This window comes from Zootoca vivipara, chromosome 3 (genome assembly GCF_963506605.1).
Source record: "Zootoca vivipara chromosome 3, rZooViv1.1, whole genome shotgun sequence".
Lineage (NCBI taxonomy): Eukaryota > Metazoa > Chordata > Lepidosauria > Squamata > Lacertidae > Zootoca > Zootoca vivipara.
The window spans coordinates 100,728,635-100,972,427 of NC_083278.1; the positions used below are offsets into that span (position 1 = coordinate 100,728,635).

Sequence of the window (243,793 nt, forward strand, 5' to 3'; positions counted from 1 at the left end):
AAATGTTGTGATACTTTTACGACCCACCTATGGGGCAACTGCAAAATGTAGAGCTGAATTTGTTTCTAATTCAGGAATCAGGATAAAGATCAGGATGAAATCTCTAGAGCTGACCCTACCAAATTTATTGCAGTAGTCCTGTATACTATCACCCACTAAGAGGAATGCAGCCACTAGCCTTTCAGATGATCAACATGCTTCCTGTTTCTGATGCCTGCCTAGGAATAATAGGGATCCTGCACACGAGAGCTAGTGTGGTGTAGTGGTTAAGAGCTGTAGACTCGTAATCTGGGGAACCGGGTTCGCGTCTCCGCTCCTCCACATGCAGCTGCTGGGTGACCTTGGGCTAGTCACACTTCTCTGAAGTCTGCCAGCCCCACTCACCTCACAGAGTGTTTGTTGTGGGGGAAGAAGGGAAAGGAGAATGTTAGCCACTTTGAGACTCCTTCGGGTAGTGATAAAGTGGGATATCAAATCCAAGCTCTTCTTCTTCATCACTCAGAAGGGCACCACAGTCAGTGAGATGACACCCTTCAAAATTCACACTTCTCCAGATTTTGAGATGCAGTTCCTCGGCTAAATAATGTGTGCAGAAATGCACCTCTTTGGGTAAACAATGCACATAAATGAGTGCTACAGAGTATTATGCTTATTAGTAAGCAAAAGTAAACCTGGCTTTGCTGGAAATTCCGTTAGTGAATTAAATCTGGATTTGGTAGATCATGGGTTGAATGCTATGGAAAAGATTGCTCTGGAGGGAAAGCTCTGAACAATAATTGGAGACTATGCTAAAGTGAGGGATGGAACTGATCAGATGGGATAGGTCTGGAGCAATTTGGAGTCAAATAGGGGACATTAGTTCCATGACAGAGATTTTAATCCATCAAAAATTGATTGCAGGTTTATCAGCTGTTCTTACAGTAGTGGTTTGTATTCCCCTCGTGCCAATCAAATGAGGAGAGCCACCTCATATTCTGTTACATGCACCAAACATTTAGAAAATAAATAAATACTAAGATGATTAGGACAATCAAAGCAATTACTAACCAGTGACCTAATATCCCCCTGCTTGCTCTGCAAAAACGGAAGGAGTAGCCCTTTCCTTAGCTCTACCTAGGATGGAAACACATCTGAGTGGGACAAAAGAGGGCAGATCTCCTCATTAGTTGCACCTAGATCAGGAGCAGCGAGGCCCAGGCCCAGGAACCGGGCCCTCCAGGTATCGAGCTGAAAAATGTTCCCTACCCCAACTTAAGTTATGGAACACCTTGCCCCTAACCTCACAATTTTTCTTTAATTATTAGCTATTGTTTTATTCCAGCAGGCTTTTTGTTGCCTATGGCAAATGATGTTTCGATGCTTTAATTGCTGTTCCTTGGTTGCATTCTTTCATATTGTTGCTTTTCATGAAATTGTAAATGTAAATCTTGCTGGGTGGTGCTTTCCCCACCCCCCAACCCTGAAGGGTGAGGACCTAAGCATTTGAACAAATAAATAAAAATCTTAGGAGTGCCAAATGTGAGTAAATGGAATACATGCGCAGCCACTGTCATGTTCCTCATACAGCCACACCTTTTTTATCCTCTCAGAAAAGATGACTCAAACGTATGACATTCCTTAAAAGCCTGTAAGCTTTGATACTTTGCAGAGAAGAGGGCTGGAGCGTATTTTACCTCATGACACTGCCGATGATCTCATTAAAGCACAAAGTAATCACTTGGAGACATCTGCACTCCTGGGCTCCGGCCTGCATTTCGCTGTGACTTAATGAGCAGCCAAGTGGCTGATTCTTTTAACAGAGGGCACCGATTAGGCTGCCGTATCGCCTTGAGCTCCTTCCCTTATTCTGGGCTTTTCATTTGAGCCAATTTCTCAGCCCTCGCAACATGCAGAGAGGCAATCTCATACCAAAAGAGGCATTCGCCTCTAAATCTTTCCAGCTGCTTTCAGGGCCCATATAGTATATGAGGTGAGATATTGTGAAATTTCACCACACAGTAAAGAGCAGCCAAAGGGCATATTCTAACCTCTCTCTTCCCCACCCTTTCCCTCTCCCTTACCTACTGCCTCCTATTTGATGAAAGACTTGGTACACTTTCATCTTCCATATGCCCTGTTGCCCAAACAGGATCTCGTGGGGAAGGGGCTTCGAAGCTGGGGTCCGCAAGCTTCACTCAAGGTGGTCCATGGTGTCTCTCCGCGGAGAATGGCTTTGAAAGGCCACTCTTACTGTATTCAAATAGATTTAAGTTGCAATTCTATTGCTTTTGTTATTGCTTATGTGTTTATTTATTACACATCTTGAAACATGGCGTGGCACAAATCCAGGACGGACGCCACCTTCCTGGTCTGCACACCCATGTGAGTCACATGAGCCATGTGAGATTGTACACCCCCCCCAAAGCACTTTCCTCAAGCATAGCACCCCAAAGCAAGCATTTTGGGGCACCACACAAGATCGCTGCCCCGGTGAAGCACTTTTGGCGAGGGAAGCTCTCTTGTGCCGCCCCCAAACATGCATTTATTTGGGCTCCATGCCCAAATAAAATGCAGCCCAAAATTGTGTGAGATCGTGGCTGCCATTTTGGCCGCTGTCCTCTCCTGAGAAAAAACAGAATGTCCCCCTTTTCCCCCAGGGCAGTTGATGGGTCTGTTATTATTGTATTTTATTTTGTATACTAGGGAGTTCACATTGTAATGCAATAAAATACAATATAAGGAATAAAAGAAGCAATAAAAATACAAGACCCTCAGCAATTTTCAAGTTGGGGGGGGGCATGGGAACCTCTGTCATAGGGCCTTTCTAGAGAATTCTTTGCCTGGATGCCTTGCTTCTGATGCAACAGGCTTGAAGGCGAAAAGAAGGAATTGTTACAGCTCTCCGCTCTGTCTCTGACATCATGCCAGTATCATGAAAGCCTCCTCAGAGACTTATAATAGCTGTTGTTGTCGTCGTTGTCATCTGCCCTTCACCAGAAGGTCTCAGAGCGGATCGCAATAATTTGAAATCCAACATTAAAAACTGTTTAAAACAAATTACGGCTGGCCCCACAGAGGTGGGGAGATATCATCCTAGCCTACTGTGTATAAAAGATTCCCCTGTTTTAGTGGACGGCATTTTATTGTTCGCTTCCCACTCACTTCCCACTTTGTCATATATTAATCTAGTTTTACTTACGAATTCTACCTTGCATGGATATTTCAAATGGATCACTACAACCAGGTGACTACACAAAAGTAATCTTCAGATTGAAAAATGGTTATCACATGAGTAAGCTCTAAGGCTCCAAGTCTTCACGTTTTCCCAAGACCGCAGTCCACAGTTATCAACCTAATTAGTGGAGGCATTTTGGCATGAAGGATCTTAACTGCCGTTGACTTTACAAACATTTTAAATTGCCTTTCCTAAGCTTAGAATTAAGCACTTAACAAGGTTGGGATGAAATATATGGCAGGTTAATTCAACTGGAACCTGCTCATTTTTTATCAATATGTGGCTGTCAGTTGTCTCACAGGAGATTAATTGTTGAAGTGGTTTTTAATATATTTATGCACATACATACACACTCCTAAAAATATGCATTAAATAAGGAGATTGCATCTTTCTTTGGCTGCAATCCTAACTATGGAACTAGGAAATAATTTCACTAAGATTAGTAGGGCTTGAACCAGCTTCATTGTGGGGAAGTTAACAAGTTTGGTAGCATTTCTGCTTTTCATAGAACATGTGTAGAGTGGCTCTTTCAAGTCCATGTTGCTTATAGGTTTTAATGATGAGGTGTAGCCTCTATGTATTAATTAGGTTCTTTTAAAAAATGGATCTACAATATTTATTATTTATTGAATTTATACCCTGCCCATCCTACCAAATTTTGATACAAAGAAAAATGCAAATCTCCTCCAATTTGATTTATATAGACTAGGGATGATGGGGGTAAATTCCCCAGATCTACCCTTTCCAAAAGAACATGGAAACTGAAAAACAGGACTCCACCGCATTAGTAAAGAAACAGTGATTTGAATGTGCTACAAACATGCCACACCAGATGGCGCCAGAGAGCAGGAAATTTTAAAACCCGATTTTCCATACAGATTTTTTCCTTTGTTAAAACAATCTGACTTATTTATAGTGTGTAAACAGTACTGAAGTGACCTCCTTGGGGTGCAAGCCTGGGCAGTGTATATGAAGGTCCCGGGCTGTGTAGATGACAAGGCCCCCATCTCAGCCTCGCTGATGTGATCCAAAGGTAAGCACAGCAATATGTTTGGCACCAGCTTGGCTGCAGGAGTTGCCAGAAAGAGGTGTACAAGGTGCCGTCCAACCACTTTAGGTTTGCGTTTGTGTAATAATAATATTATTATAATTTATTATTTATACCCCGCCCATCTGGCTGGGTTACCCCAGCCACTCTGGGCGGCTTCCAACGGACATTAAAATACAATAGTCTAAACATTAAAAGCTTCCCTAAAGAGGGCTGCCTTCAGATGTCTCCTAAAAGTCTGGTAGTTGTTTATCTCTTTGACATCTGGTGGGAGGGTGTTCCACAGGGCGGGTGCCACTACCGAGAAGCCCCTCTGCCTGGTTCCCTGTAGCTTGGTTTCTTGTAGTTAGGGAACCGCCAGAAGGCCCTCGGTGCTGGACCTCAGTGTCCGGGCAGAACGATGGGGGGGGGAGACGCTCCTTCAGGTATACTGGACCGAGGCCATTTAGGGCTTTAAAGGTCAACACCAACACTTTGAATTGTGCTTGGAAACGTACTGGGAGCCAATGTAGGTCTCTTAGGACCAGTGTTATGTGGTCTCGGTGGCCACTCCCAGTCACCAGTCTAGCTGCCGCATTCTGGATTAATTGCAGTTTCTGGGTCACCTTCAAAGGTAGCCCCACATAAAGCGCATTGCAGTAGTCCAAGCGGGAGATAACCAGAGCATGCACCACTCTGGCGAGACAGTCTGCGGGCAGGTAGGGTCTCAGCCTACGTACCAGATGGAGCTGGTAAACAGCCGCCCTGGACACAGAATTGACCTGCGCCTTCATTGACAGCTGTGTGTCCAAAATGACTCCCAGGCTGCGCACCTGGTCCTTCAGGGGCACAGTTACCCCATTCAGGACCAGGGAGTCCTCCCCACCTGCCCGCCTCCTGTCCCCCACAAACAGCACTTCTGTCTTCTCAGGATTCAACCTCAATCTGTTAGCCACTTTCCATCCTCCAACCGCCTCCAGACACTCACACAGGACCTTCACCGCCTTCACTGGTTCTGATTTGAAGGAGAGGTAGAGCTGGTGTAGGGTTTACTCCTTAGCCTTTTCTCTCTCTCCTGGAGATATTTCACAAGGCAGTGGAGGTTAGGATCAGAGTTTTCCTAAAAACCAGATGTGCTATTTTCCCATGTTGTTGAGCCTCATCTTCCTCTCATTTCCCTCTACAACATGTGATGGAACCTTCATCTTGATCATTGGACCCATGATTTGTCTCATCCACTCAATGTCTTCACATGCAAGGGAAGTCACTAACTCACCAAGGCTTTGAGACCCATCAGCTAACCTCACCTGCTTTAGCTGGCAAGTTGACGTTATTCCCGGCATGTGGATGCATGAAGTGGTAGGGGATGGGTAGGACCACAAAAGAAGGCTGATCGCCGAAGAATTGATGCTTTTGAATTATGGTGCTGGAGGAGACTCTTGAGAGTCACATGGGTTGCAAGAAGATCAAACCTATCCATTCTGAAGGAAATCAGCCCTGAGTGCTCACTGGAAGGACAGATCCTGAAGCTGAGGCTCCAATACTTTCCAATACTGAGGCTCCTCATGAGAAGAGAAGACTCCCAGGAAAAGACCCTGATGTTGGGAAAGATTGAGGGCACAAGGAGATGGGGACAACAGAGGACGAGATGGTTGGACAGTGTTCTCGAAGCTACCAATATGAGTCTGACCAAACTGTGGTAGGCAGTGGAAGACAGGAGTGCCTGTTGTGCTCTGGTCCATGGGGTCACAAAGAGTCGGACACGACTAAACGACTAAACAACAACAAAGGACCTCTGGTGGGGTACTTTCTCCACTTTTTCCACTTTTGGTCCCCACCTCTCACCTGTGGCTCATAGAACGTGTCAGCATGTAACACACCCTAATAATATGTACAAAAACGCATCTCTTGTGGGAAATTGTGCAGAAATGCACATATTACTGAAAATAATGCATGAGGGGTTTCACAAAAAAAAAAAAAACCCACACAACCCAAATATGTATAAGAGGAAAAATCGCATACAGAAATGTGTATATTAGGGGAAATTTGCACTGAAATGCTGATGAATTCTTACAAGGACTTTAAAAATGCATGGGAATCTAGAGAAGTAAACATTGGGGAAATGAGAAGGAGGAGAAACTGAAATTGGCATGTTCTCCCACCCCTTGTGCAGGCCAAGGGTAGGGAACCTCCTACACATTCCTACATGGTTCATACCAGAGGTGGAGTTAGGGCACTGTGTGCTGAGCCAAGGGGAGCATTTCAGGGAGTCACAACTGTGATGTAGTAGTGCACACACAGAATGGGAAGCCAGAGGAAGGGTCACCAAACTTTGACCTCACACAGGGCACCTCTGAAAACTGAAATACCAAAGCCCGCCCCTGTTCAACACCTAACAGCCTTCAGAAAATGCCAGAGGTGGTAAATCCACAGGGTGCATCTATCCTCCCAAGAATTTTTGTGCCCCCAATATTTTCTCCAATTTACTTTTTTCGAACAAGGCTTTAAAAATAATATTAAAGTTGGCTGCTCCTCTGGGCCCCCTTCTGTGGTGTCATGTTGCCAAAAAGTTTCTTGTGCCGCCCCCCCCCAAGATCCCCCCAATGACTAGAATTCAGATATCATATTTTTTCATTAAGGGGGGGGAATGGCACCATAGTTAACCCTTTCCTTATTACTCCGTGGATTGTGCTTGGAGTCGAATGTTCCATCCCGGTAAGGTGTCAGTTCCATGGCTCTCATTATGGGTAATTCACCCTTCCTCCCCCCACCTCACAACACTAAAGCAAGGCTGCCTCCTCTGGCTTCACACCTTAAATCTTTTTGCTTTGCCTCAATGATTCCCAGTGAGTTCATTTCCGCAACGGACTTTGCCCCATTAATGTCCGACTTCTGGTGCCAAGCAATTAATCAGAATTGGGGGGGGGGTGGACTCTTAACTGGAGAAAGAGTTGGTTTTTCTGTTTGAGATTGCTCCCTGTTTTATTGCTCCAAATCTCTCCCTGCTCAAGCTCCTCTGACCTCATCAATCTCCACATAAAACATCTCTTCAAAGAAATGCTTTTGCTAAAAGAGTCAGGCCTCTTCAGCTGGGGATGTTGCCCCTTGCTAGTTATATAACATTTGCAAAGAATTGTTTTCTTTGTATATTAAGAGGAGGACGGCAAGCTGCTTTAGAGCAAGTCAGGCCATTGGTCCATCTAGCTCAGTACTGTCTACACTGACTGGCAGTAGCTCTCCAGGGTCATAGGCAAGACTTTGCCCCAGTGCTACTTGAAGAAGCCAGAGATTGAACCTGGGACATTTTGCATGTCAAGCATGTGATCTGCTCCCGAGCTACTGTCCTTCCTGAGGGAACAGGGCAGTAATTGTGTTTTTAAGCCTGGAGGGTAAAAATATCCATACCACCAACTATTTTCCTTCTCTGAAGAAGATGCTACTGCTACATACCCTCTAACACTTCTCCAATGAAAATAGGGATGCCTTATTCCATAATAATACAAGGTGTGACCGGAAAGTTTGGTGAATGGTTACAGAAATGGGACAGTGAGAAATATTTGAACATACATACCTTGCAGGCCTTCAAAGTTGTTGTTGTTTAGTCTTTTAGTCGTGTCCGACTCTTCGTGACCCCATGGACCAGAGCACGCCAGGCACTCCTGTCTTCCACTGCCTCCCGCAGTTTGGTCAAACTCATGTTTGTAGCTTCAAGAACACTGTCCAGCCATCTCGTCCTCTGTCGTCCCCTTCTCCTTGCGCCCTCCATCTTTCCCAACATCAGGGTCTTTTCCAGGGAGTCTTCTCTTCTCATGAGGTGGCCAAAGTATTGGAGCCTCAGCTTCACGATCTGTCCTTCCAGTGAGCACTCAGGGCTGATTTCTTTCTGAATGGATAGGTTTGATCTTCTTGCAGTCCATGGGACTATCAAGAGTCTCATGTTCGTAGCTTCGAGAACACTGTCCAGCCATCTCGTCCTCTGTCGTCCCCTTCTCCTTGTGCCCAACATCAGGGTCTTTTCCAGGGAGTCTTCTCTTCTCATGAGGTGGCCAAAGGATTGGAGCCTCAGCTTCAGGATACAATCCACCGTTGACAACATTCATAGAACTATTGGAAACTTCTGGAGATAACCTCTTTTTGTACTGCTTTCAGTTCCCTCATCACAGCAGCTTGGACATGTGAAGTGTTGGAAAATCTGTGCCCTTTCACTTCAGATGTCAATTTTGGAAAAAGAAAGAAATCTGGTGGGGCCAGATCGGATGAACATGGAGGGTGGGACAACTCAGTAACCTCAGTAACAATTTCACATGGAATATGCAATTCTTCAGCCATCATTCGGACAGACAAACGCCGATCCCACATCAATAAGTTATAACTCATGAATTCTGTCGACATTTCTGCTCTTCTGCCAGACCGAGGGTCATCTTTGACGGTTTACCGCCCTTCATGAAAATGCTTAAACCACTCATACACTGTCTTTCGAGTTACAGCTTCCTCTCCGTACACAATTATGAGCATTTTGTGGGTTTTTGATGCCAATTGTTTATTTCTCGCTGTCCAATTTCTGTGACCATTCACCGAACTTTCCAGTCACACCTTGTAATAATGATAATAGTGAAAAGCACGATCAGATTTCTGTAAATCTGGGACTGTCCCTGGAAAATAAGGACACTTGGAGGGTCTGCTGCTACTTCCATTCTTGTCGCTGGAAATGGTTAATGGCTCCATTACTTCTGTAAATAACCAGCTCTTGGACAGGAACAGAAAAATGCCTCCGCAGCCAGAACAAATTATTTAATTAATCCTAATTCAATTTCAATCAATGGACATTTTAAGCTCTTTACAATGTTGAAATTGTTTTACGAATGGAAATCTCTTTAATTCATTGCTTCTCTCTCTCTCTCTCTCTCTCTCTCTCCCCCCCCCACCATTCTTCTGGCATATGTGGCTTCCTTCACCTTGTTTTATCCTCACAACAAACCTGTGAAGTAAAATAGGATGTGAGGTGGTGACTGGCCCAAGGCCACGGACGTTTGGGACTTACTACAGAAATAAGGGAGCGCAAAATATGGTCCGAAGCTCAACATAAAAAAAAACTAAGATCATGGCCACTGGTCCCATACCTCCTGGCAAATAGAAGGGGAAGAAATGGAGGCAGTGAGAGATTTTACTTTCTTGGGTTCCATGATCACTGCAGATGGTGACAGCAGTCACAAAATTAAAAGACGCCTGCTTCTTGGGAGAAAAGCGATGACAAACCTAGACAGCATCTTAAAAAGCAGAGACCTCACCTTGCCGACAAAGGTTCATATAGTTAAATCTATGGTTTTCCCAGTAGTGATGTATGGAAGTGAGAGCTGGACCATAAAGAAGGCTGATCGCCGAAGAACTGATGCTTTTGAATTATGGTGCTGGAGGAGACTCTTGAGAGTCCCATGGACTGCTAGAAGATCAAACCTATCCATTCTGAAGGAAATCAGCCCTGAGTGCTCACTGGAAGGACAGATCCTGAAGCTGAGGCTCCAATACTTTGGCCACCTCATGAGAAGAGAAGACTCCCTGGAAAAGACCCTGATGTTGGGAAAGATTGAGGGCACAAGGAGAAGGGGACGACAGAGGACGAGATGGCTGGACAGTGTTCTCGAAGCTACGAACATGAGTCTGACCAAACTGTGGAAGGCAGTGGAAGACAGGAGTGCCTGACGTGCTCTGGTCCATGGGGTCATGAAGAGTCGGACACAAGTAAACCACTAAACAACAACAACACAGATTTGAACCTGCCCTCAGCCCAAATTTGGCAGTCTATCCACCAACGTATCTCATTTATTGCTCATTAAAATGAAATGTCAGCTGTTAAAGGAAAAGGGTGCATATTAAGGACAGCAGGAATGGTTCTACCATTTTACAAATTGGACAACTGCCCCAGAGCAGAAGACTTCAGGTAGAGAAAAGTGACAACAATTGCAGAGAACTCATATTTTGAGTTGTAAACATCACCATAATGTTAATCTTGCCCTCAGATTCTATGTGGCTTGGGGCAGCAGTGGTGCTAAAGTGTGGCATTACTAAGCCAGGTTACAATTTTCAGTGGCAGTGGTGGACCTACATTTTGGGGGCCCTGAAGCTTGAACTATCATGGAGGCCCCTTCACAACCAGCAACGAGGTCTGGGCAACCACTGTTTCCTTCTACAATTGATCTGTTTCCAACAACCTTTACAACTCCTGTGCTGCTGACTCAAACTTTGGGATTGTTTAAATATTTACAGCAAAAAAAGCATTCAAAACAAAAAATCAATCAATTTTGATCAATTTGTTTGTGGGAGGGGCTAGGAGTAGGGAGGGGTTATTGGTTTGGGGGGTGTTGTTCTTGTTTTTATTATGCATTTTGTGTTTTTATCTTACATTTTTATGTTGTGAAACGCCGTGAGATTTACAGATGAAGGGTGGTATACAAATGTAATTGATGATGATGATGATGATGATGATGATGATGATGACTAATAGCCACAGATAAGCCCAGTCCTTCATGCATCTGCCTAACCCTCTTGCAAAGTTTGTCCAAGTTGCTGGCTGAGGTGGGCTGCAACCCTTTTGAAGGCCTCACACAAGATCCGTTTTGCACCCACAACCCTCTTTAACACAATAATTTTGTCCGACACCAACAGGCTTCAGGCTTGTTGCAATCACTCCTGTGTTTTACATGAAGGAAAGCGATGTTCAGCAATGTAACTGATCTGATATCTGTCTTGTTTTCCCCTTTGGGGAATGCTAACAACTGTAAATATTTTTTGTAAAAGTGTCGAGATTACAGCTCCTCTAAAATGCAGCCCCTCAACCTGCTATGGAAAAGCCACACATTTGGGTAGATTTTTTTTTATAACATTAACTGTTGCTGTTGACAGTTCCTAGCTTCCCAGCCTACCTCCTAATCTTTAGCCTTAAGGGTGGTGTAACATTCTTTTCACGCTTCACTATTAAACATCAGCTTCCTCGCAAATTACAGCACCAGGGTTGACAACTTGGTGTTTTATTCTCCATAAGTCGTTGACACCTACATTTTCACAGTCTCACTCATCTTTATCTCAGTAACACCATATCTGTGTGTGACATATTTAGTCCTTCAGAATAAACTTTGGAGGGGAAAATGCTTCTTAAACAGAAAGGCCTAACTACTCTCCTCCTCTGTAACGAGGCAAGATACCCATATCTGAAGTTGATGGCTTTATACTAGACTAGCTGGCCCTGCCATGCGTTGCTGTGGCTGACTCTGTTAAATGGAGACTCAGAGTCCCCCTTCGGACTCCCCGTCAGAGTCCCCTTGCTTTACACGTGTTCTGTTTACGCAGGCGCATCCCTGTGACTGCCCCCACCCTGTGCCGATCCATGACGTATCCCACCCCCCTCCCACCCCTCCCCTGGCTTATCCCTGTGATTCCCCCCACCCTGTCCTGATCCATGACATAGCACGCCCCCTCTTCCCCCCACCCCTGGCTCATCCCTGTGAGTGGTCCCACCGTGTCCTGACCTATCCCGGCCCCTCCTCCCCCCAACCCCCTCCCAGGCGAGTCAGTACCTCCATTCGGCCTAGTCTGTAAAGGCTTCGGCCTAGTATGTAAACGGGAGCTGAGGTGCTGTTGAGAGGGAAGGTTTTATAGGTGCAGTACCAGTGTAGCGGCTGCTAGAGGGCACTGGTTTGCAACCTGGTTCTTTTTCCAGCCAGAACTTTTGGCTGAGTGGTGTGTTCTGGAACAGGGTTTTTTTTTTTGTGGTCTTACGTGGCCTAGGTGTGACATTTGTCTTTGCAAACTTTCTAAGATCCTTCGGACATTCACATGGGACGTTGTGTCTGAATTTGAATGCAATCGGTCAAGCGGTTTCAGAGCAAAGTGGAGACCCACCCACATGCCCTTTTTACAATTTTATATATATAGATTAGGGCCTTAGTCACATGATACATTTAAAGCAATTTATGGTGACACTTTAAACAGTCATGGCAGATCTTCCAAGTGTCCCTATTTTCCAGGGACAGTGCCAAATTTACAGAAGCCATCCCGGTTTCTGATTTGATCCCAGGAAGTTCCTAATTTTACTGAATAAATGTTGGAGGCTATGGAGCAGGCACCCCCAAACTTCGGCCCTCCAGATTTTTTGGGCTACAATTCCCATAATCCCTGACCACTGGTCCTGTTAGCTAGGGATCATGGGAGTTGTAGGCCAAAACATCTGGAGGGCCGCAGTTTGGTGATGCCTGCTATGGAGTAGTGCAACTCCTGAACCAAGGAGATAAGTAATTGTACAACCTTTAGAAGATGTCTGAAGGCAGCCCTGTATAGGGAAGTTTTTTAATGTTTAATGTTTTTATATATGTTGGAAGTCATCCAGAGTGGCTGGGGCAACCCAGTCAGATGGGACGGGTTTAAATAATAAAATTATTATTGTTATTATTATTATTGAATAGGACGTCCCTATTTGTATCAGGAAAATGTTGGAGGGTATGTCATGAGCCCCACTAAATAATTAGGGGAGCTGTAGTTTGTTCAGGGTGTTTAGTGGTCTTAAAGGTAAAGGTAAAGGGGCCCCTGACCATCAGGTCCAGTCGTGTCCGACTCTGGGGTTGTGGTGCTCATCTCGCTCTATAGGCCGAGGGGAGCTGGCGTTTGTCCACAGACAGCTTCCGGGTTATGTGGCCAGCATGACAAAGCTGCTTCTGGCGAACCAGAGCAGCGCACGGAAACACCGTTTACCTTCCCGCCGGAGCGGTCCCTATTTATCTACTTGCACTTTGATGTGCTTTCGAACTGCTAGGTGGGCAGGAGCTGGGACCAAGCAACGGGAGCTCACCCCATTGCAGGGATTCGAACCGCCGACCTTCTGATCAGCAAGCCCTAGACTCTGTGGTTTAACCCACAGCGCCACCTGGGTCCCTAGGTCTTAGGAGACCCCTATTTCTGCTAAGATTCCCAGAATTCCCTGGAAACGGGATTGACCATTAAACCACTCTGGAAGTCAAACCACTTCCCTGCTCTTGTCCCCCTGCATGCACCCGGCACCCTCATCAAATCTACCCCAGAGGTTTGGGGAACCCCTAGAAGAGAGTTAAGACATGTTTGGGGGAGGAGAGTGAGAGAGCATTCTGCTGTGCAAGCAGAAATCCTCGCGCTGACAGAATGTACACAGAGTGCTACTTTGAATACAACCTTTCGCTAGGACCATTCCACTCAAATCAGTGCAAATGTCACTGTGACCTTGAGGCCAGTTGTATGCACTTAAGTTCCGTTGGCAGCAGCAGAGACTGAATGCATGTGTGTTTTCACCAGGTATGGGACTGCAGCATTTAACAGAAACCGAACAAAGTCCATAATATGAAAATCCCAAAGCATCCCAAATTATTTCTATATGATTTATTATTAAGTTCACATGGTTTGTGCTGAGATATAGATGAGCTTAAATCCTAGGGCTCTGGTTCATTGGAGTTGTAGATTGTGTTTATCATCCAGTTAAAATTCTTTTCCTCTTCTTTTTAAAATCAGTTTTTTGGGGGAGGGGGTGAAGTAATCAAAAGCATCACATGTATATAAAAGCACAGTTTGAGATTACCAAGACACCGAGAATGTAGACTTAAAAGGTATTAGCTGTGGCTCTGTTATTATTTGATGACAGCTGCCAAAAAAAATCTTTTTTATATATAATTACAAATGAGATAAGCACAAAGCAATGAAGAGTACATTAAAAATCTGGCAACACTAAGAAGGCAGGTGTTTCCCATGGCTTCCTATTAAATGGCATGCTACACTTAACGAACCTATGAAAGGTTGTCTGTAGACCAGAAACATATGAAACAACAGAAGACTAAAGCAAAGAAAGACCCGCAGGTATAAAATGGGTAGGGGGGAAAACTGGATCTGCAGCCAACTGTGCTGATATGCAACATAGCTTCTCTTAAATCTCCGAGCGGCTTTGAACAAAATGAGCTGAGCTATTGATTTATGTGCTCCCTGGTTGCTGAGGAGCTAAGAACGCTACTAATTTTATTGCTGGAATACATTCCAAACATTTGTGTTTTGGGGTCCAGATTCCTAGTAAATTGCACAGGATCTCCTTTCTGTATACCTGTGCACAAGTTCTAAGCAAAGCTGGAAATGATGGATCTGGTGCGATGTTGAGCCGCAAAGTCTCAGCTGCCACAAAGAAGAGGCTCGTCCGTGGCATGGGCTGTGGTGGTGCAGGACAATGGCCCAGCTGTCAATGAACTGCTCTGTGTGGTGACCCACTGAACTGCAACTTCTCAGTATCTTCAGCCAAGGACTGGCTCTGTCCACACAGGTAGCTTGGCTATTGAATGCTCCTGGAACTTGAAGAAGGGTAAAGAGCTTCGCATTGCACCTTGAGCAACATGTTTGCCACACCCTTGATTATTCTTCATTCCCAGCTTGCTCCAACCCTTCGTCCTGGTTTACCCCTTGGTCTTGACTCTATCTTTGGTTCTGGCTTCCAGGTAGCTCCACAACTTCATCTGTTGGCTTGTCTTTGAGTCCTCACTTGCTCTTTGGTCCTGACTATGGGCTGGTTCTCATCTCCTGACTTGCCCAGGAAACACCCAAAATAAGAGTTGATTTTCCTTTCTTCCCCCTCGGAATGGTAGCAGTGTGGTTTGAATAGGGTTGCCATATTTCAAAAAGTGAAAATCCGGACACAGAAGTTGAGCTGATACACCCGGGTTTCCCAGACGTTTTAGCCGCTTGTTACAATTTCCGAAAAGACCCTACTTAGAGCAGTGCTTTATCTATCTGCATGACAACCCTCTGTTTTATCAATATCAGGAGCCTCAGATCTGGGAGATTAATATGGTCCTCCAGGCCTATCTGTCCACCTCAGTCAACCCCAAACTGTGGCCCTCCAAATGTTTTGGCCTACAGCTCCCATGATCCCTAGCTAACAGGACCAGTGGTCAAGGGAAGATGGGAATTGTAGTCCAAAACATCTGGAGGGCCAAAGTTTGGGGATGCCTGGTCCACCTCTTGAAAAATTCCTCTAGGACACATCCTTCACCAGCTTTACTAACAGAGGACCTATATTTGCATAAAATCATAGAATTGTAGAGCTGGAAGGGACCCCAAGGGTCAGGAATCCCAACTAAAGCATCCATGACAGATGGCCATCCAACCACTGCTTTAAAACTTGCAAGGAAGGAGAGTCCACAGCCTCCCGAGGGAGAGTGTTCCACTGCCAAACAGCTCTTACTGTCAGAAAGATCTTCCTGATGTTTAGCTGGAATCTGCTTTCTTGTAACCTGCAGCCATTGGTTCATGTCCTATCCTCTTGAGCAGAAGAAAACAAGCTTGCTCCATCTTCCATGTGACAGCTCTTCAGGTATTTGAAAATGGCTACCATATCCCCTCTCAGTCTCCTCATTTCCTTGCCAAACATACCCAGCTCCTTCCGCCGTTCCCCATGCAGCTTGGTTTCCAGACCCTTGAACATCTTGGTCGCCCTCCTCTGCACATGTTCCAGCTTCTCAATATCATTCTTAAATTGTAGCACCCAGAAGTGAACACAATTCCAGATGTGGTCTGACCAAGGCAGAATGGAGTGGCACTATTACTTGATGCTAAATATTATTTAGTATTTATTTTTTTATTAGCAAGGTTTACATAGCACTTAATTAAAAAAAAATCTTTTTTTGTATTATGAATATAACATGTTGATGAGAAAATACCAATAAAATCAAACATAAAGAACTAGGAGACATAATAAAACACATATATACACAATAAAATTACAGGCTTGCCTGAACAAAGAAATGTATGTAGCAGCCAAAGAAATGACTGTAACAGTCACTACAACAAAAGCAACCACCTAGAATCAATAAGCAGGGAGTTCCAGAGAGTAAGACCTAGGAGGGGTGATTTGTACACTGCTGTCTTGAGCCTGGGGGTGTGGGAGGGGAGAAGAAAAGCTGCTAATATAATGAATTTACATTACACAAATCTGACAATCTTTCCTATGTGGCCACATACTCTACATTGTTGGAAAACAAAAAAAAATCATTTAGCCAATTTGCATGACCAGAGCCCTTGGTTTCAAGTTGTCTCCAACAGCCGAATTTGTAGCGCCGTAGGGGGAATAGCTTTGCTCTGCATGCCTGACTCAGCTATGGAAAATCCTTCAATTGCAGGCATGCTTCCTCCTTTACATACTATATCTTTTCAATCTGACCCGAAGCATGAACACTGGCCCACATTCTTCCCTTAGATCAGGCAACCGGCCAACAACTGTTTTGGAAATATCCAGGTTTGGAAAACAAGCAGGGAAATGTGCCTGCTCATTTCCCCCTTCCCAGGCTTCTTATGCCTCCATTTATCAGCAGATTCATTTCTGTCCCTTCAGGAGATGATGGCTTTGAATCGGAGAGAAGCAACAGAAAAAGAAATAACACACACACACACACACACACACACACACACACACACACACACAGCCGTGGGAAACCTGTTTGGTCATTTGGTACATCCATGGGTTCCAAATGTGGGAAGGGGCTCTGTGCGATGTGCCCAGCTAGCTCTGCCCTGAGATGCCCCCATGTGTGCCAACCCTGCGATTAACACTTGGAGTCAACACTTGGAGTTCCAGTTAGTATCTTATCTACGAATGCGATACAGTGGAACCTCGGTTTATGAACACCTCGGTTTATGAACACCGCGGACCCATCTGGAACGGATTAATTCATTTTCCATTACTTTCAATGGGAAAGTTTGCTTCAGTTTATGAACGCTTCAGTTTATGAACAGACTTCCGGAACCAATTACACCCATGCTTCAGTTTATGAACGCTTCAGTTTAAGTACTCCGCGGACCCGTCTGGAACGGATTAATCCACTTTCCATTACTTTCAATGGGAAAGTTTGCTTCAGTTTATGAACGCTTACTCCGTGGACCGTCTGGAACGGATTAATTCACTTTCCATTACTTTCAATGGGAAAGTTCGCTTCAGTTTATGAACGCTTCAGTTTATGAACAGACTTCCGGAACCAATTATGTTCATAAACCGAGGTACCACTGTACAGTGTTCTACTCAATGAAGAAGCTACCCATATATATAACCTGGGTAACTTTGTCTCATCTTTTGTGTCACCATCCATTGTTGCTTCTCATTTTCATTTGGATGCTGCATTGCCACCGTCATTTGTTACCACATTTGGATGCTCCGTTGTTACCTAGCTCCTTTTTCATCTACTTGAAAACATCGTGGAACCTTTTCATATGCCGTATGGATGCCCTATATGAGCTGTATTTAAGACTTGATACTTTTTGGACTGATATTTGGACTGAATCTTGTCATACGTTTTTCTATGATGTTTGAATGTTACATATTCTTGTGTGTATGATTTTGTCATTTGGTGTTATATGTCTATAAATTGGTGACTGAGAATATCGGCCGGTTGTTGTTGTTTAGTCGTTTAGTTGTGTCCCGACTCTTCGTGACCCCATGGACCAGAGCACGTCAGGCACTCCTGTCTTGCACTGCCTCCCGCAGTTTGGTCAGACTCATGTTGATAGCTTCGAGAACACTGTCCAACCATCTCGTCCCCTGTCGTCCCCTTCTCCTTGTGCCCTCCATCTTTCCCAACATCAGGGTCTTTTCCAGGGAGTCTTCTCTTCTCATGAGGTGGCCAAATTATTGGAGCCTCAGCTTCACGATCTGTCCTTCCAGTGAGCACTCAGGGCTGATTTCCTTAAGAATGGATAGGTTTGAACTTCTAGCAGTCCATGGGACTCTCAAGAGTCTCCTCCAGCACCATAATTCAAAAATCGGCCGGTTACACTGTTGTATTTCTGAACCCTGCGTCCCCCTCCACACACAACAGATGTGTGTAGGGGGCACCTATAAAGGGATGTGAACCCCAGTTGCACTCACGGAAAGAGCCCTCTGCACTGTGATGGGCAAGTCAGTCCATTTCATTTCCTCTCACATTCTCCTTTTCTCCCAGCTCTCCACATTTCCGCATCAGAGTCTTCTTCTCCATCTTCTTCTAAAATTCATCATGAAAACTCCTCAGCGTTTTAGTGGAAATTTCTCCCAATGTGCAATTTTGCCTCATCTACAAACATTTGCAAAACGGGGTCCCTTCATATGATACATTATTTAATGTACGCCCTTTCATACTTGATTAGTTCTGGTACATTATTATTATTATTATTATTATTATTATTATTATTATTATACCAGGAGGTGTTTTTGTTAAAGGTGCCAAGAGGCATCCGGAGACCCCTACTTTCCCCTCCCCCACAGAGCTACAATTCCCAGAATGGTTTAGCAGCAAAATCTCTCTTCCCGGGGAACTCTGTGAATTGTGACTCTGTGAGCAGAATTCTTTGGGGGAAGCCATGACTGTTTAAAGTGATACGATACTGCTTTAAATATATAGTGCAGCTGGCTCCTCATACAAGTAAACTGCTTAGAAGTCACATTGGCAATTGAACAGTAGATAATAATAACAAAAACAATGCATTCTCTCATCAGGGGAACGATGCTGTCTAGAACTGTTTTAAATACACACGTAACATGCAATATTTTGCAGGGGGCTTTGTGCGTATTTAAAATTTAAGACCAAGTAGATTGTTAACATTCTGGTGTGTTTTATATTTAAAAAAATGAGGGGCGGAAATGAAAGACTTAGAAGAAGTGTAATAGGATAATCAAAGGCGATGAATTCTTATCCAGCATACCCCCCCCCCTTACGCTACCCTCCCTGGGGAAATCCATTAGAAATACATTTGTATTCATTAGAAAAATGAATGCACAATCAGTCATGTATCATATTGCAACTGTAAAAAATGGTCATTAAGGAGGCAAATTCACTTGAGGCTCCTTGGAAGCAGAATGCATGGTTGGAACCCCATTTAGCACATACGGAGTTGGAGAAGATCAGACGTGTAGCGTTTATTTTTATTTTTATTTTGGAAAATGTATAACCTGGATTCCCACCGAAAACACAGTCGTCAGGATGGTTTACAATGGTGGAAGAGGTGAATGTATACACGAATAACAAGAGACAGAGACACAGATGTAACAAATAAAATAACCTTAAGGGGATTTGGCAGCCATTAAAAATGTCAGCCTGACAAGTAAAACGTCTGCCTATTTTTTAAATAATAAAAAAAGGCTAGGGCAGCAGAAAGCAAAAATAAGAACGTGATAACCTAAGGGGAGCCTTGCTGGATCAGGCCAAATGCCCATCTAGTTCAGCATCCTGTTCTCACATTGGCCAACCAGATGCCTATGAGAATCTTGACCGCAACAATGCATTCCCCAGTGGTGATTCCTAGCAACTGGCATTTGTACTGCCTCTGACCTTACCTTCCAAGTCCCGGACTGCAGAATCCAGGACCGGCAGCCGTGTGACACCGGACGTTGCATCAACGTAACTTCCAGTGTCGCTCTGCCCTTCTATGGGCACCCAAAATGGCCGCCGGCGGCTTCAAAAGTAGCTTCTACGCATGACCGGAAGTGCGTCGATGCAACTTCCGGTGTCGCACCACCCATCTATGGGCACCAAAAATGGCCGCGGCCGACACCGGAAGTCCCGTCTACGCACTTCCGGTCATGCGTAGATGCGACTTTTGAAGCTGGCGGCGGCCATTTTTTGTGCCCATAGAAGGGCAAATCAGAAAGGAAAAAAAATGGCCGCCGGCAGGAAAAAATAACGGAGAAAAACGGGAGACGAAGTGATACGGGGGACCACCGGGAAAAGGTAAGTAAAAAGGGGGTTTTCCCAGGGAAAACTGGGTACTTGGCAGCTATGCCTCTGACTGCAGAGGCAGAACAGAGCCACCGTGGCTTGTGGTCTTTGATAGCCTTCTCTGCCATGAATTTGTCTATCATACTCTTTTAAAGCTATCAGAGTTGGTGGCCACCACTACTTCTTGTGGGAGCGAGTTCCACCATGTGCTGCATGAAGAAGTACTTTCCGTGATCTCATAGAATCATAGAATTGTAGGGCCATCTAGTCGAACCGCTTGCAATGCAAGGAAACTTGACTAAAGCATCCATGAGAGATGGCCGTCCTCCCTGGTCCCGAATCTTCCAACATTCATCCTCATCGGGTGGCCACAAGCTTTAATGCTACGAGAAATGCTTGCTGCACTTTTCGCCAAGAGAGAACCTTGGTCTAATCCAGCACAACCCTTCTCACATTCTCACTGCAGTTTCTTGCTTCGCCTCCTGCTTCTTAAACCGACCTGCAGGATTGGGCTGCATTGCTTATAAATGGTTTGCAAATACACGGAGAATTGGTTTTATGTGCTTTTAATCTCTCCTCGGAATGAATATGAACCTGAACTCTAATTTGATGCAATAACCTTTGTTAATACGTAACATGAATTAGGATCAGCGCAGTTCATAAATTTTGGGCCATTCTCTTTATTAAATACGCGCGGCGAGACGTATTTCACTGGAAGCCGCGAACACAATTTTGCCCATATGGTTCTGAAATCAAAATTATCTCCTTGTTTGTATGACTTACTGCCTGCTCCAAATCAATTTAAACTTAAACCAATAAGCATGAGTAAGTGATAGCTGCGCTGAATAAATAGAGAGGTAGCAAGCCCTCTAATTCGAAAGTGTTTAGCTTTGGAGCACAAGAAGTTAAACACTTTCTTGCAACACGTTGTAAACATGTCAGTGTGTTTAACATTTTTAATGTGCTCTGGTCCCCGGCCTGTGCGTTTAAAAATGAAACAGGTTATGTTGTTTAACTAGCAAATGGATGTATGTGCTCATTCCTAGTAACACTTTTTAAACACTTTGGGATGCTTAAAATTATGACGTGCTTAAGATTTGAACACATTGCCTTTTCTACACTCTTAATCCAATGAATGGTTGATGCATTTATTCTGACCAGCACTGTGCGGCCAATGCCTGACAGGTTTAGTTAGTTAGGTCAGTTTGCTGAATTTTGGAATTCCCACCTCCCCCCCAAAAAAAAAAATTCCAAAATGTCTTACAAGAAGAATAAAATATAGCAATAAAAATACATATATTAAAAGGTACAAATATCCAGTCATTGGTGGTGTCCAAATGCTGGGGCAGGCATGGGGGTGGGGGTGGGGAGCGGACATCTTTGCCTAGCACCAAAATGATGACAAAGTTGCTGCCAGCTGGACCGCCCTGGGGAGAGCATGAGGAATTGCTCACGAAAGCTCATACCAAAATAAAAACTTAGTTGGTCTTTAAGGTGCTACTGAAGGAATTTTTTTATTTTGCTACAGAAAAGGCCCTGTTCTCTCACTGCTGCTCTCCAGATCTTCATTTTTTCTGCCCTTGTTAAAATTCATCTTGTTTGCTTTGGCCCAGTTGTCTAATCTGTTAAGGTCATTTTGAAGTGTGATTCTGTCCTCTGGGGTACTAGCCAACCCTCCCAATTTGGTGTCATCTGCAAACTTGCTCAGGATGCCCTCAAGCCCATCATCCAAGTCATTGATAAAGATGTTGAATAAGACTGGGCCCAAGACAGAACCCTGTGGCACCCCACTAGTCACTACTCTCCAGGATGAGAAGCAGCCAGATTATGAGGTGCTTCAGTTCCTGTTGAGGGATGACTCCCCTGTACTCACTAGAGTTCTGGTGCAATACCTGACCAGGATTTTTGAAATCAAATCCAGTACATCTGGCCTACCCAATAGGATTCCCTATCCTTCACCCTTCTCCCCTATTCATTGTGTGTTTTAGAATCATTTTATATATAGATGGTTTGTATGATTCTATTGTTTTATATATGCCAATAAAGGTGTTGATCTTAGGGGCCAGGCAGGTTCATGTATGATGCATCTCGCCAATAGCCATGCTTTCATTTCAAAACTACTTTTCACTCATACCTGCCAAGTCTCTCGCGGAGAAATCTGGGATTTGCAGCCGCGCGACACTGGAAGTTGCGTAGACGCAACTTCTGATGTCGCTTTGCCCATCTATGGGCACCGGAAATCGTGTCTATGCATGTCCAGAAGTGCATAGATGCAACTTCCGGTGCTGGCGCCGGCTATTTTCGGTGCCCATAGATGGGCAAAGCGACACCGGAAGTTGCATCTACACGCTTCCGGACATGCGTAGACGCGACTTCCAGCGCCGGCCATTTTCTGGTGCCCATAGATGGGCAAAGCAGCACCAGAAAAATGGCCACCGGCAGGAGCCAAAATAAGGGAGATTAACGGGAGAGGAGCTGAAACAGGAGACCGCCGGGAAACGGTAAGGAAAAACAGGGGGTTTCCCGGGGAAATACGGGGTACTTGGCAGCTATGCTTCACTACTGGTTGTTGGCAGCTGTTTGTCTCAAGAGACAATGTAGTGCACTTCCAGGGGAGAAGTCAAACTGGGCAGTGTGCTTGGAGGTCCTGGGCTGCCAAGATGGCAAGAACCTCCCTCTCAACCTTTCTGATGTGGTCCAAAGGAAAGCAGAGCAATACATTTGGCACAAGCTTGACCGCAGGAATTGCTTGAAGGAGGCGTACAAGGAACCATCCAACCATCGTAGGGATTCCACTCTGGATTTGTGTAGGGTTTACTCTTTGACTTTTTCTCTCCCCCCACCCTCCAAGATATCATACAACACAGTGGAGGTTTAGGACCAGAGCTTTCCTTCTCCTAGATGAGCCGGCTACCTTCCCAGATAGAGCCCCAACTACTGGTATATTATACAATACAGTGGTATCTCGGGTTACAGACACTTCAGGTTACAGACGTTTCAGGTTACAGACTCCGCTAACCCAGAAATAGTACCTCGGGTTAAGAACTTTGCTTCAGGATGAGAACAGAAATTGCGTGGCTGCAGCAGCGGGAGGCAGTGGTACCTCAGGTTAAGAACAGTTTCAGGTTAAGAACGGACCTCCAGAATGAATTAAGTTCTTAACCCGAGGTACCGCTGTGCAGGATAAATATGCACCTCTTGTCCAACCTTACAGAAAAATATGAAAAAGTATAAAACAAGCAATAAAATAAACCACAGAAACTGGAACATTGCAGCAGCTGGGGGTGAGGAGAGAGAAATAAATATCATGGGAATTGCATAAAATGCCTAGAAAAAATGCATATGCAATCATATATGTATATATATGAAGTGTCCTGCAGATTTTTTTTTATTTAAAAAAAACATGCAGATTGATGCAGAATCAGGATGAAATGGGTTTTTGAGTGGGCATATAGGCCTGGGTCTGGTCTGTGATCAGATATGTAACCTCCTGAAAACACCATGTATATGGTTTTAAGTACCAAGGTGGAAGAAATTCAGTATATCAATATAATTTATTATTTTTATTCTCTGCCTTAGGCAGCAATCCAAACCAAATCCACTCTTACTTCTAATAATAATATTAATAATAATAATAATAATAATAATAATAATAATAATTTATACTTTGCCCATCTGGCTGGGTTCCCCCAGCCACTCTGGGTGGCTTCCAACAAAACATTTAAATACAGAAATCAAACATTAAAAGCTTCCCTAAACAGGGCTGCCTTGAGATGCCTTCTAAAGGTCTGGTAATTGTTGTTCTCTTTGACCTCTGGTGGGAGGGCATTCCACAGGGTGGGCGCCACTACTGAGAAGGCCCTCTGCCTGGTTCCCTGTAACTTGGCTTCTCGCAGTGAGGGAACTGCCAGAAGGCCCTCGGCGCTGGATCTCAGTGTCCGGGCAGAACAATGGGGGAGGAGATGCTCCTTCAGGTACACTGGAGCATCAACACCAACACTTTGAATTGTGCTTGGAAACGTACTGGGAGCCAATGTAGGTCTTTCAGGACCGGTGTTATGTGGTCTCAGCGGCCGCTCCCAGTCACCAGTCTAGCTGCCGCATTCTTGGCTACTATTATGCCTTGGCTACTACTATCTCACTTTTGTTAGGCTGCGCTTAAGGAATATTTGAAAGCCACAAACAAAGCAGAAAAGAGGGAAATCAGAGACAGTAATGTTTCTGAATGCCAGTTGCCGGAAACCACAGGAAGGGAGAATTCTCTCTTATATAGAGCTGCCATACACCTGGATTTTCCCGGACATTACCAGGATTTCAAAGGGGGGAATTTCCGAAAGGTGGAGCTTTGTCCTGGATCTTAGCCAAGTCAATCGAAAAATCAAGGTGTTTTTTGGGGTCTTCCTAAAAAGAAGCTCAATAACTTTCAGGGTGTCCTGTTTTTACTTTTTGAAATAAGGCAACCCTTTCTTAGCTCCTGCTTTTGGGTTTTCCACGGGTATCTGGTTGGCCACTGTGACAACAGGATGCTGGACTAGATAGGCCATTGGCCTGATCCAGCAGGATATTCTTATGTTCTTAAGATTCAATAGCCCATCTGGTCAACTTCTGTACATGGAAGGGGGGGGCGGGGGAGTCCTTGCTTTTCATGCAAATGTCATGGAACAACCTTGGATAGACCAAGACCATAAGGCAGTCTCCTATAGTCATCAGGTTAAAAGTACTCTGGTATCCATCCTAAGATTCCAGGAAAAAAATGTGCCAGCAGAGGCCTTCCACCATATAAGTACACACGCCTCCTGCTGCAGAAATGTGGGGCAGGGAGGGGGGCATTCTAAGATTTGCCAGCTTCGGATTTAGGAACAGACATGTAAAAGCTAAATGCTGGAGTTGTTAAATTTCTGAATGCCAGCTGCATTTTTATTGGCACTCTGTGACTTCAAAGTCTTTCGCCTTAATGCCTAAACAAGCAAGTTGTTCTGAAATGCCTCTACTATACTGGCTTGCAATCTTTTATTTTTTTAAGACTGATCTTATTGGCAGGTTTGCCAGTTTCCTACGCAGCTTAAAGCCCCAAATGTTTTTTTTTTTTTAAGGAAGCAGGGAATTAAAAGGAATAACTCCCCATTTTGCCAGCTGCCGTACTGCAACCTATTGTCTTTCTTGTTAAAATGTGCACCTAAAAATATACAGAGCGAAAACATTCACTGGACTTCATTGAGCTGACTACAAGGTTTTTGCCCAATTTTAAATATCTGAACGTAAAAATATATGGTGATCCAATGCCATGCCAATGATTGCTTAATTAACTGAAACATACAGTATAGCTGTCTATGGATTCAACAGTGGTTAACTTACCATACAGTAGACTTGGCCAACCATGCATACCACCCTGAGCTCCTTGGAGAAAAAGGTGATATTCTATATAAATGCAGTAAATAATTGTTGTTGTTGTTTAGTCATTTAGTCGTGTCCAACTCTTCGTGACCCCATGGACCAGAGCACGCCAGGCACTCCTGTCTTGCACTGCCTCCCGCAGTTTGGTCAAGCTCATGTTAGTAGCTTCGAGAACACTGTCCAACCATCTTGTCCTCTGTCGTCCCCTTCTCCTAGTGCCCTCAATCTTTCCCAACATCAGGGTCTTTTCCAGGGAATCTTCTTTTCTCATGAGGTGGCCAAAGTATTGGAGCCTCAGCTTCAGGATCTGTCCTTCCAGTGAGCACTCAGGGCTGATTTCCTTCAGAATGGATAGGTTTGATCTCCTTGCAGTCCATGGGACTCTCAAGAGCTGAAAAGGAGATGGCGGCATGTTGGTATGTGAGCTCCATTCATTTCAGGATGAATGTAAGCAGTTACATTGGCTCACTGCTTCATTTCCAAGCCAGGTGCGGGTTTCGTCAGCTCACACCTATGTACCACAAGCCTACGCAGTGTTTAAGCAGAAGTATATCCATCTAAATTTGGGGGCAAGGTCCATATGCCTAATTTTAGGCAGCCCTCTCTCTGTGTTGAGGGAGTAGGAAAAGTGGGATGGGGGGGGGGATGGACGGAGGAGAAAACACAGAGAAAGGGGGGAAGAGGGCGGCTCAGAGTGACTAAGCCATTGAATCTTTTAATGTTTCAAGCGCCACACACCATTGGCTCCAATGCACTTTCCCCATAGGTCAATGGCCATCCTACCTCGGCAGCTAAGTTTAATGGAACTTACACTCTAGTAAGTGTGTCTGGGAATTAGCATTGGAGGCTGTGCAAACCAGGGTCCATAGGCAACCTACCCAATGCTGCCAGCAAATCTGTATGAATTGCATGGGGTTCATCTGTTTCCATGCTTCTCTTTTCCTGGCAAAATTCCGATTATGGTGATAAATAATATAGCACCATCAGTGGGCATGGTACTTTGTAGAGTATGAGAGGGGGAAAAACTTTATCTACACCAGAGTCGGGAAGATTCCAAATGTTGCTGGACTCCAGCTCCCATCATCCACAAGCCATGTGGACAATGGCCAGGGATGATGGGTGTTGTAGTCCAGCAACGCCTGGAAGGACCATGGGTAATATGGATAAGTCCATATTGGAGAAGACAAAAGTCTGGCCCATCAGCCTCAGCTAGCGTGATGAATAGTCATTGGTGATGGGTAGCAACATCTTTGGGGGGCCAACAGTTCCCTGCCCCTAATTTAGATGTACATTCCCTTAAAATCAATGGTAACAACGTTTAGTTTGAGGGGGCGATGTACAAAGAAAGTCACCCTGCAGTCATTTCTTTTAATGGATCACCTTGGTTAATTCCCAACACAAAGCAAGTTACAGTGATACCTTGGGTTTCGAACGTAATCCATTCCGTAAGACCGTTCGAAAACTGAAGCATTTACTTACGGAAAACTCCATACAGAAGCCGCGTGGCACGTCCGACTTCCAAAAAGTGTTTGAAAAAACGAAGCGGTTACTTCTGGGTTTTTGGCGTTCGAAAGCCGAAACATTCAACTTCCGAGACGTTCGAAAAACGAGGTACCACTGTATTAGTTTCAAGTCATAGGTTGGTGGGAGTTGCGATGATAAGAAGGTTCTGCATTCCATGTGATGAAACATGCTAGATGAACAACTCTGCTCTGAATAGTGTTTTAAAGCTGGACTCCCATCTCCCAGCCACCCCAAAACCTTGGCTGCCTTGGCTGAGGCTGATGGGAGTTGGAGTCCAACAACATCTGTATCTTTGCACTGATCCAGCAAGACTCTTCTTATGTTCTTTTTTCTTTCTTTTTAAAAGTCACTTCATGGATTTGCAACAGAAACATGCGGACAAATGAGCGGGGAAGATCGCTGTCACATTCACTCACACTTGGAGCAAAGGAAACAAAAATGGAAGCAAATGTTGGGGGGGGGCGAGAAAGAAAGCTACCTAATTTCAAACTGAACACCACAGCTTGGGAGAAAAGAAAAACACATTGAGAAACAATAAGTCAGCAAAAGCAGATTGGGGGCAGCCAGTGGTACCTGGCCAAGCTTCTGAAGAGGAAAAGCTTTGAAGTTGCAGACGGCCAATAAAAATGCAGCTGGCCCTCAAAGCTTTAACATCTCCAGTGCCGTGTATCTGTGTGTGTGTGTGTGTGTGTGCGTGTGCGTGTGTGTGTGTGTGTAGCCAAACATCCCCAAGCTTCGACCCTGGTGTTGTGTTTTGCCCTTACAATTAACGAAATAGGAGGAATCCCTTTAAATGAGTGAAGACTAGGTCTAATGTTTACTAAGAGTGTATCACTTTTCCTTGTAGGTCAATGGACCGTTCTGAATAGACGTGTAATTTTCTTTCATGTCCGGAGTATGCCCATTTATGCTTTACTTATGCTTTGCGTTAACTTTCTTTTTTTAAAAAAAAAGTATATCATAAATAGCTTCCTTCCTGTTCCTGGTAATTGTTTCATTACGAAACTGTTGGGTGACATAACGTATAGAATGCCTTTACAGACGGTGTCTGCTTTAATGCTGAGAACAAATTCAGCACATCAAGCATCCTTTCAGACTCATCTCATATAGTCCTTAATGATGCAACGTCATTGGAGTCTATAGGCAACAGCATATTTTTCTGTATCCAACTGGCAAAGAGGCATGTCCCATGTTAATGGACCCAGGCCCAGGGAAAGTAGCGACGCCTGCTCCTTCTACTTTCATCTTCATGTGTACAAAATTTCAGTGTTCCCTACAGATCTGACAGAACACTTCCTGCTGAAGAAATAAATGTGTCAAATGGTTTCTCGATTTAACATGATGGATCACAGTGGTTTCTTCGGGACAGATGGGGTTCTATTTCTCGTAAACGGCATGCACCCTTCATTACCAGAACGCAAGATTGTCCCCACCCCACCCCCACGCCAAATTTGCTCTTACGGAAATTTATTCAGCTGCAGCTTCAGAATGCAAATCTCATATCTGCGTACTGCAAAGAAAGAAAGAAAGAAAGAAAGAAAGAAAGAAAGAAAGAAAGAAAGAAAGAAAGAAAGAAAGAAAGAAAGAAAGCCAATCAAGAAACAAGCTCTTAAAACAAGACAACAAACATTCGTGATGCTGGTGCTGAAAAGAAAAGAAAAAATCCTTGTAGGTGACAATCAAACTTCCCCAGGGGAACATTTCATAACCAAGGGGTCACCACCCAAGGCCCCCGCCCTCATGGCCATCCTCCAAGCTTCAGATAGAGGGCAGGCACATGGTAAAGATATACAGTGGTACCTCGGGTTACAGACGCTTCAGGTTACAGACGCTTCAGGTTACAGACTCCGCTAACCCAGAAATAGTACCTCAGGTTAAGAACTTTGCTTCAGGATGAGAACAGAAATCATGCTCCAGCAGCACGGCGGCAGCAGGAGGCCCCATTAGCTAAAGTGGTGCTTCAGGTTAAGAACAGACCTCCGGAACGAATTAAGTTCTTAACCCGAGGTACCACTGTATACAAGAAGAGGCATTCTGTTAAGCACCAAACTCTCAATTCATTTAGTGCTTTTAGCACCATAAATCGGGCCCTTCAAATCATAGAATCATAGAATTAGTAGGATTGAAAGGGACCAATCTAGTCCAACCCTCTGCAACACAGAAATATTTTGTCCAACGTGGGGCTCGAACATAGGAGCCAACTCCTAGGGGTCAAAGTCCCTTTGCCCCCCAATAAAATATTTGAAGGGGCCTGGTGTCCCCTCCAAAGTTGATAGGTATTGCCATTGTGATCCATTATGTGGTTGGGCCTACCTGCCTCTCCCCCAATATTTTCTTCAAGTTGGCACCTTGGGCTCGAACCCATGAACCTGAGATTAAGAGTCTCATGCTCTACTGACTGAGCTATCCCAGCCCAGTAAAAGCATCTATGTACAGTACCATGAATGCTTGCATACTCCTTTACCTGCAGAAGTTTAAAAGCGAAACTAATGAGGACCGATGGGGTTTCAAAAGAAGCAGCAATAATCATGTAATATAATAGCATCTAATGTTCAGTTAAGTCGTGTTTTCAGTGAGGAATAATAAGACCAGGGAGCTTTTCACTCGCCCAATGCCTGCAGCCTAACACAGCGGAGCACATTCAGCCACGGAATACTTTGGATTCTCTCCACAGAGTAATTCCTTCCAGGGAGCAGAGGAATCAAGAATCAGTTCAGGACATAGAAATAACTTAATTATGGCATTGCCAAAAATAGCTTCATTACAAAAGATGGTGGCATACCCATCTGAGATAATGAACTAGTCTACTTAGTAGTGTGAATCCCTTTTACACAGATTGTCTGTTGAAATGTCCAGCCCTGCAGTCCATGAGAATTAAGGGCCTGACTCAAAACATTCTCCCCACCAGCTCTGTGATATTTGCAGAAAACAGCATCTGTAGCACAGCTGGAGCAGCTGTGTTGGAAAATCAATCATTTTCTGGCAACTGAATAACTGATTTTCCATCAATCACTACATGAGGCTTTCTGTTCGCTTTATAAAACACATAAATTCTGCAAATGCAATAAGTGGGCTCAAACTGCTGCAGCGAGAGATAAAAGACAACTCTGAAAGCTGCTATCAGAGTTCATTTGAAATACGCTGTATTTATACACACCTGAAATTCTGCATTACAATAATAAACAGATGAACAGCTCACTGTGATTAGGATTTCTGTATATATATATATTTTTTTAAAAAATGTTATGGGACAGGCAGTGCCAAGAGAGAACCAGAAACGAAGGCTTTTCTCCTCCATTACAAACATCTTGTGCTACATGACTATGTAATTTCTCTTCCTGATAAAACAGCCATTCATGGAAACAGTTGTTTCTGAGCGTGCCAAGTTCTCATAAATTGCCCTGCAAATTCCTCCAGCTTAGGCTGTTTCTAGTGTTTTATTGGCCTATCTCATCCCATCAAACTACGCTGCAAATCTTATCATTCTGTTGAGATTACACCCGCTAATGTAATAATTTCAGATGTCTTCTTCCCCCCCACCTCCTCCTCCTCTCAAAAAGAAAAATAAATAGGAAATTGTTTCTTGTTACACAGCTTTAATAAAAGGAGGATACCCAACTAAGTCAATATCAGTGTAGACCCTTAGATTTCAATGGGTTGACCAACATTGGCCATCACCCAATAATTTTAATCAGTTGGTGCTATACATCTGCATAAGAGACAATGTAGGATTTCAGCCTTTGGGTCACACTGGACTTCCAGAATGTTCCAAAATCCTCAGGATTGCCAAGGGACAGAGAAGCAACATTGGAATTACCTCTTCACACTCCCCAACCTCAGTGAGCCAGTGTTTGCTAAGGTTCAATTCCAAAGTTCAATTATTGACATCTTCAGGTAAGGCTGGGAAAGATTTGTGACTAAAACCCTCAAACTACTCCCAGGAATTAGGAGCCAGGCTTTCCTGATGTGAGCACCATCTCCCATCAGCCCGAGGCTTCACGGCCAATGGAGATGGCTAGTGGGATTTGTAGTCCAACAGAGGCTGGGCATAGAGGACCCTGAACTAGCTGCACTGATAGTATGACTTGAAATTGCTGTAGTTTTCATTTGTGACATTGTGGGATAGATCTAATGAAGTCAGCAGACAAATGTAAAATGAACATTGACAAGAGTATAAAAACTTACTCAGGCTGCATTCACGCAGAACTCTTTGTTCCACGTACCTGACGTTTTCCTACCTGTTAATTTCTGCATTGTATTTGAGCTTTTGCACAACGTAAGAGGCGCTTTCAGAAATACAGTGGAACATAGTGAAAGTTTAGTGCTCATTTCTGTGTCGTTGATTTTGCTTCCCGGGGGGGGGGGGGATGCTATAACTTGCACTATATTCTGAAAGAGTTCCAGAAGTGGCTTACATCATGTGAAAGCTCAGATATAATGCAGAAATTAACAGTTGGGGAAATGGAATAACTTTGAATGCAACCAAAGAAAGGCCCCAGGAACAACTTCTGGCATTAAAAGTAGCACTTGGGAATGAGAGCTCCTGCGAGTCACAGTAGACCAGAGGTGGTAACTGGATCCAGCCAGAGGCAAGCACATTTGAGGAGGTGGCTTTGTGGCAGCCCCAAGGGCCAAATGTCTCAATATTTGGATGTTCCTCTGCCCTGCTACAGGTACAGTGGTACCTTGGTTTAAGTACACAATTGGTTCTGGAAGTCTGTACTTAACCTGAAGCATACTTAACCTGAAGCGAACTTTCCCATTGAAAGTAATGGAAAGTGGATTAATTCGTTCCAGACGGGTCCGCAGAGTACTCAACCTGAAGCGTACTTAACCCGAGGTATGAGTCTAATTGGTTCTGGAAGTCCGTACTTAACCTGAAGCGTATTTAACCTGAAGCAAACTTTCCCATTGAAAGTAATGGAAAGTGGATTAATCCGTTCCAGACGGTCCATGGAGTACTCAACCTGAAGCGCACTTAACCTGAAGTATGAGCGTAATTGGTTCTGGAAGTCCGTACTTAACCTGAAGCGAACTTTCCCATTGAAAGTAATGGAAAGTGGATTAATCCATTGCAGACAGGTCCGCGGAGTACTTAAACTGAAAGTACTCAAACCGAGGCGTACTTAAACCGAGGTACTTAAACCGACGAGGCGTACTTAAACCGACTGTATATACAAAAATATTTTCTTGTTCCCCTCACCCATCACCATTGGTCAAATAGGTTTGGCAGAAGTGGGATGGAACATGCAAAACACCAGCAGTCATATCTTGTTCAAGCTACCTTCAACTCTCTTTCTAACAAACCCCCCACAGCCCCACAGTCTGTCTCCAGTCTTGGAATATTGTTGGAGCTGAGTGACAGAAGAATGAAATCTAAGGCCTCAAATGCTGAACACGATGCACTTTCCCCATTGAGTCCAGATCTCCATTTGCAATGGCCCAGCCCAGAAGGAGAAAGTGCTGCCTCGGTGACTAACTGTAGCTTTCAGAAATCCAGATAGCGGGCCCTTCCTGCCCTGCAGAAGACACACAGAACCGTAGGGGCGCATTTTAATTACCTGCCAGGGACTAAATAAAAGATTGGCTTTATGGAATTCTCCCTGGGTGCGTAACACAACTATGGAAACAATCTGAAAACCAATTGCCTTTTTATTTACAGGCTGCTAAAGAGCTATTAAGACATAAAAGTGAACTATATAAAACCTTTTTGAAGTTTTATTTTTCTCTAATGTCGGGGGCTTTCTCCTCACCTGCTTGACAATGGCTTGTGTAAATACATTAGATATTCACAGCAGTTTGATGAACTGTGGCATTTGGGACCTGTTTTTCTTTCTTTCTAGGTAATATTTGAAATTATAATGTAACAGCAATTTGCACCAACGATGGCTCTTGGCTAGAGGAGCCCTGTGAGCTAACAAGGGCAGGTCCCTTTAGAGCAGGGGTCCCCAAACTACGGCCCCCGGGCCGGATGCGGCCCAATTGGCCTCCCAATCCGGCCCGCGACACCCCCCGCCGCCCGCTCTTACGGCGCACAGCGCGGCGGCGACTTTCAAAATCGGCAAAAAATCGCCGAAAATCCTTTGTGCGCATGCGTATGGGCCTCTCCCGACCCAGAAGAGGTCATTTCCGATGCACATCCGGGTCGGGGGAGGCCCATACGCTTGCGCACAAGCAATTTTCGGCGATTTTTTCTGACCGTGTGCGTGTGCGCATGCGCACGGGCACGCACTCCCCCGCCCTCCGGCCCGCTGTGTGCGCACTCCCCTGCCCTCCGGCCCGCCGTGCGGTCGGCGCGGCGGGCACCGGCCCGAAGCCCGGTAAGTCTGGGGACCCCTGCTTTAGAGGCATTCATTCCCTGACACTGGTATTTTTTCATGCATTTGTTAACTTTGCCTCTTGATCAGGGGCATCTTAGCCATAGAGGCTCATGGCGCAAGGCGCCATGGCGGCAAGTTCTGGAGGGCACTGGAGGGCGCCTCAGCCATGCCGTGCTGCGCCCGGAGCCTCCTCCCTGCCTGAGGAGCCGCCTCAAGCCCCGCCAGCAGTGCCACCGCTGCCGCCCACCTCTTCTCGGGCTGCGGGCGCCGTTGCACGGAAGCCAGCCACGAGCCTCCCGTCAGCATGGCAGCCAGGGCTCCCTGGACAGCAGCGCCGTGCAGCCGCTTCGGCCGAGCAGGCGGAGGCGGACCACAGTTGGGAGCGTCCCCGCCCGTCGGGCTGCCCCCTCCGGCTGCCCGCTGCACCTGGCCCTGCCCAGCAGAACGCAAGTCCGTCGTCGTCAGTCCTGTCCGTGGCGGGCAAGAAGCATAAGGCGAGCCATGGCGGCGTGGGGGGGAGCGGGGTGGGCTGCAGAGGGGGCCAGATGGAGAGGTGCTGCCCGCCAGGTTTGGCCATGACTGCCCCGGAGGGTTAGGAAACCCTCCAGAACAGGCTTCCTCAAACTCGGCCCTCCAGATGTTTTTGGCCTAAAACTCCCATGATCCCTAGCTAGCACTACCAGTGGTCAGGGGGGATGGGAATTGTAGTCTCAAAACATCTGGAGAGCCGTGTTTGAGGAAGCCTGCTCCAGAACAATGTGGAAGACAGCAAAAGGATGGTTGAATCAGCAAAATCCGTAACCCTCGTCTTCCATGAACGGAAGACAACAACTAGATTCATTATCATTGTGGCTTTTTTGTCAGTCTGAACTTTTTGGAACCTCTCAGTTCCGCCACCTCTCAGGTGGACGCCATTGCCATTCTAAGAGAACAAGGGACATGTCCGTAGTGAGTTTTGGCACCTCTTTTTTTAGAAAAATAGCACTGATCACCACCACCACCATCATCACATAGAAAACATAATTTGTGAAGAAGTCCTAACGGAGTTAGTTACGAGCTTGAAATGAAACAAAACCCCAAATGTGCTTAGAAAATGTTGCCCCTTACTTGGCTTGCAAAATTCCCTCTCCCTCCCTGCCTCAGCTGCACAATTGCCAAATATACCCAAGGAAATAATTTGCACATCTCGGCGTTCACATGTGAATCGGGCTTCCTCCCCCACCCCACCCGCTGTGCATAGGTAAATACGTTCCCCACAGAGACCCTGATTATCAGATTATCTCAAAGATGCCTCGTTTTTAATTTCTCTCCGTTTCTTATAAACTCTGCTAATAAAATCCGCAGCCTGTGGAACCCCCTCTGCTCATTAGCTATTATCCACCCTCCAGCGACAGAAGTCTGTTTACATTACAAAAGAGATGATAAAATATGCTCGTTGCCAGCCGGCCTCCCCCTGTGGGAGATATATCAGGAGGCTCCCCTGTCTAAGTATCTCTTCACCTGACTCTCAGCTGCCCCGGGAAAAGGTTTCCTTCATTTAGCTCGTTCGGACTTTTAACAAACCACTACAACTACCTTAGATCAATTTCTTAAATCATGGTTTAATTATTTAAAGGGAGCTGAGCTATTGCTCTCTGTTGCTATCGCGATCCCTACCCCCCACAGAACAACATTAAATCATTGTTTAATCCTTATTACAGCCTTAGGGCTCCTTTGCCTACCGCCGCACTACAGAAACTTAATTTCAATATTTACCACTTAGATCACTTAAGGGCTGTCAGCTTTAATAACATTTTATCAATTGGATACTTATATTATTCACAGTTTCATAAAAATAACAAGGCTGGGCTCTGCATTTCAATCACATCCGGGCTAACGTCGTCGACTGCTCGGGGAATTTATTAATGTTTGTCTGTTAGCGTGAGTGTTTTTCTTAAGCAATCTGTGTAGGGCAGGATTTACCAGAGAGTAAATTAGTGTTGTGGTTTAAGATGATAATGGCAAAACACAAGTACAAACTGAATCAATTCTGCAAAGATTAATCAAGGCTGTATAGTTATGTCATGAGCCAAGCACCATTGGAGGATCTGGGATCTACCTTTCCATTTCCTTCTTGATCTAATATGGCATTCCTCAGCAGTGTACAAATAGCAAAAATCACCTGAGATACTCCAAAGTCAGGAGAGGCATATCTGTCCGTTCCAGTTGCTCCCATTTTCCCATATTTCAGTTCTCCACATTTACGCAACAGTTTGCAATTTATTTTTTTTGTTTTAAAGTCCTCATTCTAAAATTGTCAGCATTTCACTGCATATTCATCCTTAAATTCATTTTTCTAAGTACTGTATTTACGCGAATCTAATGTGCCATCATATTGAATGCACACCCTAATTTTCGCGACATAATTTTGCCCAAATAGGTGTGCATTAAATATAGTTGTTTTTGTTTAGTCGTTTGGTCGTGTCCGACTCTTCGTGACCCCATGGACCAGAGCACGCCAGGCACTCCTGTCTTCCACTGCCTCCCGCAGTTTGGTCAAACACATGTTCGTAGCTTCGAGAACACTGTCCAACCATCTCGTCCTCTGTCGTCCCCTTCTCCTTGTGCCCTCCATCTTTCCCAACATCTGGGTCTTTTCCAAGGATTCTTCTCTTCTCATGAGGTGGCCAAAGTATTGGAGCCTCAGTTTCACGATCTGTCCTTCCAGTGAGCACTCAGGGCTGATTTCCTTCAGAATGGATAGGTTTGATCTCCTTGCAGTCCATGGGACTCTCAAGAGCTGAAAAGGAGATGGCAGCATGTTGGTATGTGAACTCCATTCATTTCAGGATGAATGTAAGCAGTTACATTGGCTCACTGCTTCATTTCCAAGCCCAGTCCAAACTTCTTTATGAACTTTAAGGTCTGCTGTGGCTTAGGACCAGGCTATCTGAAGAACTGTCTTCTCCAATATGAATTTTCACATCTATTAAGACAGGTGTGGGGAGCCCAAAATCCTCCTGATGTTGGCTTGACTACAACTCCCATCATCCCTGGCCATTGGCCACATGGCCTGAAGCTGATGGGGGTTGGAGTCCAGCAAGGTCCAGAGGGCCATGGCTTCCGCATTCCTGTATCAAGAGATGCAAGAGAGGCTCTCCTCCTCATCCCACCAGTATCCAAGGTACGTTTGGTGTGAATGTCAGAGAGAGTTTTCTCAGGCGTGGCTACACCCAGCCTCAGGTGGGGGTTTCAAAGGTACAAAGTAGTTTATTAAACGGTCATAGACCAAATCAACTCATACAGCTATTCAGCAAGGATAGTACAAAAATAAACAGAAGACAAATTCAATGCAATTTGGCCAAAACCACACTTTAAAATAAAGGACCTAGATAAAATTAGATAATCGCATTCGCCTGCGTATTGACATTGGAAAACTCTTGTTTCCTGCGTCCGATAGCAGAAACACAGAATTTGGCAACATTGATAATGATTTCAGGAACCTTGTCTTCTACCAAGGCTCTCAGGCCTTGGAAATCTGATTCATTTTTAAGCTTTTGCAAGGCTGGGTTGATAAAGGTCAGGCGTAAATCTTCGTAGAGACTGCAGTGCAGCAACACATGTAAATTTGTTTCCACTTCCGATGAGCCACATGGACAAACACAGTCTTCTCTTCTCATGAGGTGGCCAAAGTATTGGAGCCTCAGCTTCAGGATCTGTCCTTCCAGGGAGCACTCAGGGCTGATTTCCTTCAGAATGGATAGGTTTGATCTTCTTGCAGTCCATGGGACTCTCAAGAGTCTCCTCCAGCACCATAATTCAAAAGCATCAATCCTTTGGTGATCAGCCTTCTTTATGGTCCAGCTCTCACTTCCACACATCACTACTGGGAAAACCATAGCTTTAACTATACGGACCTTTGTCGGCAAGGTGATGTCTGCTTTTTAAGATGCTGTCTAGGTTTGTCATTGCTTTTCTCCCAAGAAGCAGGCGTCTTTTAATTTCGTGACTGCTGTCACCATCTGCAGTGATCAAGGAGCCCAAGAAGGTAAAATCTCTCACTGCCTCCATTTCTTACCCTTCTATTTGCCAGGAGGTAATGGCAAGATCAGTGGCCATGATCTTGGTTTTTTTGATGTTGAGCTTCAGACCATATTTTGCGCTCTCCTCTTTCACCCTCATTAAAAGGTTCTTTAATTCCTCCTCACTTTCTGCCGTCAAGGTTGTGTCATCAGCATATCTGAGGTTGTTGGTTTTGCCTAATACACCTTTTTGCAAGCAATATTGCTAAAGGGAATGCAGTTTTGTATTTTATTTTCATTTACACATGCATTTATTTTGCACTCTTCACCATAGTAAAAGGCAAAGGTAAAGGACTCCTGGGCGGTTAAATCCAGTTGAATTTGACTGTGGGGTGCTGAGGGAGCCGGTGTTTGTCCACAGACAGCTTTCCTGGCCATGTGGCCAGCATGACTAAACCGCTATTGGTGCACGGAACACCGCGACGAGTGCCAGAGCGCACGAAAACGCTGTGTACCTTCCCGCCTCAGAGGTACCTATTTATCTACTTGCACTGGTAGGCTTTCAAAGTGCTAGGTTGGCCAGGAGCTGAGTCAGAGCAACGGGAGCTCACCCTGTTACACAGATTCGAATGGCCAACCTTACAATCAGCAAGCCCAAGAGGCTCGGTGGTTTAGACCAGAGGCACCAGCTTGAGAGGGCAACTGGGGGTTGGGGGGAACGATGACATCACACCTCCCTCCTTAAGCCAAGCAGAAGCTTCCCAGGCTTTGGGAGGGAGGCGCCAGGACTCTGCCAGGATTCTGGAACCTTGCTGTCTCCTTCCCAAAGCTAGGTGGGCGTTGGTAAGATGGCAGGAGGGCTCTTGGACCCGCCGCAGCATTGTTCTTCCCTCCCTAAACTGGGCAGAAGCTTCCTGGGCTTTGGGAAGGAGGCACCAGGGAAACATTTAGGGAACTAGCCTAGTCTCCCTCCTCCACTGACCGCATGCCACTGGTTTAGACCCCAGTGCATAGCTGCCAAGTCTCCCGTATTCCCCGGGAAACCCCCGTTTTTCCAGCTGTCCCCAGTCGAAAAAACGATTTTTTTTGTTTTTTCATGGTTTATTCTGTCGCGGTGGCCATTTTGGAACTGGGCAGAGCATGCTCAGAAGCGACTTTTCATGCTGCTTTGCCCAGTTCCAAAATGGCTGCAGCGCGACTTCTGGTGCGGCGGCCATTTTGGAATAGGGCAGAGCAGCATCAAAAGTCGCTTCTGAGCATGCTCCGCCCAGTTCCAAAATGGCGGCAGCGCTACTTCCGGTCTGCTACTTCCGGTCCAGTCCCTTATTTCTCAGGCCGGAACTTGGCAGGTATGCCCCAGTGCCACCTGTGTGCGTCTTTGCACATGTTACTTTACTGGATAAGTGCATTGCAAAATTCAGAAGAAGGCACATTTTGATGGAGGGCTGGGTAAATCGTTTGGGTATTGTTTCTGAAAGTCGGGATTAGGTAAGTTTGCTTTTAAATGTGAGCCAGTGCTTCCCCCAAACAAACAAACAAACAAACTAACTAACAAATGTTTAGGCCTACTGTCATTTCCCTACTCATATTGAAATACTGCACCTCAATGAGGCCAAACTCAGATTCACAAAATGTTTAGGGGTATGCGTACCCCTGCGTACCCCCAGAAAAAAGCACTGAATGTGAACTGATCCCACTTCCTGCCCCATCCCTACTGCAAAGCTTAGCTAGGACAAATTTATTTGCTCCTGGAAAGGGGGGGTGGGAATTAAGTCAGTAGGATACAAACAAAGCGAACCAATATCTCAATTTGTGTGGGTTTTTTTTGCCAGGTATACTCCAGCATGTCCTTGAGATGTTGCGGCGACTGCCGGCATTCCGAAAGCTATTGAGTGCACTATGTACTAAATCCAAGTGCTGAAAACAGTGGTAAAACTACCGTATTTTTCGATGTTATTCACAATACCGAGAGATGCTGGTAGAGTTGTAGGCAGAAGATGCTGGTAGAGTTGTGGGCAGAAGATGTGGATGAAGATGTAGGCAAAAGATGTAGGCATACAGGGTGCCGGCATTTTCAACCTGTTTTGCCCTGGCAGTCCTGTTACTTAGGAGGCCACTATTTGCCCCCAACAAATCCCTGCTCATTGGAGGCAGAAGATCAGGTAACAGCCATTGCCCCACTAGCAGCTACTGAGATTCACTAGCAGCCAGGTACCAGGTATGTTAGGATTCAAAGTGCGATTGGTGGGGATGTCAGGTAGGACATCCCAGGTAAGCTTTTCTTGTCTCTTTCTCTGTTGGTGTCTGATCGCTGGTGGGTGTTCTTTTTTTAAAAAGCAATCATTAGGTTTTTCTGCTGCTTACGTACATCCTTTTTCTAGTGTAGTGTGACACTTTCTTCTTGGCTATTTGCTGTTGGTGTTTTCCTGCTATTTCCAATTCTTGTTTCAATTGTCGGAAAGAAAGAGGGGATTTCTTTCATAGAGGGTGAAACTATGAGGTGTCAGAAAAGTACTGAAAGGAAAGAAGGAATCAAATGAAAAAGTTATACTGGGTTATGCTATTCCATTACACCATGCAGTCTTCTTATTAAGTTATGTGAATGGATTAGTTAGCTCTGAACATAAAAGAATTTGTTTCTTATTTGCTAGCTGCTACTAGAATACTGTTTGCAAGGACATGAATGACACAGTATTAAAGTGTGGATTGACAAGTGAGTTTGGCAGCTATGGCCAAACTGAGTTACCTCCTTAAGAGTCAGACAGAATTTTGACATTCTGGCAAAACTTTATTGACTGCAGCAGAAGTGGGATATTGCCAGTGATGAATTATGGATTCGCATTGTTCTAATTAGCAAAGGCTATATGGTATGAGAGTCTCGTTGCAACAGCAGGCTATTTATAATTACCTCTTAAATTGAACTGCATATATTACAATGTGCATATATATTGTCTTAACTTGTAGTTTTCAAATAAAGTATTTTAAAAAGGTGGCTCTTGTTTCAAAATGGAATTTTATTTTATCATTTTCTGCTGCTTTTATCTTTGTGCTGAGCTGCATTCCACATCATTCCTAGGGCATCCCAGGAAGTGCAGCTGGTGAGAAGTCGCACTTTCCCAGTTAGAACCAGTAAGCAACCCCTCTCCCAGAGATATTTCTGCCGCTAACTCAGTAGGTGACCTTAGGAGACAAGCACCCATACTCCCAGCTTCACTCACCTGTCCCTGCAGTTCCAACTTGGGGATAATACTGTCTTATTTTATAGAGCCCGTTGCGAGCATTACTGAGATGATATCTGAACATTCACTGCCGCTGCATTTCTCCCTTGGGCCCAGGTTGTTTAGGTCTTTGCGAATTAACAGGAGAACCTTGAACAACAAGCCCCAAATCAAGTTATTGAACAAGACAGAAAGTAACCTCAGAGATACACGAGAACTTAAGAAGAGCTCCTTGATCAGATTCATCTGGGGCACCATCCTGTTTTGAAAAATGACCATCTAGAGGTGAGATCTTCTAATGTTTTCAATCATTTTCTGTGCCCCCGTGGCTCAAGGCACTGTGGTTTGATTAAAATAGATATTTTTTAAAAAAACAACAACAACCCACTGCGCATTTAAGCAAAGGGACTGAACCACATGTCGGTAATAAAGTACTACTGTATCAAACTTTTTAATGGTCAGTCGGACGTAGGAGAGGAGGCGGCTCCATATGTTGGTTAGCAAACCAACCCGGCCTTTAACAAAAAGCAGGTGCTTCCAGAGGGAAGTCGTGTAATTTGCTGGTTTATTCACGTCATGCTCAATTCCCCTCCATTTTCTCAGAATGCACCTCCAGCAGAGACCGTTCATGTGGCCTAAATTGAATGCAACAATCCAGATGGCACTCTGGCTAGCCTGCCTCCTATCAACCCAGAGAGTTCTGTTGCTCAGGTTTCCTGCTGAAGAACATATAAAAAAGGAGCGCTGTGCTGTGTACAGACTGGAGCGCAGAGAGTGACCTCAGAAGTTGACACTGTCCGTGGGCGTTCTTTGCAGCCTCCTAATCACGCCAAGGAATCTATCTTAAGGGTGAAATGAACTCAGCAACAGCAAATTAAAGGCATCAAATAAATAGGGAATCGGCAGGAGGAGGATCACAGACTATCAATCTGTTCGGTGTCAGGGCTGAACTCCCATCCATAGCTGCCAAGTACCCCGTTTTCCCCGGGAAACCCCCCATTTTTACTTACCTTTTCCCGGTGGTCCCCCGTATCACTTCGTCTCCCATTTTTCTCCGTTATTTTCTCCTGCCGGCGGCCATTTTTTTCTTTCCGATTTGCCCTTCTATGGGCACCAAAAACGGGCCGCCGCCGGCTTCGAAAGTCGCATCTACGCATGTCCGGAAATGCATAGACGCGGCTTCCGGTGTCGGCGGCGGCCATTTTTGGTGCCCATAGATGGGCAGAGCGACACCGGAAGTTGCGTCGACGCGCTTCCTGACATGCGTACAAGCGACTTTCGAAGCTGGCGACGGCCATTTTTGGTGCCCATAGAAGGGAAAAGCAACACTGGAAGTTACGTCGATGCAACTTCCGGTGTCACACGGCTGCCGGTTCCAGATTCTGCAGTCCGGGACTTGGAAGGTAAGCCTTGAACTAGTACTGGGTGTCTTGAACCCAAAGTTCTCCTCTGCTGTGTTGCTGCACGCTCATCTTGTCAAGCCAAGGGAGGGACGAGAGATATTTGGCAGTCGCCACAAGATTCCCAGTCCCAGGTTTTGCTTCCAATGTGCATTGCAGAAGAGGCACTGCGGCGGGAGGGAAGGGGTTCTGCTCTCTCCCCCCGGTCACTTTTCATTTACAAACCTTCACCCCTAGCCGTTTTCCTCTACTTGAATATGAAACCCCACACTTGGAGCCAGGCTGGAGGAAGGAAGCAATGGTGAAAAGCCTCCTCCATTCTCCCATGCAAATTTCTTGGTGTTCCCACATTGCACAAGTGAGCTTCCAAAAACACGCAATTCTGGTTTCACACTGTGTGTGTGTGTGTGTGTGTGTGTGTGTGTGTGTGTGTGCGCGTGCAGGGCTGGATTTAGGTTTGATGAGGCCCTCAGCTACTGAAGGTAATAGGGCCCTTTATATGTTCAGCTGTCCTTTGTCAACAACAAATTGTCACTGTTTTTTGTGTTGACTATATGCTATATGGTAATTTATGGACCTAACAGGTATCTAAAGCCATTTGTACATAGCAAAATATGTATTTTATCAAAGTAATTGTTGAACTGAAATACAATTACTTACATCATAGGAGCCTACACAACACAAAACATTGTTGCTGTATGATTTTTTATCTTATATTTTGGAAATGTACATCCAGTTTTTTCCCTTTAATTTTTTTTTGGGGGGGGGCAAGAGAGTGGGGCCCTAAGCTATAGCTTGTGTAGCTTATACGTAAATCTGTGTGTGTGTGTGTGTGTGTGTGTGTGTAAATTTTGATCCTCATTATTCCCAGAGCTCCTGTAAACCTGGATAGCTCGGTTGGTTAGAGAGTGGTGTTGATAATTCCAAGGTTGCAGGTTCAATCCCTGTATGGGACAGCTGCATATTCCTACACTGCAGTGGGTTGGACTAGATGATCCTCAGGGTCCCTTCCAATTCTACAATGTTATGATTCTATGATCTTGCAGAAAACAAACAAAAAGGTCAAATAAAGAAGGCATATTAAGGAGAACACCATTGCAACTCCCGAATCAAATTTATACTCCCTCTCACTTTCTGCACAGACATCTTTATACGGGTCGTTCATGCTTATTTAGCTAAGATGAAGAAAAATGTCTGTTTCTGAACCGGCATCCGATACAGAGGCAGGAGTTCTAAGTAGCTGTCCTATCCTTTGAAGAAGCTAACTGTAAGCCACTTTCAATATGTCTCCTTTTCTTAATTTAATACCCTCGGAAAGACATAATTGGGCCGGAGGGGAGAGTTTCCCCCCCCCCCTCAAATTGTGAATTTCCTCCATAAACACAAAACACGAAGGCAAGCTAATACAGTGAGGGAATATGGGATTAATTTTGAAATTGTCTGATTAGTGAGTTGCTGCCCATCAATAATTGCCTTACATTTTCCCAAGGCCCCGGCTTTATTGGAATCTGGCAACAGCATCTGCCTACGGAGCCACTCAATCAGTTCTTGCAGCTGGGATGCTCTTTGGAGAAGCCGCAATTGCCAAGCCCACGGGGGCAAGCAGCTACACAAAGCAATATAGACCAGGCCTGCGAATTGGAAGGCGCTGCACGCCATGCTGTGGTTGCTAAACTCTTTCTTCTGGAGGCAGCGGCCGTTGGGGAGGTTTTCGCCCTCTCTAAACGGAGGGCCGTTCAGCTTTGCAATAAATTAACACCCAAAGTTGTGATCCCGGGGTATCCGGTCCCATCCCAGCCTGAACCTGCACGTCACTGTGAGTTATGGCGGGTTCGCTTCTCCCGCGGTCAAATTGATTCCCTTGGGGTGTTGTTATCAGGAGCAAGCAACAGCTAGGATTTTACAAGCTGCGCTGAGGCCAATAGGAGCATAAAACAAAAAGCACCCAGCGAGCCAAAAATCCATGACGTTATAGAACAGACTGGTTTAAGGGCTAAGCCATGCCCTGGGTGACTTAGCGGAATTGCCCTCGCTCTTTTTTTAGAAGCTTCGGTTGTGTGCAGGGTGTATTTATTCAGCTCCTGGTCAACTGGGCTACTCTTCCACCCAGGCCCCATTGAATAGGATGGGAACAAAATACAAGATTAGGAACACACACACACACACACACATTCTAGGCTGTACAGTCCCGCTATCTAGCACTGTAGTGCACATTTCCCTTTTCACTATTAATTTTTAAAGCAACAAATGATCACCCGACAGTTGCCTCCCCCACCTGCCACCCCCTCAAAATCACTATCTCCCCTCATCCATCTATGACAACATTCATTCATTCATTCATATGGTGCTTAAAAAATACCGTACTTTTCTGTGTATAAGACTATGGTTTTTTACTCTAAAATAATGTTCAAAACCTGGGCTCGTCTTATACACTGATAGTATCTCCCCCCCCCATTTTCTTAAATTGGAGTCCCCCAACATAGGGGGCGTCTTATACATGGGGGCATCTTATAGATGGAAAAATACGGTAAATAAATGCCCAGAACTGGAGTTCACAAAGGAGATCACATTTAAACCTGGCTCCAACTGTCTCATTTCATTTCACTTTTAATTTGCATACTGCCTTTCTGTATCACTGTACACAAGGCACTGTACACACCTCAACAAAATATACAATGAAGATGCATTTTTTTCCCCTTTGCTGTTACCTAAAAGGGGAATCAGGAATAAGTTTGAAGGGTCCCTGTACTCTGTGGCCTCTTTCAGTAATCTCCTGGTGCTCAAAACTGGTCCTCAAAACTGAGCTCACCAATGTGGGGTGGGGGGCACAGCAGCAGTCACAGTGGGGGGCAGTCAGTAGCATGCTGCCAGACATTTTAAAAGAAAGCCGTCAGGGGAAACGTGAGCAAAGCCACATTTTATTTCCCCCAGAATGTCAGGCTTCTTTGTGGCCCTCTAGATCCTGTTGAAATATCCAACACCCATCGTCCCCAAACAGATATGCCCAGGAGCAAACTAAGGAAATAAAGATGGTGCTCACTTGATGCTTCTCTTTACAGCTCTGGGTTGTAAAAAAGAAAAAGGAAGCTTAACTTAAATAGAATAGAATAAAATAAAGGACACCCGAGTCAGCTGTGGAAGACCCTCTTGGGCAGTGATTAGGCCTAGTGTTTGCCCCATTGTGCTGGGTACCAATCAATCCCCAGGCTGGGCTTGTAATAGAAAAAAGATGGCCCATCGTCTCCACTGCATGTTCTTTCCCTGAATTGCGCTTGTTGAATGATGTTTTCCAGCCACTGCTACTGCAGGATAATTATACTTCAAAAGTAAATAATTACGGAACAAACATTCCTCCTCCTCCTTATAAATGACTTACAATGGATGCAATGTGTATCAAGTAAAGAGATCCTCCGGAAGAGACAGAAGGAGCAGAGACACACAGAGAGATGAGCCACATGCGTTCCATTTATTTGTTTTAAAAAAAGAGCCACGGGCATATGTTTTTCGCTTATGTTAAATGCCATAAAATAAATGATATCATTACTTACTTCGCACCGTCTCTCCCAGGGGAGGGGGAAACGCCAACATTCGGCCCTGAGAAAGCTTGCAAAATGTTAAACTGCAACATATCCCAGCTACTTATTTGCTATCACGATAAGATCAGCGAAAACATCCATGTTATTTGATTTGAAGACTGTATTTGTACATCCATTTGTGATTGAATGTTTCAAGACCTCCGATCTTCCCCTCGCATTCCCGAATTAGATTCCTTGAATACGGGCTTAAACTTTACTTTCTCCATATTATTTGACTTGCCATGAAATTTATTTTGTACAATTATCCTATTTACACACCGAAGCTCAATCAAACCTTGCCAACGGATTCATCTTTTGACAATGTTCTTTTTACATAAACTCTGTATATATCCCACTGTCTGGAAATTTTTTCACCTGTAACGTCTCTTAGCCTTGCTGATAATCTTGCCAGTTCGGCATACTCTCTTATTTTATTTTGCCAGTCTGATTTAGATGGGTATCAATCTCCCTTCCAACCTTTTGCGATTAGAATTCTGGCAGCAACTGTAACATACATAAAGACTCTCCTGTACTTTGGGGGGATTTCATTTCCCCAAACTCTCCATGGTCTCTAGCAGATGCCTTCTTTTGGCTTATGTGATCCTTTCACTTGGCCATGCCTCGGGTCTTTCAGTTGCAGAGCATGCACTCTTGACCCCTGAGTTCAAGGGAAGTAATAGTACCACTGTATTCTGCTCTGGTCAGACCTCACCTGGAGTACTGTGTCCAGTTCTGGGCACCACAGTTCAAGAAGGATACTGACAAGCTGGAATGTGTCCAGAAGAGGGCAACCAAAATGATCAAAGGCCTGGAAACGATGCCTTATGAGGAACAGCTTAGGGAGCTGGGTATGTTTAGCCTGAAGAAGAGAAGGTTAAGGGGTGATATGATAGCCATGTTCAAATATATAAAAGGATGTCATATAGAGGAGGGAGAAAGGTTGTTTTCTGCTGCTCCAGAGAAGCGGACACGGGGCAATGGATTCAAACTACAAGAAAGAAGATTCCACCTAAACATTAGGAAGAACTTCCTGACAGTAAGAGCTGTTCGGCAGTGGAATTTGCTGCCAAGAAGTGTGGTGGAGTCTCCTTCTTTGGAGGTCTTTAAGCAGAGGCTTGACAGACATATGTCAAGAATGCTTTGATGGTCCTTCCTGCTTGGCAGGGGGTTGGACTGGATGGCCCTTGTGGTCTCTCCCAACTCTATGATTCTATGAGTTTCATATGGCTTTACGGTGTGCTTTATCCGTTGCTCAAGTGAGGTAGGAAAGGAAGAAGGGCTTTACTAGACTGATCCCATTGCGAACGAGGTAAGCACTGGTGAACGTCACACTCATAACTAGCACATGCAGATAAATTAAAATGGGTACGGTAAAGTAAAGGTAAAGGACCCCTGGATGGTTATGTCCAGTCAAAGGTGACTCTGGGGTTGCGACGCTCATCTTGATTTCAGGCCAAGGGAGCCGGCGTTTGTCCACAGACAGCTTTCCAGGTCCCGTGGCCAGTAGGACTAAACCCACTTCTGGCGCAACGGGACACCATGATGGAAGCCAGAGCACATGGAAATGCTGTTTACCTTCCTGCCACAGCGGTACCTATTTATCTACTTGTGCTGGTGTGCTTTCGAACTGCTAGGTCGACAGGAGCTGGGACAGAGCAAGGGGAGCTTATCCTGTTGCGTGGATTTGAACCACCAACCTTCCAATTGGCAAGCCCAAAAGGCTCGGTGGCACCCAGTAGCCCTGTGTGCATTAGTACATTTCTATTGCTGCCAATTCCAGATTGCTACATGGGACTGATTGCAGGGGAGTGGTGGAGCATCTGCTTTGGGTGCAGAAGTCCCAGGTTTGACCCTCAGCATCTCCAGGCAGGGCACAGACCCCCTCCTTGCAATGCTAGAGAGCTGCTGCCAGTCACTGCAGACAGTACTGAGTCCAGCCCCCAATTTCAGTGCTTCCACATGCTTCATGGATTGGCTGCTCTGTCTCCCATTCAGATCCTATTTGTTCTTCAACGGGTGGTTTTATCCTCTTAACGGCATACTAAATTATTGCCGGGGATGGCGAGCACCAGGCAAATTGATAGAAGCTGTCTGGAATTGCCCGAAGACAGGAATAAAAGCAAACCAAATGGCTACTTTCAACTCATGGCTTACATCAGACAAAGTCAGGAATGCAGGTGCCATCCTGTTTGGTCAAAGGCATTGTGGGGGTTGGGTTCCTCCTCCCCCATGTGCCCAACTTCAAAAGAAAAATAAATCTTTGAAAGGTGTTCTTCTGCCCTCTGCCAAACTTGTCCACTGGGACAGTGAGAGATAGCTGGGAGCTCTGCCTTCTGAAGGGGATGCATATAAGGGAGGTACCATTTAGGGGGCACCTTCCTGGGTCTTAGACCACATGTGCTCATTCCTCAGGAGCATCTTTTTGCTTCGAAGGCACTGGCTCTGTGTTGGGGAAGTATAGGGATTGGGTACATTGAATTAAGGTGGATGCTGTTAAATTTATTATCCGCCCTTCATCAGCAGGTCCCCAGGTGGGTTACAACGATTTAAAATTCAGAATTAAATAAAGGCAACTCCCCGTTTATGCACATTCAAGGCATGTGTGGCCCTGCACATGTGCATCGCCGCAAACCCGGAAGTGGCACAAAAAGGGGCAAAAGAGGCCCTAAAAGAGTGCAAAAATGGCATCTAGCAATCCCACAATCCTTTGCAAGTGCAACCCCAGGAGCCCTTGCACTGACCTTTGCGGCTTGTGGAGAGTCGGAGTTTGAGCAAGGAGATTTGGAGGGAAGAAGAGAAGAAGAGTTTGGATTTGATATCCCACTTCATCACTACCCGAAAGAGTCTCAAAGCGGCTAACATTCTCCTTTCCCTTCCTCCCCCACAACAAACACTCTGCGAGGTGGGTGGGGCTGAGAGACTTCAGAGAAGTATGACTAGCCCAAGGTCACCCAGCAGCTGCATGTGGAGGAGTGGAGACACGAACCCAGTTCACCAGATTACGAGTCCACCACTCTTAACCACTACACCACACTGGTGTGGGAGCGATTGTGATGTGGTCAGGCTTTTTCCATGGTGTTCCCAATATATGAGACTTTACTTAAGTGCGTGGTACCTTGGAATGTAACCCAAGCGTAAATGGGGAGTTGCCTGTACAGTTAATAAACAGACTGTCACAGGGATAGGGTGGGCCCTGAAAACACACACCTTGGGTGTCAAAGTCCTCTGAAATCTGTGTGATGAGGTTGACAGGGGCACCTCTCTTGGGAGACAGTTCCACAGCATAGAGGCAGGCATGAAGAATCCCCTCTTCCCGGGCCAACACCCCCCTGAGCTTTTGGAAATGGTGGAGCCACCAAGAGAGCCCCCTCTGCTGATCTTAACCTGGGGGGAGGCGTGTCTGTAGGGAGGAGGCGTTCTTTCAGCTATTTGGACCTACGCCGTTTAGGGCTTTGAACACTAATGTGAGCTCTTTAAATTGTGCCCTGAAATGAACTGGCAGTCAATGCAGCTGTTTTAGAACATGGTTCATGTAAGTTCTAAAGTTCTAAAGGCAACCCTGCCTTTTGGACCAGTTGAAGTTTCCAAGTCGTCTGTAAGGGCAGCCCCATGTAAAATGCATTGCAGTAATCCAGTCTGGATGCTAAAAGTGGAGTGCAGTGGCCATCTCTGTTCAACAGGGGGCATAGCTGGTGAATGAGCCATAGCTGCAAACAGGCACTCCTGGTCTCTAAGGCCAGCTGGGCCTCAAGTGATGATGCTGGATCCCAGGGTGCCCCAAGCTATGAACCTGCTCATTCCAAGAGAGGGCAACCCCACCCAGAGGATATCGATGGGTAACAATGGCTACCAGTAATGATGGCTTTATATTCTCGCCAGCATCAGAAGCAGTTTGCATCCCCCTGGGTACCAGGTGCTGAGGAACGACACTGAGAGAAGGTTCTTGTCCTCGTGTTCTGCTTCCGGGCTTCTCAGAGACATCTAGTTGGCCATTGATGGGTTTGGGGGGGGGGAAATGACAGGATACAGGACTAGAAAAGCATGAAGCTCCGCCACTGGGGCTGGATTTAGAAGGCGATTGGGCCGCATCTGGTCCCCAAACTAAGGCCCGGGGGCCAGATGCGGCCCAATCGCCTTCTAAATCCAGCCCCAGTGGCGGAGCTTCATGCTCCGGCACCGGGGGCGGGGCTGGCGCCTGTTCTGGGGGTGGGACGAGCCTCCCGGAGGGGCGGTACACACATTCCAGGGCCGTGGTGCGCCTCCCGGAGGGGCGTGGCATACGTTCCGGGGGCGTGGTGCGCCTCCCGGAGGGTCGTGACACACGTTCAGGGGTGGGGCGCACATTTGGGGGGCGGGGTGGGCATCCGCAATGGTGCCCCTTGCAGCCCGTTGCTTGGGGCGGCCCGCCCCCACCGCCCCTGTCCAGCCCGCGGACAGTCCGGGAATCAGCATGTTTTTACATAAGTAGAATGTGTCCTTTTATTTAAAATGCAGCTCTGGGTTATTTGTGGGACATAGGAATTTCTTCATTTCCCCCCTTCAATATATATATATATATATACTTTAATAGTCTGGCCCCCCACGAGGTCTGAGGGACAGTGGACCAGTCCCTGCTGAAAAAGTTTGCTGAGAGGCTCCTCAAATGTTCATATGTTCAGAAGGTAAGCATTTATTAAGTATGAAACAGCCAATGCTCTTAAAGCACACAGTTATTCATTTTGTCACAGGGAGCCGAATTTTCTATCATTAAAGGAGGGATATTTAAGAGATTCCTTCCAACAAGGAAAAAAGGGTTGTTGCTTTTTCCCCATATCCACACCACAAGGGACCACACAATGGAAGGCGTTCCCAGTGCTTATTGGAAAAGCATCTGGTGCAATTGCTCTTGAAGTCTTTAAGCAAGAGGGGAAAGCACAGGCACACGAGCAACTGTAATAGTCAAACTATGATGTCAGGAACCCCCAAACCACAATGTCTAAAGAGGAAATTGATTGTGAAGAGAATAGAAATTTCCCATTTCCAAACCTTAAGCCAGCATGGAAAAACAAGGTGTCTGCTTGGGAGAGTTTGGTGCAGAGAGAAGGGGGGGGCATTGCCAGGGGATGGTTGACATAAATCATTTTCTGAAGCTCTGAGGTCTATTTTTATGACTAACTGAATGTTTGCTAGGAGAGGAAATGCAGGGAGTTCTCAGGTGAGGGATGTCAGCAAAGCTTGTCATGCTTAGATTTGGGGGTGCCCTTCTAGGGCTTGTAAAGCATGCCTCAGAAAAAGAGCTCCCAGGCTCTGCTCCGACTCAATTAAAATCTCCCCTCCTGGTGTCCCCAACAGCCTACTTCAATCATCCATGCTCCTTCCCACCAGTTCTCCAAACACCGTCCTCCTTAAAGACTTACATGGCAGCAGCATTTGGAGGCAGGGCCTTCTGGGAGAAAACATCTACTTTGCACTGAAATGACCTCTCTGGGCCGCAAGCCTGAACAGTGCATATGGAGGTTATGGCTGCTCAGACGACAAGACCCCCTTCTCGCTGATGTGGTCCAAAGGAAACACATTTTCATGTGGCCCAGGCAATATATTTGGCACCAGCTTGGCTGCAGGAGTTGCTAGAAGGAGGAGTACAAGGCGCCATCCAACCATTTTAGGGACTCCACTCTGGGTAAGGTTATTATCCCTTGGCCTTTTGCTCTCCCGCAAGGCAGCAGAGGTTTTGGATCGGAGTTTTCCTTCTACATGGACTACCTTCCCAGGCTGACTAAATTGCAAGATTTTGAGGGCAAAATGGCATGGTGTGAAAATAATGGCTGGGTTCTAACCAGGGCTGTTCTTCAGAAAGAACTCACCAAAACTCAGTTCTGGCACCTCTCAGGTGGGTGCCATTGCCATTTTAAGAGAACAAGGGTGAGTTCATGGTGAGTTCCGGCACCTCTTTTTCTAGAAAAACAGCACTTGTTCTAACCCTAATGTGTGCTAATGTAACTACTTTGCTACATGGAGGTTTCACCATCAGATTTCTAAATACTGTAAGTAAAATCAGGATGTGCATAAAGGTAAAGGGACCCCTGACCATTAGGTCCAGTCATGACCGACTCTGGGGTTGCAGCGCTCATCTCGCGTTATTGGCCGAGGGAGCTGGCGTACACAGGGCCGACTCTAGGGGATAGGCTGGGTGGTGCGGGGCGCAAGGGCACCAGGCCGGCAGGATGACTTAATTAGGTGAGGTCAGGGAGAAAGACAAGTTGCATGTTCTTATACTGGTACACACAGGCAGTGAGACTCTTTCTAATTTGACAACAGCAAATTCAAATGATGCCTTTGCCCAAGGTACTGGAACATGTCCCTGTGAGGAAACATTTGGGTCTTTTCAGCTCAGAAAAAAGGTAAGGGGGGACATGATGGACATGTATAAAATTCTGCCTGGTGTTGATAAGGTGAACAGAGAATGGCTACATTCTTGGTTTTTCAGAAAGCTTAAAGTTCCACATTCTCCACCCCTCCCACTGTAGTCCCACGGAGAAGTCCCATACGCCCAGTCCGGATTAAAGATTGCAAAGTACAGGGGCCAGCAGCTGTCAAGGTGGAGTGCCTTAATTTCCAACGGCTTCCTTCCCATGCACAGCACATTTTCAAATAAAGGAAAGGCTGGAAGTTATAAACACTGACTTCACCGTGGCTACTTTTCGCATCTTGCCAGGACAGGCTGCAATTTGGCCACGTGAAGTCAGAAAGTGCTTTTAGCAGCTGTAGCTAATTAGGCAGCAGAATCAAAGGCAAATCCAAGAGACTGTGCACAGTCAACTGAGGTGGCGTTGTGGATATAGGCTGTCTAGTGAAAATGATATTGTATTGCCGAGGTCATCACAAATGCACATTATCCCTCTCCCCTCCCCGGGGTTCTTTGTTGTCTGAATTTAGCTCCAGCCAGCTTGTCTTCAGCCAACCGATGATCTCATTCGAGGAAGGAAAGAAGCTCAGCAACGATAACAGCAGGTGATGTCAAGGAGTGTTGAATGTGCTGTCCCTCACGGTCACAATATCTGTCCCAGATGGAAGGAGTGAGCGAGTTTGCCCCGATAAAATTAGCTTTCGCCCGGAAGCCGGATGAAGCTCCAACCACCACTAATGGCAGCCCCACAATCTCATGTCCTCTCCCCAGTGGTGCTTTGCTATGTGTCGCACAATGTCACGGTGCACCAAGTTTTCCCAGCACTGCAAGAAGCAGGTGGTGAAACAGGGGTGAAGAAATGACATCGTGGGGTATGTTTAGTGACACTAGGCACTGCAAGGTGAGAAAGAAGAGATGAAGGGCTGGCATTTTCACAATTTGTGCTTCGTGTTCAGGATTCAAGTTGATCAGATTGTATGGGGCTCGAGAAGGAATTATTAGCACCCTGCAACTGGCTGGAAAGGCCATAAGTGGTAATTTTTTCATTTTTATTTCACAAGGTTTATATGCCTCTTGGTTGTAGGGAAAGCTCAACACGATTTGGTAGAGCATCTGCTTCGCATTCAGAAGGCTCCAGGTTCAATCTTCAGCATCCACAGGTAGGGCTGGGAGTGCCTCCTGTCTGAAACCCTGGAGAGTTGCTGCCAATCAGTGTAGACAATACTGAGCCAGTCTGGCTCAGTGTAAGACAGCATCTTACTTTAGTTTTCCTCCACTGTGTCCAGGAAACAACAGCACAGTATGCCGGCAATAGAGGAAGCTGACCATCTGGCTCCAATAGTCCCTCCACACCAGGGTTTCCCAAACTTGGGTCTCCAGCTGTTGTTGGACTACAATTCCCACCATCCCTAGCTAACAGGACCAGTAGTCAGGGATGATGGGAATTGTAGCTCAAAAGCAGCTGGAGGCCCAAGTTTGGGAAACCTTGCTCTACACAGACTGACAGCGATTTTCCAGGATATCAGATAGGAGCCATTTCCAGCTCGACCTGGAAACATTTTTTTGCATGCAAAGGACGAGCTCTTCCACTGAAGAACTGCAAGGCTCTGCACACTTGCCTGGGAGTATGCCCCCAAACGTGCTTCAGAGTCAATTTGCAAAGGATTGAAGCGTCAAAGACAAAGCCAATATTTTATGGCAGAAGCCAATTTTGTTCCCTGCAAAGCCCAAGAAGATGGCTTTATCAGGCTAAATATTGTTTCCAGCACCTTTCTTCCAATAGCTCCAATAAACCAATGCCTAAATACTAAAATACCACTGGCAGATCAAAGGGCAACTGTTTTTTCCGAGTTTATCACACGTTCAGATGGCCTCACTGATCAAAATCCAAAAACTTATCAGAAGTTCTTCCTGAACTTCTTTTTACTAATCTTCTATGGTGGAGGGAAGAGAAAGGGTTAAGTCTACAGACTGAAGACACAGTCTAGCTCTGACGGAAACAGTTGTTAATTTTGCACCCATTATGGAATAAACATATCAAATTAAGGATTCTGAGATGAGAAGTTAATCATCTGGGTAATGCTCCAAACACACATTTCTTTGTTGTGTTTATATAAACGTTTTATTGCCTGGTATAAATTACACAGAACTCACCTGTCTTCTTATGAAGCAAATCATGTGTTCTCAGGTGCAGTTTTCCATTAGCTGTGAAAGGGCGAAGGACTAGCAGAACCAGTTCTTTTATTAATCTTCAGCACTGGCAGTATGTTTTTCACACTATCCTGCTAATCATGACTGCTGCAACCCTAATCTAAATAGCGTATCCCAAAATATATGTAGGGCGGAGAGCGAGACATAATTTATACCACTTTTCCTGCGGCACAGATTTTGGCAGCCATCCCAGTTCATTTAGAAATTTATTTCCACGAGACAAAGTGCTTAAAACAAGTCTCCGTACTACTTAGAACCCAATTTATTGCACCTTGCTAAAGCCACAGAGGTGTGTGCATGTGTTAAATGTAAAGGAGGAGTTAAGCACTGCCTTTTGATAAGCTTGCATGAATTGAAAGGCTTATTGATTATTTGGCTGTCTCGTCTGATAAGTAGGCTGTGTCTTGTTAAAGCACCTGCCGGCCTGCCCTGACTTTCTCCAAGATGCAGCCTTCTCAACATAGCCATCTGGCAAAGCTGGCCATCTAGAGATGGTGCAATGGTTAGAGCAGGGGTCCCCCAAACTAAGGCCCGGGGGCCGGATGCGGCCCAATTGCCTTTTCAATCCGGCCCGCGGACAGTCCGGGAATCAGCATGTTTTTACATGAGTAGAATGTGTCCTTTTATTTAAAATGCATCTTTGGATTATTTGTGGGGCATAGGAATTCAGTCATTTCCCCCCAAAAAATATAGTCTGGCCCCCCACAAGGTCTGAGGGACAGTGGACCGGCCCCCTGCTGAAAAAGTTTGGTGACCTCTGGGTTAGAGTGTTGGACTAGGACCTGGGAGACCAGGTTTCAAATTTGGCTATGATGCTCACTGGCTGACCTTGGTCAGTCACCATGTCTCAGCATTAACCTACTTAGAATCATAGAATCGTAGAGTTGGAAGAGACCACAAGGGCCATCCAGTCCAACCCCCTGCCGAGCAGGAAACACCACCAAAGCATTCTTGACATATGCCTGTCAAGCCTCTGCTTAAAGACCTCCAAAGAAGGAGACTCCACCACACTCCTTGGTAGCAAATTCCACTGCCGAACAGCTCTTACTGTCAGGAAGTTCTTCCTAATGTTTAGGTGGAATCTTCTTTCTTGTAAAAGATCTTTCTTGTACTTCACAGGGCTATGGTGAGGAGGAGAACCAAGTACAGGCCAGGTTCAGCTCCTTGGAAGAAAAATGTGTTATATAAATGAAACAAACAAATTGATGAAACAAATGGAGGGAAACACTCAAGCAAAGAATAAAGTTGACATTTTTTAATAAAAGATTTTCAAAAGATACCATTGGACAAAGTTTCTAGTCTTGATGAAAACATTTCCATGTTGTTCATCAACAAAGTAAATTAAAAAATAATTATTATATCCTGCAGCTAAAAATATATACCAAAAAAATCTGCATTTGTTGATTACAAATCTCATTTCAATAGGTTGGCACTGCAGTTCCTACAATTATCCCGGATTTAGACAACCTTCCTTTCACATAACTTCTTCTTTTTTTGAAATTCTAAACTAGCAACCACCCACCCTTTGACTTTTAAAGAAACATCTTAGAAACAGATCCAGGAAACATTCTTTTTTGAAGCTGAACAGAAACAACAATTTAATCTGCAACAAACCAAGCAAGAGGAATCCCAAATTTAATAGGTTTTTGTTCAAGTCTAGAACAAGTGCTATGGTCCTGGCGTGCTATGGTCCATGGGGTCACAAAGAGTCGGACACGACTAAACGACTAAACAACAAATGCTTACTCTAAAACCACCAATGCCCAGGAATAAACCTCTGCCAGGGTTGTACCACTTCATGTGTTTATATCGGGGTGTGGAACCTTTTTGGCTCCATGGAACTAATCTTTTATCAGGATCAGCCGTGTGGGCCAAATTTGACAGGTGGGCAGGATAACCCCCTGCCAATCACATGATATCATTGTAGCATTACATGATACCGTGGGTGAGAGCTAGGGTGGCTTCTGACACGCCTTTTGATTATGAGTAGAAAAGTGAGGTTGGCTTGGGTAGCAGGAAAGTGTGCGCGATGGGGAGGGAGACCTAATAAGCCTTCCTAATAGAATTGCCAAGTGGAAAAGTGGGACCTGCCGACCAGTTTCTGGAGCTCAATACATTCCATACATCTAAGGCAGGCTTCCTCAAATTCGGCCCTCTAGATGTTTTGAGACTACAATTCCCATCATCCCTGACCACTGGTCCTGCTAGCTAGGGATCATGGGAGTTGTAGGCCAAAAACATCTGGAGGGCTAAGTTTGAGGAAGCCTGATCTAAGGCCTGTTCAATTGTTCCAGCATTGTATTTCTGTCCATCTCTGCAAGGAAAGACATGCAAGTACAGGAAAGATGAAACTGTTAGAAATCAAGAATTTCTGCATCTAAACATGAACCGGCAGTTTTAAATTGCTAGATTTAGTGATTTTTCCTCCACTGGAGAAACTGAGACTCAGTTCCGACACTTAGTGGGCCCCCACAGAATCACGTCTTGGAATTCGAAAGCCATTTGGATTTTTCGCAATTTTTTACTGGCTCGTACAAACTGCAGTAGCCATGTATATAGCCTCCCACATCATGAATCAGGGGTGGCACTCCAGATGTCAAACTACAATTCCCATCACCTCTGGCCGCTGTCCATGCCAGCTGAGATGGACCAGAGTTGGAGTCTAACCACATCTGGAGGGCCACAGGTTGCTCAACCCTGCCACAAATCATAGCATTGTTTCATACAGTCGGGAGTGTGCAAATTTCTGGCCAGATCCTGAGCTTCTAGGCTCCCCATCGCGGTCCAGGCTGCCGACAGCCTGAATTGGCCCTCTTTTCAGCTGCACTCTGCTCGTCGTGATAAGATAGTAGCCCTTGTAATGAAAAGTGCCAACAGACTGCTCACAATACACGTATAAGGTCCAGTGTTATTCTGGATCGTGGAATGTCAATTTCGCGTACTCTGACTTCAACTTTTTCTCCCGGGCCCAGGCCAAGACTCCTCCTTTTCTTTTCTTTGGAAAGCTTGTCCTCGGTTATGTTCCGGATGGGAATCAATCCTGCTCTACCAACGCCGATGTCAACAAAGACTCCAAATAGAGTAGCATTCACAACTCTTCCTGTCAGAATAGTTCCAACTTTTAAGTCTTCAAGACAAACGATGCTCCTCTTGAAATCAGGTTTATCAAAATCTGTGACGTAAAGAGGAAACTTTTTTTAAAAGTTATTCAAGTAAGTTGCATGATGGGCCATCTACAGATTTTATTATTCATATGTATTTTATTAATCATTTTATTATTCATATGTATTTTAATTCTTTGTTATTCATATGTACAGTATTTTAATGTATTTTAAATCTTTGTTGGAAGCCGCCCAGAGTGGCTGGGGAACAAATAATAAATTTATTATTATTATTATTATTATTATTATTATTATTATTATTATTAGCCACCCACCTGACTAGGTTGCCCCAGACACTCTGGGCAGCTTCCTTACAGAATTAGAAAATATACCCAGCATCTCTGTTAAGGGCAATGTCTCTTATGCAATTTGTACTTGAACTTGGTGGTTTTTTGTTGTTTTTTTAAAGTTAATAGTCAGCAGGAGAGGGTGAGTTGACCTGTACCATGAAATGGAATAAAAAAAAAATATGGTAACCTTTTGCTCCAGACTGGAATCACCACCTCTCACGTCTGTTCCTTGCAATGGGAGGCAAGCCACCATACCAAAGAAAGTTTTCCTTCCATTGTGAATACTAGGCACCCTGGGGTGGTTTCAGGGGTGAGTTTAGGGCAGTGTGAGCGGTGCGGTTTGAGGCAAAACCACAGTGGAGTATTGTTTTGCTAAAATTTGTATTTGCTGCTCAAAGTGGTTCATGCTAAATGTTAAACCTAGCATCAAAAAACTATCTGGAACTTGCAAAAAACAGGGGGGCAGTTTGGTCGTCCAGGCATACAGCTCTTGTTTGTTCAAGCATGTGTGCGTGTACACACACACACTCCTGCTTTTAGATGGCTCATAATACAGCTGTATAATCATAATTATAATTTTAATTATATTTCAGTGCTTGTGGTCTATATAAACAGGCAGTTCACCTAAAGCACTCTGGTGACATTATAAACAAATGGAACACACACCTATTCATATCCCCCAAAATTCAGAGCTGGTTGGCTGCCGCCATGGCTGCACAGTGTGTACATCTCCAAAACAGAAGGTTCATTAGGGTTGCGATCCTCAACAAACCTCCTAGGGAGTAAGCTTCATCCAGCACCTATTAACTTTTTGGTATATACAGGTGAAACTTGGAAAATTTGAATATCGTCGAAAAGTGCATTTATTTCAGTAATGCAACTTACTATTTTTTATTTTAATTTTTATAAATGCTTTCTTTTGGAAATTCCACAGTAATAAAACAAATAGTTACAATAATACAAAAACAAACATCACTATTACATTTCATTACTTACATTCCATTTACAGTGGTACCTCTACTTACGAATTTAATGCGTTCCGAACGCACATTTGTAAGTCGAAAAAAATTGTAAGTCGAATCCCATAGGAATGCATTGGGAGAAAAAATTTGTAAGTAGAAGCAACCCTATCTAAAAATTCGTAAGTAGAAAAAAATCCTATCTAAACCGCATCCAAGATGGCGGACGGAGCTCCATTCGTAAGTAGAAACATTCGTAAGTAGAGTTATTCGTAAGTAGAGGTACCACTATATAATTGACCCACCTAACGACAAATAATTACAATTACCCACAACAAATAAAGGCTTGACATATCTTGCTTTGCATGTCATGCATCTATCTCATATGTTGCTTTCACCTTTTAAGCTGCATTGCTGAAATAAATGCACTTTTCGGCGATAATCTAATTTTCTGAGTTTCACCTGTATACATGGGAATTTTATTAGCCATAGCACACATATTAAAGCCCTGGACAAAACAGCAAATCCTGCTGCTTTAGCGAATGGGGAAATGTAGCATCAAGTCCTTCGGTATAAGAAAAAATAGTATAAAGGACAATGGGAATGCACAACAGATATCCAAAAGGGTTTGTCCAAGTGCTGACATAGGTTTAGAATGTACTAGGATGGCAACACACAATGTAAAAATACGGGGAAAGCAGCGCTAAAGGTGACACAATCAGAGATGAAACAGCTTCATATGATTCCAAAAGAAACAGAATATTACCCTCTGACACAAAAGTAATTTCTGTATAATAAATGAATACTTGATGAATATTACTGTTTTATGTATTGTGTAAAAAATAATAATGATGATGATGGGTTGTTGTTTTTTGAAGCCCAGACATTTTAAAGTCAGCCATGTAAAATATAATGCAGGCTTTCTTGGTCCTCATATCCAGCCTCATTAGAAAAAAACTTTACTCGATTGCTGAGCCAAAAGACTCTTGTGGTAGTTAACACGTAACTAATTAAAAGCTACAACTGTGTTATATGTTGCAACTTAACCGGGGGGGGGGGCGGCAAACAGAGCTTCCCATAATAATTCACTGCTGGAGACCATAAATAAGTGTGGCAGAATCCAGAATAAGGTGCTCCCTAGTTCTAAAGTAGTAAGGCTGCCTTCTCCCAACCTAGGGTCCTCTCAGTGTTGGACTATAACCCCCCCCTAAGATGCCCCATCCCCCAGAAATGAGGGCAGAGAATGCTCAGAGGGCTTGGAATGCTGACTCACTGTTGGAGTAAATCTAATAATAATAATAATAATAATAATAATAATAATAATAATAATAATGTATTTATACCCCACCCATCTGACTGGGTTTCCCCAGCCACTCTGGGCGGCTTCCAACAGAAGAATAAAATAATTGATTAAAGATTAAAAGCTCCCTAAACAGGGCTGCCTTCGTATGTCTTCTAAAAATCTGGTAGCTGTTTTTCTCTTTGATATCTGATGGGAGGGTGTTCCACAGGGCGGGTGCCACTACCGAGAAGGCCCTCTGCCTGGTTCCCTGCAACTTGGCTTCTTGCAAAGAGGGAACCGCCAGAAGGCCCTCGGCACTGGACCTCAGTGTCCGGGCAGAACGATGGGGGTGGAGACGCTCCTTTAGGTATACTGGACCGAGGCCATTTAGGGCTTTAAAGGTCAGCACCAACACTTTGAATTGTGCTCGGAAACATACTGGGAGCCAATGTAGGTCTTTCAAGACCAGTGTTATGTGGTCTCCGTGGCCACTCCCATTCACCAGTCTAGCTGCCGCATTCTGGATTAGCTGTAGTTTACGGGTCACCTTCAAAGGTAGCCCCACGTAGAGCGCATTGCAGTAGTCCAAGCGAGAGATAACTAGAGCATGCACCACTCTGGCTAGACAGTCTGCAGGCAGGTAGGGTCTCAGCCTGCGTACCAGATGGAGCTGATAAGACAGCTGCCCTGGACACAGAATTGACCTGCGCCTCCATGGACAGTTGTGAGTCCAAAATGACTCCCAGGCTGCGCACCTGGTCCTTCAGAGGCACAGTTACCCCATTCAGGACCAGGGAGTCCTCCACACCTGCCCGCCTCCTGTCCCCCACAAACAGTACTTCTGTCTTGTCAGGATTCAACCTCAATCTGTTAGCCGCCATCCATCCTCCAATCTTGAAAGTTGGGGAGGGAAATGGATGGAATGGAGTACTCTGGAACTGGGCACAGGTGACTGGGATGCTAAACCGTGCAACAACATTCTGTTGCAGCTCCCACCTGTACAGCACAATAACACTGCATTTGTAAGGCGTTGCTCTTCAGTGTAAATGGTATTTCAGAATCACTTTGGGAGACTTAGGCAAACATTAATCTGCACATTCAGATACGGCACATGGTACAAGGGTACAATTTCAGACTGCAGGATTAGGGTGTCACGTTTCAAAACCTCCCTTGACATGGGGGCCTAACTCATCCACAATGCGATTCCAACCAAGCCCTCTCCCTTCTGCAAAAAGGGTATTTCTCTTTCTTTTTCCAAAATGGTACAATCCCAAGAATTGTACATCGTGCGATTTCACGGTTCCAATTGTATGCTACTTTGAGGAAATGTAGAACTTCGCTTGAGACTCCCTTTGTTCAGTTTCACCAAGTGCTTGTTCTTTTTGGACCACAATTTTATGCGTCTCCCAACACACTGTCAGTGTGGGTTTAGCAGGGACATGTTCAAATTTCCCAGCAGAAAAAACACACACACACACACATTCAAATCCTAAGTCCTGGAATCAAAAGTGACGCTCAAAACATGTATTTATTTTTAAATACAAGGTGGTGGCGTCACCTGAAAGCAGTGGGGATGTTTCTAATATTTTTGGAAAGCTTTGTGGAAGAAAGGCGGGGAAGGAGACCCCATATAGTCAAGGGTAGCAGTAGACTGCATGACATCAAAGTTTCCAGCGGAGGAATGAACTTAATTACTCAACTCCCAAACAGTTAAGCTTCTTGCAATATTACACTATGCAGTGCAGGCACTTTTCAGTGTTTTTCTTCCCCCAAAATAAAAATAACAAAACCCCTAAACCCTAAGTAAATAGTGTTTAATGGTTGTAGCGGAGATGGGCTTAGGCAGCGACTCAAGAGCCACTTATATATATTTTACAAACTGCTCTTAAAAAACAACAAAAAGCTATTCCTGGCACGTCCGAGAGCCACTGCATCCCCTACCCCTGATTTGCTCCAAATATATGATCAGCTGTTAAACATTTGCACATGAAAAAGATTGTAGTTTTGCTCAGTCCACTGCGTTAATTAAAACATAGGCTGCAAGGCCATATGCTTTATTCCCCATTTGTTTTATTAGTTCTCTTCACTGATGCTGGCAACCCAAAATGTTTTTACTTTCTTATGTTCGGCTAAGCAGGTAATTGAGTGTTTTAAAAATATATGGCTTTTACATAATTATGCACAATTGCTTCTGAACTGTGTTACTGGTGCCTAAATATATACCGTGGCAACAGGAGTCCCATTATAAGGGAGTTTGGTGGGCTTGCTATTTTTTTGAGGTGCACGGTGGAGGGAATGACAGACAGAAATTGGCTACGTGGAGTTTTTTTTAAATAAAAAAAGTTTTACTAGTTTCATTGGGTTGGATCCAGACTTCCCGTGAGCAGAGTTTAACTCATGGGACACCCTACCAGAAGCAGGAGGAAGACAATTTTCACTGATTCCCCCTTTCCAACTCAGCTCTCAATGCTACCTCCCAGGCTGCACCAGAAAATCCCCAGAGCATTCTGGGGGGCACAGTGGTCTTTTCATGGATCCAACCCACTGTTTCCCTGTTCTTCAGAGTGCATGCTTCATTCTTTATTGTTATTTCCTAAACAGATAACTTTCCACTGTAGGAAAGATCTAAGCTCCTAACCTTCAGGAAACATGCAACCCAGCCTGCCCACAAAAACAGAACATTACATTTGTGTGCAGCACAAATCATTTGCTTCTCAGTCTCACGTTTTCTGCATTATTCAAGCAGGGAGAAGGGAGAAGATTTACAATCCATCTTCAAAGAATTTTGGACCACTAGAGCTGGCCCAAGCAGGTTAGGGATCAATAAACTCATCCTGTGTGGAAGCATACTAAAGCACTCTGATTCGTGAGGACCTATAGGTCTGTCCTCCTAGGGCTTTCAAGGACCATGATTTAGAGGCGGGATTCAAATTTCTTAATTACAAAACTAACACATGCTACCCAACCCACAGAGTAACACAATGCTTTCTTGCCCCGGACAACTTAAGGGGAGTTTCTGATCCATCCATCCGTCTAATCACGACACTGGCTTAATAAATAAAAAGACAAGCAGACAAAATGGGAAACTGGAGATGCCTTCAAATCTCTTACCTTTTCGGATGTCAAAGCCTTCAGGTTGAGTTAGCCCATCGATTATTATTTGCAGTGTTTGCCCCGTTGTATTCAACTTTTTTGCAATTCCTTCCAGCCCTTCATTATTAATTATGACATCCACATTTTGCCGCATGACTGACTTTCCAATATCGCTGAGGCTCCCTCCAATGAGCGTTAAAAACCTTATACGTAAACATTAAAAATAAGGGAAAGCGAAGCAAAAATTCTATAGATTAGAAATTTTTTGAAGTTCATAATATTTCAAGCCTGGGGTGCATAGAAATATATCCTCCACCACCCCCATCTCTCACTTTGGATGCCATAGTTGTGGTGCCCCAAAAACTCCACACCCAGTGTGACCACATTGGTCATACTCCCCTAGAGCCACCTCTGGGTGGACAAGCTGACCACCTGCCTATAATGCAACTTCGCTTTGTCAGGTGATGATCATTGGGACTTCAAAGTACCACATAGGCCTTGCACAGAGCCCTGCCCAGTGTTTTGAAGTGCTATTGGTCCAGGGCCGGCCCAAGATGCACCTGACGTGAACCACAAAATGGCCGCCAGGAAAGAAGGGGTGAGCAAAGATCTACATCAGGAAAAAGGGGGAAATTAAGCTCTACATTGGGAACAAGGGTGCGAGGAGACCAGCAGTGCCTCCTATTCGCCAAGAGGCTGCTGTAGATGTGGCATGGGGAGGGGGGCTGCTTCTGAGGAGACGACAGATCCTGCCTCCAAGGAGCGTGCTGTTGCTGTTGCTACCACTGAGGCGGCATCATCATCATCATCATCATCGGGTGATGCATTCCTTAGAAACCAGATCTGCTGCCCCTGTGGATCCTGCCACCTGAGGCAGTCACCTCACCTTGCGCCTCATGGGTGGTCCGGCCCTTTGCATCATGACGTAACATCCTATCAGCTGACGGGTGGTGACTCCAAGCTTGCTTTTTACAGGACCTGGAATGTCTATTCCTACATATGGCTAACTGAGAGGGGGGGAAAGCATGGATTCAGGGCCTCTTATCATGCTTTGCCATGACAAAACTCCACTGTGCTACACTGTAAACTGGAAAAGTGGGGGGAAATTAATTTTAAAAAACCAACCAGTTTTTGCTTAGGTGGGAAGTTTCAGTGTACCAGACTTCCCCAAACCTGTTGCCTCTGGAGCAAACCCTATTAAATCTTATCTCATTTTCTTCATTAGCAGCTTGCAAGACTATAAGAATTCCAGATTTTGAGCAGAAGAGGATGGGCCAGTCTCTTGCTTGAACAGAACTGCAGCACTATATATATCCATGCATACATTTTCATCATTGACAGCTTGCAAGACTATAAGAATTCTAGCAATATCTGAACAACTTCCTGTTCACCCCAGAATTATAAATGAAACAACCAAAAGCTACCTTCAAAGAAACAATGCCATTTTCTTGCTCCCTCATAGAGCCTTGTTCAGTCAAGGGGAAGCACTCATTTCCATGTCAACAGTGTCCTTAGTGATTACAGATGTATCCCCCCCCCTTAAAAGAGAGGCTGTTTAATCTGGTTACATATTTCATAGATCATTTTCACCCAAATAAACGTGCTTGGAGGGCACTTGGAACAGAAATCAATATTAAACAGACAGCTCCCTCTCAGCCGTAATGCATATTGACCATCTCTATTTTTAAATGTCATTGCTAAGAACAAAGTGAAATGCTTTTGCGTGTAGAAAAACGTCCTCAAATTTACTGCAAGGTCACAGAAAATGGAGCCAGAATAAATGGGTATTATATGTTAAAAGAAAGGAAGAAAAACAGACTTTGTCACAAGCAACTTCCTCTTCTCCCTAACTCCATTTGGCTTGTGTTGGACCGAACAAAACACACTGGCATACTATATTCAACACTAGATTGTTAATGGACAACTGTCAAAATACAGTACTGGATATTTATTCTGATATATGGGAAGCAGAAGGGGAGGGTGTATTGGAACTTGACAACATTAGGATGCCTGTGATAGTTTGTATGTTTCTCTAACGCTGCTTTGTTGGTTTTGAATTTTGATTTTTTTATGTTTAACACACATATTAACACCGCCACCATGAACAGCAACTTCCAGTTGGCTATATTTGGAAAGCATGCTATAGGGGCCTACAATAAATAATCAACCCTTCTCCAAGTATTGCCTTTTTATTTGTGTCTGTAATAACTGAGGAGGTGCTTGCTAATGACAAATTGCAATTAACTGTTTATTGACCACTTGTATCAACACCAAATGCTCATATTTTAGGAGTATTTATTTATTTTAATAAATATTTAAATTTATTAATATTTTATTGATTAATATTTAAAGCTCACATTGCATTGATTAATATTTAAAGCTCGCTGTAAATACACATGTGCTAAGCTTTAAAAAAAACAATTAAATGGAAAAGTTAACAAAGGAAAAATAAACATACTGTATACACATTCCAGTAGATGGAGATAAATGCAGCAAACCCGCTTTCTCTCCCCCCCTTTAAGAAAATGCCAACTGAGATTAAGGTTTAAGTGGACCTATCAATATTCACAAATCAAAATTCATCGTATTTTGGACACTCACTGTAACATATATATTGAGATTGGTTTTCACAATTCATTGAGTTGCCCACATTCTTTGTGAATTTGTTTGAGTTTCGATCTGAAAATGAACGGCCAATTCATGTTATAATATTTTTATAGGCGGTTGTTGTTGTTTTTTAAATGGAATATCTACTGGAATGGATGGAAATTTTCATTTCCAGAGAGGTTTCTGCAGGTTAGAGATTTTCCAGCAATGACCATGTTTGATGCAGAAAATCGGCAAACGATTCTTGCAGTGTACACATCTGAATGCAATTACTACCACACATGCAGCTGAAATGTTAATAAATGCACACGACTAAGCACAATCTTAAACGTTAGTTCAATACACAATTTCTAAAACCTTGTTTTCGAAGAGCTATCGAAAGCACAACATTGTTCTACTGCAATGTTCTACCCAGTAACAGGGAGAATGCAAATTCCTTTAGCTGCATTCAAAGCTCTCCAAGTGGACCCTTGTTCCACCTCCAGGTAAGTCTGAGTATGGGGGCTTTCCCACCTCTTCTTCCCTCCTGCGGTCCCTATGAACAATAAAAGCCTTCTTTGGGGGCAAGGACACCCTCACAGAAGTTCTAGGGTACGACACAAGGAGCTGGCGTGGGATGGGGGATTACCCCAAATATGGCAGATGTAGCTTGAACAATCAAAACTCTTTGCCAGCTGCCACCACCCAAGTTTTGGTTATTCTTCCCTCCAAATGCAGTGCCCCAGCACAACGTACCCCATGCTTTTCAAGAGGGTCTCTCAGTCCCCAGGAGAGGGTTTCCATGAGTCATACCGTAATTATGTTTGCACAAGAAGCTAAGGAGACAGATGGCATATCATCTCAGTGCATCCATGAATTAGAATTTTTGCAGTTACCGATTAGCCAGAAAACCAAAACAACACAGAATTAACAAATTGAACATGTACTTTCTCCCTCACCCAGTTAAAAAGAGTAACAAATCTAAACTTGGAAACTCATGAGCTAATGACTGCAACATCGAGTGATATACAGTTGTACCTTGGCTCCCGAACGGCTTGGGCTCCCGAACAAATCGGCCCCCAAACGCCGCCAACCTGGAAGTGAGTGTTCCGGGTTGCAAACATTTTTCGGAAGCCGGATGTCCAATGCGGCTTCTGTAGCTTCCGCGTGAGTGCAGGAAGCTCCTGCAGCCAATTGGAAGCTGTGCCTTCGTTTTCAAATGGTTTCTGGAGTCGAACGGGCTCCCGGAACAGATTAAGTTTGAGAACCAAGGTACCACTGTATCCCGAAAGGCTTTGACAATATGAAGCTTTCAATCAACAAGCATGCATTGCTTATTACAGGGTTGTACCCAATGGTGCTCCTTTAGTGGCAGAAGGCTCTTTGATCCAGCAGAAAGGGGGAAGAAAGCTATTTTGCATGTACATACTTCCCCCATGCAGCCCCATCTCTCCTCTAACCCCCCCCCCCCAAATCTGCTCAAGAGAGGGCTGGGAGGTAATTTGGAACAGCATGCTAGGTGTTGCAAGGGCAAATCAGTGAAAGCAGCCTCCCTCCCTGTTCTGCTGGATCAAAGAACGGTCTGTGAGTACAAGCGGAACCACTGGATACAACCAGTATTTATATTGAACCATACATAGGTATGGTGCTGCCCCAAGGAGCCCATAACAGAGGAAAATACAAAGGAAATGGAAGGAAATGAAGGGAGGGATAAAACGGGTAAAGTATGGCTGTAGCCATACTTCGAACTCAGGATGAAAGGGAGAAACATGCTAAGAGGAAGGCACACTTGGCAAAACCTCACCGGGATCAACTCCCACCCGGAAACCTATGTCCCCGCTGTGGAAGGATGTCCAGATCCAGAATTGGCCTCCATAGTCACTTACACACTCACTTTAAAAACCATGTTTAAGGAAGACAATCTTACTCGGCTACGAGTGATCGCCAAAGAAGAAGAATACTCCTAAGGATATAGTGGAGAATAGTGGCATGGGATGAGAAGGAAATACTCCAACCAGATTAACTGGTATTAATGGCACTTGGAGCTGTGCAAGTTACAAAAGGAGATTCCCATATGTGCAGTATTAAATACTACCGGTAGGTTTTTTTTTAAAAAAAGCTATGTCACAAGACCCTTAAAATATCAATCTGCATGAAATATAATCCATAAACCAGATGTTGCAATTTTGCCACATAATATACATAATCTGCTTAACATCCTATCTTAATGAGCATTTTCTCTGGGATTTTCCTTTGGCAAACATCTACATCTAATTAATGAAAACCACCTTACCCAGTAGACTAATGCAATGCAGTGACGAAGAAAATTATATTACTCTACCAAGATCCCCAAACAGGGAGCTTGGGTCCATTACCTCACTGTAATTTCTAAACGTTCCCCTGGTTTTTCCAGTGCAATTCTTTTGCAATACACACACTCTGAAACGGGATAGTTTTCCCGTGCTGTTTTAATTGTCATAGGAAGTTCTGCCATTGCAGCCTGCTTTTTACATACATACAGACTTCCTTCATCATTTTAATATACTGTACAACCCTAAGATTCCAGGAAAATGTACTGCCTTGAAAGTGCTTATGCAGAAATCTTTGCTTAAGAAAGATTTGTATTAGGTAAAGGTAAAGGGACCCCTGGGGTTCCCGGACGACTCTGGGGTTGCGCCGCTCATCTTGCTTTACTGGCTGAGGGAGCCAGCGTACAGCTTCTGGGTCATGTGGCCACCATGACTAAGCCGCTTCTGGTGAACCAGAGCAGCGCACAAAAACGCCGTTTACCTTCCTGCCGGAGCGGTACCTATTTATCTACTTGCACTTTGATGTGCTTTCAAACTGCTAGGTGGGCTTGCTGGGACCGAGCAACAGGAGCTTGCCCCATCGCAGGGATTCGAACCGCTGACCTTCTGATCAGCAAGCCCTAGGTTCAGTGGTTTAGACCACAGTGCCACCCGTGTTTTTAAGTTCCAGAAAGATTTGTATTAGACACTTAAAAAACAATAATATGCTTTATTAGAATTCAGAACTATATTAAGTTTCCAGTGGGAAAGTATTAATACATTTTGATAATCTAAACCCAGTCAAATTGTCCACAATATGTTTGCCGCATATTTTTCAATACATTCAAGGTATAAGGATTATATTCTGTCTGTTGAAAAATATAACTACTATTTTAGATTCCACTGCAAGCTTCTCACCCCTCTTTTCAGGAGTTTCTAATTCAACCACAGAAAGTGCCTGCAGATCAAAGTTGGGTAGAACAAGTCACCACTTGGGAGCAATTTTGTTTAAAACCTAAATTTTAATATAAAGATGCTTGGGCTTTAAAGCAGTAAAATCTGATTCGGGGGGGGGGGCAGCCGTTTCGAGTATTTGGTGGGCTTCTGATACTTCCAACACTTCTCAGTCTTTAAAACTGGTGTTTTTTGGTATGCAGTACATGTATCTGAAGAAGTGTGCATGCACACGAAAGCTCATACCAATGACAAACTTAGTTGGTCTCCAAGGTGCTACTGGAAGGAATTTTTCTATTTTATTTTTATTATGTATTACATCTGTATTTTTAGAGTGGATTTATAGCTCCCAAAGATTTATCATGGAGAAGGCTGAATCGCACTTTGTACTTGTTAAGAGTCAAAGTTTTTGCACACCCTTCTGCGTACTGCTTTGTGCCGTACGTGTAGAGGAAAGGCCTGTCGCTTTGTGAGCTGGAGTGGATCCTCCCCATGTAAAATAGTGCCAGGTTTCATATCCAGAAAAGGCTAGGAATTGCCTCTTTTGTGACCCTGGAGAGCCAATGTTAGTTAAAGTAGAGAAATCTGAACTCAGTGGTGTGTCTTGGGATAAGGCAGCTTTCTGTAATCTTTCCTTAACATCAAACAATAGTCTGGTATCCTACGCACAAATATCCCACGCGAACCATTGTTGGCTAATGAACATCAGTGAAATTTGGACACCGATGATATAATGTCACACAATGACTACAGTCTACAGAATTGGATTGCACGCACAGAGGACATTGAATCAAATATATGTCCTCCTTTTTAGTGTGTGTGTGTGTGTGTGTGTGTGTGAATGTTTATTTAAATTGACCTCAATTGTTGTTAGTCTCAATTGCCCTCACTGGCATCAGCATAAAGCCAGATCTTACTGATTGTGTCAACTCACATGATGCATATTAATAGTCGAGAAACATGGTCATGCCAGACAATAAGAATTGCCCAGACTTGAGTTAATGCACGTTACATACAAATATAGTTGAGTCAGATCCTATTTTTAAAGTATTTTATGTATTTGGCAATTATTAAAGGAATATAACATTTTCCTCCGAGATGTCTGCTGCAGTGATCTCACATGAAAATTCTGCATATCGAACTCCTGCTGGAATTACAGTTTAGATACAAACAAAAAAAAGGTGTGTGTGGAGAAATCGTTAGAAAAATAGAAGGGGAACTGCCTACTTTATGTCTGCAGATATGAATGAACACAATACACCACCAAATGTTTCTTGTGCAAATCCCACTGAAAATAATGGATATTGCACAGGAGAAAATGTATTTATCTCCCTCCCTCCTTCAAGAGGACTAATTTTAGTGTTAGCCCCAAGAAGATGACATCGCAGATCCCATTTTAAATTGGCCTAGCAAGTGACAGACACATGAACTCTGAAAAACGTTTCAAAGGTCACATACTAAAGGTCACATATTAAAAGTGAGGTCATCTGTGGGCATCTTAATGAACTGCTGTAAGCCAGATATTGATGTTTAAGATGGCCAGTAACACTTTTTGTGAACCTAGCATGCATGTATGAGAAGAGCTAGCTCAAACAAGGCTACTTGTTTGCATCTGATTAAACGAGACCACATTAAATGATTCCAACATTAAGGGGAAGAAACCCACTATGGTTGCCAATACAAATGCAATTTACACTCTAATGTTGGTTCTATATAGTGAAAGTTACAAAGACTTGATAGTTTTAAGTGACAATGAAGGCATAGAAGTTGTTCATCTCTGTCGTCTGGGCTTAAATAGCGGCTGAGAAGTAGGACTGGTTAGGCTGCAATCCCAACCACAATTATTCATGAGTAGAATATATGGAAAACAACAAGCCTTAGGGCGAAACTATGCATGATGTTCAATACATTTTTGCTGTGTGTGTGTGTGGTGAATTCAGAGTGGGCATGGGAGGAGAATTGTTACCCTTTTCTCCATGGCCTAGACATTGACATCACACTGTTAACTCATGTTAAGCTTGTGGTTCACTAAGACCCCCAGATCCTTTTCACATTTAAGAATGACATTGGCTGGAAATCGATAAGGTTACAGTGTCTGCATTTTCAGGCTACCAGACAGTTTGAAAAAACAACAACAACAGAAAGAGGTATTCAAGACCACCTTCAAGTGCCTTTTAATTAGCACTTTCACGGACTAGGGATTCAGCATTCATCCTAATTTGTTTGCTCAGATATTGGAAATTTAACTCACATGCTTCCCAATGTGTCAAAGCAAGAGTTTCCCCACACTTTCTGGTGCATAACCCTGTCCCTTTCCTTACTGTAAAGAGACAAGACACTTTGGGGAAGTTGCACAAGAGCACCAAATCAACTTGAATTGTGCTGCCCAAATTTGCTGGCATGTAACTGAATCCCAACCCGAAATAGCAACAGCCTGGAATAGCCCTCGATAGGTGGTTGTGTGTGTGTCTGCAAGGAAGCAGGTGCCCTTCATTGAGCTTCTAAAAGCCTCTTTCCTCAAGGCAAGCTTTCTGGACTAACTAGGGAGTTTGGAAACGTGTAACTAGAATGTTGAAACGGTAGCTCTGCTAGCGTTAATACCAGATGTCTACTGTGCTACACAGAAGTGGAGTTGGTTTCTAGTTAGAAGTGGAGTTTGCTCTCTTTGCTTAAGCTTAGTGCCTACGCCATTTACACTACTCTGAATCCTTGTAAACCAAAAGGTATGGGAAAGGGGGTTTTTTGGGGGGGGAGGGGGCGTAATCTATTAACCAGGCATAGGCTGCTTGCCAGACGTCAGAAAATTCCTAGTTGGCTGTTTCCCAGGCTCCTATTGACCCAGGGCACATCAGAAACCCAGCGGGTGTTGGCAATGAGATACTCTTAGGATTATGGTGGATACGTTAGTGGAAAGGCTTTTACCCACCCTTTCTGATATAGTTAAAATGCCATGCCCATAATAATGTGCCAGGAAATAAGTGGAAAAAAGGTGGAAAAGAACTGGAATTCAAAACAACAACAGCAACAATATCTCCACCCATCTGACTAGGTAGGGGTGCGTATCAACAATAAAAATGAGTATTGATTATTTCCTTTTCTTTTGCCTCCAACTGGCATTCTAACATTCTGTGCCTCCATTGTTCTCAACCATAGACTTACCTTATAGACTTGCACAGTTTGTCTGACTTCTGGTTTCTTTAGACTCTTTTTATTTTGCCTCTCTCTAGCCTCAGCTACCACCAGCATAGGTTCTTATCAGGCAATTTTGGGCTTCTCGTTAAAATGTGTGGGTTTTTTTTATTTAAAAAATCACTTCAGTTGAGCATGGGACTCTTAATCTCAGGGTCGTGGGTTCGAGTCCCATGTTGGGCAAAAGATTCGTTGCATTGTGTTGGACTAGATTACCCTCGTGGTCCCTTCCAGCTCTACAATTCTATGATTCTATGTGCCGAAGAAGTCCTTCACGTACGTGGAATCAGGTGGCCCAGATTCTCTTCGAAAGGGATAGGCACTCAGACATGAGTTCACTGTTACAGGGAATAAGCCGCAAAGCCCAAAATATTGCTTGTCAAACTAATGAGTGTCTTGCCAGATTAAAAATAAAAAGGGAGCTTTTTAAGCCCTGTGATGTTATATACTGGGCTATATGAGAATGACATACTAGCATACTGCTTTAAAATACCTCTCCTAACTCTTTCATTTCCAGCTTAACAGTAAAGCGCTGCTGCAGGCAACAGAATATCAAGACGGCCTTCTTACACCCAGCTGAGCATGCAGGGATTGTGTGCTTGCTTCAGCACAAATAAATGTGGCAATATCCAGCGGCATTAACACTCCACTTTATTTCCTCATAATTGCTTATAAAGAGTTCTGCACCTACTGCTAGCATCATAAAAGCATAATTTGCAAAGGAAATGTAAACATATGACTGGAAAGAAAAGGGAAGTAATAGAGAACTGCCACTAGGCAGACATTTCATTTGCAAATCCTTGTACATTATTTATTCTGCTTTTATCCTCTTCTTCCTCAGAAGGAGATATGGGTGGCTTGCACAGTCCCTCGCTGCCCTCTTACATCTTCCCAACAACCAGGCAAGGTAACTTGTGCTGACAGCTGGTGACTAGCCCAAGATCACGTGGGAATCTGCTTCATATAGGAAGTCTAGCTCAGTTTTGCCTGGCTCCACCCACTTCTGCTTTTGGCCCCTTCGACACCTGACATATGGGCCCCAGAAGGTTGCCTCTAAGAGACTGTGGTCCTCAGGTCAAAAAAGTTTGCCCACTTGTAAGACAAAACACCACTGAGTAAGAAAGGGAAACCAGCAAGGCACCAATTGCAGGGGAAGGAAGGAAGGAGAGAGACTTCTGGGTGTAGGAAATATTTCTGTTGCTTTTGTTTTGAGCTCAGTGTTTTGAACCGAGTCCTTCCTCGGTGACAGCTAATTTCAGTCCAAGTCTCTTCACGATGTTGCAAAACTGAGTTCAAATTTATTTTTATTCCTTTCTTTTCCTTTCGGCTTTATCCTCGGGATAATAACACCTGACATAGCAATAATGTGCTATGGCAGGGTGCCATTTCCGCACAGATACAGTCATACCCTGGTTTAAGTACGCTTCGGTTTGAGTACTTTCAGTTTAAGTACTCCGCGGACCTGTCTGGAACAGATTAATTCACTTTCCATTACTTTCAATGGCAAAGTTCGCTCCAGGTTAAGTACGCTTCAGGTTAAGTACGGACTTCCAGAACCAATTACACTCATACTTCGGGTTAAGTACGCTTCAGGTTGAGTACTCCGCGGACCGTCTGGAATGGATTAACCCACTTTCCATTACTTTCAGTGGGAAAGTTCACTTCAGGTTAAGTACGCTTCAGGTTGAGTACTCCGCGGACCATCTGGAACGGATTAATTCACTTTCCATTACTTTCAATGGCAAAGTTCGCTTCAGGTTAAGTACGCTTCAGGTTAAGTACGGACTTCCAGAACCAATTACACTCATACTTCGGGTTAAGTACGCTTCAGGTTGAGTACTCCGCGGACCGTCTGGAATGGATTAACCCACTTTCCATTACTTTCAGTGGGAAAGTTCACTTCAGGTTAAGTACGCTTCAGGTTGAGTACTCCGCGGACCATCTGGAACGGATTAATTCACTTTCCATTACTTTCAATGGCAAAGTTCGCTTCAGGTTAAGTACGCTTCAGGTTAAGTACGGACTTCCAGAACCAATTACACTCATACTTCAGGTTAAGTACGCTTCAGGTTGAGTACTCCGCGGACCGTCTGGAACGGATTAATCCACTTTCCATTACTTTCAATGGGAAAGTTCGCTTCAAGTTAAGTACGCTTCAGGTTAAGTACAGACTTCCGGAACCAATTGTGTACTTAAACCGAGGTACCACTGTATTACAATGTATGCTTGACATGGACACAACACAAGGAGTGCACATGTGTCAACGTCCAGAAAGGTTAGCAGGTTATCACTGCGCAAAATAACTTAACATTTAGGACCCTGGTCCATTAGCCCCAGAGTGACAGTTCCAACATACACAGGGGGATTCATATAAGCAGCAACAGTTTCTTTCGTATGGGTGAAGGAATGCCTTGTGTGTGCCAAAGGACGCCAAACAGAACTGAAGACTTAAAACTTTGCCGTCATTATACTACAAGACTTATTAAAGTCAATGTATTGCTCCCCTGATTTTTCCATTATCCGAGAAAAAGGACCATTTCCTAAATGAAAAGCTAAATGTGCTAACTGTAGACCCATTGTATTATTGCTTACCTCATTGCAATATTATATGATTCTGGGTGGATGCAAGTTTGATCCAAAGGATTTGGCCGTCGAATGATGTTTACTGCCGCTTTGGTTTTCTTCTTACCCTGCTTCTCGTTTGCAGCTGCTTTATGACCCTCAGCTGCAAGCTCACCCTGTTGACTGATGTCCAAAATCATGGAATAGAAAGAGAAATGTGGAGTTGCCGTTAAAAAAGAGTGTCCCTGAAATGAGTATTTACCTCCCCCTGTGCTAGCACTACAAAGGGCCAAGGAAATGTGATCTTATGAGTGAAAGCGAATTTCATAATTAGCAAACCTTTGGAAATCCTGGCCAGAGCAAACCCACAAATGTCCTAACCACATGGTGGCTATTATGTTAGCCTCACTTGAAAGATGTCTGGTGCAAACCTAGGCAGAAACACCATTTTAGGGGAAGTCCCAGTAAACCACAGAGCCTAGGGCTTGCCGATCAGAAAGTCGGCAGTTCGAATCCCTGTGACGGGGTGAACTCCCATTGCTCGGTCCCAGCTCCTGCCAACCTAGCAGTTCGAAAGCATGTCAAAGTGCAAGTAAATAAATAGGTTCCGCTCCAAGCGGGAAGGTAAATGACGTTTCCATGCGCTGCTCTGCTTTGCCAGAAGCGGCTTTGTCATGCTGGCCACATGACCCGGAAGCTGTACGCCGGCTCCCTCGGCCAATAACGCGAGATGAGCGCCGCAACCCCAGAGTCAGTCACGACTGGACCTAATGGTCAGGGGTCCCTTTACCTTTACCCAGTGGGTGAGAGCATGCCTTGAAGGTACAGAATGTCTGAGGTTCAATCTACAGCTAAAGGATTGTACCTAGGTGGGGAAAACACTGTTTTGTTCAACCCTGAGCACCTCCAGGTAGGACTGAGGAAGACCTCTCTCTGAAACCCTGGAGAGCTGCCATCAGTTTTGTAGACACTAATGAGTTGCACAGATCAGTGGCCTTACTCAGTCCTATGTTCTTTAAACCAGTTTTCAGAACTGGGAAGCCCTCCACCTAAGTCCTGAAGAACCACTTTTAGACGGAGTAAAGGTAAAAGCAAAGGACCCCTGGATGGTTAAGTCCAGTCAAAGGGGACTATGGGGTTGTGGCGCTCATCTTGCTTTCAGGCCAAGGGAGCCGGCGTTTGTCCACAAACAGCTTTCTGGGTCATGTGGCCAGCATGACGAGACCGCTTCTGTCGCAACTAAAGAACACCGTGATGGAAACCAGAGCACACGGAAATGCCTTCCCGCCTATTTATCTCACACTGGCGTGCTTTCGAACTGCTAGGTTGGCAGGAACTCGGACCGAGCAACGGAAGCTCACCCTGTCTAGCCGGAGTAGTCAGTATCAGGCTGGTGGGCAAAGAGGACAAGTCAGCTTCGTATATTTTTAGCAAGCCTTCTAGATAATTTGGTATACAGCATATAAGAATAAAATCAGCAGAAAGCATTCATAAAAACATCACTGATTGGTGAAAAAGAGAAAATCTACCCAGCAGAGGCCTGTCTAAACAATACAGTTTGCAAAAGACACCCGAAAGATGGGAGGAGTGGTTCCTGCTGAACCTCCATTGGTAAGTAGTTCCTAGTCAATGCCAACCAAACCTCAGGGGTGTAGAGAACCACCAGAAATGCCCTATCAGAGGATCTCAGTGATCGAGGTGGGGCATAAGGAATCGGATGGTCCTTAAGGTGGAGAACTTTAACCCAGTTGGCATCTGTATGAGACATGAATGGATTTTATATGTGTGCTGTTGTTGATTTAAACTGTGTGTGTTTATATATATCATTGTGTTAGGCGTTTTTACAAATATATATACTTTATTACATTGTAAATCACTTTGGGGTGACTCATGGAAGTGATTCATACACGGAATTCATAATACCGGTAATATGTTCTCTTGCACTTCCTCGGGCAGTCCTTTCCCAGGAGGTCCTTAGCCCAAATGGCTCTGGGTTTTGTACCGTTCCTTGCTTCTTAGGGAACATTGGAAACTGCCTTATGCCAAGTTAAGAGCTTTTGCCTGTCTGGTGCAGAATCGTCTTCACTGATTGGCAGAGCCTCTTCAGGGTTTCAAGCTGAGCCTATCTCAGCCCTACCTAGAGATGCTGGGGATTGAACCTGGGACCTCATGCATGCAAAGCACTATTGCAGCTCTTTTGGTTGGTCAAAATCTTTCCTTTCCACACATTTCTTTTTGAGTCAATTTTTTGGCTTTTTGACTTGATGGTTCCAACAGTTGTTTTAGGGTGTTCTAGGAGCTTTTTGCCCAAAACAATGGCACAGAAAAGCTTGGCTTACTTGAAGAGAAATGTGTTTGATGGCACCCTGAGACTATTAATCATCTTTTTTTAAAAAAACTAGAAAATGGCATGAGCTTTTGTAGCTGGTTATCTACTACTTCAGATGCTAAACTGCAATTTGCATCTGAAGAAGCAGGTTGTGACCTATTAAACCCCATGATATTTTGTAATAAAAAATATTATTAACTAACCGTTAATTAAGGTAATGTGCAGCCAAACATATATTCCTTCATGATGAAAGACAACCCAGTTTTCCTATCGCAGCAATTGATTTTATTTCCTTACTATTACACTGCTACAGCGAATGGGTGTGCAGCTATTTCCAACTTGCATCCTTACTTAATTTTTATGGCTTCTCACATGAGATACAAGTCCAATTTGAGATTGGCAGACATGACTGCATATATTAAACACATGTGTATCAGCTTGTGGGCCAAAGTGTATAGCGCTGGCCTGGCAGTCCCTTCCCCTGCAGAGACGACCCAAGTTGCTCCTCTAACATAGATACGGGCTCATAACACAGACTGTTCCATCTATAGATGGTCGGTGCAGCCAGCTCAAAGGTTTTAACATCTAATCTGTGCACTTTGAAGTTGGCCTTCAAAGTATCTTCATGTCTAAGGGTGGGGTCAGCCTTTGGAGTGAGCCCCAATGCTCAGCTCCAGACTGAGTTCAGCCGAGTTGCTATTGCATTACAGCTCTACTTAAAATTTAATTGAACTTTCGTTTGGGGTTTCTTCCATTGGAAGGGATGGGGAAGTTTTATTATGACACACAGTTCCAACTTGCCAGAGAATGTCTGCAGCTGCCAAGATCAAAATAGAAGGACAGAGAAGCCCCAGGCGGCAGAGCCAACAGCCAGAGATTATGGGAGTTGTAATCCAGCAATATTTGGAGGTTCCCCATACCTTCTCCAGCCCCTATGCCATATTGGCTTTCTCTAAAACAATGGCATACTAGTAACATGGCAGTTTCAAAATAAACCAGGTTACCCTCTCTTAGGGCAGTGGGAAAAGAAAACTTCCAACCTAATGTCTTACTTTTTATTTATTTTTACTAAGCTTCTGCCTCCCGTTGGAAGATGAGTGATTTTCTACATTCATTTAAATGTTACGGGTGACAAAGAAATAACTCTAACCTGTTGTCCACATCACACCTTAATACATTACCTGCAATGAGTTCTGATGTGCTCCTGGTTAATCCTGATAAAGCCAGCACATTGCTGAAAGGATTTCGGACCCAGTCCTTTGACATCCTTGAGCTGCTCCCGATTGATGAACACTCCATTCTTCTCTCGCCATTCAACTATATTTTTAGCCCTGTTGGCATTAAGTCCTGCAATGTGTCTAAGAAGCAGGGAGGGAAGAAGGTACCAGCATTGAATCACTTGTGTAAGTATTAAGCAATGACTAATGCAAAGGGACTGGCTGGACGACAAGGAGCGGTGGGAGGCACCAGCCGGGGAAATCCCAGAGGAGGAAGGCTTGGAATCTGGGGTTGGTGGTGGGACACTGAAGAGAGGTCGATGGTGGTGGTGAGATTGGGAGGAGGTGCTGGATACTGAAGAGACAACAGGGCTTAGTGAGCAGGAGGAACCTGTGACAGGGAGCAGTTCAGATTCCAGGGCTCAAGCACAGGAAGAGACTGCTGAAGAATCCTGGGAGTCTTCCCTTCTGGATGTGACAAGCTCCCCTCTGCTTTCCAAGAATGCACAGGATAATGAGGAGGGCAGAACAGAGACCTGCTTTTGTTCAAAATAAAAATGGCCAGTTAAAGTGTGTGTGTGTGTGTGTGTGTGTGTGTGTGTGTGTGTGTGTGTGTGTGTGTAAAAAATCATGTTTACTATAGTGGGAAGTTTGGCTCTATGTGAGAAAACAAATGAGCCACAATCAGGGACAATGTGTGAAGCAAAATCAGATTCTCCCTTCAAATGCAGGAATCAACATGGAAAATGAGCCAACCCACAACCCTGTTGCTGTTGGCATCCATGTGTCTCAAGAAAGACGATGGAGTGCACCTCCAGGGATGAAGTCAAACGGCTGCATTAGCATCACCGAAGTGACCTCTCCAGGGCGCAAGCCTGGACAGTGAGAATGGGGGTCCTGGATTGCCCAGATGTTGCAAGACCCTCCTCTCGGCCTCACTAATGTGGTCTAAAGGAAAGCAGAGCAATACGTTTGGCACCAGATTGACTGCAGCAATTGTTGGAAGGAGGCAAAGAAGGAGCCATCCAACCAACTTAGGGACTCCACTCTGGATTTGTGTAGGGTTTACTCCTTAGCCGTTTCTACTCCTGAAGATGTCCCGCAAGGTAGTGGATATAAACCCAACCCTACTGTAGCATGCAGAATAAGGGATGTGGTAGTGAGTGTGGTCTGTGGGCTTGGGAAAAGGCTCAGAACTTTATTTTCCTCTGTGTATTGTTAAAACAGTGAGCCTTTAGCTAGACACAGGGTTGATATTAAATTAAGGTACCAGAGTAGACCCAATGAAACAAAATAAGCACATCAGTTCCAGTTCTATATCCTACCAGTTTAAGACCTCTCAGAATGCAAGGGGAAACTATTCATGAAAGGAGAGTTGCACCCACAGAAGAAGAGAACAACTAACATTCTGTGGACAACAGACCCTTTCTCTCTTAAGAGTTAAATGTGAGGATTCAAGCCACTGGTCTCATTTGGGAGCCATGGCAGGTTTGAACCTCTGAACCCATTTGATCCACCTCCATGTGTTTACTGAAACACACAAGTCTTCCAAGCTCACCTTAATAATATTTCTGAGCAGATGTTAATATCAACTCCGACAAAGCTGACACATTCCTCCACCACGCTGTCTAGGGTTGCTTTGAGCAGGTTCTGAGATACATCATGCTGCAAGATTTGGGGGTGGGGGGTGGGGGAGAGACAAAAAATATATATCCAACAATAACTGAGCAATATCGGATTGCTGAAATACGGAAAGCACACAGAAATGAGAATTCCAGAGAATGGCAATTTTAATAAAACATTTGCTGGTATAATGTCAACATGTGAAAGAGCCCAGGAGATGCACATCTGATGTACTGCCACTGCTCGTACTGCAGAGTTAGCGTTGTTCCCTTGAATTTATTTTCAAGCTGTCCTTTCCTTTTAAAAACAGTTTGCGAGAACTCCAGATAGGAGCTATGCACATGACAGACAGCCTATCCAATTTCTTCTCAAAACAAAGACCCATTACTGGGCAAGCACTTGCGTGTTTTTCCTCTAAAAATGATATAATGGAAACGAAGAAAGAAGGAATCATTGCAAGAAGGAATTACTGCAATGTACTGGTTTTACTTATGCGTACCCCCTCCAGATTTGCTACATACTTGGGTAGCAAAATACTTAGTAGATTATTCATTGCAAAATCTGCCAATAAATAATAATCTGCATCCTGATCCAACGAATGGCTGTACATGTGCTCGGGTAGCTACAAGGGGAATTGCATGTGATAGATACACAAATTATTCCTAGCTAGATCAAGCAGCAGGAGCAACTTTTTGGAAGGAGGTATTGAGGATTGGATGCAGCCTGACAGGTGTGGTTCCAGCTTCTTTAAAGGGGTTGGGCCGCCTGCAGAGTTCCACATGATGCTGTGCATGTATAGTCCAGTCGCGGACGACTCTGGGGTTGCGGCGCTCATCTTGCTTTACTGGCCGAGGGAGCCGGCGTACAGCTTCCGGGTCATGTGGCCAACATGACTAAAGCCGCTTCTGGCGAACCAGAGCACCACACGGAAACGCCATTTTAGAGTACTGTAATTCAGTTTTACCAGAGGTTAAACTAATCCTTTTCCAGGGGACCCAGGTGGCGCTGTGAGTTAAACCACTGAGCCTAGGCTTGCTGATCAGAAGGTCGGCGGTTCGAATCCCTGTGACGGGGTGAGCTCCCGTTGCTTGGTCCCAGCTCCTGCCAACCTAGCAGTTCGAAAGCACTGTTGAATTATGTGCTACCTCCTCTTGTTTGTCCTGAATCCATCTTCATTGGATGACCTGGGTTCTTGCTTGCTTGCTGTCCCACTTGAGGGCGCTCTGAAGCAGTCTGTAGGACTTTTTCTTCCAGGTGGTATTTGAGAGTTTGATTAGCTGGGGTTTGCTTTTGTATGTGACATTTTTGTCTTCCAAATGAAATTAAAGCTATGCCAAGATTTCAGAATAGGTCCAAATGAAGAAGTTAGTACGTTTCTAAACTGTACTTAGGGATAAATATACGCAAGATGCATTTCAGTCCTGTGGCAGCCAAAATCTTCCCAATGAGCAGCACTGGGAAGATCAACTTTTACTACTGCCCATTGCTCCTTTTCAGGGTTTGAGTGCTTATTCCTGCTTTTAAAAGTTTGTCATTCCCCCGCAAAAGTTGAAACATTTTAAATTTACCTATATACAGTACATGCACTTAAAGCAACAATAATGTCAACTTTACTGCTCGGGCCCACCAGAGCCAAGAAGCCTGAATGCTTTGTAAATGCAGGAGCTAATTCAATCACCATGTTGGCTTAGCTCAGGGGCTCTTATAAGTCACTCATATAAATCTGGGTTGATCTGCAGTGGTTTTGTGATGCATCTGTTCGGGACATCATGCTGGCCTTGAGCCAAGATCCCAGATTATTTCACCCAATAGTTTGTTTTATCTTGTAAGCCACTGAGCGCTTCGAAAGTTATTTTAACCAAATATGACATGCTACCAGCATCAGCCTCCATTGACTCATATTTGTAATTCATTAAATTGTGGTTAATATCAGATTGGTTCCCTAAGCTGCGCTCTAGCGAGCCCTCATTCCTTTATCACAGTTTATCAAACTTAAGTGTACAATGACCATGATGAACAGCAACATGAGATGCATAAGATAGGAAAGCTTCCTAAGCTCAACATAATACCAAACACCATTGATGTTTCAAATGAAGATGATGTCATGGAGGCACCATAATCCTCTTCTGTGTATTCGGCTAGATAATCTGATTGCACGCAATAGATGCTGAAGCACAGACACCAAGAACCTGTTTAAAAAACCTCCGGACACCAAGTATCTGTATTTTATGAAGTGATATATATATATTGCTTATATGAACAGGGATAGACAATGTGATGCCTTCCAAATGTTGGTGGGTTGGTCATGCTGGCTAGAGCTGATGCAACGATGTTATACCAGCAGTCTCTGCCAGGAATTGGAACCATGTGCTACCCAGAGAACAGCTGCAAGCCATCTGGACTGCCTGATGAGTTTCGTCTACTCAGGAGTAGCAGCTTCCTCACAGGTAACCCCTTACTCCTGAGGAATCCAGCATCTGGCAGCTGACTAGGCCTTCAGGCACCAGTACTTCCCCCAACTTGGTGGCAGTTCAGCGTGAAAGGGCCCTTTATATCTTGTGGATAAGGTTGAGCTTCCCTGACCCCTGAAGGCTCCAGATCACCCTTCTCTGTTGTCCACCGCCCACTGACATAGCCTGGTTCACTGTGACATCTACTTTGGGGCGTGCCAGATCTTCCTCTGAAGAGGATTCTCTCATCAGGGATATGCCAGTTACGTTAAGAGTGCAGTTTCAGAAGGTTCAGTCCACTATATTGATTCAAAGTCGTACCCAATCATAGTCAAACATGTTCCGCAATCTCAGGAACCATAATGCCAAATTTTGTGATGATATCTTAAGAGATGTCCAAAGGGTATTGAATGGATAGGCAAATATTTTCCAAAATATTGATATCATCAATCAATCAATCTCTTGTGCGTAGCCAAAGGCCTTTACAATGTACAGCAGAGGGCAAGAGCAAGGCTTTCCTCTGAAATCGCACAATATACAGTGGTACCTCAGTTTAAGAACACCCCTGTTTACGAACTATTCAGTTTACGAACTCCGCAAAACCGGAAGTAGTGTCCCGGTTTGCGAACTTTACCTCGGTCTAAGAATGGAAGCCAAACGGTGGAAGGGCACCGGTGGCGGGAGGCCTCATTAGGGAAAGCGTGCCTCGGTTTAAGAGCGGTTTTGGTTTAAGAACGGACTTCCGGAACGGATTAAGTTCGTAAACCGAGGTACCACTGTATAATGTTTGCCTACCATGCATTTTTTAGGTCTGAAGTAAAGCGGGACGCGAGTAGTGCTGTGGTCTAAACCACTGAGCCTAGGGCTTGCCAATTGGAAGGTTGGCAGTTCGAATCCCCGCGATGGGGTGAGCTCCTGTTGCTTGGTCCCAGCTCCTGCCAACCTATTGATCTATCCATCATACACTCTCATGCACATAATCTATTTTCATTATTTATTTTCCCCTTCCCCCTTATAACTCTTGTCCCAGTGGCACCTCCCCTTCAGAAGTGGAGCCTGTCGTCTCAATGTGAGGGCTCCTTGTACCTTTCGACTGTGGATCCAATCTCAATTCCTTCGCACCGCTTGCTCACCCAACTGTTTATTTGTCATGTAATTCCGAGGAGTGACTTGACTGTCTGTACAAACAGTCTGGTGAGCAAAGCATGAGAGAGAAGGAACAAGGAATCCTTTGAAAGGAGTAGCTATGTGTATATTTCTGTCTTGCAAAAAAAGGGCTTATTAATTCTCCTTGTCAACGTGCTGCAGCTTTGCCCAACAAACACATGCAGCTTAACACCTGCAAGAGCAGTGCTCTAAAGCACCCATTAAGGAAGAGGTACCCACAAGTTTCTAATATTCAAAAGATAACAGCTGTACCAGATGGAGCAGACATCTGCTGTGAATCTATGCATGCTAAGGGAAGACACAAAACTCGACATATTTATAGGAAAAATAAAGAATCCCCCCTCCTCTCCCTTTTCAAAGAGTGTACTGTATGTCTAAACTCTGATCACCGAAGCAATATTTTTGGTCATCCCTATTATCTTTCAATTTCAATGTAAGATCATTGGGGATCAAGTTTGTGAATGACTCAAAACAGGGACGTTGACATCAAATCAACTTCAGTTAAAAACACAGGAACGGCATCATTTCTGTCTACCTGGTTAGATATTATTGGTCCATTGTTGTTTTGAAAAAGGTTGCTCCTTTAGCAAACTTCTGTGGCTCCTCCATCTCCCCAAGGCAATGAACAACAAAAACTCAGTGCCCCTCTGTTCGAATGAAACAGAAAGGAAAGGGGGGTATGCTAACTATTCCATTTCGAAGTGACGTCATGTACACCACAGGCAGACAATTGCAACAATCTCCCCAAATTCCAGATGTTTTAGACTACAACTCCCAATAGCCCCAGGCAACATGGTGAGGGATGATAGGAGGCAGCAAAGCTTCTGAATAACACATGGGTGGGCAAGCTAAGGTTTGCGGGCTGGATCTGGCCCAATCGCCTTCTAAATCTGCCCCGCAGACGGTTTGGGAATCAGTGTCTGTCTACATGAGTAGAATGTGTCCTTTTATTTAAAATGCATCTCTGGGTTATTTGTGGGGCCTGACTGTTGTTCTTACATGAGTAGAATGTGTGCTTTTATTTAAAATGCACCTCTGGGTTATTTGTGGGGCATAGGAATTCGTTCATTTTTATTTCCCCCCCAAAATATAGTCCGGCCCCCCACAAGGTCTGAGGGACAGGGCCACCTGCTGAAAAAGTTTGCTGACCCCTGGATAACAGCTGCTGGAAACCACAGGAGAGATGAGTGGTCTTGTGTTCAGGTCCCGCTTGCAGATTTCCCCCAGGCATTTGCTTGGCCACTGTGGGAAAAGGATGCTGGACTAGATGGGCCATTGGTCTGATCCAGCAGCTTCTCCTTATGTTCTTATACATGTTTTTTACAAATAGAACCCTCTTCTATGAAATAATTCCAAATAAACATCCTTTCCCTTCCCTGTTGACGAATGATGCATTGGAAATATTTCACATGGTCCTTCTTACAGTGCAGCCGTTTTAAAATAAGGCAACTTCATTTAAAGAAGCAGGCATTCAGAATAAATCATTTTTGTGGAAATCAGGTTTTTCACATGGGTTCCAAGTGAGACTTTTGGCTCTCACATTTTGAGGTTATCGCCAGCGAAACAGGAAGTGCCACAGGATAAAATTAGATCATTCAAATGTCTGGTTACGACTGCAGCAATAAAAAATAAAAGTGTTACACACTGTAATTAACCATCAAAGGAACTTCTAATATTAAAATTACACTTTAACCCTTAAGCTTTATAACCAGCAGCTTGTAAACCTGGTTTATACTCATTTCTCCCTTTGAAGTTATTCACTATTCAGAAAAGGGCCTGTAAGGATTTTTTGGTTTCCATGGATATTTTCTTTTGATTATTTCCATGACAAATTTGTCAACTTTACAAGTAAAAGGGAGATTATGGAGGCATGCACACATACCACAAAGCAAGCGGTCATATGGCAGTAGCTGAAAGACAGATACGTGGACGTTCTAAGCGACTTCAGATATAGCACTAAGATGTAATTAGGTGATTTTTTATTCTTTTCCAGGTAGGAAAGGCAAAAGGGGGAACCTGCAAAAAAAAATCAGTTTCGGGGAGCAAATGAAAGCCTCACGTTTTAAAACTGATTCGTTTCTATTAATCAAAGTTTACACTGGGGCATTTTTTCTTAACTTCATTGATTAGGAGCAGCTAACTTTTTCAGCAGGTTGCTGGTCCACTGTCCCTCAGAACTTGGGGGAGGGCGGACTATATATTTTTTCGGGGAGGGGAATGAATGAATTCCTATGCCTTAGTTTGCCTACCCATGCTTAGGAGTCTTGGGGAAAGCCTAACAGCAGGAGATGAGGGATACTTCACCCTCTGTGAGGGATTCAAAATGGCGATCAACTAGGATAGGGGATAGGGAATCTCATGCCCTGGTGTGGGAGACGCAGTCCTCTCTATCTCGTCTTTGGGATTCTCCTCAGACCATGCCCCCTCCTCAGGCTACACCTTTCAATGGCTCTGCCACATGTAGTCCTTGAGTGCTTTGCTGGAATGTATCCTGGAACTGTGATAATACATTGCAGGGGCTAGGTGACCCTCAGGGTCTCTTCCAACGCTACGATTCTATGAAATATGTGGGCATATGTAGAAACCACAGACTTATGGTTCTTAGGTTCCTGACGTTCTCAGGACAACCTGAATGTACCTGTCTGTTGCTTCACAGGTACAATACTCTCTGCAAAAAGACGAAGGTTATAATCAAAACATATGGAAAGGCCCATGTGAGACACAATGCGTAACATCCTTTCATGTGGAGAATTAAAAGACAATCAACATGAGAAAAACACCTTACATCTCACGTAGAAGCCTCTGAAAGTTCAGACCAGAGGTTTTAATCTTTAGCGTCTCCTTTGGAAAAACCCCTTTCAATTAGATTCTAAGAACAGAAGCTTAGTCCTCTGATGTTTGATAAAAGAGCCTCACTTCAAGACTTTCTTTTGAAGATTTTTTTGCATGTGGTTTCTCCCTCTCCTCCCCACTCTGGACACAATTCGGGATAATATTTTTTGTTCTAGTTTGTACTTTTATTTGGATTCATTTCTTGTCGTTTCAAAGTGAAATGCTGTTTGTTTTTAACAGCAATATGTTACCTCGAAATATCCCCAGAGGCCAAATATATATATATATCATCCCCAATCAATCAAAGCATGTGAAAAAACTGAAAATGCCATTACATTTTAAAGTGCATTTTGGATTATCCATCTGTGTTGCATTTACTTAGTCGTTTTTTAAAAAAATCAACAACAACACCAGCCACTGTTATGACTGTTACAAATGCACCCCCATCATTCTGCCCGGACACTGAGGTCCAGTGCCGAGGGCCTTCTGGCGGTTCCCTCGCTGCGAGAAGCCAAGTTACAGGGAACCAGGCAGAGGGCCTTCTCGGTAGTGGCGCCCGCCCTGTGGAACGCCCTCCCAGTAGATGTCAAAGAGAAAAATAAATACCAGACTTTTAGAAGACATCTGAAGGCAGCCCTGTTTAGGGAAGCTTTTAATGTTCAATAGACTATTGTATTTTAATATTCTGTTGGAAGCCGCCCAGAGAGGCTGGGGAAACCACTCTGAGTATAAATAAATTGTTGTTGTTGTTATGTTGAAAAATTAGCAATTTAATTTAATTTAATTCATGTATTGATAATGCTGATTCAGCCAGTTTAGGACTTGTCTCTAGGAGCTAAAACCAAGAGAAACAAACACACAGCAATTGGTAGTGGTGGGGTGTTATTCAAATACTTGTACCATCAGTACCACATTTCTACTTATTGTGAATCTTTTGGCAGTGTAAGGTATTTGCACAGGCTTCTCATTTGCAACCTGGCTAGGTTTAAGGATTTTGTGTTGCTATACAAAGCCCTGAACCACTTCACGCAGGATACCTTAAGGACCACCTGAGCCCTTGTATCCTAGTTGGATCACTGAGATCGTCAAGAGGAAGATTATCCACTGTTCCCCATGTTACAGAGGCCTATCAAGATAGGATAGCCACCTTCAAATATCTAAAGCAGGGGTCCTCAACCTAAGGCCCATGGGGGTTGTTTAACCGGCCCATGGACCCCTGCCGCCCGCTTGGTTGGCTCCTGTGCGCCGCGCTAAACCAGCGCAGAGCAGAGCGGGGACCGCCTTCCGCGATGCTGGCTGGCTTCCAATGGGAAGCTGTGCATGCCTCCTCCGTGCCGGAAGGAACGCCGGAAATAGCGTTTGCGCATGCTGTCTGCGGGACAGTGAACCAGCTCAAGCCACAAAAACTTTGCCGACCCCTGATTTAAAGGGCTGCCACATGGAAGATGGCGCTAGCTTGTTTTCTCCTGATCTGGAGGCTAGGATTTCAAGTTACAAGAAAGGAGATTCCAACTATACATACAGAAAAACTTTCTGGCAGTAAGAGCTGTTTGACAGTGGAACAGTCTTCCTCGGGAGGTGATGGACTCTCCTTCCTTGGAGGTTTTTAAGCAGAGGTTGGATAGCCACCTGTCATGTATGCTTTAGCTGAGATTGCTGCATTGCAGGGTGTTGGACTACTAGATGACCCTTGGGTAGTATAACTTAGGTAGTATAACTTAGGTAGTATAATATGGCAAATGTTTCCAAATTATTTGTACAGAAACACAAAGATGGCTTGCTTGAGTCATGGAATCTAAGCTTGGAGCATCTATCTTACACCTCCTTACTGGTAGGGTTTGCATGGTGGAAGTGAGAGTAAATAAAGCATTTGGTACCCTTCCTCCCAACGTAATGGGGGGTTGTTGTGTATTGAGTCAAAGGATTTTATATCTGTATTATTATTGTCTGTATTTGCATTAGGATAAAGTAACTGCCTTTTGGTCCCAGAGGGTACAGCTACTATTGGTTCATTTAAGCTGCTGTATTTGGATCCTCTGTCTTATTGGTTTCCTCCAAAAGGCAGCACTGTGATTGCGTGATATTGTTCCCTCCAAAATGTATCCTTCCTAGCTAGTCCCCTGTCCCTATAAATGTAGCTTTCCTCTCCTCAGTCTTCAGTCTTGTTCACTTTAATAAAGAGCTGTTACTAGAGAACTGTCTCCAGCATGTTTTGTCAAGAGAGCTGAAATCACAAACCCCACGTCACAACAACTGGCGACGAAGGTGGGATCCGGAATGCTGAGGAGCGGTTAAACACAACCCTGCCTCAGAGTCCGGATTGCAGCTGAGAACAAGACTCACTGGCCAGCTGAGAAGACGACCCTGCCGCTAGGACAATGGAGAGTCCAAGGGTATTGGAGCCCTTCCAGCCATCAGAGCCCCACACCTGGGAAGACTACGTCGAACGCTTCGAGTTCTTCGCAGTGGCTCAAGGGATCACCGATGCCAGCAAAAGAAGGGCCACATTCCTGAGCTACTGTGGGCCCGAGACCTTCAAGCTAGCCAAGGCATTACTTGCTCCAGCGAAGCTGAGTGAGACATCTCTCCAAGATATTCTTGCCTGCCTAACAAGCCACTTGGCGCCTACTGAGACCAAGATGGCCCGGCGGATGGAGTTCCATAAGAGGCAGCAGCATGCTGGGGAGTCTGTATCCGCATTTCTGGCTGAACTCCGGAAGCTCGCTCAGCACTGCGGCTTCCAAAATCTGGAAGAGACTCTCCTGGATCGGTTTATTGGTGGTCTGAGCAGCAAGAAAGCCAGAAGACGCATCGTGGCTAAAGAAGAGGTTACCCTTGCTTCAGCCTTGAAAGAGGCCACCGCCACGGAGAATTATGAAAGAGAGGAGCTTGATGCCAGTCGCAAGGCCACTAAGCCACAGATAGAAGTTGCACATGCCATGGACGAGCTAGAGGCTACTCCGAGCCAGAGCCCAGTCCGTGGGGTCGAGTCGGTGCGTCAGGCCTGCACAGTGCACAGAGATCGCCGAGGCAGTTGCCCAGGTTGTGGCGGAAACCATGAAAGGAAGAGTTGTCGTTTCAGGGATGCTATCTGCCGGACGTGCGGAAAGACGGGTCACATCGCCAGGGTCTGTAGATCGGCGGCGTCGGGAGCGACAGGAGCACCTAGACTGGAGCATCGCAGACCGCCCACAGCAACTCGTTTTCTAAAGGACTGCCACTACGTAACGGAGATCAACGGGAGGGCCGTGCAGTTTCCAGCGCAAGGCAAGGCACACGTCAAGGTGAAGATTGAGGGTCAGCAGTGCGACATGGAGGTGGACTCCGGATCCGCATTCACCATCGTGTCGGACCAGACCACGAAGACATTCTTCCCCAGGGGTAAGTTGCCCCCTCTGGAGCCCTTTCCGGCAACCTTGCAGTCGTACTCAGCAGGCCGCATCCATGTTATGGGAATGTGTGCCGTGAGAGTACAGTTCCGGGACAAACAGGCTGTACTCAAACTGGTGATTGTGAAGGGCAGTCGCCCCAGTCTCCTGGGCACTGACTGGTTCCCTGCCCTGGGACTGAGTATCTCAGGGCTTAATTCAATCCAAACCTGCCCTGAGATGAGCGAGGTATTATGCAAGGAATTTGCTGGTCTCTTTAATGGAAAACTGGGTTGTTATAAAGGGCCCCCAGTTGACTTCGAGTTGGACCCCGGGGTGGCTCCAATCCGACTCAAACCAAGGCGAGTGCCATTTGCACTGCAACCCAAGATCGAGGCAGAGCTGGATAAATTGGTCAAGCAGGGAGTTCTCTCACCCGTGGACTCTGCTAAGTGGGAGACTCCAATCGTCACGCCCCTTAAAGCAAATGGGGAAGTCAGGATATGTGCAGATTACAAATGTACTATCAATAAGGCACTCAGGGGAAACTCATACCCCATTCCAGTTGTATCACATCTGTTGGCTAAACTGGCTGGGGGCAAGGTGTTCGCCAAAATTGACCTGGCACAAGCTTACCAACAGCTGCCAGTAACCCCACAATCAGCGGAAGCACAGACTATTGTCACACATAAAGGGGCGTTCAGAGTTAACAGATTACAGTTCGGAGTTTGTGTGGCCCCAGGGATTTTTCAAGGGCTCATGGAACGCCTGTTAAGAGGTCTGCCGGGGGTCTTGCCATTTTTTGATGACGTTTTGATTGCTGGAAAAGACCCACAGGAACTGGTTGCGCGTGTCCGTGCAGTGTTGCTCAAGTTCAAGGAGGTGGGGTTGCAACTGAAAAAGGAAAAATGCAGTTTTGGGGTGCCAACGGTGGATTTCTTGGGGTTTAAAATTGATGCATCAGGCATCCACCCCACAGATGCTAAGATTAAGGCCATCATCGAGGCACCACGACCACAGAACAAGACGGAGTTGCAGTCATTCCTGGGACTTATTAACTTTTATCATTCGTTCTTACCCCAGAAAGCTTCGGTAGCTGAACCATTACATAGACTATTGCAGAAAAAGAATGTGTGGCGATGGGGGCGGGAGCAGCAGAAGGCTTTTGACTCCTTGCGAGGAATGCTGAGTAGCAGGAGCGTCCTTGCTCATTATGATGAGTCAAAGCCGCTGGTCCTGGCATGTGATGCCTCTCAATACGGTCTGGGGGCTGTGCTGAGTCATAGGGAACCGGATGGGTCGGAAAAGCCCATCTCTTTCTATTCCCGTACGTTGTCGCCCACGGAGCGCAACTATGCTCAAATTGATAAAGAGGCACTGGCTATTGTGTCCGGAATCAAAAGGTTCTATGATTATTTGTACGGTCGCCAATTCTCCATTGAAACGGACCACAAACCACTGTTAGGGTTGTTCAACCCAAACAAACAAACGCCACAAATTCTCTCCCCCAGAATGTTGCGTTGGTCAATATTCCTGAATGGGTTCCAGTACACCTTGACCCATGTGCCGGGGAAACAATTGTGCCATGCTGATGCGCTGAGTCGCTTGCCCCTTCCTGGCGGGAGCAATGAGGATCCTGCTCCGGCGGAGCACATTATGATGCTAGAAACACTTCCGGGGGCTCCTGTAACAGCTACGGATATAGCTGAGAAAACGAGGAAAGATGCTGTTCTCTCCCGTGTGCTCACTTGGGTGGGGAGGGGGTGGCCAGGTGGTCCGCATGAAGAAAAATTCAGGCCTTATGCAACAAGGCAGCACGAATTGTCCATGCATAAGGGTTGTCTCCTATGGGGAGATAGGGTGATCATCCCAGCACCACTGAGAAACAGGGTTCTTGAGACGCTTCACATGGGACACCCGGGAATGGTCAGGATGAAGTCGCTAGCCCGATGTTATGTGTGGTGGCCTGGAATGGACCAGAACATAGAACAATGGGTACGAACATGCAAGGCATGCCAAGAGGTGCGGCCAGAAGTGGCCAGAGCACCAGTCCACTGGTGGGAGCAGTCCAGGACTCCCTGGAGCCGGCTGCACATAGATTTTGCGGGGCCATTCCAAGGGAAGGTCTTTTTGGTTATCGTTGATGCATATTCCAAATGGTTAGAAGTGGCGATGGTCCCTAGCATGGCATCAGCTGCCGTAATCAAGGTGTTGAGGCAGCTGTTTGCTACCCACGGGTTACCTGAGACCATTGTATCAGATAATGGGGCAGCTTTTGTATCCCAAGAATTCAGGGCATTCTTGGCTGATAACTTCATAAGAGGGGTCACATCCGCGCCCTTTCACCCATCCTCCAATGGGCAGGCTGAGCGCATGGTAAGAACAGCCAAAGAATCCATTGCACGCTTAATGGAGGGTAACTGGTCGGCTCGCATTGCGCAAATGTTATTTTTGCAGCATGCAACGCCGTGTACTGCGACGGGCAAGTCGCCAGCCGAGCTGCTCTTAGGTAGAAGACTGGTAACGGTGCTGGATTATGTCCACCCAGATAAAATGCCAAACCGTAATTCAAGAGCAACCCCCCAGGCTGAGACTGACACAACAAGGTATCTCGCCCCTGAAGATCTGGTCTGGGTGAGGAACTATTCACGAGGTCCGCGGTGGGTGGCTGGTGTGATCACCCGGGCTAGTGGACCTGTGTCCTATTATGTGACCTTGGAAAATGGGCAAGTTTGGAAGAGACATATAGATCAGCTGAGGCGCCGGGCGCTCAGCAGGGAGGAGTCAGATAATTCATCCCTGGCTAATGACGCACAGCTGCGAGACCAGAGTGAAGATGGCCCAGAGGTGCAGTCACCAGGGGCTTCAGCAAATGAACCAGGGTCTGCTAGTCCTCAGGATGACGAGGTACAGGTAGGGGACCCTGAGGTGTCTGGGACTCCATCTGTTCCTGACGAAACCCCTATAGCAGCCCCTCCACCACAGGTAACACCCAATCCAGAACCTGCAACACCTGTTGTCAGGAGATCAGGTAGAAGTTGTAGGACCCCACAGTACCTGAGGGATTACGTCTGCTGTGCTCACTAGGGGGGGAGGGGTGTTGTGTATTGAGTCAAAGGATTTTATATCTGTATTATTATTGTCTGTATTTGCATTAGGATAAAGTAACTGCCTTTTGGTCCCAGAGGGTACAGCTACTATTGGTTCATTTAAGCTGCTGTATTTGGATCCTCTGTCTTATTGGTTTCCTCCAAAAGGCAGCACTGTGATTGCGTGATATTGTTCCCTCCAAAATGTATCCTTCCTAGCTAGTCCCCTGTCCCTATAAATGTAGCTTTCCTCTCCTCAGTCTTCAGTCTTGTTCACTTTAATAAAGAGCTGTTACTAGAGAACTGTCTCCAGCATGTTTTGTCAAGAGAGCTGAAATCACAAACCCCACGTCACAACAGGGGTAACCTAGTGAAGCCTAGCAGGACAGCTTACTCAATTGTCTTAACCCCTTCATGAATTAATTAGAGTTAAGCATGTTGGTTAAATGAGGCTGGGTATCCCACAGATTAAACGTATTTGTGCAAAAGGGGGTTAATTAATTCAAATAGGTAACTTGCCATAATTATGTTAGGTATTATTGCAATTATTTGACTAAATTGGGAGGAGGTAGAGGCATACATTATAGCAATGATTTCCAACATCAGGAAGGGTTAGTGGTAGCCATTTTTATGTAAAGTTGTCATTCCCTCCCTTCTTCTTCTTCTTCTTCTTCTTCTTCTTCTTCTTCTTCTTCTTCTTCTTCTTCTTCTTCTTCTTCAGTTCATAGAGCTGCAGGTGTTCAATGAGTTAATGGGGGGGGTTGTTGTTTATCCTCCTGCCACAGTAAATAACAGAACAAACCTATACATCTCTGCTCAGAAGTAAGTCCCACTGTGTTTACTGGAGCTTACGCTCAGGTAAATGTGCGTATGACTGCAGTTTAAAGGTCACAATAGGTGGCTGACTCCAACAAGCTTCTATTTAGAATCCATGGGTAGGCAAACTAAGGCCTGGGGGCCGGATGGTCCAGGAATCAGCGTATTTTTACATGAGTAGAATGTGTGCTTTTATTTAAAATGCATCTCTGGGTTATTTGTGGGGCATAGGAATTTCTTCATTTCCCCCCTTCAAAATATAGTCTGGACCCCCACAAGGTCTGAGGGACAGTGGACCGGCCCCCTGCTGAAAAAGTTTGCTGACCCCTGAGAATAGACCCACTGAAAATAATGGGCCTGGGTTAATCATGTCCATTGATTTTAATGGGTCTACTCTGTGTAAACCAGGCAGAGGGCCTTCTCGGTGGTGGCGCCTGCCCTGTGGAACGCCCTCCCATCAGATGTCAAAAAGGAAAACAGCTACCAGATTTTTATAAGACATCTGAAGGCAGCCCTGTTTAGGGAGGCTTTTAATGTTTAAAAAATTAGTGTATTTTAATGTTTCTGTTGGAAGCCCCCCAGAGTGGCTGGGGAAACCCAGCCAGATGGGTGGGGTATAGATAATAATAAAAATTATTATTACTATTATTACTATTATTATTATTATTATTATTATGGGTCTACTCTTTTTAGATACAACTCAGGGCTTAGCCTCAAAGACAACGGAGGAAAGTCTTCCAAGGAAAAACACAGGAAAAGTTAAAAACTGAAAGGATGAATGCACATTTTCTCTGCTTGCAGGAAAGCACCCCACTTCTATTTGATTGGCACAGCAGCTTAAAAGAAGCCATCCAGGGATGCATGTGTTATGTTGAATGACCCGTGAAAGACTGAAGGCTCAAAGAAGATCAGAAAACATTCGACATAACAGAGGAGGTGTGAGTTCAGCAGCAGTTTCCCTGTGATTCTCCAAACAGAGTAGATAAACACCCATTGTGTTGCTCACAACTGGTACCAATTTCAGCACTGCTCCTTTCGCCCTCAAATTGCTTATATATAAGCAAAAAGGAAAACAAGAGTCACTTGTTTTTACTATTTTTAATGAGGCATATCTTTATGGGCAGACCACCTATATGCATAATTAACACCAAGGAAAAGCACTTCCAGAACACTACTGGGTTTGGAATGAAGAGAGTCACCAAGTTTGCACAAATCCTCGTTCAGACGTTACAGTGACTAACACATCTATAAGTGGAATATGTCCGGGATCTTTGATCCACAGTTCATTGCACACCGCAGGAGAGACTGCATGGTACCTCTAATCACTTTAATTACTTGGGGAAAGTAGCAAGACCCACTTTGGGCACAACTAAAATACCGGTGAATGCTTTCATATACACAGCAACAAGGTGGCGGTTTGTGAGTAAAATGGTTTAGCAGCTCAATGTGTCAAATGCAGTGTTTATAGAATAATAAAATTATGAATGCACATAAAGATTGAAACAGGGTGTCCAAACCCACACTGCCTGGACCACCAGATTACATTTAAGGCTGAGTTACACATCACTTTAAAACACAATTAGACTTAACTATAGTTAAAAAGTGAATGAGATTAGGGCAAAAAATTGCAGCTGCCTGGCTCCTCCCCTACTCCAGCCATGCTGCCATGATTTCACTGTAAACTTAGAATCAGAGAGTTGGGACTTAAGGAGAATTTACAGTAAATTTAAGGAGAATTAAAAGTTAGCACTGTTCTGTTTATGCCTCTTCATTGCTTATTGATTTATATTTAAAATGTAGTAAGTGGTTTTGTTCCCCTACCAAAAAAGGCCGCCAAAGCAGCTTACAATACAGCTAATAAAACTGTGTTGTATCTGACTAAGTCATACTCAAAGTAGACCCACTGAAATCAAATGACATTACTAACTCATTAAGTATATTTAAATGATTGAAGATATTGTGAATACTGCATTAAAATTATATTTATGATATATTTATGATAAGATTTATTATAACACTTATATTTATATATATTTATGATAAGATTGCATTGGATTATGATAATGATAAACACTGTAATATGATGTATACATACAAAACTAACATTTTTCTCCTCCTTTGCTTGTGTATGTAAATAATTTTCCAAAATTTAACTGGAGAAAACCCAAAACTTACATATATATATATAGTGATGATTTAATAACCAGCAATTAATCAACTACAATCCTCAGAAGGCTACAAATACAAGAACATGTTGGGACAAAGTTCCTCTGGTTAAGTTAAAAGTCTATCTAAAGGAGCCGTCACCTCCTTTTATATACATTTATTGAGAGAAAACACAGATTGGAAAGTGTGAGTTATAAATTCACAAAAGATATTCACAATATTCCAGAAGAGCGAACTTTTTCATGCATTAATTCTGAATGCAATTCATACAGCCCATACTAATCTTACTGCTCAAGCTTCTGAAATTTATTGAAACATCTGCGTAAGAGGACACAGTCCCAATTTCTCCACCACAGCGTTCTTATTCATTCCTATGCAAAAACGGAGCAGGAAATTCTGATTGAGCTGCCTTTACACGCACTTTCCCCCATTGCCATGTACATAGGTGTGAATGACTGCACAAGGTATACAGAAGGAGAGAATTAGATCATCGTACCCAGCTAATGCCAAAGAATGCCCAAACTACCGCACAATTGCGCTCATTTCACACGCTAGCAAGGTTATGCTTAAAATTCTACAAGGCAGGCTTAGGCAGTATGTGGACCGAGAACTCCCAGAAGTGCAAGCTGGATTTCGAAAGGGCAGAGGAACCAGAGACCAAATAGCAAACATGCGCTGGATTATGGAGAAAGCTAGAGAGTTCCAGAAAAACGTCTACTTCTGCTTCATTGACTATGCAAAAGCCTTTGACTGTGTCGACCACAGCAAACTATGGCAAGTTCTTAAAGAAATGGGAGTGCCTGATCACCTCATCTGTCTCCTGAGAAATCTCTATGTGGGACAAGAAGCTACAGTTAGAACTGGATATGGAACAACTGATTGGTTCAAAATTGGGAAAGGAGTACGACAAGGTTGTATATTGTCTCCCTGCTTATTTAACTTATATGCAGAATTCATCATGCGAAAGGCTGGACTAGATGAATCCCAAGCCGGAATTAAGATTGCTGGAAGAAATATCAACAACCTCAGATATGCAGATGACACAACCTTGATGGCAGAAAGCGAGGAGGAATTAAAGAACCTTTTAATGAGGGTGAAAGAGGAGAGCGCAAAATATGGTCTGAAGCTCAACATCAAAAAAACCAAGATCATGGCCACTGGTCCCATCACCTCCTGGCAAATAGAAGGGGAAGAAATGGAGGCAGTGAGAGATTTTACTTTCTTGGGCTCCTTGATCACTGCAGATGGTGACAGCAGTCACGAAATTAAAAGACGCCTGCTTCTTGGGAGAAAAGCAATGACAAACCTAGACAGCATCTTAAAAAGCAGAGACATCACCTTGCCGACAAAGGTCCGTATAGTTAAAGCTATGGTTTTCCCAGTAGTGATGTATGGAAGTGAGAGTTGGACCATAAAGAAGGCTGATCGCCGAAGAATTGATGCTTTTGAATTATGGTGCTGGAGGAGACTCTTGAGAGTCCCATGGACTGCAAGAAGATCAAACCTATCCATTCTTAAGGAAATCAGCCCTGAGTGCTCCCTGGAAGGACGGATCGTGAAGCTGAGGCTCCAATACTTTGGCCACCTCATGAGAAGAGAAGAATCCTTGGAAAAGACCCTGATGTTGGGAAAGATTGAGGGCACTAGGAGAAGGGGACGACAGAGGACAAGATGGTTGGATAGTGTCAGAGGGCCTGGTATGGCTACTCTAGAGTAACGACTCCAGCATGGTCTTTTAAGGTTTTTATTAAGTGCTGATTATTTACAGTGTTCAGAGCAGTAAAAATGCATCCTTAAGGTGAGGTGTCTGAACTCCCGAATGGCGATTGGCGCGTTTTCTTCCAGCACCACAGCTTTGGCAGACCCAACCTCTTCCCCCTACGTTTGCGTTGCAATTCGGGAGTTGGGGGAATTGGCCTCCCCCCTGTGCGTCCTACTTCCTGTCCCACCTGCGGCCTGGGCTCCACAACCTTGCCTGAGCCTCGGACACCACTTCCTGACTCTCCGCTGGAGGCAGAGCTCTCCTTACTCTCTCCCGCGCTTGGGGATGGGCTGGAACTTAAGATGGGAGGGACTTCCCTGTATCCCTCGTCCCTCACATCCATCCCCCTCCCAGGCTCCTCTCCCCCCCTTCCTAGTGGCTCTCCGCTTGCTGGGGACGAGTGAAACCCCAAGAAGTCTGTGGCATCCGAGCCTGTGGGTGTAAAAATTTCCCCCCAATCCTGCGATCTTTCTCCTTCCCCCTGAGAAGACGGGAATCCCAAGAAGTCAGTGGCGTCAGAGCTGGTGGGAGTAAAAATGTTCTGCCAGTCCTCTCCTGCCTCTGACGTCGTTGACCTCGGTGAAACCCACACCTCTTCTTCCGTGTCCTCAAATTCCGCTTCCCATCTCCATGGAGAGCTGCTGCCTGCTATCCCTTCCTCCTGCCCCTCCCCCTCTCCCTCCCTTTCCATGTGCCAGGGCTTGGGCCTGTGGGGGAACAGGGCGTGGAACTCTTCCACTAAAAATTCCTCAGGTACTTCTGTGGCCGGTATCCACTCATTGTGGGACGGCGGAGTGTCCTCCCATGCTATCAGGTACTCCAGTCCTCTCACCCCTCTCCTTGAGTCTAAAATCTCAGTTGCCTCATTGAGCTGTCGGGCGTCTCCCGTCTCCCCCCCTCCCTCTGGAGGCTGATCGCTGTCCCTGAACCTGGTACTTTCCCTGTACGGCGACAGCAGCGATCTATGAAACACTGGGTGCACTCTCATGTCCTCCGGCAGTGCTAGCCTGAAGGCTACCGGGTTGACCTGTTGCGTGACCGTGAAGGGGCCCAGCCTCCTGGGTGCTAACTTCTTGCATCGCCCCCTGGTGGGAAGACCTTCCGAGGATAACCAAACCTTGTCCCCCACCCTGATGACCTCTCCCGGTCGCCTGTGGCGATCTGCCCCCTTCTTGTACGCTTCCTTGGCCCTCTCCAAGTGTTCTCTGAGCTGCTGGTGCACCGTCTCCAGGTCCTCTGCCCAATCCTCTGCCTGTGGGCCCTCTTCCTCCTCCTCCCCCTCCCTCTCCGGGAAAGATCTGAGGTCGCGCCCGTAGTTGGCCTTAAAGGGCGACACCCCTGTGGAGACGTGCACCGCATTGTTGTAGGCAAATTCTGCCAGTGGCAGGCGATCCACCCAGTCCGTTTGCCTCTGGCTGACGTAACATCTCAGGTACTGCTGCAGAATGGCGTTGACCCGCTCCGCCTGTCCATTGGTTTGCGGGTGCCTAGCCGTCGACAAGCTGACCTCCACCTGCAGGAGGTTCATGAGCCGCCTCCAGAACCTGGAAACAAATTGGCGGCCACGATCCGAAATAACCCTTAAAGGCAATCCATGCAGTCTGAATACGTGGTCAACAAACAGTTTGGCCGTCTCTTCTGCCGAGACCGCCCTGGCACACGGTATAAAATGGCACATTTTGGACATGAGGTCCACCACCACCAACACTGCGGTCTTGCCCCTGGACGACGGCAGGTCTGTGATGAAGTCCATGGACACTACTTCCCACGGCCTGTGCGGTGTGGCTAAGGGCTCCAGCAAACCAGCTGGTGGCGCTCTGACCACCTTTGCTCGCTGGCAGGTGTCACATCCCCTTACATAATCCCGAACATCCTCCCGCACCCCTGGCCACCAGAAGTGTCTCATGACTAGGTGAGTGGTTTTGTCCCTTCCAAAATGACCCGCCGTTGGGTTGTCGTGCATCTGCTTGAGGGCCTTACCTCTCAGCTGTTTGGTTGGCAGGTACAGGGCTCCCTTGTAAAAAAGCAAACCCCTCCTTTCCTCAAAGTCTTTGGCCTGCTCCCCCCCCCTCTCAGTTCTCTGAAGATGCGGGTGGCAAATTCATCAGCTGCTGTCAGTGCTGTGAGTTCTGCCTCGCTCACCACTGTTGCTCCGCAGGACCATGCTGATGGGGGGAAAATATGCCTGGGTGCCGGTGGCAACTCCTCCTCCATGTACTCTGGCTTGCGGGAGAGGGCATCCGCCCTGACATTCTGCTCTCCCGGGATGTAGTGGATGGAGAAGTTGAAGTTCGAGAAGAACTCTGCCCACCGTATCTGCCGCTGGTTGAGCACCCTGGCAGTTCTCCAGAACTCCAGGTTCTTGTGGTCTGTGCACACCTGGATGGGGTGCTTGGCGCCCACCAGGAAGTGTCGCCAGTGCTGGAACGCAGCGTGGATCGCGAGAAGTTCCCTGTCAAACACTGTGTAGTTGCGTTCCGGCTGGGTCAGCTTCCTGGAGAAGAAGGCACAGGGTCTCCACTCTCTGTTGGCGTCCAGTTGCAACAGAATCGCTCCCAGAGCCTTGTCCGAAGCATCTGTCTCCAGGCGTAGGGGCGCATCCTGCACCACGTGGAACAGGTGCTGGTCTGAAGCGAATACCCTCTTGAGGCTTTCGAACGCTGCTTGCGCCTCTGGTGTCCACCGGAACTTCTGCTTGCCTCTCAGGCAGTCGGTGATAGGAGCCGTGACGCGAGAGAAGTTCTTGATGAACTTCCTGTAGAAGTTCGCGAAGCCTAGTAGGCGTTGGGCATCTTTGCGCGTCCTGGGGCTGTGCCAGTCCAGGATGGCCTGCACCTTGTCCTTGTCCATCGCCAGCCCCTTGTCTGACAGCTTGTAGCCTAGGAAGTCCACTTCTTTGGTGTGAAACTTGCACTTCTCCAGCTTCACATACAGGTGGTTGTCCTTCAGGCGCTGCAACACCTCCCTGACATCCTTCACATGCTGCACTGGGTCATTGGAGTAGATAAGGATGTCATCCAGAAAGACCAAGCAGTTCTTGAAGAGGAGGGACCCCAGGACGTGGTGCATGAAGGCCTGGAAGCATGCTGAGCCCCCTTGCAACCCGAAGGGCATCACCAGATATTCAAAAGAGCCCAGAGGCGTGAACATCGTGGTTTTCCATTCATCACCCTCCCGGATCCTAATCAAGTTGTACGCCCCTCTTAGGTCGAGCTTGGTGAAGATCTTGCCCCTGCGTGCCGCTGTCAGGAGATCATCCACTCTGGGCATGGGGAAAGCCATTGGCTCTGTCACCGAATTCAGCCGTCTAAAATCCACCACCAGACGGCGCTGTTGCATGTCTTTCTTGTCCACCCAGAAGACCGGGCTGCCCCCTGCTGCCTTGCTTTCTCTGATGAACCCCCGCTTGAGGTTCTTGTCGATGAAAGCGCGCAGATCCTCCAGTTCCTGATCTGACATGGCGTACAGCTTGGCTGGGGGTATAGTTGCCCCTGGCACCAGGTTGATCTGGCAGTCAAAAGGCCTGTGTGGGGGTAGGTGGTCGGACTCCGCTTCGCTGAAGACCTCCTGCAGGTCCCAGTACGGCTTGGGTATTGCCTCACCCCCCTTGACGTGCATGGTGGCCACCGTGGCTATCGGAGGCCCCTCCCCTGGTTGGTGCTGCATGCAATGTTCCAGACAAAAGTCCGATCCAAAAGTGATGCATCTCTGGTGCCAACTTATGGAGGGGTCGTGGCGCGTCAGCCAGCTCATGCCCAAGACGATGGGGGGGTCTGAGATGGTTGTGACGTTGAAAGCCAGTGTCTCTGAGTGCCTTCCCACCGTCATTCTCATGGGGGGGGTTTGATGCGTGATGGCCCCTCCCAGCAGCTCTCTGCCGTCAATGGTGGCCACGTGCAGGGGAAAATCCAGCTGCAGAAGTTGGATCTGGTGCTCTTCCGCAAAGTTTCTCGAGAAGAAGTTGGCTGAGGCACCACTGTCAATTAAGGCGAGGACTGTCAGGGGATAGCCATTTGGGAGCGTGAGCGTGACTTCTAGAACCACTCCTGCTCTGGGAGGGGTGGGCTGGCTGTGCTCCTCTCTGTGCGGGTGGGCGGGCGGGGGCTGTTGTCTGCTGACTGTGCCTGGCCGCTCCCCCTTGTCTCCTGCAGCCAGGCTGTCTCGTTTCCCTGCTGTGGTGCTGCGTCAGCTGGGGAAGGTACAACCGTTCCCGCCTTTCCTTGCCACTCTCTGCGATGAGGGCAGTCTCTGACGCGATGCCTGGGGGAGTTGCAGAGAAAGCAATTCCCGCCTCTTCCCTCCTTGCGTCTTGGCGCCGCCGGGGTTTGAAAAGCCCGCGCGCGCGCTCCTCCGATCTCCATCGGTTCCGGCTCTGGGCTTGGCCTGGGCGGGTGTGGGGGCGGGCCCTGGGGTGGGGTTTGGTGATGTGGTCTGTCCTGGGAGCGTGGGAACCAAGGTTTTGCTGCGCGCGTCGCTTGTTTGTCATTCCATCTGGATTCCTGTCTCACCCCCACCGCTAGCGCCGCTTTGCTTAACTCATCCATAGTTCGCGGTTTGGGACCTCTTGCCAGCTCATCCTTAACGTCTGCGTGCAAACCCATGTAGAAGGCTGATTTCACTGGCTCACTTTGCAGATCCCACCCCAGTTTGTGCACCAGCATGGTGAATCTCGCCCAGTAGTCCCTAACTGTCGATTTTCCTTGTGTTAAGTTATGAAGCTCCTCTTTAGTGGCCTCCATTTCACTGTCACTAGCGTACATTATTTTTAAAGCTTCTAGAAATAATTTTGCGTTCTTCATGCAAGGATTTTTTTGCGCGATGAGCGGTCTTACCCATTCTCGGGCGGCCTCCGTCAAATGCTCTATGATAAAGGAGACTCTGTGCGCGTCATCTGGGAATTCTGCTGCATGCAATTCCAGCGCATAATTTATTTCTGTCTCGAATCCTAGGTACTCCCTAGGGTCGCCGCTAAACTTGGTGACTAGGCTCTGTCCCCTTCTCACTTGGACTAGCTGCGGCTGGGGCACCCCCCCACCTCTAGCGGCTTTCTCCTCTTCCAACTTCTTCTGTAGGTCCAAAACCATCACCCTTAGCTGTTTCTCAGTCTCCTCTTTTGTCCTCACCTGGTCCACCAGCTTGTTCAGCTCCTCCTGCGCCCCTCGCGCTTCCTCCTGAGCGGCATGCAATTGCTGCTGTGCGTGCGCTGTGAGGTTCTGCAGCTCCTGCTTCGCTGCTTCGGCCTCCAGCCTCCAATGCTCAGCCTCTTGAGCGCTCATCGCTGCACTCCAAAGTAGCCAAAAAAAAGATTCGGGAGTTGCTGTCAGAGGGCCTGGTATGGCTACTCTAGAGTAACGACTCCAGCATGGTCTTTTAAGGTTTTTATTAAGTGCTGATTATTTACAGTGTTCAGAGCAGTAAAAATGCATCCTTAAGGTGAGGTGTCTGAACTCCCGAATGGCGATTGGCGCGTTTTCTTCCAGCACCACAGCTTTGGCAGACCCAACCTCTTCCCCCTACGTTTGCGTCGCAATTCGGGAGTTGGGGGAATTGGCCTCCCCCCTGTGCGTCCTACTTCCTGTCCCACCTGCGGCCTGGGCTCCACAACCTTGCCTGAGCCTCGGACACCACTTCCTGACTCTCCGCTGGAGGCAGAGCTCTCCTTACTCTCTCCCGCGCTTGGGGATGGGCTGGAACTTAAGATGGGAGGGACTTCCCTGTATCCCTCGTCCCTCACAGATAGTGTTCTCGAAGCTACGAACATGAGTTTGACCAAACTGCGGGAGGCAGTGCAAGACAGGAGTGCCTGGCGTGCTATGGTCCATGGGGTCACGAAGAGTCGGACACGACTAAACGACTAAACAACAACAACAACCCAGCTAATAACCCACAGTGACTTCAGGATGCTGAAGAGTCTGTGATCTAATTAGGGAATTTGTTTCATGAGCCTAGCTTGTGTGTTCTAGTAACATTTTAATTGCGGCGGTCATTAAGTAATGTAATTGTTTTCTAATGACTTATTTTCTGTTTTATGGTATAATAACATTTTTTCTTTTGCTAGCGGCCCATAGGCCTTAGTGGAACCAGGGTGGGCAACATACCCCCTCCAAGCACTTGTATCTCACCTGGAGATGCATGTGAAAACTGTGCAGGGTTTAAATGGAGCTGGAGCTTAATCTCTCACCTCCCGAATTGTTAAGAATTGTTGGGACAGCTAAACAGACTGCTATGGGAAGTACCGTACTGTACTGGGGATATTTAAGCCAAGCCAGGATAGGTACCTGACTGTCAGGAATGCCGCGGTTGCATCCTGCTTTTTAAAAATGTTTATTTAGACAGATTAAAGGTAAAAGACCCCTGACAGTTAAGTCCAGTGGCAAACGACTCTGGGGTTGCGGCGCTCATCTCGCTTTACTGGCTGAGGGAGCCAGTGTTTGGCCGCAGACAGTTTTTTCTGGGTCATGTGGCCAGCAGGACTAAGCCGCTTCTGCTGAAACCAGAGCAGCGCACAGAAACACTGTTTACCTTCCCGCCTTAGCAGTACCTATTTATCTACTTTCACTTTTTGGAGTGCTTTCAAACTGCTAGGTTGGCAGGAGCTGGGACAGAGCAACGGGAGCTCACCCCATTGCGGGGATTTGAACTGCCCACCTTCTGATCGGCAAGCCCAAAGCCTAGTGGTTTAGGCCACAGCACCACCTGCGTCCTTTTCACAGCTTAGGCACCCCTTAATTACAGTCATCTCTAAACGGTGCACAAGGAACACAATGCTATGAAAATAAAAACCGGTTAAAACTATACAATCAGAATCCAGTTAAAATGCAGAGCCTCCAAGGGAACCTGTTTTCCAGGGACAGTCCCGGATTTACAGAAGCCATCCTGGTTTCTGATTTGATCCTGGAATGTTCCGCTTTTCCTTAGGATGTCTCTATTTTAATCAGAGAAATGTTGGAGGGTATGGAATTAGGTGACTCCTGAACCAAAGAGAAAAGTAACTATACAGCCTTTAGAAGACATCTGAAAGCAGCACGATATAGGGAAGTTTTTTAATGTTTCATATTTTATTATGTTATATATATCTGCCCAGAGTGGCTGGGGCAACCCAGTCAGGTGGGAGTAGTAAATAACAAAATCAACATTATTATTATTATTATTATTATTATTATTATTATTATACAAACAAACAAACAAACAAACAAAAAACTACAGTGGTACCTTGGTTTAAGAACAGCTTAGTTTATTAACAACTTGGATTAAGAGCACTGCAAACCAGGAAGTAGGTGTTTTGGTTTGTGAACTTTGCCTTGGAATAAGAACATGTTTCGTTTCCTGTTGAGCAGGCACCCCCAACCTGCGGCCCTCCAGAGGTTTTGGCCTACAACTCCCATGATCCCTAGCTAACAGGACCAGTGGTCAGGGATGATGGGAATTGTAGTCCAAAACATCTGGAGGGCCGAAGGTCAGGGATGCCTGCTGTTGCGTGTGTTCCATTTGTAAATTGAGTCCCCCACTGCTATGGGAAAGCACGCCTTGGTTTAAGAATGCTTTGGTTTAAGAATGGACTTCTGGAACAGATCAAGTTCGTAAACCAAGGTACCACTGTATTATTAAATAAGGCATTCCTATTTGCACCAGAGAATTGTTGGAGGGTATGAAAATTTCTCCTTAGAAATCTCTACGTGGGACAAGAAGCTACAGTTAGAACTGGATATGGAACAACTGATTGGTTCAAAATTGGGAAAGGAGTACGACAAGGTTGTATATTGTCTCCCTGCTTATTTAACTTATATGCAGAATTCATCATGCGAAAGGCTGGACTAGATGAATCCCAAGCAGGAATTAAGATTGCCGGAAGAAATATCAACAACCTCAGATATGCAGATGACACAACCTTGATGGCAGAAAGTGAGGAGGAATTAAAGAACCTTTTAATGAGGGTGAAAGAGGAGAGCGCAAAATATGGTCTGAAGCTCAACATCAAAAAAACCAAGATCATGGCCACTGGTCCCATCACCTCCTGGCAAATAGAAGGGGAAGAAATGGAGGCAGTGAGAGATTTTACTTTCTTGGGCTCCTTGATCACTGCAGATGGTGACAGCAGTCACGAAATTAAAAGACGCCTGCTTCTTGGGAGAAAAGCAATGACAAACCTAGACAGCATCTTAAAAAGCAGAGACATCACCTTGCCGACAAAGGTCCGTATAGTTAAAGCTATGGTTTTCCCAGTAGTGATGTATGGAAGTGAGAGCTGGACCATAAAGAAGGCTGATCGCCGAAGAATTGATGCTTTTGAATTATGGTGCTGGAGGAGACTCTTGAGAGTCCCATGGACTGCTAGAAGATCAAACCTATCCATTCTTAAGGAAATCAGCCCTGAGTGCTCCCTGGAAGGACAGATCGTGAAGCTGAGGCTCCAATACTTTGGCCACCTCATGAGAAGAGAAGAATCCTTGGAAAAGACCCTGATGTTGGGAAAGATTGAGGGCACTAGGAGAAGGGGACGACAGAGGACAAGATGGTTGGACAGTGTTCTCGAAGCTACGAACATGAGTTTGACCAAACTACGGGAGGCAGTGGAAGACAGGAGTGCCTGGCGTGCTATGGTCCATGGGGTCACGAAGAGTCGGACACGACTAAACGACTAAACAACAACAACATGAAAATGCCTGTTGAAATTTTAAAAAAGTCTTTGGAGAGATGGAAGGAAGAAACAACCCCGACCCGAGAAGAATGGCAAATCAAGTTGATGGACTATGCCGAAATGGCAAAACTAACTGGGAAGCTTAGGAATCAAGAAGACAAGAAATTTAAAAAAGAATGGGAAATGTTTATAATGTATATACAAAATCATTGTAAACAGGTCAAAACATTAGCAGGATTTTAAACACGCTTGTAGTGTAACAGAATGTATAGATAATTTAGGAAGGTGAAAAATCGGAGAAGTACTGATATGTAGCTGAAAATAGAATCAATAAGACCCATGGAAGGGATTGGGGGGGGGAGGGAGTCAGGAGATTCAGAGCAATCTCAATACAGTAGTGCCTCACAAGACAAATTTAATTTGTTCCACGAGTCAATTCGTTTTGCGAAAAATTCATCTTGCGAATCGCGGTTTCCCATAGGAATGCATTGAATTTTCTTTTTTTGCCCATAGGAATGCATTAATTAAATTTCAATGCATTCCTATGGGAAACCGCGATTCGCAAGATGAATTTTTCACAAAACGAATTCGTCTTGCAAGTCACCATCAGATCGCAAGGCGCATTCGTCTTGTGAAAAATTCATCTTGCAGGGCATTCGTCTTGCGAGGCACCACTGTAATTAGATTGGGAATTGTCTTTGTTGTATGTTGATATTTTGGTATATCAAATAAAAATTTATTTAATACATTTTTTAAAAGTCTTTGGTAAGAACTGAAAGTTCAACAGGGAGAAAGCCCTTCTAACTTCAACTGGAAGTGATTTCCATAAAACAGTACTGAATGCATGGCTCCTGGTAGATGCAAGCCATGCACCTTAGCCATGGCGCACCACTAACAGTGACCCCCCCCAAAAAACCACCTCATTGATTGGGCAGGAATAATATGAGGCAGTCCCTGAGGTATCCTGGCCCCAAATTGGTTAAGAGCCCTTTAAATTAATCCAGCAGCCTTGAATCTGGCCCGGTAACGTATGGTCAGCCGGTTCGAGCTATTGAGCACTGGAGTTATGTGCTTGTGATATAGTCTGTCCCCATCAACAGTCTAGCATTGAGCAAGGGGTTGCCCTAGATTACCTCCAGGGTCTAAGATTCTCTTTGGAATACCATGGCGCAACTCTGGGGAAACTCTGGCTTGAATTACAATATGCCACAAGCAGAACAGAGGCCAAAGGGCAAATAAGAGAAAGTTCTCGGAGGAGAGTACAGTTTTGATCAAAAGTACTCAAGTCACAACATTTAATTAACAACAGTATGTTCAGAGCTGCAGCTGGAATGCAATCCTCGTCTTTCTTTTTGCAGGCTTCTGGGTAAGGTAATATGTTTATTAACTTGACTATCCAGTTTTTTAGTTTTAAATGACTCTCAGCAGATCAGGGTAAACACACACACACACACACACACACCACCTTCCCGCTTTTCGGGTGGAATCTAAACCTTCCTCATTTTTCTGCAGCAAGTTCCAGTGTCATGTCATAACAACTGTTCTGAGAAAAGACCCGAGTTCAAATAATACATCTGAAGTTTGTGCTCAAGTTCCAGCTTGCTTACTTTCAAGTGCAATCTCCTCAAGAACCTCAAACCGCCGCGCCCCCCTCCCCGCAATAGATGAAGCTGCCTGCAGTTCTTGAGGTTTCCCACATAAAAGGAATATAAAGTTCAAATACATCTTTCACTAATTTTTTTTAAATTACCATGGCCAGGATCCAGCAGAGTGTGTGTACAACACACACACACACACACACACACACACACACACTTTATTTGCAGAATTCAGATTTTTGAAAGGTATTCTTGCAGAATCGCCAAAACAGCTCTTCAAATAGCTTAGAGGATTTTGCACAAGAGTCCTATACAGCAACCAGAGGGGACATAGCAGTGGCAGTATATATGGGTCCCACAGATGCACCTTAAAATCATAGAATTGTAGGGTTGGAAGGGACCCAACTTTACTAGGAGATGCCGAGAAGGCTCTTTGGAGAGCTACGGCAAGCCTGAATAGTCAGACTTGGCCAAGAACACAGACTTGGCTGCTTTATAACAAACCAGACCCTTTTTCTACCTAGCTTACTACTGTTGACAATGAGAAGCTTCTTGGGGCTCCATTCAGGCAGGAGTCTTCTCAGCCCAACCTGGAGGCGCCAGACATTGAACCCTTGCATGCAAGCTATGTCCCTTCCCCAACGGCTAGATGGATGGTCAGGCAAATAATAAGGGAAATGTTTTTGTTTAAAAACACAATTTAAAAAAAACAAGCACTCTAAAAGAAAATATTGATTCATCAGAAGCCTCCTTTCCCCCTTTTATTTTACATTTTATTATTCACTAGCTGACCCGGCCACGCGTTGCTGTGGGTTTTTTTGGGGGGGGGGTTATTGATGTCATTTGTGTTTTGAATGGTAATGGTTATGGAGAAAGGCTGTGACCTCTGTGCACGCAATGCCTACATATATATATATATATATATATATATATATATATATATATACAAAAAGTAAACAGAAGAAGCAAAACAATCTGAAAATATTGTTTTGCTTCTTCTGTTTGTTTTAGCCCATCTCCCATTCCCACCCACCACCCTCTGTATATATATAGGGTCTGACACTTCTGTTTCTAGTGTATCTGAAGAAGTGTGCATGCACACGAAAGCTCATACCAAAATATAAACTTAGTTGGTCTTTAAGGTGCTACTGAAGGAATTTTCTTAATCTGAAAATAACATTATGAAATAAAAAGGCAGCAGCTTTCCTAATTAGCAGTGGACAAAGGAACAGCTTTGTGGTTCTATCATTCTACTTTTTGTTAAGCCCACACTTTTGACTTATGTTTTTTTTTAATAAAAAAAATACCCTCATCTAGAGACCCAGGTAGCAACACTGCTGTGGGATATAACCAAATCACCCAGGCTGTTGATATGATGATCCCTTTTCAAACGTGAAGAACATGGCATAAGAAGCAGCCACATCCACTTCAGATACACACATATAATGACCAAATCCCTGTTGTAAACAATAAGTTGAATCCAAAGGGACCCTATTACTCTGCACCATATCCAACAACCTTTCGGAGTTCAGACAGTGCACCAACCTCTACCATCAGCTCAGCAAGGTAGCACAAGAAGCTGAAGGTCCAATTTGTAATACATATTTTGTGAGCAAAGGTCTGTTCATGGATTGTTGGATTCAAGCCAAACTGATACAATTTCATATTTTAGATTAAACTGGAGTAACTATATTACATTTTTTAAAAATCCAAAAAACCAAACCAGGAGATATTTGGTCACATTATCTTCCAGGTATAGGAAGCTCAAAAGTAAGATGATGACATTGATTCTGCTTATATTATGCAGCTTTCTCATAAACAATTAGCTTACCCCACAAGTATTTGATAAAAACAGGTTAGCCAGAAACCCTCTCATCCTCTTCCAATCCTCTCAGTGATAAAATTTATGTTGCATTTTCTACTTTAATGATTTATTTTCTTTCTTTCAGACGATGCCTTCAATTAAGTTATAACTGCGCCATCCCCTTTAGGCTTGCAGGTTTACTGTTCTGGAGAGGGAGAACTATTAAAATAGTATTGCAGAAGTTTAAAGACCTGGCAGCTATAGGATATAAATATCTTCTACATCTGCTTCCAAACTCAAATCTGCTAAACTCCAGGAACAGCAGTGAAATTAGCCCACCCTTATAGAAAACATAAGATGAAGCTTTTCTGAAGCTTTGTTCAAGGGTTTTCCTAACACAGTACCTATAATGATTACAGATTGTCGTATTGAGCCCTTGGAATTTGATGAACTAGAAAATCAAAGTAACAGTTCAGTCGTATGCATGGCCAGTCAGAAGAAAGTACCCTTGAATTCAGTGGAATTTACTCCCAGGTAAGCATGTGTAAATCCTAGTGGGGAAAAAACAACCAGCTATCTCTACGTCACAAGTAACATGAAGACTCTGCTAGAAACACAGGCTCATTAAGTCAGGAAACTCATGGGTTGACTTGAGTATATTCAACATAGAAATGTGGCCGCAAAGTTACTTTTCCCAAAAACTCGTGCGCAATGAAATATTCTTGAATATTTATTTTCATTTTTCCTCCCCAAAGAAGCTTAAAATCTCCAATAAAAGCCAATTCTACCTGACAATATAGTGTATAAACAAAACAAAATACACAACGACATTGATTGGTTCCAATGCCTATTTAGTCTACCATCCTGCTTCTCCAAGTAGCCAAACAGATGAAACTGGAAAGCCCACAAGCAGGCCTTGAAGGTAGCTCTTAGTGGCAAGGTGCCTCTGGACACGTGGGCTACATATAGCCATCATTAATTATAGCTATCCATAGGCTTAGCCAACATATATTTGCCTAACCCCCTTAAAAATCCACCTAAGCTAATGGTTATCACCAAATCTTATAGCAGTGAATGGCCTGTAAAAATGTTCATAAATAACATCTTCAAGAATCTGGAAAACACAGCCATTGTGTTCAAAAACTGTTGGAGCCAGAGTGCACGGAAACACCGTTTACCTTCCCGCCACAGCGGTACCTATTTATCTACTTGCACTGGTATACTTTTGAACTGCTAGGTTGGCAGAAGCTGGGACAGAGCAATGGGAGCCCACCCCTCGGTGAGCAAATCCAAGAGGCTCAGTGGTTTAGACCACAGCGCCACCCACGTCCCTTGTTCCTGCTGTAACCAAGAACTAGGAATATGCTTTGAATGTGCTGATGACATTAAGCCCTCTGGGGAGGGGGGGAGGACAATGGGTGTTGAGGAGGGGGAGGAAGGACAGGTGTTTTGAGTTCTGACTACTTTATGCTTTTATTCTGTATATTTTTGTGTTTGTTCTGAAACTCAATGAAAATTATATTTAAAAAAATGTTGGAGAAATGTAATCTCTTGGTGCAAAAACTGTCTCTGGCCTCTGTTATACTATGTGTAGCAAAAGTGTCTGCCTGATGTAGGCAGCTCACCTGGCCTGACTAGGAAGTAGGTGGTTGAAGGCCTGACAAACATCTCTGTGGCTCATAAAATATATTTTTTAAAAATACCAATTAATTCATAATGCTAGCAGCAGCTAGAAAACTCTACTCAAGAAAGTGGATGCAATTTAGCATACCATCCATTAAAGAATTGTTTAAGAATGTATGGGGATTTGCTATAATTGCCAAGTTAACAAATTAATTGAGATTTGGAGATGGCAAATAAAAGATAATATTTTATGACGCAATTGCTAAGAATAATTGTTTAATACACACTGAAATAGAGAATGCCTGTGTGTATTGAAAGGGTTTAACTAGAAGACTCCATTAAAGCTAAAGAAAAGCAAAAAAGGTTGATAATGAACTATTGTTCTCTGCTAGCTCTCTTATGGTGTTTAACCTTAGATCATGTGGGAAGTATCGAATTGCAAATCAATAACTTGGGGAGTCAAGTCTTTGGTCTTTTGTTCCCAGCCAGAAGGGGAGTAAGATGTTGTAAGGATCTCTCCAAGGGCTGCAGAGGAACAAAGGGTACAGAAGTTTTAGAGTAAAGAGAATAGCCTGTGCTGGACATGCACATGATCTTATGGAACTGTTTGGATGTACTGTTTTTGTTCTGTTCTGAAGAAAGTTCTGCAAGTAAAGCTTTGAATCAAACTTATGGGTCTGGGAAATGTTTCATTGAAAAACAAGTCAGTTTTTATGTATCCAGTTGCTTCATGCAGCACAATATTAATATCTGCAATAACAATGGCAACATTTTATGCAACGAAGAAGGTTAGTGCCAAACACAAGTTATAGATTCATATTTTTTATACAGTGGTACCTCGGGTTAAGAACTTAATTCGTTCTGGAGGTCCGTTCTTAACCTGTAACTGTTCTTAACCTGAGGTACCACTTTAGCTAATGGGGCCTCCCGCTGCCACGCGATTTCTGTTCCCATCCTGAAGCAAAGTTCTTAACCCAAGGTACTATTTCTGGTTTAGCAGAGTTTGTAACCTGAAGCATCTGTAACCCGAGGTACCACTGTATTAATAAGGGGTTAAGCAGGAGATAATTTTCATTACTGAGTATTTTTTAAAAATTATTACATTACTATATAAGAAGATAGTACATAATATGCTATTATCAATCAAGGGAAATAAAACAGAAATACATTTTTTGTGTTTACATAAGCACGTTCATTCATGTATTCTGTTAAGGAAAGTATGTATTGAGCACATTGAGATATGAATGGTACATATATTTAATAATAATGATGATGATGGTGGTGGTGGTGGTGATAATAATAATAATAATAGTAATAATGTTAAGGAAACCTGACATTTCCTTCACAAATACAGGGGGAAATCTAATACAGTAACGTCTGTTTAAATTTGCAAATGATCTGGAACAAGCAAGCATCAAGAGAATTGCTAATAGTTTTGGCCATTTCAACAACTATCCAGGACTTTAATCCTGCAGCCAGTTTCCCCCACCCCACCAACACACACTTCTTTTTCTTTTTTAAAAGGGGGAACGTTTTATCATGGAATTTCTGCATTAATCTTCAGGCCAGCATCCAAAGTCGTTTATTCTTGTATTCCTGAATTTCTGTCTACCTGTAGGCAGCTTCTCTTTCTCCAACTTTCCACCAAGGAAAGCTGAATTGGCTTGAAGCTCCTGCTTGCTCCACTGTTCCATGGAAACAAGCAGTAAAGAGACTGTACCTTTCCTCCCTTTCTTCCTCTTCTGAGGACTGGCTATCTTGGAAGTCAAAACTTTCCTCTGCGGAAAAGGAGCTTCAGAAATGCTGATCGCAGCAGTGGCAGGCAGGACGGCTCACACGAACCATCCACTGTGAAAGGAACTGGGCGTATTCCTCAAGCAAAACTTGAGGTGTTCAACACAAGCCAAGAAAGCCCTCCTATCATTAATTACAGTGGCTTAGCAAAATAGTGGGAGCTGCCATGGTTCGTTTAATGGGGGGAATGGGCAGGCAGATTGAATCTTGGGCGTCTTGTATCCTTTTCAGCGACTTGGGTTCCAAGTCTTGGCTGCAGTTACTGGAGAAATGGCTGTTTCAGTAGCACAACCAAAACACATTCATTTACTTTCCAGAGCATGTGGACTTAATATTATGGATGAAAAAGAAGTGCATGGGGTGGTGCTGTGCCTTTTCCATTGGCTACAATGGGCCCATTCATATGATCATGTTCACAGCATCGTTGAAACTACCAAACGATAGCTTGGTAAGGGAACGCTCGTAGATTAAAGTTTTGAAAATAGCCATCCTCTTGAGAGGGAACAGCAGAATTGGCAAGTCCTGAATTGGCAAAGATGGGTCTCCTAAGTTTGGCTCCCACTGGCGAGTAATAACAGTGAGGTGGTCCAGGATGAGTGATCCCAATTGTAGCTCAATGTGTCAGTTTTATGGACAAGGTCCGCACAGAAGCGATGCCTTGGTTTTTATTATTATTGTTGAATTCACAATATAACATGTGCATAACTTGTAAGCTCCCCAAAGTTCTGTGGTACTTTCAAGACTGATATTTATAGTGCAGCACATGCTTTCAATGATCGCAGCTCACCCTAGTCCACACAAGTTTGTTTCTCAACCTGGTAACCTCCAGCACCTTTTTGGTTTGCTGCAACTGACTGACACAAGCTATCCTTCTGGAATTCTTAGCCAAACGAACGAAGGTTCCTATTCCCTGCCTCTTGTTGTAACAAGCACCAAATTTCAACCCAGTGTTTCTTTTAATATTTGCTCTGAACAATTAATATTTGCTCTGAACAGCCAAAGTCTGGAAAGAGAGGCATAAATATTGAGCCCGCTTTTCAGTTTCCCCAAGCCTAGTTAGTTTAGCTCTCTCGTTTTACAAGACCCACCGTGACTAATGAGCTAACACAAATCATTTAAGCCAGCATTACACTGACAGCATCTCGCCCAAAGTTTCTTACGTTTTCAACAAGTGCAATGCATATTAAGGCTGCAATCCTGAAAACTCCTCTTCAGAGTTAAGTTTTCAGGCCTGATTCTTTTTTTAAAAAATTGCTGAAGTATCTGTGCTGCAGGTAAAAGTTGCCATTTTAACATGAAGGGGAAATATGGTGAAGGAACCCATGCTTCTCTGACAGCCAACAAAATTGAGTCCAAATTAGAAAACCAATTGCTGCACTGAAGGAATGCACTGTTAAGACAATAACAGCCACTTTTGTTGGCAGGGGAGCTTGTATATTTTGTTTTCCCAGCTGGTGAGAGGATACAGTACCATTCCTTTTGCTGCCTGGAAACCATTCAGCATTTCACTAATTTTAAAGCCCTAGTGCACTGTCCCTCATTCTTATCTGCATGTGTGTGTGCATGGCATGAACTGTGGTGAAGCAGATACCTTTTGTAAATTACCAGTAGTACCTCTAGGGAAGAGCTCAGTCTGATTGAAATATTTTGCACAGTTGTCTGTTATGCAACATGGTGCCGAAGAAATACCCACAACATAGACACCTGAACCATGATGCGGATGGCTGTCCATTGCATCACCACAGCCTAGAACAAGGGTGGGCAAAAGCGCCTGGAAACAGAAATTGACCTGCAGCACGAATGCTGCAACATCTGGGAATATGTGCATGCTCTACAATAATGTAACAAACAGCCCACAAGTGAAAAGGCTCTGCTTTTCATGCCCTGCTTCTGGGCTTCCCAGGCTACTCTTGGAAACAGGAGATTGGCTCTTAATATGGGCTCTTAATATGGCCATGCGTGTTGACATGAGTTAGTATCATTCCCTCTATTTCTAATGTTCAAGAGTGAACACTATCAATTACGTAGCCAAAACAACAGCACCCACATATAAGAGGATAGGAGACCTAAGAGGGACAGGACCCCACAAACAGCCATGTGAGGATTGAGCATGCTCAAGAGACTAGAGCATGCTAACTGTTCGGCGGGGGAGGAATGGAAAATTGAGAGGCTGGCTGGCAAATTAAACAGCAGCACTGCCCATTGAAATAAACCAGTACATTACTGAATGCTGAAGAGAGCGTACTGAAAGAAGTGTCACTTGTGCTTCCTGGTGGCATGTCTGCAGCATCGAGCACAGTGCTCGAAACTCCGGTTGTTCTAGGCACATTTGGTGACAGTGTATTTTATTAGCACGTGCAGTTTCTGAGCTCTGGGTGCAGTACTGCGCCTAAGATTTTAGATTGAAACTGCAGGGTGGAAGGAAAGGAGGACCTTTATCTGCTCCCCCACTTCCAGCTACTCTCTGAAGACTGGAGAAGAGACCCTCTTAAGAATATTAGGGGTGGTGGGCAAGGGAAGGACTAGACCATGTGAAAAATGGACATAATATTTTAGCAGCAATTCATTCATTTTCAGCTTTGCATTCTTGTTATTAAAAAAGCGTGCCTAGACATTCTGTTGTTGCGCCCATAACCTAGGTTTAAGGTACCATTTAGCTCTTAACTTTCATATCTCAGTTTCTAACACTGATCCAGCAATATATAATAATGCATGTACTTACATACACGCAGGCACACACACACAACGCTAAAGGAACAATTAAAATGACTGCCTTTGGCACCACAAATACAGCTACACAGATGCTAATTATGTGTCAGTCATATAAAGTACAGCGCTTTAAAGTAAATAAATCAAAAGGCACAGATTATTTTTATTTGCTTGAGCTAACTTTCAACATAAGCAAGCAAAACGAAAAAAAACTGTGGTACATAACAGATATCTCCACTTTAAAAGCAAACATCAAGTCACTTTTTAAATGCTTTGACAGGTGACAGTTGAGATCCGTTTACAGCTTTCTACCAAATTGTACACCAGCCTCTTAATTTAAATTTCGAGAATCAAAGCCAAGTTGTGAGAGTTGTGAACGTAGCAGTCCCTGGAAGTCCCTGGTTCGAATCTCACTTCAGTGACCTTAGGCAGCTCTCTCTCTTAGCCTCAGTACACACACACACACACAACACACACACACACACACACACACACACACACACACACACACAAAACACCCATGCAATATGGGGCCAACAATACAGCTTTTCTTACTAGGAGTGTTGTAAGGGCTACAACTAAATTATATATTTAAAGCACTTGAAAGCACTATAGAAATGTGTTGTTGTTATCATGTGCCAAAATGTTCGCCCTTCTTAAACAGCACATTGAAACATTTTTATCTTTTCTTAGGGCATGGGTACATGTGCTGTGTCCAGAAATAAACAAATACTGAACACAATAAATGCACACTTCTACAATTCAGGATTGGAAATGGAAGCATTTTTATGCCCAAGTAGCTAGGTCCTTGTAGAAGAGGGTGGAACTGGGATGAAACAATAGAACTGGGGGTCAATGGATTTTAAAGAAATTAATACACACACATACACCAAACAGGCCTTAGTAGGATTTTAACAGGTTGCAAGCCTTTGCAACTCTTAAGGCATACTGACTATATTTATTCATCCCGAGAGCAAATACCTCTGAACACGAAAAATTATTACATTGACATGTTATCTTCTCCATCATCAGTGTCAAAGTGGTAGCATTCAGATCTGGAATGTGTACTCGCCAGTTTCATTTGATCAACATGTGTTTTAATACCGCCAAATGCAAGGTCGCACATCAAAGAATGTAGGTCACACTTGAAAGAGGGGGTGCTGCATCCTGGTGAGGGTTTGACAAGCAAAAGACTCTAGGAGTTGTGCAATGTAACTGCCCAAAGATGAGCTCTCAGTAGGGCCTAGGAAAGCAAAATGCCATCCCTGTGATGGATAAACAGAAAGAAGTCACGCAGGAGCTGGTATTATGGGTATGGATGTAGAATACATATTGTACTGAAAGGAGTGCAATGTGCTTTATAGAAAACAATTGTCCAGGAGTAGCCAATGTGGTGCCCTCCAGAGATTTTAGACACCAGCTCCCATCAGCCTCAGCTAGCAAGGGATGATGGGAAAACATCAGTCGTCACTGATTATATGATTTACAGCTTCTACTACAGGTAGGTAGCCATGTTGGTCTGGTGTAGTAGAAACAATTTTTTTAAAAAACATATTTCTTCCAGTAGCACCTTAGAGACCAACTAAGTTTGTCATTGGTATGAGCTTTCGTGTGCATGCACACTTCTTCAGATACACTGAAGCAGAAGCCACCAGATCCCCACCAATAGTGAGAGGGTGGGGAGGGGCACCACTCAGTCCGGTTTCCTACCACCCTTTTGAGTGGTGCCCCTCCCCACCCTAGTATCTAAGGTGCTACTGGAAGATTTTTTTTTAAAAAAAAAAATTGTTTCGACTACAAACAAGCAAGACAAAGGAAGACGAGAGGTCAGCGTTTAGTGGTTGAAAAGTGTTGAGAGAGTGTGTCTCTCTTGAAGCAGGTTCTCCACCAGCCAGCCTCCAGTGCCACAACAGTTTCATTACTCAGAAGGTCAGACAGGCCAAGGTTTATGAAAAAGGGGACTTTAGGCTGAAATTTCAGACTGAAAACCCTATGGAGTCTCTGTAAGCCAACCCAGCTCTTCAGTTGTGTGCACCTTGTCCACATGTCTTCTGGTGCATCACCTACTTAAAACTGGTACCTGACTCTGGTTTACTTCTGACATATTTATTGAGCCTCTGGCCCTTCTGATCCTCATCTGTCTGACTCCAGGGAGTCTCTGGCCCCATCTATATTGCCTCAGGCCCTAACTGTAGCCCATTTTGGAACTAAGGCCAAGGTCTGTTTGAGAAGAAAGGGAGGTGGCAACACGCTACAAGAAAATAGATGCCAGCGAGCTTTGGGCAGCTTGGTTCAAGGAACACTTTGCTGAAGAAACTGATCTTGAGGAGGGTCTTAAAGAAGATAACATACAGGAAGGAGAAAACAGCACCAGACCCAGGGATCCACAGATTCAGAGTTTGAGTCAAAGGAGGCTCAGCAACAGCTGAATTTGAGTGTCAAACCGAGAAAGAGCAGGAAGGCGTGTGTGTGTGTGTGTGTGTGTGTGTGTGTGTGTGTGTGTGTGTGTGTTGAGATTTAATGGGTGAAGAGAGAGTAAACCTCAGGACTCATCATTGACTTAAGAACCCAGAACCATGACTAATCACCATGTCTTCTGAATCCAACAGAACAGAACTCCTATTTGAGGGAGGCAGCCTAAAGATCAGTGGAAGCTGGTCCAACAGGGTAAGGGGAGCAACCAAGCTCAGTTTGGCCTCAGCCGGACTCTGCCTGTCTACCTCTTTATTTCTTGTTGGGGGAAAGGCACTGGCTGTCAGAGTCCTCCTCTTTAGTCTCAGTGTCGCCTCTGCAGAAATCAGCAGGGAGGAAGAGGAGGACAAGCCCAGAATTAGTTGTCCCTGCCTGGCATTGGCTGGTTTTACCTGCTTTTGTTCCCCCTGCCTTCTGCCCTGGGAGTCTAAATGGGCACCAGTCTCCACTGCTAAAGAAAGCATGAGCTAAAAACCATCAATGCCCACAGCTGCAGGCTGAAATACGTGCAGATTGCATGAAGCAAACTCATCACTCACACTCGGAAAATAAACGCAAACATGCCCAATTTCCACCCACCGTAAACTGACCAACTGTCAATTAGAAAATACACACACAGAAGCACAAACTTGACTTGCCGGCAGTTATGAAAAGCAAAGTGAAACGCAGCCACCCCAAACCACGGTATAATTATGACCCCAAACAATATGCCATACAATCCTATTAATTTGGAATTCATAAGCTCAGCCACCGTATTGCATTAACGCTTAAGACGGTGTAATGTTAAACTCTCTAGGAAAGAAAAGTGCGCATTGTATATCAGTACAGTAAAGATAATATTTGTAGAATTCTACCTTTTAAACACGCACGCAGGGCACTGCTATATGTCAAGTAAAGGGAGTTGGGGTGCTTAAATTTCTGTTTTGTTTACTTTCTCTTATTTCTTTTGAGCAAATAAGGTCATGAATCTGAGATGTTAAAAATATACTTCCATGCGTACTTTATTTTGGAGTATGGTAATAGATGCAGAAAAGGAAACTGAGCATTTGGATAGAGTCCCTCCTTTATACGCTTGACTTTCAAATAGCTGGCAGGTCATTAAAGGAGTGATTGGCAAAGATTAGGAGAAAATTATGATATATTACTCACTAGGCTCTCAGTTTTCAACTGGAAATTAAAACCTAATCACTGCTATGATGACTGGTTAAGATGATTTTTTTTCTCTTTTTTTGGTTAGCACCTCAAAAATAGTGGACTGAAGAAACATACGACAGCAATAGGCGCTTTTTTATTTTAGATTTTAAGAGTTTTGGTTATGTAGCACATTGTAAAAGTTGAAAAGTGGTTTATATATTGCCAATCCATATATTCCATTGCTCAGGGAAAGCATGGAAGAACTTACCTGCTAAGCAAAAGACAAAGAAACAAGAAAACCCAATTAAAATAATTATGCAACAAAAAGTTTTCAGAAAGAATATTCATCGAGTCATGTTTGAAAACACATCAGAAGCACCACTGTTGGAACTGCAGTCTTTCTAGGCTCAGCAGCACTATTAAATTCAGATGCAATGTTCTGTTTAGGTTGGACAGGCCCCAACAGTAGAACAAAGTCAGTCTGTCTTAGTACCATAACCAAATTCTACAAGTTAACAGCTTTTCATGAAAAGCTGCCATTTCAGAATGTCAATCAAGATGGAATATAAGTGGGAACTCCTGCAGAAATAACCAGCTGCAGGTTTGAAAAACATTTTTTGTTCTTTTCCCCTTTCTTTTTCTTTTTCCCCTTTTTTCAAAAAGTGGAAACACAAAAGATATGTGAATGGGATCTCTTTTCAGTCATGTAACCGTAGACGGCCATTTTCACAACATCGAGGACAAAAACACAAGACAATGTTGCAAATGATGTCTTGGAAAAGGACCCTTTGTGGGGTGGTGAATGATTCCAGTTACAAATGAAAGAATTATTAGCAAATGGAAACTCATTAATATGAGAAAGGTTTCTCTTTTATGAGATGGTCATTGGAGGCAGAAATTTTTTATTACACCTGAATTGCGATGATGTATTGAGTGGGTTCTGAACTGGCCTTACATCTTTTCTCCTTTCTGTAAATGCAGCATAGTTCATACTGTGATTACCTTACATGGCACATAAATCATACACTTCTGGTATATTTGATGCCAAGCAACAGTAAACATGCTCAATTACAAAAACAGCAGCACAGCGTTACTGGTAGATTATTATACAGTAAGCCTTGAACTTATGTGGAGGTTTTGTTCCAGAGATTGCACGTCAAGCCAAACTCACATATAGTCAAAACCCATTGGGTTCAATGGTGAATAGGACGGCCAATGTCATTCCTCATAACCCTGCCCCCTTTCTGCCACCCGCCCTTTTGTTTGCCATGAGCATAAAGCTAAATGTGTGCAAGCTGCGAGCTAACTGTATAGTTAGGATAGATTCTAAGAACAGTGAGCAAAGCCCTGGTCATGTAATATGAATTTCATGTTTTTCTGTTCACATCTGATTCCCCTACAAAACCAACCCGAAAAGGGAAGGACTTCAAGCAGAGACAGATGGGTTGGGGGAGAATCCCTGTTGCTGAAATGGGGTGGGGTGGATGCTTTCTGTATCCAAAAGCAGCTTACAGCTGAATTCAGCTGCCCAGAGCTCTCCCCTCTAAAGAGCAGTCATGATACCGAAGGGATAAAGCTTTTCCTCAAACCAGTCTTTGCTGACATGGAGCCATCCACATGTTTTGGGTCACAATTCTCACCACCCTCCAGTCAACATGGAAGGCACCAGGTTGGAGGAGGCTGCCTCAGGGCACAGGGTTCAAGATTGTTGTTGTTTAGTCGTGTCCGACTCTTTGTGACCCCATGGACCATAGCACGCCAGGCACTCCTGTCTTCCACTGCCTCCCGCAGTTTGGTCAGACTCATGTTGGTAGCTTCGAAAACACTGTCCAATCATCTTGTCCTCTGTCATCCCCTTCTCCTTGTGCCCTCCATCTTTCCCAACATCAGGGTCTTTTCCAGGGAGTCTTCCCTTCTCATGAGGTGGCCAAAGTACTGGAGCCTCAGCTTCAGGATCTGTCCATCCAGTGAGCACTCAGGGCTGATTTCCTTCAGAATGGATAGGTTTGATCTTCTTGCAGTCCATGGGACTCTCAAGAGTCTCCTCCAGCGCCATAATTCAGGAGCACCAATTCTTCAGCGATCAGCCTTCTTTATGGTCCAGCTCTCACTTCCATACATCACTAGCTGGCCCCAAATGCACACAGCATAATAGTTTGAGGCCTTGGATTTGCCATATCCTAGGCTAGAGAACATGGCTGACGGAACAGCAAGAAAGATGACAGAAGAGACACCCAGGTGCCATCTAAAGTACTGGCACTACCGCATCCAAGGGCTGCAGATGAGTGGCGGGAAGCTACAGTGTCACCAGGGGGCCCAAGTGGTAGCAGGTGCCAGGTAGCAGCACTATGCCACAATCCATTCAAGCATGATGGCATCCCTGCATAGAAGTTCAAATATCCAAGGCTTTGGGTACATTGTATTTTTTTAAAAAAACAACCCTGCAATATTTTGCACTGAAGTATACCCCCAAATTTGTAAATGTTGATGATTAGCATTCTGTCAAATTATGTTACTTATTTTGCTAACTTCTTTTGCCATTTCTTACTGGATTTCCCATGCCTAAGCCAACACTCATGGGAGTCTAACAACATGTGGAATCCAAAGTTTTCCTACCCCCGATACAAACGGTACCGATAATAATATGTACACAACTACTGGCTTACACACAATATTTTCTGCAGGTACTTCTGTAACTATCACCTGTTGTTTTGTTTTGCTTTGCTTTGCTTTGCTTTTAAAGGCTACTAATTTGCATCTGATGGAACCCAAGCACTTGTCTGTACAGTATTGGTAAAATTAAGAGTTCAACGTAACTGTGCAAACATGACGTAATGAAAAAAATGCAGACTGGCAAGCACTTTCTCTGTGGAAAGCTGCCTATCTGATTACTATAAATGCATTCTTTTTTGTAAACAAATATTTTATTATAAATACTTCTCACAAGAAATAACATTGAAAGGCACTCTTACTCCCCCCCCTTCCCTTTCTTAAAATGTTGGGAGTTAGCAACCATAAGCCAAGATTACTATTCCATTTACAGGGGTGTTAAGAATGCAAATGGTTAACAGTAGTATAAACTCTCTACTCGGTTTAAGTTTGGATGTCTAAAGCTATTACACACAGCATTCATCTGCATTCCCTGTTTATGGGAATGAAATATGTAGTCATTTGAAGTCCACAATATGTATACTGTGTTTGTAATAACTGCAGATTTTACAAGCACATTATTCTTTCCATTAGGATTAAAACCTCACCGAATAGCAATTTGTGAAAGAATTCTAGCAGAGCCCTGAGCCCAGAACTCTGACCTCTGATGAGATGCTTGGCAGCAAGGAACTCTAAGTCTAGGCTAAACATCTGGTTTCAGTTAGACTTCCTAAAAAAATAGCCCCTGTACTGGGGAAACTGGTATTCACTTAGCTTTGTCTATATACTTTGACTGACTTCGGTGCTGCCGCAGAAAAGGGGGGGGGAAATACCCAACCAGGATGGCTGTCAATCACTGCAGACTTCTTGGTGGCCCATGCAGAGGCAAACATTTACATTAATGGACACTGTACGCTATTTGTTCATTTTTCTTCTGAGTTTTCCTTCTATCGGGAGTTTACAGCCCCATTGTTTATTTCAGAAGTGATTGCCAAATCGCTGCCTTGCAGTCCAAAATGCATTTTGGTTTGCAAATCTGTGTCGTTCCATAAAAAACCTGATTTTTATCTATTATAAAGCCCCCCCTCTCTTTTCTACTTGTTTGGAATAACCAAATAAATAAATAAATAAATAAAACCCTAAAATCCTATTTAAAAATCCATGGGAGAACTGTGAGTTTGAGTTTACTGTTGAACGTAATAATTGAAAAGAAAAAAGAAACCCTGTTCACAAAGAGAGAGACACAGAGCAGTGTTAGAAACTGTGATATGAAGGCTAGGAGCTAAATGGAACCTTAACCCTAGGCTAGGGGCGCAACAACGGAATGTCTAGGCATGCATTTTTATAGCACGAATACAAAGCTGAAAATGAACGCACTGCAGCTAAAATATTACGTTTATCTTTCACACAGTCTAGTCCTTCACCCCCCTAATATTCTTAAGACGGTCTCTTCTCCAGTCTTCAGAGAGTAGCTGGAAATGGAGAAGCAGAAAAAGGTCTTACTTTCCTTCCAGTCTGCAGTTTTACTCTGAAATCTTAGGCGCAGGACTGTGCCCAGTGCTCAGAAACCTCTTCGCGCTAATGAATTTCCCCGTCACAAAATGCCCCATGAACAACGGGGGTTTTGAGCACAGAGAGAGATGGTGTAAATTAGCGGCTAACATATGAAGCTGTGACCCAGAAATTTCCTGGTTCAAATCTTGCCTCTGCCATGAATATACTTACCTGGGTGTAAGCCCCATTTAACTTAACCTGGGAGTAAGCCCCTTCAATACAGTCACTTCTGAGTAGACATATTGGTCTGGATAGCCCAGCTGGTTGAGCATGGTGCTGATAATGCCAAGATTGCAAGTTCAATCCCTGTATGGGACAGCTGATTATTCCTGCACTGAAGGGGGTTGGACTAGATGATCCTCAGGGTCCCTTCCAATGCTACAGTTCTATGATTCGAGGTATAGAACTGCAGCCTAAGTACCCATAGGTAATCTAGTCTCTCTCTCAGACTCGACAGTCCCTCCGCGACCTGCAAAAAAGATATGGACTTTTTTTTTAAAGTATAGGTGATTAGCCGGTGGTCCTCCGATAGGCATTGTTGGACTCCAACCAGCCTCAGTAAGTCTGGCCAATGGTTAGGGATGATGGGAATTGTAGTCCAGCAACATCTGGAGGGCCAATGGTTAGCCATCTTGTGACTCCAAGGATTTCTGTAAGGTTTACACCCAGAAAAATGAGTGTGAAGTATTTGAACACTTGGAAGTGCTATATAAATGCCAGGCATTATTATTATTATTATTATTATTATTATTATTATTATTATTATTATTATGAACAGGGAATGCAGATGAATGCCATGTGTAATAGCTTTATTATTATAATCTATTATTATTATTACCTATTATTAAAAGTATTGTTATGAAGATTATTAAGAAGTTTATGAAAAAAATTAGAAGAGGAACAGGGATATAATCTTAAGGTGCAAGTCACGTTTATTAAATCAAAAAGAATTATACTGTAACAGTACTGCCAGGGAAACACAAAGAATCAAGTAGCCACTACCATCTTTAAAACAGGGAGATTTTTTTAAAACACTATTTCCTTCTCTTTTGGGGGTTTAGATCAGTCTACAAAGTCCCAAGTGCAGCTGAATTTGTTTCTCCAAGCCAGCCATAGAATCTTTATATTCAGGTTTTTTTTTCAGTGCCTGAAAAATAATTTGGCTAAAAAAACCCAACATGGCTGAAATCTTGTATATCACGTCAGATTGTCAAAAATAACGAGGTTTGAGGCTTTAAATTAGATGTCCATTGCAACTCAGTGATTCAGAGGGAAGCAATTTATACACACACCAGATTTCTACAGGTACTGAGGCATTAAAGTCACTCACAGGAGCGATGCCATCACCTGGAATATGAAGCTCATAAATTGGTTTCCAGGGGCCTTCCTTAACCTGCTCAAGCCCCCCCCCCGCCCCCAAATCCAGCAGACAGTATTTTGTCCAGCCATGACTGGGGACAGGAGAGAAATTTGTTTCAGTTCGCTTTTTACTGCACATCCAGCAAATTCATGTTGCAAGCCTTCTTTGAGTTGGCTGAAATAATTTTTATTCAGCAAAGACACCTCAAGACGTGTTTCTGCCTGTAGATGTTAGAGAGCCAGTGTGGTGTAGTGGTTAAGAGCGGTAGACTCGTAATCTGGGGAACCGGGTTCGCGTCTCCGCTCCTCCACATGCAGCTGCTGGGTGACCTTGGGCTAGTCACACTTCTCTGAAGTCTCTCAGCCCCACTCACCTCACAGAGCGTTTGTTGTGGGAGAGGAAGGGAAAGGAGAATGTTAGCCGCTTTGAGACTCCTTTGGGTAGTGATATATCAAATCCAAACTCATCATCATCATCATCCCCCTCCCAAAAAAATCCAGGTACAAACAGCACTTTGAATCTTACTTCAACCCTAGGACAAGACAGCGCAGTTGAGGGCCACAAACTCAATGAGGGGCCACAGGGCAGTCACTGATGCACAGGAAGTTTTGTCCTCCAGAACTTCACTCCTTTCCCTCGCTTCCCAACATCTACTGCCACCACACTCTGCCTACGCCAATCCTGTTTTCCAAACTTCATACACTCATCAGGCTAGCCTAGATATATTTGCTGTAATGTATGTGCTGTATCACCATCTGCTCTTTCTGCCGTGCTTTTAGACTTCCATATTATCAACGTATTATGCATTACTCTCAAAATGATTATTCACGGAGTATTTCTATAAGCTCAGAACATTACTAAAAGTAGTGCAAGGCCTTTATTTTCACCATTCATGCTAGCTGGTTGCCCGGGACCTCAAGATGCAAGTGAATCAAATTATTTTTCTTTCTTTCTTTTTCTTTGAGTTTGCCAAGAGGTTGTTAGCCTGGAGAAATCTCTTTCAGGTTCACACAGCTCCATAAAACATATAGTGTTTATTACTTTAGTTTATTTATATTTATTTAAGTCTCCGAGGTGAAACTCCAGTGGCGGCAGTGTTACAGTTCAAACAAGCCAAGGCTTAAGTTATAAATGTGCCTTTGTGAATTGGTGGTTGCGTTTTGCATGAATGCAGGGGGTTAGTAATCAAGGTCTTGCTATTTATTCATTTGGGGCGGAGAGGGGCGGAGGCAAAAAAAAAAAACCAATTTCATTCCAGTATAAAATTTTACTGTTACGGCACAAAATCCTTACACTGGCAATCAAGATTCAATAAACTGGGAGGAGAGCTTTAACAAAACAGTAGCATCATAAAGCCTGGCTATTTCTTTAAAAAAGAAAAAAAAGTATTATGGCCTCGGGGTGTATATTTAATGTAGGTCTTAATATACACCCTCCTAAAATATATATTTTAATGGACACTAAAGGTCAAAAAGCCTACCACACTGTATTGTGTATAACTAACCCCATTATAGGAGCCTTTTATATTAACCAGGCTCGTAAGTAACCACTTCTTCTGATCACATGGAATAATTAACTCAGGGGACCTTTAGCAAAAACCTTTCATTTTATTTCTTGGTTGGCGGGTCAAAGGCCAACCTAAGCAGGTGGGTGGCACCCAGCCAGGTAAGCCCCGCTTGGTGCCACAAACCCCACCCACCTGTGTGGAAGGGAGGGCGGAAACTGTTTACAAGTCACTTAAGTTTTTTTACAGAGACAGAGACCTCCTACTCCCTTCCATGCTCTGCTATCATCACAGTTTGCCTTTACCTCCTAATCCAGGCATCCCCAAACTTCGTCCCTCCAGATGTTTTGGACTACAATTCCCATCTTCCCCGACCACTGGTCCTATTAGCTAGGGATCATGGGAGTTGTAGGCCAAAACATCTGGAGGGCCGCAGTTTGGGGATGCCTGTCCTAATCAGATGGTTCTTGCTAATATTGTACTGAATCAGATTGGTTCTTGCTAATATTGTACTGAAAGCAAAACACATAGTTAAACAAAGGAATTCACTTCTACAAGAGACCATGCTGACCACTGACTTAGACAGCTTTAAAAGAGGATTAAACAAAATCATGGAGGTAAAGGCTGTATCAATGGCTGCTAGCCATGATGGCTGTGTTGCGTTTTCACCATCGAAAGTAGCTGCTCAGAATCATATACGGGAAAAGTGCTGTGCAACTCAGGTTGTTACGGGCTTCCCATGGGCATTGTGGGCTTCTGACTGGCCATCTTGAGAGCAAGACGCTGGACTAGAAGAGTCTTCAGACTGGTTCAGGATTGCTCCAAACTATGGTTTGCAAATGCAACTGAATCATATTTTCAAATCATGATTTGGAGGCAATCCTGATTGAATAACTCTGTGCCATATATAAAAGGCAAGTATGGTTATATGTATGAGAGAGGAGGAATGAGCCCACAGCACATTCCATATCTGCAAACCATACTGAAAACATGGCGTCTGCATTGAGCCTCAAGTTGTATTCAACCAAATTCAGTCCAATCACGAAGTGGTGTTTGATCAGTGCAATAACATATTACGACACAATCTGGCTTTATTGTCATGATGCTAAATCCTTTCAAGAGAATCATATTTAGAGTTCCTAGTTATTTGTTGGCATATTGTCAAAGGCTGCTGCATTTGTCATTTGGATAATAAATTGATTTTCAGCATGTTATTATCAGTTGCATCTTTCTGGCTTTTCTGTTAAGCCATGGGATTGGAAACTTTTGCTCATGTGATTCACAACATAAAATCTTGGAATGTTGAGTTGGAAGGGATCCCAAGGGACAGCTAAAGATGATTATATGAAAATCACATGATTGTGTGTGTGCATGCATGCACAGATCATGATCACATGATGATCACATGATTGTGTGTGTGTGTGTGTGTGCATGCATGCATGTACAGATCTCTAAAACACAGTATCATACCAACAAGGGAAGAAATGTGAAGTCCCACTGCACAAACAGCAATTATTGTGCTAACAGAACTACTTTGTTGTATGCAGCCTGGAATCTCATTGTCAAGTTAATGTGATACGAAAGGAAAAAAAACTGCTAGTTAGCATAAGGCCTGAGGTCCATCATATACATTTGTATAGATATCGTGTTAATTCTGTATGGTAAGTATATACAAGCTGTTCCCCTTGTGAGCTCTGAAATAGTTCTTATTGGAGTCACTGACATTCATTGTTGGAATGATTCAGATCAGGCACAGGCAAATTCAGCCCTCCAGATGTTTTGGGACTACAACTCCCATTATCCCTGACCACTGGTTCTGTTACCTAGGGGTGATGGGAGTTGTAGTCCCAAAACATCTGGAAGGCTGAGTTTGCCTATGCCTGATTTAAATCATTCATTTATTTGAATTTATTATTCATTCATTTAAAAGGCTCTTTTCCAGAATTACTTGCTCAATTTACTTTTATAACCCACAGTATTAGAATGGCAGCACGTGGGGGGCGGGGGAAACCAATGAAAAACACAGGCAATGGGTTAGATTCAGGGGCTACCTTCTTCCAACAGAAGGCATCTTCTTTCAACACAGGAAGGTCTTTCTATGAAAGGAAGGAAGCCTTTGGGTCCAACATATAATACAAAATGGACATACCTCTGCCAGCTTAACACAAATCCCCTCCAAAACAAGCCAAACATTTAAGTTTTTATCACACTTCTCAAAAATCCTGAGACTGAAGTTTTGGTGAGTTTCCTTGTTTAGTCTTGTAGTGGTCAACCTTGGTTGAACTTAACATTGGAGGAAATGTGAAACAAAACAAAAAGAAGAAATTGGCAAACTGTCCGCAGGCATATAATTTTGCAACTTTGAATGCAGTTTTAGAATCATCATCTGGATGACAGCAATAAAGGCAACATTCATCTTAAATAACCCTGAATGTATGCAGTTGAGTAAATTTGAATTTGTTTTGATTTAAGGTCTTCCAAAGTTGAGGCCCACTTGCTGAAGAAAAACATTAAACTATCTATAATCCTGTGTCAACATATGATGCTACTGGGAATGGTAAGTGAATTAATTTTCCAAGGAAAATTAATTACTTATGACTTACAGTTGTAAAAGCAAACAACGTAACTCTGGATTACGGCACATTTAATTTTTGTTTAGAGTAGCGATTAATTTAATTTCATATAATTCATGGCATGTAATGGAAAGCAGAACATAGATGAAATTTTAGACAATGACTGACATAGAAAAAAGTGTATATTTTTGTTGGTGATCCAAAAATAAAGGTCAAAGATAATAATCACTGTATAATAAAACAAGATATTAGTTTCTATAACCAGAGTGTTGTCTTGAGGGGGGGACTAGTTGCAAAAAAGCTGTTAGATGGGTAAAATCTAGAAAGTATGAAATTGTAAAACACAACCAACATGCATGCTTTATATATATATTGGTTATAGAAAACAGAAAAGAGAAGAACACAATCTTTTTTAAAAAATATTGACTGCATGACAGATAACACTATGTTGCTAAAGTCACAGGATGAAGCGGAATATTGATTAAAATTGGGAACAGTAGAGAAACAAAAAGATTAAAGAAGTTTTAAAAATAATCTTGGTAACTTTTTCATGCTAAATTATACAGCTCCGCAAAAGTTTCAAGGATTTTAAGAACCTCAGCCAGTATCAAAATAAATGTTCAGCTAGTTCTAGGAGTCCAATGGGCCTCAGAGTTGATTTTCTGCTTCTGGAACATTTTTTTTTAAAAGAATTGTACAATCGTAGAAAAACAGACACTACAGCAAAAAAAATTATTTACAACCAATTATAAAGAGATAGAAAAGCAACAGTGTTACGCTGTTGAATGAAAGGAAAGAAACAGATTTTAATATGACTTGGGGGTCAGCTGTTGAAAAAGATACAGAAAAAAAATGTACCAAGCTAAGCACAAGACAAGCCCTTTTATATGAGTAGGGAGGGATGCTTGACAAATTCTAACTTTCAAAATTCCTACGTATAATGTAATTCCTATATGTAATGTTGGACTGGTGCATGTATCAGAACTTAACAGTCTACCAGATTTCACACTTATTTGAATGTTGAAACCAGATTATCGGCTATTTGAATGCATAGGAACATAAGAGAGTCATACTGGACCAGGCCAAAGGCCCATCTAGTTTGTATAGCCCAGCAGTGTATAAGAAGGGATGAAGCAGATTACTGGAGCAGGGCATTTGGTGCATGGATGCAAGAGATGCTCGCAGCTAAAGTAGCAAATTCTGTATTAAGAATGTGCAGAGAGCCTAGATCCCTCTAGTTAAGCATCCTGTTCTCACAGTGACCAGCCTAATGCTTATGGGAAGCCTGCAAGCAGGACCTGAGCACAGTGTGTTTACCGTGGTTTCCAGCAAGTGGTATTCAGAAGCACACCGCCTCCAATTAGGGAGGCAGAACATTGTTTTTAGCATTGCAATCCTAACATGGATTGGAAATATTAAAGTAAAATCCAATCTCTTGCTTTGTGTTCTTCTCTCAACTTCTGTCCTTAAGAAACCTTTTATTATTATTATTATTATTATTATTATTATTATTATTATTATTATTAAAAACCTTATGCTTTATTTTCTTTCTCACTAGAAACAATGGGATGGAAAGACTTAGACATGCTCAGAAGTGTGTCGAATTTTATTTCCCCCCCCCCTCATTTAGAGGAATGTCAGGGACAGCTCTGGATCCAACCTGCCATCTGGGATGTCCCCTTTTTCGCCCTACCAACATCAGAATGCCAACATTCACTGGGCCAGGTTGTCAAAGGAACCGTCGCCATCACAAAGGGAGTCTCCAAGCGCAGTACCCGATGCCCTAATTCCATTAGCGCAAGGATTTGAGCTTGCGCAATGGAATTCTCCACCATCCTCCCCTTGCGCATACCCCTCCCCAAAATGATCTAGGTCAGGGGTCCCCAAACTTTTTCAGCCGGGGGCCGGTCTACCGCCCCCAGACCCTGTGCTGGGCCGGACTATATTTTTTTGGGGCGCAAGGACCCCTGCTGCGCCCCACCCCACCCCATGTTTCTCTCAGGGTGGGCAGCAGAGAGAGAGAGTCCGGAGGGACAGAGACTCCATTTTCCAGAGTTGTTAAGAGGCGGCTCAGCCCCCCACGGGCACACCTCTCCCTCGGGTGTAGGGTCAAGGAGGGAGATGCTGCCTTCACTGAGCGAAGACTGGGGGTGTGGGGTCAGGGAGGGAGATGCTGCCACATTCATTCAAAGCAGTCCAAAGTGACACCATTAATTCTTTATAATACAGTATTGCTCTAAAAACAGATGGCAAAAAACTATAACGGTACTGGTCTTTGGCGTCTGGAGAGGGGAAGAGGGAACTTTGTATCTGAAAGTTTAAAACTGAATTTCATCATCATAAAAAAACATTGGAAGAGACAAATGGCTTTAGCCACGTTTCATGGGCAGCCCTACCTGATTCCCATTGAACTTACTGCAAAGTAACTGAGCTCTTAGCCTGGCACTGAGAGAGGGGGGAGACCCAGCTGCCTTAAGAGATGAATGAGATAAACACCGGGATGAAAAAACACACAAAAAGCAGGAGATTGATATTTTGGGGTCCTAGGGCAGATTAGGCAGGTCTCCTTTGTCAGTTGCTGCCCAGGGCTGCGGAGCCAGGAGGAGAAAAGTCAGTGGAGCTGCCTTTTGGACTCGGCTCTGGGGCTGAGGAGCCGACTGAAGCAGCTGAGCAAGCGGAAGCAGCCAAGCGGAGGCAGGCGGGGCGAGCCAGGAGCGCCGTTCAGAGCCTCTTAAAGGCGCAGCGCCGCTTTTTCCCACCACCTTCCTGGGCACCCCCTGGGCTCCTCTGCCTGCTCTTGCAAGCCCGAAAAGGCTCCTGTCCTGCTGCTGCCTCTCGCAAGCGCAGGCACAGGAGCCGCAGTTGGGGGAGGCAGCAAAGGGGCGGGGAGGAACGAGCAGCCCGGCTCCTGCCCAGCTTCGCTGCTTTAAAGCGAGCTGCGGAGGAGGGAAGGTTTCTCCTCCGGGCTGAGAAGCTGCGCTGCGTCTCTCTTCTTCGAGGACTCCGCACCGCGCCTCCTTTTTCTTTCCCCAGCCCTGGGTTCCGCTCAGTCAAGCTTCGCCATCAGCGCACGCACCGCGGGACCAGCAAGAGCTGTGCGCGCGCTGGTGGGTGAAGCTCGACTGAGCGGAACCCAGCACGGGGGAAAGGAGAAGGAGGTGCGGCGCGGAGTCCTCGGAGAAGGAGATAGACGCTGCGCCACTAGCCTATGGCTAAGAAGGGCCTGTGTGGAGGAGCAGCGTGAGGAGGAGCGGCCACAGGCGGCGCCCAGGAGGAGCCCGTGCCATGCTTCCCTTCCTTGGCGCTGCTGCTGCGCTCAGGACAGGCGCAGGCTCCTGGCGGCGAGGAAGAGGCGATGCAGGGGGGTAAAATGGCTCTCACTGGGATTTTTTTTAAAAAGTGCATAATGACCATGCCGATCCCCAGACCTTTCGCGGGCCGGATTGGGAGGCCAATTGGGCCGCATCCGGCCCCCGGGCCGTAGTTTGGGGATGCCTGGTCTAGGTCATATATAAAAGGCAAGAATGGTTATATGTATGAGAGAGGAGGAATGAGCCCATAGCACATTCCATATCTGCAAACCATACTGAAAACATGGTGGTTGGGGCAACCCCAATAAAAGATTTAGGAAACATATGAGAGGAGGAGTGGGGATAAGTTCTGTTGCACAAGTGTAAATCATTGCGTAAATGGAACAAGAGACTCTCTGCTAATTTGGGGCACTGTCATCTATGGAGAAGGAGGCTCTGACTGACATCAGATCAACCTTTCCAGATTCAGAACTCTGTCACTTGACACCAGAGGGGTAGTTCTCATCTGCTCTATTGCCCCTGGGACATCCTCCCAAAAACCAAAGCATTGCACCCTAAATCTGTATTCTAAGCTACCTTTTAAAAAAACAACAACAACAACCACCTGTGGATTAATGTGGAAACAGAATAGAGTTATGGGTAAATACAATCAAAGGTGACATAGACCATATTTGCCCATTGCTTTAGTTGAGTCTAAGTAGGTATTTGGGATCCTGCTCCTTCCTACATATTATTTTTTTTAGTATTCACTAGTGATTCCAGTTACGATTATAAATGTTCTCAAAATGTTCATGTAAGCATGTATATTATATTCAATGTAAGGACAAGTAGACTGATTAAGAAATACCTTGTAACCAAAATACACAAACCTCATATATAACCTTTATCATATATTCACTGAAGTAGTTAAACCAGGCTTCCTCAGCCTTGGCCCTCCACATGTTTTTGGCCTACAACTCCCATGATCCCTAGCTAGCAGGACCAGTGATCAGGGATGATGGGAATTGTAGTCTCAAAACATCTGGAGGGCCGAGGTTGAGGAAGCCTGAGTTAAGCAGTAGTTTGATGGTCATTTCATAGATGCTGGAGTTGCATCCTGCACTGAGGAGGAGGGTGTTAAGACTGGGTGACCACCAAGGCCCCCTCTAATATTATGATTTGATATAATGCCACTTTGTTAAAAGGCAGAAGACCAATTACTTTGGGACAAAGGGGCAAAAATGTAAAATAGCCGTTTGGAAGGGGGAGGAACTGCACAGTTTAACGTTGACAGCAAAACCCCACAAATCAGACCACTGAACAATTGTTTCCCTGCAAAATGTGTGGTTTAAGCACATCTAAGCAAATGGCACTCTGCTCTCTGGAAGTTCTGTTCACCTCATAAATTAACCACCTCATTTCCCTCATCACACACACGAAAAAAATACAAAGTCCCTTCATACATATTTGTTTTAATAAAAGTAATAAAGCAAGTCCAGAAGTTATAGTTGTTATGACATAATCACACCTCAGAGGTTTAAAAATCACTCAGCGGCACATCATCCCTCAAAATCACTTTTTGCAAGCAACTGTCTCAAGACACCAGCCTTCTATTGTACCTGAAATACCCTGCAGTCCTACTCACATATACATTTCTAAGCACTAAGTGGAAAAACACATCTATAAACATAGTTTCTATCAGTACTATTGAAGTAAACACAGGGAATCTATGTACTGTACATCTTTGCATTCATGTGTGAAACAGCAGTAAGTTGTAAAAATGGAAGACATGGAATATCATATCTATGGGTTTGTGTATGTGGAATAAACATACACTTCTCCCTTTGATCCTTAAAGCACAAGATTTTTAGTATATGGCACTTTAGAGAGAAGCATCTAACCTTGAAAAGCTGCCATATTGTGTGGAAATCTCTAAAGGTTGGAAAATTCATAACCTCCTAATAGATTCCTATTCACTGATACTAAAATTTCGACAATTTTGTGTGAAAAGTGTGTGTGTTTGTTAAAACTTCCTCAAACATGGAAAGCTGTACTTTTAGTTTTTGAAAGAACCATCTTATCTCAGATTTGTATTTATTGAAGTTGAAAACATTTGAAGTGAAACCCATTGAAACTGATATGATGTAATAAACATATGTGCTCTCCATAATTAAAAATGATGGGTGTTCAGGAGTTTCCATTTTCTTTCAATGGAAATTTTCCAAGGCAAGGAGTTTCAAAGCCAGGTTGCCAACACAGAAAAGGCCCTCTCTTCAGAAACCACCTGTCGCATTCCAAAGGCGGGAGAACCCAAAGCCCACATAAATCAAAAACATAGAAGTGTCTTCTGATATAGGCTTCTCATTCTGTAGTGCCATAAGTTCCTTACACCAGTGTGCATTCTTAAGAGGGTCATGACTTGCGTGACAGAACCTTTTTGAACAGCTGCTAAAGTGCAATTCACTTAACCATGAGTGATGTTATGCAGTCAGTCCCACAACGTATCACGAGAGGATCGTGATATTCCCTTTCAACAAAGCCTGACTGCGTACACACTGATCATTGGGCTTGGCCCAAGCATAAAAACTGCATACCGAGAGCAGACAGAAAAACATCCACTCTGCTTGCCAGCAGCGAAGAACTGCTGGCTTCCCAATGGGATCCAACTGAGAAGACCCTGCTACAATTTAATGGGCCTATTCATGGCACTAAATGTCGAAAGAATTAGGTGCAAAAACTTTAAAACCCAGCCTAGATTCATATGACAGCAATACCGACAGGACACGTGAGATTATTAAAGGAAATCACCCACTGTCAATTAAAAGGGAAGCGACCCTTCATGAAACAGCGTTCCCTTAACTTCCAATAGGTTATTTTAAGAAAATGGTCTCTAGCCCCTTTCTGTCAATCTTGATTTTTTTGATTTTTTTTTTAAGATACCAAAAAGCTTGACTGTAAAATATCCAGTTTCATTTTGGAATGGAAAAGGCCCCAGAACAAAATGTTTGGAAAGGGGGTGGAAGGGAAAACCCCGCTACACATTAATCCACCAAGGGAAGAGGGGAAGGCCAGAACGAGGGCAAAGGAAAAGGCATGGCGCTGGCCGCATTGTATTTAAACTTCACATTAGGTATTCCAATTATACTTTATAAAATCCTTCTTTGATCAGGACCCTGGAGCAATACATGGAAACTAGGGGGAGAAATTAGTTCAACTGTTTTCCCTTAAGGAGCCTACATATAAAAGCATTATTCGCAGATTTTATTTGACACAAAATGCTGCAGTTACATCTGGAACCAAGTAGGCTTCCCTTCTGGGGGCTTGAAAAACTATACACATTATCTCTCATATGCTTAAAGGATGTTAATTTCCCAAATGTGTTAAGGAGAGAAGATTTCAGAGTGTAGAACAAGGAGGAATTTATTACTGAAAGGGCTTTTTTTTTAAATAAAAACAACAACAACAACAACAACAACCTGTGTTCGCAAATATGGATGGTCAATAAAATCTGCAACGTCAAAATGGTGCAGATTTTTTTACTAATGTTAAATTTGTGGCAAAGGATCCAGTACAGGGCTACTCTTTCTGCTCTAAAGAAACATGAGGGCCTCTGTAACATAAGAAATTCTGGGCTAGGTAGCAGAAGACTGCGCTGTGACCCCACCTCACAGAAGTCTCAACCCTCCATTGAACTGGAGTAATGCTGGCACTTTGCTACCACAGAGCAACTATCAGCCAAGCATGTTTACTTTTACCCCTGGGTGGACTTAATCTTCCTCCTCTTCCTTCAGCTGTTCAGCTGAAAACAAACAACTATGTAGGCTTAAAGGAAGAAAAGTCACAAAAATTTAACCTGCTCCCTTAGACTTGTTCTGTTGCCAAAGGATAATAACACTTTTGACACACAAGTTGAACAATTTGTCTCCCTAAGTGGCACTGAATGCTCTGGTGATTCAGAATTCCTTTACATCACTGAGCATGCATCTTATATACCTTCTGGGGTGGTATTTTCACTTAAAAACTTCTGACAAGAGGTTTTGTCTACCTAAAGGTATTGTCTACTCTCTGCTGTCACTGGAGGAGCAGGGAGGAACCAGCAAGACACACTTGTCATCTCGCCCACGCCGGAGTATTAATTTCGGTACCTGGTCTTCTCAGCAGGCCTGTATAGCCTTTAAAACACCAGACAGTGTTCTCAAGGGGGCTCATGCCAATGTTTGATCTAGTGGCAGCAACAACAGATCACATATGTGAGGCCCCTCCACTCCTTTGATTTATATGCCCTCACTAGAAATGCTGCCAAATTATTTTGATCATGAATTGAGACCAAGATTTATTTATTTATTTAAAAAAAAACCAACCACCAAGGCTCCCCTCCAATGTTTGGTTTGTAAACTCACTTATAAAAAATGTGCTTGGACACAATTCATTTTTGAAATGTTTTAATTTGTGCTCTCTGATACAATAAGCACGAGACGTTTGCTTTTTTCTAGCTCTGTGGAGAAACAGCAGTGATCAGAACATGCATCAATAGAAGCCATGTGGGTTCCAAGCATCTGGTAATTAATAGTATTATTATTGTTGTTGTTGTTGTATTTTGACTTTTGTATGCTTTAAAGTATGGTTGTGATCCCGCCTTGATATTATTGTTTTATCTTTTTGTAAACTGCTTTGAGGGTTTTGTTTTTCTGCGTTTACAATCAAGCGGTGTATAGATTTTATGCAACGAACAATCAGTGCACCTGACTCCCAAATATTTAGGAGATCTCTAAGTTTGACGAACTGCCTCCTTAACAGTGTCAGCTTGGTGAGAAGGATCTAGCAAATATGAGATTCACTTCCTGAAGTCTGGACATTTTTGAAGGCGTAGTATAACCTAGCACCCACAAACAAAGTTGATAGAATTTTTGTTGTTTAGTATTGTGGCTAAAAACCACAGCTGCTCTTCTGCTTTTGAACCACCGAAGGTGACCACTAACGCTACTGTAAAAGAAGGAAATACTATTTCCAGTGTTTCTTCCTGCAGCCCCCATGCCACTTTCCACACTACATTGGACGGTGTGCCCCCCCTCCCCAGCCAATGAAGGGGGCAAAAACCCACCAGATTTAGAGTTTTCAAAACTGCTTTTCATTTCAACAGATTACATGTTCATGGCCAGATACTAGTTACACCACTGCCAATTTCAAAAACACTGGAAATTTCCACCATATGCTAACATATACGCATTTGCTCAAATGTATTTTTTAATCATTAAAATGTTTCCACTTCATATTTAATTAATTTTAAAGGTATGGGGAATAAAGGCTCCCGGATCAAATAGCTGAAGAAATGTCATAGGCAAGGATATAGGCCAATAGCCTCTGAGTGGAGAATCAATATCTTATAGCGTTTTCCCAAGAGGGCTTAAACAAAAACTAAAAAAAACCCAACCCATTGTTGTAGCAATGTGAAAGAGAGAAGGCTTTGCAGATCAGGTTACCAGCCTGATCTGATGTTTTTAATAGACAATAAATCTGGCTGCAGCCATCGCTAAGTCTCAGTCGCAATCGTTAAAGCCAGGGCATTTTTAAAGAAAAAACCTGCACCAGGACTTATAAATATTTATTACCATTCCACAAATCTTTTAAAGCAGACATATAAGTAGTTGACACTTAATTACCAAGCACTGTTTCAGTGTTCCTTCATATCAGGTTGGATTAGACTTAGATTAAAATGAACTGCACTGCCTTCCTTACCTGGTACATTCCAACTCCAATGTGTTTGGGCTCAATTTTCACTAGCTCAGCTAATGGGTCCTGTACTCGTCTCGCAATGGAAACTGGCGGGGGGGGGGGGAGGAGAGAGAAAAGAGCAAAAAATAAGAATAAGAATGGTGTCCTCTGAAATGTAGGACTAAGTAAGTACATTTCGTTGTGCCTGTCCAATGTTGGTAACTTTCATTCTGTTCTTTGGCACATGAAAAATAAAGTTACAGGATACCGGGGGTGGGGTGGGTGTTTCACATGAGAAAAGGCCATTTTATTGTAAAAATATGTAGTACGTTTTCATCAAAGAACCTCTAGAAACTAATCCCATCATGTAAACATTTTCTGGGTCTACTTTTAAAAAATGCAAGTAACAGATTAAGTAAAAGGACCCTACATGCCTCCGGAATCTGATATCAACACAAACACACCGTTAACCAACTTTTGAAGCAAACATATAATTAGCTTAGGCAAATTACATAAATAGTTAACAAAAATTATTTTACACCACATTTTGAGCTGGAAATCTGGGTAATTTAGTAATTCAGACAATCAGAACACAAAATATCAGATTACTGTGATGTGTGGCCCTCTTAATCAGTTGTTCACTTTTCTCTCTCTATTTTTTAAAGAACACTGTTAGTATTTTGTCAGTCTGCTGTACACCACTTTGGAAATATTTCCTAGGAAGCCGTTTATAAATCTTTAAATAAAGAAATAAACAAAAGTCTATTTTTCATTCAGTAGAATTAATCAATTAATGGATGCTGTGGATAGATTAATTTTGTTAAGTGAACATTTTAAGAAATATGAATTTCAATTGTAGCTGCCCTGTTCTGTGGAAGTATCCAAAGTTATAATTTTACAAATATTCTAGCTACATATCTTAAGTGAGACAACATGTACAAAATTTATACATCTGAGTTGAAAGGGGTGTTTTCAGTGCAGTGTTTCAAAACATAAACGTTATCATGCATCATATATGCTCTCTTATACTATAGTCATCAGTTACTTTGGTCACATAAAGATAAAGGTAAAGGGACCCCTGACCATTAGGTCCAGTTGTGGACGACTCTGGGGTTGCGGTGCTCATCTCGCATTACTGGCCGAGGGAGCCGGCATACAGCTTCCAGGCCATGTGGCCAGCATGACAAAGCCGTTTCTGGTGAACCAGAGCAGTGCATGGAATCACCATTTACCTTCCCTATTTATTTACTTACACTTTGGCGAGCTTTCGAACTGCGAGGTTGGCAGGAGCTGGGATCGAGCAACGGGAGCTCACCCAGTCGTGGGGATTCGAACAGGCGATCTTCTGATCAGCAAGCCCTAGGCTCTGTGGTTTAGACCACAGCGCCACCCATGTCACATACATTGCACTAATATTCACTAAGCTTATGCATCAACTGCAACTAGATATCTGACACTGTGTGCCTGGTCCAATCTTCCTATTACATTGTTGTTGCTTGTCTTGGATAGTTTATACTGATGAATTTGCATAGTGTTTGTTCAAGCACACAAAAGTATGCACACACTCCTGGGCATGTCCTCAAATGACAATACAGTGATATCACTGTAACCAATATCTCAACTCATTTCTCATCAAATAGTAACCCAAGAACAATGTTTTCTCAAAACGGTCTATATATCTCTATCTAAATATGTTGCAATTCTGTAGAGAACAAACATTATTTGTTTTATTATTAGAGCTGCAAAAGCTAACAGATGGCCAAGCCAATTAAACACTTTTAGTTGACTAATATAGATCACAGAATCATGGAATTGTAGAGTTGGAAGGGCCTCCGAGGATTATCCAGTCCAACCCCCCTGTAATGCTGGAATCTCAACATAGATTGAGGAAGATAGATAGATACACACTCATACAGAGTTGTCCAATTAAGAGGAAGTATATTTTGAGCAGGATCAAGATTTCACTGCTGACAATGGAGATTTCAGATTCCAGCCCTCAGCAGGGCCAGCTCTAGGGGTAGGCTGGGTGGCACGGGGCGGCAGGGCACCGGGCTGGCAGGGGAGCGGCGCGCGGAAGCCATGCTGCGCACTGTGCCCACCCACCAGGACGGGGGTGCCGGAACGATCTCCACACCACAGCGCCAGGGCGCCCGACACGCATGAGACAGCCCTGGCCCTCAGTGTGCCACTGCTCTGAAGAGTCACCAAAAGATTAAAACTGTTACTCCATAAATTGGCCTCCCTCCACCTCTGCCAGCTGGATTGCTCTGCTAGATCAGTGGTCTTCTGGGGACAGAATGAATTTTTCCCTTGGCTCTGCACCCTGATCACACATAGCCATTTGGCTTTTTCATAGCCCACACTAATAATATCAATGGAGGGTTTTAAAAGCTGAACTTTTAAATCTTTTATTTATTGCATTTTGGGGTGGAAAATCCCAAAGCCAGGAAGTTGCAGGCCTTTGTTTCGATAATTTGTGTTAATAGATAGGAAGTTGCCTTATACTGAGACCCCTGGTGAGTGTAGTCCAATATTTTCTACACTGACTGTAGAACTCCACATGGTTTCAGAGAGACGCCTTATTTCAGCCCTACCTGGAGATAACTGGGACTTGAACCTGTGAAAAGCATGTGCTCTAGCACAGAGCTATAGCCCCTTCAAAGCGCGTTGAATGAGCTGCACTGCTCATTCTGTCAATTCTCAAACTGTGTACCCTGTTTCTCATATTTTAAGACATACCCATAAAATAAGCCATAGCAGGATTTTTAAGCATTCAAGGAATATAAGCCATACCCCGAAAATAAGACATAGTGATAGGCGCAGCAGCAATGCTGGCTGCGGGAGGAGGAGGAGGAAAAAAATAAGACATCCCTTGAAAATAAGCCATAGTGTGTTTTTTTGAGGAAAAAATAAATATAAGACGTGTCTTATAATATGAGAAACACGGTACTATGAGTAATTAAAGGCTCAATTTTGTCCAAAGCATCCACACACAGAGGGAACAGGCAACTGAATCTCTGGACAATTCCTGGTTCTAGCCTTCCATCTTTCCAATCAGTCATTGTGGGTAATGCTTTTTTGGCGCAACAGGACCGTTCAATCACTCCCAAAGCCTAATTACCCATCAGCAAAAGATTCTACATGTCATAGCTGCCAATCACCAGTGCCAGATTTGCGTATAAGCTAAAAAAGATGTCGCTTAGGGCCCCACTATTAACATACTTTTTCTTAATTGTATTTCAGTTCAATAATTACTTTGATAAAATACATATTTTGTCATGTGCAAAAGGCTTTAGATACCTATTAGGTCCATTAAATTACCATATGGCATATATTCAACACACAAAAAACAGCAATAATTTGTTGTTTGCAAAGGACAGCTGGACATATAAAGGGCCCCATTACCTTCAGTAGCTGAGGGTCTCATCAAACCTAAATCCGGCCCTGCCCATCACAGTCAAGGTTGAGGACTGCATAGGAAGACACAAGAGGCAGAAAGACTTCACTGCTTCAGCAAGGCAACACACCAAACAGGAAGACATGCAGCAGCTAAAAAAGCCAAAGCAATTCTGGGCTGCATCAATAGTATAGCATCTAGATTAGGCATCCCCAAACTTCGGCCCTCCAGATGTTTTGGACTACAATTCCCATCTTCCCTGACCACTGGTCCTGTTAGCTAGGGATTATGGGAGTTGTAGGCCAAAACATCTGGAGGGCCGCAGTTTGGGGGATGCCTGATCTAGATCAAGGGAAGTAATAGTACCACTGTATTCTGCTCTGGTCAGACCTCACCTGGAATACTGTGTCCAGTTCTGGGCACAACAGTTCAAGAAGGATACTGACAAGCTGGAACATGTCCAGAGGAGGGCAACCAAAATGGTCAAAGGCCTGGAAACGATGCCTTATGAGGAACGGCTTAGGGAGCTGGGTATGTTTAGCCTGGAAAAGAGAAGGTTAAGGGGTGATATGATAGCCATGTTCAAATATATAAAAGGATGTCGTATAGAGGAGGGAGAAAGGTTGTTTTCTGCTGCTCCAGAGAAGCGGACACGGAGCAATGGATTCAAGCTACAAGAAAGAAGATTCCACCTAAACATTAGGAAGAACTTCCTGACAGTAAGAGCTGTTCGGCAGTGGAATTTGCTACCAAGGAGTGTGGTGGAGTCTCCTTCTTTGGAGGTCTTTAAGCAGAGGCTTGGCAGCCATCTGTCAGGAATGCTTTGATGGTGTTTCCTGCTTGGCAGGGGGTTGGACTGGATGGCTCGTGTGGTCTCTTCCAACTCTATGATTCTATGATTCTATGATTCCTTCCTGTCCAGCAAGGTCGAACAGCCAACTCAGGTGGGTAGTGCTATTCTGAAGCCTGAGATTATGTCCCTCCAAGAAGGTGTTTGCAGTGTATTGGTACACCTGGCATGCTATACCAGGAAGTGTCCATGTCAGCTTTTGGGCCCTGCGGTCTCAATTTTGATTCTGTATTGCAAGTAACAATCTGCTGCATGCGTTTTCCTGCCCAAGCCTTTCAAGTTCTTGTTTATGTCTCCACTGAGTGGGTCCCGTTCGTGATACTTTTCAATATTCTGGAATGTTCCAAAATTCATTTCTGATAGCTGGGTATGGGGGAGAAATTTGATTCGGTTTGTACTCAAAGGCGAGCTTACCTAACGCACAGATTCCGAAAGAGGTATGCAAACCAAAACACAGCCGTTCTTTGAAGTTCACACTTCACTGAATTTTGCAATCCAGTTCTCCAGCCAAGCAATTATGTACAAAAATACTAGGTTAAAAGTGTGCCTGCATTGGTGAAAACTACAAACAAACTGTGTGTATTAGGATACATTTGCACCAAAATGCTGGTGAATTTCCACAAAGACTTAAAAAAAAGAAGATAGTGCACAATGATGTGGAAACGTGGAGGAATGGACATAGGTTTGGAAAAATGAGAAACTGAAATTGGAATATTTGCTCTGGTTTCGCCAGAAGTGGCTTAGTCATGCTGGACACATGACCCAGAAAAATTGCCTGTGGACAAACGCCGGCTCCCTCGGCCTATAGAGCAAGATGAACACCACAACCCCAGAGTCGTCCGCGACTGGACCTTACGGTCAAGGGTACCTTTACCTTTACTGACAGCTCGGCTGCACACAGAACCAAAGGTTCTCAGTCCAAGACCCTGAAACTCCTGTCAATTGGAACAGAAACTTGGCCAGGGAAAAAAGTAGCAGCGTTTTATGAAAGCAACCAACCCTAGAAATTGTATGCATGCATGCATGTAAGTATTTCATGCAATTCATATACCGTTTGTTTGCAAATCCCCTCAAAGTGGTTTTACAAAAAGAATAAAGCAATAAAATCAGTTTTTAAAAAAACTGTTAAAAGCAACTATTAAAAAAAATCAAATAATAATCAAAATAATGATAAGCTAAAAACAGATGAAAACATTATATGTATCTGAGTAGGCTTCTCTAAACAAAAGTGTTTTTAGCAGGGCCTGAAAAGAGTACAGTGAAGGTAGGTTGCTGGACGTTAACAGGCAAGAAGCTCGAAATCAGGGGTCAGCAGACCTTCTGGGGGGTCGGACTATATTTTGAAGGGGGGGATGAACGAATTCCTATACCCCACAAATTATCCAGAGATGCATTTTAAATAAAAGCACACTTTCTACTCATGTAAAAACACGCTGATTCCCGGACCGTCCGCGGGCCAGATTTAGAAGTGGATTGGGCCGGATCCGGCCCCCGAGCCTTAGTTTGCCTACCCATGCTCTAAATTGTAGCCACTAGAAGATCAACAAATGCAGAATGGCTATACAAGGCACTTATCCTATCTCATGAGTATTAGCTACAACAGAGTTTCAGAAAACAGTGGTTTTTACCTTAACACGCAATTAAAAACACGCTGCTCTGAAAGGGTCGCAGGCATTTTGATAGAAACTGATGCTTCAAGACAAGAGAACAAATCCAATACATAATTGTTTACGTGAGATTTCTCCAGTACCACAACACAAAGGCACGCACCTACACACACCGCGGAGAGCCGCATTCACAGGTCTACATCCCCACCTTCCGATAAAGACGCATAGTTAAGGTTAAGTTCACCGCTCGGTCACGCACAAGTTTTCACATCCTTTATTACAAGTTTTAACATACACCGACAATGGCAGCTCGCAGGCTTGGCTTAGAAAGAACCACACGGGTGACACCTGATCCGCCAGCTTCTATAACAGAGAACTTGTGAATTCAAAGGCTTTCACATATGCCTTTCTTGTCAAAAACACAAAAGGTTAATCAGTGCAAGCAGTACAGCTTAGGAGAGAAATGCTCTCCTATAATAATCACACATATAATTACCAATTGGAGCTCCAGTGGTAAGAGATCAAGAACAGTCTTTAAAAGACGGTATCATTTTACCAAAGAAGAATGGGTGAAGAGGTAACAAAGGGTTGGAGTAGACGGTTTTGCTTTGCTTTTGTTTTTAAAAGGAAGAGGAAGACAGGAAGAAGCTGGGAAAGCCCAGTTGCAAACACAGCGTAGAACGAATTTATCTGTGTATATTCAGAGACCCACATATTTATTTGAAGTGCAGCCCACCTTTACATGAGGTGTGATCAGAGCAGCCAATAAAAATTAAAATAAAACTGCACAAATAAAATACAAGACTGATTCTAACAGACACGATATATGCCTAACATCAAATAATGTAAAGTGCCATAATACTCGGACGTAAAAATTAACAGCAAAGTTTGAATCCCCCTTCGGTAGCCAACACTTTATTTTTCTCTGAGTTTAAAAAATGGCAAACAGAGGGGTGTTTTCCTTGGCACCACCCTCTGCTGCCATCAATTAATACTTTTCCATTTATTGTCTTTTTTTCTTTTTTTAAAAAGATTTTTATTCTTTTCATTAAACATTACGACCAGCAAATATAACCACGCAGAATTATTTCAGTTACAAGCTGGTACAAAGCAAAGCACAGCTGTTTTCCAATCTCAGCTTCTGCTGCCAACCACTGACATTCTTGAAAGCCAGCAATGGCGAATAGGAACATTAGAACAGCCCTGCTGAATGGCGCCATTGGCCCATGTAGCCCAGTATACCCTTCTCACAATGGCCAACCACATGCCTATGGGAGCCTGCAAGCTGAGCATGAGCGCAATTGCCCTCTCTTCCCTCATGATTTCCAGCAACCAGCGTTCAGAGGAATACCATGTTTCTCCGAAAATAAGACCCCGACTTATATTTATTTTTCCTTTAAAAAAAACCATACTATGGCTTATTTTCAGGGGATGTCTTATTTTTTTCCTCCTCCTTCTGCCGCAGCTGGTATTGCTGCTGCGCCTATCACTATGTCTTATTTTCGGGGTATGGCTAATATTCCTTGAATGCTTAAAAATCCTGCTATGGCTTATTTTATGACTCCGTCTTATTTTCAGAGAAACAGGGTACTGCCTCTGGCAGTAGAGAAAGAACATAGCAGGCATGGCTCCTAGCCACCGACAGTCTTACCCACTGTGAACAGAACTAATCCTCTTTGACAAATCCCTCACAACAATTCCGTGAGTTAGATTAGGTCAAGAGAGTACCTTTCTTCACAAAATCATGGGCCAGGATAGCCTTGACCCTGACCTACATGCACAGAGTTATACACACATAGATGACCCCTTTTCAGACCCTTGGGAGTCTGCCACAAAGTTTGGGGTTGGTGGCCCAGCTTCTCAACCCACTATGCCACACGCAAATTGAACACACAGAGAAGAAGAGTCCAGCACCGAGGGCCTTCTGGCGGTTCCCTCGCTGCGAGAAGCAAAGTTACAGGGAACTAGGCAGAGGGCCTTCTGGGTAGTGGCACCTGCCCTGTGGAACGCCCTCCCAGCAGATGTCAAAGAGAAAAACATCTACCAGACTTTTAGAAGACATCTGAAGGCAGCCCTGTTTAGGGAAGCTTTTAATGTTTAACAGACCATTGTATTTTAATATTTTGTTGGAAGCCACCTACAGTGGCTGGGGAAACCCAGCCAGATGGGCAGGGTATAAATAAATTTATTATTATTATTATTATTATTATTATTATTATTATTATTATTATTACTGTGACTGGTGCAAGATGAACCAGAGAGCTTCATAGAGGAGTACAGATTCGAAACTGGGTACACCTAGTACTATTCTGACATGCTAACCACTGTACCACACTGCTTCTGAACATCCCCAGAGGGACATGGTTCCACAAAAGCTGATATATTTGTTCGTCTTCATGACACAACAAGATTCTATGTTGTTGTTACTTGCCACAGACTAACAGGATTTACACCACAAGGATTATTTCCCTGGGAAAGAATAACATTAATAGTTATTATACACGTTTTGAAATATTCTAACAAAATATTAAAGTGTCGAGTAGAATTATTTTACAACACATTAAAATTAACTGACTTCTATATCAATTTTTGGGAGCAAAGTAAGAGACTCATTTCTTTTTAAACGCTTATACTAATCTTGAATAATGCTTTCATTCACAGATATTGGATTTTTCTTTCCAACAGAAAAATATAAGGAGTTAAAAATAAGTATGATGATGATGAGGCTAGAGATTCTGTTTAAAAAGTTTCTTTTAAAGGTCAGCCGGGACAAACATCAAAGCACATTCATAATCTTTAAAATAGTGTTGTCAAAACAAGACATCTGAAGGCTGGAGGTGTGAAGTGAATCTTGTGAAGTCAGACCATGCTTCTTTTTAAATTAAAAAGAAATAAGAGTGATACAGTGTTTTGACTTCTACACGAGGCTGTTTCAGTTTATTGAGGAAACATAACCTGAAGATTCCTCCTGCGAAGCTGAGGCAAAACCTTTTAGGTCATCAATTAGGAATAAAACACGATTGCAACATCTGGCATGACAACAGCATATTGTGCTGTCATGCAGGAAACCCATGTAAAATTTCATGGCTGGAGGGGAGGGGAGGAGCCAGGTGGCAAAGCGAATCTCATACACACACTTTTCACCTCGGCATCTCTGGCATACAATGCAGATGTTTCAGTACGAATACCATCTTATCATCCAGATAGCTTGGGGCGCCTTGCAAAAGAAGTGATTTAGTAACAGTTTGGTGGTCTCAGTCCACCTCCATGCTACATATTTGACATGACAAAGCCACTGCACAGTTTTAACATTTTTGCCCATGAGCAGTGAAGTGTCTTGACGGTGCTGTTGGGGAGAGAGGGAGCAGGGGCTTTGAGGAGCTCGTCTGAAGCAAAAACCAGAACAAAACGAAAACCACAAGCAAATAATGTCGACTCCTTGCCTGGCTAACAAACTGAGTTACATTCTTCTTCCTCAAAGCACTGTTAATTCATTCCCTCCCAGGAGTGGTATTTTATACACAATTTTTTACAGTAGCTGAAACAGTGGTGCTACAAATGCGTTAGCTCACAACCAAAGGATACGCAAGCAAAAGATGTCTACATACCCTAATGCAAAAACAACTGGAGGGATGGTTTCTAAGAAGAAAGGCACAGAATAACTTTATATTGTGATTTTATGTTGTGAGATCTACAGTTATAGGGCGGCGGTGTACAAATTAACAACAACAACAATTTTCTCCATTGTCTTTCCTTATCCCTCCCACTTTTCTTTATGTGTCTCATCTATTTCCTAGACAAGGAAGTCTGTTTCTCGGGCAAGGACTTGCAGGCAGGCAGGATTGGTCACTGTTATTTTGCTATATACTGTACAAGCCAAAGTGGTGCGCTCCCGATGTTGCTAGATTACAACTCTGGGCACCATGCTAGCTACCCCTTCTTTAGGCCTAATGAAAATGTGCCCTGTAAAGTAAACTGGAAAAGTGTCTGCTTCCTTGACGAGGAAATAGAACACTAGACCCACAGATGGGGAACCTGGGTCAAATTAGAGGCAATAATATTACAGCGTCTCGTTCTTATGAGTTTAAGCTATTCTGTTGAGGGATAGGGAATCATTCCATAAATTGAGCAGACACATCCAAGAGGGCGTGAAAACACACCACAACGTTATACTAGTAATGCAGGTGGTATTTGGGTGCTCACACAGATTCTTTGAACACTCTTGGACATTAACCGCTGTCCAAAGTACACAGACAGTGATCGAGTCAACTACAGCTCCCATCATCCCTGACCTGAACTGGCTGGAGCCAAGGGGAGCTAAAGTCCAAACACTGGAAGTAAGTTGGGGAAAGCAAGTTGCCTTGTGTGGGTTACACCCAAAAAGCAGCCTGAAAATGCATCCGTAAATAATAATAAAAATGGTAATAAATAATACTGTTTAAATCCTCCTTACCATGTATGGCATCCAATTATGCAGCTGCCAGACAGGATCCATAGGGAGATGTGGCAAATAATAATAAAAATGTAAACATTGCCACTTCATGCTGAGCACTGCAGTTGTGGGTGGGGAAAACATTTCAGCATAAAGATGGCAATATCTAAAACAGGCTTGAAATGGTTTGCCCGTATTTTCAGAATGCCGACAAAAAGAAAACCACGACAAATTTTAAAAGATTCATCAGAAGATAGATCACACCTAGGAAAATCTTGCTTGGAATACATGAATTTAGAAAGGGGTCTAAAATTTGCTTACAAGTTTTGGGACTCGGGGGGGGGGATACATATGGAAAAGGAACAATGAAAAAAAGTGTTACTATAGCAGCAATGAGTCCTCTTGGCTTGTACTTTTAAATAATAATATGCATAATAAACATTAAGCATGCTTTTTTCCAATTTATATTGAAAAAGTAATAAAATATTACTTGATTTGGCTCACTTATGTCCCTTTCCTCATATGGTAAGATATTTGTAGTGGCATGGAAAGCACTGTTTCATCATATTAACAGAGGCCGCAATCCAGGGAGTGTTAAAATTAGGCACAGAGTTGTGAAAAGGGAATAGGGAGACACATAACCCCAGTGTTAAAATGCTGGAAGTTGGGAGTCACCCAATGAATTTGATTGGCAGGAGAAAAAGAGAAAGCACTCCATACAATTCTGTGTAATAAATTTGAGGGATACGCTGCCATAAGGTAGTGATGCCCACTAGGTTTGATGACTTTAAGCCATCTGTTAAAGGAGGACAGGTCTGTTGATGGTTACTAGTCATGATGACTATAGACAACCTCCAGGTTCAGAGGCAATGTTCCTTTGGGGAACAACAATGGCAGAGGGACACTGTACATATGTCCTTACTGAGGGCCTCCCATAGGCATATGGTTGGTCACTGTGCAAAACGGGATGCTGGACTAGAAACGTTGGTTTCATCTAGCAGGACTCTTCCTAGGTCTCAGAAGGTGTCCCCTTGGAATCCACAATTCTCTCCCTCTCTCGTCATCTGAATTCAAAACACACTGAGAATGTAGTTTTGATTTTTCAAAGGGGGAAATGCCACCAGCACGGGAAAAATCTATAATTTCTTGGTGGATTAATCCAATTAAGTTTTGTGGGGCAATGTATAAGGCTGGCAATAAGCAGGCTTGGTGGAGGAGTGGCAAAAGTCTTTCTCGCCAAGAAACAGGGCCACCAAAGGCTCACCTGTTCCTCCAGTCCAACAGTGACAATACACCTTAACACCTATCAGTGAAGAGCTGCCAGACACTTTTATGCCAAAAATTAAAAGTGCTGTGCCTCAGGAAACAAACGTGCCCATGACATTGGGTAGGCTAGCAGACACCAAGTAGAAGCCTTAGGGTAGGCATGGGGGCCTTGGGGGTGAAACCAGTTGCCAAATGATGGCCAATAGCAATCACCCACCATATCCTATGAGCCACACACTAGAGGACTGGCTACATACATACAAATTCACATCCAAGCTACTACAGTTTAGCCTAGGGACCCTGGAAGCCCCTACAACTGGTCTGCACAATCTGTGACTTGCAAAGCCAAACTCAACCTACAAGAAGAACAGGAGGAGGAGGAGTTTGGATTTGATATCCTGCTTTATCACTACCCAAAGGAGTCTCAAAGCGGCTAACATTCTCCCTTCCTCCCCCACAACAAACACTCTGTGAGGTGAGTGGGGCTGAGAGACTTCAAAGAAGTGTGACTAGCCCAAGGTCACCCAGCAGCTGCATGTGGAGGAGCAGAGACGCGAACCCGTTTCCCCAGATTGTGAGTCTACCGCTCTTAACCTCTACACCACTCTGGCCATGAAGCTCTACAAACCTTCCATTTTTGCTGCTTCAAAAATTGGGAAGGATGCCTGTCAAGCATCTGGTGAACTACAATACAGAACTGATGAGCTGCATTCAACTTAGTAGGTTATGCCCTGCCCACACCAGCTTTGTATATCATAACGGCAGGCCTTTTTTTGCTGCAGTATCAACCCTTTCTTCACAGGTTTCCCCTCCTTCTTGCAGTATTTAAGGCCAAGATAATAGGGGGGAAATGCCTGAGGAAAATAGTAAGAGGAGGAGGAGAATCAGTTTCTCCCTCTTCTCCTTCTCACAGTCGCTGAACACAGATCAAATGTTTGCAATCAGATATGCAAGCTCTTTGCTGGATTCCGTTCTCTTAAACAAACACTTTGAACATAGTTACCCTATAAACTTAAACCACTTGCCAGGCAACATCAACTGAAATGGCTTCATCGTTCTAAGCCAAAAAGAACGGTTGTGTATTGAAATATTATGAGCCTTCCAGATGCTAGTGGAATGGGCATGATTTTACAAAATGACCATATAAACAAACATGTGACAACCACAAGCTATTAGATGAGGATTAGCTCAACCTCAATCTTCCCATAAATAAGAACATTCTGCTTCCCCCCCCCCCCTTTGAGCCTTGGTCGTTTCTCCGTGTCGAAATGTGCAAGTACAAAACATATGTTGCACGCCTGCAGATTATATTTCCTTTGCTTTAAAAACCCAACTCAATGTTTTAAAAAGGTGTCATTAAAAGAAGTCTTAATTGAAGCTAGATATATACACCCACTAAGGTACTCTGAGAATGGGGGGGAAGTGTGCAGCTGGCATCCTTTCAGGGAAAGGATTTCAGCACATTATCTAAGGCAGCAATGGGGATTTTTCAGCCTATTTCTTGGATTTGAGATTAATTCTATGCCGTAAGAATCGATATAAAGTTATCAACAAACCACCCCACTCCTTCGACATTCTGCCACTCTCCACAGTGACCAAGGAACAGAACTCAGGAAAAGACTGTGTAGGAAGCAGTGTAATGGATCTCAATGGCTAAGGTCCAGAGAATTCCCCAGACTCCTCTGATTTCTGGAAAAAGGGTCTGATATCTCTAGCAAAAGGTTTCTAAACTTCCCCCAACCCCAACCCAAGATCAACTTGCCAGATGAAGCTCTGTTATTTTCTACTTTAAAAATAAAATAAAATCATTTTAGTCCAGTCTTGGTGCTGTTTTGATGGAATGAACAAAGTACAAATTCATCTCTGGCTCCTTCCAAACTTTCTGTGTTTTTGTATTGCTGAATCGAAAGGTGTTTTTCTGAAAGAAGCTGATTTCTGCCTGATAATATGAAAGAACTATTATGTGTATCAATTATTACTATAATTATTATTAATAAAATTTATATGCCGCCCTTCATCGGAGGATCACAGGACAATTTGTAGTATAAAAACATGAAAATACATAACACAATAACAAACTTAACAATGCCCCCCCCCCGAAAGAGAGAGAGAGAGAGAGAGAGAGAGAGAGAGAGAGAGAGAGAGAGAGAGAGAGAGAGAGACCACAACTACAAATACCTAAGAAACAACCAAAAATGAATGCACTGCATTTGGGGAGCAAATTAACAAAATGCATAAAATCATGAGAAACAAGAATGATGTAAACGTGGTTGACTCTAATTAAAACTTAAGTAAGTGGTAACATCTGGAAACACCTGGTGTCATTTATTTATTTATATACCACCAAAATGGAGGGAAGAAATACCAAGGCAGTGAAGAGCATAAAATCAACAATAAAATTACATTTTTAAGTGCAAAATTGAGTGCAGTCAAAAGACAGCAGTCATACAGTCAGTCTGAATGCATTCTCATTTTGAACCACTGTTAAGATAAGATATCTTTATTGTCATTGTCCCCTTGCGGGAACAATGAAATTACTCGGTTGCTACATCCACTCAGATAAAGCATTCCGCATAATCCAAAATTACAAATAGCTAATTAAAAACAGTAAATATACTACAAAATAACAAGTAAAATAAGATGACTTCAAAGTCCGGGCTTTCCATTTAAGGCCAAAATTGCTCTAGAGAAGAAACTGTTCCTGAGACGGCTCGTTCTTGCCTGCATTGTTCTATATCTCCGTCCCGATGGCAGGAGCTGAAAGAAATGGTGACCAGGGTGCGTTGGATCTCTTGATATATCTAGTGCTTTTCTATGGCACCTGGTGGTGTAAATTTGTTCTAAGGTGGTGAGTGAGCAGCCAATAATGCTCTCTGCTGTTTTAATAATTCTGCACAGCCCTGCTCTGTCCTGGGAAGTACAGCTTCCGTACCACACACATAAACCGTACGTGCGCACGCTCTGTATGGCACAGTGATAGAAGGCAAGCAGCAGCTTTTGTGGAAGATGGTTTTTCCTTAAAATTCTCAAAAAAAAAATGTTGTTGTTGTTTAGTCGTTTAGTCGTGTCCGACTCTTCGTGACCCATGGACCATAGCACGCCAGGCACTCCTGTCTTGCACTGCCTCCCGCAGTTTGGTCAAACTCATGTTCGTAGCTTCGAGAACACTGTCCAACCATCTCGTCCTCTGTCGTCCCCTTCTCCTAGTGCCCTCAATCTTTCCCAACATCAGGGTCTTTTCCAAGGATTCTCCTCTTCTCATGAGGTGGCCAAAGTATTGGAGCCTCAGCTTCACGATCTGTCCTTCCAGGGAGCACTCAGGGCTGATTTCCTTAAGAATGGATAGGTTTGATCTTCTTGCAGTCCATGGGACTCTCAAGAGTCTCCTCCAGCACCATAATTCAAAAGCATCAATTCTTCGGCGATCAGCCTTCTTTATGGTCCAGCTCTCACTTCCATACATCACTACTGGGAAAACCATAGCTTTAACTATACGGACCTTTGTCGGCAAGGTGATGTCTCTGCTTTTTAAGATGCTGTCTAGGTTTGTCATTGCTTTTCTCCCAAGAAGCAGGCGTCTTTTAATTTCGTGACTGCTGTCACCATCTGCAGTGATCAAGGAGCCCAAGAAAGTAAAATCTCTCACTGCCTCCATTTCTTCCCCTTCCATTTGCCAGGAGGTTATGGGACCAGTGGCCATGATCTTGGTGGTGAAGTGGAGAGTTTTGACTAAACGTGATCCACCTGGAGAAGGAACTGGCAAGCCACTCCAGTATCCCTGCCAAGAAAACTCCATGGACAAAGACAACAGGCATTTTGAACCACTATGAGTCTATATAGAGTTGTATTAATTGTGTGATGAATTTGTTTGCTTTTCGCCTCATTTATATGCTATTCTGTCCTGATATCCCTATGGTAATTGTAATGCTTGTTCGTTTTTATGGTATTTTGAACCACTTTGGGCACAACGCTGTTGTTGGAAAAGTGGAATACAAATATTAAATCAAATCTCTTTACTTTCTGCAACACAACCAAACGTCTACCATTCTTTCCTGTGGGGAAATGAGTCGTATCTTGGCTTTCGAACAGCATAGTTCTTGAAAGTTTTGGCTCCCGAACGCCGCAAACCCAGAAGTGACAGTTATGGTTTGTGAACTATTTTGGGAAGCTGAACGTTCGATGGGGCTTCCGCGGTTTCTGATTGGCTGCAGGAGCTTCCTGCAGCCAATCAGAAGCCACACTTTGGTTTCTGAACGTTTTGTAAGTCAAACGGACTTCCAGAATGGATTCCGTTCGACTTCCAAGGTACGGCTGTACTGTAGGCATGAGTACTGTTGTCCATGAGGGGAGAGAAACTGTTGTATAAAGTGGTGGAACGGAGGCACCCTCATATTAAACTTACCTGTTCGCCACAGGAGACAAGGACTTCCACATAGGCGAGTGAGTAGACTAGCAGAAAAGGAACAGAACTGACTGTCCCTTCTCCACCAGACCACTGATTTCCACGGTGGCCTCAGGCAACGGGAAGCCTAACCCTCCCTCCACCAGTCTGTTTTTTGGGGAGGCATCCCAGTCTCCTACTCTCGATAGCTGATGCTATCCCAAGTTCCCATGCTCTATGGCAGGGGTCAGCAAACTTTTTCAGCCGTGGGCCGGACCTGGGGGGGGGGGGCGGACAATATTTTGAAGGGAAAAAATGAACGAATTCCTATGCCCCACAAATAACCCAGAGATGCATTTTAAATAAAAGCACACATTCTACTCATGTAAAAACACTAGACAGACCCCACAAGTAACCCAGAGATGCATTTTAAATAAAAGGGGACATTAACTCATATAAAAACATGCTGATTCCCAGACCGTACGCAGGCCGGATTTAGAAGGCGACTGGGCCGGATCTGGCCCCCGGGCCTTAGTTTGCCTACCCATGCTCTATGGGTAGGCTTATTAGCAGGCTAGCAAATATTTCTTCTCCTTTAAAAGAAAAATACAAAAACTGCAGTCTGGTAATCTTTGTGGACGTATTTTCAAGGATGGGTGGAGGAGGGATGAAGTGGGAAGAGGATGAAGGACGGGGACAGATCCTGCCCTCTCCTCCTACCGGTATCTATAAGATTTCAGGGGCTTTTGCTTGCCCGCGATAATATTTACTCAGTGATCGATTGTTCAGGTTTCTTGTGCCGCAGGAGATTTCTATCCTGTTGACCTGAATTTCACCTTCTAAGTAAAGGATACAGTAAAATATACAGTAGCCTTTGTGCTGAGAATTTGCTCTCAGTAGGGCAGGATTTGTGGCACAAATTTGATTCCTCATACATCTTCTTGGCGGGGTTAAAATGAGACTTATTTTAAGCAGCTGCTCAACAGCTGTACCTCATCCAAAACTCTATTCTGCAAAAGTTGTCAGGTTTTTGTTTTGAAAAGATTAGAGTTTGGATTACTTCTGACACTATAAAACTGATAACCTGCAACTATGACTATGATTTATAAAAACAAAACGACAGTCTTCTGTTAACAAAAAGGGAGATTTAGAATAACTAATTGAATGAATTAATAAAATGAAAAAATGAGGAAATACTTTAAAAATACATAGTAAGCAAATATATTGTGTAAGCTAGCGGGGGTGGGGACAAGAAACATGACTCTACAAATGTGTACAAACTACTTAAAAGCTAAAACTAAAATTAGCATTTTTAGTGATCTTGGTTTGGTAATGAAGCAATTCTGAAAGGAAATGTACAACTTATAAGTGGCCCGATTTCTAAAAGCTAAACTGTAATGCAGAAACCTCTCCTTTAGTAAAGCCTGCATTACCTGTGCCAATTAAAATATCATCTCATTTTTCTGTACAGCTGTAATCCTAAATGCACTTATAGAATCATAGAATTGTAGAGTTGGAAGGGACCCCAAGAGTCATCTAGCCCAACCCCCTGCAATGCAGGAATTTCAGCTGAAGCATCCATGACAGATTGCCCTCCAACCTCTGCTTAAAAACCTCCAAGGAAGTAGAGTCCACCACCTCTCATGGGAGTCTGCTCCACTGCTGAACAGCTCTTACTGTCAGAAAGTTTTTCCTGATGTTTAGTCGGAATCTCCTTTCTTGTAACTTGAAGCCATTTGTTCGAGTCCTACCCTCCAGAGGAGAAGAAAACAAGCTTGCTCCATGTGACAGCCCTTTAGATATTTGAAGATGGCTATCATGATCTCCTCTCTGTCTCCTCTTTTGCAGGCTAAACATACCCAGCTCCCTCAACTGTTCCTCATAAGGCTTGGTTTCCAGACAATTGATCATCTTGGTCATCCTTCTCTGCATACCTTCCAGCTTGTCAACATCCTTCTTAAATTGTGGTGCTCAGGACTGGACACAGTACTCCAACTAGACAGAGAACAAAAGTAATCCAAACCATCATCATCACCACCATCACCACCCCAAAATATCCAGGAGATCCTTTCACAGACAGTACTGAGCTAATCTGAGATTAATTTAGTGTTTCCCCAAATGATTTTTTGCCAACATTTAACAAGATTAATCACAACATTTTCCATGATTGCCTTGCAACTAATTGCTGGTTTTAGTACTGATTTGAGTCAGATTACTGATTGTTATCTGGATAAAATAGCACAGAAAAATGGGTGCTAGAATTGCGCTTTATTGACTGATATCATGGCCTCAAGGAAATCACGTTGCAGGCTAAGGGAGTTGCTACAATGTGAAGTATTCCAATGGTCGTGGAAGTCTAGTTCTCTAGTATTCTCCTTGTGGAATAAAAATGTAAATTGCAACAGAATATACATTTAAACCAGTTGTTCGAGGTTTTTTTTTATGAGATACTTTGAGACACAAAGAGGCTTGTAAAAGTAATAAAAGCACTTCAGGACGTTTTAAACAAGGGATATTGTGCCACCACACATCATTAAATGTGAAGCATGTGAAAATTACTTATAATAATAATAATAATAATAATAATAATAATAATAATAATAAATTTGCACTGCTCACTATTTATTTTAAAATTCAACCTTTTTAAAATTACTTCTATACATGCTTTAGTATCTCTTAAGGAGGCTTACTTTCCTTTTACAGATGGTACTGTTTCACTTGCCATTCCGACCATTGGAGGGTGGTCCATTAGGGCAAATGGGGCACTGCCCCACGAGTGTCACCCTGCCTTTAGCCAGCCCCCACCTACCAGCCCAGGCTGCGGCACTGCCTCTCAGTCTCCTCCTCCCTAATTTCAGGGTCGCCCTTGTAGAACTCAGCAGCGAGGAGGGTGAGGAGAAAACTAGAATTAGTTGGCTCTCCCTGCCATTGGTTCTGGCTTCACCTACTGTTGGTCTCTCTGCCTCCTGCCCAGTCAGTCCCAATGGACAATGGATTACCTCTGGTGCCTTCATTTTATTGTTTTAGATCATGCCATCCAATGTCCTCACTCCTTAACTACGATGTTCTATTAATAATATTGATAACTATTGGCAACCACATGCAAACATGCAAAAGCCCAAGGTGAGAAACTAATAACACAGGCATATAAAAACAATAAGACAATAAGGCTCCAAGGCAAAAGCCAACAGCAAAATTCACCTGGAAATGTCAATCTACATCTAGCATTTACCCACTTGAGACAGGAAGGGGATGTAAACTCAGTGTTGGGGCATTTGCTGTGCAGGCAGAAGGTCCCAGGGTCAATTCTTGGCATCTCCAATAATAATAATAATAATGGAGAATTCTCTGCCTCTCCATGTAGGCGATACTGAGCTAGATGGACCAATGGTCTAATTTGGTTTATACCAGTCCATCTAGCAGCTTCCTATGCTCCCTGTATTCTGTCCAAGTTCCTACAGTTTGTGGCTGAGTGCAATGCTAGGATTTGTGGCACCAGTCAGCTTTGACAAACCACTGAACTTTACGCTGACACAGACTTTTTCCCTTTCCTTTCCTTTCCCCACCCTGCCTTTATTCTTCCCAGCATCTTGGCTACCTCAGTGGTTTCCCAACCAGACAAACAGAATCATTAGAACAATGCAGAAATTCCAAAGCAATGCAATTTTAGTCACAATATATTTTGGTTCAAAAGTCTTGCTTTCTACTCTCACAACGGGAGTCTTGGATCAGGTTTTTGCTTCAGGACTCACAATTATTCCCTATTAAATTCGTCTGAGGGGAGCCTTCCTTATCAAATTTGCCTCACTCGCTTAGCTTTGTAACCTGGGGTCCTCCAGATGTTGTTGGACTACAGCTCCCATCATTCCTGTGCTCTGGCCATGTTGGCCAGGCTGATGGGAGTTGTAGTCCAGCACTTTCTAGAAGGCCACAGGTTAGCCGCCCCTGTTATATACAAATGTACCACAACTAACTTGAATATATTGTAATAGTCCATGGAGTCTTTATATCCTCTGGTGTTACATGTAGAGCCAAAGAAATGTATTTCTAGTATGGCAGAAACCGGACACTTGTTTTGATGATGCAAAACTCCCGCAAATACACTGCAGCTTATATAATAAATATAGTGGCTTGGATCCAGAGAGCTCCTTGAAAACATTTCTGCTTATGCAAGGAGAGGGTTCCCAGATTTCCTACAAATCTCCCCACCCACAACTTCAGCTGTTTTCACCACTTCACAAGCACGCCTGAAGCCCTTTCCAATCTCAGGGACATGTTTTGAAAGAGTTGAAAGAGCAAGGTGAAAGGCTATTTTGTGCAAACAGAATTATATTCATAGTGCTTTGAGTCCAAACTAGCATTATTTATTTAGATAATTTATATACCACGTAGCATTTTTAGCAAAATCCCCAAGCAGCTTACACAGATCACAAAATATTACAAACATAATGCAAGTTTATATATATAAAAACGCCACCTGTACAGGACAACTCTTCTAAACATCAGTGCAACCATATGAGTAATCAAATGGGTTTTTAAGAGATGTTTAAAGCGTTCAACAAATGATGCTTCCCAATCTCTTTTGGGAGCATATTCCCAAAGGCATATACTGAAACCCAAACGGCTCATCTCTGTGAGATTCCTAGGTGGCAATCTGCTAGCCATTGTTCTCCTCTAATGATCACTAGGATTGGTTTGGTCTGTAGTCAGGGCGGCAATCTATCACATATTCTGACTAAAATGATGCCTGATAGGATCTCAGAATAAATCTTGCCTTCCTCAGAGTAAACCTTGACCATCCCACAGTAGACTTTATCTCAGGCATCCCCAAACTCGGCCCTCCAGATGTTTTGGGACTACAATTCCCACCATCCCTGACCACTGGTCCTGTTAGCTGGGGATGATGGGAGTTGTAGTCCCAAAACATCTGGAGGGCCGAGTTTGGGGATGCCTGGTTTATCTATTTAGCAGAGAAAATAAAAGTGGCTCCATTTTGCAGTCTATGGCCCAGTCTGCACTTCCCAGTAAACCAATATTTAATAGCTTACCATGAACAAGTCAATCATGTATGCTTGCTCCTCCCTGCTAGCGTGGAACAAACTTTTATCCCTGTCACTGTGTTCTGTCTAACCTGGGGATTATGGCCTATTTCACTCCAAACGAACTAAGATCTGTAACTAAGATTTTCTGCTTTGCCTATGATGGTTTATTTGGGTGAAATATGCCACAAACCCCAGTTCAGACATAAGGCTTATGGTTTGCTTCTCCTGCGTTACAGCTAAACGAGTGAAATTGGCAGGTTCACTAGAAGCCATTACGGTTTATTGTGACATGTGAATTAGGCCTGTATCTCCTCTTATCCTCTCCAAGAAACAGCTAGTTTCACACTTGAGCTGAAAATGCTTGACAGCATATTACACTGACTAATAATAATGTAGCCTTTTAAAAATATGTTTCTAATCCCGAGTTAATTCACGTTGGCTCTCTGTGGTTAGCTGCAAGTATTTTTCCACTTAAAACCACCTCTCTCCAGTGCGCCGTTTTAAGTGTACGACTTTTCTCTGGCAAAGTTTTCTAAAAGTGACCTTCTCTTCCGAGCAGCCAAAGGGGAACAGTGCTCTTTTAAAGAAGCCGAAGAAATTAGCTCAAGTAGACATAAAGGCACTATGTCCCACACATCTAATCATCAAATGGTTTTACTTTCCCTGAGATAAAGTCAAAAGAAATTATATTGTCTCCGATCTTTACCTTCCATTTGCTGGGCACTGTGACAGCTCTGAACGGTACATCTCTATCTGTAAAAGCACCCAAGGGTATAAACCCCTGTAGCATGACAGTCTTAAAAGTCTTAACAAGCCCTAAATGCCTAAAAGGCATTCTCTTGCAAGGGGAAGTGCAAGTGGTTTGCTGAACTTTGAATGTACAATAATCCAATGTATTCTGCCCTGTGGAGAGAATACAAGCAGATGGGACTTGACAATGCTAAGCCAAGCTGCGCCGCGTGACCTTTTGCTCTCTTTTTCTTTCCCTTCACTCAGGAGCCATCCTTTTACTTATCCAGGCAGCTCCTTTTACCCATAGTTAGTGCCTCCAATCAAACACAGGGACATTTGCTCACCTCTGATGCACCCTGCAGAATACCTCCAACCCAAGACGCATTCAGGGTAAGTCTACGCCAGCACTGCCCCCTACTGCAGTTGTGCAAGTTAATCGTTTTGGGGGGCACACACAAAACCATCTGCTGGAGATGGTCTTGCAGAGTTGGAAGCAGAGTCACCAAAAAGAGGGGAGCAAAGAAACAAGGGGAAGGGCTGAAGTTCAGTGGCGGAGCATCTGCCTCTCTTGCAAGTAGTTCAATCCCTTGCATCCCTTTCCAGGTAGGACGTGTGATGTCCTCTGTCACTAACCATGGAAAGGCTGCTGCCTCTGTCAATGCAGACAGTACTGAGCTAGATGGACCAATTGGTCTGACTTGGGTATCCGATAAGATTCCTGTGCTCCTGTTTGCTGGTAAGAATTGCTGGAGACACCCAAAGACAGATGCACCTGTGACTAAGAATGAAGAGAGGCATTTGTCCAAACTCTAATAAGAGGCAGGGCAGTAAACACACGGTTGCAGCATCCAAACAAGTTGCCCAAGTTCTGCATAGAACGGTATTTCATGCAGGAATTATTGTGGAGTTTGCCTCTTGAAGGCGTTCTTTTTTTCCACTTTGCAAAGTGCTTTCCAGTGCATGCACAAGCAGTGAAAATCTATTATGCATGCTTATCTACGGGGTAGTGGTTAGAGTGCAGGACTAGGACCAGGGAGACCCAGGTTCAAATCTTTACTTAGCAATGAAGCTCACTGGGTGACCCGGGGCCATCAACCTCTCTCAGTATAATCCACTGCATAAGGTTGTTGTGAGGATGAAATAAGGGGAAGGAGAACTCTATGTGCTGCCTGGCGCTCCTTGAAGGAAAAGCAGCGTACATTAACAAGCACCATCTACGTACAATTCCTTTAAACAAATTAAAACCAGGAGCCTCCTACTCAGCATTGATCAGGAATTCTAAGACACCAAAAAAGAAATCACTGCAGTTTTGAAATCAGTGCCATTGAAACGGCCCAGTTCATTCAATTGTATCCACACATGGAGGAATATCTGCTCCTGCATCTCAGGCACCATTAAAAAATTGGCTACAATAGATTAAGAGGTGTCCAGATGCATAGCAAGCAAAGAAAATAGCAGTAGATACATGTTTTGTTTATGGAAATGCCATTCTTTCAGGAAGGAATAGAAGACTTGCTTCCGAGATAATTGGAACTGGATAATTCACGAGATCAGGACATGGGTTATGTCCATGGTTTATGGCAGAAGTCTTTTCAGGCGACATTTCGTATTGAACCTGGGATGTTCTGCATGCAAAGCCGATAATCTAACACTGAACTATACTCCATCCCTCAATTTCACTATAAATCAGTCCAAGGGAAATTGTCTTGAAGAGACATTATGCCATGTACATTCTAACAACTAACTTCTGCCACATGGCAAGACAAGAGACAGCTCTGAAGCTGGACACAGGCTCCCAGGCTGCTCTGACTAGCTTTTGAGCAAAGCGAGTTCATCTTGAAGGCATCGCAGTGTAAGAACAAAACCAGAAAAAAGTGTGCAGTCTCTGCTTTAATAGGTGAAACGGAAATTAAAATGAAAGTGTCCCTCTGTGCTTCGTTGCACTAACTTACAAAAGTAATACAGACAAGCTATACTAAGGAGATCTCTTTTGACATAGGCTAGTATAAATGCGCTTGTCGGTTAAGAGGAAATGCCCTTTCCTATCTTATTCCATGTCAGAAGGAATCTTTGTACTGCGGCCTGTCTATATTTCTTTCTGTGAGTTGATGCAATGAAGCACACCGAGTGGCTAGGCTTGGTAAAAGAAGCATGAAAAGAAAAGTCAGGGGGGAAAGGCGACATTGTGAAACTACGCTGGGTATCCCAAAACAGAACTGAATTAACGTAGCCGGTGCGAAGCAAAATGCACGGGGCCAATCTTCCTAATAATTGCATTTCATTATAAGAGCTATCATCTAGCCATGTTTTAAGGAGGCTTATTCTTTCAAGATTTGGCACTTCCACAGTTGCTTCGGGTTAGAGAGAGAAAGAGACCCATTAATTTCAAAAAGGATTTATCTCCTGCAAATGCGCCACTTGATCAGTGGTTGTCTGTATAACACAAACAGCCAAGTTAGTTCAGAATGCTTTTTGCTTGTTTCTGACAACATGTTTTCTCCCACGCCTATCATACAAATCAGCACTGCCCCTTGTTGTGAAAGGAATTTGAACAGTGTAATACAGTTTTAAAAGAGCCCTAAGAATTGCCTGTGCAGGATTGGATCTATCTCAGCCAGCACGCTCTCTGTTAACAGTGGCAACCCAGATGATATATTGCATTTGCTATTTCTAAAAATAGATTTATTATTTTTCGTATTAAGAAATGGAACTGGTGCGATTCTTCAAAGTACCACAATGGTTAGGCAATCCAGGGAAAGTCAAGCGTGCTTAAATTACATTGAAATCAGCGGGATGAAATTGCACTATTAAGCACTTGAGCCCTATCAATTTCAATGGGACTTTGGCCTGCTAACTTTCTCTGGATTGTACCCAATGGCTGCTATCCAGAGAAACACAGTGGCAAATCACAAATAGGGGAGAGTTAAAGACAAGAAGCTACCTTACAAAACTTGATAGCATCAAGGGATTTCTGAGGAACTTGGCATAGGGAACCAAAGCACATATAACACTGAACATTGCTGTACAGAAAGTATCTCTAGACCAGGGGCAGCCAACACGGTGCCCATCAGATGCTGTGGACCCCAGCTCTCATCAGCCCCAGACAGCATGGCAAATAGGGATGATGGGAGCTGTTGTCTGACAACATCTGAAGGGGCCCATGTTGGCTTCCTTTGTTCACAGGGACTCCTGCAATTGCCTTAGGCACCATCTGTACTATACATTTAAAGCAGTATCATACCATTTTTAAACAGTCATGGCTTCCCCCAGAGAATCATGGAAAATGTCATTTGTCAAGCGTGCTGAGAGCTGGAAGAAGAAGAAGAAGAAGAAGAAGAAGAAGAAGAAGAAGAAGAAGAAGAAGAAGAAGAAGAAGAAGAAGAAGAAGAAGAAGAAGAAGAGGAGGAGGAGGAGGAGGAGGAGGAGGAGGAGGAGGAGGAGGAGGAGGAGGAGGAGGAGGAGGAGGAGGAGGAGGAGTTTGGATTTGATATCCCGCTTTATCACTACCCGAAGGAGTCTCAAAGCAGCTAACATTCTCCTTTCCCTTCCTCCCCCACAACAAACACTCTGTGAGGTGAGTGAGGCTGAGAGACTTCAGAGAAGTGTGACTAGCCCAAGGTCACCCAGCAGCTGCATGTGGAGGAGCGGAGAAGCGAACCCGGTTCCCCAGATTACGAGTCTACCACACTTAACCACTACACCACACTGGCTCTCAGACCCCTATTCCCCTCACAGGGCTACAACTTAAAGAGTGGTTTAACAATCAAGCCTTCTTTCCAGCTTTTGCTGGTGCACCTCATCGCCTGCCCCAGACTCTCAGCTTTCATGTTTCAGAAGGAAGCTATGGGGCAAAATGTGCAGGTATCTTCTAAGCAATTTCTATGAAAGGAGAGTGAGTGTGGTATGATCTCCACAATCTGGACCAGCAAGACATTGCTGACTTCCCATGGTAAGCAAATTTCTCTGATTTTGTGTTGTGCCGTGCCCACCCCCATACCAGCTATTTTGCAACTGGTACCTCCATCTCTCTCTCTGTCTCTCAAAATTCAAAATGTGCCCACTGGTCCAGAAAGACTGGTTACTTCTGCCTTGCATCCCAACACCAAAAAAGATTGTCTGAGCAGGGGCGTAGCCAGGATCAAAACTAGGGGGGGGCAAGCCTTGGTCGTTCAGGGGCGGGGCCAAGGCACGGAAGGGGAGGGGCCACGAAGTGGGCGGGGCTAAAGGGCCGGCGGGCCTGATGACATCGTGGCGGTGGCAGCAGCGGCCACCTTGTGCTTCTGGGGCTGGCAGCGTTGGCGGCTACCCTGCTTGGCTGGAGAGGACGGGAGGGTCGGGCAGGCGAGAGGGGGTGGCAGGGCGGGCGAGGGCGAGGCAAGACACGGCCGCAGCCACGACGGCTCCGAGGCGTTGCTGCATATCAGCATAATATTTCAACCATGGTTCAAGCCCCACCTTAGGGAAAAAATCCTGCATTGCAGGGGGTTGGACTAGATGACCCTTGTGGTCCCTTCCGACTACAATTCTACGATTCTATTGATATATTACCATACCATATGCATCGTTCTGCTTTCTTGAATTGTCCTACTCCTAGGCATAGCAGCCAACTCCTAGAGGCCTAGGTGCCTCTCCCCCCCCCCCCAATTACTGGTAAATACCGTATTTGAAAGAGTCATCCCCCCATGTTGATGGGCTTTCTATGTGGGGCTTATCTGCGCCCCCCCCGTATTTTATTAAGGATGGAAGAGGGAGGGAAGGAAGGAAGAAATAGAGAGAGGGATAACTCATATTTGTGGGTGCCTCTGGGTGACGCTGTGATGCTGGAACTCTGCATGTACAGGAGCCTTGTAAGCAGCTTTCTCTCTGCTTGATTTACAGCAGGCACGTCCAACAGGTAGATTGTGATCTACCAGTAGATCACTGGATGTCTGTGGTAGATCACTGGTAGGTCACTGGCACCCCTAAAAAAAGCTCACCCAAAATTTTCCTCCTCCCTCAAAAAAGTTGAACTATGACCTGAAGCCCTAAACAAAAATGGGCCTCCCTCCCTCCTAAAAGAAGCTCAACAAGTTTGACCTAAACCCCAAAAAACAGGGCTTCCCTTCCTTTAAAAAAAACTCAACAGCTTTGACCTGAACCCCCCAAAAGGGGGTAGATCACCCCTAGTTTTAAACTCTGAGTAGATCAGAGTCTCTTGGGAGGTGGCCACCCCTGATTTACAGTATACAGATGCAGGAGGAGGGGCAGACTGGAACACCAATGCTTTTTATAAACATCACTGTCTGTCAAAGCTACAGCCTCCCCCCTTTCTTATTCACTTCTTTTTAGCCTTGCAGAGCCACCTTAGTCAAATTGAATCCTCTGAGTCTGCACCCTCATTAAATCGCCAATAGAACTCTTAATGCTCCTGAATGCTCATTAACAACTCCCACTTAAGAACAATAGGGTGAAATGGTCAGCTATCGAATCTTGCCTGGGGATATATGCTCCATTGTCTTAACTGCTTAACTACTGGTAGCCACTTTGCTTTATTTATTTGATGTGTTTTTGTTACTGCTGTGTCCCGTCCCCCCCCCCAGCAAGCGGAGACTTAACTGCTCTTGCTAAAGCAAAGTCCTTTCCACTTCAGTTTTTGGAGGGGAAAAGTGCTGGTTATGGTCTGTAAAATACATTAATTTTTTTGCTTCTAGGGGGGGCAGCTTCTAGGGGGGGCAGCCCATGTGTCTGAGGAAGATACAAGTATAGAATGTGCTGTGTTGGGTTGCAATGTGGTCAGTAAAAATTCCCCGAGAATTTCTTAGGCAATGATTTTTGCTCTCCTTTCCACCAAGTGACCCTTAAAGGGACCAAAATGGACAACAACAACAACAACACCCCAATGAAGCAAGCAATAATACCGTGGACTTTCTTGCGATATACAGTCTGGCTTATTGACTCTGAAGCTATTTGCTCCATAAGCACTTTTCTGCAATGATTCCTTGGTGTGTGAATTGCAGAAGCATAGTTTTCACCCCTTTAATTATGAACTAAAATCCAGTTACCTGAAAAACAGTCAATTAAGTCTGTCTTGTCTCATTTCTATTCTTAAGGGTGGGTAAAACTACTTCCACGTAGGAATCAACTGACTTTGCTTCTAAATAGTAGCCATTAAGAACCACCAGTGTTTCTCCAGCATCTGGAAGAAACGTGCTGGTCAAGGTTTTTTGTAAGGCAACACAGAAGCAATAGAGGGGAGGGAATTCCTTTTCCTCCTTCTCTCAAACAGCTGCTCTGGATTATGACACACTCATCTGTGCGATTTCATATTAGTGGGAGATTTCATTCTTTTTTCAGAAGTCTACAAATCTGTGAACAAAAACATTTGGGATACACACTGTACTAAAATAGCCATCCATCAAGCCACAGTTGCCTACCATCGCTCAATGAACTCCTTGGCTCCTCCTTTCCTCCCTTCCCTTTCCCAGCTCTTCATCTATCAAAACATAGACTGCAAGCTCCTCGGGGCAGAGGACATGTCCTCTTTGCTTCCAGTACTCTACAAAATGCCAAATAAATAGAATTTGTGCTAAATAATTAACATCTCTAAGGAATTTTATGTATGTTCAGTCTCAAGCAAAAGCGCTGGACAGAAAATCTTAGTGATTCAACTCTAAGGAGCCTGTTTCACACCTGCCTGCATACATATCGCATAATAGCTCATCAATTGACTACTCAATGTTTTTGATGAGAGTCACCTGCCCTTTCTGCATTTGCAAGGACTCATTCCTTTAGTGCAGCAGCACCCATGTTTTGTAACTCCCTGCCTCTTGGCACTAGGCAGGTACACTCACTCTGAAAACTTTTTTTTAGTTTTGGCAATCCTACGCAGACACATGATTTATATGTAAGTTTTTTAAAAAATCTTTGCTTTGATGCAGACAACTTTATGAATATCTGTTTTTCTTCGGATTCTGTATTTTAGTCGTATTTTATCTATAATTTTATCTGTGCACCCATTTGGAGAACACTTTGTTCAAGTGTTTCATAATATAGGTTTCTATATAGGTAAGACACAGCAGAAACAGGCAAACACACCTGTAAGAATTATACACACATCATATTTTGAAGGTGGCCTAGAACACTAACTAGTGGCCCTTGAGACAGCGGGCCTTGGGTTGCAATCCACTCAGCCCATGATCTAATCTGGTCTTGCAGGTAGAACTAGGGGGCGGGAGGAAGCTACCTATCTGAATAAATGTTGCCAATTGTTCCAGACCATTACTGGGCTACATGGACCAATGTAGGCCATCACCTGCTGTCTGAATTGACTTGGGGCGATTCATTATCTGTCTCATCAGTTCCCTGCGTTCAAAATAGGAATAAAAGCAACCTTATTTGGCTGAAACATAAAACAGTCAATGAACCAATCAACAAAGAACCCTTTCCCCTTTTGCTGAGACAATAGCATTTGGGTGGGTTTCATTTTTTATTTATTTTTTAATGATATGCTGAACAGAAGCAGAGGCGGCTTTTAACAAAGATTACAAATCACTGAATCAGAATTACAGATTGTCGGAATCAGAATTACAGATCTAAAAAGACTACCAAACAGTGCACAACTTCATTTTACAGAAGCCTCCTCTGACTGAGTTTATATAACTACTCTTTATTAGCAGATACAGGTCTCTTCACTTTATTTTGTCAGATTAATTCTCTCTTGCGCCTCACTATCTTATTTTGTACTGAGTGAAATGCTAAAGTGGCAAACCGGGTTAGGATCACAGCTATCTTGTGCAACGCCTGCAAAACCTTTTATTTTAATTCCAAATGTCACACTTCATCATGCAGCTGTCAGCTGCTGTTGTTGTTTCAATGTACTGAACCAAATCACGTCGGCACAGAACTTGACGTCGATTAACACAATTAAAATGAAAAGAGAAAAAGTCTGATTTTCTTAATTTAAGTGTGGCCTCGTGGCCTACCAAACCAAAATGGAGATCCAGTAAGCAAGAAAAAACAAACAAAATCACTACAGAAACTAATCTCACCAGACTAGACATCTCGCTAAACCTACATGATGACCAGCCAAGTGCTGTCACCTCCCGAGAGGCAGGCATTTAATGGCCCCCTAACTACATATGCACATTTTATTCATTATAGGCTTCCAAGCAACTTGAACAACAACTGCCCACAGATTCTATTATAACTTGCATTACCTGCAAAGTTCAGGGCTTTTTCAAATCAACATTTGTCTGCAAACGTAATGATGACATTTGTAAGTGGAAATTGCATTCTTGCAGAGAGCAAGAAATTACAGGCCTCCCGGGGTGTGTGTGTCAATGTTCAGCCCTTATGGAGCCCCCACCCCCACCCCAAGTTCTGCCACCAGTTCTACTCGTGCCACCTGAGGCTACAAGGGGCCAGATTGGCTGGTGCCATTTTTGGGATGCACGTTCAACTCTGTCCATCTACCTTTTGCCTTGAATATTTGCAGCCACTGGGAGAGAGAGTAAAGTGTAATGTCTGTCTGACATGGTGAGAGCATGCTGCTTCAACCTGGGGTCACGAGGCTGAATCCAACGAAGTCCTACTCAGAGTAGACCAACGGGCACGACTAACGTAGGTCCCTCAATTTCAGAGAGTCTGCTTTGAGTCCGACTGTGTAGGCTTTGGACTGGGGAACGAAGGTGTCAGTTGCCCTATGGGGTTTCCTGTAGGATCTCTGCAATGCAGCTGATGCCAGCAGGCAAATTACGTCAACAGGCTGAAGGCTCCCCATGCCGGGCTTAGCTGGTTGTAAGCCATGGATCCTAGCAAAGTGAAGGAGGTAAGGAATAAGTTTCTCCTTCCTCCCCAAAAGCTGGAGAAGGAAGCACAGAGAATGGTCTTTCCCAATACTGTCCTGTGCCCACAGGTCAGGAGAGCTGACGCCAGCAGTAGGCAGTAGAAGCAAGAGGGACTTTTGGTACAGTGATACCTCGGGTTACAAACGCTTCAGGTTACAAACTCCGCTAAACCCAGAAATAGTACCTCAGGTTAAGAACTTTGCTTCAGGATGAGAACAGAAATCGTGCTCCGGTGGCGCGGCGGCAGCAGGAGGCCCCATTAGCTAAAGTGGTGCTCCAGGTTAAGAACAGTTTCAGGTTAAGAACGGACCTCCAGAACGAATTCAGTTCTTAACCAGAGGTACAATTGTAGTGGCACCCTCCCTGTGGAACGCCCTCCCATCCGGTGTCAAGGAATTAAACTACTACAGTGGTACCTCGGGTTAAGAACTTAATTCGTTCTGGAGGTCCGTTCTTAACCTGAAACTGTTCTTAACCTGAGGTACCACTTTAGCTAATGGGGCCTCCCGCTGCCGCCGCACGATTTCTGTTCTCATCCTGAAGCAAAGTTCTCAACCTGAGGTACTATTTCTGGGTTAGCGGAGTCTGTAACCTGAAGTGTCTGTAACCTGAGGTACCACTGTATTTGACTTTTAGGAGAAATCTGAAGGCAGGCCTGTTTGGGGAAGTTTTTAATGTTTGATCTTTTATCGTGTTTTTAATGTTCTGATGGGAGCCGCCCAGAGTGGCCTTGAAAACCCAGCCAGATGGGCGGGGTATAAATAATAAATTATTATTACTTATTATTACTTACTTACTACTATTATTATTATTACTGTGCTGCTACTACTACTACTACTAAGGAGGTTGTCAACCATCACCTCAGGAACTATCACAGTAAGAGCGATAGTCATTCCTTCTATCGATATGGTTGCAGGACTACATTCTACGTGGCTCTCCAAACCAGACTGTAGCTGGTCATGTGAACTCATCCTTGAATTGCAACCTGCCAAACTTTGCACACTTGCAGTTGCTATTTATTCATATTTTGCCCCCCACCCACTTGACAAAACACTCTGCACATCTCCATTTTTGAGGAAATACAGTATTGATTTTTGAAGATTCCAGGTGCTAAACAAACAGCTAAGGTCCTGCCTACTTCAGATAAAGAGCAGGTAAGTCAAAATAACATGGAATTGAAACTCACAACTGGAGGAGATGCAAGCAAAATCTTTCAATAAAATAAAGTGGACATTGCAGTTCAATTAAATGAGAGTTAAGGGTTAGGGTTTCTAAAAACGAGAGAAGAATTTATTGAATAAATATTGGCTGGTAAATGGTTCTATAGATAAGGAGAAATAAAAGGAAGAAGCACAGAGATGTGAGACAGAGGAATAAACAGGATAGATTCTGGCAAGCGATGAATGAGAAGCAGAAAGTCTGATGAGGAGAGAAATCAGAAATAAAAGATAAGCAGGAACTACAGATGAACCTATTTGACGGTATTAACGTTAAAAATATATAGATTAACTTTTTGTGTTCTAAGTATTTGTTTGGTTTAAAAACAATCTAAAAGCATTATAAAGGACACAAAAATAACATGTGAAAAGCCCAATATTATTATTACATAAATAAAAGGCCCAAAATTATTATTACATTTTCCAGCTGTAGTACTCAAGAATGGACAGATCAGTTAATTTCTAGTCTCAATCCATTTTCCAAGTGTTCTTACCTAAGTCTGCAAAGTCCGGCTTCTGCATTAATCTGTTTTTATTTTTATTTTTATTATTTTAAGAAAACCACACAAAGAGGAAAGTTCATATTTAAATATCATATTTAAATCATATTTAAATCTGAGATCTTTTGATGAAGGGTGGTATGTAAATCGAATAATCAATAATAATAATACAGTCATATCTCGGTTGCAAACGTGATCCGTGTGGGAGGCACATTTGCAACCCGCAGCGCCGTGCCTGCACACACGCATGACGCAATCTGGCGCTTCTGCGCATGACGTCATTTTGTGATTCTGCACATGCGCGAGCGCCGAAACTGGGAAGTAACCCGTTCCAGAACTTCCGGGTTCGGCGTAGAGTGCAACCCAAAAACGCGCAACCCGCAGTGTTCCCAACCCTAGGTATGACTGTATGCATTTATCACAAAATTCACGTTAAAGAACATATTGTAGCTCAATGCTCACACTTTAGATGTATTTTATTCTAAAATATGCATTTCAATGCATTCTGGTACTTTACTTTTTTAGCCCAAAAGTGTATTGCAAAATTTGGGAAAATGAAAAATTCAAAGGATAGCATTATCCTGTTCTGCACTCTAATCTGGGAAGTGCAGATTTGGTCAATTTGCATCAATATTCATAGAAATTAAGTTCTTCAAACATCACTAGCAGTAAACATAGTACAGATACGTTTCAGGTTGCCACTGGAAATCACCACTTTCCCTTTACAAAGACTATTAAATTAGTGTTAATGAGACAGTCCCACATACAGCCACTATAAAGCACTCCTCAGTATGCCAAGTTGAGATGGCTTGCAACTCCCACAGTTCATCTGTGTCTGGGCTTGTTTTATGCTGGCCACTGTTATGATGGAAGGGTAAAATGTCCCCCTTTTAGAAAAAAAATGGGTTTACCAATTTCCTATAACTTCTGGAAGTACCTATGGAATTTTGATACCCCCTGCAATGAAAAACAGGTTTCTTTATCCAGGGAGAATGTGTTTGGACGCAACACTAAACCATGGTTGAGCACTACATGAGTGAGCCCCTCCCACCCATTCACAAGAGACAAGAGGAAGCATTTGGAATATTTTGCTTTTAATGAACTCTGTTTGTCATTTAGTCCTAACCGGGATTGTGGTTAAACGCTAACTATAGTTAATTTCAACAAGCTGACTTCATAACCCATGGTTTGAAGTTGGCTTCTTTTGAAATTAACCATAGTTAGCATTTAACCACAATCTCCAGTTCAGACGAAACAAGATACTGTGGTGATTTAAAGTTTCTAAATTCTTCCTCTTGGCCACGTAAGACAAGAAGATAGACATGCAGGGTGAATGAGTGAGCATGAGGAAGCTGAGTACATTTATGTAGTGTTAAACCAAGGTTTAATCTTATGCCCGAATACAAGCCAGAGAGAGATAAATTATGTAAAAGCTATCACATTCAGTTATTCCTCATTTAATTTCCCTATTGGAGCTATTTCTACCTAAGAAGCAGGTACCAAAATATCAAGATACAGCCTTGTCAAGCATATTAGATATATTAGTCAATATGTCACATGCCAGTGGCAGTAAGCATACTACCTATGGCATTAAATAGAACATGTTCAGACGAAAAAACCTGCTGATTTCCTATCATGTAAATATGAGGAAGACATGAATCCCAATTATATGGCTCAATCTAGGCAACAAGTAAGTCATCACAGTATTTACAGTAAGTAGAGTTCTCAATTTATAACTTGTTTCGAGGATGATGAAAAGATATGATGAAAGGAAATTCATAAAGAGTAATATTATCTTCTCTTATTTAAGGGGTTGTACATAGATATACATTATGAGAGTCATGAAAATACTAAAGCAGCCAATAATTACCTGCACTTCGTAGGTTAGGATCTAAATCAGGCATCTCCTTGGTAGCTTCTGGACTAACACTGTATATTGAGGCTCCTGCTTCGTTGGTAATGCTGCGGAACAGAAAGCAAACCATTAAAACCTTGCAAGACAAAATACATTTTTTTAAATCTTAATAATGCAATAATGAGTACACAAAATATAATGATACAGACTTAACACTCGTAAAATCTGCATCATGCATTATATGAAAGTACAGTTTTGTATGATCTTGTGCTGTGATCCTAAACAAACATTCTTGAACTGAAATATAAGATATTTATTTCAAAAATTTAGGAGCTGTAATATTCCACATCACCTCTCACCCACACTATCTTTTCCTTTGATTTCAGTATGTTACAGGTAAATGAAAATTCTTATTTTTGCTCCCCCTCCCATCTGAAAATTGTATCTCCCTTCTCCATCTTAGGCTGTTTACATATGAACACGCTCCACTGTTTTCAACAGGGCTTGTGCAAGACTGCATCCTGTCTTTTACTCCTCACACCAATTGTTATTTCACATAAAACATTCCGAACACATATAAAAATGTGTGTATCTGTCACAAAAGTATCTACATACATAACTGAATGAGATATAGAGTTGTAAAGAACTTTGCAAAACTGGAAATCACTAATCGCTAAAACTATTTTTCTTTCTTTCCACTATAAACTTTATTTAGGGCACATATTATAAAAAGCTAAGATAACACGAGTAACAAGACATAACACAGCCCACCCACCAGAACTAGAACCACTCAGTTCCTAATTGCAACGTATTAATTCTAAAATTAAAAATCGGAAATTACAGCCGACTGGAGTGTTGTCAGCAGTCATTATTTTTTCTTTTTCGAATCTCGAAAGAAACTTTACCAAATAAAGCAAAATATATAATGCCATCTACTTCTCTTCAGAGTCCGGGTGACGGGCATACTGATTTATTGCACGTTTCTGTGAAACAGCACACACATCTTTATCTCCTTTTTATTTTGCATTTAATTAATATTTGTACGTGGTTCTGTGTATTATGAAAAGTGGCCATGGAAATTTTCTTCTTCGAGTCAGTTGTCATTCAAATGCAAAAATAACACACACACCAATTCAGTGTGGGGCTACTTACCCCTCCCTCTCTCACACACTCCTCCTATACATGCATTTTTCTGTGTTCCTAAATATAAAGCACAAAACCAGCTCGCAACATTGGAATAAAGCCTATAATTTTTGTTCCTATCCTGACTTAACAGAGAGCATCACGGTTCCCCCCCCCCATCCGCACCCACAGCTGTCTTCTCTAAAAAGTACCAGCATCACAACATCACATACAAGGCGAGCTTTAAAACCTGAAGTTGTCAGCCCCCAAAAGGTAGAAGTATCACCTTTCCTTTGCTTAGGCACACTTCAAATGTCCCCAAAGTTTGAATCAGAATAAGATATGAAGGTGAACTGAAATAGCGATCAAGGCCGTATCGTATTTGAAACAGGCCAACAGAGAAATCTTGAGGGGAGGATCGGCTGGGAGAAAACGAACTCGTTCCCACCTACTACCGAAAACCTCCAACTGAATACATTGAGAGAGACAATGAGATTTCTGTTCGTAGCAAAGAGCCAGTCCCTTTAAAGATCTACAGGTCAGAGGCAATTGGGCTCGACTTTATTCATATATTCAAAGTCAGACTTCCATACAACTGCGGAAGTTGCCAAGAAATCACTTATGGAGAAGGAAGCTTTGAGAAGTAAGTAAATAATGATCAAGAGCCCACCCCATCATCAAATGTGTAGATAACTCTACTAGCTTTAGGAGAGAGGTATTGCATGGGTGTACCTGGCCGGAAAGCCAGGCAGGCAGGGAGGAACCAGACCAATTAACACACCTTCAAAATGCTCTGAATTATAACACAGATTGCGAACAACGCAACTTGAGAATGCAAGTCTCCTTCTCTGCATCACAGGTTTGAAAAATGGAGAGGGAGAGAAGGGGGGGAATTAACTTTAGTAGCAGCTGAATGGTTATTTTTCTTAGAAGCGAATTTGCTTTTAAAATCACTTCTTTAACATTTTCAAGACTCCAATACAAAGGAAAAGCCCAAATTAGAACATATTTCTTCTGTTTCAAAAAGTCACTTTTCAGCATTCCATCCATCATTAATGGCATTTACAAGCAACACTTTCCCAGACAAAAATGAGTTTGTAGAGTCTCATTTGAAAATGCTCCAGATTGCTAAAACTGCTGGTTACTTATTCTAGCTGAACTTCAGTGTGTGTGTGTGTGTATATAGACTTGACTGAGGTCATGCAATAATGCCAAAAGTTTTGCAGCGAAAAGTTTTAAATCATATTCCTTAGGACGCACAAGAGGAATTGCCGCCCTAGTAATTTATCTCAACACTCTTGTCAATTATACTTGGACACGACTGCAAACATTTTCAAATGTGTATTTTCTCTCTTAAATAAACCACGTTAAAACACCGTCCAAGTTAAACACATTTTACTTCACAGTAGCATAAGAATAGGATCGGAAATTTACACAATGACACAATGCCTAGATTTTCTCAAGACCGTCGTCTGGAAGTAATTTTTATTTATTCATTAATGACATAAAAAGCAACTTAACAGGTATCCAAAGATATCTTATTGATTTTCAGCCATGAATATTTTAAATCATTTATTAGATCAGTGAGCACTGATTATTTTGCTGCTGGAGCTAACCTCGCTGCACAGCACAAGGAAAACTACCCGCTTCTAAATAAAGGATGTTAGAGAAATAAATTGCTTAAAAGTAAAGAAAATAACAGAGTCAGAAAAGGGGAGAAGCACTTCTGTGGAAAAATGCATTTGCAAGATTTGCATTCATTTTTTTTACACATGCAAAAAAAATACTTAAATGATATCAGATACAAATGGAGTATGCTCTCAAGCAAAGCATACAATGTATTTAAAAATTTACAGATACAGTAAAGTGATTTCCCTGCCTGTACGTCAAGATCTCTTACAACCAGTAGAAACGGCACATAAATATATATGACACAAAATACTATCTTGAAAGTTTGTGCTTTCTTCGTTTTATGGGGACAAAATTTTGCATGCAACTGTCAGGAAAATTAAAGGCATTGCTGAGGAGGTATTTTCCAGAGGCAAAATCTACTGTTATAATTTTTGCTGAGAATCAACCACACACACACACAAGCCCAGATATAATTACACTTATTGCAGCTCAAATTGGAAAACTCCCTCACGAAAACAGGAGGCAGCATGAACAGAAGGGCACGTTTATAGCGAACGTTTCACCCACTGTTAAATAATAAGTAAGTCTATAAAATCTTATCTATTTCTGAACTGCATATGCATGACTGCCTGCACAGATTAGGTGAATCTTGTATATTTTATTCTTGGTCAGTTTTGCTATGCTTCATGCACCATATGCTGTACAAGGAGCCACAGATGGGGAACTCGTTGTTCTGGACAGTGTCTGACATGAGGTGGGATAAGGCAAGACATCACCATGTCTATGTCTGCTCAAAAGGACAACCTAAAAGTATCTCACTTCTTTTCAACGGATGTAACAGAGTCTGGTCTAATTTGCAACAGAGCCTTATCTGTGGCAGCCCCCAAATTGTGGAATTCACTCCCCACAGAGACGCATCAGGCACCTTCATTATACAGCTTTTGTGATATGCTGAAGACACACTTCTTTGCCACTTAAGAAATATTTAGGACCCACCTCTAGTTATACTTGCAATTTGTTTCAAACTGTTCTTAATGCTTCATTCTACTTTGTTGTGACTCACCCTGGGACCTTGTGGTGAAGGGAGGATAAAAAAATAAATAAAAATCCCTTTCTTTTATTTCTCCCACTTCAGGTACTGGCTCTGAGCCACATGAAGGAAAAGAACAGAACCAAAAGGAAGAGGAATATTAAATGCCACAAAGAGCATGGAGATTTCGAGGTTTGATTCTTGGTGACAATCACACAAGAAATGTCATTTAAACATTTGTCTTTTAATTAAGCGTACACAATATTTAACCGGCTTCTTTAAATGATAATAAAACAAACGTCCGCACCACACATCAAGTGTTGTGGGAAGGCTGAAGTCACATATTCCCTCCCCCCCAATCCCTGAATAATAAGGTTATAATTAGTGAGCTGGACTGCACAGAATGTTGGACTAGTTCCACAGCCGTTAAACTCATGGGTGATCCTAGACCAGAGCTCCTTGGAAGGGAACCACAGGATAAATATGAACAAAAGTCAACCTCATAATGGCTGTCCCTGGCCTCAAAATAGTCTGTTCCTGGCATCAAGATCCAAGCTTAGAGCCCTCTAACTGCAATGTGCATCATCCTGGCTCAATCGGTACAAACGTAAACAGTTCCAGCAGATGACTGGAATGAGATAAAGGTAAAGCCCTTCACACTTTTAACAGATCTGTACAAATGATAAATAAGCAGTACCAAATGGCTCGAAATTTTAAGAGCACTGTTAGAAACAAATTCAGGGGATAGCATGAGCAGAGATAAAAGTCATCAGGTTTCAAGGATTAATTTGGTCCATACATTTTCTTCTTTGAAGTTCAATATATGGAAGACAGTGATATTAAATAAATTTAAGAAAAGAATAAGGGAAACAGCGTGTCTCATGTGGATTTTTAATCTATTTCATTTTTTTCTTCTTTACTTAAAGAGTGTGGGGGGGGTGACTGAGCATGAATTTGGCACTCTCTGTACATTTTACTCATAGCTGGTTGTCCTCTCTAAACTGAAACACATAAAACAGGCGAAGGAGAAATCCTTTTACTCCCATTTGTGAAGAATGCAAAATATCACTCCAAAGTGATTAATTTGTCCTGCTTGATGAACAATTAGGTATGCAAAAAATCTTACATATTCTTGCACAGCAATGGCCTATAGTCTAATACAAAGATCCTAAGATGACCACCATTCTCTCTTGGACATGCTGTTTTCAATCTCAGGTGCCTCTCCATACAATGAAAATAATTTGGGGAGGGGGGGCTGAAGAGACTTTTCCCAGAAGAATGAAAGCAATAAGGATTGCAAAGTACTTTGTGCAATAAATATGTAAAACCTAAGGTTTAATTATAAGTGATTGAAGGTCCTAATTGCAGCAGATGGTGTATTGGAGAGTCACCCTCCAAACACTAGTCACGGCAGTTTACCTGGACTGGACTGTGGTGGGGCAGGAAAGCAGCAAGGTTGGAGCTGTGGAAGAACTTCTTCATACAGTAGTATGGAGTTTGCCACCACCAAATGATGATGCTCTTAATTACCCACCCTCCACCCTAAGGCCCCAGGCTAGCCTACAACATTAAAACCAGGCTTCCTCAAACTCGGCCCTCCAGATGTTTTTGGCCTACAACTCCCATGATCCCTAGCTAGCAGGACCAGTGGTCAGGGATGATGGGAGTAGTCTCAAAACATATGGAGGGCCAAGGTTGAGGAAGCCTGCTTTAAATCAACTTGCAATTACAAAATATAAAACTCAGGCGTCAAAGATCAGAGTAAAGAGGTGTCTTTGGGGTACAGTGTTACCTCGGGTTACAGACGCTTCAGGTTACAGACCCAGAAATAGTACCTCAGGTTAAGAATTTTGCTTCAGGATGAGAACAGAAATTGTGCAGCGGCAGTGCGGCGGCAGCGGGAGGCCCCATTAGCTAAAGTGGTACCTCAGGTTAAGCTTCAGGTTTAGAACGGACCTCCGGAACGAATTCAGTTCTTAACCCGAGGTACCACTGTATTTGCCCAAAGCGGTACAGTGAAGTTACCAGAAGCATAGGCCTACTTGTGGGGAAGGAGATCCACGGATTGGGATGCAGCACAGAGTCCTGCCCTCCAACATGGAAAATGTACAACCATTTATTACTAATCATTAAATCCACTTGGAGATGCTTCGCAGGAAGTGGCTGATAAATGGAACAAAACAAACAAGTCTTTGCTAATTGGTGTGCACATTGGTTGACAGGCATGTTGACCAAAGCTATAGATGCTATTGAGAAATATAATGAAAGCAAAAGGGAAGGAGGCTATCTCTCTCCTTCCTCCCCTGCACCACCACCCCCTACTAAAATGGAGCTCAGAAAATGGTTAGCTAAAACTCACTTGTATACCAACCATTATTCCTTTCTTGGTTATTCTCAGCAACTTGTTTGCTTTGCGAGTCAAATCAAGGAAACCCTCGTGAACAGTATAAACATCACCAGAACTTATCAGACAGTAACAAACAGCATTCTGTTCATCAACAGTTCTCTAACTGTGTTGCTTTAGCACCATCTGGTGACTGCCTGTGCTTACTGCTGGAAATTCTGCGGGGGAAATCTTAATGATAAATTATACTTCTTATACCGTAGTACACTGCAGACACACATACTGTACATGCAAAATTAAGCTAATAATGTTTTCTTTTTATTACATGTCAAGAACATTTGGAATTATTATTATTTTTGGAAGGGTTAGATTTATTAAGCTGAAACTGCCCCCAGGATGATTATCACATGGAACTGTTCTGGAGGGCTGAGGGACCCTCATTGAAAAACTGCACCTCCCCTTCCCCCAGCAAGAATCTCTACTGGATTCCAGTCCCTTCCACAAGCATTCAAAGCCTTTTCATTTGCAGAAGAGACACTCTGGATCCAGCCCAGGGAGCTTTGCAGCATACAATACTCAAACCACCTTTCTATTTTATTAACACTCAAGAGATGCATTAACATATCCACACTTTATAGCAAGACTTGGCCAACCCATTCCACTGCTAACCCCTATTTACGGAACAAGTGAAAAAGGAACAGACTCAATACAGATGCTTGGAGGAACCTATGTACAGTGGTACCTCGCAAGACGAGCCTCGCACAATGAAAAACTCGCAAGACGAAAGGGGTTCACAATTTTTTGGGTGACTCGCAAGACGAATTTTTCTATGGCCGTGCTTTGCAAGACAAATAGGAACACATTAATTAAATTTCAATGCATTCCTATGGGAAACCGCGCTTCGCAAGACGAATTTTTCGCAATACGAAACGACTCATGGAACGAATTCATTTCGTCTTGCGAGGCATCACTGTATTATATGCCTCCTTTGTGAGAATTTCCCACTTCTTCCTACTCTCGGCTTCCTGTTGTGTAACCAATTCCTGATCCACAAGAGGACCTCTCCGCTTATCGTACGGCTGCTAAGCTTATTTAGGAGTCTTTAGTGAGCGACTTTGTCAAAAGCTTTTTGAAACATCTGGAGGGCTATGGGTTAGCTACTCAGGGCATACAACATTCATAATTTTACCAGGTTCCTCACTTTACTCCCCTCGCCCCAACACAAACAAAACGTTACCATGATTAGGTGGACAGAGCAAAACCACATGCAGATACACAAATTCTGATACGTCCTTGGTCCCACCCCACCTTCCTCTGTTACCGTTCAACAAAGCAGCACTTCACCTTTTCAACACACTGCCGCCACCCCACTGCCAGATCACCAGATCAAGTACAATGTGCTCATCAAGTCTGCTCTTCTGTCTCGAGAGAATGCAGCCAACATGACCTTCATCAAACAGACTCAAGCTCCAACAATCAAGGGGTCAGGAGCTTAATTCTGCTCTTGAGAAGACTAACCCTTCCTAATTTATTCCTAAGTGGAGCTTGTGCTCTTGTAGGCAATGGCACAATTCTAGAAGCATATTCCATGTGTTTGCCAATAGAGATGGAATGTAACTCCACCTTGGTCATCTATTTTCTTCAAGGTAGATTCTCAATACATTAAAGTGTTGTGTTTTTAAACGAATGCACTCCCATCTATCCCCTACTTGATTTAAATCTCTTCTTTAGCTTGCTCAACACAGTTCATTATTCTCCCCATAAATGCAGTACAAACATTTTGTAAATAGATACTTTCAAGGTTATGTCAAAGGAAGCTCTTGTAATGTTTGATGAGTGAAAAGGAGATGAATTTGCATCCGTATTTCTGCACGCATACAAGAGGAGGGCTGGTTTTCAGCCCTGTTCTCAGAAAAATGTCAACTGGAAGTAGAAAGAACACGAGCACTTATTTCAAACATTGTGGCCTGTCAATGTGAAGAATTCTCCAAAAATTCAAGATAAAGAAACCCTTTCACCATAAGCTGAAGCAACGCAGTGTGCTTACAATAAAATGCACCAGGTGCAATCAGGATTCAAAACATGCCAAGCTAAGCATCAATGCTAGGCCAACAAGTTGGGTAGAAAGAGAACACAATAAGAACACAGCCAGCACCTACTCATCATAGACATAAGAACTGAACAAGTTGAACTATTGTCAGCAGCCCATGGCAACAGCTGAATTGTGCATAATTCTAAACCATGAATGCTTCTCAAAGGCAATTTCTTGCCAATTTCTTCCTGACAAAGTCAAACGTGTTGGGTTTTTTTTGTACGCGCCCACATGTGCGCTCAGATAAATAAATAAATTCAACTCCAATTAAGTTAGCGGAATGTTGGATTGACAGTTCGCAGTGCCGGAGCCAAACCCAGCCCTAGCAAGAAAGGACCCCAGAGGCAATGTGGGGGCATTCACTTACACCAGCTCCCCATTTGGCAGCTAAACCTGAGAATGATTTTGGAGGCCAGCTACGGGTCAAGAGAGGTGGCATATGTCTCAAAAATCATGCATCTCAGACGGGGATTGTCAGCCTTGCCATGTGCCATCATCCTTGGTAAATCCCTGCCATGGAAAAATACACGTATTTTCACTAGTGTGGGAGAAAAGTGCCGTGATTTGACAGTCGATTCGAGGAAGGTTGGATTTATGTCCAATTTTATTATTTTGTTAACCTTAGGATCTTTTGGAATAACTCATGTATCAAATACTGACATATTTAATCATTCTCTCACATTCTACAGAGCTTATTGAAACCCCTCTTCTCAATAGATTTAAAGGAGTCAGGGAAAGTTCATGAAAAACAATGTTTATAAGTGGAGGGGGGAGAGAGAGAGAGAGAAATCACAGTACCCTGAAACATGAGAAATTGAGAATACATCAACATAATACAGTATTTCCCCTTCCCACATCAAACATACACTTTTGATATTCTCTAAGCTGCAACTTTATTTGGTGAAAATCATATTGGTTATTCATCTATGCTAAGACATGGTCCAGCAAAACAGCTCTAAAAAGAAAGGGCACAAACAATAATTAGAAAGCTGAAAACTAGCATATAGGTAGAATAAAATACCAATAATATTATGCTAAAGCTCCTACTACATTCCAGTGGAGTTTCAAGTACAACAGCCGCCATTTCCCCTTGATGGCATGCGTCTTCTACAGTATTATTCCTGCAATAATATGTCTTTCACCACTTACAATAATATTTATTTGACCTATATCCAACACAGAATTAGGCGTGCTTGAGACCATTTATTTCAATGGGCTTAAGCAAGCTTAATTGTGCGATGGATTTAGGCCTTTCTGTCCCAGGCACATGAATTGAGCCATGACAATGGAAATTCACATTGAACAGCCCACTCCATCAGATTCATCTACTGTGGACCACTACACATGTTGTTTAATAAAGCTCTAAGCAACGACTAGCCTGTAAAAGGGGGGGAGGAATCTTTGAAACACTCTGTTCAGCATGTTTGGCTCACAATGCAGGGATAGGCTATCAGCTAGAAAGCATTGCCAGGTTCCCCTGGCTTGCCGACTACAGAAAGTGATGCAAACTTGAGAGTGCACACAGTGCCTCGGCAGCATCAATATCCACAGATGGAATTAGAGGCGCAGATTTCTGAGTCATATTTAAGGGCTTCAAATAAGCTATTCATTCATCTTGCCCCGCCCCCATGCTTGGTCCAGAAACTGGTCAGTACAGAATGTGGCAGCTTTACTGCTGACAAGACGGCATGTTACACCTTTGCTCAATGATCTTGAACTGGCTGCCAAATTTCACATGGTCCAATTCAATGTGTTTCTATTAGTACATAAACTCCTTAACAGCTTGGGACTTTAAGGATCACCTGATCTGTAAAACTGGCACTTTTTAAAATGCCACATATTGCTCATGCCACATTTGCAAGAAAATATATTTTAATATGGCAACACCTATTCACTGAAACAGCCTGACTTTTAATATTAGGCAGGCACCTTCATTGCACTGTTTTTGACAAGTCCACCCAGCTACGTACAGTGGTACCTCGCAAGACGAATGCCTCGCGCAACGAAAAACTCGCTAGACAAAAGCGTCTAGCGATTCTTTGTTGCCTTGCAAGACAAAGCTTTCTATGGCCGCGTCTCACAAGACAAAAAAAAATTTGCTGCTTTTTTTTTTGCCGTCTGCCGTTTGTTTTCGCAAGACGAAAATCTCGCTAGATGAAGCGACCTGCGGAACGAATTATTTTCGTCTTGTGAGGTACCACTGTAATGTGTGTGTTTTCTTTCCCAGTGCATTGTAAGCAATATTAATGTGCTATATAACGCCCCATTTTCTTCTGTGGTATAACTGATTCATTTTCAATGTATGTCACTTGCAGACCCTTTGGGCGATAAGCGATTGTTGTTTAGTCGTGTCCGACTCTTCGTGACCCCATGGACCATAGCACGCCAGGCACTCCTGTCTTCCCCTGCCTCCCGCAGTTTGGTCAAACTCTTGTTCGTAGCTTTGAGAACACTGTCCAACCATCTCGTTCTCTGTCGTCCCCTTCTCCTAGTGCCCTCCATCTTTCCCAACATCAGGGTCTTTTCCAAGGATTCTTCTCTTCTCATGAGGTGGCCAAAGTATTGGAGCCTCAGCTTCACGATCTGTCCTTCCAGTGAGTACTCAGGGCTGATTTCCTTAAGAATGGATAGGTTTGATCTTCTTGCAGTCCATGGGACTCTCAAGAGTCTCCTCCAGCACCATAATTCAAAAGCATCAATTCTTCGGCGATCAGCCTTCTTTATGGTCCAGCTCTCACTTCCATACATCACTAGATAAGCGATTAGTAGTTTAATAAATAATTACTATTATTATTATTATTTCATCTATGTTTTGCAAACCTTGTTTTGCCTACTATTTTTAATGTCTGTTTCATCACTATTTTCCATAGAATCATAAAGTTGGAAGGAACCCTGAGGAACATCTAGTCCAGGGGTCAGCAACCCTTTTCAGCCGTGGGCTGGACTATATTTTGAAAAAAGAATAATGAACGAATTCCTATGCCCCACAAATAACTCAGAGATGCATTTTAAATAAAAGCACACATTCCCGGACCGTCTGCAGGTAGGATTGAGAAGGCGATTGGGCCGCATCCGGCCCATGGGCTTTAGGTTGCCTACCCCATCTAGTCCAACCTCCTGCAATGCAGGAATATGCAGGATCAAACCTGCAACCTTAGTGTTGTCAGCACCACGCTCTAACCAACTGAGCTGTTTTAGTTAAAATTATTTGATTAAGTGGTATGTAAGCCTTGCTATTGAAGACAGGAGTGTCTGGTGTACTCTGGTCCATGGGGTCACGAAGAGTCGGACATGACTAAACGGCTAAACAACAACAAGCCTTGCAATTTTTTTAAAAAAACCAACATGTCACGGGAAAGAAACTGTTTCAAGGAGGAGGAAGATGTGAAGTTCCAAGTAGGCAGACAGAAGGCACAATCAAGATACATGAGGATGTGAGTAATCTAGAGTAGCTCTTCTGGGACCTTAAGGTGAAAGGCATTTTTCAGTCAGGGAAAATGCAAGTTTACAGATGACACCAAATTGGGAGGGGTGGCAAATACCCCAGAGGACAGAATCACACTTCAAAATGACCTTAATAGATTAGACAACTGGGCCAAAGCAAACAAGATGAATTTTAACAAGGAGAAATGTAAAGTACTACACTTGGGCAAAAAAAAATATGAAAGGCACAAATACAGGATGGGAGACACCTGGCTTGAGAGCAGTACATGTGAAAAGGATCTAGGAGTCTTGGTAGACCACAAACTTGACATGAGTCAACAGTGTGATGCAGCAGCTAAAAAAGCCAATGCAATTCTGGGCTGCATCAATAGGAGTATAGCATCTAGTTCAAGGGAAGTAATAGTATCACTGTATTCTGCTCTGGTCAGACCTCACTTGGAGTACTGTGTCCAGTTCTGGGCACCACAGTTCAAGAAGGATACTGACAAGCTGGAACGTGTCCAGAAGAGGGCAACCAAAATGGTCAAAGGCCTGGAAACGATGCCTTATGAGGAATGGCTTAGGGAGCTGGGTATGTTTAGCCTAGAGAAGAGAAAGTTAAGGGGTGATATGATAGCCATGTTCAAATATACCGTATAAAAGGATGTCATATAGAAGAGGGTGAAAGTTTGTTTTCTGCTGCTCCAGAGAAGCGGACACAGAACAATGGATTCAAACTACAAGAAAGAAGATTCCACCTAAACATTAGGAAGAACTTCCTGACAGTAAAAGCTGTTTGACAGTGGAATTTGCTGCCAAGGAGTGTGGTGGACTCTCCTTCTTTGGAGGTCTTTAAGCAGAGGCTTGACAGGCATATGTCAAGAATGCTTTGATGGTGTTTCTTGCTTGGCAGGGGGTTGGACTGGATGGCCCTTGTGGTCTCTTCCAACTCTATGATTCTATGATTCTACACACAACGGTGAGGCTGAGCACTTGCTAAGCAGAGTCTGCACCCCAGAAATGGGGGGGGGGGAATGAGGCCTCTATGGCAATACCCAGGCTTCTCTCCCCAACAGAAATAGAGCAGCAGCACTGCCAGCTGCACTCGGGACAGCCAGCAACAGAAGCAGCCAGGAGACAGAAAACAAGCTCTGTCCAAGGGGTGGGGAGGAGAAGCCCCAACACCACCTCATTCTCCACCATGGCCACCCTGCTCTCACTGTCAGCCCCAGCACCGTAGCAATGAACAGCCCCCTGCCTAGGCATGGCTCCAGAGAGAGATGTGCCTGCAGATAAGACGGGCAACTGCCATCCCCACAGAACGCATCCTCCTCCCACAAGGCCCACGTCCTTGTCCCCCGGCCAGGTGTATTGTGAGAGAGGTGTCCGAAGCACTACAGAGAATCTGCTGCCCGACACTGTGGTCTCATCGGCATCTGCTCGTTGGCAGATCCCTAAAGAGGCTAAAGAGAAATGGGAGTGCCTGATCACCTCATCTGTCTCCTGAGAAATCTCTATTTGGGACAAGAAGCTACAGTTAGAACTGGATACGGAATAACTTATTGGTTCAAAATTGGGAAAGGAGTACGACAAGGCTGTATATTGTCTCCCTGCTTATTTAACTTATATGCAGAATTCATCGTGCAAAAGGCTGGACTGGATGAATCCCAACGCAGAATTAAAATTGCTGGAAGAAATATCAACAACCTCATATATAACACTTACTAAACCAAACGTAAACTTGGCTTACTAAACCAAACGTAGCAAACTGTGCAATTGTGACACTGGAATCCTTTATCCATTCATATGCTGATGACACAACCTTGATGGCAGAAAGTGAGGAGGAATTAAAGAACCTTTTAATGAGGGTGAAAGAGGATGGTCTGAAGCTCAACACCAAAAAAAAACCAAGATCATGGCCACTGGTCCCATCACCTCCTGGCAAATAGAAGGGGAGGAAATGGAGGCAGTGAGAGATTTTACTTTCTTGAGTTCCATGATCACTGCAGATGGTGACAGCAGTCACGAAATTAAAAGACGCCTGCTTCTTGGGAGAAAAGCAATGGCAAACCTAGACAGCATCTTAAAAAGCAGAGACATCACCTTGCCGCCAAAGGTACATATAGTTAAAGCTATGGTTTTCCCAGTAGTGATGTTATGGAAGTGAGAGCTGGATCATAAAGAAGGCTGATCACCAAAGGATTGATGCTTTTGAATTATGGTGCTGGAGGAGACTCTTGAGAGTCCCATGGACTGCAAGAAGATCAAACCTATCCATTCTTAAGGAAATCAGCCCTGAGTGCTCACTGGAAGGACAGGTCCTGAAGCTGAGGCTCCAATACTTTGGCCACCTCATGAGAAGAGAAGACTCCCTGGAAAAGACTCTGATGCTGGGAAAGATGGAGGGCACAAGGAGAAGGGGATGACAGAGGACAAGATGGCTGGACAGTGTTCTCGAAGCTACCAACATGAGTCTGACCAAACTGCGGGAGGCAGTGGAAGACAGGAGTGCCTGGCGTGCTATGGTCCATGGGGTCACGAAGAGTTGGACATGACTAAACAACAATAAAGAGGCTGGACTTGTTGCTTCCCAAAGGCGGCAAAGGAGTGTGGGGGGTTATTGCAGGAGAGACACTCTGGGGTTGTGTACCGCTGCAGGCATGTCTTGCCTCACCTCTCCTATCTGCCCTGGCTGACCCTGGATGTGGTGTGCTTTATGCCACCTTAACTCAAGTCAGCATAATATACGCCAGCTTCCTGTGCTTGGAATGGCTCCCTAAAACAAGAATTGGGATTGTTTTTAAGGTTCTGTATTTATCTCTGTCCTTCGACAAAGATGCTAGGTTGCCCATCCTGCCATTCTAGGCAAAAACATAAAATAAATACCCAACACAATGATGTCGCTGCTTCACATGACATAAGCAACTCTGTAACAAATGCCAAGAAATCTTCCATGCCTTCTGTGTGTGGTGCTCATGCAGAGACTTTGGGTGGAGCATTTCAGAAGATAACTGATTTTTTTGGGGGGGGGGTGTTGGAGGATCTGCGGCAACTTCCCCAACACACAATGGGAATTGTATGGGGCAATTTGGGTACATGGGGTTGCATCTAATCAAGTTGTCCTGTTCACACAAGGGCTTTCACTTCCCCTCCCCACGTGCCCCCCCCCAATCTGTCCTGGGGGTTCCCTAAACACATACACACCTATAAACAGTTTTTCAGGAAGGGGAAGAGGTGGACGGAAAATTCCATGGTGCAAACCAGGTATCTTCACTGGATACATCCCCATGTCATAATTCTGACTATTTTGCAATTATTATGAAAACATCTTCCCCCAGTCCTGGCTTCTTCTAAGGGCATACACTTTTACGGTCATGATGAATTGGTTCCCAGAAAAATCAGTGGAACAGTAGGACGATTTTAGCCTAATAAAATGAAACCTCTCCTATGTTTCATTTGGAAGAGGACCTTCCAATACAATGCGCTACACATCTTCCTCTGGCTTACTAAACCAAACGTAGCAAACTGTGCAATTGTGACACTGGAATCCTTTATCCATTCATCTATGAACCATGCCCTCAGCACATCTCTGCAAAGAGAAGAACGATCAGATATCTGTCTTCATCTTGTCGGAAAACGATGACATTTTTCCGTAAGAAAAGGGTCCAAATGGCAGGTGTCAAAGAGCTTTAGCTTCACACGTGGTGCTAGGAGGCAGAAAAAACAACAGCAGCGTGTGGTCATGTCAGAACTACACAGTAGCTGCCGTAAGAATGCATATCTGAAAAGAGCAAACCTCAGAGTCTGTTAAATCAATCTAGTGCCAGATGCTGTTATCAGAACAAAGCTGGTGCTGGCGATTCATCCCCCAGCAGAAATACACATCCCAAGTCAGTGGCAGAAAGTGAAGTCCTGAAATGGCAGGTCTTGTGATTAAAAAGGTGACAGTTACCTGCATTTGCCCCCCATTGTTTTCTATTGACAGCAGCATGAGAACAGAGTTTCTGTCTTAAGTAATAAAGCTATTGTGACACAAAGCTCTCCTTTCCTTACTGAAAATAGCACCATAAACATGAACTTCCATAGTCCACTTCCAAATTAATCATCCAGCTAAAGAAAATTCATTTATGCTTTCAGGCTCTCCCAAGCATCATCCCAACCCATAGTTTGTGCTAACCATAGTTTAAAAGCCAAATCACAACTAGAGCTTCCAAATGGTGTAGAGATGCTTGCCTGTTTTTTTGCTTTCTGTCCTGTCAGCACTCAGCTCCCCAAGGTCACTCCCATCTCCATGGCACAAGCAAACAGCCACTAGAGGTAAGAATGGCCAAACATCATACCAAACCACGCTTTGTCAGCTCATCTATTTCTATAAATCAGGGGTGGATAACACATGGGCCGGGCCTCCTGACGTTTCTGAACCACAATGTTCACCATTCCTGATGACTGGCCATCCGAGCTGGGCTAATCGGAGATGTAGCTCAGCAACATATTGAGGGACGCAATTTAGACATCTCTGCCCTAGACAAACTTCAAGGAAGTTGATATGCAGAACTGGGGCACAAATGGAAATAAATGACAAACTAGTCTATAACAATATGGCATTCTCACAGAGATTCTGCAGATGTAGAGCCTGTTCAGATATTCTGCTTTTAAGGTGGTGTGCACCTTAAAAGGTAACGTTAAGAATGAACCAAGTATGTGTTGCAAAAGCCATGCATCTTTCTGCACTCATTAAAGAGTCTAGATTGGCAACAGCTGCCTGATAAAATGTTGGAAAGGGATTTGTTATTGATGCATTTGACTGATTGTAAATCACTTTGTGAGGCCATCGTTCTGAAAAGCAGCACAGAAGCCTTTTAAGTAAATTAATTAATGCACATATGGGCAAGCAAACTTTGACAAGTTAGCTTGCCATGTAATGTTTGGAATAGCCTATGCAGGAAAACAGTCACATAATCATTAATATAGGGTCCCAAGGTAGAAGAAGTGAACCTGAAGCTGCTATCAAGTTTTCTGTAATGCTCATGGGTACAGATTTGGGAAATATGTCATGGGTATAACATTGTTCCCATTCCAGAATGCACAACTGATTCCACCTGCTCAGTGGAGCTTCCAACCTGTTTGTAAATCAAACAGCAGGACCCAACCCTGCCAACAGGTATGGCAAACCAAAGCACTTTTGAAGCTCCGGGGAAATTTAAAAAACTGTGTGTAGTGAGCCATGGAGGCCATCTGTCCAAAGAAAATAAGATATAAAAGAAAAAAGTCCCACAGGGCACATGCAAACCCTCAGGCATGACTAAAGTGGACCACTGGTCCCATACAAACCCTAACAATGCTTATAAATCAGAGCAGGGATCCAATTTGGCTTCCTTGTTCTTCAAGGGTGCGTGACACATAATTTGAGATCATTGTGATGGTAAAATAAGGTTGCTTTGCTTTTCGTTATATGCTTCTATCATTTTATTTTAATTAAAAGAATACCAACTTCAAGATGTCCGGATACTCACAAGAGAAAGATGATACTCTGAGAGACTTGGGCTGTAATCGTATGCATATTCACTTGGAAATTAAGTCACCATTGAAATGAATAGAAATAAATTCCAAGAAAATATGATCAGAAGGCTCAGGGGGTGTGAAACAAAGCTCTTGGCCAGGAGTAGAAGGCGAAGAATGGAAAATATGGCAGAATACATGGCTACTTTTTCCAGTATTAATCTTTATTTCATTAACTTTGCTTACTCTTGTATGTTATTCCATATAAGTCATAGAAGGGTACAAGTTAGTTGGGATTTACACCATCAAATTCATGGCTCAACCTCTTTGACAACTACTTCCACTTTGACAAAATTTACATATATTGGCCTGGTTTGCACATAACACTAACCCATGGTTGATTAAACCATGGCCTTGCCTTACATGCTAACTCTGCCCAGCAGCTTAACTACAGCTTGTTTTCGGCAGAAACCTACAATTTGAAGCCGAGCTTTGTTGTTGGATTACAAGCAACAGGTGAGAGGACTTTTTCTGTGCTAACACTCCGTAAACTTCCTTTTTAAAATAAGCTTTTGATTCTGTGGCTGTTTAATGTATCAATAGTTAGTGTTACTCCTTTGTGTTTCAGCTCCTGTTTTAATGTCTAGTTTTGCTAATTTGTTCTTTAACACTTCTTTGAAGAAGTGTGCATGCACACAAAAGCTCATACCAATGACAAACTTAGTTGGTCTCTAAGGTGCTACTGGAAGGAATTTTTTTTATGTTGTTTCGATTACGTCAGACCAACATGGCTACCTACCTGTAACTTGTTCTTTAATTGTTAGATTATTCCTGCTTTTGTTTTCTTATCATTGGAAGCCACTTTGGGCAACTCCTTTACGTGTGTGTTGGGGGTGGGGAGCAGGCTATAAAGTTTTTTAATGAAGAAAAATAAACAAATTTGATTTTTGCACCCCTTATTTGTCTTTGCTTATCAAATGCCAACAGAATGATCCAACAGAGCTTCTATCGCTTACGGTATTTGTATGCCAATAACAGACTGCATGTTTTTTTAAAAATCCTGCTCCGTCTGTCATAAAGAATATTGCTGTTTGCTGGCAGGCAGTAATGGGACTGGGCAGATCCAGTCAATACATTTAACGTCCAGCAGAACAACAAAAAGAAAAGCAGGCTCAAAAACGAAATTGCATGTTCTGCTAGAATATATCATTGTGAAGCTAAAGAAAAAGAGAGAGAAAAGATATGCAAGACTACCATTAGGAGCGGAAGGAGCATAAAGAGAGCCAAGCCATCCAGCAAAATATTATATATAAAAATGTATTTTTCAAAACAATTCCTGAAGTGTTTCTCATCAGCCCTAAAGACCTAAAGTCAGGAAAAATTATACTGATAGCCACATGGCAACATGAACGGATACCGTGAAACACTCTGAAATCATGCCGTTGTCTTCCTTCAGGCCTGTTTTTCGTGTCTTCTCTTCATTGCTCTCATCGTCAGAGTCCTAAAGATCATTTGTGCCAGTTATCGAACACATCTGCTCGGCATCTGTCATCGCAGATGCTGATCTGAATCCAAACCGGCTCCAAATATTGGGACGTCTGATCATCACCACTGCTTCACTCCCTCCAAGACAGAAGAGCAGAGATACAACCCTGCTTTCGGAGATCACACTTACTCCCCATTAAAGCAGCGTTAAATCAGCCCAGGGTGTTCCAGTGACATCATACATCTAATCACTGTAGATCTTCAGAAATTGTTTTAACGCAGCTTAGGAAATGACAAACACAGGACCCAGGCAGAAATCTCCTGGGGAAGAGATGGACGCTACATTTGGCCAGAGCGGGGCGAAATGTGACAGGACACAGGAAATCCACAATTAGGATCTCTGTGGGTTTTCATTTTACCAACCAGCAGCCACACGCAGCTGCTTTGAAAATGGTACCAGAGGAAGGGGTGCTTAATCCTTCTTCCTATGCCACTTCCCAATCTAAATCCCCCTCCCAATCTGCTATTAAATCTATGTGGGGGAATAGCAGCATTGGAAGTGAATTAGATAAGAGATATGGCATGGGAAGAAAAGGTCTAAATAAAGGCCAGTGGAAGCACATAGTATCCTCAGGCAACCAAGAGAGCTTAAGCACCCCAGTCAACACCATTGCTTGTGCCAGTCATGGGCCGCACATCATTTAAATTTCCCCACAATGCCCTGGAGTGCCTGCCATGTCATCATTGTAGCAGCACTGTAGGAAATTTTAAAGGCAGCCTTGAGTCCACTGGTGGCTGTTGTAGGACCCTGCAGCCAAAGGTGGCTTCAGCAGAGGCATAAATGCCCATCTTGTAATGCCTAGTAAACGTCTTGGAATATGCCCATGTGGCTGCCCTACAAGTGTCAGCTAGGGTGGTGTTAGTGCAGAATGCAGCAGAGTTTGCTGCTGCCCTGGTAGAATGGGCATGGTAGATTCAGAAGTCATAGGCCAAAGAGATGCACACCCTAAGCCACCTAGATAAAGTGGAAGGGTTACGGTTTTTGCTCAGTGAGGTAGGGCATTGGACCTTTAAAATACCCCCTTCTAAGTTGCTTCCAAATTTCCCCCTTCCCTTAACATAGAAAGCATACTGCTGGTAAGTTAAAAATGCTTTACTTACAAACTCTTCAAAGGTCAGATTCATGCAATTTCCCCCCCCCCCCCATACAGCAGCAAGAAAAGAGAGGCAGTATAACTTGGGTTCCAAAATGGTAAATGTTTCTAAATTTTTAAGCCATGTAGTCTAAGCTTGGAACATCCAATTTGGACCTCCTTACCGGTAGAGTTCACATGGTAGAAGTGAGAGAACTAAGAGTTTGGTAACCCTTCCCCCCAAGGTGAGGGGAGTGACCTATTTAAGCCTGCCACGACAGCTTGCTCTATGTTCTTGATCCCTTCATGCATTCCCAGTCACTCCAATCCATCTCACCACTACAATTTCCCTTCCCTACCCCTTATAGCATGGTGCAGGAATCAAGAGAAACATTGTCTGGCTTCACAGTTTTTTATCACATTGTGATTTTTGCATAGTGCATGCACATGCACACACACACACACACACACCATGATTTGTGATATATTGCCAGGTCAAAAATTATGAAACCAATATCACAATATGGACTTCAAACCAGTTTTGGACGATATATTCCCCAGCCCTACCCAATCTATAAATAATTGTTTGAAATAATGAAACACCCAAATTGATTGAACATGCCACTGCTGGCTGAAGAGGGCAACGTAGCAAGATATGTTTTACATTATAAACCGACCTGTGATCTTCAGATGAAGGGTGATATGGAAAGTTGTTGTTGTTACTGTAATTGTTGTTATTATTACTATTAATGTTTCAGCCCTAGCACTGCATGGGTGAAAATATACAGAGTAGACTCATCAAGGGAACTGCACCATTGGTCTCCCCAAAATCTCCTTTCCAAAGTTCTTCCACACAGTAGTGAGGCAAGAGTGTTCCAGCGAAGGCACACGTCTAAACCATTTCTCCGAAACGCTTCTTAGCAGGTTCAAATGTCAAACAACATTTTATCAAATGCTAATTCTAGCGCATTCCAACCAAAAGTACTAAATAGCTTCCGATTTGCAGGCTGACTAATTTGTTTGCCAAATAATTAATTGCATTTAATTAAATGAGACAATTCAATTGGGCTAGAGAGGGAAAAGGTTGCGTTTGGAGGGGGCACTGCACGTCAACTGCAGGAATAATTTCAGAAACAATGAAATAAGAACAGACACCGACATGGTGGGGGGGGGGGGGAGAGCTATTTCGAATCAGTTATTCAAACTGGCTTGGCTCCTGAGATCCCACAAGAGTTCCTGAGATTCAAAACATATTAGTTTCATAGTGGAGAGACTCGGTTCAATGATAGGTAGATAGGTAACCATCCATTTTGTTTTCCATTCTGAATTAAAGGCCTCAAGTAATAATATATTGCTAGAAAAAGTAAAAGCAGGGGAAGGCTGTTACGAAGGTGATATCACACACTTCCATTTATTGAAGCAGTTTAAAAATCCTGCCAGACAAAATGTTTAGTAGGTTCCAGGACTTCCTTTTTCCACCGACTGTAAATAATATTTGGGAGTACTGTATCTCATTTCCAAACCTTTAAAATGTCAAAACCCGTAAGAGCACATTTTTAGTGCAGGTCAGTATGTAGGACTGTAACTGATCTTAGCAATTTGTCGGAAGGTCCATGAGGACTAGGCAAGGATTTGCCTCCTAGATTACAAAAGTTGGCATGCTGGATTCGCATTAAGAATATCTAATATAAAGGCTTGCTATGCAAGGCAGAGGAGTCCCAAGTCATTCATGAACATTAAGAGCTGGAAAGTGGTAAGTAGATGTGTAAGAACATCTTAATGAATCGGGCCCATCGCCCATCTAGTCCAGCATCCTGTTCTCACAGTAACCAACCAGATGCCTGTGAGAAACCAGCAAAGTCTTCCACTGCCTCCCAGTTTGGTCAAACTCATGTTGGTATTTACTAGTTTTAAGAGTATTATTATTATTATTATTATTATTATTATTATTATTATTAACAAAAATCAAGAAAGTACTTGTTTACCTGGAATTTTTGAAAGCCAACTTTTCTAGAGGAAGGCAACGAAGAAAAAAAATTAAGCTGCAATCCCAAACACTTACTTGTTAATGTGCCACTTACTTGGGAGTAAGTCCCACTGAATTCATTGGGATTTACTTCCGAGTAGGCATGCATCAGGATTGTGCTGCTAGTAAGTGATTGTGATAATTGCAAAGGTGAACAAAAAGCAAAATAAAATAAAAATAACCCTGTTGTTCTCTAATGGCCCCCATCCCAACTTGAAACAAACTGATTTACTGCAGCAAGCAAAAGCTTGTAAAAGGACGCAAGACAGCTGAAACATTTGACAGGCATTATTAAAAGCCAGGGGATTTGTATCAGCCATTTTCCTTTAAAAGGTGCTTTGAAGTTGGCTATCTTTCATGTACTTCTTTCATGGCACATTAACAAAGAAAACCGAGCGGAGGTAAATCAAGTCCCAAGGTCACCTCTAGAGTTACAGCACCCTGGGTACCCTGATGAATTGAGAATCAATGCTGCATGAAAAGCAAATATAATAATAAAAACTATGGGCTGTTAACCAATCAAGTTTTACAAGTGGATCTGAACCCTTTTTATCTGCAACCGGAGCAAATACATCTTAATCCCCCCCCCCCACCATGGTCTTGAAATATAATTATCATAATGCAAACCCCGAACGTTAAATCACCCTTCAAACTGAGAGTGCTGTGAAGCAGAAAAGTAAATGTAATTAGGCTGTGTGAAACATTAGAAACAGAGGAGGGCAAGAGGAACTTGAAAGTGGCAAAGTCCGAAGAGACTAATGCAGATATTTGGAAATGTAACACACATTAAAGTCGAAAGGGAGATGTAAAGGTTTGCACAGACACATATAAAATACAAAAGAACGAGAACCGTAAACTAAAACTTTCGCCAGTAAGGGGCCCACTTCAAAGCTAGGAAGTGATTCCATGAGAAAAGACCAAAGCGTTTAATACTGATATTTAAGTTGCTTAAGCAATGGAGTAGAATGCACTGGAAATTAGACGCTCAGTGGATTTTGCTTAATCTCTTTCGGCATAGTTAAATGCTCCCAGATGACCGGTGGCTGCAAATACTACCAATTTCTCGAAAGCTGGAACAGGGAGAAGTGCTTACCCAAAGTGCATGAATAAGCACATGGCTCAAAAACTAATAATACAGGCAAATTTCAGGGAAGACAAGCGACAAATACAGAAAATCTGTACGTATTCTTTACTTGGTAATGCTGTTTTCATCAGCCAGCGGTCAAGGGTGGTTGAAGATGCACTAAGGGCACAATCCTACGTACATCAACAAAGAAGAAAGTCCATTGAGTTTCATGGGACATTCCCTCAAAGTAAATGTGTAGAAGATTGCGGACTTGGTCCATCAAAATCCATTCCATTTCAACATAAACATTTTCAGAGTCATCCCACATATTTCAGTGAGATAAGCTAGAATTAGGGAAGGGCCATGGCTCAGTGCCAGGGCACCTGCTTTCCATGCAGAAGGCCCCAGCTTCAATCCTCGGTATCTACAGGTAGAACTGGGGATGTTCCATGACTGAAAATTTGGAGAGCCACTGCCAGTCAATGCAGACACTACTGAGCTAGATGGACTGACAATAAGGCAGCTTCCAATGATCTAATTCCATTCAAGAGACGGTTTCCATCTTAACTCCATTTACCCAGGTGTAAGCCCAGTTGGTGCTGGAGGAGACTTTTGAGAGTCCCGTGGACTGCGAGAAGATAAAACCTATCCATTCTTAAGGAAATCAGTCCTGAGTGCTCACTGGAAGGACAGATTGTGAAGCTGAGGCTCCAATACTTTGGCCACCTCATGAGAAGAGAAGACTCCCTGGAAAAGACCCTGATGCTGGGAAAGATGGAGGGCACTAGGAGAAGGGGGCGACAGAGGACGAGATGGTTGGACAGTGTTCTCGAAGCTACCAACATGAGTTTGACCAAACTGCGGGAGGCAGTGGAAGTCAGCGTGCTCTGGTCCATGGGCTCACGAAGAGTCGGACACGACTAAACAACTAAACAACAACAATAATAATAAATAAAACACCAATCAACTATCTGTTGTATGTGCACAGACCTGCTAAAACAGAGCATACAAAGAATAAGGCCCCTATTAATTTCAGAGGCAGATATAATGAAATGAATGGGACGTGTTGCAGTATTGGATGGGCGAGATGGTTGGACAGTGTTCTCGAAGCTACCAACATGAGTCTGACCAAACTGCGGGAGGCAGTGGAAGAGAGAAGTGCCTGGCGTGCTCTGGTCCATGGGGTCACAAAGAGTCGGACACAACAAAATGACTAAACAACAACAACCCCAGATGGGCTCAATAGCACTTACAGGACATGGTTAAGATTTCACTGTTGGCCAATTGACCTCAGTGGGATTTATCTAAGTCAGCGTTTCTCAACCGCTGTTCCACGGCACACTAGTGTGCCGCGAGATGCTGGCTGGTGTGCCGCGACGTGCGGCGACGAGAAGGGCGATTTGCATTGTCACGTGCCTGGCGGCCGCCAATGCACTACACTGTCCCACTGGAAAGCAATATTTCTCCTCCTCTTTCCCAAAGCTCGGTGCAAACGAGCCTGGCGGCCGCCAATACACATCACTGACACGCCGGAAAGCAATATTTCTCCTCCTCTTTCCCAAAGCTCAGTGCAAATGAGCCTGGAGGCCGCCAATACACAACACTGACCCGCCGGAAAGCAATATTTGGCAAGTGTTTCTTACAGTCATAATTATAATATAGGGCGGCACAGAGTTACATTTTTTAACTTTTTTAATGGTGGTGTGCCTCGTGATTTTTTTCACGGAACAAGTGTGCCGTGGCCCAAAAAAGGTTGAGAAACACTGATCTAAGTAAACACACAGAAGATTTCAGCCTGAAGCACTTCACTTTCTATTATTAAGATAGGCTGTGGTAGTGGTACATCTGCAGTAGCACGCCTTCCTCTGCCCCAGCTGCAACAAATCATGTCTCTCCATTATAGGTCTCTATAGCCACAGCAGGCGCTACAATCTCCCAACTTCAACCCCAAAGGTGCATTCCACCATTGCCTCCCGAGGCAGGTGGATGATGACAAAAACATGTCATCTAGAAAATCATAATTTGTGGTGCATTGCCCAGTCTAGTCAGGAACTATGGTGGCGCTGTGGTCTAAACCACTGAGCTTCTTGGGCTTGCCAATCAGAAGGTTGGCAGTGCGAATCAACGCTATGGGGTGAGTGCCCGTTGCTCTGTCCCAGCTGCTGCCAACCTAGCAGTTCGAAAGCACGCCAATGCAAGTAGATAAATAGGTACCGCTGTGGTGGGAAGGTAAACGGCATTTCCATGCGCTCTGGTTTCTGTCACAGTGTCCCGTTGCACCAGAAGCAGTGTAGTCATGCTGGGCACATGACCTAGAAAGCTGTCTGTGAACAAACACCGGCGCCCTTGGCCTGAAAGTGAGATGAGAGCTGTAACCCCATAATCACCTTGGACTGGACTTAACCGTCCAGGGGTCCTTTACCTTTACCTTTACCTTTATGAAGACAATCAGGTCTACATCTGTGTTCCCAATTTGCCTACGGTACAATGATTAACATTTGCATTCATTGCTCCAATCAGTTTTGCCCCTGGCCTCAGCCAGCTGAAAAGTGTTCCCCATTCCTGTGCTGTACCATGACCATAATTATTGGGACTATCAATGAACTGTTTCCTTCAGTTTGCTTCTACAGGCCCTCTAGAGCAGGCATCCCCAAACTTCGGCCCTCCAGATGTTTTGGACTACAATTCCCATCTTCCCCGACCACTGGTCCTGTTAGCTAGGGATCATGGGAGTTGTAGGCCAAAACATCTGGAGGGCACAGTTTGGGGGTGCCTGCTCTAGAGACTAATGATGATGATGATGGTGATGTTCAATGTCTCTTTGTTTGTTTTGAGGTTTTGCCTGAAAACAGCTGGACCGAGCAGAAGGAGATACATGGGGAAATTGCCATCTCAAAAAACAGCAACAACAAAAACCTTATAGAAACTACATTTCTACGAAAGCAAAGACCACGCTTCATAAATTTTCTTACCAGTAAGTGACATCCAAAGGCGCAAAGTATTTCTTCGTAATCAAGTCAGCAAAGTAAGCTTCTGTTTCCCTACAAGCCGTTCCATTGCCAATCACAACGGTGCCACAGCTTTCAGAGGGAGGGAAAAAGAGAATACTAAGGTTGAGAAAGTATGAAGTCACCATGGCACCATCTGACCCAGTAGGAGGCACTGTTGCTTCCTCCACCAACAGATCAGAGAGAAGAAGATGCACCTGGCTCAACAATATGGAATGAGTAAAAGGTCAACCTACCTGAGTTAACATGAAGAGGCCACCTAACATAATACATTGTTTCAGATAGTGGAGATGCAAAGAGCTGGTGTTTGTTTGTTTGTTTGTTTATAAGCTCATATAGTGTACCACCCTTAAGCAAACTAACTGGGAAAACTAACCCCGATTTTTACAAATGAAATAAAAGAAAAGTATTTTAGAATGAAAAATTGTGCAGGTAAGCGTGAACTTCTCCTTCAACTCTTTATCCTGCTTCCATTCATGTATATCTATTTTTATCACTTGATTGGACCAGAAAATGCAATGGGAAGCTGTAATAACACAGGCTACCATAATTATTTCATGGGCTGAGAATGCGGGTAGTATCTTCTCACAAGACAACGTTGCACGATTAACATTGATAAGGGGAGGGGCAGCCCTGTTATCCTGAAATGAATTAATGCACAATGCATCTCCCATACATTCCTGAACAAAGAGAGAACTCTGACAACTCCATTACTGTGAATGGAGATGGAAGCGCTGCACACATCCATTAATGAAGAAAGAGGAATGATGCTCCCTGGTCCAGTTGAGATATCTCAGCTTCACAGCATACCTGAATGCAGTGTGGAAGTATCCCATTAACCATGGTTTCCCATTTCATCCAAACAGGGAAACAATGGAACAAGCCAGACGTTAAACCACAGTTTGAAGCTGGTTCAAGATGAAGTGGGAACCTATGGTTAAAGGAAGGTAATTTCATAATGCATTCAAGTACCCAAAGAAGGGAGCAAGGAAGGTTCATTCATACCTCAGTTTATGAAGCCAGGATAAGATTGAGCAAACATGGCCCCTTTCTTACCACATTTCATTGGTAGCATCATTGCTCAGCAAGACAGGGAATGTTGGCCCTGTTGTCTCAGCAACAGACATGTGCTCCTCTCCCTCTTCACGATACCCTACTAATGGTTGAAAAAGGCTGCCAAAAAGCGGGGGAGGCAGATTTCTAGGGCCACCAAACAGGATTGCAAAAAGGCACCCCTTCCATTTCGGTTCAGCTCCTTACCTTTCAAGTCCCAGACTGCAGAATCCAGGACCGGCAGCCGTGAGATACCGGAAGTTGCGTCGACATAACTTCCAGTGTCATTTTGCCCTCCTATGGGCACCAAAAATTGCCGCCGCCGGCTTCGAAATTCGTTTCTACGCATGTCAGGAAGTGCATCGACGCAACTTCCGGTGTCGCTCTGCCCATCTATGGGCACCAAAAATGGCCGCCGCTGACACCGGAAGTCGCGTCTATGCACTTCCGGACATGCATAGATGCGACTTTTGAAGCCGGTGGCAGCCATTTTTGTGCCCATAGAAGGGCAAATCAGAAAAAAAAAATGGCCACCGGCAGGAGAAAATAACGGAGAAAAACAGGAGACGAAGTGATACGGGGGACCACCGGGAAAAGGTAAGTAAAAACGGGGGTTTCCCGGGGAAAACGGGGTACTTGGCAGCTATGTTCAGCTCTAATACACAGGCAGACCAAAAGAGTGAAGGTTTGTTTAACATACTTGTAATCCAGCAGAAGTGTCCGTATCTTCTCAGCTTCACGGAATCCTTTACCAGAGTGTAAATAGACAACATCAGTATGAAGTATTTGGCCTAAGGTGACAAGAAATGAAAAGCGATCTAGTTAGGAAGAATCAACTTGGTGGTCCATTTCATATGCAACACTAAACCATGGTTTGGTGATACTGGAACAAATTTCAGCAAGCTTCAGGCTCATGCATGCGCCCCTCCTCTCTCTTGCTGTGCTGCAGCTGCAAACAGGAGCTTTTGCTTCCTGTTTTAAACAAACCAGAGTTTCTCACTGTGTGCAAAATGAGGGGACACTGGTTAACTATGGATACATACCATGGTGCCCTCTGGGTGCTATTCAGCAATGCTGGGTGGGGATCGACTCCAACATCACCTGCTATTTCTGCTATAAACTATGGTTTGTTGAAACAAGCCAGGATCAAGCCTTAGTTTATGAACCCGGCTTGCTTACAAACCATTGCTTAAACTAACCAGTGTTACCCCAGTTCAAACACAACCAGGATCGCTAGTTACTTTAAAACTGGGAGGGAAAACTTCCAACCTCTGCATAGCTGCATCAGAGGAGAAAAGAAACACAGAAGCCCAAAGCTTATTCTTGTAGGGCTGAACCATGATTCAGGGTTGCACCCAAAACAAGCCATTCTTTTAGGAAAGGCTTGTAGCGCAGTTTTCAAGACGGCAAAGATCTGTGTTGCATGTCTCAACAAAAGGAGTTTGGAGAAGGACTGCAGCGCAGTTGGTAGAGCATCTGCTTTGCAAACAGAATGTCCCAGTTTTAGGGCTCGGATAAACTCCTGCTTAAAACCTGGAGAGCCGCTGCCAGTCCGTGCTGACAATATTGAGCTAAATGGACTAATGGTCTGATTCAGTATAAGGCAGCTTCCGATGTTCCTTTTAATTCTTGGCATTCAAGTGTCTTCTTCCAAGTTTACATTCAAGCATCTCCTTAAATGCACCTGTGTTTTATCCTGGCTTATCCTGAATCACCTTTTATTCTACCGTGTCTTCCCTTTTACTTTACATTCCCTCCCTTGTTCTCTAATGTGCCTAAAAGGAATCACAACGTGTGCAGGAATAAAACAGTGGAAGGAAAGTGGAGATAGCAGTAACAAAAGACTGAGCTTCTTTATTTTGAAATTCCCTGCCAAAGGACCAGATAAGTCCAGAATGCATTGGGCTACAAACTATTAGAAATCAAACTAATTAATTTATCCCTTTGCTTCCCTCTCCCACCCCCCATTTGCCTGGGGTTTCTCTCTTCTGCTGCATAGCCTAAAGCAGGCATCCCGAAACTGTGGCCCTCCAGATGTTTTGGCCTACAACTCCCATGATCCCTAGCTAACAGGACCAGTGGTCGGGGAAGATGGGAATTGTAGTCCAAAACATCTGGAGGGCCGAAGTTTGGGGATGCCTGGCCTAAAGCATTAGCCCACATGGGTAGCCCATGTAATGGGCTTTCAGATGTTGCAGGACTCCTATGACACACACACACACACACACACACACACACACACACACACACCCCGCAAGCATAGCTAATGGTCACAGAAGATGGGAGCTATAGTCCGACACCATCTGCAGAGCATGACGTTAGCTACACATGTCCTGATAACACAACTAGTGCTTCTCACAGCTGGAGCACCACACTTACTGGTTGGTGAAATGATGGCCAGTTTGCAACCATGTTTGTAGCCAGGATCAACTCCCATCAAGGTCCGTCCTCTTACAGGGCTCATGAGAAGCAACTGGCGGAGGTTCCTTCCAAACATCATTACAGATTCCTTCTCTGCGTCTGAAGTCAATTTAGATCTAAGAAAGGAGTGTAGCAAAAAACCAAAGTTATTTCATCACAGGTAGGCAAAATTGCATATTGGGTTCCTCACGCCAACACTCCATTGCCCTTTTCCATGACTTTTTCATCTCTCCTACTCTTACCTTTTAATGAGCAAATACTCCCCCCCCCAAGTCTGTTTTGATGCAGCGTGGATGACTGCCTACAAGACTTAACATTTGCACATGCATTTGTTCTGAAAGACAACACTTCATGCTTGTAATTGTTTTTGTTTTGTTTTTTTAAAATGAAGTTAGTTAAAAAAGAATCTATAGGAGAAACTGTTCAGGCACTTAAAATTCGACAGTACACTTACTGTGGACTGTGACTCAGCTTCTTCATTGCCTGAGTGAATTACATTCTCAAGGAAACTCTGCTCTTGCTTCAAAGGAAACTTTTGCCTCCTCCCTTACTTGCATCTATGGCAGAGGTGAGGAGCCTCTGGCCCAGGGGCCAAATGAGGCCCTTTTTGTCTGGCCTTTGCGACTTGTTGCAGGCCATCTGCTGTAGCCAACGTAGTGGCCTCCAGATGTTGTTTGACTCCAGCTCCCATCACCCCACGCAGCTTGTACAATGGGTCGAGGTGAAGGGAGTTGTAGTCTAGCAATATAGGGAGGGCATCACATAAGTACTTTATTATACAGAAAGGATTCAGTACAGGCTACTCCCCATTTATGTGGAGGTTGCATTCTGGGTCATTGTGCACACACAAGCCCTTTCCACCCCCTTTCCCGGCCACTTCCAGGTAGCTGTGATGCGTGCATGCACATGTGTGACAACCAGACACATGTAAATTGGTCATTGCCTGCACAGATTTCTCTTGGCTCCTAAACAGTGTTTTGCTTCTACAACTTATTCCTTCCTCCCCTCTCCCCACATGCTCCTCTGGGAGGTCCTCTGGAGCCAACTTGATGGCATGTGGAGAGCTGTAGGGGAAAGAAGAGGAGGGGGATGTTTCATTGCGCAACTGGAAGTCTCCTGCGCTAGCTGAACAAAGGCACTGGATATTCGTTGTAGATGTTGACTGCTGACTAACAGGGCTACTGTTCAGAATGTAGAAGGGGTTGTTTTTAGAGAGGATGTGGCTGGGTTGGAGTTCCTGAATGGTGGTATTTCAAATAAACAAGAATTCTACATTTTTTTTATAAAAAAAAAAGCCTAAAAAGCTTTTAATTCCCATTTCATTTCTGCAGCACCAAAACGCCACTTCAGCTGGTTACAAAAGCCATTATATTGTCATTGGTGAAACAGATTGCTTCATAGTCTAGTCAGTACAGCAACCGTGGCAGAGTTGAGCCCAATATTATGACTATGAGGTCATTAATTTAGGAAGGGGGGGGGAATGACAGCTAAAAAGATACTTATAGCTAGAGCAATTAGCCTCCACGAATCCCTCCAGAGAAGTATGAGAAATGGGATTAGAGCGACATGATGGAGCACATTACCGAAACAGTGATTGTGTAATGGATACAATAAAACAATTTTAGCAGCATAGCAGTTTGCATCAAGACCATTATAACCATCTGATGTATTACTCAATATGGGGGGGGGGGGCTCACAATATGGTGCTGTCATTAAAAATGTTAAGGAAATTGCAGTTTGCATACACAAACTGTCAAATTCTTCCCCCATTTACAATGCATTTTTTTTATCATTAAGTTATTTCCCACCATGCTAGCTGCCAGGGGAAATGTGTCTTTCAACTTGCCATTTTTTGTGTGCATATTCTTGTGATCTAAAGAACAAATCAGGAAACCGTCGCTACTAAAAGAGCATGTGTCAAAAACTCTTCAATTAGATCGATCCTACACAGGTCTACTTGGAAGTACAGATTACTGCAACGTGCTATACGTGGGGCTGCCTCTGAAGACAGTTTGGAAACTTCAAATGGTGCAATTCAGAGGCCAGGTTGCTCACCGGGACAAGACAGTTTGAGCATATGTTGCCAACCTTGGCCCAGCTGCACTGGCTGCCAATGAGTTCTGACCTACAAAGTCTTAAACGGCTCAGGACTGCAATGCCTCACAGACTCTCCCTGGGCCCTACAGTCTGAGGTCCATTTTCATGTGCTTCATCTACAAGAGGTCCAGAGGGTGGCAACACGAGAACAGGCCTTTTCTGTGGTGGCTCCCCACTTGTGGAAAGCTCTCCCCGGGGAGGCGTTCTGACTCCTTTGCTATTTATCTTTAGCCACCAGGCAAAACTATTCCTCTTCTCCCAGGTCTAATTAAACAATTGCCCTTTTAATTTTGTTGGGGAGAGACTTGTTTTTGTTTGTCACTATGGTATGTATTTATATATCGTAAACCACCCTGTGATTCTCAGATGAACGGCAGTAAAGAAATCAATCAATCAATACTGATTGCAGCAGGGATTACTTCTGAGTGAGGACTAAGGCATCAAGCAATCTCCTTCATGAAATATACTGAAATATCACAATATATGCAATAAGGATGGAGGTATGTAGAGGCATCGGCTGGATTCACGGACTTTCCTGCATCATGATTTTTGCATAGCACAGGCATGCACACAAACACACACACATCATGATTCACGATATATAAATATATTGCCAGGTAAAAAATTCTGAAATCAAAGTATCACAATATGGACTTCAAACTGGTTTTGGACTGTATATTGATATATCACCCAGCCCCAGTGAGTAGTGCCTTTGCTTCTAAATATTTAAGCAAATACTTTTTACAGTGGTACCTTGGTTTACAACCACAATTGCTTCCGGAAGTCTGTTCATAAACTGAAGCGTTCATAAACTGAAGCGAACTTTCCCATTGAAAGTAATGGAAAGTGGATTAATCCGTTCCAGACAATGAAAAACACCTGGGCGCTGCGGACGCTCCGATGCCTTCATGGAGGCCCGGAGTGAAGGCCCGGCCTTGGCGAAGGCATCAGAGCACTTCCGTGGCTGCGACCCAGTCGCGGAAGCGCTCCGATGCCTTCGCCAAGGCCCGGAGCAAAGACCCAGCCTTGGCGAAGGCATCGGAGTGTCCGCAGCCACGGAAGCGCTCCGATGCCTTCGCCAAGGCCGGACCTTCGCTCCAGTGCTCCACAAAGGCATCGGAGTGCTTCCGTGGCTGCGGCCCAGTCGCGGAAGCGCTCCAATGCCTTCACAGAGGCCTCCGTAGGCCTCGGAAACCTCGGGTTACCTACTTCCGGGTTTCAGTTGTTCGTAAACCGAAAGTTCGTAACCCGAGGTGTTTGTAAACCGAGGTTCCACTGTATTTGCTATTCCTACGTCATGGTACACAAGGCAGTTTACAATCCATAAGGGTGTTGCTTTACCTGAATTCTCTGCAGAGAAGCGGATAAATAAGGCGCTTGTAGGAGTCTTCTGTTGAATATCGCAGAAGCTCCATTAATTCAGGCTGCGCATAGGCCTTTGGTCTCCATCTGTGCACCAAAATTTTAAGACTAAGATTATTTGGTAACATGCTACAAGTGTAACCTGCCGAAAGCCATACTACGATATAGCTTCAGCAAAATTGAATTTTAGCACAGGGCTTACAAAGTCCATTACAAATACCCTCTTTATGGGACTTGGAAGTCCTTGAAACCTGAAGACTAATTTCTTCAAAGAATATGCATACATACAAGATGGTTAACAAAATCTGTGTAACAGAAGCCAAAGAGATGACAAAGACTTGGGTTACTACCATCAACCAAATTTGTAGGAAATTAACTCAACAGCTTGAAACAGTCCAGAAGTAGCACAAGAGAATATGGGGCACTTGTCACAATTTAGAGGCATGGTCAAATCTTCATGGCCACAGCCATGGCCACAGCCTATTGGTTATCCAACACGTATTTTATGAGCCAATTGTCAAGACTACTAGAGATATAAATGGAAAACTGGCTACTACTTGCATGCATGCATCAATTCATTTAATGTACTGTACATCTGTTTAAGATCTTCTGTTGCTTTGGATTTCCCAGATAGATATTTAACTGACTGCTGCTTTGGGTTTCCCAGAGAAACCTTAGATCTTCTATTGCATTACGTGTCCCCAGCACTTAAGAGTTCAAATAAACACAGTCAACAGCAACTGCTAACCCAGCAAGCATACAAAACAACAACAACCCCAAGCAAATCCAGGCAACTATTGCTGTTATAGCCAAGGGTCAATGGATGAAAACTGTGATCCAGATAGTCACCAGGTCAAGTCTCATCTAGACACAAGGGGGCTTTAAGAGTTCTACCAGCTTCAGCCTCAACCTTCCCCGCGCAAAATATTATTGCATTATACAGATGACGTTATTATCTTGGATCTGATCCAGGTTTCCCCCATCTCCATGTCCAGTGCTCTATTTGCTGGCCAAGCCAGCAGTTACTGTTTCAGTTTACTTTGCAGGGCGCATTCCCACTGCAGGGTTGCCGTATGTCCTCTTTTTCTAGGACGCATCCTCTTTTTCAGGTCTGGTTGCCATATGTCAACCTCTTTTTCCCAGACACGACTTTTTTTTCCAGGATCAAAATTTCTGTCTGGGTGGATTTTTTAAATTTGGCACAATACAGTAACCCAGAAGAGAATCACAACGCAGCAGCATCTTAAACTAGCTACGTGCTGTATGAATCCCTTCTCTTGTGGCTGAACTAAAAGGATGCTGGCTTAGCTGCAAGATCTTGGAGAAGCAATCGGGGAGTGCAAGAGTCAACATCCCCGTCCCTTTAAGGAGAGTCTGTATGTACATGTACAGTTTAATAAATTGTTCTGTGCATGCTTATCCTAACAAAGATGTGAACATGAGCCCAAATACTTTCATGTGGCAAGTGAGGGAGCAATATGTATTATTATTATTTTGTTGTTAAAAGCTAAGAACATTGCTACTTGCAATATATCACAGCTTGTATAGCCGACATAAAGTAGGGGATATTTAAAGTGAGAGTCGTCAAAGCGATCCATAGTTAGAAGTAAAGGTAAAGGTAAAGGGACCCCTGGCCATTAGGTCCAGTCGTGACCGACTCTGGGGTTGCGGCGCTCATCTCGCGTTACTGGCCGAGGGAGCCGGCGTACAGCTTCCAGGTCATGACAAAGCCGCTTCTGGCGAACCAGAGCAGCACATGGAAATGCCATTTACCTTCCCGCTGTAGCGGTCCCTATTTATCTACTTGCACTTTGACGTGCTTTCGAACTGCTTGGTTGGCAGGAGCTGGGACCGAGCAACGGGAGCTCACCCCGTCGCTGGGATTCGAACCACCGACCTTCTGATCGGTAAGCCCTAGGCTCAGTGGTTTAACCCACAGCGCCACGAATTCGGCAAATTTGTCCTCTTTTTTGCTCTTCCAAATATGGCAACCCTACTAGGTCTAAAGCAGCAATAGCCAATGCTGTGCCCTCAAGGTATTGCTGGGCTGCTTACAACTCCTGTCATCTCCTATCATTGGCCATGTTGGCTGGGGCAGATGGGAGTGACTCCAACATCTAGAGAGAACCTCATTGGCTACTCACTCCCAGCTTAAGATTTTTAGACTAGTCCAAAAGTGTAGGTCCAACAGTTATAAATTCACACCGAGAAGAGAAATGCATTCAGCGAACACCGGTCAGAAAAACGAAGAAAGCATTGGCATGCCGTCATACAGACCTTGCATTTACACACCACCTACAGAATTCAAACTTCACGCCGTCAGGAACGTTGACCTTCACTGTCAGGACTTTGAGATTCTCCCCCCGGTTAATGGCTAGAATCTAAACGGCAAAAAGATATGGAGAACACATATGACACACATAACAGGCAGGCAACACCTTCAAAACCAAAGTGAATCTATTGATCTAGTGACTTTGTTGACTGCAGGACTGCTTATAAGGCAGCTTCGTATGTTCACATGTAACAGTGCTATTACAGCTGTATTATTGTTAGTTGTTCAGTGTGCCAAAATGGCTTCCATAGGACCAAAACCTAGAGATGAATGAACTGTATTTTCAGTGGGTTGTTGGGGGGGGGACGTTCCTCAGTTTTGCCCCTCTCCCCTAACTTAGCAAAAGCAGAGTTATGCAAAACTAAGTATGCAAAATAAGAGAAAGAATGTATATGTGGTCACTTTGCATAATGTATACAGGATGTAGAATCCCATTTTTGCTAGACCAAGATCTGGATTACCTAGGTGTAGAATTTTAATTTTGTTTTTGAACCACAGGGTACACACAGGCTTGAGTCCCGGTTTGTTTTCATACAGATCAATCAGCTAACTCTGCAACCTTGCTTTGCACGTCAAAAGTAGGGGCAGGTGTGCACAGCTTGGCCAAAAGGGGAGACGACCCAACAGGCCTCATTTTTATTTATTTTACTTAGGAAAATATTTATATACCACTAAATCATAGAAAAACACCGAAGTAGTTTACAATTATACCTACAGAATTATACCTACAGAATAAAAACACATACGGGTTTAAAATCAGAAACCATCAACTAACTATTATGGAAAGATGTTATCTTAATTGCCTGCATAGAGAAGTTTTCAACAGGCATCTGAAGGTTGAAACTGAAGCCACCTGTTGAATCCTTACTGGCAGGACTGAGCCAATGATATTAAAGGCTCTACTTCCTATCGGTGTCAAATGGGCCTCTCTGACTCAAGGGACAAGCAATGACATTCCTGCACATGACCTCAATGGCTGAGCAGGGGTATAAGGGTTCAGGGAATCCCTAAGGTACCCTGGAGCTAAGTCCCTGTAAATGAATACAGGGATCGTGAATGTGGCTCGATAGCAGATGCGCATTTACTAGGCCTGTGGCCCAGAGGTTCCCCACCCCTAGGCTAAATTAAAAGGTTTATTCAGAGTGCATGAGCTCCCCAGGTTGCTCCAAGTCACATAATCCCAACTAAGCGACTGGGTTGCATGACATCTGGATGGCCGCTAAAATGTATTTAAGTACTTTTCATGTACAGTCATACCTTGACATCCGAACGCTTCGACTTCCGAAGCTTTCGACTTCCAAAGTCGACAACCGGAAGTCTTTTTGCTGCGCGCATGGTCGGCGCATGCACAGAAGCGCACTTCACGCATGCGCACAAGCGGCGCTTCGACATCCGAAAACCTCGACTTACAAAGACGGCCGCGGAACGGATCGTCTTTGTCGAGGTACCACTGTATTTAAGTACTTCTCCACCTTTCAGTGTAAGCTGCTCTCAAATATTCTCCCCTGCCCTGTTTATCCAGGGAGAGAGAGTGTGTGTGTGCTTCAAGGCTGTGCGGGGATTTAACCAAACTGTTGTCACAATCCCACTTGACCCAAACAGAAAGGCTTGGAAACCCAAAGATCATCTGAGTACAACTAAAGGGTCAAAGGAACCAGAAGTGATCCCAACCAAGGGACCCATCTCATGGATGTCTCACCTGATAACTACCACCCGTCCCTCTGACCACAACCCAAGCTCTGCCTTGATCCCAGATTCTCCCACTTCATCCCTTGGGCCTCCAGAGCAAAGGCAACAGCAGACCCAGTAGGAAGGCCTAAGTCAGCATAATGATGCCTGTTTGACTGCGAGAACAGGATGCTTGGACTAGATAGGCTAATAGCCTGATCCAGAAATGCTCCTCTTATGTTCTTATGGAATAATAACATTTCCATGAGATGATAAGTATTCATTTTAACTGTCAGCAAAGGGGGGGGGGGGAAACAATGATTGCTATGTACGCAGAAATCCACATGCTCCCGAAAGTTAAGAAAACCATACATTTCCGATACATTAGACGTGCAGCGAAACCATTAAAAAGCTGTTAAAAGTTGACATTCCTGTGTCGCTGCGCATGTTGATGTATGCTACGGGCCCTCAGCCCTGTCACAAGCAAGCTTGCTGTGTCAATCACGAACTTTAATTCAATCACTAGCTAACTCAGACATGTCACATATGTTAAACACAATGGTCTAAAAATGACCTGGGGGCATCGCACCAATTTATATTCCTCAGCTTTCCCTGTGCATGTTGACATACCAAGCCTGACATATCATTGAACAACACAGCAAATAATAAAAAATTGCATGTGAAATGTTATAGCATCAGGTACCTTGACTGCCAAAGCAAATGCTCTCATGCTGACACTGTGTGTGTGTGTGTGTGTGTGTGTGTGTGTGTGTGTGTGTGTGTGTGTGTAAGCTAAGACAGCTATCTGGAGTGAAATAAAAATTATGTTTTTCGGCAAGCGACTTCATCAGATACAGTGGACAGTATCATTGCTCCTGACTCACAGGGTTATTTCCCAACCAGGTGCCCTATTTCCAAGCCCCTCTAAACAAACTAGCTTGACAAACAATGGCTCAAAGAAGAGCATCTTCTCATTAATAGCCAACTCTAACCCTGATGAGCCAAATTCAGCTTGGAAACTAAGCATCTGCAGAAAAGTAAGCAAGTGGCCATCCCCTTAGGCCAGAGTTAGAAATTAGCTAGGCACCAGGTGCTTTTTGCTACGGGTGTAGGTCCAATTGCGACTTTGTGGCGATTTCTGGGAGCCAGGTTGGCAACCACAGTTTAAACACCTCTGCCTTAGTCCACAGATAATGTCATTTCCATCTCAACTGGGTGTGTTTCTCCTTCTGAGAAGCCAGTGTGGTGTAGTGGTTAAGAGCGGTAGACTCCTAATCTGGGGAACCGGGTTCATGTCTCCGCTCCTCCACATGCAGCTGCTGGGTGACCTTGGGCTAGTCACACACCTCTGAAGTCTCTCAGCCCCACTCACCTCGCAGAGTGTTTGTTGTGGGGGAGGAAGGGAAAGGAGATTGTTAGCCGCTTTGAGACTCCTTCGGGTAGTGATAAAGCGGGATATCAAATCCAAACTCCTCCTCTTCTTCCGTACTGGGACGAGTGAATTCTTGTTAAGAGCAAGCTCCAGCCAAGTAATGTTGTTGAGATCATAGAATCGTCAAAGTGTAGCCTTGACCCCCAAGGGTCATCCAGTCCAACACCCGGGCGAATAGACATTCCACTGTGGCGATTGTAACTCAGGTTTAAGGTGGCAGTTGGCCCCTAGCTTTTATATATGAGCTTTCAACATTGCCTTAGGCCTCAGTGAAAAGGGGTTGGTTTACCCACATAAAAAGCTCTACTTGATCATGCCAGTGGCCCGTCGAGTTCACTATCCTGTTCTCACAGTAGTCAAGTGGGTATTTATGGGAAGCCTGAACGCAGGACTTGAGCACAGCAGCATTCTCCCCACCTGTGACTCCAAGCAACTGGTTTCCAAAGGCAAATGGGCTCCAATACTAGGTTGGGTGGCCCATCTTTCAGGGATTTTTAAAGCTGGGATTCCTGCATTGGAGAGTTGGGTCCCTTCTGTAGTGGAAAACGCGCAGGAAAAATCAAGGTGGTGCAGGTTTGGCCATGCGCAGCCAGTCCTTCCTGCGAGTCCTTGCAGCAGCACTCCTGCCCTTGAGAGTGGCCCAGCTGGGGCTTACATGCCCAGATTAGGAGCCCTAAGCAGCACAGGTGGCAGCTGTGGAGACATCAAGCCCCACCTGGTTGAGGCAGGTACGAATGGTGCAAAGCAACATGGTCAAGCAGGGAGAGAGTGATGGACCAAGTGGTGCGGTTTCCTACAGCTAGATCTGATGTTGTATGGGGGTCAAGATCTGGTGGGGGAATTGCTTCTTTGGAATTGTTCCTTTGGGGTTATTTCTCAGTGTAAGGGGTTTTTTATTGCTGTTTCCTGTTTGAGGTTTTTGTTTGTTTGTTTGAGTGTTTCCTATTCTGTTTAAATAAAAATATATTTCAGCGTTGATTGGCAAAACACCTTCAAACTCTACAATTCTATGTATGATTGCTACAAGAATTTGCTTACATTTTATACTGTGCTGTGATACATACGTGGAAAAGTAGGATAAAAATCATCAGTAACAACAACTGGATAACATAGAGAAGGAGCACACCAAGAAAATGAAGGCAAGAGGAGCTTGGAAGGGGGTGAATAACAGAGAAGATATGGGCAAAGTGGAGCAAACAACCGGGAGGTGCAGGAGAGAGGAGAGCTGGAGTTCACATATTGATTGGAAGGAACCAGCAAATGTCTGGCTGCCGGCCAGTAGTCCTTGCTTTTTCATGTACGGGCTAGTTTCGAATCACAGCCCTTGTTCAAATAAGCATGCAGCACAGGAAATCCATTTGAAAAGACTCAGGAGAATTCAGGAGGAAGGTGAAACTCAAGGTTAGCAACAAAATCCTCAAATGGCTTTTTCATTTCTTAGCTAACTGAAGGGCGAATAAAAGCACAGCATGGAATCCACATACCACTTCCTCTGAACCACTGCAGATATAACGTTTCCCGGTCTCCTACCTGTGCTTAAAAAGGTTGGGAGAAACCCACTGGCTCATTCACCACCTCTTCCTGTCTCCTGTGCAAATTTCCCCACTTTTCATCCATTATCCACCTTTGCACTAATTTGATGTGTTTCAAACCAGAGTCTAAAGCAAGGATTTGAAGCTTGTCTCCAAAACCATGGTTGAAGGCTAACCCTGGTGAACATTAACTTTGCTTCAGAGGTGACGCTGCACTGCAGTTAAGGAAGGCAGGAGCTCATGTGGAAGAAAGGAGGAAGAAGAAACTCAGTTTGTTTTGTTTATAAATTGCAAGTTGCTTTGAGTCACCTTTGTGAAAAATCAACCGGTAAATTTAACAAATGAAATAAATTAAAATCCAGTTAAACCAAGCTGGTTCCAGGCTCCAGCGGGCTGTCACTTATCCTGTAGTGGAACCTCTCTAGCTGGCACCAGGCAGCTGCCCTTTTTAATTTCCCACCTTGCCCCAAAGCCACACTACCTCAGGGCACTGTGGGAAATGGGCCATGGCCAATTAGCAACGGTTGAGTCCTGCTGGGACTCAAGAACCCCATCAGATGCCCGGGAGTGTTGCGTTAACCTTGCCTATGAGACCGGGAAATCTTAAATAAGCATTAGGACTCTGTGGTGGTTTAGTCGCAATGTAGGCTTTGAAAATCAGTAGGACTAATTTGGAATTTCTGCAAAACAATAACGAACAACACTTTAAAAAAATCCCAAAATGTTGGTGCTTTTTTTTTTTTTACTTTGACATTGGGAACATTTGGCACCCGATGTATATACAGTATAAGTTCTCATATACAGTGTGTGTGTGTGTGTGTGTGTGTGTGTGTGTGTGTGTGTGTATACATATACATATACATATACATATATATATATATATACACACACACACACACACACACATCCCTATTTTAAAAACCTTGCCTTCTTTCAGGTCACCTTTAACTACAATTATTTAACCTTTTCTCGCCACTTGGGACCAATTTCAGCTGACAGGTTTAATGCCGCGTGGCTCAGAGCACTCTTCAATCACGGAGATGTTCTCCAAGCCATTCAGCAGTGCAGCGGCGGCTGACACAAGAGACATGACATCAGACAAGACGTCTGAGGTTAGATTTAGAAGACGGTGGAGCAAAGACTGAACGAACTGGGGCTGAGGGCACAACTCAGAGGAGGGGGGGTTGGGGGTCAAAGCGACGGAAAGCAAAGTAAGCCTTCCAAACTCCTGCCGGTCCCAGGAGGAAATAATTAAATGCTTCATTCTTCCTCAGCCACTGTCCCGGAATAACAAGGCATGTTCCCTTGTATCTCTGGAGAAACAGTTTGTTCGTACTAAAAGGTCTGCTGAAAATCTTTCCATTGGGCTAATCCGTAATGACCTTGACTCAGTCCAGCTGCCCTCCGCCATCTGTTCAAGGGCAGCAAAGTGTAGATGGGAAGGGGGGGAGGGCAAAAAGAGGCTTGCCAGATCAGGCCAAATGCCAATCTAGTCAAACATCCTGTTTTCACAGTAGCCATTCAGATGCCCATGGGAAGTCTGCAAACAGGACCCGAGTTCAACAACGCCTCTCCTCGCCTGTGATTCGCAGCAACTGGTATTTTGACACATACAGTTTCCATCAGCCAAAGTGCAACACATAGCCACTGAGAGACACATTCATGGAGGCTAAGGCTCTTAATCTCAGGGTCCTGGGTTCGAACCCCACGTTGGGCACAAGATTCCTGCATTGTAGGGGTTGGACTAGATTGACCCTCAGGGTCCCTTCCAACAATTCTATGATTCACTGAAGTCATCCAAGCTGGTGACCATCACTTGCAGGAGCGAATTTGACAGTTTTAAGGCCTGTGTGCGGAAGAACTTCAAAACCTTCCTCTCCCTCATTTGTTCGTTTCAACAATTTGCATGCCACTTAATCACAGTTGTCTCTAAGCAGCATAGCTTAAACTATAAAAGACTTTGGAATTTTTTTTAAAGGCCTCAGTAAGAACTGGAAGTTCAACGGTGGGGAGGGGGGTGCTGCTTGCCCTCAACTGGAAGGGAGTTTCAGAAAATTGGGCCCACCATTTTGAATGCATGGCTCCTTGTAGCTAGGAATCGTGTGTACAAGCCATGGGGGATCACTAACAGCAATTCCCCCGAATACCTCAGTGATTGGACAGGGATACAGTGGTACCTCAGGTAATAACTTAATTCGTTCTGGAGGGCCGTTCTTAACCTGAAACTGTTCTTAACCTGAGGTACCACTTTAGCTAATGGGGCCTCCTGCTGTCGCTGCGCCACCACCGCACAATTTCTGTTCTCATCCTGAAGCAAAGTTCTTAGCCTGAGGTACTATTTCTGGGATAGCGGAGTCTGTAACCTGAAGCGCCTGTAACCCAAGGTACCACTGTATAGGAGATAAGGCAGTCCCCCTGAGGTATCCTGGGCCCAAGTTTTCAAAGGCCTTGTAAATTAATACATGAACCCTGAACCCAGTCCAATAGCTTATTGTAATCACTGGAGTTATGTGCTGGCAACCATCTGCCCCCATCAACAGTCTAGCCATGGTGTTTTGCACCAGCTAGAGCCTCTGCGTCAGGCACAAAGACAGCCCCCCCACACAGATCACACTGCAAAAAAAACCAAGCTTTGAGTTTACCTATGCTTGGATCACCATGGCCAGATTATCCCTGTCCAAAAACAGCCATAGTTGGCGTACCAGCCAAAGCTGATAAAAGGCACTAAGGCTATCTGAGCTTCCAGTCATGAGGAGCATTCCCAAAGTCCGAACCTCTTCTTCCCAAGAGTGCAACCCCTTGTTATTATCTTGCACTGCTTTCAAGGCTTTGTGCTGCTAAATGGTCTACAAATTTGTTTAACAGATAAAGAAATAATATTCTATGCAGCGGAGGGGCAATAATTAAGCACCTACCTGGTGATGCTGAATATTCTTTATGTTGCAAGAAAAATTCTGGTACAGGTGAAACTTGTTGACATCTTTTTCGTTGGCCTTTTTCGAGGTCACTTTTGCCAAAGATGACTGAATACAAATGTACTTCCTTTGGCATCTATATTTTTTTTAATAAAAAGATGAACAGAATTTGAATAGAAGTAATGTGAATGTCATTAAAAGGACTGATAGTGACTTGCCCGTTATTATCATATTACGTTTTAACAAAACAAACAATTTTCAGAATTATGGAAGGATCCCAATCAAAGCAAGACAGAGCAGAAAATGACAGAGGCTCTTGTGCTTGGGTCTTCCAAAAGGCACTTGCTTAGCCCTGATAAGAACAGGATGTTGCACTAGACGGGCTTTTGGCCTCATATGGCAAAGTGGCCAAAGATGTAATCTGCTGCTTTGGCTGCAAGCAACCCCTGCATCCATGCCCTGATTCAGGATTCTGCTTTGATCCTTCCTGTTCACTGTTGGGCCACAATGAATTCCAGTTCCAGGGTTTTCCCCACCCCCCCCCACCCCATGGATAACCATGGTCTGATTCATATGGAGTAACATTCGCTTCATGCAACATGCAAATCTAGAGCACAGTGTGGTGTAGTGATTAAGAGTGGTAGACTCGTAATCTGGTGAACTGGGTTCGCGTCCCCGCTCCTCCACATGCAGCTGCTGGGTGACCTTGGGCTAGTCACACTTCTCTGAAATCTCTCAGCCCCACTCACCTCACAGAGTGTTTGTTGTGGGAGAGGAAGGGAAAGGAGAATGTTAGCCACTTTGAGACTCCTTTGGGTAGTGATAAAGCAGGATATCAAATCCAAACTCTTCTTCTTCTTCTTCCCTATATTCTTCTAAGCACACAAATACCTGGATAGGCCCCTGGTTTATGCAGAAGATGAAAACCAGCTGGATCCCATCAGAGGTCCACAGGGGCCTTCCTTTTGCCTGCCCTGAATTACACTCCACTGCCACCCTTCTTGTAAAGGACAGGACTTGGGAGCTCACTCAGTGGTGCTACACAACTGCCTGCAGGTAGTATGCTGGCAGAATCTAATGTGGCCAAACAGGAAGGGACTTAGCTGTGTGGTAGAGCACCTACTTTCTTTGCAAAAGCCCCCAGGTTCAAGCTCTGGCTTCTTCAGGTAGGGCTGGGAGAAACCCCTGTCTGAAACCCTGAAGAGCTGCAGCCAGGTGGTCTACAAGACAGCTTCCTATGTACCTAAGGAGTGTCAGAGTTATTTTCCACCTGTATCCAAACCTGATGAACCCCTTCCACCGTGCCCATGAAGACATGCAGAAATGAATGCATAAAAGCTGCAAAATAAGAACTTAAGTGGCCTATGATAAAAGCAAACTGCCTGTAACAACAGGACTTACAAATCTCTGATGAAATCCAGCGTCTCTTTATCTTTAGCAATCATGTCAGCCAAGATGTGCTGCACTCCAGATTTTACTTCCTCAACCGTGGAAAGACCTGGAAGAAAATATATTTGAGCCTGTTGGTATTAAAGGGTTAAGTTATACTAGTCGCTCTAAACACTGAGCAGCTGAACCTAATTAAACATCCGGGAATGTTTGACAGCCTGTATAAATAGTCAGTTCCTTGCAAGCGTTTTTTCTCTTAGGAGCGGTTTTTTCTCTCAGTAGTGTTATCTCTTAGTTTTGGTTGCTGTGTGTAGGAGTGATGCCTGAAGTTTGTGCACTGAGGCACAGTTTTGTTTAAGTTTTTACTTGGCCAGAGATGAAGAATGTCTGCCTTATCTCCTGGCTATGTTTTCTAAATAAAGCCTTTTGAGTTTGCAACCTGCTCCAGAGTTCCTGAATTAACTCTTGCTGACTCACCTTACTCTTTGCCGCTGTGCTAAAAAAGCTCTGCTGAAAGGGAAGATTTACGTCTGGAAGCGTGACTGGACCGGTAACTTTGTTTACTTAAACACAAGCTAATTAAAGCTTATGGACAGGTTATGGTCAGTGCGTGAAAAGAGATAAGGTTTGAAGTCCAGAGTGATTTATGAAAGGACTGGAGCGAAGCCAATAAGAGGTTGCCAGCAAAGGGGAAAGCAGAAAAAAAAGCAGCCAAAAGAAAGCAGCTTGAGTCCTGCAATGTGCTGAAAGTTTTAAAAGAGGCACTGTGCAGTTTTGAACTCGCTGGAAGACGCCTGCCGGAGCCACCTCATTAGCTAGCAAGCAAGCAGTCTACAAGTGTGTGAGTATTTTTTTCCTAAACCCCAGGGAGGATGGCACAGCCCCAGGAAAGTTTTATAGTCCCCTTTGCAAGGCTGAATGGGAAAAATTGGCAGGACTGGAAGGCCAGGGTGAGGGTCTGGCTGCAAGCTAAAGAGTTATGGGACTGTACACAGGCATCTCCTGTGGAGGCTGCAGAAGACGCTTCAGCAGCAGACAGGGCGATAGCTGCAGCTGCAAAGAGACACGATCGTAAAGCTCAAGGTCTTTTAACGTTAGCGGTGGGCGAGGAACAAATGCCTTATGTAGCTGAGTTACAATCCACGCATGAGGTCTGGATGACCCTGGAGCGGTTAAATTCCAGAAACACTGCTGGGGCCAGGATCCATGCCACGAGGACTCTGTTTGAGTTACGTCTGCAGCCGGGAGCATGTGTGAAAGAGCACATTGCCAAGATGGTCTCTGTCTTTAACCAATTAAGACAACTCAACATTCCTTTTACACAGGAGCAGCAGTCATATATTTTGTTGTCCTCTCTTGATAAAAGTTACCAGACTCTTGCTCTGACTCTGGAATGCATGAAAGCCAGTGACTTAACGCTGGAATATATTTCATCTAGACTTGCTGATGAACAGGATAAGAGACAAAGAGAAAAAGGCTTGTATGAAAGGGGAGGCTGTGCTGTGCCCAGGAGTGGGGGTGCAGAGCCTGAGAACACAGTGAATGCCTTTGCAGTTAGACGCTGCTACCGCTGTGGTTCTCCCTCCCACTTAATTAGGAATTGTCCACGTGATGCAGGCCAGGACAACTTCAAAGCCATTGCCCCTAGTTACCAGATAAGGAGTTCCAGAGGACGGCGGAGACGAGGAGGAGGGCGTGGCCAAGCCCACAGCTCACAGCACATGGCTTCAGCTATGGCTTTAAGGGGAGCTCGTGACTGCAAGAGTGATCAACGATGGATTATTGACAGTGGTGCATCCCATCACCTGGTGGCGCCATCTAGTGTTCGTTTGAAAAATTGCAGGCAACTTCAAACTCCAAAAATTGTCAAGATGGCTGATTCATCCACGCGTTCTCTAGGATCCGTAGGCACAGTGTTCCTGAGCTGTTTGAACACAGAAATTGATGCCTATGTGCTAGAGGGGATGAAAGGGTGTATTTTGTCTGTATCAACACTTGACAGAGATGGGTTTAAAACTGTGTTTGAAAGTGGGTTTTGTACTATTTCCAAGGATGGTGTGTCTCTTTTACAGGTGGAGTGCAAGAATGGACTATACAGCTTTGAGACTAATTCTGATGCAGTTGAACAGGTCCAAGCTGGCTGTATAAACTCTCCCACTCATGATTATTGCGTTCATTTTTGGCACAGGCGTCTCGGACACATTAACTTCCAATACGTTAAGAGACAGCCTGAATTATCTGAAGGGTGTAAGCTAAACAAATGTACAAAGTTTTTGGATTGCACTGCTTGTAAAAGTTCAAAAATTCACAGGTGCAGCTATCCCAGGTCAGATAGGAAATCTGACAAAGCGTTTCAGCTTGTGCATATGGACTTATGTGGTCCGATGCCTACCGCTAGCTTCGGAGGTTCGAGGTTTGCGCTTTGTCTCTCAGATGACAAGACAAAGGTCACATGGTGTTTTCCAATTAAGACAAAAGGGGATGCTGCTGAAACAGTTAAAAATTGGGTTCAAGCAGTAGAACTTGAATTTGGTACTAGAGTCCTTGCTTTTCAGTCGGACCGCGGTACGGAATTCACCGGGTCTGTGCTGCAAAATTTCTTTAAGAAAAAGGGAATTAAGCATCGTCTGTCCACCCCTTACTCACCCCAAGAAGGGGGCGTAGCCGAACGCAAAAACAGAGTTTTGCAAGAGTTGGCAAACTCCATGCTGTACGATGCGCAGCTACCTCAGAGTTATTGGGCGGAAGCTTGGACGACGGCCACTCATGTTTTGAACCGCGTTTATAATTCTGTTATAGACACCACGCCATATTTTGCTTTATATGGCAAGAAACCCAAAGTAAATTACTTTAGGGTGTTTGGATCTCCAGCCTATGTTCTCATTCCAAAAGCGTTAAGGAGAAAGGGAGGTCCAAGAGCAAAGAAACTCATTTTCTGTGGGTACGAACCATGCTCTAAAGCTTGGAGGTTCGTGAATCCAGATGGGGATACTACCAAAGTGGTCATCAGCAGGAGCGCTGAATTTTGTGAGCAGTCCGGTTGGACTCGCTTGCATGGTAACCCCGATATTTTGAGGGATGATTTAGGAATTCACACTGGAGAGGAAAATCCAGAGGGTGGTGAACCAGAACAGGATGATGGTGCACAGGGTTCAGATGTAGACTCTGACCATGCACAAGGAACATCTCCTAAGGCAGAGAAGCCTGAGTCTAGGAGTGCTCCGACATCGCCCACAGGTAGACCTAGCAGGCAGAAAAAGCGCAGCAGGTCGCCAACAACGCCAAGCCCAAGGGAATTATCTAAACGAAGGTCTTTATCCCTAGAGGCGCATCCAGATTTAAAGTCTGAGAAAGGTTCTGACAGCCAACAGTCAGAGGGGGAACAAGAGGTGGAATTGCGTAGGTCCAAACGCACCACAAAGGGCAAACCACCAGAGAGGTTTAAAGTGACAAGTGTATATGTGAATTTAGCCCAATGTGAGCCAGAAAGCTACACAGAGGTACAACAGCTTTCAAGCTCAGAAGCTGCAAAGTGGCAGGAAGCGATGGAGAAAGAGATGGCTTCTATGAAGTCTCTCGGTGTGTTTACATCCACTGAACTTCCTAAAGGCCAACAAGCAGTGGGATGTCGATGGGTATATCGTATAAAGCCCACAACCACTGGTGAGCTGCAATACAAAGCCCGACTAGTTGCCAAAGGGTTTTCGCAGCGCAAAGGCATACACTATTCCCAAATCTATGCCCCTACTGCGAGGTCAGAGACATTAAGAATGCTTTTAACTTCTTCAGCTAAGAAGGGAAACAAGCTATTTCATTTTGATGTCAATGTGGCTTATTTGAATGCAGATTTACAGGAGGAAGTGTATATGATGCCACCGCCAGGTTTTGAGGGAGACAAGCCAAACCAGGTCTGGCGTCTACACAAATCCATCTATGGGCTAAAACAATCTGCCCGCAACTGGAATGTCTGTTTGTCTGATGCTCTAGAGAGCATGGGGTTCAAGAAGAGCATGGCAGACGCATGTCTGTACTTAAAAAGTGCTGGTTGTAAGCAAGAAGCGGTTCTGATATTTGTTGATGATCTATTGTACTGTGGAAAGGATGATAAATGTGCACAAAAGTTTGCCACAACACTTGGGAAAAGGTTTAAGCTAAAATCTCTAGGCACTGTATCTGTGTATCTAGGAGTTAAAATACAGCAAGATGAAAAAGGAAGTTATTGGCTCAGCCAAGAGGCTAAAATCCAACAGTTACTAGAAAGATTTAAAATGGATAAATGTGCTGGTGTAAAAACCCCAATGGAACTAAGTTATGTAAAAGATGCTCAAGCCGAGCAACAAGCAGAGTTCAGTAACCCCGAGGTTTACCAGTCAGCAATAGGCAGTCTACTCCACATTGCACAGTGGACTCGGCCTGACATTACGTATGCTGTGAATATGTTATGTAGACAAGCTGAAAAACCATCCACTCATGCTTGGCAAGGAGTAAAAAGAGTGTTGCGATATCTCCAAACTACCAAAAGTCTTTGCCTAAAACTGTCAGCAGAGGGCAGCACAGAACTTGAATGCTGGGCTGATAGTAGTTGGGCAGATGCTGGACAAGATAGAAAATCAGTTTCAGGAATGGCTATAAAATTTGGAGATGCATTAATTGGTTGGAGATCGCGAAAGCAATCACTCTTAGCTTTAAGTTCCACTGAATCGGAATTCAATGCAGTATCTGATGTTTGCAGAGAACTTGAGTTCTATAAACAACTGGTTCAGGAATTGTTTGGGGAATGTCCTTTACCCATCAGAATATGGGAAGATAATCAACCTTGCATTAGATTAGCTGAATCAGGACAATTCAAGGCACATACGAAACATCTTGACATCCGTTATCAAAACGTTTATCAAAGTGTAAAACAAGGTTTGGTAAAGCTACAGTACTGCCCGAGTAAAGATAATCTCGCAGATGGTTTTACAAAAGCATTAAGTTTGCAATCACATCAAGATTTCTGTTCAGGTCTGAATTTGAATTAAGTTTGTTACAGCTCAGTGTCACGAGCGAGAGGGGGTGTTGGTATTAAAGGGTTAAGTTATACTAGTCGCTCTAAACACTGAGCAGCTGAACCTAATTAAACATCCGGGAATGTTTGACAGCCTGTATAAATAGTCAGTTCCTTGCAAGCGTTTTTTCTCTTAGGAGCGGTTTTTTCTCTCAGTAGTGTTATCTCTTAGTTTTGGTTGCTGTGTGTAGGAGTGATGCCTGAAGTTTGTGCACTGAGGCACAGTTTTGTTTAAGTTTTTACTTGGCCAGAGATGAAGAATGTCTGCCTTATCTCCTGGCTATGTTTTCTAAATAAAGCCTTTTGAGTTTGCAACCTGCTCCAGAGTTCCTGAATTAACTCTTGCTGACTCACCTTACTCTTTGCCGCTGTGCTAAAAAAGCTCTGCTGAAAGGGAAGATTTACGTCTGGAAGCGTGACTGGACCGGTAACTTTGTTTACTTAAACACAAGCTAATTAAAGCTTATGGACAGAGCCTTGTGTTATTCATTTCATTCCTATATTTTATGCCCTGGTAACATCCCCAATATTGTGGATGTGCTCCAACATTTAGGAGCTATATTTAACTATCAGTGCTGAGTAGGGATAATTTGAGTAGCCTTACTTTGCTAGACACTGCCTAACGGATTCAAATTTAGAACCTGTTCTTTTAAAAAATGCTCAATCTTTTTTTTATAAAAAAGAACAAGAAAAACTTCTCCACAGATGAACTAGAAAAAAGTATTTACTAGTTCCTCTATAAGAATCATATAAAAACCAGCCTGTTTTATTGTCTAATATTGCCCCCTACAGATTTATCTATAATTACACTAGGAGACACATTGCTAGATATAGTTTGCAAGCTTTCGGTTTTAAAATTGATGCAATTTTTAGCATGTCTTGGTATTAATTTTTTAGGAGGGTGAGAAAGGATATTTTCTTCCTTCTTGTATTGTGATTAGATGAAATGTCTTCATATTATGTGAATTTTTACTGGTGTGGGTGTGTGTTTATTTTATGGCATATGTGCATTTTAAATCTTTGCACGTCACTTTGAAAGACTTCTGCAAAAAAATCAACAGATAAATTCAATTAATAATAAAATATACGGAATTTGTGATTTAACAGGAGACTAAAAAACCACCACCACATTTCAATAGCAATTTTCTCCTCTTCAAAAGCAGAATACCTCGGGTTAAGAACTTAATTCGTTCTGGAGGTCCGTTCTTAACCTGAAACTGTTCTTAACCCGAGGTACCACTTTAGCTAATGGGGTTTCCTGCTGCCGCAGCGCTGCCACTGCGCAATTTCTCTTCTCATCCTGAAGCAAAGTTCTTAACCCGAGGTACTATTTCTGGGTTAGCGGAGTCTGTAACCTCAAGCGTCTGTAACCCGAGGTACCACTGTATCATTCCCATCCAATACTGCAACACGTCCCATTCATTTCATTATATCTGCCTCTGAAATTAATAGGGGCCTTATTCTTTGTATGCTCTGTTTTAGCAGGTCTGTGAGCATACAACAGATAGATGATTGGTGCTTTATTTATTGTTGTTGTTTAGTCTTTTAGTTGTGTCCAACTCTTCGTGACCCCATGGACCAGAGCACGCCAGGCACTCCTGTCTTCCACTGCCTCCTGCAGTTTGGTCAGACTCATGTTGGTGGCTTCGAGAACACTGTCCAACCATCTCGTCCTCTGTCGTCCCCTTCTCCTTGTGCCCTCCATCTTTCCCAACATCCAACAGGGTCTTTTGCAGGGAGTCTTCTCTTCTCCTGAGGTGGCCAAAGTATTGGAAGCTTAGCTTCAGGATCTGTCCTTCCAGTGAGCACTCAGGGCTGATTTCCTTAAGAATGGATAGGTTTGATCTCCTTGCAGTCCATGGGACTCTCAAGAGTCTCTTCCTGCACCGTAATTCAAAAGCATCAATTCTTCGGCGATCAGCCTTCTTTATGATCCAGCTCTCACTTCCATACATCACTACAAAGACAACAGGCATATTTATTATTACTGTATTATTATTGCAGTTACACTCACTCCGTGCCCACTGCTTAGTGGGACATCTTTGGGAGAAGAAAAGGAGAGAACCCTACACAAATCCAGAGTAGAGTCCCTAAGGTGGTGGGATGGCGTCTTGTATGCCTCCTTCCGGCAACACCTATAGGCAAGCTGGTGCCAAACGTATTGCTCTGCTTTCCTTTCCTCTTGTCTCCTGGGCAGCCCAGTCTTGTGTCGAGAGAGGTCACTTCGCAGCAAAAACATCACGGGAGGCAGCAGTTGCAAGCTACCGGTCTCTGCAGCCACAGCAGGCACTGTGATTCCTCAGCAGTTTGACTTCACCCCCAGAGGTGCACTCCATTGCCTCTTGAGACAGTTTGGTGTTTTTTTTTACATAAATCTCTATTCCACCTTTTCCTCCAAGCAGATCATGGTGATGTACATGGTTCTCTTACTCCCCATTTTATCCTCGCAGCAACCCCATGAGGCAGGTTAGGCTGAGAGATGGTGACTGGCCCAAGATCACCCAGTAAGAAGAAGAAGAAGAGGAAGAGGAGTTTGGATTTGATATCCCGCTTTATCACTACCCGAAGGAGTCTCAAAGCAGCTAACAATCTCCTTTCCCTTCCTCCCCCACAACAAACATTCTGTGAGGTGGGTGGGGCTGAGAGACTTCAGAGAAGTGTGACTAGCCCAAGGTCACCCAGCAGCTGCACGTGGAGGAGCAGAGACACGAACCCGGTTCCCCAGATTACGAGTCTACCGCTCTTAACCACTACACCACACTGGTTTGATTGAGGAATCAAACCCTTGCCTCCTAGGTCCTAGCCTGGCACTCTAACCCACTGCACAGCACTCTCTGCTTCAGTAAAGGACGCCCTTACCTTCGACACTGGGCTTGACATAAGAGTGTAGGTTGAGTTCTCTTGGGTTCTCAATGAGCAAATTTGCAGCATGGTCTAATCCCAGTTGCCTGGCTCTTTGTGCTTTTGTTCCTTTGCCTCCCGTTTTATACGGCGCATACTAGGAGAGAGAACAGAGGCTGGATGTGAAGAACACATTAGATTTGAAATGCATGCAGTTGCATGTGGGACCACACTCTACAGAATATCACAGAACGCTGGTGACTTCAAGGTTGGATTACTGCGTTGTGATCTATGCAGTGCTTCCTTTGCCCTCAATCTGGAAGCTGCAGTTAAGGATGCTGCAGCATAGTTGCTGACAGGAGTGAGACCCTGTCAGCCTCTGCTCAGAGATCAACACTGGTTGCAAATTTGCTACTGTTGGCATCTTAACAGCTTGGGAACAGCTTGTTCACGGGATCGCCTGACCCCACATATGCCCAGCCTGCCACTTCAGTCTGTGGAACTGGCACTATTATATGATTCACATAACATTCAGTCTGTACTTGTAAGTAATCCATATTTTAGCATGGCAGCATTTGCACTCTGGAACTGCCTGCCTATTGACATCAATAGGCTCTTCTCGTTCACAACCTGGTTAAAACATTTTTGTTTAGGCAAGCCTACCCAGATACACATATAGGTTATATGTATTTTGTTTTTCTAAGCTAGTGTTAGTGTTTCTAAGCATTTTCTGCCATCGGCCCTGCAATCTGAATGCCCTCCCTTCTACCATATTGTTGTTGTTGTTGTTGTTGCTGCTGCTGCTGCTGCTGTTGTTGTTGTTGCTGCTGCTGCTGCTGTTGTTGTTGTTAAAATTTGTATACCACCTTTCATCCATTGATCTCAGGGCGCTTCACGGCATGACAATATAAAAACCACACAAAAAATCCGTGAAGCAGGAACCATCAGTTACTTCAGACACCTTGTAAAGACTCATATTGTTGCCCAGGATTTCCCTACCTTGACCCATAAGACTGGACCTTGTTTTACACAACGGAATCCCCAAATTCCTGATTTATTTGTTTACTGCAGGTTTATGCTGCATTTTTGTTTCAATTATAGTTATATATAATATATAGATAGTTATACATAAATATATGTAAAGTAGAACCTCAGTTTCAAACGTCTCGGCTGCCAAACGTTTTGGAAGCCAAATGCTGAAAACCAGGAAGTGAATGCTTCTGTTTTCAAATGCACCTCAGAAGATGAACATCTTCTGCGGCATGTTTCTCAATTTTCTCTATTCACTTTGGTGACACTTTTTGATCCTCGGTTTTTTAACGTTTCAGAAGTTAAACGGACTTCCAGAACGGATCACGTTTGAAAACCAAGGTTCCACTGTATATTTTTGTTTCATTCATATATGTGTGTGTGTCTCGGGGGGGGGGGGGGGGTGGGAGAGAGAGAGAGAGAGAACCAGCTGGATGTTTTTAAGTATCAATTTATAAATGCTTTAAATAAATATTTACTTTGAATTTTTCTGCCACCAATTCCCATTATCTTTTTGCACTTTACAAGGAATGTTCATAGCAAAAATCACAGTTCCACAGCTAAGAGGTACACAGAATGCTTTGCATAACAATTATATGAAACAGTACACTCTGAGCCTTATGAAAACATTCTTCTAGACAGTGCTGAGCCAGATGGTTTGACTTGGCATAAGGCATTCTTCCTACATTCCTAATTAAGAATGCATCCTAGTATTCACCCCATAATCCTCTGCAATGAGGAAGAGGTTCTCAGAAGACAAAACATTTGTGGATAGGCGCGTGGATGTTTGATGAAACACTGCTTTAAAAGAATCTACTGAATCTACATTTTAAAAAGAAGATACTAACCACGTGGTCCAACTCCTCCAAGGTTCTGCAGTTTAATAAAGCAGTCAAAAGGCTTTCCGAGAGCTTTCCTTCTTTCTTAAGCTTCTGGATCGAAGCATGAACCTTTTTCGCGACAGTCCTAAGATTAAAAAGCAACAAAAATGAATGTCATACCAATTAATACACATGTAGACAAACCACTCCTAATTCTGGTTACAGGTAGGTAGCCGTGTTGGTCTGGGTCGAAGTAAAATAAAAAAATTCCTTCAGTAGCACCTTAAAGACCAACTAAGTTTTTATTTTGGTATAAGCTTTCGTGTGCAAGTGTGCATGCACACAAAAGCTTATACCAAAATAAAAACTTAGTTGGTCTTTAAGGTGCTACTGAAGGAATTTTTTTATTTCACTCCTAATTCTGCAGGCATCTCCTAGTGTGAAGAAAGAAATTTACATGAACTTTGCAACTGCAAGGGACACAGTGTCTTATATTTACATAGTGTCCCACTTCATCAACAGAAAGGGCAACTTCCCAAGCCAAAGTAATGTGTCCATAAACTGTCCTGAACTGGAGCTAATTCATTCAGCTCCACCAAAACTTTGGAGCAGACTATGGAATCTCAGACAGGTTCTACAATCTATCCTGGACAAACTGGCAGTGGCCAAGCCAGCTCCACAGAAGTTAATGCATTTCCTATACTCTATCTCTGGATATGGAATAAATGATTGGTTCAAAATTGGGAAAGGAGTACGACAAGGCTGTATATTGTCTCCCTGCTTATTTAACTTATATGCAGAATTCATCATGCAAAAGGCTGGACTGGATGAATCCCAACCCAGAATTAAAATTGCTGGAAGAAATATCAACAACCTCAGATATGCTGATGACACAACCTTGATGGCAGAAAGTGAGGAGGAATTAAATAACCTTTTAATGAGAGTGAAAGAGGAGAGCGCAAAATATGGTCTGAAGCTCAACATCAAAAAACCAAGATCATGGCAACTGGTCCCATCACCTCCTGGCAAATAGAAGGGGAAGAAATGGAGGCAGTGAGAGATTTTATTTTCTTGGGCTCCTTGATCACTGCAGATGGTGACAGCAGTCATGAAATTAAAAGACTCCTGCTTCTTGGGAGAAAAGCAATGACAAACCTAGACAGCATCTTAAAAAGCAGAAACATCACCTTGCTGACAAAGGTCCGTATAGTTAAAGCTATGGTTTTCCCAGTAGTGATGTATGGAAGTGAGAGCTGGACCATAAAGAAGGCTGATCGCCGAAGAACTGATGCTTTTGAATTATGGTGCTGGAGGAGACTCTTGAAGGTCCCATGGACTGCAAGAAGATCAAACCTATCCATTCTGAAGGAAATCAGCCCTGAGTGCTCACTGGAAGGACAGATCCTGAAGCTGAGGCTCCAATACTTTGGCCACCTCATGAGAAGAGAAGACTCCCTGGAAAAGACCCTGATGTTGGGAAAGATGGAGGGCACAAGGAGAAGGGGACAACAGAGGACGAGATGGTTGGACAGTGTTCTCGAAGCCACCAACATGAGTCTGACCAAACTGCGGGAGGCAGGAGTGCCTGGCGTGCTCTGGTCCATGGGGTCACGAAGAGCCGGACACAACTAAATGACTAAACAACAACAACAACAACAACAACAACATACTCTATCTCTCCCAACCTAAAGGCCTGTAAGAAGGCAATGTACTTCTGGAGCATTGGGAAAGAGCCACAGCGTAGGGATAGAGCAACTTGTTTGCATGCAGAGGGTCTCAGGTTAGATCTTCAGCATCTCTAGGAAAGGTTAGGAGAGACTGCTTCCTAAAACCCTGGAGAGCCTCTGTGGGTCAGTGTAGACAATACTGAGCTACATGGCTGACAGCCCCTTATGTACCTTTCTCCTCACCTGAAAACAATTTCTAAGTTTAGGGGAGGCACCTCCTTTCCTAGAAACCAATTCCCTAAGTAACGTTTCTTAGACATCCATTTGTGTTGCCTAGAAAACTTGGACATGTTTTTTTCATTTTTAATAAATTCATTATGATGATGATTAAACCAGAATGTGGCAGCTAGACTAGTGACTAGAAATGCCCACTGAGACCATATAACATCGGTCCTGAAAGATCTAACACTGGTTCCCAGTATGTTTCCGAGCACAATTCAAAGTGTTGGTGCTGACCTTTTAAGCCCTAAATGGCCTCAGCCCAGTATACAGTACCTGAATGAGCACCTCCACTCCCATTGCTCAGCTGAGGTCCAGCGCCGAGGGCCTTCTGTTGGTTCCCTCACTGCAAGAAGTGAGGTTACAGGGAACCAGGCAGAGGGCATTCTCGGTAGTGGCACCCGCCCTGTGGAATGCCCTCCCATCAGATGTTAAGGAAATAAACAACTATCTTACTTTTAGAAGACATCTGAAGGCAGCCCTGTTTAGGGAAGTTTTTAATGTTTGATGTTTTATCATGATTTTAATATTCTTTTGGGAACCGCCCAGAGTGGCTGGGATACCCAGCCACATGGGCGGGGTATAAATAATAAATGGCATACTGTAGTTCTTCCAGCGTCTGCTGCACTTCACGCAACGCATCGGCCTCCATGTTGTTTATAAGCTCTTTTCGATACCGGGCAATGAAAGGAATAGTATTGTCATCGTTGAAGAGGCGGATTATGTTCGCACACACCCATTCTTCAACACCAGTCCTTTGCGACAAGACCTGAAACAGTAAATAAGAAGCCCAGCAAGTCAATTGGGATTCTCACAAAAGAGGGTTGTTGTCGTACAGTGGTACCTTGGTAGTCAAATGCCTTGGATGTCAAACAAATCAGCTCCCGAACGTCGCAAACTCGGAAGCGAACATTTTTTGGAAGCCAAATGTCTGATGTGGCTTACGCGGCTTCCGACTTATTGCAGGAAACTCCTGCAGCTAATTGGAAGCTGCGCCTTGGTTTTCGAACCGTTTCCGGAGTCAAACAGACTCCCGGAATGGATTAAAACTCGAGAATCAAGGTATGACTGTATATGCTTGTACAGCCCAGTACAGTGGTACCTCTGGTTACGAACTTAATTCGTTCCAGAGGTCCATTCCTAACCTGAAACCATTCTTAACCCGAGGTACCACTTTAGCTAATGGGGCCTCTTGCTGCTGCGCAAATTCTGTTCTCATCCTGAGGTAAAATTCTTAACCCGAGGTACTACTTCCGGGTTAGCGGAGTCTGTAACCCGAAGTATTTGTAACCTGAGGTGTTTGTAACCCGAGGTACCTCTGTACTGTGTGGGAGAGGGCAGGCTGGTGTGAGGCAACAGAAGCAAAAGAGCTCCTTCTCTTTTCTCCTAGCAGTGAAGAATAAGCCTGGCAATCCCCCAAAAATCTCAATCTCGGGCAGCCAGGGCCAGCTCACCCATGAGGCAAAGTGAGGCAGTGACCTCATGGCAGCAGGCTGCAGGCATATGGGAGGGCTGCCAGATCTGGCCCCCGGCAAGCGCACCTCTTGCCACCTCCTGCACTTGTCAGTTCCTCCTCTACTTCCTCCTCCTCTACTGCATGTCTGCTAGCAGCCGCCCGCTGGATGAGAAGGTGGCAGGGGGCACACAGCATTTTCTGTTTTCTCTCTAATGGCAAAGGTCCTGGGCCAGCCCTGCCTTCAGCAAATGAACGCACATCCACACCATAATTTTAGAGTTTTATGATACCAATTTAAGCGGTCAAGGCTTCCCCCAAATAATTATGAGCATGTCTGCAGCGCCGGAAATCACCTCTGCGGCTGCAAGGCATGATCCTGGTAAACGTGTGCCCCTGAAGGACCAGGTGTGCAGCCTGGGAGTCATTTTGGACTCTCAGCTGTCCATGGAGGCACAGGTCAATTCTGTGTCCAAGGCAGCTGTTTACCAGTACTACCATCTCGTACTACTCCTTCCTGCAGACTGTCTCGCCAGAGTGGTGCATGCTCTAGTTATCTCCCGCTTGCACTACTCCAATGCACTCTACATGGGGCTACCTTTGAAGGTGACTCAGAAACTACAACTAATCCAGAATGTGGCAGCTAGACTGGTGACTGGGAGTGGCCGCCAAGACCACATAACATCGGTCCTGAAAGACCTACCGTACATTGGCTCCCAGTACGTTTCCGAGCACAATTCAAAGTGTAGGTGCTGACCTTTAAAGCCCTAAACGGCCTCGGACCAGTATACCTGAAGGAGCGTCTCCACCCCCATCATTCTGCCCGGACACTGAGGTCCAGTGCCGAGGACCTTCTGGCAGTTCCCTCACTCCAAGAAGCGAGGTTACAGGGAACCAGGCAGAGGGCCTTCTCGGTAGTGGCACCCGCCCTGTGGGATGCCCTCCCATCAGATTTCAAGGAAATAAACAACTATCTGACTTTTAGAAGACATCTGAAAGCAGTCCTGTTTAGGGAAGTTTTTAATGTTTGATGTCTTTATCGTATTCTGTTGGGAGCCAACCAGGGTGGCTGGGGAAACCCAGCCAGATGGACGGTGTATAATTTTTATTATTAATAATTATTTATTATTATTATTATTATTATTATTATTATTATTATAGAATCATAGAGTTTGAAGAGACCAGAAGGGCCATCCAGTCCAACCCCCTGCCAAGCAGGAAACACCATCAAAGCATTCCTGACAGATGGCTGTCAAGCCTCCACATAAAGACCTCCAAAGAAGGAGACTCCACCACACTCCTTGGCAGCAAGTTCCACTGTTGAACAGCTCTTACTGTCAGGAAGTTCTTCCTAATGTTCTTCCTAATGTTTAGGTATTATTATTATTATTATTACCGTATTATTATTATTATTATTAAAGCCATTTTGATTTCTTGTTGTTTTTAAATTAAATACCTCAAAAATTACCTCAGAGCAGCCAATGCTTCAAAAAAAATGGGGACATAGGAAACTGCCTTTTTTAGAGTTAGCTCATTGGGTCAATTCACCCCAGGTGTGTCTACACTCAATGGCAGCATCTCTCCAAAGTTTCAGGCAGGGGACAATCCTGAGCCATACCTGTAGATGCCAGGGATTCAAGTGGGGCCTTCTGCATGCAAAGCAGATGCTCTATCACTGAGCTACATCCATTCCCAGTATAAAATCCTGGGAATGAGAATAAACTACCTATAAAACTGTCGTCCTTTTTCATGAATAAGCTTTAAAACCTGTAAACCAGTATGAAGGTGAACAAGACACACCATTCTTTTTTTAATTTCTCAATATCTCCCTACCTGTGGAGTTTGTAACGCCAAGTTGGATAGTTTGAAAAACAGAAACCTCCTATCCCGCCCCCCCTGCCCCGCATTCTGTTCACAACTATCTGAATGACCTCTTTTTGATATTCCCTCATGAAACCCAACACTAATTGTAACCTTCCTGCACCATTGCTTTCGCTCAGGGTAGGTTCTCATTAGAACAGGGGAAAGTATGCAATTTATTTTATAAAAAATAAATAAAGGCTAATTTGCTTCCTGGAATACATCCAGCACTGCCATTATATACAACAGAAACCAAATTTATGCCTCGGTCCAGACCACAGGCTTTCTTTATGCCGCAACAGGTTTATGTGAGCTTTGTTATGAAAGGGAAAAGATCTCATACCTGCACAATGTCCCAGTTCATTTTATGTTCTTCGTCCAATTTTGCACTCGCTGCACATTTCACAGGCTTTCCCTGAGGACATGTGGCTGATTTTGGTTTTTTTAAAGGAGGCTCGTCGAATGTAAAATCTTCTTCAGGCTCTTCCGACTTCACTTTCCGTTTCGTTGCCGCGGCACTTGTGGAGGGTCCTTCGGCGTTTTCCAGGCTGTGAGCTGGGCGTCCTTTCACGGGGAGCTTGCGGGCTGCAGATCTCGGCTCGACATCTTCCTCCTCTTTAGGCTGCAGCAGATGAAACGCATCTTCGTTCCCCCCAGGAGCAGCAATTGGCACCGATGTGTCCTGCCCAAGCCACCAAAAACACGTTTAGAATGCACGTTGATAAAATAAAGAGAGATAAAGCGCACGGACGATGCACGGCCTAGTCACACGATGAACCCAGTTTCAGCCTAGCTCCAAGAGTCATAAATGGATATGCCAGAAGCTGCTTTGGGTTCTGGCCTTTCCATAAGCATAACTGTTCTGTTTCTGTTAATTGGTTCTCATGGGAAACTTACAGATTCTTGCTTCACACAATTAACTCAAGGCAGTGTCAATTTACTCTTGGCAGAAAGCCAAGGTCTGCCTGGCCTGGCAACAGCTCTCTGATTGGTTAATGACCAGCACTGAACACTGTTATCTAGGAATGCTAGCACAGTTTTTTCTTGTGGGTGTTAGGAGTAGGAGTGCTGCGTATGGTTGGAGAGAGAGAGAGAGAGAGAGAGAGAGAGAGAGAGAGAGGGAGAGGGAGAGAGAGAGAGAGAGAGAGAGAGAGAGAGAAAGGATTTATTTTGCTTTGCTTTGTATGCAGAAACTCTGCTGGTTTTATTTTCTTTTAATAAATCCTGTAAATAGTTATTCTGTGTCTAGCCGACTAGTCATTTCCACCTCAACTAGCTTCTGCGCTGTGCAGAAAACTCTGCTACGTTTGGGCTAAAGCCACTAGAGCTATTCCTGACACTTCAAAACAAAAATGCATCACTAAGTGAATGTAACTTTGTTATTTTATTTTTATTCCCCCCCCAATACATATGAATACAAAAAACTTTCCAGCCGAGATACAAAGTCAACTTATAAAATACATCAAACTTATAGCTACCCTATGTCTCCCCTTCCTCCCATTCCCCAACCCCCCTTCTCTTCCTTTCTCACTTTTTCGACCTTTGATACTTTTTAAGTCAAATGTTTTAAAACAACAGTAACAGATGTACTAAATAATAATTTGAATGCAATAAGCAATATATTTTTACTGTATCCAAATGTCTGTGTCGTTTTTTCTTTTGCTTTTTCCTCTACAGTGAGAGTAGGAAAAGAAGGAGAGCCTTGTGAATTTAACTTTGTTATTAAGTTGTTTGAGTTTAAGTTCTGTGAGTTAAAGCTTTTGAACCATATTTTTAGACAGAATTATTTTTTATTTCAATACAAGTACGGTAGATTACTGGACATCTGTGGTAGGTCACCAGTAGATCACTGGCTCCCCCCAAAGAAGCTCATCAACTTTGGCTCCCCTAAAAAAAAGCTCAACAACTTTCCCCATCACCCCTAAAAAACAGGGTTTTCCTTATCCCTAAAAAAATATCAACAACTTTGACCTGAACCCCTAAAAAGCAGGGCTTTCCTTCCTAAAAAAAAAAAGCTCAACTTTGACCTGAACCCTGCAAAAGGGGGTAGATCATTGCCAATTTTTAACTGTGTGAGTAGATCAAGGTTTCTTGGGAATTGGCCACCCCTGATCTAGAGCACGCACGTCCAACTCCCAAGAGACTGTGATCTACTCCCAGTATAAAGAAATCTACCCATTGTCATTGGCAAGAGCTTGTTTGGGGGAGCTTTGCCCAGGGTTGTTGAGCTTTTTTGGGAGGGGGAGGGTGGCCCCGCCACCCTCCCTTCTTCCCCCACTCTATCGCCACTGCAGGGGATACAAGCTTTCCCAGCGGTAGCGGCGGCAAAGGAACCTAGCACCGGAGAGCGCGGACATTCATTGCCCACTGTTTTTAATCCAACAATCGTTTTTTTTAATCCAACAATCTTTTTTTAATCCAACAATCGATCAGGAGCATCCCGGGGATCACTTTATTTAATTCCACGATCAACCTGGAGCACCATGGCAATCTATCTGTCGATCGCGATCAACCGGTTGGACATGTCTGATCTGGAGGTGCAAAAGTAATAACTCCAAAACGATGGCCACCGACTTGGGTGGCTTTAAAAGAGGACTGGACAAATTCATGGAGACTAGACCTATTGATAGCTACTAACTGCAATGGCTCGGTTGTGCTGGAAGCCACAGGAGAGGAGCTCTTGTGCTCAGGTCCTGCTTAAGGAGCTCTGGGAGCAGGATGATGGACTAGATGGGTCATTGGCCTGATCCAGCATGCTCTTATGTTGTTCATGTGTTCAGAGGCTTTCCCATTCTCTTCCAAAGTCATGGATTGTGCTGTCTGTGCAACATAAATTCATCTGATGCCCAGAACAAAATGAAAGGTCAGATTCTGCTTGCATGAAGTTCTGCATGCACACAGCAAAGGGTCTGCACAACTTTAGACTGTGGACTCAGGAGTCTTTTTCACTTTTACCACTCCGCTCTTGTACATCTTTGCTCAGAGGTAAGCCCCATTGCATTCAGTGGGACTTTCTCCCAAATACATAAGCATAGAATTACAGCATACCGTTTATAGAGAAGTAAAATTCCCCCAGGCACCTGTGAAAAAATCAAACTGGGTGTGGCAGGCACCCCCAAACTGCGGCCCTCCAGATGTTTTGCCGTACAATTCCCATGATCCCTAGGCTAAGAGGACCAGTGGTCAGGGATGATGGGAATTGTAGTCCAAAACATCTGGAGGGCCAAAGTTTGGGGGTGCCTGGGGATCTCCAAGTGTAGACCCCCTGCTCCCACAGAAATTTATTTTTACAAGGACATGGGTGGCGCTGTGGTCTAAACCACTGAGCCTCTTGCGCTTGAAGGTGAATGGTTTGAATCTGCGTGACGGGGTGAGCTCCTGTTGCTCTGTCCCAGCTTCTGCCAACCTAAGCAGTTCAAAAGCATACCAGTGCAACCAGATAAATAGGTACCGCTGTGGCAGGAATGTAAATGGCGTTTCCGTGCGCTCTGGCACTCATCACGGTCCTCCATGTGCCTGAAGCGGTTTAGTCATGTTGGCCACATGACAAAAAACCTGCCAGTGGACAAACACCGACTCCCTTGGCCTGAAGATGAGCACCCCAAAGTAGTCTTTGACTGGACTTAACCACCCAGGGGTCCTTTACCTTTACGACAATTGTTATCCACTCTTTCCAATGCTTTGAAAAGTAAACTGCTTCCTAGATTCTACGACTTACCAATTCCTCTTTTACTGCCACCTTCTTGGTCCTTTTCCTAGGCACAGCTGGTTTCTTCTGGGCAGCTGCAGTGGGTTTTTTCGCTCTCGGCACTTTTGCTTTGGGCACCCTGGCCTTCCTTGCAACTTTCTTTTTGGGCTCCCATTCCTCTTCGTTTGTTTCCTCTTCCGATTCTGAAGATCTAAATAAAGAAGGAACTGACTTTAGAGAAGCTATATGTGATTCTGTTGTGTTAAAGAAAGGAGGAGGAAAAAACAAATCTCAATATTTGAGGCCAAGGGACACACAAGAGATCTCAGAAGCACAATGGAGGGCAAGGACAGAGGTAAAAGCCAACAAATTGCTGCCGCCTCTTTCTGAGAAGTGGGGTGCCCATCATGAGTAACTCAGGATCTTGAAATCGTAGTCCTATATTTGTGCTAAAGTCAGCTAGTCGACAGGGAAACAGGTAGAGGTGTGGCAGAGTGGCATGGCCTTTGCTGAGGTAACATGTGCTCTGATTGGTGTGTGATTCTGAGGAAAATTTTATGCTTGGTTGTACTTCTCTGTCTCTATGTACAAGGCGTGACCTAAGGGGAAAAAAAACCTTTCTGTTACATTTTCCTCAAAATGTACGCAGCTTTTGTTCCGTTTCCTCAGCAAACTGTTATCAAGACTTTTCTCTTTGGACTCCATCTGCGTTACTCAAGTGACTTTGACAAAAGAGTAGACCTATACAAAGTGCGCGCGACCAAGCCAAACACTCGCTCACCCACCATATATTGTGGTCCACAAGGGCAAGGGGGAGGCTCCCGACCCCACACAAACACACTTGGCATCATTATAGGTGCGGCCTATAGCAAAAACACCAACCCTAAGTTATTGGTGGTTACAAGCTGCTCACTACTTCAACCAAGAAGGCCCTGACACGGTGTCACTCCATGGCATTATGGGGTGTGAGTCTTGTGGGACCTGCTCCCTGCCTGGCAAAGCAGGCCTCTTCCACCCAGCCTAGGAGGGTGCGGCCCTGGCTGACTGCAGTTGTGAAAGCATGGTTTTGGGGCATGCACCTTTTGGTTTTGTTATCATGAACTCAACATTTAAAATGTTTAAAACTCTTTTTAACTTGTATGTGTTTAAATCCGGGGTTCTTTGTGGGATGTGCATGGGAAGAGGAGGAGCAGAGAGAGCGGGGAGGGAGTCGCAGTGGTTCAAGGTAGGGGGGGGAGGTATGGTGCGGGAGGTGGGGCAGGCCGGGTAAGGGGCACACAGCACAGGCAGTTGGCGATTGAGGCCTGTGCCAGCCCCTTCTCCTACCAGGGGAATTGCGGTTGTCCTATCAGCCAACCCTCGAGTGCTGTTGCTGAAAGCCAGGCCGGCTCGGAGTTAAGGGCTCTCCATTTGCGGAATGCTCTCCTGGCACCTTCATTATACACCTTTAGGCGCCCGGTGTGACGAAATACCCTTGCTTCCATCTTATTTATTCTACCTCTCACTTATCAACAGAACTAACAGGGATGGTCTGGGGTAAGCCGAGCCTCCCCCCTATTGCTCCCCTTAGCCTTTCTGTATTCCCTCATGAACTCGAGGGTTTTATTCTATTTCCTCTTCTTTTATACAAACGAGAGTCCTCTTCCAGCACAACCGTGGCCAGGTACCTCTTGAAGTTCAGGGCTGTATCTGAGACTATCCCTTGTGTCCACAGTATAGGGAGTCCTGCCTCTATGAATCCCTTTCTGTAAAAGCTTGCCCCTTCCCTGGGGTAACTTTATGACACCCTGGGTCTGTCTGCCTGGCTCGCCCTCTTGGTGCACCCCAAAGATACAAACTAACAGTTCCACTCTTGAAGGAAATGTTGTCCTTTTAATGCAGGGGTGTCAAACTCAAATTCATCGGGGGCCGCATCAGCAGTTTGGTCACCCTCAAAGGGCCAGTTGTGTCTGTAGGACTATGTGTCCACTCTTTATTATCATAAATTATTGTCACTGCATTCAATTATTACTGTTTTTTGTAATAATGTAAGCTCATTCCCGCCCCCACGCGGATCACATTCCTGCGTCGTGGCGCGTGTGTGGGAGGGGATGTAAACGAGGGAAATTTGAACAAAAGGTGGGGATCGATGGCTTCCGGAGGGGGGGCTCAACTAAACCTTCGGCAGGAAGGAGAAAGCCACTGCTGGGATTAAAAACCTGCAGATGGAAAGAGGGCTTCCCTCCCCCGCCCTGCGCACACCCAAACCCCGCTAGGCAGGATGCCACACGCTGCAACCCACCCCATGCTTTGGAGAGGGGCAGGAACATGGTGTGCAGCGCCAACTCCCTGCTTTGCTTTTGCATCCTCCCTCCTCAGCGCCAGAGTCCCTTCCCCTCGCGCTGAGGGAGGGCAGCGGATTTCCCGAGGAGGAAGGCGGCGGCAGCCCCAGCGGACGTGCATCTTCGCCTCAGAGCTGCTCTTCCCCCCACCCACGCTGTTGTCATCTTCGCCGCCGCCTCTCCCTACCGGGACTGCAGGCAGAGGAGGCTTGAAAACCTCCCCCCCAAAAAAAAACTCCCCTCCCACCTACTCAAACCGCAAGACGACTCCATCTGGAGCCCTACATCACGAGGGGCTGAGAGGAGGAGGCGGCAGAGCGGGAAGAGCAGGAACCCGTGCCGTCACCGCCTCCTCCCTCCCGGCCGCCCCCCGGGGAGCAGCTCCGCCAGAACTGAGAAGCCAAAGGGCGGCTTGGGGGTGGGGGGCAGAGCAAAAGCCAGGCACCCTCCCGAGTGTCTATGAGGAGAAAACGGGGGAAGAGAAACCTGGCTCCATCAAGAGAGCGGCTGTTGCGCTTAGCCTACTTCCCCCTCAGGCTCACTCCGCGTCCCTTTCGCCCGCTCGCTCGCCCACCTCCCGGATGCAGCCGAGGAGAGGAAGGGAAGCGGCGGGCGGCAGCTCCCCAATGCCGCCTCACTCGCTCTCGGAGACAACAGCAAAGCCCGCCAAAAAAAACACCAGCGCTGCTCCGTCCCGGCACCAACTTTGCCGGCGACGCCTGTAGGGCTTTCCTACCTCCTCGGCGGGCTTCCTCCTCCTCCTCCTGCATCTCACTTCCCCGTCTGGCCGCTGTGCCACCGCCTCCCTCAGCCTCATTCGAAATTGAAATTCCCTGGCCAAGGCCGTCAGCGCGGCTCCAGCGCTCCGGCCTCTGCCTGCAGCCCCGCCCCCGGTTTTGACCCTCGGCCAATCGCAGGCTCCAGAACTACTGTCAGCGGCTACTGTCAGCGGTGGCTACGCGGGCCACATGACGAGGTCTGGCGGGCCGGATTAGGCCCCCGGGCCTTGTGTTTGACACCCGTGTTTTAATGGGTGTCCTCATGAATGAGTTTCATGTACCTTGGCTGGAAAATAACACAGACGATTTTCTGATTGGCACTTTAACACTGGAATTTTTACTTCTCAAGAACGTAATGGTTGCTTTAAGGTATTCCTGTTGTACAAGCTTAGTTTCAATGGTAATAACCTTGTTACTCATGTACTAGATAACCTAACGACTACCTAAGCCAGGCATCCCCAAACTTCGGCCCTCCAGATGTTTTGGACTACAATTCCCATCTTCCCCGACCACTGGTCCTGTTAGCTAGGGATCATGGGAGCTGTAGGCCAAAACACCTGGAGGGCCGCAGTTTGGGGGTGCCTGACCTAACCTAAACCTACTCTCCTAGATCTTCTTCACAACCACCCTCACACTCCCGCTCCCCAGCACCCTCTCCACTGACCAAATGGCTGTCCCTTCTCTTTAAACATTCAACCATTCCCCTCCCCTGTCGACAGGGAGTCTGAGTTAACCCTTGATGGGTCGGGTTGATAAAGCTATAACAGCGTAAAAACGTCACACCCGGCAAAAACGTTCCTCTTCAACCAGGCCTTGGGCTGACTGGCTTCCAATGCCCTTTTAAATATGTTGTGGGAGGGGGGGATTATTGGTTTGTTGTTGTTGTTATTTTTATTACAGTGGTACCTTGGTTTATGAACACAATTGGTTCCGGAAGTCTGTTCATAAACTGAAGCGTTCATAAACTGAAGCGAACTTTCCCATTGAAAGTAATGGAAAGTGAATTAATCCGTTCCAGATGGTCCGCGGAGTAAGCGTTCATAAACTGAAGTGAACTTTCCCATTGAAAGTAATGGAAAGTTGATTAATCCGTTCCAGGCGGGTCTGCAGAGTACTCAACCTGAAGCGTACTTAACCCGAAGCATGGGTGTAATTGGTTCCGGAAGTCTGTTCATAAACTGAAGCGTTCATAAACTGAAGCGAACTTTCCCATTGAAAGTAATGGAAAGTGAATTAATCCGTTCCAGATGGGTCCGCGGCATTCGTAAACCGAAAATTCATAAACCGAGGTGTTCATAAACAGAGGTTCCACTGTATGTATTTTGTGTTTTTTTATATACATTGTAACTTTTATGATGTGAACCACCCTGAGATCTACGGGTGACAAATTTAATAAATAATCATCATCATATGGGGAATATAAACTGGTAGTAACACACAGCTGCCCCACTTCTGCCACCAGGTGAGCCCAAATCCCAGAGCAAGCATTAACCCTAGTTTATGGTGTTAAACAGCTGCATTTGGACCAGGCCTGACAGGAACTTTTTACTGTGCAGTAGGCCCACTAATATACCACTTTAGGAACACCATCAATTACTATATCCTCCAGTGCTGACCACTAGGTTCTCATACTGGATCACATCAATGTGGCTAAGTTGACTTGCTTCATAATACAGTGGTACCTCGGTTTTTTAAACATCTCTGTTGACGAACATTTCGGTTTACAGACGCCGTAAACCCAGAAGTAAATGCTTCGGTTTTCGAACACGCCTCGGAGGTCGAACATGCCACATGGCTTCCGCTGTGTGCAAGATCCTGAGGCCTAGCTGTTGGCTGTTGAGTTTTCGGTTTTCGAACGTTTCAGAACTCGAACGGTCTTCCAGCACGGATTACGCTCGAAATCCGAGATACCACTGTAACTACTTAAATTCAGAATGCCCCAACCACCAACCAATGGGTGGAGGTGTAATAAAGTTTTTTTAAAAAAATACATGGTCAGTCCAATTGAAATTCAAACTTATTTTTAAAAATTCTGCCATTTGTTCATATGAGCTATTGTTATCCAAACTGCCAGCGTCTGAAACGAAAAAAGTAATCAAGGTACAGTCATCATTTTAGATGCAGCCAGTCTGTCCATAATGGACAGTCTCAATTTATTCCAACGTATTATATCCGTATGTATACCTTTCCAAACCATACTACAGTTAGACTGATGCAACTTGTTCCAATTATGGGTTATTTGGATTTTAAAAGTACTACACACAAATTTCAACTCACGATTTAAGGAAGGAAGGCAGCTCATCTTCTGGAATTCCTGGTTTTGGTGCTGTTCTAGCTCTTCTATGCAGAGCCGACATCTGAAAGATAAAATATCCAATATCAAAACACTGTTTCCCACTTCAATCAGTTGGTTCAAATACAACACTTTCAACTGCTTAACTGTGACTTTGGATACTGACAGCAGAAAAGCAGGATATAAATAATAATAATAGTGGGACGCGGGTGGTGCTATGGGTTGAACCACAGAGCCTAGGGCTTGCCAATCAGAAGGTCGGCGGTTCAAATCCCCACGTGACGGAGTGAGCTCCCGTTGCTCGATCCCAGCTCCTGCCAACCTAGCAGTTCGAAAGGACCTCAAAGTGCAAGTAGATAAATAGGTATCGCTACAGCGGGAAGGTAAACTGCGTTTCCATGCGCTGCTCTGGTTCGCCAGAAGCGGCTTAGCCATGCTGGCCACATGAACTGGAAGCTGTATGCCGGCTGCCTCAGCCAATAATGCGAGATGAGCGCCGCAACCCCAGAGTCGGTCACGACTGGACCTAATGGTCAGGGGTCCCTTTACCTTTACTAATAATATTAATGAGTGATTCAGTATTCCGGATCAGGCCATAGGATCATGTGATCGATCCCTCTCTCATCTTTTCCTTACAAGCCCACTTTCTCCTTGTAGAGATAAACTACATGTAGCCATTTACATAAGCAAGTTTAGGAAAATCTTATCTCACTTTAAGAAGTCAAATTAGACAACAGATATTTGGCCACATCAACAGCCCCCTTTAAAAAGTCTCTCTTGACCTGAGCCAACAAACAAAGCAGAAACTCTTCCACTAACCATAGTTTCCTGTTTCATCTAAACTAAGAAACTATGGGTAACAGGTTCAGAACAAGTAGGCTGGGACACCAAATTTAACCCATGGCTTCATATCCCACATTGATCTGAAGCCGTAGTCATTTCTCGGCCGCCTTCTCATTGAGTTATACCAACCTGTCACAGCACAGTGTTGAAACAACCCAACTGGGCTGGTTCTGGATTTGAACGGAGCTTCATCATATGGTCATCTCTCTGTAGTTTACTTGAGTCCCTAGCAGGCAGGAAGCAGTTGGCCATTTTAGCCTCACTGTTTGCACAAAGAAGCAAATATCCAGCATGCTAACAGCAATCTTATTCGAATTGATTTACAAAGCCCTGAACAGCTTAGGTCCAGGGTATGTTGGGGATTGTCTGAACCCTTGTATCTCAGCTCAGTGACCAAGATCATCTGTAGGGGCATCACTGGTCATTCCTCAAGTTGGTTTGGCTCATTTGTCAACCAGAAACCAAGCCTTGAGTGTCATTGCCCCAGTCAATAGATTCAAACTTAAAAATGGAAATGGAAAGCGTAATGTTGGTGGTTTAAAGACTGTCTCAAGGCAAATCTATTTAAAAAATGTAGAATAGACACTAACAGTTGGGAAACACTTGCCTGTTGGAGAACAGCCTTTACCAAAGGTGTGATGGGCTTTGAAGACACTCAAACTCAGGACGCAAGGGAGAAAGAGGAAGGCACACACTGGGAGACACACGTGCTAAGAGGAAGGCACTCTTGGCAAATCCACACCGTGATCAACTCCTGCCGGGAAACCAATGCCCCCACTGTGGAAGGACATGTGGATCCAAAATTGGCCTCCACAGTCACTTACGGACTCACTGCTAACTGTGTTTATGGAAGACAACCTTACTCGGCTACGAGTGATCGCCAAAGAAGAAGAAGAAGACAATAGATTCAACAGGTGCCTGCTGAAAACGTTTCTACTCTGCCAGGGACCCATGCAAGCAATTAAGAATACCTCCGTCCCCAACAGTTAATTTGATGCCTGACTTTTTATATGGTTTTTATGTACAGTTTTATCTACTTTTGTTGTAAACCACTTTGATGGCAACATAAAAATATTTCTATAAACATAAATTAAGGTTGGGGAAACTAGCTACAAGCAGCTGTGAGTGAAAACAGCGCAAAAGAAAGCAGACGTGATTGAGAATCACTTTCCTCTTCCTTTCTCTCTAAAAATCCTCTCTATTTTTTTTAATCAAGTAAAACAAAGACAGGCAGATGATTGTTTGCAGTGGTTCCCTTCTTTTTTTTAAAAAAAAAAAGGGAGGGTCAAGACACTGTGCATGCCCATAAGGAGTAATGGGCAGATTTTGGGGGGGGGGGGGACAATGGAGGAGAATAGACACCGAGCCTGGGGAAGTAGCATAGTATGGTACAAATTACACACCTACTTCATGTTAGGCCACCAAAAGGGGAAAAAATCAGGGAAATAATAAGGCGGATCAGATAAAGGTCAGGACAAGCACCTGTCAAAAGGGACATTCTCAATGAGCCCGCTGAGGACCAGCTGTGGTTACGCAAGAGCAAGGACAAGGCATACCACATACACACATGGGCACTCATATTATGAATGAGCAGCATCCTTCACCATGCCTGGCACCTTCCAGTGCTTTGGACCACAACTGCGCTGCCAGAGGCAGATGGAAGTTGTAATCCAAAGCACACGGAGGGGAATCAGCTTGGCCAAGCCTGCTGTACAGAAATAAATTAAAGTTTGCCTCCGTGGCATACAGCATTTGAAAACAAATGTGATTAAGCCTCGTATGGGGAACTGATATGGGGTTTTTCGTTTTTGAAGGAAGGCGACTCCGGTTGTCACCTGCCCTTGGTAACATCAGCGATCCGACAACCCTATAAACCGTGGGAGGCGTTGCCTGCCTACTTCCTGCCTTCTTCTCCTCGCCCTGTTTTTTTTTTAATTTCAGAACCCACCGGGCACTCGGGAGAACCCCACACGTATGAACGCAGCTCCCCGCTGTCGCCCCGGAAGCTCCCACGTTCCCCGCATCCCTCCTGCTACAGGCTCCTTGTTCTTCTCTCCACACTCACCTTCCCGTTGCGGGTGTTTCCCGATTGCGCAAAGAGCCGGGTGTTTTGGTTTTTTTAAAGGCGACGCCTTCTCCTTGCGCCCCTCCAATCGCGGCTGCAGGCTTGGCGTTTGAAAACGGCGCGCAGCGCCACCGGAGCCTGCGGAGGAAACCCAGGCTCTCCAAGTCCCGGCAAGGCGAGCGTCGAAGGGGAGGAGCAGGAAGTGATTGCAGCGCGGCGCGACGAGGCCCCGGAACAGCCCCGGCTCCAATCAGGAAAGAAAGTCGAGTGCTTAGGGAGCCAGGGGCGGAGGGAGGGAGTAAGGGAGGGGGATCTTCTTGTTCCCCAGCTCGCCCCTTGCCAAGAGAGAAACCCAGGAGCGTGCCTCTGGTGACCTGAGCATCCCTAGCGATTTAAGGATGAGGTCAATCCCGTGCGTAATTACGCGCGTTTTGGCTCGCTGTGCTCAATGGCAGTTCCTCGCTTGCAGGGCCGTCTTAAGCCTATGTGGCGCCATGGTGCAGGGATCCCACACGCGCCCCCCACCCCACCCTCTGTGCCTCTACGGTCGGAGGATTCCTTAGCCGCCCCAACCCGCTCGCCTGCCCGCTGCGTGGCTCATTGCCTTTCAAGCCCGCCTGGGGGGGGGGGGACCAGGGGCGAACCACCCACCCGTGGAAGAAGCGCGCCCGGAGCGGGTGCTGCAGCTGCCGTTGCTGCACTTTGGCTTTCGCCTGCGTACTTCGCTGGCGCGCAGCCCAAGGAAGCTGCCGCCGCCGGGGCCCTTTAAGAGCCGCGCGCCCGCCCAGCTGGCCTCGCTGAAGCGCCACAGCCGCCACCTGGAGGAGACGGAGACGCAGCAGCAGCAGCATGGAGGGCGACTGCGCCGACGACTGCAAGGCATTCGTGTACCTGCACGGGCCGGCGCCCCGCTACTGGCAGAGCCTGTGGCTCAAACTGGAGAGCGCTTGGGTGGGAAAGGTGGGACTCTGCTAGGTGCTGCTGGACTACAAGTCCCCTCACCTACAGTCGGCATGGCTGGCGAGTTGGGGTCTAATGA

The 243,793-nt window shown here is 44.2% G+C and overlaps 1 protein-coding gene across 4 annotated transcripts; it reads right to left on the reverse strand.

Annotated features, from left to right (window-relative positions):
- Positions 1-54,974: 54,974 nt before the first annotated feature.
- Positions 54,975-243,409, reverse strand: SRBD1 (S1 RNA binding domain 1). Of its 4 annotated transcripts, none has more exons than XM_035111184.2 (21): positions 242,755-243,409; positions 239,831-239,910; positions 234,484-234,664; positions 231,109-231,447; positions 228,055-228,221; positions 225,534-225,651; positions 223,675-223,813; positions 215,781-215,877; positions 214,380-214,515; positions 206,778-206,881; positions 204,480-204,587; positions 201,000-201,157; positions 199,321-199,411; positions 197,532-197,639; positions 171,723-171,814; positions 137,628-137,710; positions 79,475-79,581; positions 77,881-78,057; positions 74,401-74,553; positions 62,810-62,994; positions 54,975-57,178 (listed from the first exon to the last, which is right to left on the reverse strand). In XM_035111184.2, exons 2-21 carry the CDS (start codon positions 239,908-239,910, stop codon positions 56,889-56,891), a joined length of 2,913 nt encoding a protein of 970 aa, XP_034967075.1. In that variant the 5' UTR covers positions 242,755-243,409; the 3' UTR covers positions 54,975-56,888. The 4 variants fall into 4 exon arrangements, 3 of the variants coding, with proteins under 3 accessions (XP_034967075.1, XP_060129028.1, XP_060129029.1); XM_060273045.1 differs by lacking the exon at positions 242,755-243,409 and adding an exon at positions 242,638-242,724; XR_009557389.1 differs by lacking the exons at positions 54,975-57,178; positions 62,810-62,994; positions 74,401-74,553; positions 77,881-78,057 and adding an exon at positions 141,009-141,073 and having other exon boundaries at positions 79,538-79,581; positions 242,755-243,405.
- Between the last annotated feature and the right edge of the window lie 384 nt (positions 243,410-243,793).

Bases quoted from the DNA above. Each gene is read 5' to 3' on its own strand.
- SRBD1 (XM_035111184.2), bottom strand. From the start codon at position 239,910: ATGTCGGCTCTGCATAGAAGAGCTAGAACAGCACCAAAACCAGGAATT. The intron at 204,588-206,777 runs GTCTGTATGACG...TTTGGTGCACAG, and splicing joins AGGTGGTGTGTAAATGCAAG to ATGGAGACCAAAGGCCTATG. The intron at 171,815-197,531 runs GTAAGAAAATTT...TCTGTTCCGCAG, and splicing joins CCTTTGGATGTCACTTACTG to CATTACCAACGAAGCAGGAG.